The following is a 207,624-nucleotide window of genomic DNA, read 5'->3' as shown; positions in this document are numbered from 1 at the left end:
TGTGTGTGTGTGTGTGTGTGTGTGTGTGTGTGTGTGTTTTCAGGAAGAGATCAGACTTATATCACAGAAACTGGCAGATGTTACACATGATATAACAAACAGCATCTGCCTGTAGTTATTTGCCCAGCAAGACAACAAACATGACATAATGCCACAGGGGTCACACAGAGTTCAGATTGATTTTAATCATGATTCTGGGAAGAAAATGCTGAGATCCTTTTGCATGCTCTATTACTATCTGGGTGTATATATTTTTCAAAAGTATTTTGATATCTCGCAATGCTGCCAGATTCAATATCCGAATATTTGAAGGTTGACTTGATGTACAGTATTAAATATAGTTGTTCCTATTCTAGTATGTCTCCTTTTGTGTTTTTCCAATTGTTAAATGAGAAAATCACTCCCCAGACTAAATCAAAATGTATTATGTGCAGGCTATTTACAGAAATTGCCATGTGAGCACAGAACATAAGAAGAAAACATGTTATACAGTGGGGGAAAAAGTATTTAGTCAGCCACCAATTGTGCAAGTTCTCCCACTTAAAAAGATGAGAGAGGCCTGTAATTTTCATCATAGGTACACGTCAACTATGACAGACAAATTGAGAGAAAAAAATCCTGCAAATCACATTGTAGGATTTTAATGAATTTATTTGCAAATTATGGTGGAAAATAAGTATTTGGTCACCTACAAACAAGCAAGATTTCTGGCTCTCACAGACCTGTAACTTCTTCTTTAAGAGGCTCCTCTGTCCTCCACTCGTTACCTGTATTAATGGCACCTGTTTGAACTTGTTATCAGTATAAAAGACACCTGTCCACAACCTCAAACAGTCACACTCCAAACTCCACTATGACCAAGACCAAAGAGCTGTCAAAGGACACCAGAAACAAAATTGTAGACCTGCACCAGGCTGGGAAGACTGAATCTGCAATAGGTAAGCAGCTTGGTTTGAATAAATCAACTGTGGGAGCAATTATTAGGAAATGGAAGACATACAAGACCACTGATAATCTCCCTCGATCTGGGGCTCCATGCAAGATCTCACCCCGTGGGGTCAAAATGATCACAAGAACGGTGAGCAAAAATCCCAGAACCACACGGGGGGACCTAGTGAATGACCTGCAGAGAGCTGGGACCGAAGTAACAAAGCCTACCATCAGTAACACACTACGCCGCCAGGGACTCAAATCCTGCAGTGCGTAGACGTGTCCCCCTGCTTAAGCCAGTACATGTCCAGGCCCGTCTGAAGTTTGCTAGAGTGCATTTGGATTATCCAGAAGAGGATTGGGAGAATGTCATATGGTCAGATGAAACCAAAATAGAACTTTTTGGTAAAAACTCAACTCGTCGTGTTTGGAGGACAAAGAATGCTGAGTTGCATCCAAAGAACACCATACCTACTGTGAAGCATGGGGGTGGAAACATCATGCTTTGGGGCTGTTTTTCTGCAAAGGGACCAGGACGACTAATCCGTGTAAAGAAAAGAATGAATGGGGCCATGTATCATGAGATTTTGAGTGAAAACCTCCTTCCATCAGCAAGGGCATTGAAGATGAAATGTGGCTGGGTCTTTCAGCATGACAATGATCCCAAACACACCGCCCGGGCAACGAAGGAGTGGCTTCGTAAGAAGCATTTCAAGGTCCTGGAGTGGCCTAGCCAGTCTCCAGATCTCAACCCCATAGAAAATCTTTGGAGGGAGTTGAAAGTCCGTGTTGCCCAGCGACAGCCCCAAAACATCACTGCTCTAGAGGAGATCTGCATGGAGGAATGGGCCAAAATACCAGCAACAGTGTGTGAAAACCTTGTGAAGACTTACAGAAAACGTTTGACCTGTGTCATTGCCAACAAAGGGTATATAACAAAGTATTGAGAAACTTTTGTTATTGACCAAATACTTATTTTCCACCATAATTTGCAAATAAATTCATAGAAAATCCTACAATGTGATTTTCTGGATTTTGTCTGTCATAGTTGACGTGTACCTATGATGAAAATTACAGGCCTCTCTCATCTTTTTAAGTGGGAGAACTTGCACAATTGGTGGCTGACTAAATACTTTTTCCCCCACTGTATAACATGTTTTCTTCTTATGTTCTGTGCTCACATGGCAATTTCTGTAAATAGCCTGCACATAATACATTTTGATTTAGTCTGGGGAGTGATTTTCTCATTTAACAATTGGAAAAACACAAAAGGAGACATACTAGAATAGGAACAACTATATTTAATACTGTACATCAAGTCAACCTTCAAATATTCGGATATTGAATCTGGCAGCATTGCGAGATATCAAAATACTTTTGAAAAATATATACACCCAGATAGTAATAGAGCATGCAAAAGGATCTCAGCATTTTCTTCCCAGAATCATGATTAAAATCAATCTGAACTCTGTGTGACCCCTGTGGCATTATGTCATGTTTGTTGTCTTGCTGGGCAAATAACTACAGGCAGATGCTGTTTGTTATATCATGTGTAACATCTGCCAGTTTCTGTGATATAAGTCTGATCTCTTCCTGAAAACACACACACACACACACACACACACACACACACACACACAAACTAAATGTGACTTCCAGAAAATGTAAAAGGGTGTCATCTATTGGTCAGTTGTAAATATTGCCAGGTTTCACAAAGTAGCCCTTCACACTGATATTGTAAAACAGAATTACACTGCATTTTAACACATCCCTATTTCTAAATATCCAACTCAACAGTCAAGTATAAAACACAACACTGTTTTATTAGAGTTATTAGCTTAAAATCATTTGCATTAGGCAATCAATGTAATGATAAGCAATTAACTCATTTGTTATTTACTTAATTAGTAAATAACATTCACATTAACAATAACATTCACATGTACATTAAAGCATGTAAATAGTGTAGAAAAGTAAAACATATTTAGAAAACTATATTTCATTATTATATTGTATTTATACATTTACATTTTAGTCATTTAGCAGACGCTCTTATCCAGAGCGACTTACAGTTAGTGCATACATTATTTTTTTATTTTTTCATACCCCCCGTTTTGAATATTTGGATCATCACATTTTTTCTTAGTATTACTGGACATGAATACATTGCATACAGTGAGGGAAAAAAAGTATTTGATCCCCTGCTGATTTTGTACGTTTGCCCACTGACAAAGAAATGATCAGTCTATAATTTTAATGGTAGGTTTATTTGAACAGTGAGAGACAGAATAACAACAACAACAAAATCCAGAAAAATGCATGTCAAAAATGTTATAAATTGATTTGCATTTTAATGAGGGAAATAAGTATTTGACCCCCTCTCAATCAGAAAGATTTCTGGCTCCCAGGTGTCTTTTATACAAGTAACGAGCTGAGATTAGGAGCACACTCTTAAAGGGAGTGCTCCTAATCTCAGTTTGTTACCTGTATAAAAGACACATGTCCACAGAAGCAATCAATCAATCAGATTCCAAACTCTCCACCATGGCCAAGACCAAAGTGATCTCCAAGGATGTCAGGGACAATATTGTAGACCTACACAAGGCTGGAATGGGCTACAAGACCATCGCCAAGCAGCTTGGTGAGAAGGTGACAACAGTTGGTGCGATTATTCACAAATGGAAGAAACACAAAATAACTGTCAATCTCCCTCGGCCTGGGGCTCCATGCAAGATCTCACCTCGTGGAGTTGCAATGATCATGAGAACGGTGAGGAATCAGCCCAGAACTACACGAGAGGATGTTGTCAATGATCTCAAGGCAGCTGGGACCATAGTCACCAAGAAAACAATTGGTAACACACTACGCCGTGAAGGGCTGAAATCCTGCAGCGCCCGCAAGGTCCTCCTGCTCAAGAAAGCACATATACATGCCCGTCTGAAGTTTGCCAATGAACATCTGAATGATTCAGAGGAGAACTGGGTGAAAGTGTTGTGGTCAGATGAGACCGAAATGGAGCTCTTTGGCATCAACTCAACTCGCCGTGTTTGGAGGAGGAGGAATGCTGCCTATGACCCCAAGAACACCATCCCCACCATCAAACATGGAGGTAGAAACATTATGCTTTGGGGGTGTTTTTCTGCTAAGGGGACAGGACAACATCACCGCATCAAAGGGATGATGGACGGGGCCATGTACCATCAAATCTTGGGTGAGAACCTCCTTCCCTCAGCCAGGGTATTGAAAATGGGTCGTGGATGGGTATTCCAGCATGACAATGACCCAAAACACATGGCCAAGGCAACAAAGGAGTGGCTCAAGAAGAAGCACATTAAGGTCCTGGAGTGGCCTAGCCAGTCTCCAGACCTTAATCCCATAGAAAATCTGTGGAGGGAGCTGAAGGTTCGAGTTACCAAACGTCAGCCTCGAAACCTTAATGACTTGGAGAAGATTTGCATAGAGGAGTGGGACAAAATCCCTCCTAAAATGTGTGCAAACCTGGTGGCCAACTACAAGAAACGTCTGACCTCTGTGATTGCCAACAAGGGTTTTGCCACCAAGTACTAAGTCATGTTTTGCAGAGGGGTCAAATACTTATTTAGCTCATTAAAATGCAAATCAATTTATAACATTTTTGACATGCGTTTTTCTGGATTTTGTTGTTGTTATTATGTCTCTCACTGTTCAAATAAACCTACCATTAAAGTTATAGACTGATCATTTCTTTGTCAGTGGGCAAACGTACAAAATCAGCAGGGGATCAAATACTTTTTTCCCTCACAGTAAGTTACATTTTTAATTCTGAACAACAGTCATATTTAACATGCAGTCCCCACTGGTTCCCCCTTTTCATATGAGATTTGTGGCTTGCATGCTCTTTGACATGGCAGAGCAGATTCTACATGCATGTGTATGTGTACGTGCACGTAAAATGTAAGTCGCTTTGGATAAAAGTGTCTGCTAAATGGCATACATTATGTGTTACAGTAATTGTGGTCAGTGGCCGAGTGGTGGGAGTGTAACCACGCTGCATGACACCTGTCACCACATCTCCCTGGCACCTCGCTTGTTATCTCAAGTGTGACACAGGAGATCCCATTTTGAGCTGTTGAGTTTGTGGTCTTTCAACACCTGTCAGCAGGGCCCTTGGCCTGGGTCACTTAGAGAGCACATGGGGCAGAGAGCACCCCCTCTGCGCCAAGGCTTACAGTGCCTATACAAAGTCTACACCCCCCTTGGATTTCTTCACAAAATTGATGTAATTGTCTTTTTTTGTCAACGATCTACGCAAAATACTCTGTCAAAGTGGAAACATTATTGAAAAATAAAACACTAATATACCTTGATTAGATAAGTATTCACCCCCCTGAGTCAATACATGTTAGAAACACCTTTGGCAGCGATTACAGCTGTGTGTCTTCTTGGGTAAGTCTTATAAGAGCTTTTCACACCTGTATTGTGCAATATTTGCCCATTTATTCTTTTCAAAATTCTTCAAGCTCTGGCCCTACATTTTCAAGCAGATTTACAGTGGGGAAAAAAAGCATTTAGTCAGCCACCAATTGTGCAAGTTCTCCCACTTAAAAAGATGAGAGAGGCCTGTAATTTTCATCATAGGTACATGTCAACTATGACAGACAAATTGAAGAAAAAAAATCCAGAAAATCACATTGTAGGATTTTTTATGAATTTATTTGCAAATTATGGTGGAAAATAAGTATTTGGTCACCTACAAACAAGCAAGATTTCTGGCTCTTATAGACCTGCTTTAAGAGGCTCCTCTGTCCTCCACTCGTTACCTGTATTAATGGCACCTGTTTGAACTTGTTATCAGTATAAAAGACACCTGTCCACAACCTCAAACAGTCACACTCCAAACTCCACTATGGCCAAGACCAAAGAGCTATCAAAGGACACCAGAAACAAAATTGTAGACCTGCACCAGGCTGGGAAGACTGAATCTGCAATAGGTTAGCAGCTTGGTTTGAAGAAATCAACAGTGGGAGCAATTATTAGGAAATGGAAGACATACAAGACCACTGATAATCTCCCTCGATCTGGGGCTCCACGCAAGATCTCACCCCGTGGGGTCAAAATGATCACAAGAACGGTGAGCAAAAATCCCAGAACCACACGGGGGGACCTAGTGAATGACCTGCAGAGAGCTGGGACCAAAGTAACAAAGCCTACCATCAGTAACTGTAACGATCCCGGCTGTCTGAGTCGGGTCCTGTCTGGTGACGAGTGTTCCTGTTCGTAATCTCCAGTTTCCCGAGGGTTCGGGAACGCTCCGGGGAGCGCTCTTGTGTTCCGCACCTGCATCCCATCAGCAATCTGCACACCTGGTCCTGATCATCACCCTTCTTAGGCTCTGGCCGAACATCCAGTTCCTGCCGGATCGTTAGCCATGAACAGTATGTTTGTCAGCGTATCAGCCTTGAGTTCTAGCGTTAGTTTTTGTTGTTTTGCACCTTGTTGATTTGCTGTGTACTCACCTCCGTTTTGTTCTGTCTGCAGTCTCTCACCCGGAACCTTCACCCAACCTCTGCCTGATGGTCGGCGGCTGCCGAGCCATGTCTGGACCTACCACTGCACCCTCAACAACCCATCCACGCCACCCGCTCTGTCCCTGGATTATTCAGCCTCACTCGGGAGTCAATTAATAAACACTCACCTTTTTCTCTAAGTACCTTGTCCTGGTCTGCTTCTGGGTTCTGGCGTAGTCAACCGTGACAGAACGATCCGGCCAGTAATGAACCCAGCGGACCTGGACTCTGTTCGCCATGCCATTACCCATCAGGAGAAGATGTTGGGCCATCATAGCACGGTACTACAGGAGATCGCGTTGTCAGTTCGGAACCTTTCTACCGGTCTGACGGAGGTCCAGAACCAACGCAAGTTTCCGGTGGAGGATCCACTACCGGTTTCACCCATCTCGCCTGCCGCTTCGGGAGCTGTGTCCTTCCGTGAGCCCGAGGTTCCGACGCCGGATAGATATGAGGGGAGCTGGGAAGATGCCGTTCCTTCCTTATGCAGTGTGGATTAGTGTTCGATCTACAGCCCTACTCTTATGCCACAGACAAGGCTAGGATAGCCTTTGTGATTGCGTTGCTGCGTGGTCGAGCGCTGGAGTGGGCTTCAGCCGTTTGGGAACGACAAGACCCCTGCATGGCTTCATACCAGGGGTTCACGGCCGAGATGAGGAAGCTCTTCGACCATTCCGTCCGAGGGAGGGACGCAGCTAGGCGCCTGTTTTCGCTTCACCAAGGAACTCGCAGCGTGGCCGACTTCGTGATCGAGTTCAAGACGTTGGCTGTGGAGAGTGGGTGGAACGAGGAGTCTCTGCAAGCGGCCTTTTACCAGGGTCTGTCGGAGCAGCTCAAGGATGAGTTGATCTCCTATCCGGAGCCTAGTGACCTGGACAGCTTGGTAGCCTTGTCAATTCGGGTGGATAATCGAGTCCGAGAGCGAAGGAGGGAGAAGCAATGGGGTCCGTCCAATCGATCAGCTTCTCAGTTCCCAGTCGGGTCGGGTGGTGGACCAGAACACGTCGATCATTCTCCACCACAATGGATTAGTGGAGAGGTCCTCTCTCCCGATTCTGAACCCATGCAAGTGGGGCGGCACGGGTTAACCAAGGAGGAGCGTCAACATAGACGTCAGACCAACTGCTGCCTCTACTGTGGTAGCTCGGGACATTACATCTCCACCTGTTCCCGGCGGTCGTCAAACTGCCCGGCTCGCTAAAGTTGGGAGGACTTTTAGCGAGCCAGTTTCAACCTCTCAGTACCTCTGTCAGACCCGTTTCCCGGCTACCCTTGTGAACAGGAATCAGAGCTTAGCGCTTAACGCTTTTATCGATTCAGGTGCCGATGGAAGCTTTCTTGATGCCGAGTTGGTGGAACAGCTGGGGCTTTCCAAGGAGCAATTGCCGGAAGCCATTGAAGCGACCACTCTGAACGGCAGTAGTCTGGCACGTATCACGATGAGGACTGAACCGGTTAAGATGCGGTTGTCGGGGAATCATTCTGAGATGATTTCATTCTTCATTCTGCCGTCTTCCCATGTTCCTCTGGTCCTTGGATACCCCTGGCTGAAGGAACACAATCCCACGTTCGATTGGGTGACGGGCAAGGTAACGAGTTGGAGCCTTGATTGTCATGCTAACTGTCTCAAGACTGCCTGCCCCCATTCGGTTCCCAGTCAGGTGATTGAGGCTAAACCCCCCAGATTTGTCCCTGGTTCCCGAGACATATCACGATTTGGGGGAAGTTTTCAGTAAGCAGAAGGCTCTGTCACTCCCTCCCCACCGACCATATGATTGTGCCATCAACCTGGTCCCTGGAGCTGTCTACCCCAAGGGAAGGTTATACAGTATCTCCCGACCTGAACGTGAGGCGTTGGAGACCTACATCAAGGAGTCCCTAGCTGCTGGTCTCGTTCGTCCCTCGTCATCACCCCTGGGGGCAGGATTCTTCTTTGTGGGTAAGAAGGATGGCTCTCTTCGACCGTGTATTGATTATCGGGGGTTGAATGACATCACGGTCAAGAACAAGTATCCCCTGCCCTTGATGAGTTCTGCCTTCGACTCCTTACAGGGTGCTACGGTGTTCACCAAGCTAGACCTACGCAATGCGTATCACCTGGTCCGGATCAGAGAGGGGGACGAGTGGTTGACGGGTTTCAATACACCGATGGGTCACTTGAGTATCAGGTGATGCCGTTTGGACTGACCAATGCTCCAGCGGTATTCCAGAGTATGGTGAACGACGTCCTGAGAGATATGATCGGTCTCTTTGTGTTTGTTTACCTGGATGACATTCTGATCTTCTCGAAGGAACCTTCCGACCACGTCCAGCATGTCCGGCAGGTTCTGCAGCGATTGTTGGAGAATCGCCTGTTCGTGAAGGCCGAGAAGTGCGAGTTTCACGCCCACACGACATCCTTTCTCGGGTACATCATCTCCAGGGGAGAGATTAGGATGGACCAGGAGAAGGTTAGAGCGGTTCTGGAATGGGCCCAGCCCGGTACGAGATTGCAGCTCCAGAGATTTTTGGGGTTTGCGAATTTCTACCGCAGATTCATCCGGGATTACAGCCGTGTGGCCGCTCCGTTAATTGCCTTGACTTCCAGTATCAGGACCTTCAAGTGGAATCCGGAGGCGGATCGAGCGTTTCTGGATTTGAAGAGGCGATTCACCAACGCACCGATTCTCTCTCAACCGGACACGGGCCGTCAGTTCGTCGTTGAAGTGGACGCGTCTGATGTGGGAGTTGGCGCCATCCTGTCGCAGCGATGCTCCACGGACAGTAAACTCCATCCCTGCGCCTACTACTCTCGTCGCCTTTCGCCTGCGGAGAGGAATTACGATGTGGGTAACCGGGAGCTTCTCGCGGTGAAACTTGCCTTGGAGGAGTGGCGCCACTGGTTGGAGGGGCGGAGCAACCGTTTATTGTCTGGACTGACCACAAGAATCTTGCTTACGTGCAATCGGCTAAACGTCTCAACTCCCGTCAGGCCAGGTGGGCGTTGTTTTTCGGACGATTCAAGTTTGCCCTGACGTTCCGACCTGGATCTAAGAACGGCAAGGCGGACGCCTTGTCCCGGATGTTCTCCAAGACGGAGGAGAGTGGGCCCAAGACCGAGACAATTCTCCCCGGAACTGCGTCGTGGGAGCAGTTATGTGGAAGATTGAGGAGGAGGTGCTGGCGGCCCTTCGGACTCAGCCCGGTCCCGGTAACGGTCCACCCGGTCGGTTGTTTGTGCCTGAGTCGGTTCGTCCTGCTGTCCTCAAATGGTCCCACGCCAGCAAGATGGCTTGTCACCCTGGCGTGGCTCGGACAATGGCGTTTCTTCGCAGACGTTTTTGGTGGCCTGCCATGGCCGAGGATACTCGGGGGTTTGTTGCTGCCTGTCCAGTGTGTGCGCAGAATAAGAGTACCAATCGGCCCAGCTCTGGACTACTTCACCCCCTTCCTATTCCCCCGGCGACCATGGTCGCATCTGGCCCTGGACTTCGTCACTGGGTTGCCCGCTTCTGAGGGGAACACGGTCGTTCTGACGATCGTGGACAGATTCAGCAAGTTCGCCCACTTTGTGCCTATTGCCAAGCTTCCCTCTGCCTCGGAGACGTCCGAGATCCTGGTTAGGGAGGTTTTCAGGGTCCACGGTTTGCCCAGTGATATCGTTTCCGACCGTGGCCCTCAGTTTACCTCTGCTGTCTGGAAGTCCTTCTGTTTGGCCATTGGAGCTACAGTCAGTCTCACATCTGGTTTTCACCCCCAATCCAATGGTCAGGCGGAGAGAGCCAACCAGAAGATGGAATCCACGCTACGCTGTCTGGTCTCTTCCAACCCCACCTCCTGGGTCTCTCAGTTGCCTTGGGTTGAGTATGCCCACAATACTCTTCCTACATCTGCCACTGGGATGTCTCCCTTCCAGTGCCTGTATGGCTACCAACCTCCCCTGTTTCCTTCTCAGGAGAAGGAGCTCTCAGTGCCTTCTGTTCAGGCCCATATTCGTCGTTGCCACCGGACCTGGCATCGGGCCAGAAAGGCACTCCTTAGAGTTTCGGACCGGTATCAGCTCCAGGCGAATCGTCGCCGGATCCCCGCTCCCACCTATACCATCGGAGATAGGGTTTGGTTGGCCACACGGGATCTTCCGTTACGGACTGAGTCTAGGAAGTTGTTACCGAAGTTCATTGGTCCGTTTGTGGTGGAGAAGGTGATCAATCCAGTGGCAGTTCGACTCAAACTACCGAGGACGCTCAGAGTCCATCCCACCTTTCATGTCTCCTGCCTCAAGCCTGTCCTCCTCAGTCCTCTGTTGCCTCCTCCGCCTCCTCCTCCTCCTCCTCGGATGATCGGAGGTGGTCCTGCCTACACGGTGCGGCGCATCATGGATTCCAGACGGCGGGGCCGGGGTTTCCAGTATCTCGTGGACTGGGAGGGTATGGTCCTGAGGAGAGGAGTTGGATTCCGCGGCGACAGGTCCTAGACGCGGACCTCATCAGTGACTTCTACCGCCTCCATCCTGGCGCTCCGGGAGTCCGCCCGGTGGCGTTCGGTCGGAGGGGGGGTACTGTAACGATCCCGGCTGTCTGAGTCGGGTCCTGTCTGGTGACGAGTGTTCCTGTTCGTAATCTCCAGTTTCCCGAGGGTTCGGGAACGCTCCGGGAGCGCTCTTGTGTTCCGCACCTGCATCCCATCAGCAATCTGCACACCTGGTCCTGATCATCTCCCTTCTTAGGCTCTGGCCGAACATCCAGTTCCTGCCGGATCGTTAGCCATGAACAGTATGTTTGTCAGCGTATCAGCCTTGAGTTCTAGCGTTAGTTTTTGTTGTTTTGCACCTTGTTGATTTGCTGTGTACTCACCTCCGTTTTGTTCTGTCTGCAGTCTCTCACCCGGAACCTTCACCCAACCTCTGCCTGATGGTCGGCGGCTGCCGAGCCATGTCTGGACCTACCACTGCACCCTCAACAACCCATCCACGCCACCCGCTCTGTCCCTGGATTATTCAGCCTCACTCGGGAGTCAATTAATAAACACTCACCTTTTTCTCTAAGTACCTTGTCCTGGTCTGCTTCTGGGTTCTGGCGTAGTCAACCGTGACAGTAACACACTACGCTGCCAGGGACTCAAATCCTGCAGTGCCAGACGTGTCCCCCTGCTTAAGCCAGTGCATGTCCAGGCCCATCTGAAGTTTGCTAGAGTGCATTTGGATGATCCAGAAGAGGATTGGGAGAATGTCATATGGTCAGATGAAACCAAAATATAACTTTTTGGTAAAAACTCAACTCGTCGTGTTTGGAGGACAAAGAATGCTGAGTTGCATCCAAAGAACACCATACCTACTGTGAAGCATGGGGGTGGAAACATCATGCTTTGGGGCTGTTTTTCTGCAAAGGTACCAGGACGACTGATCCGTGTAAAGGAAAGAATGAATGGGGCCATGTATCGTGAGATTTTGAGTGAAAACCTCCTTCCATCAGCAAGGGCATTGAAGATGAAACGTGGCTGGGTCTTTCAGCATGACAATGATCCCAAACACACCGCCCGGGCAACGAAGGAGTGGCTTCGTAAGAAGCATTTCAAGGTCCTGGAGTGGCCTAGCCAGTCTCCAGATCTCAACCCCATAGAAAATCTTTGGAGGGAGTTGAAAGTCCGTGTTGCCCAGCGACAGCCCCAAAACATCACTGCTCTAGAGGAGATCTGCATGGAGGAATGGGCCAAAATACCAGCAACAGTGTGTGAAAACCTTGTGAAGACTTACAGAAAACGTTTGACCTGTGTCATTGCCAACAAAGGGTATATAACAAAGTATTGAGAAACTTTTGTTATTGACCAAATACTTATTTTCCACCATAATTTGCAAATAAATTCATTAAAAATCCTACAATGTGATTTTCTGGATTTTTTTCCCTCATTTTATCTGTCATAGTTGACGTGTACCTATGATGAAAATTACAGGCCTCTCTCATCTTTTTAAGTGGGAGAACTTGCACAATTGGTGGCTGACTAAATACTTTTTTCCCCCACTGTAAGTCAACTGTAACTTGGCCACTCAGGAACATTCACTGTCTTCTTGGTAAACAACTCCAGTGTAGATTTGGCCTTGTGTTGTAGGTTATTGTCCTGCTGAAAGGTGAATTCCTCTCCCAGTGTCTGGTGTAAAGCAGACTAAAGCAGGTTTTCCTCTAGGATTTTGCCTGTGCTTAGCTCCATGCCGTTTCTTTTTATCCTGAAAATTTCACCAGTCTTTGCCGATGTCAAGCATTCCCATACCATGATGCAGCCACCACCATGTTTGAAAATAAGGAGGCAGTTACTCAGTGATGTGTTGTGTTGGATTTGCCCCAAACATAAGGCTTTGCATTTAGGCCAAAAAGTGTATTCCTTTGCCGTGTAATTATTTTTTCAGTATTACTTTAGTGCCTTGTTGCATACATATGCATGTTTTGAAATATTTTTTATTCTGTATATTTGTATTATTATTTTTCTCTGTCATTTAGGTCATAATTGTGCAGTCACTACAATGTTGTTGATCCATCCTCAGTTTTCTCCCATTACAGCCATTGAACTCTGTAGCGGTTTTTAAATCAGCAATGGCCGCATGGTGACATCCCTAAGCAGTTTCCTTCCTATCCTGCAGCTCAGTTCAGAAGGACGACTGCATCTTTGATGTGTCTGGGTTGTTTGATAAATTATCAACAGCATACTTATTAACTTGACCATGCTTAAATATATAATCAATGTCTGATTTTTTATTGTTACCCATCTACTAATCACTGCCCTTCTTTCGAAAAGCTCCTTGGTCTTTATAGTTGAATCTTGACTGAGGGAGCTTACAGATGTTGTATATATGTATGGGGGACAGAGAAAGGGATAGTCATTCAAAAATCATATCAACCCCTATTATTTCACACAGAGTGAGTCTATATAACTTATTTTGTGATTTGTTAAGCCGATTTTTCTTTCTGAACTAAAGGGGATGAATACTTATGCAACGACTATATTTTAGTTATTTAATTTGCATTAATTTGTAAACATTTATATAACGTTTTTTTCACTTTGACATTTTGGAGTATTTTGTGTAGATCAATTACAAAAAAAATACAATTACATCTATTTCAATCCCACTTTGTAACGCAACAAAATGTGAAGAGTTCAAGGGGGAGTAGGCACTGTACATGTCAGAAGGGTGGGTGGCAGACAGATCATTTTAGTCACTGTCATCATTATGAAACATTTTCTAATGATACCAGCAGCTTGGCAAACACATTATCTGCCACAGCATGGCCAAGAAGTCACTCAAGCTCAGCACTTCAGAGAGAGATTGGTCTTGGGACACTATACACATTACAAGTTACATGCTTGGCTTATTTTGGCTCATGCCACAGCTACAGGGATTGGTCTTTGCCCAACTACTTGGTGGAGCTCTGCTTTTCTGTCTAACTTTGGCATGGATATCGCCAGCTTCCCATCCTCTAGAGGGAGCTCTATCATAGGCACAGCGCCCACTGAGGATACACTGATGCTCCTAACACTAAGAGCCTGCTCTCTAGTCAGTGTGGGCTTGCCCAGGACACTCTTAAGTTGAGCCCAGAAGAAGGTCTGTTGCTTGGCTTGCTGGGGCCACTCTAGGTACGTTTTGGTGTTCAGCATCTTCTTGAGCTTACAATACTTGCTGGGCAGAGATTCAGGGTCGATGGGCTCTTTAACCACCAGAATAACATCGCTGAAGGTCTTGCCGATGGCTCGTTGCTGGGCAAAGTAGAGCTCGTTGCTGGGCACCAATCGCTGTTCACAAAGTGGCGTGACAACACAAATATGATCTGGATTTGTAAACAAAAAAATCAGAGGATAGGGTGTATTAATTTAGGCAAATGCACAGTGCAGGAATCAGGATACAAACCTAAACAAAACATACATTTTACATTTTGGTTTGTTCAATTTACCTTTTATATTCAAAAGTCTATTACTATTTACTTGTTAAAACACCTCTAACTTGTCTTGGGTGGTCCTCACCCTTACCTTTTCGCTGCTCTCAATATTTTCAATGATGTTGTCAATGATCCACTTTCCTGGCATGAAGTCTCTCTCATGGATACAGAGTTGGTAGGGGGGCTTGCTGTTCTCCAAGCAGGGCAACAACTGGTCCCTGACCCAGTCTGCATCTGGGTGGCTGTAGGAGATGAAGGCGTGGTAAGCATAGATCTGTGATTTTCCAGATGCTCCTTCCTGATGAGCCCTGTATTTGGCTCTGAGGATCTGATATGTGGCTTTGGTGTACTAGGGAACATTGAATATGTAGCATATAAGCATCAACACTAAAACCACAGCTGCAGTAGTAGCCACAGAGATGATGATGACCAGTCTGACATCGCAGGCAACGTGACCCGGGAAGAAATCTGCCACAGCGGTATTGAGCAAGGCTTCTGGATGGTAACACTTGTAGTTCTCTGGCCAGTCAGTGATGTTGACCTTCCCCTTTGAAATTGTGTCCTGGATGAAGGCGTGGAGGTCGCAGGTGCAGTGGTATGGGTTGTTCCCTGCCGTCAGTCGAGACAGCTGGGGCATGTCCTGGAAGGAGCCCATGCTGATGAGCCCAAAGGAGTTCCCATCCAGAGCCAGTGACTGCAAGGAGTGACTTCTCCAACCAGAAGGGATGAACTTGATCTTGTTCCCATTGAGCAGGAGCTCCTTAAGGCTGGTGGTTTGTTGGAAGTAGACCATGTCCAGCTGGTCCAGGTCACAGTACGAAAGGTCCAGGAATTGTACTGTGGTGGGCAGACACTGGAAGGCACCACTTTCGAATCGGTTGTGGTGAGCGATCACCTGGGTGATGTTCTGCATCCAGTTACAGTTGTGACTCTTCTCAGCAGAGCCCAGCATGTTGTGGCTAACATCCATGACCTTCAATTGTTTGAACTCCCTGGTCAGGGAGGCTAAGTCCTGAAGGCTGGTCAGTTGGTTGGTGCTGACATTGAAGGATCGAAGAGCCGGTATGGTGCCCCTGTAGTTGCATCTCTGGTTGAAGAGGATGTTGTCCTGCAGGCGGTTGTTTGAGATGTCCAAAACCTCCATGCCTTCCATATTAAGCCAGGCGTCGCAAGGCACAGAGTTGAAGTTCACATTCTGAATGGACAGCAGTTGGACTTTGTTGAACCATGTGAAGCGCCAGTCGAAACGCAAAATGTCTGGATTACTGATATGCCTGAGGAGTAATGGAGACAAAAAATGTAAGCATGAAAAAAACATGTGTGGTCAAGATGATAACATAATTGGTACTTTCAGACTACATACAGTGAGGGAAAAAAGTATTTGATCCCCTGCTGATTTTGTACGTTTGCCCACTGACAAAGACATGATCAGTCTATAATTTTAATGGGAGGTTTATTTGAACAGTGAGAGACAGAATAACAACAAAAAAATCTAGAAAAACGCATGTCAAAAATGTTAAAAATTAATTTGCATTTTAATGAGGGAAATAAGTATTTGACCCCCCTGCAAAACATGACTTAGTACTTGGTGGCAAAACCCTTGTTGGCATTCACAGAGGTCAGACATTTCTTGTAGTTGGCCACCAGGTTTGCACACATCTCAGGAGGGATTTTGTCCTACTCCTCTTTGCAGAACTTCTTCAAGTCATTAAGGTTTCGAAGCTGACGTTTGGCAACTCGAACCTTCAGCTCCCTCCACAGTTTTTCTATGGGATTAAGGTCTGGAGACTGGCTAGGCCACTCCAGGACCTTAATGTGCCTCTTCTTGAGCCACTCCTTTGTTGCCTTGGCCGTGTGTTTTGGGTCATTGTCATGCTGGAATACCCATCCACGACCCATTTTCAATGCCCTGGCTGAGGGAAGGAGGTTCTCACCCAAGATTTGACGGTACATGGCCCCGTCCATCATCCCTTTGATGCGGTGAACTTGTCCCCTTAGCAGAAAAACACCCCCAAAGCATAATGTTTCCACCTCCATGTTTGACGGTGGGGATGGTGTTCTTGGGGTCATAGGCAGCATTCCTCATCCTCCAAACATGGCGAGTTGAGTTGATGCCAAAGAGCTCCATTTTGGTCTCCTGACAACAACACTTTCACCCAGTTCTCCTCTGAATCATTCAGATGTTCATTGGCAAACTTCAGACGGGCATGTATATGTGCTTTCTTGAGCAGGGGGATCTTGCGGGCGCTGCAGGATTTCAGTCCTTCACGGCGTAGTGTGTTACCAATTGATTTCTTGGTGACTATGGTCCCAGCTGCCTTGAGATCATTGACAAGATCCTCCCGGGTAGTTCTTGGCTGATTCCTCACTGTTCCTATGATCATTGCAACTCCACGAGGTGAGATCTTGCATGGAGCCCCAGGCCGAGGGAGATTGACAGATCTTTTGTGTTTCTTCCATTTGCGAATAATCGCTCCAACTGTTGTCACCTTCTCACCAAGCTGCTTGGCGATGGTCTTGTAGCCCATTCCAGCCTTGTGTAGGTCTACAATCTTGTCCCTGACATCCTTGGAGAGCTCTTTGGTCTTGGCCATGGTGGAGAGTTTGGAATCTGATTGATTGATTGCTTCTGTGGACATGTGTATTTTATACAGGTAACAAACTGAGATTAGGAGCACTCCCTTTAAGAGTGTGCTCTTAATCTCAGCTCGTTACCTGTATAAAAGACACATGAGAGCCAGAAATCTTTCTGATTGAGAGGGGGTCAAATACTTATTTCCCTCATTAAAATGCAAATCAATTTATAACATTTTTGACATGCGTTTTTTTGGATTTTGTTGTTGTTATTCTGTCTCTCACTGTTCAAATAAACCTACCATTAAAATTATAGACTGATCATTTCTTTGTCAGTGGGCAAACGTACAAAATCAGCAGGGGATCAAATACTTTTTTCCCTCACTGTAGATATGGAAACAGATTTAAATTGATGAAAAAATACACTTGTGACTAGGAACCTGTATTTGTTTTTGCATCTTCTGGGTAGAAATGTCTGCATAATGCTTTTGTAATTTAACAGAGTAGAATAAGATATGCTTACCACAGATTTAGTCTACTCAGTGCAAGGTTTTTGATACTGGAGCCCAAGCCATTATCCACAAAGTTGGGCGAGCGAGCAAAGTCAATGTATTGAAGTGTCAGACATTTAAGGGGGGTGACCTGTAGATTAAACAGAGCCATCCTCATAAGGTTCTCATTGAATTTTCCACGGTGAAAGATGAGCGAATCTACTTTGATGTCTTGCAAGCCTCTGAAAATATCCTCATCTCCCATGTAATACATGAACTCAAAGAGGTTCCTGAATTGGATAAGACTGAAAGTCTTGTTGGCCAAGTCTCGAAGAATCAAAGGTAGGAAATTTGGCTTCTGATCTATGGCCATGTCAAAACCCATTCTACATGCCTGGATTACCTTCAGACTACCCGGTTCATAGTAACTGATATTGGATAAAGTTTTAATGGCAAACTCCTGTAACCAAATGTTCCTCAATGCCTGGAAGTCCCCTTTCCTTAGACCCTTGACCAAGGGGCCGCCCATGGACAGGGCCTTGAGGTGGGTCAATCTGGAGAAAACGTCAGCTGCCAATGTGGCCTGGGTGTAAGGTTATTCGACATAAGGAGTTCCCTTAGATTATAGAGGTCCTGCAAGGCGTTGGCAGGGATTTCCTCTAGGGAGTTGTTAAAGATGTTAAGATGCTCCAGGAGGGGGTTGTTGTGGAAGGCACGGTCCTCAATCACAGAGATGTTGTTGAACTGCAGCTCAAGGACACGAAGATGAGGTAGGCGAAAAAAATAATTAACACGAATGGCATTAAGTTCATTGTAGGAGAGATCTATACTTTCAAGCGTGGAAGGGAGGTGCTTCCATGGAACATGATCCAGTCGCTGACCAAGGCAGTTTGCGGAGCGACCAGAGTTGTAGATTTGACAGGGGCCTCTCTCATCATTCGAAGCAGGGGTTGGTGAGGCAAGGACCACAAGAAGTGGCAGACTAAACCACACAAAATCAAGTAGAATCATAGTGTGCATGCACATTTTGGATCTGTAAAGGAATGTAAAAAATCTGTAAAGTCTAACAAATTACAAGATTGACAAGATTGTTAACAAACATCTATTGCATTCTCTAGGTCTTTGTCATTTCAGTTTGACTATAGTCTCCTTTTTACACCCTTCAATCCTCAATTGCAACTAGAGGAAATAGGGAGGGAGGAAATGGATTTCAGTCTGATGTTACCCAGTATTTATGTGTCTGTGCCCAACATTACCCACACATTTCTGTTTCAAAGCCAAGAGAAGTGATTTGTGAAATGTTGCCATGACACTCTTATCTGTGGTTACATGTTTACATCCATGTTTACCATCACTGTCTTGATTTTTACAGGTTGGATAGTAACATGCTTGCAGTGAAGAATGGTCCAACAGTGTGCATCTTTCAAGTTAGGCTTTAGTGTAGAAGTCAGAAAAGTATTGATAATATAGGCAAAAAGCAACCAGATCAAGATTACAAATAATGTCCTGCCCATTATGTATAGTTCTCGCTTTGTGGGCAATAAAATGAGGAAATGGCAACTGAACGTGAGATTTCTCAACACGGACCGTATGTTCAGTTCTGGCATGCACACCACCTGATCTATTGACTTGGTTCAGACTACTATTGTGGTGTTGGGAAGCGAAATGCTCAAATGTTTCTACTAACCCTCATAAGACACAGTACTCTGCTCACGGCTGTTAGTTACAATCCCCCAAGTCCTCATAATCCTTTCCATTATCTATACTACAAACCAAGGGTAACTCACTGTTTTGGCATTACCTTCACGTCGGCAATATGTCAAGTTTTATTACCATGTAGAATAAGCAGTTTTAGTAAAATTGTATCCTGGGAGTGACAAGAAGGGAGTAAACATTTATGTCATGAACAAATATGCTGGCTGTAGAATTATTGCTTTATTATATTTACACCTGACTTATCAGCCAACACTTTATTCACCAATATTTAAGAAAATAACTGATTTTCATGGATGACATATTCTAACATCTCATCAAATATGTCAGTGAACCCTTTGATTGCTGTCCTATAGCCCAGTGGTTCCCAAACTGTGGGAACCCCCTAGGGAGAACTCAGTCTGGCTTTAAACTTACTCTTGAAAGTTATAATAATAGAATGCACAAGGTGCATTTTCAAAATTGGGTAGTCATTGCATACCTTAGAGAGCTATTTATAACTTGTCAGAAATGTCCAGATCAACTAGCCCATGTCAGCAAACATTTGTTTTATTTAGGTTTCTTAGGTTTCTTAGCCCATAGATGTTCCCCAATGCTGGACAGGGGGCCCCGAATAAAAAGGTTTGGTAACCCCTGCTATAGCCTACAGTAAGTTTGGTATTCTAGCAATGTTTTATGATATTTTGAATAATACCAACTGATTAAACGTTTAACTAATTTTTTTATTTTCAGTAAAAAATTTCAGAATTTTTGTATTTTCAATAAAGATTCAGGATTCTTTTTTTCATCTGTGGCATATTGTATTTTCTGATACCAAAATGTCTAAGGTATTCAATGAGCCTCGACTTTGTTTACTGTATACATTGGATATCATATACTTAGGCCTTTCAAACTTCAGATTGGAGTTCTGCTCTTGATATAGAGGTAAATATTTAGATAATGAATGCCTTCTTTCTGCTGGAAGGATCCATTTATGATGTTTATAATTCATTGGGCAGTGTGTTAGACTGCTGTCTTTATCTTTATCTTTGATCTCTTTTTCTGACGTGCATCCCCACCACTGACATTCATATCTGGCAGGGTTCCTTGACTCGTACCAGGAACCTAGGACAATATGGTCTTCCTCCTTTAAAAACTGCTTAGATTAACACTAGACCTTGCAAACTGATTAAATCAATCAGCACATTATAACTGGGTGATTGATTAATGTCCCACGGACCAATGTCACACCACATGGTAACTGATAAATATGACACAATAAGTGGCTGATGTGAAGGAGATCATTTTTTACAGGAAAGTAGGAGGAGCTTCCTTCTAAAGCCGGTCTCTATTTACTTAATGGTACTACTTACCACCAGGTCAGAGCAGTCAACCCTGAGCTACTGTGGGGAAAAAAAGTATTTAGTCAGCCACCAATTGTGCAAGTTCTCCCACTTAAAAAGATGAGAGAGGCCTGTAATTTTCATCATAGGTACACGTCAACTATGACAGACAAATTGAGGAAAAAAAATCCAGAAAATCACATTGTAGGATTTTTTATGAATTTATTTGCAAATTATGGTGGAAAATAAGTATTTGGTCATCTACAAACAAGCAAGATTTCTGTCTCTCACAGACCTGTAACTTCTTCTTTAAGAGTCTCCTCTGTCCTCCACTCGTTACCTGTATTAATGGCACCTGTTTGAACTTGTTATCAGTATAAAAGACACCTGTCCACAACCTCAAACAGTCACACTCCAAACTCCACTATGGCCAAGACCAAAGAGCTGTCAAAGGACACCAGAAACAAAATTGTAGACCTGCACCAGGCTGGGAAGACTGAATCTGCAATAGGTAAGCAGCTTGGTTTGAAGAAATCAACTGTGGGAGCAATTATTAGGAAATGGAAGACATACAAGACCACTGATAATCTCCCTCGATCTGGGGCTCCACGCAAGATCTCACCCCGTGGGGTCAAAATGATCACAAGAACGGTGAGCAAAAATCCCAGAACCACACGGGGGGACCTAGTGAATGACCTGCAGAGAGCTGGGACCAAAGTAACAAAGCCTACCATCAGTAAAAACACTACGCCGCCAGGGACTCAAATCCTGCAGTGCCAGACGTGTCCCCCTGCTTAAGCCAGTACATGTCCAGGCCCGTCTGAAGTTTGCTAGAGTGCATTTGGATGATCCAGAAGAGGATTGGGAGAATGTCATATGGTCAGATGAAACCAAAATATAACTTGTAAAAACTCAACTCGTCGTGTTTGGAGGACAAAGAATGCTGAGTTGCATCCAAAGAACACCATACCTACTGTGAAGCATGGGGGTGGAAACATCATGCTTTGGGGCTGTTTTTCTGCAAAGGGACCAGGACGACTGATCCGTGTAAAGGAAAGAATGAATGGGGCCATGTATCGTGAGATTTTGAGTGAAAACCTCCTTCCATCAGCAAGGGCATTGAAGATGAAACGTGGCTGGGTCTTTCAGCATGACAATGATCCCAAACACACCGCCCGGGCAACGAAGGAGTGGCTTCGTAAGAAGCATTTCAAGGTCCTGGAGTGGCCTAGCCAGTCTCCAGATCTCAACCCCATAGAAAATCTTTGGAGGGAGTTGAAAGTCTGTGTTGCCCAGCGACAGCCCCAAAACATCACTGCTCTAGAGGAGATCTGTATGGAGGAATGGGCCAAAATACCAGCAACAGTGTGTGAAAACCTTGTGAAGACTTACAGAAAACGTTTGACCTGTGTCATTGCCAACAAAGGGTATATAACAAAGTATTGAGAAACTTTTGTTATTGACCAAATACTTATTTTCCACCATAATTTGCAAATAAATTCATTAAAAGTCCTACAATGTGATTTTCTGGATTTTTTTTTCTTATTTTGTCTGTCATAGTTGACGTGTACCTATGATGAAAATTACAGGCCTCTCTCATCTTTTTAAGTGGGAGAACTTGCACAATTGGTGGCTGACTAAATACTTTTTTTCCCCACTGTATGTGCCTCTAACCTACATGTTTAGAGTATAGATAGGCTACATTAACTCTGTTAGTTAGCCTGGTTAGCCATTAACTCACTGGTTGTGTGCTTCTGAATGTTTAATAATGGGATCAGACGACTTGCCTATCAAAATTGGTCACCCAAATAAGTGTGATTTACACTGCAAATACAAGACTTCACTTTTGATAGGCTAATTATTATCTAAAAATGAGTGACATACAGTGAGGGAAAAAAGTATTTGATCCCCTGCTGATTTTGTACGTTTGCCCACTGACAAAGACATGATCAGTCTATAATTTTAATGGTAGGTTTATTTGAACAGTGAGAGACTGAATAACAACAAAGAAATCCAGAAAAACGCATGTCAAAAATGTAAAAGATTAATTTGCATTTTAATGAGGGAAATAAGTATTTGACCCCTCTGCAAAACATGACTTAGTACTTGGTGGCAAAACCCTTGTTGGCAATCACAGAGGTCAGACGTTTCTTGTAGTTGGCCACCAGGTTTGCACACATCTCAGGAGGGATTTGGCTAGGCCACTGCAGGACCTTGATGTGCTTCTTCTTGAGCCACTCCCTTGTTGCCTTGGCCGTGTGTTTTGGGTCATTGTCATGCTGGAATACCCATCCACTACCCATTTTCAATGCCCTGGCTGAGGGAAGTAGGTTCTCACCCAAAATTTGACGGTACATGGCCTCGTCCATCGTCCCTTTGATGCGGTGAAGTTGTCCTGTCCCCTTAGCAGAAAAACACCCCCAAAGCATAATGTTTCCACCTCCCTGTTTGATGGTTGGGATGGTGTTCTTGGGGTCATAGGCAGCATTCCTCCTCCTCCAAACACGGCGAGTTGAGTTGATGCCAAAGAGCTCCATTTCGGTCTCATTAAAATGCAAATCAATTTATAACATTTTTGACATGCGTCTTTCTGGATTTTTTTGTTGTTATTCTGTCTCTCACTGTTCAAATAACCCTACCATTAAAATTATAGACTGATCATTTCTTTGTCAGTGGGCAAACGTACAAAATCAGCAGGGGATCAAATACTTTTTTCCCTCACTGTATATGCAGGGAATCTTGTGTTCTATGCTGTGACCTGAGGATGGACTTTTACTTGAATTTCTGTAGATGTGTTAAGACTGCATTTAAGTAGCAGGATCTAGTTCATTATTTGTAAATATCCATATCACCACCGATGACAAGAAGAACTTAATTAAATTGTGGCACATAGTACATGTACAGTGTCAACAACATTGTAAAGCTGAAGTACTGTTGACTATTGGCTCATAGATTTAGGCGCTGAAACTCAATACCTGTTACAGCTATACATTTATGTTTGAAAACGATGGGACCCACCAGGGTCAAAGCAGTCTACTTACAGAAGTATATAGCTACAGGGAAATGAACATCTTCATAGCAAGCTAAGCAGTTTATTTAGACAAGCCAGAAGAAATGTAAGGCTAAGTTTAGTGCCCAGAAAGCATGTTCAAAGAACTTATAAAACCTATAAACCTATTTTAAACCCGCTTCGAGACACATCCAAATAAAACTGAGCCAAAACAACTTCTGATAAATATAGCATCATATATTCAACTGATAACATTTTTTCAGTAAACATTTCCTCATACTTGCTTTATTGCCAATTAGCTATATTTTCTTCAAAGAAACTCCCAAGTTCAACACGTGAAGAGAAAGAATATCTGTTAACGGTATCTGCTAAAGATAGCTTTCAATATCATGTCTACTGTATGTCATCTCAGGGATCTACAGTAAATGGAATGAATGACAGTGGGACCTACCGTCAATAGAATGACAGTGGAGACAATGCAGTGAATAGAGGTCTCACTGGTTCCATTTTGTCAATGATTCCTTTAAGTTTGTCCTCCTGTCTTTGCATAATGACAGCTTCCTAGTGACATAGGCCTACAGAACACGCTTATTGTCAAAACGTCTTTGTATGGGAATTACACTGATAAGCATCAGTCCATCTCTGTAGCAAATGGCATTTCCCGTAATACTATCACTGCATGGGCACAATGAGCCTCATTGTTCAAAAGACTGCATATGAAAAAGAGTTGAAAGTTTCCACTTCTTCTTACATATTTCCTTTCTCATGTGATGTTGCCCTTAGTCTGATATTCATGCTGTATGTGTAATGTAGAATATGAGACAATATGTTGTGTCCCTGCTCCATGTCCCCCCATCCCCATGACAATTTTGCCTATGGAGCTGGGACAAGAAGCAGTCCTTTTACAACAACAATTCTGATCAGTTTTTACATTGGTAAGAAATGGCACTTCTGTAGCCAAATATCTTATTTATTCAGAACAGGTTGATTCGTCCCCCCCCATTAATTAATTAAAAATAAAAATTGCATATGCACGTCATAATCAATGGCAAACTCTATAGAATTGCAGGAAATTAGCTTTAACAGTCGACTTTGGGCATGAAAAACAGTCCAACTCCTCCTCTTTCAAAAATGTCTAACAGAAATGGGGTGTGCCTAAGGTGGTTCATCGATGTGTCATTCTCATCACGCACGCATCGACCGACATAGCTACAATTGAAGTCAGAAGTTTACATACACCTTAGCCAAAAACGTTTCAACTCAGTTTTTCACAATTCCTGACCTTTAATCCTAGTAAAAATTTGAAGAATGTGAAATGTCAGAATAATAGTAGAGAGAATGATTTATTTCAGCTTTTATTTCTTTCATCACATTCCCAGTGGGTCAGAAGTTTACATACACTCAATTAGTATTTGGTAGCATTGCCTTTAAATTGTTTAACTTGGGTCAAACGTTTCGGGTAGCCTTCCACAAGCTTCCCACAATAAGTTGGGTCAATTTTGGCCCATTCCTCCTGACAGAGCTGGTGTAACTGAGTCAGGTCTGTAGGCCTCCTTGCTCGCACACGCTTTTTCAGTTCTGCCCACACATTTTCTATAGGTTTGAGCTCAGGGCTTTGTGATGGCCACTCCAATACCTTGACTTTGATGTCCTTAAGCCATTTTGCCACAACTTTGGAAGTATGCTTGGAGTCATTGTCCATTTGGAAGACCCATTTGCGACCAAGCTTTAACTTCCTGACTGATGTCTTGAGATGTTGCTTCAATATATCCACATAATTTTCCTTCCTCATGATGCCATCTATTTTGTGAAGTGCACCAGTCCCTCCTGCAGCAAAGCACTCCCACAGCATGATGCTGCCACCCCCGTGCTTCACGGTTGGGATGGTGTTCTTCGGCTTGCAAGCACCCCCTTTTTCCTCCAAACATAACGATGGTCATTATGGCCAAACAGTTCTATTTTTTGTTTCACCAGACCAGAGGACATTTCTCCAAAAAGTACGATCTTTGTCCCCATGTGCAGTTGCAAACCGTAGTCTGTCTTTTTTATGGAGGTTTTGGAGCAGTGGCTTCTTCCTTGCTGAGCGGCCTTTCAGGTTATGTCGATATAGGACTCGTTGTACTGTGGATATAGATACTTTTGTACCTGTTTCATCCAGCATCTTCACAAGGTCCTTTGCTGTTGTTCTGGGATTGATTTGCACTTTCACACCAAAGTACGTTCATCTCTAGGAAACAGAACACGTCTCCTTCCTGAGCGGTATGACGGCTGCATGGTCCCATGGTGTTTATACTTGCGTGCTATTGTTTGTACAGATGAACGTGGTACCTTGGAAATTGCTCCCAAGGATCAACCAGACTGGTGGAGGTCTACAATGTTTTTGGCTGATTTTTCTTTTGATTTTCCCATGATGTCAAGCAAAGAGGCACTGCATTTGAAGGTAGGACTTGAAATACATCCACAGGTACACCTCCAATTGATTCAAATGATGTCAATTAGCCTATCAGAAGCTTCTAAAGCCATGACATCATTTTCTGGAATTTTCCAAGCTGTTTAAAGGCACTGTCAACTTAGTGTATGTAAACTTCTGACCCACTGGAATTGTGAGACAGTGAATTATAAGTGAAATAATCTGTCTGTAAACAGTTGTTGGAAAAATTACTTGTGTCATGCACAAAGTAGATGTCCTAACCAACTTGCCAAAACTATAGTTTGTTAACAAGAAATGTGTGGAGTGGTTGAAAAACAAGTTTAAATGACTCCAACCTAAGTGTATGTAAACTTCCGACTTCAACTGTAGTTCGTTAGCTAAGCTAGCCACTTGTAGCTAGCCATTAACTCCTCCAGTATGTGTTGATGTCATTTCACAGGATTTGTTTTTGGACGGAAGCTGTAGAGCACGTGTCAAACTCATTCCACGGAGCGCCAAGTGTCTGAGGGTTTTTGCTCATCCTTTTTTGTACTTGATTGATGAATTAAGGTCACTAAATAGTAATGAACTACCCTCACCTGATTGTTGAGGTCTTTGGAAAAAACCAGCAGACACTAGGCCCTCCATGGAATGAGTTTGACACCCCTGCCTTAAAGATTGGTGTTTGTCGAATTGGCCCTAACCTGACTGACAGCCCCCCCTCATCCTCTCACCAACCACCTCATCCTATCACCACTTTGGCTTCTTCAACAGGTCAAACACACACACCTGTTCCCACTCCTGTAATCACCTCTCCTCCCTTTTTCGCTCCTCTGTTTCCCAATATAAGCAGCATGCTTCTCACTGCGCACTAGTGTAGTTTATGCTTGGTGATGCCATAGGGTGGCCCCCATCATGTTCCTTGTGCGTGATATGACAAAGTAAGTGCCTATTTATTATGTTGTTGGAGATAAGTCAATACTAAATGCAGCCTTAACTTTGTCATATGTTATATCTCTTTGTATATCCATGTCCTCAGTTTGCTAATGCCCATTTTATGTTTAGTCGTGGCTGCCTCCTTAGTTGTAGTTATATATTAACCCCATTCCCTGTAATGGTCACCTGGCACTACTTTGTCATGTCTGCACCTTTTTTATGTTGTGTTCTCAATGTTTCCCTTTTGTATCTCCCTTCCAGACCACCACATCATTGTTAACCGTCCCATCCTTACATCCGCAACCTTGTCATTATCTTCAACAATTCAACTGAAATAATAAACCGGGCAACAGCCCTTTGAACTGTAATCCACCATCTCTACGTTTTAATGGACACCACCACGATAGCCCTAGCTCAAACCAACAGTTACAGCAAGAAGCAGTCCTTTTACAACCACAACTCTGATCAGTTTTTACATTGGTAAGAAATGGCACTTCTGTAGCTAAATATCTTTTTTTTTTAGGGGGTTGTTAAGCATTAAATGACTGGGTATGGTGGTGCATTGATCAGTTATACAGTTTAAAGCTGCTGTTTTTGCCCAAAGGTGACCTTTTAAAGTAACTGTCCGGTGTTTCCAGAATTCTATGAAATATGACCTATAGCTAATTAATTACAATGAGTGAAATCGTTTTCCTTCAAAAAAAAACAACAGGTAATTAAGTATGTTAAAGCAAATGTTCTGTGTTGGAAAGGTGTGGGCATATGCCGGTCATTACAAATATTAATGCGAGGAGACCGCTGATTGGCCAGCTCATCCTCCTCAGGAGGGTGATATCATAGCAAGCAATTTTTTTTACTGTTTGGGATACAAGTTTGAGGTGGGTTATTCATTTTATTTATACTTCGTCCACAAATACTAGGATAGGATTTGGGTATGAGTTAAAAGTTCATATTGTTAAAAGTGATTTTCACTGAACAGTTTAAAACTGCAACATTTTCTCTTAAGCTCATGGCAAAATGTGACAAATGGCATGATAAGCTAAAACGTGTAGAATTGCTGGAAATTAGCTTTAAAACTGCTCCAAGGTAATGACTTGCCCCAAACTAGTCTGTCATGGTGATGTACATAGTGTGTTTGCCTGACACGCATACTGTAAAGGTATGAGTTTGACTTGAGCTATAGTATTTAAAAATATATTTATTTATACAGGTTAGTCTCATTGACAATCTGTTTTTCAAGAGACCTTGTCACATTAACATTAACGCAAACGTGATATAATGTCTCAATTGCACAGACTGCACAAAACCATGGCCCGCACATGAGTCCTTCAGTTAGTTCGCACAACATTAATGCAGTCAAACGCACCCTCATCCACCTGGCAGATCACTGTGTTTCTGGACTTGAGGGAAACATTTGACAGAGCAAAGCTCATGATGGTGACTCCTTCTATAATCAGTGTGTGGTTCTATAATTGTCTGATACAGCCTGTCTAGGACTGCTTACTTTAACTCGTTGATTTCTCAGTCACTTAAACAGTTCAGTTCGTTTGCATATCTAGATTTTTTTTTAAATAGTTTTCCCTTGATGTCCAACTGTTTGGTATTTGTGAACTCATCCAGTAGCCTAATAATAGTTACTGCTAACATATTTGAGGTAATTGACTCATATCTAAATTTGTGAAAATGGCTGGTGTTATCACATCTACCTACTGTGAATATCTTCATACTATTAAAATGATCAACATTTTAGATAAAGTAGTCAGACAAACTCTCAGAACTCACCTGAAGATGAAAGATTATTGAACCAATTCAGCCGTTCAGTTACCAGTTTTCAACAACACACTAGCATGTGTTGTCAGTGACTTATCACGCTTATGAGAAATGAAGGCCAGACCTTTTAAGTCTTATTTTCCCTGTTGGTTTGTAAGTGCTGTGGAATGTGGGGGATGAAGCAATTCCCTTTCCTGCAGGGCTGTGCTTGACTTGGGCAGGAGCTCACCGGAGCGGAGTACCGGCACCTCAAATGTTCTACTGCTTGAGCTCCTGCACCTCTTATAGAATATTAGCTTAAAAGTATTGTAGAGCTCCTGCACCTAAATATAAAAGGTACCTGCACCCAAAATGAGTAGTGGCACCTATTTCAGTCCAAGTCAAGCACTGCTGCAGGGGTTTGCAACCTTTAATATCAATCACACAATGTCTTTTGAGGGGACTGTGGGGAAAATAAGATATGGGGCCATCTTGTGCAATAGTACATTGAAATAGCTTTCTCTGTTATTATTCCACCCTGGGTATTCTAACACATAAAAAGAAAATGCTAGGTCAGAACCTTCAACATTCATAGTTAAAACCTCTCTGACAATCAAATTGATTTAGTGAGTCGTGTCATTACATATACTTGTATTGTGGTTGTCTTTGCACAGAGAAGAAAGCTAGAGCCTAATAAAATTGATGATTAATATACTGTTTGTAGCAAGTGTTTTGATTTTGCTTTGTGTAGCTATCTCTGGCAGTCGATAAGTAAGCCTGTCAGTTATTGAATAAGATTAGTTGTTTCTCTTCATTCCAAATAGGAAACTAACTTCATGGGAAATGGATAGAAACTCTCTTAATAGAAAAGAGAGAGGGGGATGGGTTTTGTTGTATTTTGGGAGAAATAATTATGTTATTCATTATGGTTGCCTCAGTTTGTTGGTGGGTGTTCACATAAAGTGAATGATCTTGTTATTAATCATTAGTGTCTGATCCATCACCATGTCAAGTCAAGTTTCCGATGGGGGGAAAAAGCAGGAAGTGGTGGTTAGAAAATGAGCTGACTGTCACGATCGTTCATCGACGAGACGGACCAAGGCTCAGCGTGATATGCGTACATGTTTATTTTTTCCGAATAAACACAATAACAAAACAACAAACGAAACGTGAAGTCCAAGGTACACAAAACAACCATAACTAACACGGAACAAGATCCCACAACCCACTAGTGCCAATAGGCTACCTAAGTATGGTCCCCAATCAGAGACAACGAGCGACAGCTGCCTCTGATTGGGAACCACACCGGCCAACATAGATCTAGACGATCTAGATCTAAACCTAGAAAATACAACATAGAACATACCACACAGAAAATACACACCCTGACTCAACAAATACGAGTCCCCAGAGTCAGGGCGTGACACTGACAGTGAGTTGGCAAAAATACATTGTCTCTATCGTGTTTAGCAATATCACTTCTCTGACAATGGAATATGTCCTGGAATAGGCATTCACCAGTATTAATAGGGTTCACCTGTCTGTTTCATGGTTTAAGTGATGTTTCTATTTTATTTTACTCTTATGAAGATCACGTGTGCAGCGTTGACACTGAACTGTCATACAATTCTACACCAGTAGATGGTGCAACATTTTCAACATCATTTACTCAATGTAGAATCAACCATTTTGTGGTTCTCTAGCATGCGTTTAACACAATCAGCTACAATTAAAAGTAATCCAACTTTCCACTGTGCCGCAAACGGTGCCATGCTCACTGCTCATGTGTTATACCGTTAAGCATGTATCGGTCTTTCTCACTCTCCTTGTCTCCCTTCTTTTCTCTCTCTTTTCCTCTCCTCTTTTGATATGCTCGTCCACATCCTTCCCTCTGCCCCGCCTCTCTCTCTCATCACAGACACACTCAAATAAAAAAAATACCAATGATGTACATTTTAAAAATATAATAATTGGGCTATCCTGAATAAATAAAAGTGAATAAAAAATACTGTAGTTGGTTACTTTATTGATTTTCACTGCACATGTTCAGTAAAGGGAAACATATGGAGTTACAGATTTGTTACATGGACATGTATTACCACTTCATATAGACAGACATCTGTCCTTTAAAAAAAGACATGTTATGGTGAGGCATTAATGAGCATGATACCAGTACAATCTCCTCTTCAATCGAGTTTGGTAAGCTGATTTCCAATAAAACACAACAAACTGGTTTAAATCTTTCTCTTGCTCTGGAGGAGATCTGCCTTGAAGTGGCCACACTGAGTAATGTAGAATGAGCATACTGTTACCTATTTAATAGAGGATAATGATAATCACCAGCATGCGATATATCCACTGTTTATGTCCACGTCAAAGCAGGGACTCCTGGCTATGAAGGTGGTCATTAAATAAAGTGCTCCAGAAAAGAGACACAAGCTCCCATATCAGTGCTGCCCCTTGGAAATCCATGAAAGGCCAAATACAATCAACTTTGCACAGGCACGATTCATTGACCGTTTTTAACAATACCCATTGACAGTAGGCCATCTGTCTTGGTAAAATAGCTTTTCTCTGCAGTGAGCGAGACAGGTTCAGTTGCCTAATTAGTGTTGGCTAGTGTATGAGTGGCTTCTGTTCACTGTTTTCAGAGACACACAAGCTTCATGCTCAAAATACAATGAAACAGATAAGCAACAGTAAATACTGGAGTATAGGGAATGAGATTGAAGTGAGTGATTGGTAAACAAGAGGTGTGTGTGAGCGTGCACCTACATGCCTGTGTGTATTTGTGACATATATAAGAATGTGTGTGAGTTTGAGAAAGAGATTTGGGAAACCAATTACTCAAAGTGCTAAGTGATTGAGAAGCGGCAGGCGGCGGATGAGGCAGCTCAACACAGCTTATGTTTGGCACAGTAAATAGCCCGCATCAGTGCAATGCAGCAAGCAGATCCTCCTGAGACCTCGAGACAAACTTACAGCCACCCCCAGAGAGAGAGATGGGACCTGTAGAACTATGGCTAAAACCATTTGATGAACAACATTATATAGCCTGTTTTCTACCAATATTTACAGGCGAGAGTGGTTTGTTGCCATTTCAAAAATTTCCACAAGGGCTAATTCAATTGCAAAGCTCAGTGGCACAGTTAAAAACACAGTAGTGGTTGTAAGATGGTACTTCAGCACTGCGATACTACAATCAATAAATGGGGACAATAGACTTCCATTTTGTTGCAACTACATTCATATTACTATGTTACATTCAACATTTGCTTTGAGTAAACCACTCCCTCCAAGCAAACATTCTCTGCCTCCAATAAAGCACATACTATTATTATTTGAGGTCAGGTGCTAAAATAAAAAAAAATATATTGCTTAAAGAGGAATGTTGTTCCATATCTTCAAAAAATGTCAATCATTAATTTCAGTCTTTCTCCCCAGAGTATGGTGGCTGCTCAAAGTGTTCTACTTCACAAAAGGATCCTATCAAATTATGTCATGCCTTTTGTCACAGCATACAGATACAAGTATGAAAATAACCCCTTTGAGTATTATGCACTGGATTTTCCCCTTGGGAATAGGTTAGTTAAAGCAGTCAATGAGTAACGTCATTGTATAACCACAGTATAGTCCAGACAGGACATATTAATAAATAAAAAATAGTTCCCTCGTTATGTCGAGATCCAAGACATTTATCTCATAACAAAAGTTGATTTGTCGAGATCACAAGATAATCAGAAGTACCACGCATCACGCAGTATGAAAATGTATGCACTCACTAAAAAACTGTAAGTCGCTCTGGATAAGAGCGTCTGCTAAATGACTAAAATGTAAAAAAATGTAATCATCCATTAATTTGTTCAGATACAGTCTCCCAGGCTGTCCACTGCCCCCAAGACCACAGTAAATCGCATGCAAGGAACAACGCAGCTAACCAGGCTAGTCTTGTGAGCTATCTAGTTAGCTAGGTAGTATTGTTAGCTATCTAGCTAGCAAGCTAGCTAGCTTGTTATCTATGCTAGTGGTTAGCTTGCATAACTGATTTGTGTATAAATTATAAGTGACACCATTTACAGTATTTGAGCTCCATTTCTGACAGGCTGATCAGATTCAATTTCAGCCTCAGAGGCTGATAAGTCAGGATGCTGCCTTGTAGGTTGTTTTATAGGTTAGGCTCCTTGCAGGCAGATTAGCTGTCAAAGTGCTTTATAGGCAGATGCATATCTGATCCAGGGGGTGAGCTCTATTCCTGACAGGCTGATCAGATTCAATAGCAGCCTCAGAGGCTGATGTCAGGAGCCTTTAAGCAATAGAGTGCACCCATTTATTGATCATATACATAATGCACTGACTGCTAATCTGCCTGCAAGGAGAGTTACCTATGAAACAACCTACAAGGTGGAATCCTTATTTATCAGCCTCTGAGACTGCTATTGAATCTGATCAAGCTCTGAGGATAAAATGTAATCTTATCAGCCTGTCAGGAATTGAGCTCACCCACTCTGTACATTTTAATAGTATCCATAAAACATGAGGTGCCCCTTACAATTATACACATATCAGTTATGCAAGCTAACAACCAGCATATATACAAGCTAGCTAGCTAACAAGACTACCTAGCTAACTAGCTAGCTAGCTTGCGCACTCACAAGACTAGCCAAGTTAGCTGCATTGTTGCTTGCATGCGATTGGCTGTGGTCTTGGGGGTGGCATTCAGCCTGGGAGACAGGTTTGCCTGTCAGGCATCTTTCAGGGCTCAAATGCCCCACAAAGGCTTAGATACCCCAAGAGCTCTTAGCTCAAGGTAAGGGACATTTAGCTTGCTAACATTCTAATTTATAAACTGACAATGAGCGACAAACACAAATGAAAGGATGATGTTTGCATGAAATGTACCATCCCTTAGTGTAGCAATCAATAAAAACATATGCGTTGATCCACCGTGGGCTTTACTGCCTCAGCCATACTGTCAATCTATCATCAATGCGTCTACTCCTATTTATAGAGTTAATTTCGTGATCTCGACAAAACAACTTTTGCTATGTCGCGACCATGAGAACAGTCTCGTGATCTTTACTAAACAACTTTTGCTATGTCGTGATCATGAGATAAAAAGTTGTGATCTCGATATAACGAGGAAATATTTTTCCTCTCTGGACTTCCGTACAGTATAAAACCTTGAACCATCAAGAATAACTTTCATATACATAGGCAGCAATGGTGGAAATCAGCATTTGCGGAGCAATAAAATACTTAACACACGGTACTCATATAATCACAAACGTTTTCTTGTATAGCAAGCTACAAAATGCAACTCTACATGTCATCTACTCATTTCTAATTTGGCCTCACCTGCCACTGAATGATGTTTACTTTACTTACTGTATGTTTATTGAAAATGAAGTAGCTTAATATGAATGTCTGATACTATCCACTAAAACGATGCAAAAACTGCCTTTACTGCAGAGGACTTGCCCAGACACAGTGATGTTCGAGGATGAGCTCACACTCTTCTATCTAATTCCTGTCAAAAAGATGACTTCTTGTCAAAATGATGACACTTCCTCCCAGCATCAAAGTAAGGCTTGGCCACCTCATTCACAGAGCCAAGTCAACCCAATTGAGCAGTTTTGCTTCCACTACAAATTGTGCTTAGGGGATATGTCCCAGAATTGTTAAGGCTTTTTTAAACACTCAATACCAGACATTTTCTAAATACTAGACTATACTTATGACTTTCAACAGGATGTCTGGATGTTAGAGCAGTATTCAAGCTTCAAATATTCACAAGGTAGCACAATCATGTTTCAAAATAAGTTGAGAAACCATAAAGAGAAATTGGCCTGGTATTGTATTTAACCCAACTCATGAGATGTCATCTCTTGGGTGGAACAGGCAAGGTTCGCAAAGCACATCTTGTGGTTTGAATCTGTATTTAAAATTCAGAATAAGACATGATAATATAGTTTGTCTTTCCATACAACCCATATTGATGTTAATATATTAATGAAGTTTAAATGTTAGGTATTAAAAATTTGTTATAGGTATTGTTTTTGTTTAAACAGTTCAGTATTAGTTAGTATTGTAGGCCCATTTATCATTAAAAAATAAATGGCTTCATTTATTTTCAGGCATTTTCTGAACAATGTAAATAAAATAAATAAAAAAAACACTTTTTATGAAAACAGTCTCTGTGGGCAACACTGATCGCATTACCCAACCATTAATATCAATGCTCTGCGAACCTAACCTGGGTATGGTGGCCCCTCCTCTCCTGTCTGTCAGAGAGAGGGCCTTAGAGGCTAAGGGGTTAGCTTTAGCATTTGCAATGGTTACAGGAGCCAGAGGGTGGCTGCAGCAAGCAGGAGGGAGGGCCCCAGGGTGGAGGCCAGGGAGGCAGGCAGAGGCCCACTGTTGATCACCAGCCTGTAGGAGACCACCTCCACCTTGTAGCCGTTCTCCGTGGCCATGCAGCGGAATACCCCCTGCTTAAGGGGCAGGTCAGGGGTGGGTGCCAGCACACAGGAGTCTCCAGTGATGAAGCAGGGGTAGTGCTGGATACAGTTGTCCTTCTCCCAGCGGTAGGTGGCGTGAAAGGAGCGCACGGGGCAGGGGAGGTTGACGGGGCCGTCCGAGTCAATCAACACCTGTTTGGGGTTTGTCCTGTGGGTCTTCAGTGCTGTGGGGGTTCAGAGGGCACAACCTGGTTGACAATGATCTCACACAAATTAAATACTTACTTATGGGCTCCCTAGACTAGAGAGTAGGCTATGGTTTCATAAGTATGGATTGTTTATGTATCTACAGTAACAATCATTGATGAGTTCAAAATGGGAATGACAGGACAGGATTGGCAGGACAACTTCATTATGTGAGAAATGTGTGGGTGAGAGGCCACACTCATGTTTGTGAAAAAATATACAGGTTATTGTAAATGATAACTTTCCTGTCAGTTACTAGGACAATTGTGACTCAATGCCCAGTAAACCTAAAACCAGACTAACGTGTACAAGCTGACACAGAGATACATTAAATAGTGTTTTATTTAATTTTGTGGCCTGATACTTCCTCTGGAAGAATATCTGCTAAAATGACAGATTAAAATATAATATCTTTAGATATGATATTGCATCATCTTTCATTCTCCACTCCCTAGGATTACAGTGGGGAAAAAAAGTATTTAGTCAGCCACCAATTGTGCAAGTTCTCCCACTTAAAAAGATGAGAGAGGCCTGTAATTTTCATCATAGGTACACGTCATCTATGACAGACAAATTGAGGAAAAAAAATCCAGAAAATCACATTGTAGGATTTTTTATGAATTTATTTGCAAATTATGGTGGAAAATAAGTATTTGGTCACCTACAAACAAGCAAGATTTCTGGCTCTCACAGACCTGTAACTTCTTCTTTAAGAGGCTCCTCTGTCTTCCACTCGTTACCTGTATTAATGGCACCTGTTTGAACTTGTTATCAGTATAAAAGACACCTGTCCACAACCTCAAACAGTCACACTCCAAATTCCACTATGGCCAAGACCAAAGAGCTGTCAAAGGACACCAGAAACAAAATTGTAGACCTGCACCAGGCTGGGAAGACTGAATCTGCAATAGGTAAGCAGCTTGGTTTGAAGAAATCAACTGTGGGAGCAATTATTAGGAACTGGAAGACATACAAGACCACTGATTATCCCCCTCGATCTGGGGCTCCACGAAAGATCTCACCCCGTGGGGTCAAAATGATCACAAGAACGGTGAGCAAAAATCCCAGAACCACACGGGGGGACCTAGTGAATGACCTGCAGAGAGCTGGGACCAAAGTAACAAAGCCTACCATCAGTAACACACTACGCCGCCAGGGACTCAAATCCTGCAGTGCCAGACGTGTCCCCCTGCTTAAGCCAGTACATGTCCAGGCCCATCTGAAGTTTGTTAGAGTGCATTTGGATGATCCAGAAGAGGATTGGGAGAATGTCATATGGTCAGATGAAACCAAAATAGAACTTTTTGGTAAAAACTCAACTTGTCGTGTTTGGAGGACAAAGAATGCTGAGTTGTATCCAAAGAACACCATACCTACTGTGAAGCATGGGGGTGGAAACATCATGCTTTGGGGCTGTTTTTCTGCAAAGGGACCAGGACGACTGATCCGTGTAAAGGAAAGAATGAATGGGGCCATGTATCGTGAGATTTTGAGTGAAAACCTCCTTCCATCAGCAAGGGCATTGAAGATGAAACGTGGCTGGGTCTTTCAGCATGACAATGATCCCAAACACACCGCCCGGACAATGAAGGAGTGGCTTCGTAAGAAGCATTTCAAGGTCCTGGAGTGGCCTAGCCAGTCTCCAGATCTCAACCCCATAGAAAATCTTTGGAGGGAGTTGAAAGTCCGTGTTGCCCAGCGACAGCCCCAAAACATCACTGCTCTAGAGGAGATCTGCATGGAGGAATGGGCCAAAATACCAGCAACAGTGTGTGAAAACCTTGTGAAGACTTACAGAAAACGTTTGACCTGTGTCATTGCCAACAAAGGGTATATAACAAAGTATTGAGAAACTTTTGTTATTGACCAAATGCTTATTTTCCACCATAATTTGCAAATAAATTCATTAAAAATCCTACAATGTGATTTTCTGGATTTTTTCCCCTCATTGTGTCTGTCATAGTTGACGTGTACCTATGATGAAAATTACAGGCCTCTCTCATCTTTTTAAGTGGGAAAACTTGCACAATTGGTGGCTGACTAAATACTTTTTTTCCCCACTGTAAATCTCAATGTTCCAGGAATGGAAGAGCAGAAACAGTCAAGGGATATGCATAACAGCTGCACTGAGACTGCGACCAAGAGAAGTAATGAAAAAAAGAGATAGCTAACAAAGACAGTGCATATCCCATGAGCGGGGAGAATTTGTTAGGATTATTAGAGGTTAATATGGCTGAAGCTATTGGGCTTTGAAGTGAGGGCAAACTTTGATATTAAACCGCCCAATGGGTTTGAGCCTCCGCTCAATTATATGATATCATCTTCTGAGTTAGGCTGTGGAAAAAAGTTCCTTTCAGCTAATGAAGATACAGAGGGAGAGTCAGAGAGGAGGCGGAGTGGCACTCACCAGCAGCTTCACCACAGATAGAGGCATTGGAATGGTCCAGACTCTGAGTGAGTGCCCTATGGTATGAAACAAATAATTGAAGGAACATCAAATTACCATGTACCATTTTGAACTATCAACCATTTTATGTAAATTAACCAATTATCATAAAACCTAGAATAGTAATTGGAACCTCGACACTCCTCTGTGAGAGATGATATGTTAGGGCTGGTATTGACTGTCATTTTTGGTACTCTGCATGTTTTCCATAGGTATCTAAACTGTATTCAAGAAGTGACATCATCACATCTCATACCCAGTACTGATGTTGTATCCAGCTGGGATGGGTGTGCACCTCCTCCTGGCTGCGTCCCAACCACAATACGGATCCCGAGACAGAATGCACTCCCGGCAACTGTCTCCATAGCGACCGCAGTCAGCCAATGGTATGCGCTGGACCTCCATTGCCGTGCCCACATAAAGGTGGCCCTGGTAGAGAAGGCAGGGAGTAATACATGAGAGACAGGAAGAGACATACAGTGGTTATCACTAGAAGTGCATTGTTGAAATGGATTGGACTGCAGCTACATCGTAAACAAATTCATCTACGGATATTAGTGCTAGCTGCTAAGGAGTGTTCGCTGATGGTCTCACAGTACCTTCTTAGAGTCAATGGCCATGCTTAGAACAGGACCCTCGTTGTGGAAGAGGGAGTACTGGGATATGATAAAGGCATCCTCGATAGTGTGCAGAACCTTGAGCACTTTCCCCTGTTCTATCACCAGAAAGAGAGAGAGAACATTACCAGAGGAGAGAGAGACACCATGGTCGCACCCTATTCTTTTTCATGTACCCCAGAAACCCAGTACCATTTTGGATTGAATATGGCCCCAGGTTTATAATAGCACAGGCTGCCTTTTTTCTCTACTGGTCAATTCATCAGTGGGTGACTTACAGAGAAGAGCAGGCCTGTCCTACAGCTTGTCCTCTCTTATCTCCTCCCCAGATTGAGAGGCTATTACTTCCCACAGAAGACTAACTGCTCTAGTTTCTTATTAGGCCACCTCAGAGACCCATGGCTCTGTTCACAGCTCTATCACTACTTTCCCTGTGGTAGTGACTGTCTTCTTTATCAGAGCACGTTGATTAGGCTGTAGCCACTTAGTTTTTTTTTGTATTCAGTCAATTTAGCTGGGATTCATGCCAAAAATGCACTCTTATATTAAGCTCCAACTCATGCCTGCGTTGAGCAAACAACTTTTTAATTTACTTTGTCAAGGAGACTATGTCTTCTAAAAATAACTTTTAAATAGGTTACACCAAACGTCTGTACATGAGATACAGCTTGACAGCAAAAAAACAAAACACACACACACACACCTGTTCCCAGGTACAGCACACTATAGTGCTCGTCGTTGACCGCCAGCACCATGGCAGCGACAGTGTGTGTGAAGTGATCGTCGGTAGGCAGGTTCAGTGGAGCCCCCCCGACCGGACGAATCACGTCCTCGATCTCCGGGTGGTCCCTGATCACCCCCAGGGTCTTAGGGTTGTGGGCTGCCGTGGAGTTCTTGAAGGCACACTGGGACAGGATGTGATGTAATGAAAGTGATGTAATCAGGAAGGAGACACAGACTTAGACTGTGGCTTTGCCTTGCACAATAATTTCACAATCAGTGTCTGTCATCTGCAACTGTTCCAAAATAGAAACACAAGTCTTCCACTTCCCCAAAATTGACGGACTCACATACATGAGCTTATGCAATTGGCCTTTGCAAAATGACTTTGATTGGCACTACAAAAAGTTAATTAAAAGAAAGTTACTTTAACTGATTCAGTGGGTGTCTTACTGTGCCAGGGCGATGTCCAATCAGAGGACTGCTGTAGCCCTTCAGTTTGGACGTGGCGAAGGCCTGGTCAATGTCCTCGATGGAGTAAGCACATATCACTGTCGTGTCCCTGGTCAACCAAACAATACAACACTTAATAGGCATACAAGCCTTCCTTCCTTCTTCTTACTTTATTCAAACGTGAATCAGAATGTTGTTAGCAACTCAATCACAGACTGATAGCTGAGTAGAATCATATTACTATGACTCTCTAAAAGGACTTAAGAGGATTTAAGGCTGCTTAAATATGTTAATAAAAGCACTCAAGCTCAAAAGTAATTGGCCACCTCCACAGAGCATAGCCCACTTCAAATAGAATCATCGTTTTGTTTATCCCATATGTAACTCTGTGTTGTTGTTGTTTTTATCGCACTGCTTTGCTTTATCTTGGCCAGGTCGCAGTTGTAAATGAGAACTTGTTCTCAACTGGCTTACCTGGTTAAATAAAGGTGAAATAAAAAAATTAAAAATACATGTATTTTCCTCAATGAAACATAGAACTTGCTGCTCCCAAGTTTTCATTGCTATACACTTCTATCCAGCTCCTGTGCCCCATTTGGATGTGCTGTGCACAATTCCTACTTTCCTCTGATTATGTTGTCTGTGCTGCTCATTCCTCTCCTGCATTTTAAGCATGACACAGTCTTAAGCAGCCATATGGGTTGGAGGGTGTTGGAGGTGTAAGGTGTCTACTCACCAGGCGTTGGCAAACAGGCCGTACATGACCCCGGTCCTCTTCTCGTGGGCCACGTCAGACAGCACAAATGCCTGTCTGATGTTGTTGTACTGCTGGGGGGTGCTACCCGCACCACACATCACCCTGGCCTTCAGGAAGGTAGTCCACGAGTCCGCCAGCAGGTTCTTTATGCCCCCCTCGTCGACCTGGAGACGGACACACAGTATACAACAGTACACCATAACATTAAAGCTGGAATCCTTAGCGGTGAAACTGCCAGGTTCGTTTGCGATATTACAACAGCAAAGACGTTACTTCAAAAAACAAACCCTGTTTTTTCCCCCTCTGACGTCATTGCACGTGCGATAGAACAGAAGTGTATGTACTCTTGTCACGAGAATTTCTCTCTCTCTCTCTAATCAAACTTAATGCTCTGAATAATTCCCAGAGGGTGTAAGGCTCTGGTTTAACCATGAATTAAGGTCCACAACCGGCACAACCGGCAAGAATGATCTGTATGTTTAATCATGGAGACCTCTGCCGCCAAAAAACACATATACAGCTTTTATACCACTTCACACAAAGGCACTTTGCTCCGCCCACCTTTAGGCAGCCTTTAACCAGTTTCTCAGTCCCCTTCATCCTGGAATGTTTGTCTCAGCAGTTTCTAACTCACCCCCTCTGTTAGTGGGTTTATAATGATAACCCTAACACAGTTCACACAGTCATCATCAGTATTGGGGTTAACAATTTTAGTCATATTCATAATCCCTCTATCAATCCACCCTTTGACTAAATTTTTACACCCTTAGGATAAATGTATTTACAAGCATGATCAATCTGATCTTCATATGTCAGAACTAATAAACGTTTCATCCAATTGCGGTCTTTCAGGGTCAAAGTCCTCGTCATCCACCAAGCCTGGAGGATCGTTTTTCACATTCCATCGGTTGAGACACTGCAATCTCCAACACCTTACTCACCAACCCTCGGACACAGGGAACAAGACAACAACCACATAATACAAGAATACCCATATAAACGCTGGCTGCTCCCAAGATGGTGGCTGCTATGGTTTTCCATTTACCAAACATTTAATCAAACCACCCTATCCAAGATGTACTAACTCCTGAGTTCTAAGCCCATTCTTCACTTAGAGCAGTTAATTCTGCAAGAGCTCTGCTGACCGTCCCATCCGGTGTGGTGTTGTTAGGGATAAATGTGCAACAATGGCTTACCATTCTATAGACACTGCCCCTTTCTGCCTGATCTAGAGCCAACCTCTTTTCCTAAGTCATGAGTGAGATGGCGGATAATTGTTCAGAGATCCCTTTTACTGCATCCCTAGTCTGGCCAATAAATCGTTGTTGGTCGTAATAGATATAATTAATCCAATCCACAATTTTGTTTATTGTCACCCACCAAAATAACGTGGTAGTAAACCCTTCCCCTAATTGTTTCATAGCTTGGTATCCATCCGATACCCCCCTTGGTATCCCAATCGCATCCATCTAAATAGGGCTATTCTCCTTCTTGTTAAAACTCCTCCTACGTCTGTTTAACCCTTTCCTTGGTTCCTGGTGACTAATTATAACTAGCTGAATCAGTAGAACCAGGGCGCACGTACCTAGCCACCCTTTTGGTATTCTCCGCCTTATACTGCCTTTACTGGCACACGCCCACCACACATCGGTTACAGGGGCTGTAAGGTTTAGAATTCTCTCCTGTGCTTCCGAACTTAAGTCAGTCACATTACTACTATCTCCAATTGATAATTGCTGATGTCTTTGTTTCTCTTTACCCCCCCATCTGGATGTCCAGTCCCCCCCCCCCGGTCTCATATCCCCGTCCCCAAGTGTGTTTAAACACTTGAGTCTAGGAACAATCCGCCGTGGGGGCCGAACACGAATATAATGGGATTTTCTTATTGACATGTACCCCACCCGTTGGCTACGTCCCTAACCCTTATTTTGAATCCTACAGTCTGCCCTTCTCTGACTCCCATTTTGTAGGCCACTCGTCCTTGACGGTCAGTATGTCGGGTCGCTTCTCTTCTCTTTTACTTCTTAACAATGGTAAGGGCATAGCGTAATTGGTGGTGGATCTTGACATATCAAGACCATTGCCGAGACTATGATGCAGCTCAAGTCACCCATATTCCCAAAAACCGCCAACCCTCTCCTGTCCTCAGTCTTTCTGCTTGGTACTACCCCATACTCACACCCTGAGAACACACTACAGTGATGATAGGTCGGGGTAGGAGATCTTCGTTAACAGAGGTGATCCCCAGATCCTATTGGTCCAGTTCTTCTCTCTAACTCTGCGTGTGTTCAGTGGTGCTTGTATGTGTTCTTACCTTTTTGCAGTGGGTAACGTGGACCCAGGTTGCTCTTTCTGCTATTCTAATGGCAAAGGCAGTGACCAATATAACCTGATAGGGCCCTTCCCAACAGGCCTGCTTCCAGTCTTTCTTATTTAGGGACTGGATGCTCACCAGTCACCTGGTTAGATAGAGTGGGTCACCTTCTCCTTTAGTTCACCTGTGGGGCACAAAACCTCTGACATACGGGTGTGGTTAATAAACTACCTTCTCACGTGTTCTGCTAGGGTGCTCTCAATTTCTATTTCTGACTGCTCCAGTCCTCCTAACTCGGGCATTCTGTATGGTCTACCAAATCCCTTCTCCAATGGCAATAACCCTTCTTTATCTGGAGTTCTCCTGATCGTCATTAATACTATCGGTAGACCTTGTACCCCATTTCTTCCTGCTCTCCTGTGTGTTTTCCTTAACCCCTCTCTAATCATACAATTCACATCAGTATTCTCTTTCTAGACTGTATCTAAAAAAATGTTTTTTAAAGTATTTTGTCCCATCCTTCGTATATTTATTCTTTAATCCTACCATCTACTATCATCCCCCCTCTTGACACAAATCTCTGCCCATGTGTCAATATTACCACCTACCTAAACAATCACTTAGGTAATATTGGTAATTTATCATCCAATTGCCATCCCTTATTTATTTTTGAGACTGTTCCTTCTTTATTGCTTCTCCCACTTCCTTCGTCTATTATGGCGGCTAAATTCGACTTTCATTCAGTTCAGAATCAATACATTTACATTTACATTTACGTCATTTAGCAGACGCTCTTATCCAGAGCGACTTACAAATTGGCAATAGTAATCCGATCAATAAATCCCTTATCTTGTAAAAACACTCATGTTTAGTTCAAACTCTGTTCTACCCCGGCTCTCCCGGCCTTGACCTGAAGACTGATGGTTGGACATGACAGGTCCATACTTAAATCTTTTAAACCTAACACAAACCCCCCTTCATGCTGTAATCAATCAAGAAGATAGCAAAGGAGAGACAAAGGTTTTGCCTGAACTCTGCTCAACCCTGGCAGCTTTTTCCTCTCTGTTTGAGGAGAGAAGCAAAAGGCTCCCTTCTGCTTTCATTCACTGATAACGTAGGACAGCCGTAGGACAGCCATGGATTCCCACTTCACTTACACACCTCTAAAACATTTAATCTAACCCATAACACATTAATTACTACTGCTCATTATCTTGCTACAATCTGCAAATATACCAATAAATTATCTTACCATCATCCTAAATATTTCATAAATGTTACTTATCCCAAGTATTCATTAAGTCCTCATGACATTTATTCTCTAACCCTTTATAAACATCATACTAGGTGTGTTGTTTTTTTATTTGATAAACCCAATTGAAAAACAACAACCAAAAATAGCCAGGCCCCACTTAATTTGGTAGCTCACTTTTACGGCCTAAATACTGCCTAACTCCACTAAACTGCTCCCCCTAGCCCTGGGCAACATTCCAATGAGATAAGCTAATCTCTTTCTCCTGGAAGAGGATTTATACATTTTGTTAACCTTCAATTACCATCAGTAATCTAAAGATGGTAAGTACACACAACATATGATGCAGATTTCCCCAGTCCAAACTCATCAATAATCATTTGTATCAATCTAATTCCTCATAACTAATCCATAAAACCACTCAAAATTCCTCGAGTATACAATGATTATGTTTAATTGATTACCCTTCAGATCATATCCTCTTTAAATCTCACAATGATTATTGAACCCCTAAATCTGCTCCATGTGATCTCATCTCAAATGATCCATTATCAATTATTTGATCAACATCATAGGAAAATCTGTCTCCCCTTCTATTGTTCCCGTCGCCACTGTAAATTTCATATTTCATTCATTAGCCAATACAATCACATACTCTGTGTAAGTAAGACATTATATTTTATCCCAGGCATCCCCTTAACATAATGCTATAGGAGACTTCCATCAATCCTGGAAGACACTATATAATACCACGTTTCATTAAGTTCACTACACCTTCTAATATAAACCTATAACCCCTTTCTATTAATTTAATAATCGCAACCTGTTGCATTTATGTTTTTAAAATAAAAACCTATTGTTTAATAACTTCATACTTATAACCAATGTTTATTCAATTCATCATCCTAATAGTCACAACTATATCCCATTGTTCAACGTACTATAAACAGATTATCGTTTTAGAAATCACCAATTATTTTCATACACCACTGGTGTTACCCAACCTATACAATAAAGTAATAACCATTAGAATTTGTCAAAGAAATGCTTTTCATTCAACTATTCAAACTTCTGCTCGATACAGTCAAGCAAGTACAACTCTTTTACCCGCGAACTAGAACCATAAATTATTTTCCTATCATTTGAACTATGTACTGTCTCTCACCCCTCCCCCCACGGGGGAGGCGCGGGGACCTGCCCTAATCAGCTTCCTTCTTACAAAATCATGTCATTAGTACTTGTAACCACAACCCATTATTACTTAATAACATATTTTCATAGACCTTTCTAGAATATTCATCTACTTAAGCTATCTAATTCAACCTTTCACATTTCTCAATCCACCTAGTAATCTAGGTCCATAGCCCCAATGCGAAAGCTTTACCCACTGTCCCTACCTGGGTTCGAACCAGGGACCCTCTACATACATTGTCAGTCACTCCACAAAATCCGCAATCCTTTCAAAGCACGCCAAACAACCACTTCCATGTCGCACAGCCAGCCACATCATCACTCCCAACTAGCCAGTCCTTTCATCCCAAACACTAAATCCCCTAGTAGCAAAAATAAAACACACTCTCAAACAGCGTTCTGCATTTACCTCTATCATCGGGTTTAAAAACTAACGTAACAACATTAACCATCCTCTATTGCTGTAGTAACGTCATGTTTGGTTCAGTTTATTTATTACGATGGTATGTCCATAATACTTCTCTATTCTCAGTAGTTTTTAACTCTCACCTCATTCGGCAACACAAAAACTCTCTCCCCGCACCTATTCCTGTTGAATAAGTGAGCCTTTCTATTTAACCCAAACCACGCTACAAATCTTCCATTCAACATCACCAAACCAAATACTCAGTAGTATCCGGTTACCACCCATACCAGCCGTTGAATTACACTCATAAATACAGATTTCACCTTATGCCATTGAAATGACAAATAAACCATAATAGTTGAACTATATTGGCTTTCTACTACAGTGGGGAAAACAAGTATTTAGTCAGCCACCAATTGTGCAAGTTCTCCCACTTAAAAAGATGAGAGAGGCCTGTACTTTTCATCATAGGTACACGTCAACTATGACAGACAAATTGAGAAAAAAAAATCCAGAAAATCACATTGTAGGATTTTTAATGAATTTATTTGCAAATTATGGTGGAAAATAAGTATTTGGTCACCTACAAACAAGCAAGATTTCTGGCTCTCACAGACCTGTAACTTATTTTTTAAGAGGCTCCTCTGTCCTCCACTCGTTACCTGTATTAATGGCACCTGTTTGAACTTGTTATCAGTATAAAAGACACCTGTCCACAACCTCAAACAGTCACACTCCAAACTCCACTATGGCCAAGACCAAAGAGCTGTCAAAGGACACCAGAAACAAAATTGTAGACCTGCACCAGGCTGGGAAGACTGAATCTGCAATAGGTAAGCAGCTTGGTTTGAAGAAATCAACTGTAGGAGCAATTATTAGGAAATGGAAGACATACAAGACCACTGATAATCTCCCTCGATCTGGGGCTCCACGCAAGATCTCACCCCCGTGGGGTCAAAATGGTCACAAGAACGGTGAGCAAAAATCCCAGAACCACACAGGGGGACCTAGTGAATGACCTGCAGAGAGCTGGGACCAAAGTAACAAAGCCTACCATCAGTAACACACTACGCCGCCAGGGACTCAAATCCTGAGTGTCCCCCTGCTTAAGCCAGTACATGTCCAGGCCCGTCTGAAGTTTGCTAGAGTCCATTTGGATGATCCAGAAGAGGATTGGGAGAATGTCATATGGTCAGATGAAACCAAACTAGAACTTTTTGGTAAAAACTCAACTCGTCGTGTTTGGAGGACAAAGAATGCTGAGTTGCTTCCAAAGAACACCATACCTACTGTGAAGCATGGGGGTGGAAACATCATGCTTTGGGGCTGTTTTTCTGCAAAGGGACCAGGACGACTGATCCGTGTAAAGGAAAGAATGAATGGGGCCATGTATCGTGAGATTTTGAGTGAAAACCTCCTTCCATCAGCAAGGGCATTGAAGATGAAACGTGGCTGGGTCTTTCAGCATGACAATGATCCCAAACACACCGCCCGGGCAACGAAGGAGTGGCTTCGTAAGAAGCATTTCAAGGTCCTGGAGTGGCCTAGCCAGTCTCCAGATCTCAACCCCATAGAAAATCTTTGGAGGGAGTTGAAAGTCTGTGTTGCCCAGCTACAGCCCCAAAACATCACTGCTCTAGAGGAGATCTGCATGGAGGAATGGGCCAAAATACCAGCAACAGCGTGTGAAAACCTTGTGAAGACTTACAGAAAATGTTTGACCTGTGTCATTGCCAACAAAGGGTATATAACAAAGTATTGAGAAACTTTTGTTATTGACCAAATACTTATTTTCCACCATAATTTGCAAATAAATTCATAAAAAATCCTACAATGTGATTTTCTGGATTTTTTTTCCTCATTTTGTCTGTCATAGTTGACGTGTACCTATGATGAAAATTACAGGCCTCTCTCATCTTTTTAAGTGGGAGAACATGCACAATTGGTGGCTGACTAAATACTTTTTTTCCCCACTGTATATTATACATTAAGTCTATAAGCACATTAGTTATGGTCCGATTACCCATTAAACCTTATCACATGATCCAACAACGGTACAACCTTAAACTCATATTCTCTACTTTCTCACCCATGACGTACGTCTACGTTTGGGTGAGCAAGTTCATACGTATATATCGTTAGAAATTTATTGATACCTCCCAAATAATCCCTTTGTGGTGTTTTTAGCCAATTCTTAATCGACACAAATCACTTCTTCAAACTTTTTACCCGTGGAACCAAAAAAATAGACTGTCATTTCCCGGACACTGCCCTTTCCTTTATATCTGCAGTCGCGATGGTTATGACCTGTTTTGTTACAGTATTTACACAGGGCCCCACACTCTCTTGCAAAATGACCTTCCTTGTTACAGTTAAAGCACTTCCTCTTATCTCCTCCCCTATTCTGCCTCCCTGACTTATTATAGCTCTCTAATCTCTTCAACTCTCTGTGTTTATAACCTTTCTGCCCTCTGCTCTGGGGGAGGCACTGAAACTTCAACTTTTACTTCATTTTCTCTCTGCATAACTCCCTTTTTCCTTCTCTGTCCTTCCTCTCTCTTTCGAGCCTCCAAAAGCCATACTCTTGCTGTCTCTAGCCCCTCCCCTCGCTGTTTCTTCAAATCCGTTCCACAGTTTACATGCATCTGTCTAATCATAGCCTCTAATTTCTCTACATCAAGATGCCCAATAAATCCATACCTCTTCTCCCAAATGGATCCATAATAAATATTCCTTTGATCTCTTCCTAACATATATCTTATCTTCCTCCGTTAATCCTTAGACCTCTTTAGAATATTTATTTCCCATGGTAGAAAAATAAGAAATCCCCCCGTTTCTCTTATCAGTTAGTAATAATTCAATCAATAATTATTTTCTTTGGGACTTATTATTAGGTGCGACTTTTGAGCAAATGTTATGATCTGCTTTTGTAATCAACAATTTAAATTATTCAACCCGTAACCCAGAGTGTTTTAAGACCCCAGTTTCATGAAACAGATGGGACAACCATTTTTTCTCACGCGACCTATTTTAGTCCCTTCCTTGAAACAATTATCGCGTATTTCGATGGATCATTAGGTCTCACACGTATACAACCTTGTATGATTTTTTGCTAACACTATCCGTAACCCAGAGGTCGTAAAGCTCTAGTTTCATGAAACAGACAGAGTTAGAGCAAATCCCCAGTTGTTTATGACTCTTGACTTGACTCTCGAAATGTATCTATCTCACACAATGATAATTATCTCCCTTCCTGTTTATATTATAAACACTGTACCCAGTACAATCTCAATATTAACTAGTTTATTTTGGTAATGGCCTATTACCTTGAGTCATTTCAGACCCCCATCCTTCCTTTAAGTTACTGTGCTTTACCACTCTAGAATATGGCAAGTCTTATGAGATTTTGGTAATTATTCTCTGCCCTTCACAATAATTACTATTCTTATACAAGTTCAAATCATTTCACCAAAACCATGAATAAAAATTACTGACCTCCTCCTTGCAGTTGGGATTTAAATGCTTTTTCAGATCTCGTCAACGTCTTTATCGTTCATAAGGTTCATCACCGGCCTGTTTATAACCTTAACGTCAAAGGCCAGGTCTATTCTATACGGATGTTATCATCCGCCCGGGCACGGTTCACACAGTCATCATCAGTATTGGGGTTAACAATTTTAGTCATAATCATAATCCCTCTATCAACTCTTGATTTTTTTTACCACGAGGCTGGATGCCCATCTCCTCCGTTTCAATTTGTATTTTAATAATAATAATAATGCGCCTGGGGTGACCAGTGGTGCTGTTTCACCTTTCGCAGAGCTCAGTTTTAATAGGCAATAACGCTGTAATACAGCTATTATAACATTTTTACATTTTAGTCATTTAGCAGACGCTCTTATCCAGAGCGACTTACAGTTAGTGAGTGCATACATTTTAATACTGGCCCCCCGTGGGAATCGAACCCACAACCCTGGCATTGCGAACGCCATGCTCTACCAACTGAGCTACATCCCTGCCGGCCATTCCCTCCCCTACCCTGGGCCAATTGTGCGCCGCCCCATGGGTCTCCCGGTCGCGGCCGGCTACGACAGAGCCTGGATTCGAACCAGGATCTCTAGTGGCACAGCTAACACTGCGATGCAGTGCCTTAGACCACTGCGCCACTCGGGAGTTATAAGGTGATGTTGTTGTGGTTACCATGCAGATTCGTCCGATGCGCGACCTGTAGGGCTCCTCGTCCACCATGGCCGTCTTGTTGAACTCACTGAAGAAGAAGTAGATCTCCTCCTTGTGTTTCTGAGAGGTTGGCATTACTGCTGCTCCACCAAACTGGGGACCTGCAGCAGGAGAGAGGAAGGACTGCCACCAGTGCTTGAAGTGGACTGAAATAGGTGCCGGTACTCATTTCTGGTGCCGTTACTCTTTATATTTACGTGCTGGTACTCATCACTATTTAACAGCCACTATTCTATAAGAGCTAATACTCAACCAGGCAGTAGAACATTTGAGCACCAGGCCAACTCAACCCCTTTTCAAACTCCTAATGCATATTGTATTTCTTTATTTTTTATAAAAGTGTTTGCATGGAAGTTTTATAGGCTAATAAAGACTTCCAGTACATAATACTGGGAGTTAGTCATACAATTTTTTATCACAACTGTGCATTTAACTTATGTTCTTTAAAATGGAAGAATTCATAGTGATTACATTTCTGCATGCAGCATGTTACAGTTACAATATATAAGATATAAGATAAAATAGAGTTGCTATTTCCATGCTCATCCACTCCAGTGCCTCATGCAGCTCTCCTACACCCATATAGTCCCATGTTGCTCTCATCCCACTCACTCTGCAGCCACTTGTTCTCAGTCTTCAGGAGTTTCTGAGTGCCATAGGTCCGGCGGATAGAGCCAGGGTGACGCCCCACTGCTGAAAGAGCAGAGTATAGATTCCCATCTGAGAGTGAGAGAGGGGGGGGGGGTAAAGATAGAGAGAGAGTTAAAGAGGAGAGAGGGAGAGAGACAAACAGAAGGTAGAGGGAGAGATCAAAAAGAAATCAACAGAAGACAGCTGACTGCACCAATCAACATCCTCTCATAACCATATTACAATTACCCCACTTAGGGCACTGTCTCCATAGTGATAACGGAGGTTATTTGGAATCATGACATGAATGGTTCAATGAGAACTGAACGTTATCAGAACGCTGCACCACTCTAGCAAATGGCTCATTGGTTCATCACTCCAGTCCAGCCTGGTCTGCGCTATCACAGAACCTGCTATACAAAGTAACCTTGTCATGATTCCGATAATACTGTGAGTTACAGCTTTGCTACTATTACATTTACATTTACCATTTACTATGGTACCATTTTAAACAGATCTCTTAACCCATACCAAAGCCAATGTTGCGGATCTGATTGGTCTGTATAGTTGTGAACATAATGGCTGGACGGAGCTCTCCCCACAATACTGATACTTATCCTATCCTGTCAGAGCCACAGGGAGGAGTTAACAAGGGTGTAGAAATAGGGGTGAGGGATCGGTTTGGTATTGTGCCAATAGCAGTGTTTCTACAATAGCAGTGTTTCTATGGCTGTTTGGCTGGAGTGTCTGTCTGTCCTCGCATCATACCTGCAGACAGACTGACGGACCTCTGGGAGGGGTAGGGAGGGGAGATGTCAGAGGCTGGTGCCATCTGTCCATTGGTGGGGGCGTCAGTCAGCACAGTGTCATTTACCTATGGAGAGGAAATGACATCACAACCTCACAAGCCAGATCCTGAATGCTCTTACCTCCTTGTATACAGTACAAATAGACACAAACCTGGAGATATATGCTTTCAGTTTTTTATTGAACACTATTACCAACTTTTATTTAAGTGATACAGGAGTAAAGTAAGATGAAAGTGTGACCATTGTGAGAACACTAAACACATGTTGAAGACAATAGCTATTCTATTCATCATCATGTCATCTTACCAGCAGCCAGCATTTGGGGGTTCCTGCATTTGTCCCGCACACCACAAAAGTGTCATTGACTTTCTGAATGACTGTGATGAAATTGTCGCACTCCAACTGTAGTAGAGAGAGAGAGAGAGAGGGAGAGAGAGAGAGAGAGAGAGAGAGAGAGAGAGAGAGAGAGAGAGAGAGAGAGAGAGCATTCAGTTTCCAGAGAGGGAGGAGATATTGGAACTGATCCATTTTCCCTAATTTGGCAGATAGCACAAGATTTACCTCTGCAGTACTGAGGGAATGCATTGTCTGCATAACTCCATATGCATTGCATCACTTATTAATTAAGTACAGTAGCTGAACTTTTATCTCAAGAGAAACTTCCAGAGGAGTTTGTGCCTGAATACCAAATACAGCATCGTACCGTTCCACAGTCCCAAACTTTAACTTTTGGGACAGTTTCTACTGGGGATGATATCATGTTGATGTTATGTCTCTTTTTTATTCATATTCTTACAGTAGCAACAAACCTACCTCACTGTGATGATAATGATAATGATGACGAAAATTGCTATTGATGATGATGATGATGACGATGGTGGCGATGATGATAAATAAATAAGTCATTTAGCAGACGCTCTTATCCAGAGCGACTTACAGGAGCAATTAGGGTTAAGTGCCTTGCTCAAGTGCACATCGACAGATTTTTCAACTAGTCGGCTCGGGGATTAGAACCAGCGACCTTTCGGTTACTGGCACAACGCTCTTAACCACTAAGCTACCTGCCGCCCCCATGATGATGATGATGATGATGGTGATGATGATGATGATGATGATGATGATGATGATGATGATGATGATGATGATGATGATGGTGATGACCACCTACCTTTGGTGGGTCTGATTTGGCAATGCAAGCTGCCTTTGCGTTTTCATCAGTTACCACACGGATCTGTAATAATATAAGATACATTCCAGTATGTCATACAATTTATCCCTATCTCATATGCAAATGTTAGGCCTTTTCAAATATGCAATCGACTGCAATCAAATTCAATGCTGATGGAAAATGAAGTAAGTCAGGTCCTGTGCCATAAACTAACAAAGGGAGGATTACTTTACTGTCTCTAATATTTGATCAACAAAGGGTAATTATAGGTAACAGACAATCAGAATAGTCACAACACACAAATGATAGGCTACCTTCTGCTCATGTTTGTCGAGTCAACGTTGACATTATTAGCTCAGTGTATCTTTATTGTATGTTGACCTCATAAGCCCACACTATATAATCACTTCCTTCCGATTGGACAGAGATGAGATCTGCTCTATAAATGTATGCATGAACCATCTCCTGCCATGGAGGCTGTTGAACTAGGTTGACAGCTGCTGCCTCCTCTTTAAGCCAGTCTCCTGTGCCTGCATTGGGTTACTGTGTCACCACCCCCGAGTATCTCTGTTTATCTCTATGGTCACCAGCAACTCACCTGCAGGTCGCGGACCCCCCTGTCAGTGAACGTCAGCACGTAGATCACTGTCTGGCCCCCCACGTACAGCACGTTGGTGCCCTCCTGGTGGTACACTGACATGTAGTTCTCCGGTTTCGAGAAGTGGTACCTGGCCGGCTCTGTGGGCCATATCAAAGTAGATTAGGAGAAGATGTTGTTACAATGTCTTTATATGATATACCAGTAGATCAGTGTTGTTGGGGGTTTCAAGTTGAGTCAATTGAACATGTAATTGCCCATCATTTTCAGTTTATTAATTTGATTTAACAAGAATGTATTAATTGAGCTCTGTGGTGTGGTCATGTGATGGTCTGAAATAAAAAAAGCCGCCAGTCTACCTTTTGGCCCAAGTCATTTTAGTTTTACATGATATGAAGCTAAAGCTGTAGAGTTCAGAGAGAGCGAGAGAGAGTCTGTACTGAAATTGAATTGGTTGCCATGGTTAAGGACGATTTACCCATGGGACTCCTATTCCTACAGGCACATGCAAATCCGACACTCCAATTCAGTGGCAGACTGACGTTCTCGACGCTTCAGGAAAGTAGACCACTAGTTCCTTAATTGGCCGACAAAAGAGCCGCAAATGGCGCTGTCCAAGGTGCTGAACTAGACTTCATTTTACATTTACATTTACGTCATTTAGCAGACGCTCTTATCCAGGCTTCAGTCACCAGTCATTTCAACCTCCAGGAACATAATGCTTTCATCGATTTTATCTTTCTGTTTTGACATGTCTGTCTCTATCGGGTACACTAGGACTGAATGTCGTTAATATGACATCCCTTTATAGGGTTGGTAGGCCTTTGTATAACATACGTTTGACTGATATGTCAAACACATAGGCCATGTTCTTGTCTGTATTTGACTGCTGATCTGCCAAGAGGAATACAGTCCTTTACACCTGTTGGTGCATCTTAACTTGATAGCCCTGTTTCTATTGATTGTGAATATATTAGACCACTGTGCAAGGTGTGAGGGCGTGAGTTTGAAAATATAATTGTTAGTTTGCTGCGCGGAATTTCCATAAATATTAATTGGGCTGTGTGGATGTGTGTGTGTGTGCGTGCGTGCACGCGTGCTTGTGTTTGCGTGTGTTAATGAGGCCCTGGAGCTAATGCTGCTGCTCTATGCTCAACAAGCCTCAGCTACTGCAGTACCATCTACCCGTCAGCTCGTGCACCTGCATTGCAGTTCTGCAGCGCTAGCTAAGTATTCACCATAATGATGGGTTTTAACAGTAATGTAGTGGTTTTGTAATAAGTTCATTGACATTGTATCCTTGAGTAAACTAAATGACATGACATCTAGAGCTCCTCATCACTCTTTTTAATTAGCACATATCATTTAGCCTTATATTCTGTCTTGAAGAGTGAAGGAGGTGCTGATCAGAAGGAATATCCGGACATTGATCACAAATAACAGCTGTCTGATTGGTAAACAACACCAGGACAGCGTTTCCGTGACAACTAACTGGCAAACGTCTACCCACTGCCCTAGGTTGAACCTCACACGTGAGTTATCAATGACAGAAACGCCAAAACTTGCAAAACCGCGAGCCTATCAAAACACTTAAAGGACCAATGCAGCCGAATTTACTGCCTGATGATGTCACCTAAAATTCCATCCCACCAAAACAGGGAGACATTTCAGGCGGTCTTTTTAAACAGGTCTTACACTAAAGGGGCATTATCAACCTTTTTTTACAATTTCACAGTATTATTCCAACCTCATAGTGTGGTAATATATATAAAACACAGGAAAAACACGTTTGACTGCACTGGGCCTTTAACATACAGCCTCTGCATTGGCATGCTGAGGTGTGCTCTGAATTCAAGATTAGATGTCTTCGTAGGAGTGGGTCACTATTGTATAGGACAGGCTAGCCGAATAATCAACACCTAAATAGTAATAATAGGCTATCTTAATTAAGCCAGCTTCTTGCAAAACACAATTGGTTCTGAATAATTCCACCGTTCCCGATGCCATAAACCTGTTCCAAACGTATGAACACTTCTGTCCCTTACATTTCATTACAATGGAATAGGCCAATGGGCCTAAATTAGCCTACATGAAGATTAATATAATCTAATACACCGTGCTTAATTTCTTCCATTTAATCTAATACACAGTGCTTACTTTCTTCCATGTAATCTAATACAAATTGCTTAATTTATTTCATTTAGATGAGAAGTGGGACGCATAAATAATTTGACAAATAGGCTATTCAAATTATACAATTATAGCTAGTCCAAAGTGTTTTCTCTCATCACATTATTTGTGTTTCTCTGAGATCCGTTCTCATTGACACAATGCCAATTATTCTGTCAATTTAATATAGCCTAGTATCATTATTAGGCTACATTTCTATTTTTTTGGTATAGCCTGTTTTGTGGAACATTTTACATGATTGTCCACCTTGAATCATGCATGATGTCATGCTTGTATAAAAGCGCGATGAGGAAAGTGATCCACTACTTTGATCTTCAAGTAGACTACAGTGTAGTGTTCATTCGTTAATCTAACTATTTCCATGGAGGAAAAAACAAGGTCCTCACATATAGCCTAGTACACAGACAGGGCGGATCTGACCATCCTAAACGCCAATAGCTAAATTAGCACATACCTTTTACAATGAATTTCAGCCGAGGGGACTTTTCGGCGAAAACCATGGAAAAAACGGTCGCCAAAATGATGTAATTCATCATTCCACGTCCTCAAGGTGCCCGATTTCCAAGGATTTAATAATCGAATGCGTTCTTACTATATTATTTCCGCTATAGGCAATCAATCGGCTTTCGTATTTGGTATAATGTCCTGATCTATGCGACTGACTATTGGCCTCAATCATGCAACCCGTGCAGGTCTGTCTAGCCGACAGTCCACTGAAGAATCGGGGTATCAGGCTCCACCTCAAAAACAAAAAGAACGGGGGTGTGAGGAATGGGGCGCGAAAAAGAAATGTAGGCTTTCGTGATGTATGGAAGCGCACCATGGTCACTTCCAGAGTAAGTCCACCATAAACGCGTAATTTGATACCTGTTGCTCTTTATGCTCTATGCAGTGTGTTGAAGGACTAATCCTATCCAATGATTTACATGTTCAATATGCCCCTGTAATGTGTAGGCTTTTTTTCCTTGAACACTATTTTATATAGACCTAACATGACCAACTGGAAAACATGTTCCAGCCATTTTGTTTTAATCAGGCAGTAGTGTTAACACATTTTAGGTCCACATCAAGAAGCCAATGATGGTAGAGATGGGTTATTGTAATATTGCCCAATCAATACCTGTCAATAGTCACTTGTACACCGAGATAGCGATGAATCAGCAAAGCAGTTCTGCTGTGTGTGCATCCAAGGAGGGTTAATTGACTTGAATGTCAGAAGATGCATCAATGCCCATGGCAGGAAAAATTGCTTAATGGATGGTTTCATCTTAATGGTAGAGTCAGTGTATGCCATGGTGGATACCATCTGAGACACTAAAGAAGAGCACTTGATAGATATTTAGACACTTTTAGCAAAATACGATATTTACATAATACAGAGATCATTTGACATCTATTATTTTAGATATAGGCTGCAGCTGTATCTGTATCCCATACTTCTACCCATCGCCTATATGTATTAGTCATTGTCACCTATAACTACATTTTATTTCCCTTCTTATAAAATCCAATCAGTAAGAGTTCCACAAAATTATTTCCCAAGAACCAGTGACCCAGCACCTTTCTATAATTAATACAAATTAAAATATGTTTGGTAAGTGTAATGGATGAGACTTGAGAATCTCTAACCATGGGGTTTTAGCACCACTCAGTGGCCAGCATCAGGCCAGATAAGGGGAACAGAAAGCGTCATGGTTATTTTCTCACCTGGAATTCAGACACAAGGGCCCCAATTCAATCAACTATAGGTAAAGAAAACTGCACTGTGGGTTCAACAAGGTGTTAACCCTGTTAAAACTGACACACCTAACAAGTTCTTTCTCTTGTGGACATATCTGTGTAGAGGTGCATTAATACTGTAGACCTGTACTGTAAACCATGAGACCTACTTGAGAGTCAATCTTTCTTTGGCAGGCTGTTGTAAACCTATATAGATTTATACCTACAAAAAATAATTATTTTCTGTCCTCGCAGTCTTTAATATCAGTGAACATTGCACCTGACAGCCCAAATAAGTAAATAATGCCTTTGGATTTACTTCCCATAGGGAGCATTGGCTTATGACGCTACAGTAAAACCTTTGGATTCCATTCCATGAGACAAAATAGTTGCATTAAAACAGATAATATGACAGGCCAGGCCTCGGGTTAGCAGCCACCAGACAGACCTATATAACAGATTGAGACATGCAGAGGTAATCCAAAGGGGTTTAAATCTCTGCTCATGCACGTGATTATCATTTTTTCTGGATTATTCTGGGCAAGGGCAGGAGAGAGAAAAATGATTTGCTCTCCACAGAATCCACTTAGAGCTGGTGGGCTTCATATCCGTCTGGATGGGAAATTGTCAGTGGATCGTGGATCTCCTGAGGTTGACCTTCATCCTGTCACTTTCAACTGAACTAATGAGACAATATACAGCAAAACCCAAATTTACTATTTCCCCCTTTCCCGTCAGAAAATTAAGACAAACAAGGAAGGGTAACAAACAAACACAGCTCTATCAAATAACCATCTGCATTTGCGCTGAGGTGATGAAACCAATCTATTTGTTTTCTCAGCTCTAATCGATTGAAATGGGTCTGACAACTGAGTCAAAACGTTGAGATTAACCTGCTGTGTTTTATACAGGGCAGGATGTCTCTCTAATAGCAATTCTTTAACAATGTACTGTATAGTCATTTAAAATAGAGCCCAACTCAGATCCACTGAGATTTATATGTTGTAGCAGACTGAATAGTTTTTTGTCATTTCATAAAATGCTATGGGATATTGCTGAATCAATCCAAGGCAATGGGGCAGGTTAAATAGAGGTTTTTAATCATTTCAAAATGCAAAAAGATTATATTTTACAAATAAGATAGCACAACAACAGACTTAACTATAGATGTGTACATCATTTACATTGTTTTGGAATTTTGGTCTGTGTGTACCTACACAACGAGTGTACATGAAAGAAGAGTGGCAGATTTGAGTGACACTAATCCACAGGACTAGATACAGCCATAAAGTAACCTAGCATGGAAATGTCCACGACCTACATTTGACATTGAATTTCACAAGGTGCTGTTCACCATAACAGTTCACAATTGTTTCTTTAATGGTGAGTATGATTACTCAGGCACATATTTTCAATACACTGTGATCGATAAACATTCTGGAAAAATAAACAGTGGGAGGTTACATGAATGTTATAAAGTTATATTATCATTGAAGCATTGTTGCTGATTGCAATATCTTACCAAATTATACAGTATGAAATTCTACTGATATAAAAAGAAAATTACTTGCATTTTATGTATTTGATGTGTGTGAACTATCTTACTTTGTTATAAAAAAGAAAATGGAAATAGGATTTAAAGCTTAAAGATTGTTTATAATATGACATGGAATTAGATACATTTTTATGTACAGATTATAATTTTATCACCCCCTGGACACTGTCATATTCTGATAATAACTAAATAATACGCCTGTCCCCAAAATAACATTAATGTTTATAAACTAGGAGGCTCGTCAAAAAGAGAGCCATTAAATGTTACTGTACAGTGAAACTGCTATATCTACAGTATTTGACTATAGCCTAGTACAATATTCTATATTTCTATTATAACTACATAACTACAGTCATGTGTTTGCATATTATTATAGTTTCATAGAGCCTTCAGCAAATGGTGAGTATGCAGTCTCTGAATGGATCCTCTGTGGATAAGCATAAATAGTTATCCTCAGGTCAGAGGGCAATACTTGGTTGACCTGTATTGGCAAGTTGACACGATATCCACACTTACTATATATCTGTATATCAGATCGACCAAGCACACCTGATATGAGTGAAATGATCCTTGACACTCCTTATACACATGAAAATGTATGATATGTAATATCATCATGTTGCAACACCGAATTAGATCTGTAGCACTGTAATTGTAATGTTGAATAAATACTTGAATTAAGAAAATCACAAAACATGTTTTATTTACTGACAACAGCGATTAAATAAACAACCACTGTTCATTATTTTCTTCTACAAGATATTTTGGATGATATGTCATCAGTTATGTATAATTTCCATATGTTAAGGTTGCACTGAGGATCTAGCTTTCAGAAGGCAGACCGTGGCCCTGTGTCCCTGTAGAGCCTTCACCCTCAGGGGGTGACACAGTCAATGTGTCCCAAGTCCTCTTCCAAATAACCTTAGATAAGCTTCATGGTGAACTTGCCAGCATCCCCTCCACCCCCTCCTCCTCCTCCTACCCCCATTGAGGGACGGGGCACATAGTCGATGGTGGCTGTGTGTTTGATTTGCCCCTTGCTCTGGCTCCAGAAGAACATGAAGACGAAGCAGATAGCCACCGAGCTGAGGAAGGACAGGAAGCCCATGGTGGTGGCGATGATCAGTGTCTTGGCATCAAACGGGTACTGGTTGGCCACCTGGGCGGAGGAGTTGGCAGTTGGGGCGTTTGAGGACTCTATCCAGCCCTCATCGGTGAAAAAGGGCATGGTGCGGTTACGTGGGAAACCCTTCACATAGAGGCTGACGTACAGGCTGTCGTTGCCAGCTGCGTTTCCCGCCATGCACTGGTATGTGCCGCTGTCCTGAACCTGGGCATAGCGTACCTCAAGAGTCCCATTGGACAACACCCTGATGCGCCCCGTAGTGGAGAGCGGAATCCGCTGGGCCGACAACCATGTAAAGGAGGGCACTGGGTCACCGTCCGCCTTGCAGGAGAAGAGCACCGTAGTGCCCTCCTCCACCCTGACCTCCTGGGACCTGCGGTCCACAATGCGGGCCTGCCGGCAGGTGAACAGTCTCGGGAGCTCTTTCTCCGAGAAGTCCCGGAATTCCCGCTCTCGCACCATGTCCGGGGTGGAGCAGGTGGGTTGGCGGCCGTCAAAGTTCAGGCGCTGTCGCCGGCGGACCACCCAGAGCAGCCGGCAGTCACAGGCCAGGGGGTTCCCATCCAGCCGCAGGACCTGCAGGTTCCCCACAGAGTGGAAGGCACTCTCCTCCAGCGTGCTGAGCTGGTTGGATGTCACATTGAGCAGACGGAAGTAAGCCAGCCCCCTGAAGGCCCCTGGCTCGATGCGGAGCAGGCTGCCCCCAGCCAGGTGCAGTTCCTGCAGCCGCAACAGGTCCCCCAGCAGGTTACCCTGGATGGCTGTGATGGGGTTGTAGGACAGGTCCAGGTAGCCCAGGTAGACCAGGTGGCGCAGCGCCTGGTATGGGACAGCACTGAGATTGCAGCTGCTGATGACCAGCGAGGTGAGGTTGAGGCCAATCAGGCTGTTGCTGGCCAGGGTGTCCAGCGAGGGCCAGTGGGAGATGACGAGGCTGCGTAGCCGGTGCAGGCGGCGGAAGGCATTGTTGGGCAGCGCCGAGATGGTGAGGCGGATCATGCGCAGCCGAGTCAGGCTCTGGAGCTGGGACAGTGCCTCAGTCGGGATGGAGGTCAGGTTGCTGCGGTCCAGATTGAGCTCCTGCAGGTTCTGCAGGCCGGTAAAGGCCCGCTGGGAGATGAACACCAGGTCATTCTCCCCAGCCTCCAGCTGCTGCAGGCTCACCAACTCACGGAAGGTGTAGTCCAGAAAGACCAGGATCTCGTTCTCACTCAGGTCCAGGAAGCGCAGGCTGGGCAGGCCGGAGAAGACCCCCACAGGGATGATCTTGAGGCGGTTGCGCCTAATGCACAGGGTCTTGAGGTTCTGCAGACCCTGGAAAGCATCCACCTCAATCATGGAGATGACATTGTCACTAATGTCCAGATCCTCTAGCTGGGTCATGCCAAAGAACTGGCGACGACCCAGCGTCTTCAGCTTATTACGAGATAAGTTAATGTGCTGGGCGCCACTAGCGAAGCCCTCAGACACAGAAGTCAGCTGTTTGCCAGAGCAGTTCACTTCTAAAGTCTCAAGCCGACACACACACCTGGGAGGGCAGGGCCAGGGGAAGTCCCCTGCTGACACGCCCAATAATCCACACTGGAGCAAGATGCTCCATGCCCCCCATCGGACAACAGACTCCACAAACATCTTGCCTCCTGCCTAAAAAGGGAAACAAAAAGGACATAAGCTATGAACCGATAGCTAAAGAGCAGTCATTAATTGCTTACTCTCAATGCCATAACAGATGAAAACAAAGGTCTGAATATATTTTAGTATTTGTTAAGGAATTTACCGATTTACTGTGAGGATGCAGGTTTTCATAACCAGTGGTGGTCAAGTTGGGATCAGACTTGAGTTAAGTCTTCTATAAGAGATGATGTTCTGTAAAAAACATGTCCTTGCAAGTGGCCTAGAGAGACAAAAAGAGACAGGAATTAATCCTCCCCCCAAAAAACAAATGCAAGGATTCTTTGTAGCGTTTGTAAATCATGGTTTGCAAATGCTATATTTATGGGCAAAGCATGAGTTTCCAACATTTTGAGATAAACCTAAAAAAGTGGTGAATTTGACAGTGGAATCAAGACAATCAAACACAAAAGGCATTTAAAAAAAACACCTCAACATTATTAACGTCAGAGCATACGTAGGGTACTATTTAGAGCAGATGTCATAATTACTATCGACCTACATCTCTGTTTAATACAGACAACATCTCTACTAATTGATTATCAAAGAATACATCTCTTACCACTTTTACTCTGCACCTTATAGCCTCAGTCTAAGTTGCAGGCTAAAAGGTAGTGGTACGGTAATGAAACATACACCCATCTTGTCTGCACTAAGAATCCTCATTAGTGCATCCAGACCTATGCTTACTGCCTCTAAAAACCCTGATGAAGGCCAGTTGGGATGGGAGCTGTGCCCCCTGGCCAGAAATCTGGATTAGGCAGGCTATCTGGGGTCAGGGCCAGTGACACGTGAAGTCAGGTGTGCCCTTTGTGTGCGCACATAGGCTATACAGGACCAAGTTGAGAAGGTCGAGTAGGGAATAGTCAAACATTCCCATAGAGGCACATCATACATACCCCAAGAAACAAAAATGTTTTGTTGTACTTTGCAGCCTCCTTTTCAATTAAGCAGGACAGCAAATGAGGGAACATTTTGAACTACACTGTTTAAAGGGATAGTTCGAGATTTGGGCAATGAAGCCCTTTCTTCTACTTACCCAGAGTCAGGTGAACTCATGGATACAATGCTAGCAGCTACTGTAGACTTCCAGTCATTGCACTAATGCTAGTAAGCAATAGCTCCAGAAACGACCTTTAACTACCTTCAAACAGCACACAGAGACATATTTTACTCTGGGTAGGTAGAAAGAAAGGCTTAATTGCCAAAATCTCAAACTATCCCTTCAAGTACAAATATAAAAAATATAATATGACATACATTTCAGCAACATCTGTGATTCAACTACAGTGCAAATCAGATTTTGGGAATGCTTTTAAGTTTTAATCCTGATGACAACTAAAGCAGACTAAAGCACTAACTCTTATAACGACACAAATGCCAAAAACATTAGTCGTAACTGCAACTACATGTAGATCTAGCCCTCATAAACACCAAAATCTAAATCGACAACATCAAAAGTTAAAACCTAAATAAACAAAAACAAAAGTAAAAAGTGATAGCCTACATACATTTCCCCCAAATGGCATAATGTGATGACATAATTATGTCATTGCTGATATCTTGTAAATTAATTCAATCAGTTTACTAATAGTGGCAATGCATTTGACAAATTGGCCCCAAGATTCAACTCATATCACTGAAGAAAACATTCACTAGCTGACAAAGTGTTATCAGGCACATCAAGACTAATGAAGGAGGACTATGGACTGATCCATTGCTGTGATCTAACAGTGCTTAAAACAAAAATACAAGTAAATACGGGTACAATATAGTTTGCAATTATTTACTGTTTCCATATTTCTTTGTTCATGCCCTTTCTAAAATATATCATATAGTACTCAAAATATGCTGACAACCTACAATCCAACATATCAAATGAATATGCATATGATATTAATAAATCAATATTATTAAAGCTCAGTCAAACCTGTGGGAGCTGCGGTCTCTCACAGTCCAACATCATAGAGACACCTTCTCACTCTGTCCTTTCTCGACACAGCCTCCTCACTGGCCGGCCAAATTGAAATCAGTCCCAGAGCGGCTTGTCTCATCCCTGCTATTCACAGAAACGTTCTTATAGCGACTGGAAGCACTGACTCATAACCCATCCACTTGCGCTCAGATGCTTGGAACCGCTTGTACCATTCTAACACCATAGCGCGAGCTAACAGAAATTAAACATGTTGATCCCTCAGTGTGGACTTGTGAGAGACAGACTGGCAGGTGCATGACATCACGGCGGGTAGCTAGGTGGTCCGAATTAGGCAGGGCTGTCAGAGGCTGAGCCTCCAGCGACAGTGTTATAGAATCCCTCCTGCTAAATGTCCATGCATACACCATGAAGCTAGATTGCTGCCAATGGTCGTGACCTAGGGGTCACAAAGAGACCTGACCCTGTCTGTCAAATTAGACAGGGTCAGGAATCTAGACTTCACCCACTTTGGATTCCACAGTCACACGGTATCATTTTCCTCGGGTAAAAATAGTATTCCATTTCGTTGTTGAGGAAGCTGCTGAATGAAGTCTGTCCTGGGTGGTAAGGGTATTGGGTTTGTTTTGTTTTCAGCTGGACAGCTGATGGCAAAATGCCTGATTGGCCGATATGATGCTCCCGTAAACCTTTTGCATAACACCAAAGACCCACCCGTCCAAACCTGTGCAGCAGCCAGCTCTTATCTAACAGACAACCACAACGCCAAATGCAAACAATCTCAAAGCCAACCTGATGTAACATCCACTCAGACAATCCCATGGCAGATCCAGAAACCATGTTTGGTGTTTAGGTTGGATCCCTCTGTTGCTTAATTATTTTAAACATTTGGACTTTCCCCACTCAGCTCTCCCCCATCATCACACAAAACTCATCAAGTCTGCTCAGCTGTCATCGTGTTACATCAAACTGCGGACAGATGTCAGATCATTCTGAGTGTCAAAACAGTGACCTTGCAGTGCGTACATAGCTACAGAATCCCCATTACTGACTCCATGGAATCAGTTTAGGTAACCAACACACTCAGCACCGTGGCTCATGAGGCGCCTCCTCATTTTGACCCGCAGCAGAAACGGAACAAAACAACAATCCCAAACTAAGTTTGATCTGTTTTTTTGTGATTTATTGCTTTGAAGCCTGCCTAGTATTTCCCAAAGCCTTTGGTCTTTCCTACCTCAAGACATATTTACCCCAATCAGTATTGGCAGGAACACTTAGTGATTATAGGCAAAAAGACCCAATTGTACAGCTGCATGATGACTAGCTGGGGACTGCTTTGGATGGGCCACAAGAGCAGTCTTGTGTTCATTCATTGTATTGAAGTCAGTCCTCAAAACAGACACCCTGGCAGACTTTTCCTCCCCTCCCCACATTGGTCACTCTCTAAATCACCATGGGGTTAGAAAGAGAATGCACAGTGTAAGCCAGGCTGCACTTTGACACTTGTCTAAGTGCTATTCTTAGACCAATTAAGATGGCTGAAATGAAACAACAGCACGGACCAGGGGGCCCGGGTGTGTGTATCCACTCTGTTGAAAGTTTCTCTGTGTGGCTTCCCGAGTGGTGCAGCGGTCTAAGGCACTGCATCGCGGTGTCACTACAGCCTGGGGTTTGATCCCAGGTTGTGTCATTACCGGCCGTGACCGGGAGTCCCATAGGGTGGTGCACAATTGGTTAGGGGAGGGTTTGGCCGGGGGGGCTCATCTTGCTCTAGCGACTCCTTGTGGTGGGCCGGGCACCTGCAGGCTGACTTCGGTCGTCAGTTGAACTGTTTCTCCTCCGACACATTGGTGCAGCTGGCTTCCGGGTTAAGCGGGCGGGTGTTAAGAAGAGCGGTTTGGCGGGTCATGTTTTGGAGGACGCATGACTCGACCTTCGCCGATGAGACAAGATCGTAATCACAAAATAGGGAAGAAAAAGGGGGGTAGAAAAGAAAGTCTCTCTGTGTGTATATATCTGTATGTTTTTATGTACTAGAAAGACATTGTTTATTGCTCCTGGCACAGTGTACCAGCCCCTGTGATATGCACCAAAGTTCTACAAGCGTGTATTAAAAGGTTTGTGAGCAGAACAGCTGCTAGGCTGAGGGGGAGAGAATAGCAGTGCTCTTCAGAATGCCAGATTTGTTTTCCATTGGGTCTGCCAGGGAAAGGAAAAAGGGCTCGTAAACAACCTCAAGTCAAGCGAGCCATTTCTGATTCAATCACTTTAAAACGTTTGTAAAGACAACGTATACCTCAATAATATTGCCGTGTGTGTATGTACAACTACGTTAGATAGATTGTGTATTTGCATTACAGTAAGCATGTAGAGAAGCCATAAAGAAGAGTATGTCTGTCTGGCTGTAAGCTTGTGACTGTGACAAATATGATTATATTAACTGTGTGACACTGTACCCACATTTGCAATTGGATTTGTTTCATCTGGATTTAATGTGTTTTATACAAATGCTTTTTGTGTGTATTTGCAACTGAAATGTCTGTGGGTTTTGGGGAGTTTCTGGTCTTTGTATGGTGGAATGTGTGGTGGAATGTGTGTTTATGCGTTGGTATGGTGTTGGTATGTTTATGCGTTGGTATGTTAGGTGTTATGCATTGTGTGTGTGTGTTCTGAATATGTTTGAATTTACACTCTCACTCTGTCTCACAGGCAGAGGCAGAAGTGGGTCACTATGACAGCCCACTCAAATCAATCTGGTTCCAGAGACACTGTTCTGTCGTGTTGCAGGGTGCACTATATTATAATTCTTTATCAAGGCAGTAAGTTAAGTCACTGCTCGCACAAAGTGCACTGTCTGCTAAATTAATAATAGCACAAATAAATGAGAAAGATAAATTGGTTTCAGTGTAGCACTGATGTGACATGCCAAATGAGGTCGTTTTAATTAATAGCATTGACGGATTGAATCCATCGAGGTACAGTGAGTGAAAGAACAATGTCTGACAGGAGGAGATGGATGTAACACAAGGATTCCAGCCTTATCAAAGGTGCTTGATTCTTCTGAAGGTGGACTTCGGCGGTCAGGAAACTTTTCGCCTATGGGGAATATACCAAGAATATATAACAGCGGCCATTTGTACCATTCGTGGATTACATTGGGCCTCTGTTACAAGGTCTCCTTTAGGCTACACTTTCATTAGACAGTCCTTCCATTTTCAGCATACTCTCTCTGCTATCACTATTCCAAAACAGCTTTGAGAGGACAAAGAGATCAACCTCTTGAAAGAGAGCCACAACAGTTTGTTATCGGTTGCATTTTTCACAGAAAAGCAACTACCAACTACACTACATAATCCTGCACACACCACTGGACAGGTGGAGCTTTTCCCCTTTGGCACACTTACCGGGCTGCTTGCTAATCTGATCAGAGCCATGCACAATCCTAACTTGATTCCAATAAAGGTAACCTGCTATGGTGGTGCTAAAGCTATAGTCCCGTGTATAGGTCCCGTGTAGCTCAGTTGGTAGAGCATGGCGTTTGCAACGCCAGGGTTGTTGGTTCAATTCCCACGGGGGGCCAGTATAAAAATAAAAAAAAGTATGCACTCTAACTGTAAGTCGCTCTGGATAAGAGCGTCTGCTAAATGACAAAAAAACATATAAAAATATAGTGTGAGTCAAATCATGTGGAAAGCTACTGAAATGCACAGACTGTACTCTCTGGGTACAGCACATACTGGGGCTGTTCTCTCATTCAATAAATGTGATAACCTCGGTTGAGTCTGAAAGGATACATCAAATAAAGGCACAGAGACACAGAGTCCATTTCCTTGTGGCCTCAGAGTAAGTATGCAGGTTTTTGTTTCAACCATGCTTAATTTTTGCTCAAATCGATTGGTTGGCAGATTAACAATGAGGTTTTATTATTGTTCTGTGATGTTGTGTTTACATCATTGATTAGTTTAATAAGTCATCTGATATGCAGAAACACTACCGCAATTAGTTGAACATAATCAAAAGTTGGAATGAAAACATGCGTAAACATTAGTCCTTATCCTTTAGCACCATCTCTCATAACCACTGCAATGGTGAAAATAAGTAATTTGTTGGTTTGACGTGAGCCCAAGGTTAAATATTCATATTGTGACTTTTATTACGTACGCATAATGTACATCAGGCCTTGCTATTCAGCTAACAATGGGCTAAATCAGTAGTGATCTTGAGCACTGCAGCCTGAATAGCGTCCATCTGCACAACAGACAATGTGCTGGGGGGCACAGATTCTGTCCTGGATAGGCTTGTTTATGCACAATCCTTCCAAATGGGTCTTGTTTGAGGCTACTGAGATTACATAAAAAAAGAGAACGACAGAAACAATCCTTCGAAATGGTCAACCAGAGTTGGTGTAAACACAATGCATTATCCTCCATAAACAGGTTTTTAAACCAACTCTCCAATACTAGTGAAAAGGCATTTCCATGTAAAAAGCTTTATGAGAATTAACATGTGAAGTTCATAGGAGCACATCAAATGTGGTGTGAAATGAAAACTAAGAGTCTAAATTTCTGGGGGAAAACATTGTCAACAATTTTCCATCCTTAAAAATAGGGATAAGCCAAGGCATTGATTTCTGGTCAAACAGATGGAAAAGCCGTCTTAGAAAAAGTCTTAAAAGGTATTAGAAATGTGCCTTCTGTAAGTTTAAGAAATATTGCCTAGTGTCTTGTCATTCTGTTCCCAAAAACCCCCCACATATCTTTAAGACGTTTTCTAATTTCTCTCCCTCATGAGGGAGGATAATGAAAGTTCACAGAAGTAACAAGTAAAGGTAGACCTACCAATTAGTTATAGTGTTTTTATTGATAACAATTTGGTTCATGATTTATTAAGTGATTAAAACGTGTTATTCTGTTACCAAATCGTTAAAAGAATAACCACAAAAATCTGTAACAGAATGACTACAACTGAATGGCTACAATGGGAATTCATTGTAGTCAGAAACCACAGTTGGGTACTGTCCTCCCTTCCACTGGCATACTGTTATGTTCAGCTCATAACTGTTTTCTATCTGTCACGTGGTGGTCAAAGCAAGAGTTTGAAAAGAGTCTGGACAACCCACCTCTTACTGACACCTACCCATGAGCACCCTCTCTTTCCATTTATAATATAATAATATGCCATTTAGCAGACACTTTTATCCAAAGCGACTTACAGTCATGTGTGCATACATTTTTACGTATGGGTGGTCCCGGGGATCGAACCCACTACCCTGGCGTTACAAGCGCCATGCTCTACCAATTGAGCTACAGAGGACCACTTACATTTAGTGTAACCCACTGAGCACTGACCAACACCAGACCTCCATGGATGTTGAAAAGTAGTTGAAATTTGGTCAGCCCAAATATGAACCAATCATAGACATCTGTTTCACAAGTTTGGACAGCACAGTACAGCACAGCACAGCACAGCACTGTACAGTAGAGTTTAGTACAGTAGAGCACACTAGAGTAGAGTATAATTTACTATATTGTACTGTACTGAGATTTACTGTACTGAACTATACTGTTCTGTACTTTACTCTAATGTGGTGTGCTGCACTGTGATGTCCAAACTTGTGAAACATAGACGTCTATGATTGGTACAGATTTGGTCTGGTCCATAGTGATGCATTGTGGGTACAAACCCAGCTAGCACATAACCATATGTTTCTTAGAGCTTGGTGAGAGTGTGGTTGTCCATTGGGAATATTCTCAAATTGTTCTTTACATAACAACCACAAGAAAACGTTAGTAGCGTTCAGAGAACGTTCTAAGAATGTTATTTAAAAACATATACGTTCCGTTCTCAGCATCAACAAAATTCTCTATCTTGTTAAGTGTGTTCAGGTGTATTGGCCGTGCCCACTTATTGGCCAGACCTGATCTTAATGGGTGCATCTTAATGAGTGCTTTTTTCCTTTGAAATGGGGTCTGTTTGAATAGACTAAAAGGAACAACTTTGTGTGCGTAAAAAAAACATGTCATGCTACCTCCATCCTGGTGGTGCAGTGGACTAATTCCGTGGAAAAATAACAGAAGATTATAGGTTCAATGTGTCCTATCTGTGCTTGGAGTACAAAAAAGTAACCCAAAATAAGATAGCAGTTTATTAAAAGTCTTTATGGAAGTTATTCAAGAACCTCCAAATTAACTATAATTTCCATTCTCAGCGCATTAGTAAAACCTCCCAGGAAAGCTTTCAAGGTACTAGAGTAAAACGTTCTCAGAACCTCCCTGTAACCTAAAATACAATTTCTTAGAACAGCCAACATTTTCACTTCTGTTCTCAGAACGTAAAAAAAAAAAATTTTACGTTTTACCGGTCAGAAAAAGCGTGGCTTCGTTCCAACAACCAATGTGAAACCAAAAACATTCGTTCCCACAACTTCCAAGGAACCAAATATGCTAGCTGGGAAGGCCCCACATATTTGATGGGTCATATGGATGCATTGACTGGCAAGAATGCAAGAGTTGTTTATCGATAGCATTGAAATCACACACACAAATTTGGAATGTTTGGCGGCGGAGCTCATTCGAATAATAGCCAGTGTGTAGAATAATAAAAATGTTCTACCTTTGTGTACCTATTCAGGATACATCATCCTGAAGAGAATGGCATTCATGATTATGCATTTCTGTATAGAAGGGTTGGTTGTTAAGCAACAAAACTGACGCGTGCACAACTATGGGGCAAAACAGACGGGGGTTGGCTTAGATCTTTGACAGCATGTAAACTACACTGAACAAAAATATAAACGCAACGTGTAAAGTGTTGGTCCCATGTTTCATGAGATGACATAAAAGATCCCAGAAATGTTTCACACGCACAAAAAGCTTATCTCTCTGGAATTCTGTGCACAAATTTGTTTACATCCCTGTTAGTCAGCATTTCTCCTTTGCCAAGATAATCCATCCACCTGACAGGTGTGGCATATCAAGAAGATGATTAAACAGCATTGTCCCCAGCACAGGTGCACCTTGTGCTGGGGACAATAAAAGGTCACTCTAAAATGTGCAGTTTTGTCACACAACATGTCACAGATGTCTCAGGTTTTGAGGGAGCGTGCAATTGGCATGCTGACTGCAGGAATGTCCACCAGAGCTGTTGCCAGATAATTTAATGTTAATTTCTCTACCAAAAGCCGCATCCAACGTCATTTTAGAGAATTTGGCAATACGTCCAACCAGCCTCACAACCGCAGACCACGTGTATGGCGTTGTGTGGGCGAGCGGTTTGCTGATGTCAACTTTGTGAACAGAGTGCCCCATGGTGGTGGTGGGGTTATGGTATGGGCAGGCATAATCTACGGACAACGAACACAATTGCATTTTATCAATGGCAATTTCAATCCTGAGGCCCATTGTCATGCCATTCATCCGCTGCCATCACCTCATGTTTCAGCATGATAATGCACAGCCCCATATCGCAAGGATCTGTACACAATTCCTGGAAGCTGAAAATGTCCCAGTTCTTCCATGGCCTGCATACTCAGCAGACATGTCACCCATTGAGCATGTTTGGGATGCTCTGGATCGACATGTACAACAGCGTGTTCCAGTTTCCGCCATTATCCAGCAACTTCGCACAGCCACAGGCCACAATCAACAGCCTGATCAACTCTATGTGAAGGAGATGTGTCGCGCTGCATGAGGCAAATGGTGGTCACACCAGATACTGACTGGTTTTCTGATCCACACCCCTACCTTTTAAGGTATCTGTGACCAACAGATGCATATCTGTATTCCCAGGCATGTGAAATCCATAGATTAGGGCCTAATACATTTATTTCAATTGACTGATTTCCTTATATGAACTGTAACTCAGTAAAATCTTTGAAATTGTTGCATGTTGCGTTTATATTTCATCTCCAATGTTTATTGAAAACATAAGCACTTGTCTTTCAAATACATCGTTACAGTTGTTAGTTAGCTAGCTAGTACATTCTTGCCATATTAGCATTGACATGAAATCAGTCAAAACACCTCAAAACAAGACATGGTATCAAGAACAAGACAAAACTAGCTGAAACGACTCCACACATGGCAGCTTATCATTGTTGCTAGCTATCTGGCCATCCAGAATCACAACAACACATTGCCTTCTTCCCCATTGAAGCGTTTGTATTGTTTTTGTGATGTTGTCAGCTAACCCATCTATAGCACAGATCAGGGACCCATGAGGTCATTATGTTACCGTCATTCTGTTACTGGGTGTTAATCCACTTCACTGTAGTTCAATAACCAAAATATATTTATTTTTTTAGTTTTACTCACGTGTCATACACTACATGACCAAAGGTATGTGGACACATGCTTCTCGAACATCTCATTCCAAAATCATGGGCATTAATATGGAGTTGGTCCCCCCTTTGCTGCAATAACAGCCTCCACTCTTCTGAGAAGGCTTTCCACTAGATTTTGGAACATTGCTGCGGGGACTTGCTTCCATTCAGCCACAAGAGCATTAGTGAGGTCGGGCACTGATGTTGGGAGATTAGCCATAGCTCACAGTCGCCGTTCCAATTCATCCCAAAGGTGTTCGATGGGGTTGAGGTCACGGCTCTGTGCAGGCCAGTCAAGTTCTTCCACACCGATCTCGACAAACCATTTCTGTATGGACCTCGCTTTGTGCACGGGGGCATTGTCATGCTGAAACAGGAAAGGGCCTTCCCCAAACTGTTGCCACAAAGTTGGAAGCACAGAATCGTCTAGAATGTCATTGTATGCTGTAGCGTTAAGAAGATTTCCCTTCACTGGAACTAAGGGGCCTAGCCCGAACCATGAAAAACAGCCCCAGACCATTATTCCTCCTCCACCAAACTTTACAGTTGGAACCATGCATCGGGGCAGGTAGCGTTCTCCTGGCATCCGCCAAACCCAGATTCGTCCGTCGGACTGCCAGATGGTGAAGCGTGATTCATCACTCCAGAGAACGTGTTTCCACTGCTTCAGAGTCCAATGGCGGCGAGCTTTACACCACTCCAGCCGACGCTTGGCAATGTGCATGGTAATCTTAGGCTTGTGTGCGGCTGCTCGGCCATGGAAACCCATTTCATGAAGCTCCCGACAAACAGTTATTGTGCTGACGTTGCTTCCAGAGGCAGTTTAGAACTCGGTAGTGAGTGTTGCAACCGAGGACAGACGATTTTTACGCGCTACACGCTTCAGCACTCGGCAGTCCCTTTCTTCTTGTGTGGCCTACCACTTTGCAGCTGAGCCGTTGTTGCTCCTAGACGTTTCCACTTCCCAATAACAAGCACTTACAGTTGACCGGGATAGCTCTCGCAGGGCAGAAATTTGACGAACTGACTTGTTGAAAAGGTTGAATCCTATGTCGGTGCCACGTTGAAAGTAACTGAGCTCTTCAGTAAGGCCATTCTACTGCCAATGTTTGTCTATGGAGATTGCATGGCTGTGTGCTCGATTTTATACACCTGTCAGCAACGGGTGTGGCTGAAATAGCCGAATCCACTAATTTGAAGGGGTGTCTACATACTTTTGTATATATAGTGTATCATAGCTGACACCCCATTATTTCTGCAGACATCTTTGAATCTTAATTCGGAGTTGTTTTTGGACAACGTGGTCACATAAACAACTGAGGGCGCTTTCACTCTCATTCTGTTACCAAACTTTACATCTGCACTGTTCTTTGAGTAAATGTACGGCACCATTCCAACACCATCTTATATGGATAATCTGGTAGACCTACTAAGTCAGTTCAAACCTGCCTGTGTGACTCCTGAAAGTATGTGCTCTGTGGTATAGGAAAATGTGTTTCTCATGTAATATTTTTTAGAATTGGGGCCAGATCTTAAAAGGTGCAATATGCAGAAATCGCTATTCCATTTCCTGGTTACAAAAATTCTAATAGTTCGCCTTATTTTAGTTTGTGTGACAAAACAAGCAATGTATAGTGTAGAGAATTATTGTACCATCTAAACCTCTGTGAAATATATTTTCAGTAACCAAAAATATTGTATTTTCAGCTGTTTGAAGCTGGTGTACAAAACCGAATGTAAAAGACGCAAGAACTAAACTTAATGAATGGGAAACATAGAAATAACCCACATAGAACAGATCTACCGCTTCTTAGACTTGCTTTCAATGTGCATTTTTTTGTGCCGTACTAGGTAGTGCAATACTAACAAGTAATTGTTCAAATATATCTTTAATGCAAAAAATTAATTAGTGCTTGGTGATGGAGTCACAGCTGCCCAGAAACGAAATAATACATCTTAATTGTACGCATTTAATGACTCCCATATGGCTCCATGACACATTAAAAAGATATGGCCGTTTTTATAGTGGGAGTGTGACTCTGTTACCGTGTGACCTTGCCCCAATGCTTTTAGCTAAGCCCATTATTAAGGGCTGCAGATGAAGCTAAAAGCTGCAGCTGAGCAACCTGTCAAAATATATTCTCATTCCTGGATTGTTGGGACTGTATAAGCAGCCCTGCCTCCCAGAACTTTGAAATTAAGAAAAGTCCATTCGAAATCTTGGCTTTACACTTCGGTAACGATGACCAAGCAAAACAAAGATGGCACTGATGAAAAACACTTTCTTGCTTGACCCAGATCAGGTCTGGTTGATAATTAAAAGTCAGAATAAATCATTCCCCTAACAAGGAGACTGAAATACTTCCTGTGCATAAAGCACCTCCTGATTAAAGTGCCTATTTGGCCAGTCACCAAAAGGTACTATCTTTGGCACTCTCTGGCTCTCGATGTTGAGTCTGCTTTGCCAGTCGCACTTCATTGTTGTGATATTCTCATTCTTCTGTGATATGCTCCTTCTCTCTGGCTGGGGAGAAAACCTACAATTTTTTCTACAGGCTGGATAACATTATTGTATCTTTCTCTCTCCCTTGATGAATTATAATTGAAATGTTAATTTTAGTTTATCAGGCTGCAGATGAAAATCAATTATGAAGTTGAAAATCTATCATAAACGTCTAGTTATCTAATTATACGTTATAATGGATATTTGTATGATTGGCTCATCCAATTTATTCTAGATGATAAGAACATTTACCATGCTCACTCAGGAGAAAAATGTAGCATCATGCATACACTTGCATCTGAAGATAAATCAAGTAGTCTAGCCTTTGCTTCTTCGATAATATAGCCTAACCAACCCAGGTACTGTATTTTTTTTATATTTTGTTTGTGTTTTTCTTCCTCCCATATCAGGGGCCTGTTGCACAAAAGTAGAATTAAGACATCCGGGATAAATGACTCAGCTGAGCTCAATGAAGCCAAAACATGTGCGTCCAGGCTTAATTGGTTGCACAAAGACCAAGCCAGGATGAGCAGACACGGATTCATTAAGCCAGGTGAAACCAATCCTGGATAGGTGCGCGCTCACGGCTCACTCAAATAGACCCCGCCACAGATCACAGATTAACTGATTTACCATGGCAACTAGAGCCGCGTACTTTTCCCCGTCGGAAGCACAAATCCTCATGGAGGCATACGAGGAGGTAAACGATATAATTAAGAAGAAAGGCAACACCGCCACAGTGATAAAGCAAAGAGAAAAAGCGTGGCAAAGTATTGCAGACCGCCTGAATGCGTAAGTAGTGCACAATTATACACTCACCGCTCCGCTGAAACATCACAATTACAATTCAAATATTTAATTCACATCTCCAAAAATGCAGTTGTACTGTAATTATGAAACGGTTAAATTTTTAATTGAAATGCACTGCAGATATGAGTGAAATTGTGTAAAGTAACTCCATCACACTGTATAAAGCTATGATAAATTTTTTGATATTTTTACTGAAAACAAGACAAAAATACCAAGTAATTTTTTGCAGTGTGACTCCATTAAATGTGTGTGTGTGTAGATTAAACATGAACGGGGCAAAACGGACATGGCAGCAGGTCAAAATCAAATACAAGAACATTCTGCAGAATGGTATGGTCCCTGACTAATATTTAACAAAGCACAAGCATATATTGTACCCAGAAGGTGCCTGCTCACACATTGTCTGTACTGTTTTAGCAGTGAAAAAGAATACCCACAGACAAGGCACGGGTGGTGGGTCACCAAAGGCTGACCTTACCCCAGCAGAGGACATGGCCTTGGAGCTAAATAAAGGCAGGCCCGTCTTAGAGGGGATCCCTGGGGGAAAGAGACGAGCATAGGTTCCTCCCAAGATGCCACCCGCTTCATTCAAGGTATGTCCTTCCATCTCTACATGGGATACAACCACATTCATATTGAATCAATTTGGACTGTCTGACTTTGGTTTACCTATTGCCTTGCAGTGTCTGGCAGCACTGTGTTCCTGTTAGAGCCACCAGCACAAGCACCAGACGATGCTGATCCAGTGAGTACTCCATCAAAGGCATACTGTAGGCCTGGCATGTCTTGTCTACTAGCTTCAATATGAATCCGATTAAATGTGATAGGGTGAAGGCCCCAGTGCAGCAGCAACAGCACATGATGGAGACGATGATGAGGAGGAGACCATCTCTCTGGATTCCAGAAGGCATGAGGTATCATGTTAAGACTGTGAAAGTACTATTTACTCTACAATGGTGAGGAGTCCTCATCAAAATCAAAAAATCTAATTTCTTTTACAGGACCCAGATGCTATACAGTGGGAAAACCAGCCTGGCAACATAGTGCGTATTAATAAAAGGACACCACATCCTGCCAAATTCCAGCTGCGCTAATTGTATTGTGTTCACAGAGCTCACAAGCTATCAGAAAGTTGTATGGCAACCACCTCCGGCGCCAAATAGAACTGGCAGACATAGACATTCAGTACAAGAAGAAAAAGATGGAAAATCTTGCACTGGAGTCCGAAATAAAAAAGAGGACAATTAGGAAACTGGACCTTGAAATAAAAAAACTTGAGAGGGAGGTGAGATATGCCTTCAATGTACACTGTATGCTAACTGTAACACAAATGTATTAATCATTATTTTTCTTTCCTCCCCCAGCTCCAAGAAGATGACACAGCTCAAAATAAAAATTAGGTATATTCTCGTAAAGTCAAGTGAGCCATGACATATGAGCTCTTATTGTGAGCACACAGGACGGTGGCATCTTTCTAAGGTTTTTTTTATTTTCCCAGCAATCAGTACAACCAAGTCATCGTTATAAGGCATCGCCCTCTTTTGCCCACCCCCAGCACCAGGTGTGGCCACTAGCCTATATGAAGGCCCAAAATTGTGTGTTCCTTTCTGCTCTGACAATGGCATGCCCATTCGTGCGAGATGTGGTGGATGAAGAAGCACTTGTGCTGAGGAGAGCCTTCAGGCGAGAAAGGGTCTTCAGGGGACCGGTTGGACCCACTGGCCTTCCCTGATGACCATCTATATGAAAGATACAGGTTTTCTGCAGATGGCATCAGGTATCTATGCAGACTACTGGGTCCCAGGATTAAGCACCGCACTGCACGGAGCCATGCACTGAGTGTGGAGCAAATGGTTTGTGTGGCCTTGCGCTTTTTTGCTAGTGGAGCCTTCCTGTACTCAGTGGGGGATGCAGAACAGCTGAACAAGGCCACAATTTGCCGCACAATAAGGAGTGTGTGTCTGGCTATCAAAGCATTAGCAGATGTCTTCATCTCCTTCCCTGGCCACAGAAGACTCTGTGACATCAAAGAGGAGTTCTATAGGATTGCAGGTAAGAGGATCTACAAATTACAGGACAACTGTTAACACATAGTAGGATACTCATTACTTTGTGTGACAGGTTTCCCCAATGTCATTAGTGCAGTGGACTGCACACACATAAGGATAAAAGCCCCCTCAGGTGCCCATGAGGCCGATTTTGTGAATAGGAAATCCTTTCACAGCATTAATGTTCAGGTGAACATAACTTTTTGATATTGTCCATTGACGAACACTCTGCATTGCCAGTGATGTGCATTGATTGGTGTAATATTCCTCATCTTATGATTTCAGATGGTCTGCAATGCTGACTGTGTGATCAGCAATGTTGTGGCAAAATGGCCTGGCTCAGTCCATGACTCCAGAATCTTTCGGGCCTCTGAAATCTATCAGTGCCTATCACAAGGTAAGCCACACAACCCCTATTTATAACCATCATGGCTGTGTCAAGAATATCACTGTGTTTATGAGGTAGTAATGATGAGATTTTGTGTTGACAGGTGAATTCTCTGGTGTGTTGCTGGGAGACAGGGGGTATGGCTGCCAGCCTTTTCTCCTGACACCTTTCACAGACCCCCAGGAAGCACAGCAGGCCTACAACCATGCCCATGCCAGGACCAGGGCCAGAGTTGAAATGACCTTTGGCCTCCTGAAGGCACGCTTTCACTGCCTTCACAAATTAAGGGTCAGCCCTGTTAGGGCATGTGATATTACTGTGGCTTGTGCTGTCCTCCACAATGTGGCCTGCCTGAGGAAGGAGAGGGCCCCCAGAGTGCCACCAGCCATGGACTGGGACAATCCGGCAATCTTCCCTGATGACGACAGTGGTCGGCTGCTGAGGGACCAATATGTGTTGAATTATTTTAGTTAGTATGTGTGCTTTCAATTTTGGTTAAATATGTCCTGCGGTGGCAGAGGAATTTGGGTTTTTTTGGGTTCGTTTTTTTACGAATTTGGCCTCTTATGATGTTTGTGCGGTATACTGTGTGTAATACAAGGCTGCAGGGAGGCTACTGCATCCATTCATTTGTCTGTTCAGTTGATGTGTATGGATTTGTCCTGCATTTATTTTAGTGTGCAGACATGCAGGGTGTGTTATATACAGACCTTTGAATGTGTATGTATCATTTTGTATAATATGCTTGGATTCTGTGCTTTCCATCTTGTAGAGTCACTGTGACTTCAGTTTCGAAAGGAGCTGATGGTTTACCTGCTTTGTTTTGTCCTTATTCAATAAAGGAACATAATGTTACACATTGTGTTTTTATATTCATATGGAATGTGTATTTGTTTATATGACAGAGTACTAGGGCCACACTGAAGAAAAAGGATAAAGTCATACATTTATGAGGCTGGTTCTTTCTGCAGAAAAGCTACATATTGTTTTTACAGTTTTGATACTTATGACAATGTGATACTTAATATTCTGGCACATCAGCATGTCTTTGTTTATGAAACCATACTGAAGTACAATTTCACGAAATGCCCCACATCTGTCATTTTAACAACTGTCCTTTAAAACAACTGGTTACAATATTATGACTTGTGTTTTTTTCCCTCTGTGGCCCTAATATTCTATCATTTTATATATAGCCTTATAGTCTATGGGAAACTGTAAATTATCTAATGATAGCAACATCATCTAAAAATCATTTTTTATCCAAAATCATTGAAATTAATGATCACAAACGTTTAAATAATGACAGTGGGTCTAGTTATATGTGATAACAATGTATAGTGAGCAGTGAAATAACTATTGGTTTCCATTTGTGGTGACTGCTGACTGACATTAGGGATGAGATTAAATAGATCCTGGAATTTAGCCTGGTCTGGAGCAGGCTAGCTCCACAGAATAAATCTCCATGGTAATTTATACCATAACATATCCTCCTGCCCCCTATCTATCTTTAGTGCAACCGGATTACGGATCAATTGAGCCAGGATCACCAAGATATCCTGGCTTAATCCCTTATCCTAGTTTTGTGCAACAGGCCCCAGGTTGTGGACCTGTTTACATTTTGAGTCGAGAATAAAATGGAAATGACAGACACCATTTTGTCACTTATTGTGGGATTTAAGTCGAAAGCCATGTCAAGAACTCGTTTGAGCAGGTCTCTGTCCAGAAGCCCACGTTGACCATAAAAACTATTACATGGGGTCTGAATTAGGCTGACCCATAAATCAATCGACGCCAAAGGGCGACAACACAAGTCCACTCCTAGACTACTGTCCTGCTTGAGTTTCCAGAAACAAACAAGTATGATGTCATTCATAATATGTACAAAATATTGCTGCCCACAGGTGCTTAGTTCATTTTATTGACAAGTAGCCTACAATGCAGATTGGTAAATCAGTAGCCTAGCCTATGAACTATGTCTGATATAAAAACACAATTGCAAAATCAATTAGGGTTAGGGTTACACAATTTCAAATGTACAATGAAAATTGTATACAATGAACTTAAACTTACCAGCTAATGACTTCAATAAAACGTTGATAGTAAAACATTTCCATATTTTACGCACAACTCCAAACGTTCGGGTTCCTTCTCGCCTAAGCTTTTCGTTCGGTTGCTGGTTGATCTATCATGTTTTACAAGACTTTAAAACATATGCCTTGAGACCTCGCACAATTTAATTCGTCCTCCTTCATTAATTTATTCTGACTACTGCAGCACCCTCAGGGAGTTGTAGGATAATTACGCTACGGAAAATAATTTAGATTGACTTCTTTATTCTCTTCTGACGCTATCGAAAGCCCGCCTTCTTGCCCCTGCTCGTGCTCTTCTGAGTGGTAGTGATGCTCTTGCTCGAGTCGCACTCTCATCCCACAGAAAAATATTATAATTACCTCAAGCGAACTGGAGGAAAGTATCCTATTGGTGTGAATCAACGAACTACATGAATGAAACACTTGTCCATGAGGACAGAGTGTGTAACAACGAGTTCAAAGTAGGCTACCATAGATGCGCGAATATGGTGGCAAAATCCCTGAGCTCTCAGCATTCTGATAGGATTTGTGATTTTATCCACAAGACTGAGTGAGTGCTGGAAATTATCCAGGACAGTACATTACTATCGCGCCGGGTAGGTCAAGATTTGTGAATGATGGGCAAATGTGCACTCTGGTCAGCCAAATCTTTTGACTTAGGCAAGACACCAGCTGGATAGAAAATAAAGAAATATATAGAAAGAAAAAAACTATAGGACAATCACAGACTAAATTCATCCCCTTCACCGTTCGGTTGGAGAGCCCATGCCTCAAAGTGTACACATGCAATCATTTGTGGATTTGCCGCAATAATCTTCACAAAACATTATTTGATATGTTGGTATGGTTGATTCTAACCTGGAATTGAGCATTCCCTTTAGGTTATACAAGAGATTTGTGTTCAAGAAGAATTCTGTCTAGCACCTTATCAAGGTTGGCCAACCTGACTATGCTAGCTGTGAGCTTTACAAGTCAATCCAACTCACCATCAATGGGATTCCGGCAAACTACTCTGGGTTTTGTTTTAATCTAACACTGTGACTGTTTCTCAGAAAGAAGCCAGATGGGCTAGATGTTGGGCCTTGGCTCCCACTAGTAAATGGTAGATTTGGGCTCAACCTCACGTTCCATTTTAATTAATCCTCATCAGTTTGCCTGGTGTTCTCTGATTGGAGCAGGGCAGCCTTGTGGTTCCTCTCCTCTATGGAGCATAACTCGGAGCATCTGCCAGCCGGGATGTTCCTGATGAGAAGCAAGAGGAAAAGTGCGTCTGAAACTGAGGCAGGTGCAGAAGGTTATTGCGTTTAACAACACTCAACACATGGCCATGTTAATTTGGAGAAACTGCCTGAGGCCTTGTCAGTTCGTTTGGAACAGATGATATCCCTACAAGCTCTCACAGTCTCACGTCAGAATTAGACATTCATCCATGTTTCTCAAATGTCAATTTCGAAGCAATTCCAAACGTCACATTTCGAAGTGTTTAAGGTTACGTTTAGGCATCAACACCGAATTTTTAGGGTAATGTTTAAGTTTAGGCATTAACTCAAAAATCTTAAGGTTAGGCATTAACTCCGAATGGTTAAGGTAAGGGTTAAGGTTTGGGATAGGCTTAAAACAAAAATATAGAAAATTACTTTCTATCACTGGATTCGAACATGCAACTTTTGGAATCAGAGGCAGATGCTTGAAGGTAACAGCGCTCACTGTTGCCCCTAGTGGCTGGTTTCCACTTCATCTCCTGACGTCCTCGGACGTGGATGGACGTCGAATACTGACTTGTATCACGAGTGACCTGCCTGCGATATCCAGCATTCAGACAGAATGGGATTGATATAGAAAATGCATTAGAGATACATTATGTCTTGATTGCACAGTTGTCCCATGCTCTCCACATTACATTAGGCTACAGTGTTGTTCACTGAGGTGCATTAGTTGGCATTGGTTGCTTTGGTGACATAATGTAGCTGTCAAAGTCACTTAAATAATTGTAATGACCAGTATGGTACATTTGCTGTAGTGATCGTGAGTAGCCTTTTGTTTTTCTGTATCTGAAACTAGTGCTCCATCCATTAGTGTTTTGGGAGGACAGTGGCACTCTTGGCAAAGCCCAAAGGACTTTAATTACGTTTGGCCACTGGGGGGAGAATGTCTAAAATGAACAAAGGGAGATGGAGCCGGTTCTCTATAATTAGCCAGGTTCACCTTTACCACTGAATGGAGTTCACTTACTTTAATCTGAATTAAAGTAGTACAACAAAACAAGCTAGTGGCCTACATTAGTGTCACATACTCCATTTCACATATATCAGACCTGAATGAAATCTGACAAAACACAATGAGGAATGATTTGCGTCATTGTCAACATCTGCATATCAACATCATTGATTAATGTACAGATATCTTTCTAGCCAAAAACAAAACATGTACAGAATAACAGAAAGATAATGTTGTGTTTAATCAGAATGATACCATAAAGGATCATCATCTGTATAATATGAATAATCTTCATGTTTTTCTCTGCGTGGGAAGGAGCCTGAAATTAAGAATGAGCTCTTTCTTGAGGGTTTTTCGTTTTGTAGCGGCTGCCGCAGACAGCTGGTCAAAGGCCTACTGACAGGCTCTGCTTGGTTAGTGGCCAGCACTTCGTTTTGTAACCAGGAAGATTACATTGGGATTATTTGTTTTGGGTGGCTCTGATCCATCCTTAAATGTTTTTATATAATGAAAACAAGAGAAAAACTCAAACAAAACACCCTCCCTTCTCCAAAGCAAGACTCAAGAAAATGAATTAAATGTCAATGCTAATCTCAGGCAAACCTGTAATTATCAAAACATTGTTGTGCTGAATTCCTTAAATGTTTTTGCAAAACAGAATCATGTGTTGGTAATGTTGCTTGGTTGATGCTGGGAATAGATTATGTGATACTGGGAATTTGTGAAACTGGCATTCATCTGTCATTTTATAACAGTTTGACCACCATTTAAATTTGAGATTTGAGATTAAAATCTACAACAGACTGAACCAACCAAGTAAACAAACACACACATACACACACACACAATAGTAACTGTGGTGCATGGAATTTCCGATGATATCAAAGGTCCTCCTAATACTATTCCGTGGATCAAAGCATGGAACTCCAAATAGGCCTATCAGCTTTTAAACCCACAGTGAGGTCTCAGCTGTTTTCTCTTGTGGCTCTGCTTGGCTCTACTAATGAGCAGGCCCATAATGCAGTGTGCTCAAGTATTCTTTAAAATATTGGCACCGCTATAAAGTGAACATTACTTAGGTACAGTCTCCCAGCTCATTTCATTTTCTCTTCTGCACAGTGAGTATTTGACCCTGGTCTAAAAATATGTGTTGGAGGCCGAAGCAGGAGGCACACACCACTTTAACTAAATCTTGTCTCGGACTACTAATCCCTAAAGAGCAAACTTGGAGATGTAGCAGCACGTGGCAGATGAGATCTACCAATTTTGAAATAAAATATTGAATATGCTGGCAGTCTGCAGCATTGAAATGGGCTTTTCAGTCTGTCTGTGTGATGTGGAGGTTAGCCATTACTGCTCTACATGGACTTTAATCCCATAAACAGTAAAGGGAACATGTGCACTTCAACGAAAATAACAGACGCCTGCACAACGATCCCAGCTAATATGATTAGATATTAGGAATCATGAATGGCTTTGTTTCATTGCCAGATATGATGGTATCCCTTAATAATTTCCACATCAGCACATGTCAAATCAAATCAATTTGTATTTGTCACATGCTTCGTAAATAACAGGTGTGGACTAACAGTGAAATGTGTACTTACGGACCCTTCTCAACAATGCAGAGAGAAAGAAAATAGAACAATTATAGAAAAGTAAAACACGTAATAATTAAAGTAATAATATACTGTATACACAATGAGTAACAATAACTTGGCTAAATACAAGGGGTACTAGTACCGAGTCAATGTGCAGGGGTACGAGGTAATTGAGGTAGATATGTACATATAACTAGGAATAAAGTGACAGATAGTAAACAGTAGCAGCAGCGTATGTGATGAGTTAGTGCAAAAAGGGGTCAATGAACATAGTCCAGTTAGCTATTTGGTTAACTATTTAACTAACTATTTAGCAGCCTTATGGCTTAGGGGTAGAAGCTGTTCAGGGTCCTGTTGGCTCCAAACTTGGTGCATCGGTACCGCTTGCCGTGCGGTAGCAGATAGAACAGTGTATGACTTGGGTGGCTGGAGTCTTTGACAATTTTCAGGGCCTTCGTCTGACATCGCCTGGTATAGAGGTCCTGTATGGCAGGGAGCTTGGCCCCAGTGATGTGCTGGGCCGTACGCACTACCCTCTGTAGCGCCTTGCGGTCGGAAGCCAAGCAGTTGCCATACCAAGCGGTGATGCAGCCAGTCAAGATGCTCTTGATGGTGCAGCTGTAGAACTTTTTGAGGATTTGTTGGGCCCATGCCAAATCTTTTCAGCCTCCTGAGGGGGAAGAGGCATTGTCATGCCCTCTTCCCAACTGTGTTGGTGTGTTTGGACCCTGATAGATCCTTAGTGATGTGGACACCGAGGAACTTTAAGTTCTCGACCCGCTCCATCCAGCCCCGTCGATGGGATTGGGGGCGTGCTCAGCCCTCTGTTTTCTGTAGTCCACGATCATCTTGCTGACGTTGAGGGAGAGGTTGTTGTCCTGGCACCACACTGCCAGGTCTCTGATCTCCTCCCTATAGGCTGTCTCATCATCATCAGTGATCAGGCCTACCACCGTCGTGTTGTCGGAAAACTTAATGATGGTATTGGAGTCGTGCTCGGCCACGCAGTCATGGGTGAACAGGGAGTACAGGAGGGGACTAAGCACGCACCCCTGGGGGGCCCCTGTGATGAGGGTCAGCTTGGCGGATGTGTTGTTGTCTACCCTCCCCACCTGGGGGGGTCCCATCAGGAACTCCAGGATCCAGTTGCAGAGAGAGGTGTTCAGTCCCTTGGTCTTTAGCTTAGTGATGAGCTTGGAGGGCACTATGGTGTTGAACGCTGAGCTGTAGTCAATGAACAGCATTCTCACATAGTTGTTCCTTTTGTCCATTTGGGAAAGCACAGTGTGGAGTGCAATCGAGATTGCGTCACCTGTGAATCTGTTGGGGCGGTATGCGAATTGGAGTGTGTCTAGGATGATGGTGTTGATGTGAGCCATGACCAGCATTGCAAAGCCTTTCATGGCTACAGATGTGAGTGCTGTGGGGTGATAGTCATTTAGACAGGTTATCTTGGCGTTCTTGGGCACAGAGACTATGGTGGTCTGCTTGAAACATGTAAGTATTACAGACTGGGTCAAGGAGAGATAAAAAATGCAACTGAAGACACTTGCCAGCTGGTCAGCGCATGCTCTGAGTATGCGTCCTGGAAATCAGTCTGGCCTTGCGGCCTTGTGAATGTTAACTTGTTTAAAGGTCTTACTCACATTGGCTATGGAAAGCGTGATCACACAGTCGTCCAGAACAGCTGGTGCTCTCACGCATGGTTCAGTGTTGCTTGCCTCGAAGTGTTGCTTGCCGCGGCTGGGTTTCCCTTTGTAATCCATGATAGTTTGCAAGCCCTGCCACATCTGTCGAGCGTCAGAGCCAGTGTAGTAGGATTTGATATTAGTCCTGTATTGACGATTTGCCTGTTTGATGGTTCGTCAGGATTTCTTACAAACGTCCGGGTTAGTGTACTGCTCTTTGAAAGCGGCAGCTCTAGGCTTTAGCTCAGTGCGGATGTTGTCTGTAATCCATTGTACGGTCACTGTGGGGAAGACGTCGTCGATGAACTTACAGTGGCTTGCGAAAGTATTCACCCCCTTGGCATTTTTCCTATTTTGTAGCCTTACAACCTGGAATGAAAATGGATTTTTTCGGGGTTTGTATCATTTCATTTACACAACATGCCTACCACTTTGAAGATGCAAAATATTTTTTATTGTGAAACAAACAAGAAATAAGACAAAATAAAACAGAAAACTTGATCGTGCATAACTATTCCCCCCCCAAAGTCAATACTTTGTAGAGCAACCTTTTGCAGCAATTACAGCTGCAAGTCTCTTGGGGTATGTCTCTATAAGCTTTGCACATCTAGCCAATGGGATTTTTCCTTCAAGTTGGATGGGTTCCGCTGGTGTACAGCAATCTTTAAGTCATACCACAAATTCTCAATTGGATTGAGGTCTGGGCTTTGATAAGGCCATTCCAAGACATTTAAATGTTTCCCCTTAACCCACTCGAGTCTTGCTTTAGCAGTATGCTTAGGGTCATTGTCCTGCTGGAAGGTGAACCTCCGTCCCAGTCTCAAATCTCTGGAAGACTGAAACAGGTTTCCTTCAAGAATTTCCCTGTATTTAGCGCCATCCATCATTCCTTCAATTCTGACCAGTTTCCCAGTCCCTGCCGATGAAAAACATCCCCACAACATGATGCTGCCACCACCATGCTTAACTGTTGGGATGGTGTTCTCTGGGTGATGAGAGGTGTTGGGTTTGCGCCAGACATAACGTTTTCCTTGATGGCCAAAAAGCTCAATTTTAGTCTTATCTGACCAGAGTACCTTCTTCCATATGTTTGGGGAGTCTCCCACATGCCTTTTGGTGAACACCAAACGTGTTTGCTTATTTTTGTTCTTCAAGCAATGGCTTTTTTCTGGCCACTCTTCCCTAAAGCCCAGCTCTGTGGAGTGTACGGCTTAAAGTGGTCCTATGGACAGATACTCCAATCTCCGCTGTGGAGCTTTGCAGCTCCTTCAGGGTTATCTTTGGTCTCTTTGTTGCCTCTCTGATTAAAGCCCTCCTTGCCTGGTCCGTGAGTTTTGGTGGGCGGCCCTCTCTTGGCACGTTTGTTGTGGTGCCATATTCTTTCCATTTTTTAATAATGGATTTAATGGTGCTCCGTAGGATGTTCAAAGTTTCTGATATTTTTTTATAACCCAACCCTGATCTGTACTTCTCCACAACTTTGTCCCTGACCTGTTTGGAGAGCTCCTTGGTCTTCATGGTGCTGCTTGCTTGGTGGTGCCCCTTGCTTAGTGGTGTTGCAGACTCTGGGGCCTTTCAGAACAGGTGTATATATACTGACATCATGTGACAGATCATGTGACACTTAGATTGCACACAGGTGGACATTATTTAACTAATTATGTGACTTCTGAAGGTGATTGGATGCACCTGATCTTATTTAGGGGCTTCATAGCAAAGGGGGTGAATACATATGCACGCACCACTTTTCCGTTATTCATTTTAAAGAATTATTTGAAACAAGTAATTTTTTTAATTTCACTTCACCAATTTGGACTATTTCGTGTATGTCCATTACATGAAATCCAAATAAAAATCCATTTAAATTACAGGTTGTAATGAAACAAAATAGGAAAAAACGCCAAGGGGGATGAATATTTTTGCAAGGCACTGTATTAATGAAGCCGGTGACTGACGTGGTAAAATTCTCAATGCCCTCGGATGAATCCCAGATTATATTCCAGTCTGCGCTAGCGAAACAGTCCTGTAGCTTAGCATCCTCTTCATCGGACCACTTCGTATTGAGCGCATCACTGGTACTTCCTGTTTGAGTTTTTGCTTGTAAGCAGAAATCAGGAGGATAGAGTTATGGTCAGATTTGCCAAATGGAGGGTGAGGGAAAGCTTTGTATGCGTCTCTGTGTGTGGAGTAAAGGTGATCCAGAGTTTTTTCTCCTCTAGTTGCACGGGTGACCTGCTAGTAGAAATGAGGTAAAACAGATTTCAGTTTTCCTGCTTTAAAATGACCGGCCAGTAGGAGCACCGCCTCTGGATGAGCAATTTCTTATTTGCTTATGGCCCTAAACAGCTCGTTGAATGTGGTCTTAGTGCCAGCATCGGTTTGTGGTGGTAAATAGACAGCCACGAAAAATATAGATAAAAACTATCTTGGTAAATAGTATGGTCTACAGCTTATCATGAAGTATTCTAACTCAGGCGAGCAGAACTTTGAGACTTTCTTAATATTAGAGATCGCGCACCAGCTGTTGTTAACAAGGAGACACACACCCCTGTCCCTGACATCCTTGGAGAGCTCTTTGGTCTTGGCCATGGTGGAGAGTTTGGAATCTGATTGATTGATTGCTTCTGTGGACATGTGTCTTTTATACAGGTAACAAACTGAGATTAGGAGCACTCCCTTTAAGAGTGTGCTCCTAATCTCTGCTCGTTACCTGTATAAAAGACACCTGGGAGCCAGAAATCTTTCTGATTGAGAGGGGGTCAAATACTTATTTCCCTCATTAAAATGCAAATCAATTTATAACATTTTTTGACATGCGTTTTTTCTGGATTTTTTGTTGTTGTTATTCTGTCTCTCACTGTTCAAATAAACCTACCATTAAAATTATAGACTGATAATTTCTTTGTCAGTGGGCAAACGTACAAAATCAGCAGGGGATCAAATACTTTTTTCCCTCACTGTATAATGGGACAAGTGGTTATTTTCAACACATTTGGATGTTCCAGAATTGCGAGACATCCAAATCAAACAATCCTGCCTACCCTCCTGGTTTATCATGGATTTATTACATTGAGAGACAATACAGAATATAATAAACAGTACATTTAAAAAGCAATGTACTGGAATTAAAATCCAGCTTCTCCATTTATAAACAATCTCTGCCGAGAATGAAATAAAGACTATACTTTAATCTGTTGTCAAAACATATTTTAAAACCCTCTAGTTTAAATGCATTTATCTGAATTGGTCAGGTGACAAGTGCATACAGTTCACATCTGGATTCAAACCCATGCATACAGATCTTTCAGTAGATTGCAAAGCATGGAAAAGGAGGGGTCTTATGGATCTTGGTGTGTATATATAGAAACATGGTGTATATATGGTTGTTTATGATGACGTTGTTGCTCTTATAGAGCAACACAATCAGATTACGTATTATTATTATTATAGTACCAGACCAGCTTAGTCAAACAGGAGATCCCATCCCATGACTCAGTCACGGGATTGGTCATATGATCAGAGCAGAGGATCCTGGGAGGTGACCTGCTTCCAGTTTTGTAGTGAGCTCAATGGTATGCACAGAAACAGGAAACAGATGTGGCCTCCCCTCCAACAGCTTTCAGTCAGGTCTCACTGAATATTGCACGAAAATTCAAGTAAACAGGAAATAATATATGTTTAATGTAACGGTACCAGGATTTTGGACCGAACGGAAAGCTTTGTAGTAACACAATGACCATATCATTTAAGGAACTGTAGGTGAGAATGGGGTAAGTCGTTCCAAAGGGTTAGTTGAGCCACCCCTTGTTTCTAGGAAACCATACACAAAATGAATCATATAACCAAATTTGGGAAGAGGTAATAATTTCATGGAATCTGTGAAGGAAGAAACCACATGGAAAAAGTGGTATGCAAGTTAGGTCCCAAAAAAGTATTTTCACGAAGTCAAATGAATTTAATGTGTTATAGGTTTCATGATGCTTGTATCTAAACCAACGTAGATTGTTTTAAGACTGTTTTATACATCAGTTGGGGTCTCTATAAACTACAACATGAGGTCCTAAACCTAGCATGAAAGCGCGTCCTCAGCTTTGTGGGCTAATATAGTCAAAATGGTTTCTTTGGGCTAAATTGTGCCATTAGGCCAGGGACAAGTTGAGCCAGTTTTATGCATTATATGCATAGTATTTTTGCAATGTGTCATGCACATGAACTTAAGATGCATTTTTATTGTTACAGAGCAGACATCATGTCCCATGTTTACAAATGTAAAACAAGCAGGGGTCTAGCCCCTTGAGGTTCTTGAAAGAGCAGCCAAGGAAGTGAGAGAAATGAAGAAGTCCATTCGAGCAGCAGCAAGGGATGAAAACATTTACAGAATGACGCTTAAGAGGTACATTGGCAAAAAAGAAAACAAACATGTACCTGTGCGAAAGAGAGGCTATAATAGAGTAGCAGAGGCACACAAGGTATTGTCTGATGATATGAGGAGTCTGAGTTTGCTAAACTTATCAAGAATCTTGCAGACCAGTTTCATGGGCTTAGTAGCCTCAGATGTGGAGAACTTGCCTACGAATTGGTACATTGAAACAAAGTCCCTGTCCCAGACATTTCCTGCCCCCTTTTGAGGACACCTCGCATTTGTGTGATTAGTCAAGTTCAAATGATGAAAATATCCTTCCTCAGTTTAGTTTGTATTTGTATTTATTATGGATCCCCATTAGCTGCTGCCTTGGCGGAGGTCCATCGGGGAGGATGTACGTTCCCAAGGCTGAGCGCTCGCGACTGCTTCAGTGGGCGCACGCGTCTGACCTCACCAGCCATCTGGGGGGCGCCAGGACGTTGGAGTTCCTGCGTAGGAGGTTCTGGTGGCCATTTGCTGAGGGGGATACGCGCGCCTTCGTGGCTACTTGCCCGGTGTGCGCACGCATGAAGAGCTCACTTCAGCCCGCGGCAGGGCTGCTCCCCTCTGATGGATACAGTCATCCTGGTCGTTGTGGACCGGTTCTCGAAGGCTGCCCACTTCTTTCCCCTTCCCAAACTCCCGTCAGCCCGGGAGACGGCTAAGTTGGTGGTGCAACACGTTTTCCGGGTCCACAGCCTTCCCCAAGATGTGGTGTCGGATCGGGGCCCTCAGTTCGCTTCCAGGTTCAGGAAGGCGTTCGCCACCTGCCTCGGCGCCTCCATCAGCTTGTCTTCCGGCTTCCATCCCCAGTCAAACGGGCAGACGGAGCGTGTCAACCAGGATCTGGAGGGGGTGCTGAGGTGCTACGCCTCCAGCAACCCAGCTATGTGGAGTCAGCGACTGGCGTGGGCGGCGTACGCCCACAACACCCTTCTCTGCTCGTCCACCGGCCTGTCCCCCTTCCAGTGCCAATACAGGTACCAACCCCCCCTATTCCCCAAACAAGAGGAGGAGGCGGCGGTCCCGTTGGTCCCACATTAGTCGCTGTCGCCGCACCTGGAGGCAGGTACAGGCGACGCTTAAGCGAGCCTCGGTCAGGTCTCAACATCAGGCCAACCGCAGGCGTCGCCCGGCCCCGGTTTTTCGCCCGGGACAGAGTGTGTGGCTCTCCACCGGGATCTTCCCCTCCACGTGGCGTCCAGGAAGCTGTCCCCCCGGTTTATCGGGCCATTCAGAGTGGTCCGGCGAGTCAACCCAGTGGCCTACCACCTGCAACTTCCCCCCACCATGCGGGTGCATCCCACATTCCATCCATGTGTCCCTCCTCAAGCCCGTCGCCACCTGTCCCCTGGCTCCCCCTCCTCGTCCTGTTCCCCCGCTGTGCCTCGTCGGAGGACAGCCAGCTTTTACTGTGAACCGGATCCTGGACTGCCAGCGGGTGGGGAGGGGTCTCCAATTTCTGGTGGACTGGGAGGGTTATGGACCGGAGGAGCGGTCCTGGGTGCCCAGGATGGACATTCTGGACCCAAGGCTGATAACAACAGTCCGTCGCCTCCACCCGCGAGGCGCCGAGGTGAAAGGCTGGGGCTGTTCGTCGGGGGGGCACTGTTCAGGAGGGGGTCGCAGTTCCGGAGCGACCCACTAGGTGTCATCCTCTGACAACCTTAGGCACCTCCTCACCCACAATCTGGAATAATCGTTATCTTATTGGTGTCACCTGTGTCTACCTGTTCACCTGTGTATTTATGCCCTCACTTCCCTGTGTTCCTTGCTAAGTTTTCTCTGCTAGTTTCTCTATGTCCAGCAGTACTACGTAGTGTCTGATCGGAGACCTATGAACAGGTACTTGAGAAGTGTTCTCCGTGTTTCGTTATTTTGTATTCTGGCTTCGGGACCACCAGCAAAGATACTTGTTTCACCATCTCTGCCTACTGCCTACTGTATATCCTGCACCGCACCTGGGTCACACCTCACACCAACCCTTACACGCATACATAGACACACTGGCTTTCCTCAAAGTCAGTGGCGTGTCGTTAGTAAAGATTGAAAAAAGTAAGGCGCCTAGACAGCTGCCCTTAGGAAATCCTGATTCTACCTGGATTATGTTGGAGAGGCTTCCATTAAAGAACACCCTCTGTGTTCTGTTAGACAGGTAACTATTTATCCACCATATAGCAGGGGGTGTAAAGCCATAACACATACATTTTTCCAGCAGCAGACTATGATCGATAATGTCAAAAGCCGCACTGAAGTCTAACAAAATACTTTTTATCATCCATTTTTCTCAGCCAATCATCAGTCATTTGTGTAAGTGCTGTGCTTGTTGAATGTCCTTCCCTATAAGCGTGCTGAAAGTATGTTGTCAATTTGTTTACTGTATAATATCATTTTATCTGGTCAAACACCATTTTTTCCAAAAGTTTACTAAGGGTTGGTAACAGGCTGATTGGTCGGCTATTTGAGCCAGTAAAGGGGGCTTTACTATTCTTAGGTAGCGGAATGACTTTTGCTTCCCTCCAGGCCTGAGGGCACACACTTTCTAGTAGGCTTAAATTGAAGATATGGCAAATAGGAGTGGCAATATGGTCCTCTATTATCCTCAGTAATTTTCCATCCAAGTTGTCAGACCCCAGTGACTTGTAATTGTTGATAGACAACCATCATTTTTTCACCTCTTCCACACTTACTTTACAGAATTCAAAATGACAATGATTGTCTTTCATAATTTGGTCAGATATACTTGGATGTGTAGTGTTAGCGTTTGTTGCTGGCATGCCTAAGTTTTCCAATTTTGCCAATAAAAAAATAATTAAAGTAGTAGGCAATATCAGTGGCTTTTGTGAGGAATGAGCCATCTGACTCAATGAATGATGGAGCCCCCCTCTAGGCCACAACTGAAGTGTTTTCTTCCAAGGCATAATGAAAGGTATTATCACTAGGATATGAGGTTACCAGGGCCTATGTTAAAAGTTTTTTTTTTTTTAAGTACAGTGTTCGAAATTTGCGTGTTACCTGTTAAGCCTATGTTAAGTGTTAAACCTGTTTTAAAAGACGCTTAAAATGATTAAAATAGAAAATAAGAAAACAAAATGGTGATTGTGTTGAATTGTGTTTGTGAAATAAAGATAGATAAATAAAGATGGTTAAAAAACAAAATGGTGGTAATATTTAATTTAGTACAGAAATGTGTAGATGTTTAGATATTATGCCAAGGTGGCTTAACTTACCCTGTCCCTATGCTAAATTTACCCCATACCCCGGGTAAAGGTGTTTTTTTGGACAAGCTATGTTTTCAAAACTGTTATGTTTACATGATTTCTGATTATTTCCAGGGATACATAACATCCTGAAATATATGTAGATATTTTTGTTAGAAAGAATACTATATTTCCCTTTGTGTTGTGATGCTGAATCTAAAAAATAGCTCAACATACCCCACATCTATTTTGTTTGCTTAGCAATTTCGATATGAACTGGCTGGTCTTACTGAATTTAATTCATTCGTTCAAAACACTCCATTGGAATTCCAGTTAATTAAAGTATTGATACTGTCACGTAAACATGGTAAATCAGAAAATACCTAGTAAAATACCAACGCCCCCCACTCCACAAACACACCAACATGCACATGCACGCACACACACATCACCACATCACCATGACATGTTCTCAGTCTGAGAGTGGGACTGCTGGTTGATCGATGGAGACAGTCCTGATCTCATTATCTAGAGTAGCTGGCCCAATCAAACAGAGCCTGAAAGAGTCATTAAAGGAGCTTAAGTCTCATTCTGCTGGCCAGTGGGCAGATGCTCCAGGTGCCCCAGTCTATACCAGAGATCAGACAGATTGCAAATGGTCATTGACGAGTGCCAGGCTAGCTCCCTTGCACATGAATGACTCTCATACTCAAGACTGCACATGGCTTGACCTTGAACATCAAACTTCTACTTTGAAACATATTTATTCTGTTATCTAGTGTTTTATGTTGAAATAATGATGATGGCTTATCAAAAACGGTAACTACATTTGGCGGATAAGACCAATAAACATGTTCTTGCGATGCAGAAATATGAGGAAATCCACTCAAACATGCATTCATTCAGCACAGGAAGAATCGTTTTGGTTGAATAGGGCCCTATTTTACATGAAGAACTGTGAGTAATGAATATGCTGTTTAGTGGGTTGTTCTCATTGTTGAGTGTATGTCACAAGATGCATTCTTTTTTAAGGGGTGATTTAAGCATGTCTGACTGCATGTACCTAAACATCATGAGACAGTCTTCATATACACACAGCCCTGACACATTGGCTCAGGACCACAGGGGGTTGACTAACATAGGGAAGTACCCGCTCCAAAAACAGAGCAATGGTGATCATATGCACAAGGGGGGACCATAGCATAGAATTGTTGGGATTTGCTACAGACAGTATGCAATATTCTATATAGGCCTCCTTGAAACTTTTGAATGTATTATACTTAACCCTGATTTGAGTCACGTGAAAAAAATCAACTTTGCTTCAACTATCCAAAGTGAAGATCCAAGGTTATCCAAATGGCATATCCCCCCCACCACCTGACAACACCACCCACTCACCACTCATACCCTCCATTGTACCTCTAGTATTTTTTTTTGCATTACACCATTATGTAATTTCCAACGTAGGCTCATTCTGAAATAAGAAATATATATTCACAATCATTCATTTTCTTTATTTTCTGAATTTTCTAAATAAACAGTAAGAGGCTGCTCCTAGCCTACATCTTTTAATTCAAATAATCGTTATATACGCTTGTTATAAACCTATGCGACTGAGATAACAATGTGCAGAATGAATATATATATATATATATATATATATATATATATATATATATATATATATATATATATATATATATGTTAGAGACGCTCCTGAAATTTGAAACCTGACATCATCTGGTTTAGATGAGCGATTCCAGATGTATTTTCCCTTTGCTGAAACTTTTCCCCCTCCTAAACTCCGAGCTCCCGTCGCACTTCCTCAAACTGCAGACTATATAACTTCTCACACAGTGACCTACTTCATCGCAGGGAAACTACTGGTCAAAGGAATTCATTCGACACCTCTCCAAGTCTACGACCAAGGTAGAACTCCCCATTTTTTCAATGTCTTAAATCCAGTGGCGGCTGGCCGATAGAGGGCGCTAGGGCGCCGCCCCCTTAAATAAAATTATTATTTTTTAAAAATAAAAAAATAATAATAATAATAAAAACATCAGTATGTCAATATTTGTGTGTTTGAAATATGGAATGCACACAGTAATATGTGTAAGATATGATAGAAAATCATATTCGCAACCTTTCCTCTGCCTGTCAAACGCCTCGTCAGCTCTGGGCGATACAGAAAGTGCCCCGAGGAGGCGGGTCTACGTAGCAGTTAAGCCAATTGCTAATTTAAGATATGAATGTATGACATAAAATGTAGCTAATCAGCGATTTTAATTGAATCCAAGGAGGGCGATTATTTTATCGCTTCAAGCTCGCCCCTGATAAAATAAGGACCGGGCTCCAGTGGCGCCATTTTTACTAGACGACAATGGCGAACGCAAACGATTACTCCTCCAAGACCCAACCCTAACTCGGTGAAATCTCTCCTCCAAGATCCGTTTGAGAGGAGAACTTTGTCAGAGAAAGTTCGGGTGAAAGAGCTGGGCCCAGATCAACCTGACCTCTCAATCAGACAGCAGGCTAGCGAGAAAGGGAAGCAGTATATGCGCGGCTTCTCCCGTAGCTGGTACACCAGGAAGGCTTGGCTAGCTGGGTGCACTGATGCTAATGCTTTATTTTGCTTTCCGTGCTTGCTTTTTAAAACGACGGGTCAGATTCAGCATGGACAGGTACCGGAGTGAGGGATATGAAGCACCTGTCAGAGAAGGTAAAGAAACATGAGAACACCAGGGCACACATGGACAACTCTGTAAAGCTAGCTGTATTAGGAAGGGTGAACATTGCTACGCAGCTGGATGACGGCCACAGGATTGCGGTGAGGAAACACAATGAGGAGGTGGATAAAAACAGGCACATTCTATCCAAAATTATCGATTGTGTGAAGTTCTGTGGGGCTTTTGAGTTGGCCTTGCGTGGGCACGCAGGAGACTGACTCCTCGGACAACCCCGGCATTTTCCGGGGCTGAGTGGATTTTGTTGCCTCCCTCGACAGTGTGCTGGAGGAGCACCTGAAGACAGCTACCGTTACACAACACTGTGTACGAGTACAGGGATGACCTCCTAACGTGTTTCCAGACCATCAGAGACTCTGGGAACTTTGATGCCCCGACTGTCAGAGAGGCGGGGGCTTTGTGAGGATGCTCGAAGACGAGGCTTTCTGTTTTTCCTGGCACTGTTCCACAAGATCATGCAAAATGTGGACATGCTTTTCAGCCAGCTGCAGAAGAGGAACATCGACCCTGTCTTCATTAAAGCACTTGTCCAGAGGTTCACAGAAAGCATGCTAACAATCAGGTAAATAACTATATTTACTATTGGCTGATAAAGATGCTGTTAGAAAGATGAATAGTTCACTTACAACAGTTTAAAAGCCTAAATGTGTCTGGTCATCAAAGTGAGTGATTATCATAGAGCCGTCACAATTATATTTGTTTTAGTATTTTAAAAGGAAAGAGAAGACATTTACATTACATTTTAGTCATTTAGCAGACGCTCTTATCCAGAGCGACTTACAGTTAAGAGTGCATACATTTTTTTCATACTGGCCCCCGTGGGAAACGAACCCACAACCCTGGCGTTGCAAGCGCCATGCTCTACCAACTGAGCTACACGGGACCACATTAGTTTTGGCAAGATCTGAAAAAAGAAGTTGGTGGAGTGCAACCCTCAAACATTGAAGAATTACAGCAGTTTGCTGCTGAAGAATGGGCCAAATTGCCAGCAGAAAAGGTGCAGCAAGCTCATTGATGTCTACAATAAGCATATGTTGGCAGCTATCTTGGCCAAAAGCTGTGCAACCAAGTACTAGCTCCAGGGTGCCAATAATTTAGTCCATGACATTTGTCTATATTTTCTAAATTACAATTGTAAACTTAAGTTTACAGAAATATAATTAAAGGTGTGGAGACCCATTTTTTCCTCTCATATTTCAACTGATTTTAGAAGAAATAGGGAATTATTTAAGAAAAGCCCAAGGGTGCCAATATATTTGGACACAACTGTATGCCTTCAGTCTAATTGGAATGTATGGCAGTAGAGTTGTTTGTATTTCTCCCCTAACCAAAATGGCTGCCATTAGGATACCATTCAGGATTTTTTTCACCTGTGTTACCACGACAATCACGCCAAATGAGCATTGCATTTGTGTGCTCCTTCAGTGTGAATGCGCAAATTTGATATGGGTCACATGTAAAACTGATACATAATTGATACAGATTTACGGTATGTTGCCTATATATTACTATATACCGGTATTGATGCACAGACCAGTTTGGGTTTTTACTTTACCTTCTATAACGGTATTTCAATGTTTGGTTTGTTAAATGTGGTAATGCCACTCCGCCATGTGTAACGTCCGTTTTTCTAGTTTACTCCGTAATTTGGGTCGTCTCTCTCCCTCTCACCAAGTACCACCCCGTCACTCAAGGAGCGCAGTTGTTGTTACTCGACCACGAGAACAAGTGTTTGTCCAAAAAGACACAATCAGACGTTGATAATAATGCAGGAAAGTACTACACAGTTTGTAATAATTATTCAGGTGTCCACCAGGTCAATTTCTAGAAGAGGCCTAGTTGTTATTGAAGATTAACTTTATTGCTAAGTGCACAGCAGAACAAAATTATGTTGCATCCCTCTCACAAATGTAATAGAAAAAGGCTTTAAAACGTAATAACATCAGTTAATTATGTACATCACAGGTTAAAAGCAGTTACTAGACATAGTTTGTGTGTATATACACACTATCTGTCTGTCTGTCTGTCTGTCTATATATATATATATATATATATATATATATATATATAAGTCACTGGTTGTGTGTTGAGGGGGAATTACAGTGAGCTAAGAAGTCTGATTGCAAGTTATCAAATTAAACTTTATTTTTTGGACCCAGGGCCTCAATTCCCTCTTTGTGTGGGGACAGCGCATCTGACGAGCAGCAACAGCCCATCAAGCGACGGAGGATGCTGGGACCAGGAGAACAACAGAGGTTGGCTATAGAGGTAAGTTGTGATGTAATTGTCAGTGTTTCCCCCATAGAACTTTTTTCAGGCCTGGTAGTATGTAGCCAAAACCCTGAACAATCAGCACCTTGGTAATCATATACTTGAGTTGGACATAGGCATGTGTCAGTCAGGATCACTTGCATCAAAATAGCTAATTGCAAATTAAAGCTGATGATGTATCTTTTACAGGTATGTGATACCATCCTGAGTCATGCCAAAGAGAGGTTCTCCTTCACCCAGCACCTCATCAGCGCAACACTATTGCACGGAGAGTTGTTCCCACAACACAGTGTGAAGTTCCCCCGATACAGCGCTTGAAACAACCGTGGAGGCGTACCCCATGTTGAACAAGGCCAAGCTCAAAACCGAACTGTCCCTCATCTATGAGAACAGTGAGTTCAAGGCTTGTAGTGGTGCAGTGCCCCTGTACCAGTTCTTCATGGAGAACAACCTTCAGAGCACTTTCACAGAGACTGCCAGCCTCCTCAAGATCCTCATCACCACACCCATGACAACTGCTGAGTCAGAAAGGTGCTTCTCTACACTGAAAAGGATCAAGACCTTCCTGAGAAACAGCATGACACAGGATCGCCTGAACGCTCTGGCCATGCTCTCCATGGAGAAGAAACTTGTCAGGGACATTCCTGACTTTAATCAAAGGGTCATTGAGAGGTTTGCCACTCAGAAGGACAGACGGGCAAAATTCCTGTACAAATAAGATGACAGACACACACACACAGAGCAGCTCTGGCCGCATGTTTCTTTGTATATAGTTGACCTTAGCATAAAAAATCCAGTTATATATGGTACTCTAGAAAGTCTTAATAGTGTCTTTGCTAATATTACTGTATATATGTTGTTTTGTATCAATTAATTGTTGCAGTTCTGGAGCACATTAACAATTAGTCACATTTAGTATGATCATAAAATACTGTATGCTATTCTTCCAGTCAAAGGTTTGAGTTCATCCACTTGATATCCATTTCTATATTATACATCCTTTTATACAGTGTAAGATTTCCTATAAACTTTATAATAATTTCATGTTATTGTCCACTTTCCACTCTGTTCTGACAGCATGCCTGTTGCGTTGCCTGTTTACTACCAATGGTAAAAAGTTCACTTTAAATGCAAATGAAAGGCTTGGGTTTGTGTAATATGTTTTTGTGTAAGAATGCCTCAACTTTTTAATATTGGCATTAAATAATTACTGAATGTTTCACTGAGCACTGCTGTCCTGCAGTTTGTGTTAAAATATATCACGATGGTTACAGGAAAAAAAAAAGTATGGCACAGCCCCACCGAGAATATTTTTCACCAGCCGCCACTGCTTAAATCTGCAAACGTTTGTTGTTGCCTTAATGCCTACATTATTTTCCACGCAATCATTTTGTAGAACTATGTTCTTTAGAACTTTCAGTTTCACTTGGGATTTTATGTTTCAATAAAACAATTTACCACATCGAATTAGTTGTTAAAAATAACATTTGTATTCACTGCGTTTTGACTAAGAGTAAGCCTCGTTTGTTTTATAGGGAAAACATTGCAGAGCGTATAGGACTAAGTGTATAGGACTATATGCTGTTTGCAACAAATAATTCACTTTGGTCATGGTGTAGCCAAACATTTATCAAAGAAATGAAACTATTCTCAAGTTAACTATGAAACCTTTGTAGCCTGTATAGCCTACATTAATTTATAGCACCATGAAACAATGGGGATATTAGACATTGAGTAAACCATAAGCTCCTAGCATTATTACTGTGCAGTAAAGGTTCATACAGTAACATGAAGTTCCCTATGAACGATCTGAGGAATTTCCCATAGAACATAGAGATGCTGTGTGTTTTGTTATGATACCTCTTAATAATGAGCGGGAAACCAGAAAAACATTAACTGAAACCCAATATACTTCAGCTCTCTTATTGATGTTACGTTGTCAGTATGAAAGTCAACACCCATTTTTGTATTTATACTGCAAATAGTGACCTTCTTTGTGTTTGTCTATACTCTTAGGTGCTGCCACAATATTTTAATTTAGAAATATAATGCATAATGCCATTATCTCATTTTCTATATCAATGTAATATGTATTATACATCAATGACTAAAGCAGCCCTTTTGTCTTTTCCCAGAATGCTGCTGTGTGGTTGTGTACTGCTGCTCTTGGGCTCAGTCCTAGCCCATCCCCTGGACAAGATGTCACTGGATGCACAGTGGGACTCCTGGAAGACCACCCACATGAGAGAGTATAATGGTCTAGTGAGTGTCTGTCTGTCTTTCTGGCTGGCTGGCTAACTGCTCCTCACATTTATGCAGTGCTTTTTCTTTCAATTCTGCCTGTTCCTCCTCCTAAGGTTGGCAATTACAGAAAGATTACCTTAACTTGGATAACAAATACTCATGATTTTTCATATTTGCTTTGATGGTGAAAAATACTTTTGAATATCAAAGCCATTCATCATCATGAAATTAGTTATTATATAGTATGTCACTTAGATGTATGAGAACACTGTTATCTTTAAGTCAACAGTTTACAAACTATTGTGGAAAACTTCTGTATGTGTTGTTCTTCCTTGAAATGGTTTGTTATGATACCCTGCAAGCAAGAAAAGCAGGAAACATGAGAATTAATCCTCCGTTTAGAATTTCAACTTCCTTGTTTTTACAGTAAAGAGTTATCAGCCAAGATGTTAGGAACACAAGTATTTCAGTGCTATAGCTAACTTGACCTTACAAGACTACGTTTGGGCCTTATTGAAGAGCTCACTGCTTCAGGATGTGTGTGTCCCACAATCTGTGGTCAGCACTCAGCACATTCCTCAGCAGTCAGCAGAAAACACAGAACAGCACGTTTTCCCCTACTACACGTTGAATCATTATTCCTAACACACAGTAATGAGTGATCGAAGGCACTGTAAAGAATTGACAATAAATATTTTCCTAACTACGTTTCACCTCCACCATTTTGTGTCTATATGAACCAGTTCATTTGCACTGTAGAGACTGTGAGCACCGGGACCAAATAACACATGAAAGGCCAGCTGTATGATTGACACCCGTGTTTTGTTGATGTTTTCATGGTAGGGTGAGGAGGTGATCCGTAGAACCATCTGGGAGAAGAACATGCGTCTGATCGAAGCCCACAATGAGGAGGCCGCTCTGGGGATTCACTCGTACGAGCTGGGCATGAACCACCTGGGAGACATGGTGAGTTAGTGAGCCACATCTATGGGTGTTTTTTTTAGCATGCATGGAGAAAAAGCAACAAAAAAAGGGAGGGTCTAAAAAAGGGTCTAAGTAACTCCATATGAAAACATATGTCTTGAATGTTATGTTTAAGGGAAACTATTTCGTGTTTGCTGTCCTCGGTTATCCTTTCTAATCAGTGTCTCCCTACTGTCCACAGCTTATCATTTTGGATATGTGTTTCTAATAGGGAATGTCCCTCAGGTTTTATTTATGGTTTTATTTCACGAACAAGATCAAGCACAGGACAGAGTAGTGGCTTTTAGCTGATGCAGAGCACAGCCATCTGTGTTTTTACTCATGCAATGGCCTACTGATTAAAAGGGAGGCTGTTAGGTTAGTGACCATTAAATCTACCCCTAGCTGTGACATGTATGTCAGGTTGGGTCATGAGTGATGACTGTGTTAGCATGAGACTTGAACTCCTTGAACGGGCTGTAGATTAAATTGGGAGGGAAAAGCAACCTGATATATAGATGCTTGGCTTTTACTGCTTGGCTTCTATGCCACTCATTAATGCTTTGTCCATTTATTATCCATCGGAGTACCCAGAGATCAGTTCATCTGAGTGTCAGTTTCACTTCTATGTTGAGATGCGCTGTAAATAAAAGAAGAATGTACAGTACTTCCAGTTTCACAGAGACTAGCACTCACCTAACATGTTTCAGCACTCATACTCGTATCAGGGCATGATGGGTTTAAAATTATGTAATTATTCTAGGGTTTTTTCAATGTTTTTTTATTTAATGATCTCCAATGGGATTAATAAGCCATTGATCTATCTAAATGATAACTGCTGGACTATAAACATGGAAATACTTGTCCCTACTTATAGTGGGTAAATGGTTCATAATCTATTGCTATGCATGCATAATTCCCTCATCCTCATCCCACTCCTCTCCCCAGACGTCAGAGGAGATAGTTGAGAAGCTGACTGGCCTCCAGGTGCCCATGAACAGGGACCGTAGCAACACCTGGATCCCTGACAACAATGTGGAGAAGCTCCCCAGGTCCATCGACTACCGCAAGAAGGGCATGGTGACCCCAGTCAAGAACCAGGTGAGAGGATGGGAGCGAACAACAAAGAGCTGTTACTCGAGTCCATTGTTTCCCCTAGATGTATTTCTTATTTCCAAAATGTATTGCACAAAAATGTTCAATCAAGCTTAATTGAGGCCAAAATAATGGTTGTAGGTAGAGGGCAACAATCTAGGCAGAGTGTCATCTGAAGATTTTTAGGGGAAACACTGGGTTATAATTAACTCATTTCCTATTCCTCTTTGCTTTCAGTCAGTTAAGTCAGACATCTTTGTTTTCTTGAGGTAGCAAATGATCACAGTTACAGCACAGTCACGTAACCTGTCTAGGACAATAAAAACCCATGGTTTGTCTAATTGACTTAGACAAGTAAAGAATGTGTTTGATTATGAAAGGTAATTACTCATTATGATCTAAATTGGACACGAAGGCATTATTTATTATTTATGTAAACATGGTATTTAGTTAAGTGGTACATAAAGTACCCAGACTGAAATATGGAGTACATCTTTGCTACCAGGGAACACTAGGAGATCAGCCCTAGATTTATACCATTCATCTAATGAACATTAGGTCACTTTACATGAGCACTAATCGTCTGTGGTATCAACAAAGAGCCGTCAGGTTCAGGAGGGATGTGATAGATAGTGAGGTGTGAGTGCAGTATGTCTACCCTCTAGTGGTGAATAAGATAACTAGACGTTCTAAGGGCAGATGAAAAAAACAATATTTGCTCAAGGGCCTTTGACTCTCTGTCAAAGTGCACCTCCTTATGGACAAATTGGAGAAGGCAGCTCAGACCCTAATGTAAACGTTTTATGTCCCCTCTTTCTCAGCTCTCCTGTGGCTCCTGCTGGGCCTTCAGCTCTGCTGGGGCCCTGGAGGGCCAGCTGGCAAAGACCACAGGCAAACTGATAGACCTCAGCCCCCAGAACCTGGTGGACTGTGTCACTGAGAACAATGGCTGTGGTGGAGGCTACATGACCAAAGCCTTCGAATACGTTGAAGAAAACGGAGGCATCGACACAGACGAGGCTTACCCATACCTTGGCCAGGTAGGGGCATGGTTTGGCTAACATTGAAACAGAATGTGACTGTCGTTTTAGTTTGTTTGCCAAACAGCCGTTTTAGTTTGTTGAAATTACATTTTCAGTCAGCATTTTCTTACTATACGTCAAGTGAGTTGGAATGTGCTGGATGACATTTTCAGTTTCTGATTGAGCTGTCACATCACATGCTCTTTAACCAAAACAAGCTAATAATCACATGCTGTTAACCAAACAGTGCTAAAATGTATTTCTGTGGCCAATTCCGGGAAGTGGTGACGTCCATGGTCTTATGTATTCTCCAATGGCCTAACTACAAACAACACAAATACTTTGCTCACTTCCATATTGTTTAGTACTTTGCTTGCATGTAAGAAACATACCACACAGGCAATTCTTTCTTTACCACTTCTGTAGTTGTCCATATTTTCCTATGATATATAGAACACACCACCACCGATGTGCTATGAAGGTAATTTGTCATTTGCTAGCAATGTACAGTAGCATTAACATAGCATCAAGACCAGCTATAGTGGCAAGTCAGTAGGCCTGATCACCAACAATGACGAGACAGCCTACAGGGAGGAGGTAGGCACTCTGCCGGCATGGTGCCAGGTAAACAACCTCTCCCTCAACGTTAGCAAAACAAAGGAGCTGATTGTGGACTTCAGGAGGAACCAGGCTGGACACGCCCCCATCCCCATCAACGGGGCTGCCGTGGAGACGGTCTGCCGTGGATACGGTCATCTCAGAGAAGCTGAAATGGTCTAACCACACAGACACCGTAGTGAAGACCTCAGGATGCTGAAGAAGTTTGTCCCTGAGGGCCCTCACAGTGTTCTACAGAAGCACCATCGAGAGCGTACTGTCGGGCTGCGTCAAAGCCTGGTACGGCAACTCCAGCACCACGGACCGCAAGGCGCTTCAGAGGGTGATACGTGCAACCAAATTCACCATTGGGTGCACACTGCCTGCCCTACAGGATACCTACAACACCAGGTGTCGCAGGAAGGCCAAGAAGATCATCTGGGACCCCAGCCACCCAAGCCATACCCTGTTCTCCCCACTTCAATCACTCAGACGCGGGCAGTACAGGAGCATCATGGCAAAAACGGAAAGACTGGCCTATAGTTTCTACCCTCAGACCATCAGGCTGCTGAATAGCCACCACTAGTCAGCTACCTGCTACTCCCCCGATCGACATTCCCCCGCTACTCCCCCCCATGGACATCCCCCAGACACCCTCAACTCTCACTTACCTTACTTACCTTACCTGCTACTCCCCCTATGGACATTATTTATCCTGCTGCTATTTCTATTGCTGTTTTTTTATTACCATTTTCATTATTTTATTTCACTTAGTCCTGCATGTTGGAGCTCGAAGCCTAAGATTTTCACTGGACCCTGCAATCACACCTGCAACCCTGTACATGTGACTATTAAACAATCTGAATCTGAATCATAAATAAACCAATCCATATCTATCACTCTGTCTACAGGACGAGCAGTGTGCCTACAACGCGTCTGGCATGGGTGCTCAGTGTCGTGGTTTCAAGGAGATCCCTGAGGGAGACGAGCGGGCACTGACCAAGGCTGTAGCCAAAGTGGGGCCTGTGGCTGTGGGCATCGATGCCACCCTCTCCACCTTCCAGTTCTACCAGAGAGGTGAGTGACATTCTGCATCCAAGAACCATGGATAGAAGAATCAACCACTTGTAGTCTAGTGGTGTAACACATGACACATGCCAGTAGACTTCTAAAGCACATGCCAGTAGACTTCTAAAGCTTGTTGAAGCTCATTCCTTTACAATGTTATTTACTCAGGTGTGTACTACGACCCCAACTGCAACAAGGATGACATCAACCACGCCGTGCTTGCAGTGGGCTATGGACAAACTGCCAAGGGCGTGAAATTCTGGATCGTCAAGAACAGGTGGGTCACAGTGCACTGGGCTTATTCAATGGCATCAGGTAACACATTTCACACTGTTGACTTGAAATGTATTTTTTCAAAATCACAATTCATCCTCTTTATTCTCTCTCTCTCTCTCTCTCTCTCTCTCTCTCTCTCTCTAACAGCTGGAGCGAGAGCTGGGGCAATCAGGGTTACATCATGATGGCACGTAACCGAGGGAATGCGTGTGGCATTGCCAACCTGGCCAGTTACCCCATCATGTGAACATCAGGCAGCAGAGGGCACCATGGAAGCAGGGAAGCCAAACCACATATCAATGACTACACCCAGTATAGAAAATAACACTATGTTTCTGGAATAGCACATTCTAATGGTCTGGAGGTTTGAGTATCCCAGAGTTCTTTTGCAAGCACTTTGAAATGCCCTACTCATGTCTTACTGTTATATCATCAAACTGCCAGACTTCAATTGTACTCTGATCTACAGTGGAACAACTATGATTGTGATGAGGAATGTGTGTAGTGCACAGCAATTTACATAGGTTGTATTCAGTGTGTCAGGTCAGGTAACATTGCTGTGCAATGGGAGTTTTGTCTCACTTTCCTGTCAATGCAAAAAGGGCTTAAACGTAGTAAATGTAAGTGTGTGTTGATCAAGATTACTCCTGGTGGGTTTTTTGATGATGTTGACTTTTTATTTTATTGTTCACCAAATTCTGATGATTGAATTGTAACATTGATTTCTATTAAATTGAATAAAAGTGGATTCATTTGAAATGAGAGCGTGTGTGCCTGTACATTTCCCCATTGAGGGGAAGAGAAGTGAAAGAAAGACAAACTGAAAAAGGAAGATTAAGGTTCCTGAGGTTTTTCAGCTATGTTAAGTATCTCAAATCAACAATCACTCATTGTCCCTTATTGTATAAATACACAACAATATGAAGGAATTATACATGTCATTTGTGTTGACTGTTAAATCTGGTGATGAATACAGTACAGATTAGAAGCCTTCTTGAGATCTTGAGATAGAGAGACAATGAGAGAATAAACAGGTGAAAATGGCACATAGTTTCATACCAGTAACACGTCTTCCTGCCTCAGACTCACCCCCTCAAACAACAGACTTCCTGTGATCTAGTTTTAAGGTCAGATGGAAGCTCTTGTATAGTTAATGAAGCGTTAATTGAATGTAATGTTTATGAATACACTGATGGCAATGTTTAAAAAAGAGATTGGCAGGTAGCCTATTGTTAAGAGCAATGGACCAGTAACCAAAAGGTTGCTGGTTTGAATCCCTAAGCCAAATAGGTGAGAATTCTGTAGATGTGCCCTTGAGCAAGTCACTTAACCCTAGTTGTTCATGTATTTTAAAAAATATTTAAGAACAGTGGGCTGGCTACTAGTCAGTATGATATCTGCCCATATATTTTAATATTTTCACCCTATCCTTCATAGAAGTCATACACATTATAATTAAGGGGTCTATAACATTGTTTTTAAATGCAGTGAGAAATAGTATTGCATTTACCATTGTCAACATAACAATTCGTTGATGACACATTAGAAATGGTCAATGAGGAAGTTCTACCACATGACTTTCACAGATAAATATCAAGCAGGAAAACGGATCCCATAGAAAACAATTGACGCGCCTTGCTCTCCTCTGAAGTCATCATCAAGTGCAACCGAGTTTTACAAGGTAAAACGTTTGTCAGTTTTCAGTCGAAGCGGATAGACTATTTCAAGTTCATAATGTAGCTAGCTAAACTCGTTTTAATTAGGTAATTTGTTTTAACTTGACCCTATTTAAAAGCATTTTCATAAAGCATTCGTTTTACTTTCGTTTTTAATTTGTCAATGCAACATTATTTTCTTATAACCATTATTGTATTTATGTTTTCTTCTTTCTGTGAAATTGTCCAATTCCTCTTTTCATTACAACCTTTTTTGTAACTTTTGGACAACATCAACGTTAATTAGTTGTACAGTTTCATAAACTGGGTGATTTCTACTGATAGCCTAGTGGCAAACCTACTGAGATACTTATTTAACTAAATAATAAGCATATCAAACGACACAATATGCTTCATTTTTATGAAATTATAGAATTTGACCTGTTTTGGGGCTTTCTTTTACGCAGTAGAGATCGGTTAACAACACCGGTGCGTCAGGTAGCCTAATCTTGAACACTGAAGCTTCCTATTGAATAGGCCATTAACATTTTTCTATATATAACGTTTTTGTAGAATCTGAATGATTGAGTTATTTATTTGATCAGTGTTAAAGACTGTTGATCAACAGTTTGCTTGCGCAACAGTTTCAATACCCGTTGATGGTTGGTCTTGTGACAAGCTGACTCATTGTGTATAGGCTACAGTAGTTCCCGTCGCAGTAAATGGTTATTGAAATTTGTTGAACTTATTTGTGGAACTTAAACTGAATTGAGTATTTGAGGCACACACACACTATTACTTCATTATTTGTATCCAAGATAAAACAATAAAATATAATTGCCTCCTGGTTGAATAATACTTTTTTATTTTCTGTGCAGGCATGATGTTGTGGAGACTGCTGCTCACTGCGCTATGTGGCACAGCAGTTGCCCTGTTTGACCCAATGCTGGAACAGCACTGGCAGATGTGGAAGAAGACACATGGCAAGAACTACCAGACTGAGGTGAGATGAGCCAGCATCACTGCAAGATGTTTTGGCTAGGATGAGGCCAAGCTGCTACTATAGTGGCATTTACACAGGTTCTGTTTTCTGTATAGGTTGAAAGTACCACAACCTTTCCCAAATATATTCTTACATGTAACTAGCTAACACTGAATGCATTGTGATTCAACCTGTGTGGTTTACATATTTGAAAGTGTATTGTTTTCAAAGTCATAGACTGAGATTTTTCTACACCTGTGTGTGTGGATACTGTGTAGGTTGAAGAGCTGGGCCGAAGGGAGATATGGGAGAGGAATCTTCGGCTGATCAGCCTCCACAACCTGGAGGCGTCCATGGACATGCACACCTATGACCTGGGCATGAATCACATGGGGGACATGGTGAGGGCCTCAGGTCACTGACAATGCCAAGGGCCAGTTTGGAACTCAGACATCTGAAGTTGTTACTAAACTTAGTATCTACCTCCATAAAATTTGATAGTGCTTGTGTGGAATATGATTCCAAAAAATGTATACAGAATATGGTATGCTTTCAGTAGGTAATGCAGTCTGGCCTGGTTTACATGACGGAAGAGTAAAACATTTAGATTTTGTCGTTGTTTTCCGGTGTTCTATTTTCTTGACCAATAGGTGTTGAAATGTTGCTAAACTGGTTTCCTAAAGATGAATGAGCATGACTGCAAATATACTTCCTTATGCCTCTAGTATGTATAACAAGTGGCTGCACCCTTTCATGAGAACGCATCTGATTTGTTTTCTGTAAATACACAAGCTAAAGTATCATCACATTGACCTATGTGCCTTTAAATGTATTTGTGATCCTGTTTCAACATGTATCTCCCTCCAGTTGATGTAGCCTTGGGTTCATGGGATGGGTTTATGATACTGATTATGTGTTGCATCTCTTGTCAACTATTTTCAGACCCAGAAGGAGATTGTCCGGTCTTTTGCCTCATTGCGTGTTCCTGCTGACCTCAAGAGGGAGCCCTCTGCATTTGTAGGATCCTCTGGTGCCCCCATACCTGATACTGTTGACTGGAGAGAGAAGGGCTATGTCACTGAAGTCAAAATGCAGGTAATGATGAACAGCTCCTTTATGTACTGACATGTACAGTGCTGCTTGAAAGTATGTGAACCCTACAGGGCAGGTCATTATTTTGCTATAAAGTATTAAAATAAACATATCAAATCCTTATCTAAACCCCAATTCGTAATAAAGACTTCCAAGTAAATGACAGAAACAAAAAAAAAAGATATATTTTCATTGTTTATTTAACAAAAGTGGTTTATTTAACAGAAACTCGGATTTGATGTGTGCAAAAATATGTGAACCCCTTCAGTCAATAGCTTGTGGCACCTCCATTAGCAGCGATAACTTGGACTAAACGTCTCGTTTGAGGGGTGTCTGGCATGAACTGCTCGCTTCAGGTCCTGCCACAGCATCTCGATTGGATTTAGGTCAGGATTTTGACTTGGCCAATCCAAAACACAAATCTTCTTTCTCCTGAGCCATTCTTTGGTAGATTTGCTTGAATGCTTTGGGTCGTTGTCTTGTTGGAAGACCCATTTTCGACCCAGCTTTAGCTCCTTGACTGATGGCCTGTCGTTCTGTTCAAGAATCTCCTGGTATAGCTCAGAATTCATGGTTCCCTTAATGATGTGGAGTCGTCCAGGTCCAGAGGAGGAAAAGCAGCCCCAGCTCTTGACATTCCCACCACCATGCTTGACTGTTGGGATAAGGTTATTTTGGTGGTAGGCAGTGTTGGGTTTTCGCCAAACAGTGTGATGTTGATTGTGACCAAAAAGGTCAATTTTGGACTCATCGGTCCAGAGAATGGACTTCCAGAAACCTTCAGGTTTGTCCAGGTGGTCTCTGGCAAAGTTGAGACGGGCAGTTTGGTTCTTTCTTGACAGCAGAGGCTTCTTCCTAGCAACCCTCCCTTGAATGGCATTTCAATTCAGTGTTCTTATTGTTGAAGCATGCACAGTTACCTGAGATGCAGTAAGGGAGGTCTGCAAATCTCTAGATGTTATGTTTGGGTTGTCTTTTGCCTGATTTATTATTGTTCTTGTGGCTCTTGGGGATATTTTGGAAGGGCGTCCACTTCTAGGCCGAGTTGCTGTCATGTTAAATGCTCTCCATTTGTAAATTACTTGCCTCACAGTGGACTGATGGAGCTCAAATCTTTTTGAGATGATTTTATAGCCTTCCCCAGACCGATGTCCTCTGAGATCTCCTTTCCTATCGGCACGGTGTGTTTTGCATTCACCTGGATGGGTAACACCAAACTGACCAGGTTTCTTATCTCTATTTATCAGAGTCCCACCCAAACTCTTTCCTAACGATCTCTCCTTTGATTGGTTCATTTGGTAGCTCATTTTTTACCCACCTCATTCTACATACCTACTTGATTTAACCAATGCAACTTGGGGTTCACTTATTTTTGCACCTGCACTAATTCCTTTTTAATTGTGTTTTTCTACTACACACATTATTTCCTCTACGCCAACATATGGTATTGGTAAATATAAACCTGTTATGTCAGATCAAAAAGACTGGTTCTGATTAAATGAAGATTTCATGGTAAAAACTGAAAGAAATTTGTAATTACACAAGGGGTTAACATACTTTCAAGCAGCACTGTATGTGTAACTGATAGATGCACACACACACACACACACACACACACACACACACACACACACACACACACACACACACACACACCTACATGTTCATGTTTTTAAATGTATGTAAATTGTTAAGTATTTTGTCTGTAATGTCTTTTTTGTTGTGTCGGACCCCAGTAAGACTTGCTGTCGCCATTAGCTAATGGGGATCCTAATAAATCAAATCAAATCATATAACATTTGTGTACATGTGTACGGTTGTATGTATATCATAAATTATATGTACAGTGAGGGGGAAAAAGTATTTGATCCCCTGCTGATTTTGTACGTTTGCCCACTGACAAAGAAATGATCAGTCTATAATTTTAATGGTAGGTTTATTTGAACAGTGAGAGACAGAATAACAACAAAAAAATCCAGAAAAACGCATGTCAAAAATGTTATAAATTGATTTGCATTTTAATGAGGGAAATAAGTATTTGACCCCCTCTCAATCAGAAAGTTTTCTGGCTCCCAGGTGTCTTTTATACAGGTAACGAGCTAAGATTAGGAGCACACTCTTAAAGGGAGTGCTCCTAATCTCAGCTGGTTACCTGTATAAAAGACACCTGTCCACAGAAGCAATCAATCAGATTCCAAACTCTCCACCATGGCCAAGACCAAAGAGCTCTCCAAGGATGTCAGGGACAAGATTGTAGACCTACACACGGCTGGAATGGGCTACAAGACCATCGCCAAGCAGCTTGGTGAGAAGGTGACAACAGTTGGTGCGATTATTTGCAAATGGAAAAAACACAAAAGACCTGTCAATCTCCCTCGGCCTGGGGCTCCATGCAAGATCTCACCTCGTGGAGTTGCAATGATCATGAGAACGGTGAGGAATCAGCCCAGAACTACACGGGAGGATCTTGCCAATGATCTCAAGGCAGCTGGGACCATAGTCACCAAGAAAACAATTGGTAACACACTACGCCGTGAAGGACTGAAATCCTGCAGCGCCAGCAAGGTCCCCCTGCTCAAGAAAGCACATATACAGGCCCGTCTGAAGTTTGCAAATGAACATCTGAATGATTCAGAGGAGAACTGGGTGAAAGTGTTGTGGTCAGATGAGACCAAAATCGAGCTCTTTGGCATCAACTCAACTCGGCGTGTTTGGAGGAGGAGGAATGCTGCCTATGACCCCAAGAACACCATCCCCACCGTCAAACATGGAGGTGGAAACATTATGCTTTGGGGGTGTTTTTCTGCAAAGGGGACAGGACAACTTCACTGCATCAAAGGGACGATGGACGGGGCCATGTACCGTCAAATCTTGGGTGAGAACCTCCTTCCCTCAGCCAGGGCATTGAAAATGGGTCGTGGATGGGTATTCCAGCATGACAATGACCCAAAACACACGGCCAAGGCAACAAAGGAGTGGCTCAAGAAGAAGCACATTAAGGTCCTGGAGTGGCCTAGCCAGTCTCCAGACCTTAATCCCATAGAAAATCTGTGGAGGGAGCTGAAGGTTCGAGTTGCCAAACGTCAGCCTCGAAACCTTAATGACTTGGAGAAGATCTGCAAAGAGGAGTGGGACAAAATCCCTCCTGAGATGTGTGCAAACCTGGTGGCCAACTACAAGAAACGTCTGACCTCTGTGATTGCCAACAAGGGTTTTGCCACCATGTACTAAGTCATGTTTTGCAGAGGGGTCAAATACCTATTTCCCTCATTAAAATGCAAATCAATTTATAACATTTTTGACATGCGTTTTTCTGGATTTTTTTGTTTTTATTCTGTCTCTCACTGTTCAAATAAACCTACCATTAAAACTATAGTGTCACGCCCTGACTCTGGGGACTCTTATTTGTTGAGTCAGGGTGTGATTTTCTATGTTGTATTTTCTATATTTTCTATCTAGTATGTCTAGATCTATGTTGGCCGCTGTGGTTCCCAAACAGAGGCAGCTGTCGCTCATTGTCTCTGATTGGGGACCATACTTAGGCAGCCTATTGGGACTGTGTAGTTGTGGGATCTTGTTCCGTGTAAGGTATGTTTTGTGTTCTACCTTGGACTTCACGGTTCGTTTCGTTTGTTGTTTTGTCGTGTTGTTTATTCGGTTCAAATAAACATGTACGCATATCACGCTGCGCCTTGGTCCGTCCCGTTCATCAACGAGCGTGACAGAAGATCCCACCAAACGAGGACCAAGCAGCGTGCCCAGGCGGAGAGAGTAGCCATGTCACAGGTGGGAAATTGGTGGTCATGGGAGGAGATATTTGCGGGGAAAGGGCCATGGGCGAAGGTAGATGCCCAGGCAGGAGAGGAGCAATGGCAACACAGAGGACGCCGGTCGAGGAAGAAGGCCGAGAGACAGCCCCAAGAAAAAAAAATTGGGGGGCTAAAAGGGTGGTTGGCGGAGCCTAGTGTTAGAGCAGAGCCAACTCCCCGTACTCATGCGAGGAAGCGTGTGACTGGGCAGGCTCCGTGTTATGCGGAACTACGTACTGTGTCGCCAGTGTGCCGGCACAGTCCTGTATGTCCTGTGCTAGCACCACGCACGCACGTGCCGTGCGAAGATGGGCATCCAGCCAGGACGGGGTGTGCCGGCTCAACGCTCCTGGACTCCAGTACGCCTCCTCGGTCCTGCATATCCTGCGCCGGTTCTACGTACTGTAAATCAAATCAAATCAAATCAAATTGTATTGGTCACATGCGCCGAATACAACAGGTGCAGACATCACAGTGAAATGCTTACTTACAGCCCTTAACCAACAGTGCATTTATTTTTAACAAAAAAAGTAAAAATAAAACAACAACAAAAAAAGTGTTGAGAAAAAAAGAGCAGAAGTAAAATAAAATAACAGTAGGGAGGCTATATACAGGGGGGTACCGTTGCAGAGTCAATGTGCGGGGGCACCGGCTAGTTGAGGTAGTTGAGGTAATATGTACATGTGGGTAGAGTTAAAGTGACTATGCATAAATAATTAACAGAGTAGCAGCAGCGTAAAAAGGATGGGGTGGGGGGGCAGTGCAAATAGTCCGGGTAGCCATGATTAGCTGTTCAGGAGTCTTACGGCTTGGGGGTAGAAGCTGTTGAGAAGTCTTTTGGACCTAGACTTGGCACTTCGGTACCGCTTGCCGTGCGGTAGCAGAGAGAACAGTCTATGACTAGGGTGGCTGGAGTCTTTGACAATTTTGAGGGCCTTCCTCTGACACCGCCTGGTATAGAGGTCCTGGATGGCAGGAAGCTTGGCCCCAGTGATGTACTGGGCCGTACGCACTACCCTCTGTAGTGCCTTGCGGTCGGAGGCCAAGCAGTTGCCATACCAGGCGGTGATGCAACCAGTCAGGATGCTCTCGATGGTGCAGCTGTAGAATTTTTTGAGGATCTGAGGACCCATGCCAAATCTTTTCAGTCTCCTGAGGGGGAATAGGCTTTGTCGTGCCCTCTTCATGACTGTCTTGGTGTGTTTGGACCATGATAGTTCGTTGGTGATTTGGACACCAAGGAACTTGAAGCTCTCAACCTGTTCCACTACAGCCCCGTCGATGAGAATGGGGGCGTGCTCAGTCCTCTTTTTTTTCCTGTAGTCCACAATCATCTCCTTTGTCTTGGTCACGTTGAGGGAGAGGTTGTTGTCCTGGCACCACACGGCCAGGTCTCTGACCTCCTCCCTATAGGAGGCCTACCACTGTTGTGTCGTCGGCAAACTTAATGATGGTGTTGGAGTCGTGCCTGGCCATGCAGTCATGGGTGAACAGAGAGTACAGGAGGGGACTGAGCACGCACCCCTGAGGGGCCCCCGTGTTGAGGATCAGTGTGGCAGATGTGTTGTTACCTACCCTTACCACCTGGGGGCGGCCCGTCAGGAAGTCCAGGATCCAGTTGCAGAGGGAGGTGTTTAGTCCCAGGATCCTTAGCTTAGTGATGAGCTTAGAGGGCACTATGGTGTTGAATGCTGAGCTGTAGTCAATGAATAGCATTCTCACGTAGGTGTTCCTCTTGTCCAGGTGGGAAAGGGCAGTGTGGAGTGCAATAGAGATTGCATCATCTGTGGATCTGTTGGGGCGGTATGCAAATTGGAGTGGGTCTAGGGTTTCTGGGATAATGCTGTTGATGTGAGCCATGACCAGCCTTTCAAAGCACTTCATGGCTACAGACGTCAGTGCTACGGGTCGGTAGCCATTTAGGCAGGTTATCTTAGAGTCCTTGGGCACGGGGACTATGGTGGTCTGCTTGAAACATGTTGGTATTACAGACTCAGTCAGGGACATGTTGAAAATGTCAGTGAAGACACTTGCCAGTTGGTCAGCACATGCTCGGAGTACACGTCCTGGTAATCCGTCTGGCCCTGCGGCCTTGTGAATGTTGACCTGCTTAAAAGTCTTACTCACATCGGCTACGGAGAGCGTGATTACATAGTCATCCGGAACAGCTGGTGCTCTCATGCATGCTTCAGTGTTGCTTGCCTCGAAGCGAGCATAGAAGTGGTTTAGCTCATCTGGTAGGCTTGTGTCACTGGGCAGCTCACGGCTGTGCTTCCCTTTGTAGTCTGTAATAGTTTTCAAGCCCTGCCACATCCGACGAGCGTCAGAGCCAGTGTAGTACGATTCAATCTTAGTCCTGTATTGACTCTTTGCCTGTTTGATGGTTCGTCGGAGGGCATAGCGGGATTTCTTATAAGCGTCCGGGTTAGAGTCCCGTTCCTTGAAAGCGCCAGCTCTACCCTTTAGCTCAGTGCGGATGTTTACTGTAATCCATGGCTTCTGGTTGGGGTATGTACGTACGGTCACTGTGGGGACGACATCATCGATGCACTTATTGATGAAGCCAGTGACTGATGTGGTGTACTCCTCAATGCTGTCTGAAGAATCCCGGAACATGTTCCAGTCTGTGCTAGCAAAACAGTCCTGTAGCTTAGCATCTGCGTCATCTGACCACTTTTTTATTAACCAAGTCACTGGTGCTTCCTGCTTTAGTTTTTGCTTATAAGCAGGAATCAGGAGGATAGAGTTATGGTCAGATTTGCCAAATGGAGGGCGAGGGAGAGCTTTGTATGCGTCTCTGTGTGTGGAGTAAAGGTGGTCTAGAGTTTTTTTTCCTCTGGTTGCACATTTAACATGCTGGTAGAAATTAGCTAGAACGGATTTAAGTTTCCCTGCATTAAAGTCCCCGGCCACTAGGAGCGCTGCATCTGGATGAGCGTTTTCCTGTTGATTTATGGCCTTGTACAACTCATTCAGTGCAATCTTAATGCCAGCATTGGTTTGTGGTGGTAAATAGACAGCTATGAAAACTATAGATAAAAACTCTCTTGGTAAATAGTGTGGTCTACAGCTTATCATAAGATACTCTACCTCAGGCGAGCAAAACCTCGAGACTTCCTTAGTATTTGATTTTGTGCACCAGATATACACAGACCACCACCCCTTGTCTTACCGGAGTCAGCCGTTCTATCCTGCCGATGTAGCGTATAGCCCGCTAGCTGTATGTTATCCATGTCGTCGTTCAGCCACGACTCGGTGAAACATAAGATATTACAGTTTTTAATGCGTGCACAGCCCTGTGCGTCCTGTGCTAATGCCTCACACATACTGTGCGGAAGTAGGCATCCAGCCAGGACGGGTTGTGCCAGCTCTCCGCTTCAGACCTCCAGTCCGCCTCCACAGTCCGGTACGGTCCGTTCCTGCTCCTCGCACCAAGCCAGTGGTGCGCGTCGCCAGCCCGGTCCAGCCTGTTCCTGCTCCTCGCACCAAACCAGTGGTGCGTGTTCCCAGCCCGGCCTGTTCCTGCTCCTCGCACCAAGCCAGTGGTGCGCGTCGCCAGCCCGGCCCGGCCTGTTCCTGCTCCTCGCACCAACCCAGTGGTGCGCGTCGCCAGCCCGGCCCGGCCTGTTCCTGCTCCTCGCACCAAGCCAGTGGTGCGCGTCGCCAGCCCGGCCCGGCCTGTTCCTGCTCCTCGCACCAAACCAGTGGTGCGTGTTCCCAGCCCGGCCCGGCCTGTTCCTGCTCCTCGCACCAAGCCAGTGGTGCGCGTCGCCAGCCCGGCCCGGCCTGTTCCTGCTCCTCGCACCAAGCCAGTGGTGCGCGTCGCCAGTCCGGCCCGGCCTGTTCCCGCTCCTAGCACCAAGCCAGTGGTGAGTGTCGCCAGTCCGGCCCGGCCTGTTCCTGCTCCTCGCACCAAGCCAGTGGTGCATGTTCCTAGTCCGGTTCGGCCCGTGCCTGCTCCTCGCACCAGACCAGTGGTGAGTGTGTCCAGTCCGGCACGACCCGTGCCTGTTCCACCGGTGCCTGGTCCGGCACCAGTCAGAAGCTCCAGTCCGGAGCCAGAGCAGTCCGCTCCACCAGTGCCTGATCCAGCTCCGGTCAGCTGCTCCAGTCCGGAGCCAGAGCAGTCCGCTCCACCGGTGCCTGATCCAGCTCCGGTCAGCTGCTCCACTCAGGAGCCAGAGCAGTCCGCTCCACCAGGGTCCAGTCCAGCTCCGGTCAGCGGCTACACTCCGGAGCCAGAGCAGTCCGCTCCACCGGTGCCTGATCCAGCTCCGGTCAGCGGCTCCACTCCGGAGCCAGAGTAGTCCGCTCCACCGGGGTCAAGTCCGGTGCCTGAGCAGTCCGCTCCACCGGTGCCCGGTCCAGCTCCGGTCAGCGGCTCCGGTCAGCGGCTCCAGTCCAGACCCAGACGTCAGCCCCTCTCCAGGTTTGGTGTCTCCCACACCAGGGTCCAGACAGGGCTTGGAGTATAGTGGGAGGAAGGAGAGGGGAAGCAACGCGCCGAGGTCTAGACCAGACCAAGGGCGCAACAGGGAGGCGAAGAGTGAGAGGTCGTCACGCCCTGAGCCGGAGCCGCCTCCGAGGCGGAATGGCCACCCGGCACCTACCCTGTTATGTTTATGTTGTGCGGTCGGAGTCCGCACCTTTGGGGGGGGGGTACTGTCACGCCCTGACTCTGGGGACTCTTATTTGTTGAGTCAGGGTGTGATTTTCTATGTTGTATTTTCTATGTTTTCTATCTAGTATGTCTAGATCTATGTTGGCCGGTGTGGTTCCCAATCAGAGGCAGCTGTCGCTCGTTGTCTCTGATTGGGGACCATACTTAGGCAGCCTATTGGCACTGTGTAGTTGTGGGATCTTGTTCCGTGTAAGGTATGTTTTGTGTTCTACCTTGGACTTCACGGTTCGTTTGTTGTTTTGTTGTGTTGTTTATTCGGTTCAAATAAACATGTACGCATATCACGCTGCGCCTTGGTCCATCCCGTTCATCAACGAGCGTGACATATAGACTGATCATGTCTTTGTCAGTGGGCAAATGTACAAAATCAGCAGGGGATCAAATACTTTTTTCCCTCACTATATTCTCTTTTTTAACTACTGGTAAATATCCTTGGGTTGAATTAAAGTTGTTGTTACAGTGTAATAACTGATATCAGGATGTTGAAGCACAGAGTTGTCTCTTTTCAGGTCTCACTTCCTCTGTTTGTCTACTGTAGGTTTCTTCCTTGTTCTCAGTCATTGAATTAGTTCCTTTTATGTGAGGTAGTTGTCGGCCTAAGTGCTAGCGTTTGCAAGTTTAAAACCACTGAATGACAAGCACTACAAAACATAAACATTTCAGTTACACTTTATTGTGCCAGTAAAAATGTTCTGTATTACATAGTAAAATAATAGATACATTGTACTGACTGTCATTACTTTTGGGGTGCAGTGAGAACTGAATCAAACACCACTAAGCAGTATTTGAAACCAAGTTTTTTTCCTTTTTGTTAGATTGCACAAGTTTCAGCAACCATTGCTACCACATCATTTATTGTAGATTTAATAGTAATGAAATAGTACTGTAAAATAAGGTATTACTAATAGGGCTCTCAAATGAACTTTATCCAGGTATTAGATGGGGATTGCTTCCCTAACAATTGTTTTGTCCATAGGGCTCCTGTGGCTCCTGCTGGGCATTCAGCTCTGTCGGGGCCCTGGAGGGCCAGTTGATGAAGACCACAGGTAAACTGATAGACCTCAGCCCCCAGAACCTGGTGGACTGCTCCTCCAAATATGGCAATAAGGGCTGCAATGGTGGCTTCATGGACCAGGCCTTCCAGTATGTCATCGACAACCAGGGCATTGACTCTGACCAATCCTACCCCTACAAGGGAGTGGTGAGTATGAACTAGTATTAACAGTATTAGTAGTGTGTAGCTGGGGTCAGCTGCTCTTGGTAAGTAGCTGTAGTAACTAGCTGGTTGTAGCTTATTTCACCCTCCACCTCCCCATGCCACATTAGCCTTGTGCAGTAGTATCTGACCCCTTTGTTGTCTTGTCTCCCCTGTTAGCAACAACAGTGTAGCTACAACCCTGCTCAGCGTGCTGCAAACTGTTCCAGGTACAGCTTTCTGCCTGAGGGGGATGAGGGGGCTCTGAAAGAAGCACTGGCCACCATCGGACCCATCTCTGTCGCCATTGACGCCACCCGACCACTTTTTGCCTTCTACCGCAGTGGTATGGAAAAACTTCCTTTTAAAATTAATTCAATAATTGTACATCTTGGATCATGTTTTTAAAATTTTAAGCAGAGCATGGTGTTGACATTGGTAATGCAAACAATGTGGCTTTAATTGTGTTGTAATTGTCCACTTTATGGTCAACTACAGTGGGGGAAAAAAGTATTTAGTCAGCCACCAATTGTGCAAGTTCTCCCACTTAAAAAGATGAGAGAGGCCTGTAATTTTCATCATAGGTACACGTCAACTATGACAGACAAAATGAGGGAAAAAAAATCCAGAAAATCACATTGTAGGATTTTTTATGAATGTATTTGCAAATTATGGTGGAAAATAATTATTTGGTCTATAACAAAAGTTTCTCAATACTTTGTTATATACCCTTTGTTGGCAATGACACAGGTCAAACGTTTTCTGTAAGTCTTCACAAGGTTTTCACACACTGTTGCTGGTATTTTGGCCCATTCCTCCATGCAGATCTCCTCTAGAGCAGTGATGTTTTGGGGGCTGTCGCTGGGCAACACGGACTTTCAACTCCCCTCCAAAGATTTTCTATGGGGTTGAGATCTGGAGACTGGCTAGGCCACTCCAGGACCTTGAAATGCTTCTTACGAAGCCACTCCTTCGTTGCCCGGGTGGTGTGTTTGGGATCATTGTCATGCTGAAAGACCCAGCCACGTTTCATCTTCAATGCCCTTGCTGATGGAAGGAGGTTTTCACTCAAAATCTCACGATACATGGCCCCATTCATTCTTTCCTTTACACGATCAGTCGTCCTAGTCCCTTTGCATAAAAACAGCCCCAAAGCATGATGTTTCCACCCCCATGCTTCACAGTAGGTATGGTGTTCTTTGGATGCAACTCAGCATTCTTTGTCCTCCAAACACGACGAGTTGAGTTTTTACCAAAAAGTTATATTTTGGTTTCATCTGACCATATGACATTCTCCCAATCCTCTTCTGGATCATCCAAATGCACTCTAGCAAACTTCAGATGGGCCTGGACATGTACTGGCTTAAGCAGGGGGACACGTCTGGCACTGCAGGATTTGAGTCCCTGGCGGCGTAGTGTGTTACTGATGGTAGGCTTTGTTACTTTGGTCCCAGCTCTCTGCAGGTCATTCACTAGGTCCCCCCGTGTGGTTCTGGGATTTTTGCTCACCGTTCTTGTGATCATTTTGACCCCACGGGGTGAGCTCTTGCGTGGAGCCCCAGATCGAGGGAGATTATCAGTGGTCTTGTATGTCTTCCATTTCCTAATAATTGCTCCCACCGTTGATTTCTTCAAACCAAGCTGCTTACCTATTGCAGATTCAGTCTTCCCAGCCTGGTGCAGGTCTACAATTTTGTTTCTGGTGTCCTTTGACAGCTCTTTGGTCTTGGCCATAGTGAAGTTTGGAGTGTGACTGTTTGAGGTTGTGGACAGGTGTCTTTTATACTGATAACAAGTTCAAACAGGTGCCATTAATACAGGTAACGAGTGGAGGACAGAGGAGCCTCTTAAAGAAGAAGTTACAGGTCTGTGAGAGCCAGAAATCTTGCTTGTTTGTAGGTGACCAAATACTTATTTTCCACCATAATTTGCAAATAAATTCATAAAAAATCCTACAATGTGATTTTCAGGAATTTTTTTCCTCAATTTGTCTGTCATAGTTGACGTGTACCTATGATGAAAATTACAGGCCTCTCTCACCTTTTTAAGTGGGAGAACTTGCACAATTGATGGCTGACTAAATACTTTTTTCCCCCACTGTAACTGTTTGGCCTTGACTTGAGGAGAAATGCATATATCTTGAGAGCTGACTTGTCATTGTCCAACCCATGTATCATTGTAGGAATTTACAATGATCCAACTTGCACAAAGAAGGTAAACCATGCTGTCCTTGCTGTGGGTTACGGTACCTTGGGTGGGCAGGATTACTGGCTGCTGAAGAACAGGTAAGGGGATTTAGAACTTCACTCAGAGTTTCCATCTTCAAAGCTCCATCTGCTCTTCTGTTGTTCTGTATCTAGATATTTAATCAAACAGGGCTACTGTTCAGGGCTGAGATGAAAAGATCCTCCAAGTGGATGTTTATTAAACTAGATTCCCCTTTTCAAACCTCCAATCTGCTCCTTTGTTCTATTCCGAGAAACTGGACCATGTTGAAGGATAAAAAGGGAAGTGAAAAGAGAACGTAAAACTCAAATTGGGCTTTAGACAAGTGAACCTTGGTAGTTTGGGATTTAATGCTATTGTTTATTGTGGGGTTATTCAACAGGGGGTCCACAGCCCCTTAGGGGTACAGCAGGGGGTCCACCAAAATAATAATCATTGTAATATAATTTTTCCCTCCCAATATTTTTATGAATATCTCTAGCAACAACAGAATGGACAACATACCTACTGTAGAAAAGAGGAGAATATATTTTAAATATAAACACAATATGCAACAATTTCAAGGATTTTATTTAGTTACAGTTCATATAAGGAAATCAGGCAACTGAAATAAATTCATTAGGCTCTAATCTATGAATTTCACATGACTGGGAATACAGATATGCATCTGTTGGTCACAGATACCTTTAAAAAAAGGTAGGGGCGTGGATCAGAAAACCAGTCAATACCATTTGCCTTATATTTTTGTTCAGTATAATAATGTCAACTTTATCTCTTAACTCCTAATATTGAGCAAATTACACTCATTGGAGCCAATTACTGGAGTATCTAACATAGGCTTTGAAAAAGCGCCCGTGAATAGGCTACCAGTACAGCAAGTGCCGCTGGCTGTTGGTTAGCTGACTAAACTCAACTCCATGGTGAAAGAGGTTTCTGATAAACTCCACTAACGGAGTTGAGCAGAGACCAGGCTTTGTGGAATTTAAGCTCTGCCCAAGGTCAATACATTAAAAAATATATATATGAAACGCTCACCTTGTACCTACCTATGTTTGTCCTCTGTAGTTGCGTGCCTTTCTTCGTTTGATGAAATCCATATTTTTTCAATAAATGTTAGTCAAATACAACCACTGACTGTTAGCTTGTTTCTTTTTCTCGAAGATGGCAACTCAGCACAAATGAGCATGTACCAATTGAATCTCCGATGACGTAGGCCTAGATTGTGTGATTTGATTGGACAATGACTATTTGGAGACCTAGGCCTACGTCATCGGAGATTCAATTGGCACATGCGCATTTGCGCTGAGTTGCCATCTTCGAGAAACAGAAACGAGCAAACAGTCAGTGGTTGTATTTGATTAACATTTATTGAAAAATAAAGGTACACAACTACAGAGGACAAACATAGGTACAAGGTAAGCGTTTCATAATTTACTTTTTTTGAAGTATTGACCTTGAGCGAATCAATGTAATCGGAGCTGAATTCCACAAAGCCTGGTCTCTGCTCAACTCCGTTGGTATAGTTTATCAGAAACTTCCTTCACCATAGAGTTGAGTTTAGTCAGCTAGCTGCTGGTAAACTTTTTTGACTTGGACATACATTTTTGCCAACACATGGCTGGCTAACCTTTGTTTAACCAGCTAAATAGCTGCTCTTAGTGAAAATGTGTTTGGAGTTACCTTTCTAGTTAATAGGCTATGTTAGAGTTTACATTTCCTTTTACAATTATAATGTGGGGAGGTCAAAATAATGAAAAAACTATTTACCAAATCTATGCCATTATGATTCACCTGATGATAAGACAAGACAGGTGATTTATTTTGTTGATTTTTTGTTGTTGTCCCTGGGTCGCCGGTTTGCCTGGGAGGGGGAAGAAAAGCTTGAAGACCCCTGGTTTATTGAGTATCGATGTTCATTGGAGATATGTTTAAATCTTCTTTACCCTCTGTCTAGCTGGGGCTTATCGTGGGGAGACCAGGGATATATACGGATGTCACGCAACAAGGACAACCAGTGTGGCATCGCCTTGTACGGGTGCTACCCTATCATGTAACTCCTGCCAATCAAAGCGGCCTAACTGGAAAACCTGAACCCTTTTATTAATTTAATGTAATTCATTTTTAGTCTTTACCATTTCACTTTCTGTCATTACAAATGATGTATAAGGCAAATGTGATTATCTACATTATCACTGTAGCTAGTGTCCTGTCCAGGGGGTGTACTTGTACATCAAGCTACCTCACGCTACAGAAACAGGAGATAGGGTCCTGCTCCTATGAGCCGTTCTGGCTCGTACCAAGTATTGTGCAAGGCTACTTACTTACTTAAATCAAAGTAGATTTTGTTATTGAATAAATATAACTTTGAAAGAACTGATTTGAATTGAATTAAAATTTCTACATCCAAACTGTAGTGACTGTAAATTGCAATGTGTGTTTATTTCCATTTCCTCAGTCACAGTCAAAATGAAACAAATGTAGACCTACATCCTGTGCTCAAATGTGTGTTGCCATGCAGCGTGAAGTCAGCAGACCAACAAACTAAATTGGGTTACAAATGAGTCATTTTAATTTTTTGGTGCAACATCACAACAAACAATTTCACATGAGGTATTCAAAGGGATTCTCTTTAGTTGTTGTTACAAAATGTCCCACCATGATTGACATTTAAAGTGTTGTGTTTTAAGCCTTTGGTTGGTTAGCCACATTCATTAGTTAGTCTAACACATAGACGAGAATGGCACGATAAGTATGGTGGGTGAGTCCTAGTTCAGGAACCCAGACACAAACCCATGTCAAATACAATATTTCCCTCAATTTGGCCTCATTAAAGCTTTTGTATGGAGTCATTTATTCCTGCTTCCAACAGTGGGATCAACCAGTATTTCAAATATACTAACATATTGGAAAAGGAGAAATGGTTTTACAAATGTGGAAAAATAGCTTTAGTCTCCTCTTGACCTTTTGTTTTTGGTTGAACTCTTGATTCTTGGGCTTTCATAACTATTACAGTAAGTCACATGATTATAGTTTGGTACAAGGAATAGGTAACGTTGATTACAGCAAGATCCTCCTTGCTTGGATTGTCACCTACTTTTTTGGTCTTGAAAATGATTATATACAGATTATTGGTAAATATGACTTATGTAGTGCACTGGACTACGCTTTGGCTGGATGGGGCTTGGTTGCTCCTGTAACAGATTGATTCCAGCACATTTGGTTTTGAAAAAGCATGAGAGACAGATGGACAGACACCCTGAAAGGATGGAATCTTTGGTTAAGAAACTTCTTTGCACACAACATCTCACACAGTTGAGGTAGATGGGTAAGTATTCATGTACACAGGGGGACAAAGGGAACACTGGGGTTACGGAGTCAAATGACTACCTCTACAGTCACAACTTCATGTCAATCTCTCAGTTCCAATTTCAAATGCTGAACCTAAAAATACTGTGTTACTTAACACATCTCACTGGAGCAGACTTCACTATCTTTGGATTTCTGGTGTACTAATTAAGATGGAATGATAACCCCACTTATAGTACAAAAAAATATCAGAGGGTAACCATGCATATTCAAATATACTTTGGTATATAATGTACCTGTGTTATTAAGCCCCGGAATAGTTTCTAAACATCCTCGACTAAGACGTACTTTTACGATCCACTAGGGGGTGCAACAGGCTAAATTGATGACAGACCACTTGCAATAGTCTATCAACTCTCCATACAAAGGGGAGTTCTCTCCCTCAGTCAAGACAGAGAAGACAATGACTGAGAAGTCTCTCCCCATTTGAAGGCAGATTCTATTCTAAAATATGGGCAGCAGAAAAAATAAAGGTGTCATGGGGACCTATCCTATTGTCTTTGATAGAACACCATATGACAAGCTAGAAAAAAAGGAACATCAAAACTGGTAGGGGTTTTCATGTTCCCTGCACCAGACTGGGCCCCCTCCCTCGGTCACAGCATGCTTACAATTGTTGCTCATTAAACTTTAATTCTACTCTATTGTGCCCTTCCACCCCCTCTCCCAAAACATTGCACCCTGTTCAGGGGTGATTCAGCCACCTCTCTGATCTCCCCGCCCCCTTTGAATGCCCCTAAGCCCACGGGTCTGGCCAGGAGCGGACCCTTAGACCAGATACGCAGAGAGGAGACAGATGAAAAAGGCTCCCTTTGAAGTTTGCAAAAGTCGATGGCCTCTTTCATGACCGCCCGTCTTTCAAGTGCATGCTGTGAAGGGGCCCCCACAACACGCCCCTCCCAAGGTTAAAGACAGGAGAGGCACAAGCTAGCTGGTGGACAAGCTATCCCTCCCCACTACCCGCCAAAGCAAAACCGAGGAAACGCTAGAGGAGCCTGTGGAACTGAGAAGACTGGCAGAAGGGATGAGTCTGGAGGATGGTGAAATCACATTGAGCAGGACATAGACAGGAGTGTGTGCACTGCAGCAAGGGGAGTCACTACTATGCAAACCTCAGGAAGATGCAAAGCATGCATGTTTCCAAGTGGTCTCAAAGGATTCACACTTAAGAGCCTGAAATGCTCCGTAAGTGCATCCCTGGACACTCCAGACACTCTGCTGAACGGTGTTTGAACACAATTTTACAAGCAACCTGTGAACCTATGAGATGTCACATTACCACAACATTCAAACAAGCCTTGGCATAAGACCTGACCACAGAGACATTTGCCAATAGTAAAGAAATCCCCATTATTCTACAAAACAAAGGCCTTAAAGAGAGAGATACGTAACATCACTGGGAGTCGGGGAGAGGAAAGGGGTTTAGGCCATACATTCAGGGAGGACAATCTTAATCTTTGGTATTACGATGGGATTCTACAACTAAAAGTGCCCATCAGAAAAAAATTCAGTTTCACACAGACATACAAAGCATTATTAAATAAATACTTACAGTATATAGATAGCATAAATAAATAACCAAATAAATAGAGAGAACGGAAAAGAAAAACAATAAATACACAAATGCAGTAATAAATACATCGATCAGTTCAGCAATTGCATTTAAAATTCTTGCTCCAATTAAACTGGTTATAAGGAGGCATGTTAAAACCGTCCCTTGAGGAACTAAAATGACCTTGTTGTACGTAGCAGGACTGGAACAACAACTCATACTTCCATTGGATTTCTATAAGTAGAGCAATGTGCTTGAAATCTGTACAAAAGGGCTGAAAGAATCACATTCCTCCATTTTCTAGGCGTCTGTAAAAAAAGATTTGCAATGGAGCCGAGGTTTGTTCAGTTAAGTGTTTTGAAACATGAGTGGAAAAAATACTACACCATTACTATACATTGTGTTACAAGTACTTCTCTCCTTTGCGTAAGTCGTGTTCAAAGGGTTTTGGTTGAGTCAAAATGGCTACAGAGCTTTTGTTTGGTAGGTCAGTCAACGTCTTAAAGCTGGAGGGTTGCATCAAAAAGTCTCTGACTTGGCATCCCTTGAAATTCAGCCCTTGTTTACTGATTCTGTCCCGATTTAAAGTGAGACACACCAAGGTTGCTCCTTGAAAACTGATTCATTTAAGCTGGAACCGTTGTCAAGAAGTGTAAAATAAAAGTCAAGCTTCTCGTGACAGGTAATGATTGAAAACGGAGAATCGTAGAGAGCAAAATAACCTCCTGATCATCCAGAGTTCTGCAGTCCTGCGAACCATGTTATATGGGGACACATGCCGCATTCTTTAGAAAACGTGATGGAGCTATGATTTTGTCACAATCCCCATGTTATTCTCTGTGACCTTCGTTTTGATTCTTCAGAGAAACAAAGGACATAAGAAGATGAAGATCTGTCGATATAACGGGTGGTGAAATTTTTAATTAGGGGTTTTATGCAATGCAGTGATGCCTCTTGATTTTTCTTTCTAGGAGGGAGATGAATTAGCCCTGAGGGCAAAAACAATATGTCTCCTCCTGATTATTAATAGCCTCATAACCATATTATTCCTTGTGTAATTATTTAGTTTAATTTGTTTTTTATCTTTAACTCTGGATTGTTGGAAAAGGACCCATAAGTAAGCATTTCACTGTTAGTCTACACCTTTTGTTAACGAAGCATGTGACAAATGAAATTTGATTTGATAACCTACCATATTCAAAATGAATTTTAAGGAAATATAGAAATCAAGGGTGGTCACTGTTACCCTCTTAAAATTCAAATAAACTATTCACCCACGACCATTCAAATTATAGGAACTTGTCTCATACAAGTTCTCATATTATTCTGGGTATCACCCCTTCAATATCAAGGAGTGCTCAACTTTGGTGTGAAATGCTCTGTGATAATTCTTCATAAAAATTAAACTACGCCAACTCCATCACTCCCTCTGATAACGAGGAGTACATTATTACGCCTGATCTCTACCTAGACCAGTATATGTGCCCTCTGCTGCCACGACGCCCACCCAGCCCACATCTATCCCATCAGGCCGTGCTGCAGGACACAGCAGAGGAGGACACGCTGGAGCCCGAGGAGCCTGTGGAGGAGGGTCGGCCCTCTTCTGCCCACTTGTTGACATTGCGGCGCCGGGCGTTCATGAAGAAGTTGCTGACGGTGGAGAGCTCCAGGCCCAGCTGCTGGGAGATGGTGACCTGGAGGTCCTTGGCTGGCCGGTGGTTTTCCCGGAAGATGGCCAATAGGGTACGCCTCTGGAGGTCTGTGAACACCAGCCTGGTGCGCTTGGGGCCTTGGTTGCGCTCCAGTTTACTCTGCTCCTGCTCCTTCCGCTTGCAAGCTATAGGCATAAGAAGTATAAAAATGGGTTAGCTAAAACAGACTGGCTAGCTAACTAGGACAAATGGATTAGCTGAGAGAAAGTGGATTTGTTGAAGAAAATGGATTAGCTAAGCAAGTTTGATTCGCTAAAAGAGATGAATCAGCAACTTGTTTCACTGCACAGTTGGTAAAGTAAACGTAATCCACCAGCAATCAAGACATTAGGCTGTCACTTTTACATGCAAGTAGGCCACTCAACTTGGATAATGCTTACTAGACAACTAGACTAGGCCTAAATACTTGTTGTCATGGTTATGGACATTATCCTCCACCTGCAAAAAAATACATAAAGTAGGCTACAGATAAATAACAAATAAACAGGTTCTTCTAGGCACGCATTTCATTTTTTACTGAATAGGTCTACATTTACATTTACATTTTAGTCATTTAGCAGAGACTCTTATCCAGAGCGACTTACAGTTCATCTTAAGATAACTAGGTGGGACAACTACATATCACAGTCATAGTAAGTACATTTTTCCTCAATAAAGTAGCTGTCAGCAAAGTCAGTGCTAGTAGATGGGAAAAAAGTCAAGTGCGAGTGTTAGTTCACGAAAGGCAAATACAGTGTACACGTCACTGGGCTAGACTACTCTATTTTCTGTTGACATGTGCAGACCTGTGACAGGTCAGTGCGCCTGTGTGACACCTGACGTGTGTGGTGGGAAATTTAGGCTACCACAGGACATGCACATTAGCAAACAGGGAGTTTTCAGAATTAGCCTATGCTAGATTAGAGCATAAAATAACAAGTCAATGTTACCTCCTGCACAACAACATTGGCTACTTCAATTGACTACCTGCAGTTTTGGCTTTTGTTGCTGCTATTATTGACTATCAACGGTTTGTTAAATTAGTGTTACAGTTTTCCAAAAAAACGACACATTTACAGGTAAGACTCGGCTACAATGTTGCTTCGCTTTTATTTGGAATTTCAGTTCGACTAAATTCCAAATCGTTGTTTTCCGTTGACAGTTATCCAGGACAGAGGACAGAGATGTAGCAACGGGGGCAGAGGCTACCATTCTACAGGAATAACAGACGTTTTCCAAGGCAAAAAAGAGAAGCCAACTTGAGGCAGGAAAAATTGGCCATGCCAACCAAATAGCATCCAAATGCAGACTATAAGTAGCCTGCAAGCAATTTTTGCAGTAATGTCCCTAAATGCTTTTTGCATTAGGACAGTAAATGTCTAAGTGCAAGTCTGTGCATTATTCACAGGAGAGTGAAAAGTGTTTATGCTCCATAGGCTATTCACACACAATTGCAGTCCAGGATCATAGTATACAGTAGCCAGTGCAGTCCTCGTGAGGAAAAATAATATAATGTCTCTGAGAGAAAATGCAGTAATTTGAAATGACCCACTTACAATGTTATATTGTTCAACGTTTACATGTAGCCTAATTAGAGTGCTGGGATAAAACTGTATAGGCTATGGGCTGTGTCTGCAGTGCATCCATATGAGGATTAGATAATACAAAGTGTATGGGCTACTCTGCCCACAACTGCCCACAACTAAACATTTGACCACAAAGTAGGCCTACAATAGATACTGTATGTACTGGAAACACTACACCCACCGTTGTCTTCGTAAACTAAGACAGCCCCCCCCCCTTCTTCCTCATTTTCCCTCCTCTTCTCCCCTCCGACTTGCCTTAGTGGACACTCCAACATCATTAGTTTCTCATAAAAGTCATTTACATGAGGCGGAGAGAGTGAGTGATAATCACTTTAGGGGGGACTAATTTATTTTCTATTAAATAGGTTACGTCAGAGGGGATTGAAACAAGCAGTCTGCACTGCTCCGAGTGTTCAGAAGCCCTAAGTGGACTAAAACATATTTGGGTGACTCTTGTAATTACCTAAATGCACACTTTTAAGACATCTCAATCAGCAGTGTGTGGTTGTATTGCTTTTTTTGCTGATGGTGAAGGTCTTTTTAAAGCGTAAGCAGGGCACACCACACACACAGCGAGGCTGCCCCCAGTCTCAAAGAAAGGCGCTGAGATGTTCAATAGATAGATTGGCTTACTGTATATCTCCCCATTGAAAATCATCTCACACATTGAGGGTTGATAGGCCTGATATTTGCTGTAAAACCACAGTAGTGCATGTGATAAACGGCAACTCAAAGACAATTTATAAATATTTTATCATTAGGACATTTATTAGCAGCGCCATCATAATGACGACATTTCAAATTCACTAGGGCTAGGCCTATAGCTGAGCTCTAGTTTAGCTAATGTGAATGTTGTGCATTAATACATTGTGCTGTAATTCCCACATTCACTCTGAATTATTATCTGAAGGAAATGTTAGACTCTGGGATGTCTAACCTCTTGTCAACTTGTGATTACAGGGCCTGTTAGCTTTTAGGCATCTACAGCTCATTTACATTTCTGAGAGTTATCGAGCCATGTCTCATTAAAATCTGAACGGCCTGAAATGTCAAACGTCAATATTACCACAACTAAAATAAATATGTTTTCCCAACTGCTACATGTTTTACTGGCATTATATATTCCTACCATGTCAATAAGAAGACTGCAGCTATAGAACCCATACTGTCCTGTGCTCAGAAACACATAGTAATGAAAGCAATGAGATGAAAGTAGTGGTTAGCTTGCTTGTACTGTGGAATTATGGGTTGTTGGAGGAGTCAGGGTGTCCTACTCCTCTTTTTTTCCTCCGCCCCTCCATCCTATCCTTTTGTCCCTCCCTCACTGGCGATCATAACGCCGACCATTAAGTAAATGCTTCCTTATGCTGTAATCATGTGTAAAAGGCTTGCAATTACCATGCTATAAATCCCTGGCACTGGGGCTACTCCTGGAGACATAAATATTCCCCTATAGGCTTCTTATGATCGTGGGAACAGCCCCTGATCATGATGTATGCCCTTGTCTCGTGTTGCTGAAACGTGATCGAAAGCCCTTTCCCTACCCCCCGGCGTCTGAACCTCCACCCCCCTCCTAGCCGACCCCCTCCCTGTCTCCCCCCTCCAGACCCAGCCCACCCCCTGCTGATTTCTTGGGCCAGGGGCTGATAGAAATTATTGATTAAATCTGTGCAGCTCAGACTCCTCAACCCATAGAGGCGGGTTAACCCCTTCAGCGCCCGAATGGGGAGCTGCAACAACCCGATAAAAACAACATTGTTTGTTTGGGAGACTGTGCTGTTAAAACCATACTGGAATGTTACGCATTTTTCATATGCAAATATTTCCCTTGTGACCTTTGAGCTAGGATAACTGAACTGAATATAATAGTGTACATACAGTGGATTGGCTTCATGGCTTTCATTACTGGGGGATGGCGCAGCCACTGGACCTGAGACATAAACCGCATTGACCTTTCTTATTCATTTAGACCTTCAGTCAAGGGCTTCAGCCATCATCTTTAAAGTTAGGTTCCCTGATCCCTCGCGACTTAAAGTGTTCAAGCACCACTGTGTGGTCTTTAGCTGCACCTTGCCTTCTTCTCTGACTAAAGCCTGATTGCCTCCTCCACAGCCTGAGGTTAGCCTGAAGATGCATCTAGAGAGCATAACCACTAAACAGGAGAGAGAAAAAATAACCTTCTCCATGTAAGCGCTTCAGAATGTCTCCACATAAAGATAAATATTAAAAGACGATGACATTACATAATCAGGTCCACCATTTATCCTAAAGCTTTGCATAATAAAACATTTTGTCGAGGGAAGATAACTGGCATGATAAAAATAAACATGGAGAGCTGGCTGAGACACTGACATGCTGAAGGAGCTGGTGGGTATTTAAGGGAGAGCTGCATTAAGGTGGATCATCTTAAAACTTGAGGCGTGACGCAAACAACACTTGAGCTATCTTCAGACTAGGGAGCACAGGGCACTGTGCATTCTAATTCCAGTCTCGATCTGCCGATGTGGTCGAGGTATGTGTGGGCAAGGCGTGCTGCTCTTTCCCATGGAAATCAATAGAGGCTTGTAATTAAACAAAAGGGGGTTGGCCGGGAAGGGAAAAACAACCCCCTCAGAAAGTAGGTTATGTAGAAAAGTGCAGAGCTGTCCAAATTGTGCCTTTGCCAATAACTAAATATGCAAGTTTAGTCTGTGTCGGGGAGAAGCATTGTCAAATGTTAGTACGCTCGCAATATATTCCCCACGTAAGCTCCTTCATTTTTTATGACTAGGATTGATCTGCTCCTTGAAAATTTGAGCAGTGAGTCGTGGAAAAAAATCTATGACTGTGGAGGTAAAATAACAAGAATACTGCAGGATCATCCAAATTGTTGGGTCATCTATGATAAAAAGGTGGTGTTTTCTCAAAATGAAAAAAAGTATTATGTTTACAGATCGCACAACACCTCAGTGGCAGGGGGAAAACATTTCCTTCCTTGCACAATAACACTGCTTCAAGTAAAGATTGGATGCATTGAAGATATACTGTAGACAACAAAGCTGTCACATAACAGAAACTCTTCAAATCTAAACAAGATAATTAAATCACTTGTAACTGGGTTGAGTATGTTTAGTGTAACATTTTGTCGAACTGAGGATGTACACGTGTTCAGAGAGCTAAACAATCAAAGATCAATAATTGTGAGAGGATTGCAAGAGTGCACAATCATTACTTATGAGCCCTATTGTGCTTTTGGGCTTAATCAGTTGGGCTGCTGACAGATAGCGAAAAGCTGTGATCAACTGTGCTTGCTTACACAGCTCACAGCCCCCTGCCGACATACACACACTCCTCTCAGCCCATATCATATTACTGTGTTCACTTGGATCTCTTTCTGTGCTTCGTGTATCAAATGGGTTCTCAGTCCCTATGGAGTGACAACACTGTAACAAGGCACTGTACATTGATATGCACTTCTTCAGTGCATATCCCCAAAGAATATCAAATGTCAACCACCAAATCATGCCCTGCCTTTTAAAAATACCTATTTTTTTTCATAATGTGGTTTTATCTTGTACTCCCATTTCACCAATATTCATTTTATTTTTCCCAGATATGGGGATTTCATATGAAGTGTGGGTGAAAGCACAGGTGTATGTTTCCACAACAGAAACAACATTTCCTAACTATCTCCCCAACTCTTAACTTCAGGCTTGCACAAACAAATCGTATTTTTTGCCGGTTTCAAAAGTTCTTAAACCACCAACAATAATCCTTGTAATTATGATCTCCATGGTCCATTTAAGAATGGAAAATGTCCATTCTAATGGTTTAACTAGATCAAAATAAATGGTGCTCCTTGAATGATCTGTAACATGTCTTTTGTGAGCGCCTAAAATGTGAGAGTCATGACTGTGCAAACTATGGACCTATCATTCAAACCTATCCTTTAGGAACATAGGAAAATAACTACTTGTTTTTCATTCCTCTGAGCAGCATACAGATCTTGTTGGATTTTTTTTGAAAAACATGGAGAGAAAGAGAGAGGTGGAGAGAAATGGAAAGAGATCTTACCCTCCAGCCGCAGTGAGGCCATCCTTTGAAACTCGGGCTCCTGCAGCCAGCGGGACATCCTCTTGAAGGTCTCACGGCCAGACTTGAGCTTGCCCCAGGGCTTGGGGTTCCTCAGGAGGTCAGACAGAGTGCCCTGTGACCTACACAGCACCCTCTCTGCAAAGATGGCCTGGGGGATGCTGTACCTCTTCAGCTCAGTGATGATCCTCTGGGCCACGTCCCTGGTGTCGATTTCTTCTCCAGCCCCTCCACCTCCACTGCCCTGAGAGCTGGGCAGCATGCCCTCACTGCTGGGCGAAGAGGACGAGGAGTGGGGGAGCTCCCCAGCCTTTGAGGACTGCTGGCTGGGGTGGTGGTGGTGTTGGTAATGCTGACTGTAGATGTGAGGATGGTGGCTGGGCGCGTGTTGGTGAGCCTCCATCTTGTTCAGCTGATGGCTGACCGACGAGTCTCCGCCCAGCCCTGGAGGGGACATCTCCCTGCCGAAGTCCGCCGTCCTGCAGAAGATGTTGCCCCCGTGGACCTCGTAACCACTTGGAAGCATCTGGCCACCATTGCCGTTGGGGCTGTTTCCCAGGCTCCCGTAACCGTGCATGGGTGTCCCCAAGCCAGAGCCTGTAGAAGGTGGCGAAAGGCTCTGGCGTCATCCCCAGATCTTTGCCGTAAGGGTTGTAGAAGTTGCCACCCAGGCCTCTGTCCTCACGCATGAGAGTAAAGCTCCCGATGACATTGCTGACCGGCAGGCAGGGATGGTGGTGGTGATGGTGGTGGTGAAATTTGTCATCGAAGGGCTGCAGGGGGGTTAGGGTGGTGTACGTGCTGCCACAGCTAGATGGAGCATCTCCTCCATAGCCCAACGCTGACATGGAGTGGTCGAAACCTGGAGGTCGGTGCTCAGGCTCCAGGGACATGGAGTGCCCCCCAAGGGAGGGCCTGGGGAAAGCAGCTGAAAGGTCCCGTGAATGCAGCATCGCTCTGCCATCCTGACTGTGGAGCTCAGAGTGGATTTGGACAGACATCTCCCCTAGGCTTCCATCCATTTTGAATTCAGTGAATGTATCTTTTTTTCTATCTTGATCTTGTTGTTTCAGTAGCCTAGTTGTTGTTTAACAGTAGCCTAACAGTCTGGATGGCCCTCTTCTGTTGCACAATACTATGGATTTATTGATTTCTGAATGGATTGATTTATGAGCTTATATGCTGTCTAATTAATTATCTGATAACAACATAAGTAGTCTCTTTAAACTCCTTCAAACTCCAGGAAATCGAGTGTGAAGCAGCTTCAGTAAGATTAACTATCACATTATTTGGATTTGTGCTACAACACTCTTCTCGTCCTTTCTTTGGTGCTCGACTGTGTTCCTCGGCAGAATCGTCGCTCTTTTGCCTGCGGGAGATCAAATGTTTACTCGTCTGTATTTTAGTTGTAGCCTACTCATGCAATAGTGACGTCTAGGCTATTGTAGACTATCACCACAGTCACAAGCATTTCAAACATTAAGAGTAAATTTTCATTCATACGAGAGCCGATCAATGCATATGAAACACAAAAAAAGACATCGAGATGTCTTCACGGGCAAATCCACTCTTACAAATCACATATTGCCTCATGCAAAGTTCTGAATACTCGATGAGCGCGCACACGATTCTTTGGACATTAACGTGCGTCATGCTTGCATATTTCTCAACACAACACGGACAACGAATTGTGGTTATATGTTCTATTTAGGAGCGTTTAAGTGGTTTTGAGATATAATGACACCAAAAATAAACAGATATGTGTCCTCTTAATTGTATAATTCATACCTTATTCCGTTATATGAGCGCATCCGCGTCTGTTGTCGGTGGTCTGCATCTCTCCGATTGTGTCGCTTGTCTCTGGTCTTCCAGCCTGTCCGCGCAGATTCACACTATTGGTCAGATCCACGGAGGGATGCTACATACAATAAAACGAGAGGCCAAACAATTGGTGGTTAGGTATACGTCCTTTCCCTGTCCTTTGGTCTTTTTTAAGTCAAACGTCCAACTGTAGCCTCGCTCTTCTCTACCTAGCAGCTCTCCTCTTTTTCTTTCATTATCTCGTGAGATTTTCCTCCTCCTCTTCCATCAGTCTGCTACTTCATCGATTTCAGCACCACCAACTATTTCGCTTCTCTTCCTCCCCCCGCTCACACTCGCTCCTTTCAGTAGGCTACGTCACAGGCTTAAAAATTTGACAGATGTGCAATGAAATTCCAACTCCAATTAACCCTTTCGCTTCGGCCAACGTCTCCAGGGAGGGGGCAGGGTTTGACCAACTAGGTGAAGACGAACCCTTTCTCACAACCCCAAAGTTAAGCCTTTTTATCTAATAGCATGCAGAGCTTATGAATTATGCGAGCATCCTGACCATGGTTCAGCTATTTAATTCACCTGATCCTGGACTGCAACGGTTAGGCTACTGTAGCTCACTGAGCTAGCCTACTGTGTTGTGCTTTTGTGTCCATCCATGCTACACAAACCTATTATTATCTTTATCCTGATGCCGGACTGCAGATTTAACTGTAAACAATTGTTTTCTGTCCATATTTTCCTTTATTATTATTATTATTATTATTATTATTATTATTATTATTATTATGATTTGTACTACTACTAGTAGTAGTAGTAGTGGAGGTTGTATTATTATAATTATTATTATTATTATTGTGTGATTATTATACTATTACCCTGTTACTAATAATAACAAATGGTATTAGTCATGAATATGCAATTACAAGAATCGCATTAGTCTTATTGACTATTGAACATCTATTTATATTGACTACATGGTGTAGACTCTCACCACCCATTTTGGAATACCTAAATCCCTCCATAGGGCTCATCTGAATTATATTATAATGTCCTTCTGCTTTAAAGCTTTTTTTCATTTTTTCTCTTTTTTTGGAGATGTGAGTGGAATGTAAATCCAACTTCTTACACATAAACGTTGCCAAGTGACACGCTTGTAACTGATTCATTTAGGGAACCTCTTAATCAGCACTCAAACCACGGTTGAGCAGGCCCATTGACACCAGATTGCGCACTTCAATCTGTAGTTCTAAACAAGATCAATGAGGCCATTCGTTTAAATGCGACCTTTTTACATAAGATACTCGACCCATAGCAGATATTGCTCTGGCTTTTCATTTAACACAGCACATATTTGGTGAGTCCACTGTGTGTGTCTGTCTGTGTGTGTGTGTCAGATAGAGAGATTTGGGAGTTGAGAGAAGGAGAGGTGGTTGATACTAGGCATACTAATCATATCTAACTGTCAGTTTAATTTTCAGAGATGAGCAATTCTGGCGTTTGAAAAAAATCCGTGTGCGGTGGGACCGATGCCTTCCCGGAGCAGATGCTGCCCTATCGATCCGCGCCGAGAAAGCCTGGATGGTGGGATACATGTAATGATAGCAAGTAGCTGGAGGTAAAATGGTCAGCATCTACAGAACGAAAATAAAAAGGTCTTTTAGGAGGTCGGGGTGAAAGTTCACCTTCTGTGGCTGGAAAACTCGAGTAGGCAAGCTGACACCCGAGCTTCAGCACTCAGACGCTGGTCTGGAGTATGTGGCCCTCAACTTCGCTTCATATCCGTTATAACAATATATGTAATTGTCAGAAAGACAGTAGGCTACTGTTTTTATTTTTGTCAAATCCGTACATTGATTAAGATTATACAAAAACAACACCAGGCTATTCTCGACGAAATCAAAAAGAGACTGCTGTCCAGTTATTTCTCTCTTTGCCAAAAAGCAAATATCAATAGCCTATATATATCGTCATATGGACATTGTTTTGTTTTTGACCTATGCTGCTATCCGACTAAAACACCAGCCTACTGTCATCTTCTTTAATGATTTTTGTTTGTAAAGGCTACTGCTCACATAAAAAAAAACGTGTATTCCAATGCTTAATTCATTGATTTTTTTCTAAATCTACACACTGTCCTTACCTGAATTTTATTAGCATAATAATCACATAGCCTATTGGTTTCACAGACAGAGCTCTTGCTTTGAAGGCCTACCGAACTGGATGCCACTTTCACCTCAAATAGCACACAATAATACAACATATAAGACAATATATTATGATATAGGCCTATTGTAGGCTACATAGGCCTATTGCCATTATAATACCAACAATGATAACCATAATGATGACAACAATAAACGTGGGGATAAAAAAAAAAAAATGTATTATTTTTGTTGAACATTAAAATATCAAATATCATACCTGACTGAAAGATCTGATGGGTTTAATCAGGATATGTTGAGGCACAGATACATAATAAAAAATAAAAAAAAGTTTACTCTTATCATAAGCCTATACATTGTCATTGTATCAGAGATTTCATGCTGACCGTTTCAGCGCCGCTAAAGGAGAACAGTTCCTCGATGGTCGTATGAGATCTGTGAGGAAGGAAAAGTAGGCCCACAACTCCCTTGTTAATCTATATCTGAAAATACATTTTCAGTTTTAGTACTAGTTTCAAATCGCTCTAGCACTTCATACAAATCAGTTTTTGCTTTGCATTTAATTTTTAGTAAGGACTATGTGATGCATAGCCTACAGAAAAAGACATAGGCCTGCCCATTTCTATTTCCTAATGTAGACTAGTCGACATATCTGGCAAATGTTTTCACTTGACTTTTCAAATAATTATTTGAAGCATAGGCCTACATGCTTCAATATTACACAATAGCCTACTGAGTTTGATATGAGACTTGTGGATTGTAGCATTATGATCTTATTTGGTGGTGCTTTCATCTTGAGAACCCTCATGCATTATTAAATCCGGTATGATTTCACTTGAAAACAGAGGCATTTCTCTGCGCAAATGATGGAAAACATGAAACCTGAAAGCGAAACCGTGTCCAGTGCCTTGGTTGTTTACCTTCCAGCCCATAAGGGACAGGGCTTTGAGATCATGCATGTTTCCTCTGCTTTAGCCAGTAAGCATATAGTCCTAGATTCCTTAACATATCAAAAGTAAGCTATAGGCCAAGTGCATGAAAATGAAATCACAGGCACACAAACACACACACATGTACACACACACACGGCTTGCATCTTCATATTGACTTTTTAAGCTAACCTCAAGTTTCCTACACGCAGAGTGAATATGTTATGTGCAAAAATATCAACGCTGGACATGTGATCTGTAGGCGTGTTGCCTCACAGTTATCAGATTCCCTTTTTTTTTTGATTGAGAAAACATAATTTACGATATTTATGTACTGAATAGACTAGTTGAGTCGAATACCTTATAGGCAAATAATAAAACAAGAATAAAACACAAGGCCTTGCCCTATACTTCTGCCGATCACTAAACACTCGGATTGGCCTATTCTGCAAGAGAAACACAAACGAACACATTCGAGGTTATTACATTTATAAACGTTTTACTCTGTATTATGAACTTTATTTATTTCATCATTATTTATGCATGCCTACTGTATGTTTAATCATAAATGCAGCCAAACCATGCAAACCTTACATGCTCTCCTGTAACAGCTTGTCATTGTTCAACAAAACCTTGCATCCAAAAGTTACTTTCTATTTTCGTTGTGTCGGTATGGGCTTATGTAGGCATATCTCACCATATGCATAGGACACACAAACTTTTATTTTAACGAGTTAACAAACCATCTGCTAATAAACTGAAAGATCTTGACATTTTAACATTGTAAAAGCTATTCCAAACGTTCATTGTGCAGTCCATTGGATATATATTTTGATAGGCACACAAATATAATTTTCCTGTTGTCTATTCTCTTACTAAAATACCCCTTTCATTACATCAATCCCAGTTACACGAACTTTAGCATTTCCACTTTATATAAGGTCATTAACATGTCTGTTACTTGAAATAGGCCTAAAGAACATTTAAAAAGTTGAAATAGTTTCAATAGTTGTCTTTAAATCAAGAAAATGTCGCCAGTTTGTTGGTCTGTTTGGGCATTATGCGGTGACATAGAGGTGTATGGATGGCATTTGGGGTTGAGTTTGGGATTTGCATAACAAATTGTAGGCTATCTGTTCAATTTACATTATGGTCATCCAACTATAAAATAAATGATCTTGTATTTGGTCACATATGGGAGTGCATTTGGCCTATAAATGCTAGACTATAGGCCTATTGGAAAAAGTTGAACTGCTAATGTCATTAATAGACTAAAGTTAGGCTATAGAGGTGATAGGCCAACTTGTAAATGGGAAATATCTATCTATTTATTTGTATTGGTGTGCAATAAAATCAAGAGAAAAGTTTAAATAAAGATAGCTGAATAAAAGGTATTACGAAATAGCCTTCATTGTAACCGTAGTGCTGAGTGTTTTTTAAACCGCAGAACAATTTTAAAGCAATTATCAAATCTCATTATTTCTCAAATGATTAGGCCTACCTCATGCAACATTTTAAAAACCAATACTTATAAGAAAATACTAATTCGTCTCTAAAATATATACATGTTCTTGGTGTTGTTCTCCGAAACTGTATGATGCTTCATTTTATTGTTTTTATTTCAGTAGGCCTATATATTAATTCCTAAAACGAAAACACACCAACCAATCAATAAATCAATTACTACCATGACGCTTGATGCAAGAGAATAATCAATAATTGAATTCATTTGACTTGATTAGACTTCTAACATCAGAAAATAAAATACTAGGCTATTGATCTTTTCATCAATTAAAAGTCTGCATGCATATTCGTGTAACTTACAACGTAAGACAATTCAGTTGTTTTTAGTGTGTCAATAAATGAGTGAGTCAATAAATCCGATAGACATATAACTTGATGATCAATTGTGGATGTACTTTTAGTTGTGGATAACGCATACTTTAGAATTAAATCAAACGCATTGTGTTTCAAACGTGGTAAACCGGGCATTAGGCTTGTTTGCTGAAGTTGTGTCAATAAAACCCTACTTCTCTTAAAAATGTGTCATCTTGGAAAGCAAACTCCTATTTGCTATCCAATTTTCCTCCAATATTTTGATGAGATCCAAAAGACATATCAACTGCGTTGAATGACAGGTTGACATTAACAGAGGCTCAACATGTAGCCCAGGTGTTCACTTAAGTGCCAAAAGAGCGCGAATGTAGGATACTTACCCATTTAGAAAATAATATTTGTGTGTCCTAAGATTTTTTATTTTATTCTAAAAGTACAGCAGCATATCTTACATTAACTGTATTCTGTCATTAGCCTACCAATGCCAGTAATGATATCCTAAATGTCAGGGTCAGAACAACTTTGTGCACTTATGCTTTTATGGCATACACTATTTTCTCTATGAACATATCTAGTCATTTGACTTTAGTTTTTAAACATTTTTACAGTTTAATATTAAGCTTAGACGGCCTATAGGCAATATAATATGTTACACGTAGGCTATTTGTAACCTGTCAAACAAAAAAACAAAAAATAATAATAATTCAAACGCCCAATAAGATAAACAAAGCCTAAATTACTGTACTTTTGTTCACACTGGTCTCAATTCAATTAAAGCAATAATTATAATACATCGCAGAAATGGTCTCATTTCAATTAAAGCAATAGATTATAATACATCGTAGATTGTTTTTGCCCTAGCCTAGGCTAATAATTGAGGAGTATCGACTTTTCGATGCATCGAGTTTTCAGATTAAGACACGTGTGTGCAGCCAGGTGCAGCTGTTGGCTAAAATTATGGCATAAATGTTATCAACATGAGGGTCTTCGATAAAACAACATGTTGAGTTGTTTTAGCTTAGTTCAGTTAGCTTAGTTCAGTGTAGGCTACGTGTGTATGTGTGTGTGTGTATTCGTGCGTGTGTGCATATTTGTTGATGTTTAGCCTAATCAATATATGCATCTTGCATATTTACAAATGTAGGCCTAAATATCACATCGCTATTATAGTTAGAATAATTACAGGCATCCATTCTTTATGTTAATGACATTATCTTACTGCTAATTTTAACTTCTGAAAGAGGGAAAACGATTTTATATGCAACCTTCTGCTCGACGGGTTAGAAGGGTCGATGTAGTTGCGCTTTGTTTTACTCTCTGGCTCTGGTACACATCTTATACTAACTTTATAAGAGTTCTGTAAAGTTTGAACATTAGCATTAAACAACTGACTTTGCTTCTGCAGTTTCCTACAGGAACATATGAGTGCAGTAGAGTTAAACACAGTCAAATTGGTCTTGTGTAACTAAAACCCAAAACATGTATAAAGAAAACTGCCTCTTGTCAAAGATAATGTGATATAAATATTGCCTATATGTCATGGTTACAATCTCACCTTATTCCTCCTGGTCAATAAAATATTTAGAGCCATCTTTTTGTTGCATAACTTTAAAGCCATGTCTGGGATTTGAGAAGCTGTTCACCAGTCATTTAATGATCTTAAAGGCCCAATGCAGCCGTTTTTGTATCAATTTCAAATCATTTCTGGGTAACAATTAAGTACCTTACTGTAATATATTAAAATGGGCAAAGCTTTTTAGCAAAAAACTATTTCTCAAGCAAGACTTTTGCTAGGACTGTCTGGGAGTGGTCTGAGTGGGGAGGGGAAACTGAAAGCTAGCTGTTATTGGCAGAGAGGTTTGGAACTCTCTTATTTGTCTATTATCAATTCTTATTTCTCTATTAACCAATTTATGATGTCACCATGGAAAGCCGAAACTCCCACCCTGTCACAGTTCTTGCTTCTTGAGCCCTGTGTGAATTTGAAAGGGGTGACATTTCCCTAGCCCCATCCCTCAGCTGTATACCGAAACAAGTGGCAGGGACCCCATTTTGTTTGTTTTTCAAATCCCAGAATATAGTTTGAAAGAATCCATGCATGGTACATACTGAAATTATTTGATTATGATTATGATTCTTCTACAATAAATCTAATAGAATATCAGAAAAGATTGTGATTGCACAACACCACATTTTTTATTGCGGCCTATTGCGGCTAATACCTTGGTTGTCTTGTGATACCTATGACTATGTTGATGATGCAATATCTTTTGGTTCTTGCATATTCTATTTTATTTTCTATTCTACCTATAGTTCAACAGATTTGATTCCAAAGCAAACTCAAATGAACACCCCCCCTCTCCCTCTTTCTTCCCGACCCCCCTCCCTCTTTCGCTTCTCTTCTCTCTCTCTCTCTCTTCTCTCTCTGTCCCTCTTTCTCGCTCTCTCTCTCTCTCTCTCTCTCTCTCTCTCTCTCTCTCTCTCTCTCTCTCTCTCTCTCTGTCTCTCTCTCATGCCCCCCAACACACGCACACAAACAAACCCTGCCGTTCTATCATCTCCCTCCTTGCATGCCCTCCACACCTTTCAGTCCCGCTTGGAATAAAAACCCATTTCTCAGAAATATCCATAACCATCCTATGAATTCCCTAATCATAACTGCTTGGCAATGTATGACCATTTGCCACTGTGCATTAGAGATACCACTTATGAAACATTTACATATAGATTAACATCATACGTACTGTTCTATTTTCTATCATGATAATGCTTGCCTTGGCCTGTCAGCATGAGAGTGTGTTTCTCTTACAGCCAAGAGTGTATCAGTCTTTGTGGGTTAGCTCAGTGTTGTCCAGTCGGTGCTGTTCTCGTCTGTTTGCCTGTCAGGTCAGCACCTGCATCCATTTCCCCTCCTCTCCCATCCTCCGTTCCGCAGCCTCAACCTGCTCCGGAGCTCTCCTCAAATTATCCCCTGCTTTTCGTTCCTTGTCCTGTGTTTTTAATCCGTTCTGCATCCTCTGCCTGAGCTCTGTCTCCCTGCTTGTGGCAGGGCTCTTCTGTGTCCCAGCTGCATATGTGCGTCTCTCTCCTGCCTACCAGTTCTCTCCCTTCTCTCTTTAATCAGCATGTTAATAAGAAAGGTAACTAATCAATACATTCAATGGCCTGGCCTGGCGATTGATACCATCTCAAACACCCCCCTCACTCTCCCCAGCCAAACACACACACCCACACACAAACACACAGAGTTCAAGCACTCTTGCTACATGCGCTCACTGTGGTAATTGTAATAAATGATCATTTTCCAAATGTTTGGGGCAAATTTGGCACATCAATCTAATTACACAGTGAAAGGCTACGTTTTCTTTCTCACTCTTTCTTTTTTCTCCTCCCTATCAGTGAACTTGACATTTGGATGCCCATACTGTAGCTCTTACCTGCCCATATTCTTCATTTGTTGTAGGCTAGTAGTGTTATTCGGGCAGGGAGGCCCACCAAATCCTCAGGGCAGAAAAAGGTTGGTCTCAGAAGGGATACAAATGTTTAAGAGAAAATACACTCATACGGCTCAGGGCTTAAACAAAAGAGTAAAGAACATCCTGCCTTTTACCAAAGCAAATGCATAACAACATTCCCACCCCCCCAATATTATTAATAGAAAGAAAAACTTCCAAACCGTCCTCAGGATATGGACTCAAACACAGAAATAAAACATGTCTCCGCAACTACTGAGGCTCACATGAGAGACATGGCAGAGGATGAAGGGAAAGTCTTCATGTAGGGAGGAGGCAATGCTACATTGGCAACTCTACAATACAAGGTGGCCTTTTATGGCTGACAGTATGGGCTTATCCCCCTGACCTTAACCCAATGTGGTTTTGCCTTCTGGTAACTTCACTGCCGAAGCCAGAATGGTGTAGATCCTTTTACATCTGTCTGTGAGTTGAAATGTTTCCCTTTTTTCCCCTCTGTATCATTTTACCCTCTCACGATTTGCAATCAATAAGAAAAAGGCTGCAATGGTACCTATTGTATGAATTATTACTGACAATGTGTTCTGAATCTATTGTAAATATTTTATTATCATTTAGTCAAGATAATAACTGTATTATTAGTTGGGTTAACATGTATTTATACCATTCAATGTATTTTAGAGCTTAGAGTTTTTAATTATTCAATTACCTGCCATAAGTTCTCATCTTACATTTTTTTCCCATATAAGAGCAGCATTTAGGTATTGTAAATTCCTACTTCAGATTATTGTGTTCTGTGGGTGGAGGGTGATTCTTATTACATTGGTTTAGAAACACAACAAAGGAAATTGAAGCATAATAATGTAATACCTAAATTAATGTTTATACATTTTGAGTGCATTTCTAATCATCAGTAGCCACTGTTTTGTCTGATTAGAAATGCACTTGAATTGTATTTGAAACATGCATGTTTTAAACCTTATAAGGCTGAAGAGAACATTTCTAAATGTTCAGTAAATAGCTACCATCTGGTTGCTTGTACATTTGGGAATGTGTTCTTATATCAACAGTTTCTAGGTAAATGACTGATCAACAGAATCCAAGCAATGGTTAGGTATCAAACCTGCCTTAGCCATGTTTATGCAGTATCCTTGTTAACAAACAACCTGCACATTCACGTCTGATTCGGAAAACTGGAAGCATCTACTTGAGAGGGGGGAGTCCATGTTGTATTATTGTACCCTAACACATTCTGCAAATGTATTAGACCAGGGGGGAAAACCTATGCTGCATAAACACTGCAATGCGTATTCAATTGATTTGAGCCTAATGTACAGAAAGCTGTGAATATCACTGAGAGATTCCACATCTAAGGCATTCAACGCCGTATATCACAAATTCAGGCTTTGCAGTATATCTCTATAGCCCATATAGCCTATATCCAGTTTCATTGCATTATCTGCATGTCCGAAGCCTCCCACAGGGGCTCAGAATGACCACTGGCCCCAGTGACCCTCAGCTCTGCTGTCACCCTTCATCATCCCGTGCTCCATCTTGGATGGTGTGGTCACCTAGCAACGGAGGCCAGGGTTCGCGGCTCATGGACCAGAGGCTATTGGGAAATGAATCGATACTCCTCGGCCAAACTCGGCTCATCCCCATCCCCCCTTATTATGGCCAAATGAGTCGAGGCAGTTCTCACTTTTCTACACCTCTATTTGTGAGGATATCCTGTTACAGGACAAGAAATGTCTCCGCTTGTCAACGGCCTTCAACGAGGATGCTTACCTATGTATCTGTCCCTTCAAATAAAGGAACAAATAAAGCACATTTTTAAGGATTTTAGTATTTTTCTATCTTTGAATTGATTATGGCTTTCAGTCATATAATGCTGACCGGAGATTGTATTGGTGCAAGATCCTCTGCTATGTACAGTATGGTCAGCACAATGTTTCTGATGGCATTTAGTGCCTGCACTCCATTTTTGAGCTTTTGGATTTTCAGTTTGATTCATGAAATCTTATTAACCAGCTATCTGTGGCACAGTGGCGCAGTGGTCTAAGGCCACTAGAGATCCTGATTCGAATCCAGGCTCTGTCGTAGCCGGTCGCGACCGGGAGACCCATGGGGCGGTGCACAATTGGCCCAGGGTAGGGGAGGGAATGGTCGGCAGGGATGTAGCTCAGTTGGTAGAGCATGGTGTTTGCAATGCCAGGGTTGTGGGTTCGATTCCCACGGGGGGCCAGTATGAAAAATAAAACAAATAATGTATGCACTCACTAACTGTAAGTCGCTCTGGATAAGAGCATCTGCTAAATAACTAAAATGTAAAACTGATATGAACACAAAGATAATTTCCAATAAAGCAGAATTAATAAACGCTAATGGGATATTGGATTTGGAAATAAAGGTGAACCTGAGGTTTAGGCATATAGCTAGTGCTATCTAGCAATCCAGATCTGTTTAGCAGGACCCCTATTTATTATGAAGGTCCCCAACCTTTATAATCAGGCGAGGGTCATTCACCTTTGATCCCCTCCGACCATACTGGGAGGATGGGGAAAATTCGATCACCTTAAACAGTTTAAGACAGAAGGGCAGAGGAGGATGAAAGGTTGGGGGGAGGTCGGAGGAGTAGGAGGAGGAGGATAAGGAGGAGGGGAAACAAACCAGTGCAAATCTATCTGTTCCCTGATCAGAGCCATCAAACTGAATGGGGAGACTCAATTAGACCTGGTAGTTCATCTGTGCTGATTTACCTCTATGGTCTTCCACACTAAAAAGAGGAACACCATTTTTTTTCATCCCTGTATAAATTATTTCACAATGATTCACAGAGATTTCACCCTAAAATAACTGTAGCAGATGTTGAACATTTTAATATGGTTCGGATCATATATATGTCTTACATGTGGAATACATGTGTGACAAACAGAAGCTATCTTCATAGGACAGAGTATTCACAGTCATTAAGTGCAAATGGACCACAGTAAAAGTTTTAATACTACAAGTATCAAAGCATTGTATTAGATTGCAGATGCACACACCGCGGCAGCTGTGGCGGTAGCCATCTTTTGGAGGTTCTCCACAGATTAGGCAAACAGCTTTCGTAACTTTTGTTGGTCATCCCGATAAGAGGATGCTGCGGACACACAGATGGCTGTCCAGCGCGTGGCCGGAGGTGGGCCGTGAAATGACCCCCCAGCTGGACACTGTGGACAGGTCACTGATCTCCAATCCCCTCCTTTTGAGCCAGCTGCCAGCGGGCCATGCTAATGGTGAACCCCTCCCCCACTCAGAGGCCAGGCCACAGGGAGTGTCCAGCTGCACCCCACTCCCTGGCCTTTCACTGGACACCATAGAGCCCGAGGGGGTGGGGGCAGGGGTGGAGGCCCACAGGAGAGGCAGATGAGAGCAACAGCCACAAGGACGAAGCATGGAGGCATGACAAGAGAAGAGAAAATAACCTTTTAACCATAAAACTGAGGAGTCGCCTCTGGAAACAGGTGAGACAGTATGTGTTTGTGGGAGAGTGCGGTTCACATTGTTCATGTTCAATGTCCAGTTGAGGATAGAATGGTGGACGATACAGAATGGATGGAGGAGCCCTGTAGAAGGCATTGGCTCAGCAACACATTACATTTGGATGTGTCTGCTGCTAATGTGATGCTCTTACGACCAGTGCTGTTTCCAGTTCGATGACTTAGCATGGGCCCATCCTGCTCATGGGGTGGTAGCTCTACTGAGCTGGAGCCTGTCTGCCTACTGAGAGAAGGCTTTTGGGTTTGGTTGCCTGGAGTAATGTCGATAAATCAATAGGACATTCGTCACTGTGGGCCTGAGATGCCACATGAAACTGTCATTGATCGGCATAAGGTGTAGCGGAAGGGAGGAGGGTTGGGGGGCTGAACTGAGGTGTTGGATGGGAGGGGGAAGAGGGGTCAGTACGAGTAGTCGAGAACTCGACCCCCACAATGAAGGCCTGGGTCAAAGGTCAGGGCAGTGACCAGTAGGCCCTGAACAACACTGCAGAGCCACGTGCCCATCAACACCACTATGTCACAGCTTACAAAACAGGAACAGCCTCTCCTACCCTGCTCCCTCCCTCCGTCTCAGCAGTACACTGCAATGGTGCACTCTGACACACTACTTGACTGACTGGCACGGTACAATACAAATGTAGCCTATAATGTCACATTGTAGTTGTTTTAACTGAAATAGATAATGTAATAGTGTCAGGAAATACGTAATCATGTAGGAATTTTCATGTGATTTAATTGTGTTTAATTTTAGTTAACGGAAAGCTGCATCAACTTAAACCAAACTAGATTGAAGGAAAATCTTTAAAAATGCACTCAATATACAGTACATGGTTTTCCATAACCACTGTTTCCTCTGCCTCAATGTCCATGACCGCAGCATTGTACACCAGATCCACTGTAACAAGTCCCCACAACCAATTCCCTTCTCCTCCTGCATTTTCAGCAGTAGTTTCGATTACCGATCAATACAACAACACATGATCAACACAGGCCAGATCATGATATCCATCCCCCTCACTTAGGGCGGACCAGTGGAGCACCAGGAGCCAATGAGTCCCTTGTTTAAAGTGTGATAAGTTCAATGCACACTACAGACAGACAAGAGTATGTCTGGTGTCAAGTTCTCTTGGCATTCTGTCTGGCTCTGGTGTAGCATTTTGATCTTCAGTGCTGACCAAGAGGAAAGAGTAGGCAATCCCTCAACCACTCCCTCAACCACTCCCTCTCTCTCTCATCCTATTTCTCTCTGCTCTCTGGCCTTGCCCCTACAGTTGCTCATGGTGAGCTAATGGCCAGCACATTGATCATGCTTGCTCGACCTCCAAATTGAGGTCAACCACGAAAGAAGCCCTCTCCAATGTCAGGAATCAACTGCTGATTTCAAAGGTAATACGTGCATGATTTGCTTTTCTGAAATAATAAAATGTATTTTAGTTTTTTTCTATTGCCACATGAAACGCCTCTTGTTAAATATCTGTCCCATTACAATTTATTTAATTAGGCCTACTCAAAGTTATTAAACATTGCATAATTTCTTTAAAAGTGGAATATATATAAGTTCCAACATCGTTGCATTCATTTCCCGGACACTTTCATTATCACCATAGGTACATGAAATAGGCAGGTGTAAATAAATACATGGCAGCCTCTGTCCTTGCTCTGCGAGTTTCCATGGAAACGGCTGATAGAGTATCTTATCGATCGCGGTGTCCAGTCTGAATTGTGTAGCCCCCTGAACCGACTTTTTTTCTGCAGTGATGGGCGTGGATCAATATCCCGATATTGTATGCTTTTCTCGCCTTCCGTCCTCCGTAATAGCAAAAGATAGAACAAATAATTTGAAAATGTCAGCAATACTATTTATAGAAGCGTCTAATGATCAACTGAAATGCTTTAATTGACATTAAAACGAGCATTTAAATGTAATTTATCAAAAAAAGTGACGGATGCTCTTGTATGGCGCGCGCATGTTTTTGGGGGCAGAATAATGGTCGCGCAGCCCTCAACATTCTGTCACAGCCACTCCATAATCACCCATTTCCTTTAGTCTCAATATTTACGCATAGCCTACAGTCAGCGTGCATTCACCCAAATTTGTATCCATTTACCCAAATCGTCTCTCTATAGTCGAATGAGTATATTTAACCAACTGCTAAATAAAAGTCTATTCATCTCTTCTAAACGTCATGGTGTGAGAGGAGCCGCAGCGGACCTGGGGGAGCTCATTTAAATCTTGCCTGAGGGATCCCCCCAGCTAGGGGTCATGGTTGTAGTCATGGAGCATCGTATTTAAAGGTGGGCGCTCCTCAAGGTGTCTCTGTCGCCCCAAGGCACGGTCATCACAATTCCTAGATGGGTGGAAATGGAAGTGCAGAGTGGACAAAGGCTTTTGAACACTTCTAGAATTGTTAGCCAAGGAGCTTGGTGATGGTCAACCACCTTCAATAAAAACACCTTGCCCTTACCAATACACAATAGGCTTGTACTGTTTCACAATTCATCTTGGGGGGGGCTACTAATAAACAGCCATATATGGTATTAGGGCTAGGCTATGAAAAAAAGTAAAATAATATGGCCTATTTTACTTCCAGAATGTCAGTGAGAGTGTGTTAAGAGAACATATGATGTATAGAAGAAGACTGAAGGTGGTTTGTAAGTGGAGTGGTGTCATGCTACTTATTATTTCTAGTCCAGCACCAACCTGATATATATACAGTCTCTCCCCACACAGAGATGTCAATATGTTTGGTCTTCACTGGGTGGAATGCGCCCTCAGGCTCCCATATGAAATTAGCTGACCATTCCCATGTTGGTTCCTTTCATGCCCTCTCTTAATGCTGTGTATGCTATTGTATCAATAATTCAGCCACAATTTAGTTGTAGTTGTGCCACATGTTACGGGTCAATTGTAATGGTTAGATTGCACTGTATGCCTGATATACTCTATATAGAACTTTGGTGGCCATGCCATATCTTAGAAAAAAGGTGCTAAGTAGAACCATATAGGGTTCTTTGTTTTGTCCCCATAGTGGAACCCTTTTTGGTGCTAGGTAGAACCCTTTGCAGAGGGTTCTACTTATAAAATTCTATGTAGGGTTCTTCATAGAACCCTCTGTAAAGGGGTTCTATAATTGTTTTACATTTTAGTAATTTAGCATCATTTTCATACTTTAAAAAACAATTCATGCTGGTCCCCCGTGGGAATTATAATAATAATAATATGCCATTTAGCAGACGCTTTTATCCAAAGCGAGTTACAGTCATGCGTGCATCCATTTTTTTTTTACAGCAACCTACACATAATACCCCATAATAACAAAGCGAAAACAGGTTTTTATAAATTTTAGCAAATGTATAAAAAATAAAAATGGAAATATCTTATTTACATAAGTATTCAGACCTTTTGCCATGAGACTCGAAATTGAGCTCAGGTGCATCCTGTTTCCATTGATCATCCTTGAGATGTTTCTACAACTTGATTGGAGTCCACCTGTGGTAAATTCAATTGATTGGACATTATTTGGAAAGGCACACACCTGTCTATTTAAGGTCCCACAGTTGACAGTGCATGTCAGAGCAAAAACCAAGCCATGAGGTCGAAGGAATTGTCCGTAAAGCTCCGAGACAGGATTGTGTCCAGGCACAGATCTGGGGAAGGGTACCAAAAAATGTCTGCAGCATTGAAGATCCCCAAGAACACAGTGGCCTCCATCATTCTTAAATGGAAGAAGTTTAGAACCACCAAGGCTCTTCCTAGAGCTGGCCGCTCGCCAAACTGAGCAATTGGGGGGAAAGGGCCTTGGTCAGGTAGGTGACCAAGAACCTGATGGTCACTCTGACAGAGATCTAGAGTTCCTCTGTGGAGATGGGAGAACCTTCCAGAAGGACAACCATCTCTGCAGCACTCCACCAATCAGGCCTTTATGGTAGAGTGGCCAGACGGAAGCCACTCCTCAGTAAAAGGTACATGACAGCCCGCTTTGAGTATGCCAAAGGCACCTAAAGACTCTCAGACCATGAGAAACAAAATTCTCTGGTCTGATGAAACCAAGATTGAACTCTTTGGCCTGAATGCCAAGCGTCACGTCTGGAGGAAACCTGGCACCATCCCTACATTGAAGCATGGTGGTGGCAGCATCATGCTGTGGGGATGTTTTTCAGCGGCAGGGACTGGGAGACTAGACAGGATCGAGGCAAAGATGAACGGAGCAAAGTACAGAGAGATCCTTGATGAAAACCTACTCCAGAGTGCTCAGGACCTCAGACTGGGGCGAAGGTTCACCTTCCAACAGGACAACAACCCTAAGCACACAGCCAAGACAACGCAGGAGTGGCTTCGGGACAAGTCTCTGAAAGCCAGACGCTGGACTTGAACCCGATCGAACATCTCTGGAGAGACCTGAAAATAGCTGTGAAGCAACGCTCCTCATCCAACCTGAGAGCTTGAGAGGATCTGCAGACAATAATGGGGCGAAACTCCCCACATACAGGTGTGCCAAGCTTGTAGCGTCATACCCAAGAAGACTCAAAGGTGCTTCAACAAAGTACTGAGTAAATGGTCTGAATACTTATGTAAATGTGATAAACAAACGTATTTTTGCTTTGTCATTATGGGGTATTGTGTATAGATTGATGAGGGGAAAAAACTATTAAGTCAATTTTAGAATAAGGCTGTAACGTAACAAAATGTGGAAAAAGTCAAGGAGTCTGAATACTTTCCGAAGGCACTGTAGGTACAGTTTAAAACATTCTCATACCTATCATTTTAATAAACTTTAAAGCGTTAAAGTTTAAACATTGAGATAAACACTAATGCTTAGGCACTATTTAAAAGAATAAAACAAATATATACAATAAAAAACGTATTCAGATTCAGAAGGGTTCTAGGTAGAACCCTTCTTGCCTTCCAAATAATCCTTCTTTCAAAAACGGTTCTTAGGATGAGAAAGGTTCTAGGTTGAACCCTTTGCCTTAGAAAGAACCCTCGTCTTCCAAAAAGGGTTCTTCAGATCAAAATGGTTCTTGGTAGAACCCGATCCCTCTGCAAGTAACCCTTTTGGAAACCTTTTTTCTAAGCGTGTATGAGCTTCACACTAAAGTGGCTTGTAAAATGCATCATACTGTGGGCCTACTGTGCTTTGTGGCATGGTTCTGACACCAAGTAGCTGAGCCAAAATGCTCCACAAAGGAGAAAAAGGCTGAGTGTGTGTCATATGAACACGCTTAACTGGGGATGTATCCACTATCCACAGGACTGGTGGGTCCAGACAGGTCTCAGGGGTTCTTCCTATGCCATCTCCATCCCTGTGTTGGAGATTTGCCGTTATCTGGGTGGCTAGCTCAGCCCCGGGTGGTTACTGTTAGCTCCACACACTACAACAGAAATGGAAATCACTGTAGTGTTTGTGCATGCTGGATGGGAGGAGGGAGCAAGAGGAGGAAAGTGTCTGCCCTCGCATCCCGCTGAGATGAATACCCTTCAGCCTTGAGAGAGGAAACGCTACCAGGGCAGAAGTCAGCCTCCCGGGCCTCTGCATGTGGGAGAGAAGGAGAATCAAGGAGTCAAACTTTTCTCTCCCTCCAGCAGATTGTGTGTGAGAGCTGTCAAAGTGAGAACCTGGTGCTAAACTTCAGCTGCTCAGCTTCAGCTGTACATGTACACTGAACTTCCTGAACATACTACAGTTCACTATAGAATACTACAGTACTTACTATAGAATTCTGTATTAAACTGTAGTATACTGTACAATACTATACAACACACTAGTATCCCTTGATCATGTATAGTACTTATTATATAATTTTGTAGTATACTGTAGAGTACTATAGTAAATACTACAGTATTATCCACACACAAAAAACACTGTAATAAATACTACAGAAATGTCAGCAAAAACACTACAGTACTCAAAAACACAAAAAATAAATAACTGTAGTAAATCCTACTTTTGCCCATGCCCCTCGCCCATAACCCAATTTGCGCCACCCGTAAGTGAGAAACCTACATGCCAAGTATAGACCATATATTGCGTTCCTTACAGGTTATAGAAAAGAACAGAATCTCTGAACTATCTGTTCAGAACCCAGTCCTACCTACTTACAGGTTGTGGAAAATGTGCTCTTCTAGTATTTCTCCAGTAGGTTTCCTCAAGGAGAAAGCCTCCACTTCTATATCAAAGATAATAAAAATAAAAAAATTAACAGTAATGTCCCCCAAAACACTACAGTAAATACTACAATATACCGTACGACAGTCCGCAAAAACACTATAGAAAATACTACTGTATACTACAGTCCGCTAAACCACTACAGTAATTACTGTAGTATATACTACAATTTTTTTCACAAGAGTATTTATTCTATATTAACTGTATATACCACATTGTAAACAGGGTGGTTCGAGCCCTGAATACTGGTTGGCTGACAGCCGTGGTATATCACGGGTATGACAAAACATTTATTTTTACTGCTCTAATTACTTTGGTAACCAGTATATAATAGCATGGCGCCTTGGGGGTTTGTTGTATAAGGCAAATGTACCACGGCTAAGGGCTCTATCCAGGCACTCCGCGTTGCATCGTGCATAAGAACAGCCCTTAGATGTGAAATATTGGCAATATACCACATCCCCTCGGGCCTTATTGCTTAATAAATACTATAGTAAAGTTTGCAAAAAAAGACTGCAAAAACATTCCTACCATAGAATACACTATAGTCTTTTTTCATGTGGGATGTACTGTAGGTCCAGTTTTCTACAGTTATGCATAAAAGAAGACCTTCAAGTGCACCTGGCCCTGTTGTAGTGGCTCTATAAAACTGGCATAAGTGATTTTGCCCAAGTCATCTGACCATCAGCCTGCATTCTCCTGCCTAGCCTTGGGTACTGTAGGTACAGCAGTCAGTAGTTATTCATCATCCGTAATGTTAACGATTACAGCATGTCGATAGCAAACCCAGGAGTTAAATGAGTTTGTGCACTCAGCTACGCCTGTGCTTGAAGTTCAAGGTCATTCCCTTGATCCTGACAGAGGGATGATTCTCGGCAATGTTAGAAGCACACACATCTCGCCCAAGGTCAAGTGTGCCACTATTTAGAACAAATAGATACATAAAACACTCAGTCTTGTGAGTGGGTAAAGTATGGGCTCAGACCTTGGCCAGGGTGAAGTCAGCAGCCCCTCATTTATTCTGTCCTATGCTTGTATTTCAAGTTGACGTTGGTCTCATCAGTTAGCCTTTTACGTTTCCAAGTCGGGTTGAATGTAATTCAATGGAAAAGTTAGCATAGATTTTTGTCACGTTTAAGGACATGCTAGAGTGCAATGTGCGGAGAGATCTTAAAGGCTCCAGGTGACATATAGAGCACTTTTCATGCACCTGCTGACCAAATGTATATCCAATTTCCTTAAAGCTGTTCAGCAAAACGTACCATGACCAAGACTGCTTTTTCATAAGGCTAAAAGCATTGTGGTTGACCAAGTTGGACAGGCAGTTCGCGTGGCGAGAGGATACACTTGATTTGGAGTCAGTTAGCAGCTCATGCCTATCGTAATGGACAATGGTGAGGGCAAGTGTCTCTCCCTCCCTCCCTCCTCTTTCTCTCCTGGCGTGTTCCCCCCAGAGACACGAGCCTGGCCGGGCGCTCTGATGACCAAGCGTGACATTTAAACCCCTGCCCTCCCGGTGGCTTTGGGGAGGGTCCATCTGAGCACAGAGAAAAGGGGCAAGGCAGAAGCTCTCCCCTTCAATCTGGCCTCCTCCTCCCTCCCACTCCCCAGAGAAATCCTCAGTGTCAGAACTCAGCCATTGTAAGTGTCCTGAACTGAAGAAAGGGCCTTTGGTAAACAATTCAGCTGTCTACTCGGAACACAATGGAAGCACATCCCATTGCTTTGAGCATCTGTTTCAAGTAGGTAGCACTACTGCTCAACACTGACCATATACACAGATTCAATCTCAGAATCTGTTCTCCCTGGAAACACCTGCTCACATGGAATCTTGTTTAACTTATTTTATTCAAATCAAACAGGAATAGGCTATCACTCTGCAGACAGTGCTTTCTATGGTATCACACAACAAATCATTTTAGAGAGTTTTATTTGTGATTAAAATGTAATACAGTAGAGAAAGAAAGAAACCTGTTTATTGATGCAAGTACATGGAAGTATTTGTCAATAGTCGCATAGGCCTACAGATACTGCATCCTTTATCATCTATGCCTGAGTCTCGTCATATTCTGCAGCCACCTATCGCCCCCTTGTGGTCGTTTTCAAAACTACCAAACTACAAATTACAGTATAGTATGTTTTTTAATACTTCTGTAATGCATATTATTTATACTAGTTAAGAGGTATTCAGTGGGTTTTTCTGTAATTTAGTTTAGCTCTCCTATTATTTATTTTTGCAGACTTTAATCAATATACACTACCAGTTTGGACACACCTACTCATTCAAGGGTTTTTCTTTATTTCTTTTACTATTTTCTACATTGTAGAATAATAGTGAAGACATCAAAACTATGAAATAACACCTATGGAATCATGTAGTAACAAATCAAATATATTTTATATTTTAGATTCTTCAAATAGCCACCCTTTGCCTTGATGACAGCTTTGCACACTCTTGGCATTCTCTCAACCAGCTTCACCTGGAATGCTTTTCCAACAGTCTTGAAGGAGTTCCCACATATGCTGAGCACTTGTTGGTTGCTTTTCCTTCACTCTGCCATCCGACTCATCCTAAACCATCTCAATTGGTTTGTGGTCAGGGGATTGTGGAGGCCAGGTCATCTGATGCAGCACTCCATCCTCTCCTTCTTGGTAAAATAGCCCTTACACAGCCTGGAGGTGTGTTGTGTCATTGTCCTGTTGAAAGACAAATGATAGTCCCACTAAGCCCAAACCAGATGGGATGGCGTATCACTGCAGAATGCTGTGGTAGCCATGCTGGTTAAGTGTGCCTTGAATTCTAAATAAATCACAGACAGTGTCACCAACAAAGCACCCCCACACCATCACACCTCCTCCTCCATGCTTTACGGTGGGAAATACACATGCAGAGATCATCCGTTCACCCACACCGCGTCTCACAAAGACACGACGGTTGGAACCAAAAATCTCCAATTTGGACTCCAGACCAAAGGACAAATTTCCACCAGTCTAATGTCCATTGCTCGTGTTTCTTGGCCCAAGCAAGTCTCTTCTTCTTATTGGTGTCCTTTAGTAGTGGGTTCTTTGCAGCAATTCGACCATGAAGGCCTGATTCACACAGTCTCCTCTGAACAGTTGATGTTGAGATGTGTCTGTTACTTGAACTCTGTGAAGCATTTATTTGGGCTGCAATTTCTGAGGTTGGTAACTCTAATGAATTTATCCTCTGCAGCAGAGGTAACTCTGGGTCTTCCATTCCTGTGGCGGTCCTCATGAGAGCCAGTTTGATCATAGCGCTTGATGGTTTTTGTGACTGCAATTGAAGAAACGTTCAAAGTTGTTGAAATGTTCCATACTGACTGACCTTCATGTCTTAAAGTAATGATGGACTGTCGTTTCTCTTTACTTATTTGAGCTGTTCTTGCCATAATATGGACTTGGTCTTTTACCAAATAGGGCTATATTCTGTATACCCCGCTACCTTGTCACAACACAACTGATTGGCTCAAACGCATTAAGAAGGAAATAAATCCCACAAATTAACTTTTAAGAAGGCACACCTGTTAATTGAAATGTATTCCAGGTGACTACCTCATGAAGCTGGTTGAGAGAATGCCAAGAGTGTGCAAAGCTGTCATCAAGTCAAAGGGTGTCTATTTGAAGAATCTCAAATATAAAATATATTTTGATCTGTTTAACACTTTTTTGGTTACTACATGATTCCATATGTGTTATATTATAGTTTTGATGTCTTCCCTATTATTCTACAATGTAAAAAATAGTAAAAATAAAGAAAAACCCTTGAATGAGTAGGTGTGTCCAAACTTTTGACTGGTAGTGTATATCAGGCTTACCCTCAAATTGTTGTTATTGTTCATATCATGCTCAGATACCATGTCATCTATATTCCAAGGAGACTCCCCCAGTTTCCTTTTACCTTATAGCAAAGGGTTAACATCAGCCACGATGCTCTGTTGAAGAACCGCTAATCAGCTAGAAAACATTTGCTGCCCTTCTGGCAAGGTCAAAGGGGTCACGATCCCTGGCTGAATGTCCAGTTCTATCCCCCCGCTCCCCCCGCTCGCCTCTAAACCCTGCTCGCCTCTGAGCCCACAGGCCATGCAGGCATAATCACAGCACCCTCTGCATGCAGTCTGAGAGTCTCTCTAATCTAAGGCCCAGGGATGGGCCAGTCCATCTGTCTATCAGTCCGTCTGTCTGTTTGTCTGACAGGGCTTCCCTCCTCATCATACGAACCGCCTTGGCCGGCTCATATTGACTCAGAGACCCGGGCCTTGGCTCCACATAGGGGGAGAGACGGCCTCTGAAACCAGCCTCATGTTTGACCAGCTGATTGATCTGTTAACACTTGCCATTCGACGTGTGTCCCTGAATTTAATTTCAGAATTAATTTATTGAGACGTGTGCAGTACAGGCATAATGTAGAGTGGACCGTTTGAGAGGTAGGGGGTGGAGGTAAGTAGCATTGCAATTCAGATGTTGTCTGCTGATATTGGCGTGTTGTTTTTGATTCATTTGTGCACTTTACCTCATTTGAGGAGGCTAGAAGAGCTTCAATCATACGGTATTTTCTCTGATGTATTACACACTTGATATACACTGCAATTCAGCTTTTAGACACTAATGTGTTCAAGATCAAATAAACCTTACTATAAACTACACACGTTAAAACTGTAGCTACATTTTAAGTCTCATTAATGCTGTCAAGTAGCTAGTTGCCAATAATTACAAAGCAGTGGAGGCTGGTGAGGGGATCGTAATGGCTGGAATGGAGTGGCTGGAATGAAACACGTTTCCATGTGTTCACTCCATTCCAGCCATTACTATGAGCTGTCCTCCCCTCACCAGCCTCCACTGTTACAAAGCTATAGGAGTTAGATTGATCTTCAATTATAAACGCCACCTGTTCAATGTGCACTATTAGATTAAGTATTGGTTACAATAATCAACCTGGATACACAGATACTGTAACTACAATATAGTATAACATGAGTAGAGAGAGAGACTTTCTTACTGTCATTTTATGACAGTGGGCTGTCGATTATAATAAAAACAGTTGAAAAACGCTTTTCACAGCTCATAAAGATTGTCAATTCGCTGCTATGTGGGTATTGTCAAAGGTGCAGAGGGCATTGCACTAGATGTTGCAGTCTATTCCACTTTCCACTTGAATGTTATCTCCAGTGCCCATAAAAAACAAGAGACAATGAAATGAGGTTATTCTCCAGTGCCGAAGACAAGCCCTGTTTGGATGTAGGAGCTGATTTGATGGACTCTCCCTCTCCCGCCAGCCGGTATGGTGGAGAGAAGAGGGAGGGCCTGTTTGGATATGCATCACAAAGGCTTCCTGCAGTATTGATCTGCAGTGGGTTAAGGCAGTCTATCAGCAAATGTCCCTCTCTCTGGGAAAAACAACAGCTGATTAAAAACACACAGCAGCCAGGCAGGCAGGAGGCTGCTGATGGCCGGTTATCTCAGCCCAAAGGTCAGTGTGTACAGATATAATCCACTTTCACTTAACAGCTTAATTTAAGTCACACCTCATGCTAATGCCGCCATTTGGCTATTATTTAACAAGAAGATGATACAGTATTGTACAGATGTTTTGCGCTCATGCTAAGAACAGCATCAGGCCTTGCAGACAGGAAGCTGAAGCTCTTTGATCTTGAATTGTAGCAAGCACTTGCGCTTCCTTTTTCCAACCACGACACTAAAACAGGTGCACCCAGGTTTGCTGCTGATGTAAGCAGTTATAACTGAGGTTCAGCACTAGTGTGTAGAACTATTTGCTCTTAACCATACAGACTGAAATAAGAAACCTTTTTCAAAACTGAGAAAAGGCACTTTAATATATTTGAAAGATACATTTAATAAAATAACTTACAACAGGAGGGTACTGTATATTGATACTATATAAATGATAACAATATAAAATATAAACACAATTTTGCACAGTGTAAAGTTAATGATAATCATAAGACAAACCATGAAAAAATATATTGACTTTAAAAAAAACGTAATCCTTTGAAATAAATAAAACTGTGGGTTTCGCACTTCGCAGACCCTAATATACAATTGTAGAAAATACATTTTCCCCAGTCTCCACATCACACATTAGCATGTAACTCAACAACGGAAACTAAAGTATAAACATAAACAACGAGGTGGACTAGAAATAACTATTTCCTTTGTCCTTTCCATTGTAACGACAGAATGGTGTTGGCGGTGGGCACTACACCTTTCCTTTAAAATAGTCACACAACTAAAAAGGCAGAGATTTTGCCCAGGCAAATTAGAAAATCGATTCTGGTCTTGACAGGTGTCTTATAGGTTAGGTGGAAAGGTCAGAAGCGTTCCTTGGGTTCGCTGAACTTGCGTTTCTTCTGCACAGAGGCCTGGACATCCTGACTGCAGGGGAACTCCAACTGCGATATCTGCCAATCAGAGAGTGACAGACAGTTTACCAACTAATAAAAGAAACTCTAAAATGAATAATGATTGCCAAACAATATTCTGTATCCATCGAGATGGGATGGACTGAATGAGTCATATCGACTTGTTAAAAAACATGTAGGTCAGGGAACTTTTATCTTTAAAAGACAATTTGCTCATTATTATTACTCGTTCTATGAGTAAGACTGGGGACTGAAATCTATGATGCTCCAGGGGGCGTCTCCCACCATTTTGTCTTCGATGGGAGAGGGCTTCTTCTTGCTGACGCTGTGCACCTCAGTCTCAGCCTTTCTTTCCTGCACACACACAGAACAAAGACAGTAAATCACAGACTGCAGGGAAGTGCTTGTGAAGCTAGTCGGATACACTGGTCCCATAGATATACATCCTCCGTGGTCATTTTTACATTACGTTATACAAAGATGTCTTCCATTTGAACAGGACCAGTAGGAGTTAGATAGGGTTGTGAGTTTTGAGGGGCACTGACCAGGGTGGACCTGGTGACGCGTCCGCTCCTGGTTCTCTTAATGGCCACTTCCAGGTCAGAGGTCCTCTTTACCAAAGTGTCCATCTGAGACAGACAGGTCAATCAAACCATAGACCGTTACCTTCACAACTGGAGCAGCCCCTATAGTACTTTATATCCATACAGTACTATCCCACCTGTGTATTTGTATTGCTCTGTATCTGCATTTGGTTGATACAAGGCCTATCTTAGTACTGATTATGTAGAATGTACATTTTGCTGTGATTTTACCTGAGAGTTCTCTGTGCTCTCCTCACACACCATCTTCTCCTGGCAGTTCACCTGGACCTCTTTGAGCATCAAACATGATGGAAACAAAATAAAACAAAACATGGATTTCAGACTGCATTTGACTTCTTAAAAAAGAAGTTATCATGTTCAGCAAAACCTCTTTACACTAGGTTTTGAGAGAGGAGGTCCTACCTGAATTGTCCAAGTAAAGGTCGTCGTCTGGATTTTCCATTACTTTTATCATGCGAGTCTAAAAGTAGAAACCCCAATAAAAAATGTATATACTGTAGGTATATCCCATGGGATAGACAGCATCGCCCCCTACTGGGTTAAAACAATAGCATCCTGCCATAGGCGCCCAGTCAAATTAGCCTAGATTTATGTCAGCCTCAGGTCTCACCTGCTGACTGCTGATCTTGGTCACTGTCCCCCCCTCCTCCATCTTCAGTTCCCACTTGTCCCTCACGCATATGGGCTGCTCGTCATCAACCTACAGAGAAAAGGGGACAGCTGTTAATCAACGTGTCACCCATTAATCTGGTTGACATTACTCTCTCTTTAGTTATTTCCCCCCTTTCCTTCATACCTGCTCCAGCCTTTCTCTCTCTGTGGTCACGTCCACCTTCAGGGTGTGGAAGGGAGTGACCACCTCGCCCATGGTCAGGTTGACGGGCTCCTTCTCAAACTGCATGCTATCACAGTCCCCCTCCATGAATCCTGGGGGCTGGTAGTCCTGGGGAGTGACTGAGATATATACACACATGCAAATACACACACACTCTTTATGTGGTCTTTTAAAAACATATACTTGTTATACACTATGAAAGTAGTGCTTCAATTTGACTTCTGTAGTCCGTCCAGGTTTTGTAGGCTAAGAATGGGCTTAAAATATTGTCAAAATATATTGTCAAATTCATAAAAACGCGGTCATTTAAGATATATATTAAAATGTATGTGTTTTCATATATATTTATTTACCATATGCCGTTTTTCAACATATTTGAAGAAGCACAAAGCTGAAAAGGTACAACCGTTTCATTTCAACTACACACATGAACTACAAATCAAAAGGCACTGGTTGGCAACGTTCACTGAAAACCCCCAGCCTAATCTAATATAAAACACATCAAACGGCCTGTAACTAACAGGTTGTTACCTTCCTGTAAGTCCTCAGCTCGAGAAGGCACGCTCAGGCATGCTAACAACGCTGCAGGAGATGTAGTTCAAATGAGACTTCTCTAACTTTCGTGATGTATCTTACTTCTTGAGCGTCAAATATTTTGATAAAAGGCATCGGGTATGTGTAAATCAATACACAAATATACACTGAGTATACAAAACACCTGCTCTTTCCATGACATAGACTGACCAGGTGAATCCAGGTGCAAGCTATGATCCCTTATTGATGTCACTTGTTATATCCACTTCAATCAGTGTAGATGAAGGGGAGGAGACAGGTTAAAGAAGGATTTTTAAGCCTTGAGACAATTGAGACATGGATTGTGTATGTGTGCCATTCAGAGGGTGAATGGGCAAGACACATTTGAAGTGCTTTGAATGGGGTATGGTAGTATGTGCCAGGCGGTTTGTGTCAAGAACTGCAACGCTGCTGGGTTTTTCACACTCAACAGTTTCCCGTATGTATCAAGAATGGTCCACCACCCAAAGGACATCCAGCCAACTTGACTCAGTGGGAAGCATTGGAGTCAACATGGGCCAGCATCCCTGTGGAACGCTTTTGAGGACTTGTAGAGACCATGCCCCAATGAATTGAGGCTATATTAGGAAGGTGTTCCTAATGTTTGTTATACTCAGTGTAATTAAATGGCTGCATTTTCATGATTTTGATCATATAATCTTGGAGCACATTGAAAAGACCCGGGACATGACCCCGGAAGTATGACGTAGGATGACGTCACTTGCGCAGCGTATTGCATCACATCATCTCTTTTCTTTTAGCTTACTCTACATCACTGTGTGGTCTTTACCGTCGTCGTAGTAGGAGAGTTTCATGTTGAGACAGACATTGTCTGGCAGAGGACCCAGGTTCTGCATCAGTGTGTAGAGTTTACGCACCAGGAGGATGCTGGACTTTTTTGTGTTGCTGCAAGCCATCTTTCCCAGATTCTTGCTGTTTTTGCTAAAACAAAAATAAATGTAAAAACTTTTACACAATTAAAAAGTTTCTCTCGTCAATGTTTCTCAATGAAATTCTGCCATGTTATCATTATGTTATACACATTAGGGTTGAATATTTTCCCGGTATTTTACAAATGTTCCATCCTAGGAATAAATCACTTTTCTCTGGGGTAAGCCGGTATTTACCGCCAAAACCGGAAGTGTCATTCAAAAGCATTACAAAGCATATAAATAGGCCTATGTCTGGATTTGATTAGAGCTTTGATCGAATATTCAAGCCTGATGCAACCTGAGGCAGATAAAATACATTTTATGAGCCCAAGCCCAAAAAAGCCCAAATGATTGTACCGTTATCCAATACAGCTACTGCAGATTACATAAGACAGAAAAATATAAAAGCACATAGATGCTCTCTTGGGTAAATAAATGAAACAAGCTCCAGTAATCTTTTTGAGTGTGAACTGTATTACTGTACTGCATTGTATTATACTGTATTATATGGACTGGAATTATGCACTTCATTCAAACCATGATAAAGCACGGAGAGAAAATGTGATTCTGGTGCAGCACATGCGGCCTACAAAGTTACAAGTATTTTTCATTATATTTCCCCTAATGTTATTAGCCTACCTCTTCTTTCTCTCTCTTTTGTTGCTTCATTCCTTCCTTGCTTTAAATTAAATATGTTTCATTGTCCTTATCTTCATCATTCTAATGACATATTTGAATAATATAGGACTAGAATGAGATGCAAAAGGCTTTCACTTCTCTTCACGAGGATTGAATGGTTATGGGTCTGTATAAATAACTGCTATAGCCTACCGCCATCGCTCGTTCACTCTTCTTTCAAACTACCCACGAGTTCTATTGGGTGCTGTATTTAACATTCAGCAAACAAGAGCTTGTGTCCCTCTTCGAATAGTCTATTGGTATAAGAAATGCTAAAAAAAAATAATGTCCAGCCACTATTCTAGTTTAGCTTTTCCTGCATGGGACTCCAAGAGCTAAGGAGCATTTTTTACAGAGAGAGGCCAGCGGAGCACAGGTTTTTGCGCAAGAGACAGAGGCTATAAGTTAGAAGCTTATTATGCATTACCCATCATTCATTAGCTAAATTTAAGGCTAATACTGCATTGGATTTATTACCTGAAAGAGGTAGGCTAGCACATCTATAAATAGGCCTATATATATCAATCTTGAACAGGATTATCTATTTTGGATGCAATTTGAATGGAATTGATGGAGAGAAAGACTGCGAGAGAGCGTTCACTCGTGCACTGATTTAAAGCAACGATTTAGGAGTGTTTTAAACTCGTCAAATAAAAAAGAAAAATCATCTTTACAATAAAAAAATATGGTGATCCCCGAAAGCCAGATGGAGATGGGTAAATTAGATGCGCATTCGGTCTTTATATTACTGTAGCATAGGCTATGCTGCAGCACATGTAGGTCTACCTGTCACAATAAAAAAAGTTACCATGATGAGATGATAGGTCTACATACTGAGATGGGCTGTTGGTCCCCACCCAGAGCATTGATGATTCATCATGCAGTGACCAGAGGGAAGGCCTTAGAGAATCCAGATTTAGACATCGCATTTAATTTAACAGTTCCATTTCACGTCAAGCTGTTCATATAAATAATTTATTATAATTTACCAGTTTCTCGCTGTTATTTATCCCGGGAAAAGGGAGTGGTTTTGGCGGTAAATCTTGGTAAATCTCAGTAACCGGGTTCCCGCCATTCAACCCTAATACACATTCACAACGCTATACCTTTCAAAGTCAATTTTGGGTCCCTTTTCAGTGTATTCGACTTTGAACTGGTAGCATTCAGTAACCTTCTGCAAATTGTAAAGAAAGACCAGTGTCACAATGAGAAAAGGCTTGATTCAAGAGGTTACATATACTGTAGATCTTGTTCTAGTCCAGAGAATCAAAGCATTACTATGATAAATACCTATGGGGTTAAAAAGTTGTCTATTACCTTTGGATTCTCTGGGTCTGTGTATATCTATAGAAAGTGGAAGGAGAATACAAACTTTAGCAACGGAAAATTAAAATGCTTTATATGCTGAAGAAAATATTCGATAAGATATACTTACAGACATAACGACCGTCCGCAACTGTTGGAATACAAGACATTCATTATATGTAATTAATTCACATTAATAACATGCATATAATAAATAAACAACTAAATACTAGTATCTCACTTACGTATTTTCTTTGAAGGGCATCAAAGCATCCCTGCATCCTGGGAGGTGTATAAAAGAGTCTTAATTAATCAACACTGAATAAATGATCTAACCAGGATAAAGAGAAAGGATTTGGCCACAGAGAAAACACTGTACTGGAATTTCCCACTGAGGCTTGGTGGTGTATACTGACCACTGTACAATCTGACTGGCACCAGGGCAGGTGCGCTCCTCCCTGAGGATCATAACTTTCTGCTCTGTGGCATAGAGAGGGAGAAGAAAGTGTAAGGCTACTTCTTGAAGATGTTGGCTAGCTACAGTATCATGATTTAAATAACAATAGAGTACATTTAAAAAGAACATAAAATGCGCTTTACCTTCAACATATTTTCTCCCATAAGCTTTTTCTGGGAAAAGACCCCTGAGATAAGTGATGCTGGAGACTGCAATGGCCAGCAGTTTCTTCACAACAATCAAGGACTGCTGCTCTGTTGAAACTACATTAGGCAGCAACTGGGTGCCCTATAAAAGATAACAAAGACAGGCTCTTACACCTTTGAATATTTTTGAATAAATAGAATCATGTAAATATTCATAGAACATGCTATTAGAACATGCCATCATAGAACATGCCATTTGCTAGCTTTAAAACAGCAATACAATAGGACCAAGGTCGCCAGAGGTTTTACCTGAGCAGCCCGCAAACGTTGTTCACAGGCCATGGTAGTAATAGTTGATAACCACTTGTCAAATCTACAAAATAAAGATGAATCAGAAGCCAGGTAGCTAGCTATCAAGGTAAAGCTATGTTAAAATATGTAGCTAGCTAGCTAACGTACTAGCTTACACAAATAGATACATGAATATTTGATATTAATCTTGTTAGCTACCTAGCTAACGTAGCTAGCAGTACACACACCTACTGATGACACTGACTTTACTCTACAACACATTGTGAATGTGTAAATGTAATGTGAATAGTATGAAATTGCATAACTCACATAGCTAGCTATTACTACCTAGAAAAAGCGCAGTCACACAACCTGGTTTTTGGTTGAAAAAATAATAAGCTAGCTAGCTAGCCAGATCGAATTTACTAAGAAACTATTGGACCGTGGGCCAAACACACACACCAAACACACGCACACGCGCACACGCACACGCGCACACGCACACGCGCACACGCGCACACGCACACGCACACACGCACACGCACGTAAGCGCACGCACACGCACGTAAACACACGCACACGCACACACACACACATACGTTTTTTCTCGAACTACCCGCCAAACCTGACAGCTGAAGTAGCCAATCAGAGGGCAGCCTTAGGTAACGTACATTTCTTGCCACCACAACATGCATTGAGTGATTTGTGATATCAAAGGTAGTGATATGTCCTGGCCGAGGTAAATATCAGTTTTAAATGAAGTTGTTAATGTTGTGGCACTGTATGGAATTTGCTCTGTTGTTGGTGTAGTTTGATGCAACGCTGCGCACAGATTGAATATTCGCACTCTATTGGACACAGCACTGTCAATCCGCATCGCTCTACGATTAGTAGCATTTTTCATTGGCTCTCCTGGTCTCTAATACAACGTGTTTCCTTATACCATTGGTTACTGTATATGTCTGTCACAAATGGCAATCCCACATGTTTTAGCCTTTTTTTTTTTTTTTTGTCGAGGAGCCTTGTTCACAAGAGACAGATTAGATTTTTGCTAGCAGTGGAAGCTAGAAGAGCACCCCTGCGTACATTCTAACCTGCGTTTTCAAGCAAATCAGACTTCCAGTCCATTATAGCTGCGTAATGACGTCCGAAAATCTATCAGATACTCAGATGGAATATGAGGATGAAAAACAGGTGGGTTTAATATCATGACACTATCTTGAGTTGGCCAGCTAGCTATAACGCTAGCTCTATGTTTGTTGGAACGCGTTACAAGTGAAGTGTTTGAATTGATAGCTAGCTAGTTAGCTTTCGTTATGGCATCAAACCTTTAAACGTCTCGTTTACAAGCAATGACAGTGTGTATAAATCTTTTGGAAAGGTCTTGAGTAACATTTACGTGTCTCTCGATAAGCAATAATAACATAGGTACTGTATATTATTGAGTTTTCCTTTGTGCCATTGGCTCGCTAGTCCACAGGTTATGAGATATGCCTGGGCCTCATTGGTCTATCCTGACACTGCAGTAGTTGAGCCTGAAGTTGAATCTTCCGGCTTTCGAGACTGTCAGGCAAACAATAATATAGTAGCCTATCCTTTGAAATCAGTGTTTCAATGGAAACCAGGGTCAATCATCACAGTCACTTATATGCTAGCTGATCAGTCACACAAAGCTTATAAGGATTTATAAGCTACATCTATTGATTCATAGTCGTTTTCAGTCCCCTATGCTTTGTGAATGTTGTTATTTAAAGTGTTGCACTGATATTAGGCTTAGCTATATATAATATAGGCTTATCTATATCAATATGTGACAGCTATCAAATGGAGAACACTGATGAAAAGGCACTTGTACAGGCAGCATCCTGATTGGATACTGGTGAAGGTCAGAATTCAGGTGAGTCAGTTGACAAACCCACTGGTCATATCAATATGCATTGACTAGCATGTCTACATAGGGAAGGTACTGATACTACACGTTGTCTTATCAATGCTAAGGGGTGCTATTAATACAATGGTATTTTGATACAACGGCAAGAAGAGAAACCTGTCATGTGAGAAAATAACATTTCATGGTAGCTAGCTACTATGGGGTCTAGCAGTTTGGAACTTTTTGAGGGAGTGGAAAGTATCCGGTCCACTCTTGCATTTTCCCTCATTGGGGCTGAATATAGCAACTTTTACATTTTCGTTATGGATCCAAGTGAATCAGCAAGGGAATCTGTTCATCGGCTTCTCTACCTTGAGTCACTTATTATCCCTGCCCCAGAAAGCTTTGCGTTCACTGTCCTCTGCATGGAATGGCAGATATTCTCCTGTACTTCGATTGCAGTGTTTTGTGGGTTTCTCAATGTTTTCTTAGCTTTATTTAGCCAGATAAGTTACAATGTGTTGTAAGTTAACAATGGGCAATTCCATGTCAACAGTGATGCTGAGACTCCGATTTTTCCATTTAAAATGTATGCCAAACTAAAAACCAATGATTGCACAATTAAATTAAATAAAAACATACATGCACAAGGACTACTTTCCACAGAAAATTTGACAAAAACATATTTACTTGAAGAACAGTGCAGATAGAGGTTGGTAACAGAATGACGGGTTGTGCTGTTTGAGCTGTCATTCTGTTACCAAACTTTGCATCTGCACTGTTCTTTAAGTAAACATATTTTTATTTTTTATTATTCTGTTGAAATTGTTAAAAGTATTCCTTGTGCATGGAGTTGTATGGTTTGTTTAGCTTTGCAATTGGTTTTTGTTTGACATACATTTTAAAGTGAAAGATCAGTCTTAGCTTCACTCTGTTACTGTGGAATTGCCCCAATAGAGAATACATATTTTGCTGACTTCTGCTCAGAGTCTACCTGTACTGTGGACAATAACAGGGTGTGTCCTGTTAACGTACTTTCCACTGGCCTCGTTCCATGGACTCCACACTGGCAGAAAAGGGTAAACCAGTTTGTCTAGTGCAGGAGTTGTCTCCAGTAAACCATAGGCTTACACCTTACAAAAAGCTTTAGCATGAAGGTGTCATGTGAACACTAGAACCACTCTGCAAGCTCTGTGTACCTAGACTTTGGTCAGCAATTACTCAAGGTCTGTTTCTGTATCATATTTTTTCAATAACCATAAAGTAACGCCACCCTTGGCTTGTACATATTTGCAGACAAACGGCTTTATGAGGGGAAAACAATAACATGTCAGTGATGGGGTAACAAGGCTGTTTTGTCCACATCAGCTGAGGAAAAGTGTGTGAGAGAGGGGGAAATAATAATGTGAAGCTGCTTTCTAGTCACACTTAATTCTTACTCAATTATAATACTCGTCTTCTGAGTGAGTTGTTTATTACAGGCAACCATAAGGGCGTGAGAGATAGTGTTGCAGGAGAGCATGCAGAGTGTGTGACTCATACTATGAAGACGCTTCAACTCCCTCAAGTCATTTTCATGGCATTAGCCAACTTCACAGCTGAAATGAGTAGGGTTAGGCTATATGATTCAGATGCAATCCTTTCTGAAGAGCACAGTGCCAGCCCAGTAATCTTGTTGTTTTGTCATCATCAGACCATCTTATAACCTTCTTATTAGTTTTAATGTCACAAGTACAGTGAAATGCCTTTCTTCAACCACTAAATCCAACAATGCAGTAATCAATAACAATGTAATACTAAAAATAATATAAGGTAGAACAAAAACACACAAGAAATAGAAATAAGAACACGAAAGTAAGTAAGAATACTATATACAGGGTCAGTCAGTTCCAGGACCATATTTACAATGTGCAGGGATTCTGGAGGAATAGAGGTAGATAATTATAGGGGTAAGGTGACTAGGCATCAGGTTATATTACTGCATATCACAAGGCGTTGGACAGTTAAATGGAGAATGTCTATTTTAATAGCCTATGCTTTTTCTTCTCTGTGCATCAAGGCTGACATTATGATGAGGGATATATAAGCGTAGGTAACATAGGCCTACTGTTTTGATGTTTCTCCTCTTTAGCAAAATTCCTTGCGCATAGCAAGTAGCACCCATATGACGGCACATCGAAATGTTTTCTTTGTCTGGACAGGACTCTCAGGAAAAGAATGCCAACCTTGTGAAGGGCGAAGAGGTCAAGCTGAAGGCCAAGTACCCCGGCCTGGGCCAGAAGCCCGGAGGCTCCGACTTCCTCATGAAGAGGCTACAGAAAGGGGTAAGTGGAACCCTTCTCCTGGAGAGCCACAGAGAATACATGCTTTTGATTCAGCATTTTAGTTTAGTGCTAGGCTGGAACAAACGCCTACACACCTTTGTTGACCACTTGACTAGGAAATCGCATAGGCTTCGAATAGTCCTCTTTAAGACATTTCAATACGTTCTGCATTTATGAGGATCTCAGATTGCATTGGCATGTCTGTGACAGTAGCTATGTTTCCATGAACTTGTCCAGTGATTTTTTTTCTTTCTTCGACATTTAGAAAGTTCGCAAAGAAAATAGATGCGACAATTGCCTGCTAGGGTGCGTTTCCATTTAACTAAATTGTGTCAATAAAAACAGCTGGACGTAATGACCTCACACCTAAAAATTACATGTAAAAAATTGCAGAAACCTACAGTTTCGCATAACAATATAGTGGTTGAAGTGTTTCCATTATCCATTTAGGCAAATTGCGCATTAATAAATTGGTGACAGCCTGTATGCCCTCCCACATATCTGTTTCATGTCTCGGGTATAGCCAGCGAAAGCCAGCATGTATAGAATGCAATAATTTACTAATATTTGCCATATTCTAATAATTATCAAATGCCAACGTATCGCCACGGTCGGAGCCATGGTGAAACTAGATCTGAAATAATTGGATGTTGAAACTTGCCAACCAGAAAAGCAAGGCAAAGCAATTCAGGCATTCTTGAAAGTCAGGACAATCCTTGTCCTGCAAATAAACATTTTTTTTATAGTTGAAAAAATTTGATTTTGCAAGCAGTAGACATTTAGAATTAAATGTGGTGTGGAGCTTTATAGTTACTCGTGACATCACGTACCCCACATACAATCATCATTTATTCCAAAAACATTGTTTCCATCATCATATGTCGCAATAAAGAAAGTTAGACAAAATAAAAATCCTGTCGAACGGATAAAAATGTTGTTGATCTTTAGAACGTTTCTCCTATATCTGCCGTTTCCATGACACGTCGCAATGATTATTTTTGCAACATTGCTTTTTTCGAATAAACCAGGGTCATTGGAAACCTACCTATTGACATGAACTAGCAGAACTACACCAGACAACCTGAATTGAATTCCTTCTATCTTGCCCCCACCTAGCAAAAGTACTTTGACTCAGGCGACTACAACATGGCCAAGGCCAAGATGAAGAACAAACAGCTGCCCGTGGCGGGGCCCGACAAGAACCTCGTCACAGGGGACCACATTCCCACGCCACAGGACCTGCCCCAGAGGAGGTCCTCCTTGGTGACCAGCAAACTAGCAGGCTAGCCTAGCCTCCACCCATCCACCAGGCCCCTAGCTAACGTCCCTCACCTGTCCCCCAACGATGTTCTTCCCTAGTCATCTCCAGGCTCCACTTGGCTTTAACGTATCGGGGAGAGCTGTGAAAGTCAGTACATATTGCTTGTATGTGGGTGGGGAGGGGAGGGGAGGTGAGCTGGAACCTTATCTACCATCTCTCCACACAGCTCTGCCCTCTGCACACTCTGCTCTACCGCCTCCCTTATGTCTTGGTTTGGTGTTCAGAGGTACATAAAGTAGATGTGACATCGGGGAGGCTGAGTTTAATGCACTTTGTATTATGTACAGTACGTTTTTGCATCCCGAACGACACCCAAATATGTTGTTGACGAGGGAGTTAGGAACCATGATCGCTCCACATTTTTCGATGTTGTGTTCTCGTCAAAGCTGGGGGTAGATGTTTGCGTATTTTGCTTGCACACCAAATCTGGGAGGGAAGGGAACCATGTTGAAGTGTCCAAAGGAAGGGAGTGGTAATCAGAGGGAAATGTGAAAACTGATTTGAGGTTTCCTTTATCTCATGTTTTGTCAAACAAAAATCCAAGGTCGTCCACGCTGACCTGACCAAACGGATATGAAACTGCACATTGTCTGCTCATGTCGCTTTAATTCTTGACTCCCTGTTGCTCTTCTTTTTCTAAATATGCTGCATGATCGTAACATGTAACAAAATGTGCAAATCTGGAGGAGTTAGACGACTGATAGGAAGTAGCAAGCAACCAAATGGAGCCCTGGAATGTCCATGGTCACTGTCCACTCCTTCCTTCCTTCCCTCTCAATGTCCTGACAGTCCACACACTCTGTCTTTAGGCTGCCCATGGCGAAAGCAATGCCACAGCAAACTGAATACCCATGTGTCATTTTAAGGCTGGGAAAAGAGGCAACTGTTTAATAGTAAATTTCAGTTCTGTGGCTATTACATCAAAAAGCCTAAAAGATTTGTTGGGGATAAATTCAATGTATATTTCTGTATTATGTTGAGAAATTTGACATTTGGTATGATTTGTGTCTTTATAATGGGTTATTGTTTGTTCATTGTCACTTATTAGCCATTATTTACTAGAATCTTGCTCTTTTCACTGTTAATGGCAGTTCCTGTTGAGAAATTCTTCCAGTAACAGAAGATTACAGCCTAGTTCCCAATTACATTCGTTGCTAAACCTCTCCTCAGGCTCTCCTTCAAATTCAATGTACCAGGAGCCTCACAGCGTACTGCTAAAGCATATAGCCTTAAGTATTGACATTCTAAATATACAAATCTGTGATGTCAGTAATGGGGTAAACAGTCGGCCACCTGATAAACTGGCCCTGACTGGACCCTGGCTCACACAGACCTAACTGGGACACACAGTGTGCTTTAAATATATGCTCACTTGACACATGGCAAAGGGAAGGGATTTTATGACATGAGGAGAGGGGGTAAAGTGTGAGTGTGTATTTAGTTGACCCTGCTCACACCTGTTGGGATGGTTCAACTTGCAGGTGTGTTAGATAAATCATACAAAAGTGAAATGCATGCACCCTGGTTTAAAGGTCAGAGGTTGTAGGCTATGTTATCACTGAATTAGTTGTCCTATCTCAATGTATCACACACTCCACACAAATGCTAAAATACACACTTGATCACTCCCATCTTGGGAGGTTTAGACACTGACCTGTGTCAAATTGCAGGGAAGAAGATAATTGGCATTGAGTGTGGTTGTCTGGGTTAGTATGAATGTGCTGCTCTTCTCTGTCCCAGCCGGTGTAAATAGACTTTTGGGGGTGAGGATTCTTTATTTTTATTATTGATTTCACTACTTGTAGTTCTCTGATTCAGTGGTTCCTTTCTCTTGTCAGTGAATACACTACTTCTGCTTTATCAATTTTTTTTATACAGAGACAAATTAATCTGTATAATATGAATGTGTAAATGCTGCTGATTCAGTTGATGACTAATCTTAAACTAACATATTACCCCATAAAGAACGTCTGTCCTAGGATTCAAACAATCGGACCCAAGCCTACCATGAATAATGTCTGCCAATGGGAGACTGACTAACCACTCCAGGGTTGGGGGTCTAATTCCATTTCAATTAGGATATTAATTGAAATTGTACCCATGATCAATGCAATCCATTTTGGGAACTGGCCAGCTGGAGTTTAAATGGGATTGACCCCGACTTGTTACTTGACTTTGAACAGAAAGACTGTGCAGAATCCTAAATAATTGTAGCCTGCCATTCCAGGCTTATTCAAGTGTCAAATAATATAACTGGATATGCTGAAATGAAGGTTGTTCAAACAACAGGAGAGGAATTCTTGATTGCTATGTTTTTGTGCACTGTCTGGCTTTGTATGGAGCAATGCAATGAGCAAGGTATGTTAAAATACCAAGTGTCCTGTTCAACCATGATAAGTATATGCCAGAATGTAAGCAAATTTAAAATGACCGTGTGCTCTAAAGTACCTTGTGCTGCTTACCTAACCTGTTTTTGTTTTGCATACAGTAAAGATGTTTTAGTGTTCTCTTACTCACTGCATAACTACAACAAAAGTTTATCCTGGCCCAAGATAACTGCAGGGATATCTGGAGCACCCTTGCTCCCAATAACTGGTGGGTTTACATAAGGATATGCTGATTGTGGAACAGGAGACAAAACAAAATATTGATTTTAAGAAATTAGAAAGTACATGAGTACTAATTATGTTTCAGTTGTGTGGAAGTAGTGCAGCGAATCTGTCAGTATTTGAAATAAACTTTTACATGAATATGAATTACTTTTTGCTCTTTTCAATTATCTTCTCAAGTGCATTATTGATTTGATCACCAGTCCTGGTGAAGTTTACATCAGAAACCAATAACCAACTGTCTCTAGCTACAGTAATATTTTCAACCACACAGGGCAGGATACCTCCACTTTATACAGTGGGGGGAAAAAGTATTTAGTCAGCCACCAATTGTGCAAGTTATCCCACTTAAAAAGATGAGAGAGGCCTGTAATTTTCATCATAGGTACACGTCAACTATGACAGACAAAATGAGATTTTTTTTCTCCAGAAAATCACATTGTAGGATTTTTAATGAATTTATTTGCAAATTATGGTGGAAAAGAAGTATTTGGTCAATAACAAAAGTTTCTCAATACTTTGTTATATACCCTTTGTTGGCAATGACACAGGTCAAACGTTTTCTGTAAGTCTTCACAAGGTTTTCACACACTGTTGCCGGGGTCGGCAGGTAGCTTAGTGGGTAAGAGCGTTGTGCCAGTAACCGAAAGGTCGCTGGTTCTAATCCCCGAGCCGACTAGGTGAAAAATCTGTCGATGTGCCCTTAAGCAAGGCACTTAACCCTAATTGCTCCTGTAAGTCGCTCTGGATAAGAGCGTCTGCTAAATGACTAAAATGTAAATGTATTTTGGCCCATTCCTCCATGCAGATCTCCTCTAGAGCAGTGATGTTTTGGGGCTGTCACTGGGCAACACAGACTTTCAACTCCCTCCAAAGATTTTCTATGGGGTTGAGATCTGGAGACTGGCTAGGCCACTCCAGGACCTTGAAATGCTTCTTACGAAGCCACTCCTTCGTTGCCCGGGCGGTGTGTTTGGGTCATTGTCAGGCTGAAAGACCCAGCCACGTTTCATCTTCAATGCCCTTGCTGATGGAAGGAGGTTTTCACTCAAAATCTCACGATACATGGCCCCATTCATTCTTTCCTTTACACGTATCAGTCGTCCTGGTCCCTTTGCAGAAAAACAGCCCCAAAGCATGATGTTTCCACCCCCATGCTTCACAGTAGGTATGGTGTTCTTTGGATGCAACTCAGCATTCTTTGTCCTCCAAACACGACGAGTTGAGTTTTTACCAAAAAGTTATATTTTGGTTTCATCTGACCATATGACATTCTCCCAATCCTCTTCTGGATCATCCAAATGCACTCTAGCAAACTTCAGACGGGCCTGGACATGTACTGGCTTAAGCAGGGGGACACGTCTGGCACTGCAGGATTTGAGTCCCTGGCGGCGTAGTGTGTTACTGATGGTAGGCTTTGTTACTTTGGTCCCAGCTCTCTGCAGGTCATTCACTAGGTCCCCCCATGTGGTTCTGGGATTTTTGCTCACCGTTCTTGTGATCATTTTGACCCCACGGGGTGAGATCTTGCGTGGAGCCCCAGATCGAGGGAGATTATCAGTGGTCTTGTATGTCTTCCATTTCCTAATAATTGCTCCCACAGTTGATTTCTTCAAACCAAGCTGCTTACCTATTGCAGATTCAGTCTTCCCAGCCTGGTGCAGGTCTACAATTTTGTTTCTGGTGTCCTTTGACAGCTCTTTGGTCTTGGCCATAGTGGAGTTTGGAGTGTGACTGTTTGAGGTTGTGGACAGGTGTCTTTTATACTGATAACAAGTTCAAACAGGTGCCATTAATACAGGTAACGAGTGGAGGACAGAGGAGCCTCTTAAAGAAGAAGTTACAGGTCTGTGAGAGCCAGAAATCTTGCTTGTTTGTAGGTGACCAAATACTTATTTTCCACCATAATTTGCAAATAAATTCATAAAAAATCCTACAATGTGATTTTCTGGATTTGTTTTCCTCAATTTGTCTGTCACAGTTGACGTGTACCTATGATGAAAATTACAGGCCTCTCATCTTTTTAAGTGGGAGAACTTGCACAATTGGTGGCTGACTAAATACTTTTTTTTTGTATGTTGATACAAAATGTATGTTGATAAATGACAAACTTTAAGCATCAGTTGTCAGAGCACCTTACCGATCACTGCACCTGTACACAGCCCATCTGAAATTAGCCCACCCAACTACCTCATCCCTATATTATTTATTTTGCTCTTTTGCACCCCAGTATCTCTATTTGCACATAATCTCTTGCACATCTAGCATTCCAGTGTTAATACTAATTGTAATTATTTTGCACTATAGCCTATTTATTGCCTTACCTCCATAACTTGCTACATTTGCACACACTGTATATATATTTTCTGTTGTATTTTTTGACTTTATGTTTTCTTACCCCATATGTAACTCTGTGTTGTTGTTTTTATCGCACTGCTATGCTTTATCTTGGCCAGGTCGCAGTTGTAAATGAGAACTTGTTCTCAACTGGTTTACCTGGTTAAATAAAGGTCCATGATCACAACCCGTCATTTGCCACCAGGGGACAGCAGAACTCCGCATTCGTTATTTATCAACGGTCTCTGAAGGGCTACAGCAAAGTGCACACACTGTCCTCAGCCATGGCAAACGTAATTTGTTTTATTTATCTGTACCGCTCAATGCAGAGAAAATGCATTTTTATATCCTCTCTTCGTGGAGGTATTTACCTGAATGTTATTGGAAAGACATCCCAGATAGATTTGTAAAGTTACTTCAATGGGGAGGCAGAGTCGGAAGTCATCATAATCCCTCCCACTTTTCCTCTTTTAAAAACTATCCGATAAAAGGTTGGTCATTTCCGCTTCAGACTCACTGTTGTAGTTAGCAGTCAACGATGGGGGATATTTGAGCAACGAAGTAGCTAAGCGCTAGCTTTTCGTAAAAATAACAGCTAGAAGCGTACCTTTTATTTTATTTATTTTTCAAACGCTTGTTTCTTTATCTAAACGTTACGTCAATATGAGTATGTCGATTACACGAGCCACAACTACGATGTTGAATTTTCAAAATGGAGTCGTCGGAGGATCTTCGTACCCTGCTGGTGCTAGCCCTTTGTACTATTTCGGCGCGACTGGGGCCGTATGTGCTGGGGCGTCACCGAAGTCTAAAGTAGATACTGACTTGGGAAATGGGACTGGCGATACTCCACCACGACCCACGAAATTAGGAGTGAATGTCGTGAAAAGCAACGTCCTAGATAATCATTTGTCAGACCGAAGCAACAATGACGACTCTGACGACTCTTTGCCGTGCACTCCCCAGATGGCGTCAGAGTGTGGGCCTGAAATATCGAATTGTCCATCGGGCGATGAAGTATTGGAACATGATACCAGACAACTCATTGAGAACGTCTTGGGGGACTACACAGGACTGTCTCCGCTTCGTTGGAAGCAAAGCAAGACTCTTACGACGATGAAGCGAGTGGTGGAGGATGTAATAGCGAAGCACCGATACGCATACAATGGTACGTAGATGGTATCGATAGATCCAAATCACTGGCACTAGCTAGCTATATCCTAATTTTGTGTTTAAAGATGGTATTGAGCTCATCATGCGCTAACTTGGTTAATAACAGGAATATGGTTAGTTCGTTTTACTCAGACCTTTTTATTTTATTTTTTAGGTATGATCGCCAAACTTGACTTGGATGATCGTAGCGATGACATGAGCGTCATCAAGTCTGTGGCCAAGACCCTGTTCAGTGATGGGATCACTAACTGGGGTCGCATCGCCAGCCTAGTGGCATTTGGATCAGTGGTGAGCCAGCACCTGAAGGAGAGGGGCAGGGGACACTGCATTGAGTTGGTGGGCCAAGAGATCGCCACATACCTCCTCTCTGACCAAAGGGACTGGCTGGTCAAAAACAATGCATGGGTGAGTCATCTATGTGGCCCATTAGTCATTTGCAGATGTAACACAATCTAAACTTGTTCAGTAGCTAATAATAAACCTAACTCTGCCTTTGGTCTCTTTCTCAGAATGGATTTGTAGAGTTCTTTCATGTGCCAGATCCAGAGTCCTCAGTAAGGAACACCCTCATAGCCTTTGCTGGAGTTGCTGGGATTGGGGCAACACTCGCCATGTTGATCAGGTGAATTGAACTATAAAAGACTTACCTGTTACTTTTTTTTCAACGAAGAAAATGGACTATTCCCGCAAGTTCTCCGAAATCCTTAATATCACCATGGTTGGAATGACTACCCAATGATGTCCTGTTTGGTCAAAGAAGAGGGTCAGTCTGTTGGATTGTAGTGACCGACTGAATTGGGACAGTGCTTTGGTGTCAAGCTCAAGTTTGCTTTTTTCCGCATCAATGTTTTGGTGCCTTTTTTGTTTGAGGGGCCATATGAGGATATTTGGTAGTTGTCGGAACGGTATCTAATGGACTTGTTAAATGGCGCTTTTATTTAATGTACAAAGTACAGACATTTTATTTTTGTAATAAATGTATAGTTGAATTTAGACTCGTACAGAAACATAGTTAATTCCTCTGCAAATGTTCAACTCACTCTTTTTAAGTCATCAAGATGGAAAAGCACTAGCTAATAGCTATAATTCACAATGGCAAAGTTCCGCCTCTGACCATAAAGTTGGCTCAAATGACTTGTTTCTGTTCCTTGTGATATTAGTCATACATGTACATACAGGGATTGGTGTAAGAAAGGCAGAACCTGCATTGAACTGACCAATGAGGGCCTTAGAATTCAACTAAGGTGGTAAACCCAGGCTATGGGCATTGAAAATGTAAAGCGCAGGAAAGACTGTATTTTACGTGCAATTAATTGCCTTACATGCTTGTCGCGCATGTCATAAAGCCCCTATCTCGCCTACATCCCATTCATAAGTCCATGTTCCTTGGGGTAGATTTGCTAGTCATGCCTTGCAAACTATTTGCGTGGATGCAATGTGACTTCCTGGTTAAGGAAATATTGTGGCTGTTGCACTAGGCTTTACTGGGAGGGGGAAGGGAGGACGTGTTTGAAAGTCAGTTCAAAATTCCATTATCAAGACTATGCTGATTGTATTTGAAGCGTTTAATTTCCAAATTATATCCATGTAAATGAAATGTGCTCGCAGGTATGAGTTTTAAATATGAGCTTAAAGATTGCAAATGGTCTCTGGCGTTGGTTCAATAGAGGCAAGATCGTCTGGACAGTAAACATGTACAGCAGTTCCACCTAACAAACTAGCACTAACCCTCCTGATGCATCTTGCTGGCAAATTCCTTAAATCTCCTGAAGTTATATGATTAAAGGCTAAAATCATGCAACTTTTGTGACTGCAATGAATAAAGGATGTGACTTTATTCACTTTTTGGCTGCAATTGTCTCAAAGCAGAAGTTCAACTGTTAACCTGCTGTGAACTTTGGGACTACTTTTCGGAAGGGGGGGGAGATTTTGTGAAAAGATAGCAGTGACATCTGCTCTGTGCTAGTATCTGGTGCTGAAAGGTAACCCCATACACAAATTCAATCCTGTGTTGTACATAGTCATCTACCTACACACAGTCAAACATGCTTATTCACTCCACTCCCCCCGGACATGCACTGTGAGGTTATTTCCTAGAAATTGCGCTTCTGTGTTAACCATGCATATATGTGTGTGTCATAGGCAGAAGTCTACCACAGTATCACTTCATCTGCAGCCTCAGTTGTCAGAAACATAACCATTATTAAACTAAGATCACCAGAACCACTTGGGTGACTCAACCTCTGAGTTGCCAATAAAATAAGTTAACAGCAGTCCAAAGATCTTTTACAATGTTGCATAACGTCAGTGAGCTTCACCCTTTAGGTTTAGAGATGTTTCCACATAAATTGCATCTGACATCTGTCTGCGCCACAATCATAGCGTTGCAACAGTTGAAGCAAATATGAACCACATCCTTTGTTGCTCACACTAATTTACCAACTTGAGAATTGCTTCTGCATATTTAATCATGTCTTGATTCCAAAGCAGTATTTTATCTCCGAGTGCAACAGGTATAATGCATCCAGTGTACATTTATTTAGTGATTTGCAAACTAAAATGACTGAGTGACAGCCCGGAAATACCACAGATCTTTCTTTGCATATGTGTCTGTCACTGATGTATAGAAAGGTCAGAACCAGACTGGTTGTGGTAGATTAGGCTTTCCCCTGAAGTTTAAGGAGGAGAACTCTGGAGTGGGGGGTGGGGCTAATGGCGGAAGGAAACAGGTCAGTAATGTAAAATCTATTCAGGCATGCTTTTAGGCAGCTATGGAAATCAGCCACAGAGCAGGTATTGTTTGACGTCTGCTGGGCCGAGGGAAGTTGGAGATATCACAGAGGGTAGTGATGCAAGTTGAGGGGAAATACGTTTACTCTTGTGTTTGCACTCAGTCTCATAAGAACAATTCTTCAAATGTAATATGTGTAACTTATGGGGTTTTCAATAAGGAAATTACATAACATTACATTTACATTTTAGTCATTTAGCAGACGCTCTTATCCAGAGCGACTTACAGTTAGTGAGTGCATACATAATTTTTTTATTTTTCATACTGGCCCCCCGTGGGAATCGAACCCACAACCCTGGCGTTGCAAACGCCATGCTCTACCAACTGAGCTACCAACTGAGCTCCCTGCCGGCCATTCCCTCCCCTACCCTGGACGACGCTGGGCCAATTGTGCGCCGCCCTATGGGTCTCCCGGTCACGGCCGGCTACGACAGAGCCTGGATTCGAACCAGGATCTCTAGTGACACAGCTAGCACTGCAATGCAGTGCCTTAGACCACTGCGCCACTCGGGAGATCACTGGAGAAGACTCACTAGTCTCACCTAGGCTAATCTTGGAACAAATTCACATTACATGTGTCAGGGCATGCCGTACTTCGGATAAAGAGGGTTTCTTTGGTAATGAAAGGTGGTATGGAAACAACAATATGCTAGAGTAAACATACTATGTACTTTAATTTCATGGGAACATGGTTGTTTTGGGGAAGGGCTGCAGCTATATCAAGCCTCAATTAAGGGAATCCTTTCAAAGGGTTATGTTGCTCTTAGTCATTAATGATCCCACTGTGTGTGGTAGTTCTGTTTGTTCAGATCTCCTCTGTCATCTCTGGTTACAGCACAAACACACACCCATAGAGGTCTTATGAGGAATCGTAGGCCCTCTCCATGGTGACTAATGCACACGTCAGACCTCAACTAATCCTCCTGCTAAGGACGATGGCTGCCACCGTGGTTACCATCACCACAGGGCTAGTTCATGTGGGCCTTGCCAAGCACTAGCTACATAGGGGAAATTTGGATCTGAGCTGAGGCAACCACATTTTACACCATAAACATTGATGGATAGTATGCTCAAATCACATGACACCAGCTCAGCTGGTAGAGCACGGCGCTTGTAACGCCAAGGTAGTGGGTTCGATCCCCGGGACCACCCATACACAAAAAAAAAAATGTATGCACGCATGACTGTAAGTCGCTTTGGATAAAAGCGTCTGCTAAATGGCATATATATATATTTTTTTTAACTAAACTGTTATTTCACACTGGATTTTTTGTAAGGTAAAGAGTAGTTCCCACAGACCCGGCGCCAGGATAAAGTGACTAAAGGCGTCCGCATGCTTCCCATCCGGAACAGTTTGTGCATATATTATGACGCTTTTGTTTGTTTTGATCTTCGGCAAGGGTTTTTTCGGCTGTTTGTGCATGTTTTTTCTCGAGGCAAGCCGAATTTTGTCGGTCATTGGTCAACAGTAGGGATTCTTCAATTACGTGCTTGTCATTCAACGATAGACGACTCGTTTTCATGCAAAAAAAAACAATTACTGCACCAAACAGTTAGATGTAGATCTCTTCTGCAAAAACGTCAAAATAAATGACAGATTTCTTAGATAAATTCAGACAATTTTGAGGAAGTGTATACAGGCTATGACGTCTCAAGATTGACAAACAGTATTGCCACATTTCTCGTTTTTCTAGCGAAGGTTTTTTAAGGGAGTATGCGAGCACACTCGTTTAGTTCACCTAGCCGAGTTAGGCCGACGCCTGCGGAAGTCTTAAGGCAGTTGAAATCGGTGATTTTGGGGGTTTCTTGCATTTGGAATTATATTGAATTCTGCTTATATCACGCTATGCCACAATAAACAAAGTTCAAACGCCAAGACTCCTAGACCATTGAGTGCTTTTGAAGTGACAAGTTGGCGTGAAATCTGTAGCCTATCTCCGCTACGTTGTATCAGCACAATGGACAGCGCCCTACACACTAAAGCAAGGCCGTTTTGGTAATGAATATAGGCTACAAGATTGATAGGGTAATTCCCCCATTACAAACAACCTATGTGAATGCAGCAGTACACACAGCTGTCCTACCAAAATAATACAAACTAAATGCTGAAAGTAGTAGCCTAGTTTTTCATGCATGCATACAAAAATACTGAATAGCAGTTCGGCTTAGAACACCGACACAGCTGTGAATGCAAACTAATGAATGCGAACAGAACAAAACAGCGGTACCAAGTAGGCCTAGTAAACAAAATATCAGATCGGTAATCGCATGGCACAATCTATATTTAGGCTAGTATTAACGGTAAAGAAACGCAGTAAACAAAAGGTGGATGGAGATCCATAATAAAGCCTACAGCCTAGTACAGTGAAATGCAGCCATGCACAGCTTTCTTGCCAAACAAATAGGCCTATAGGCCCGCTTCAGACATTGAAAATCATGCCTCTCATGAGTACAGCAACAAGTTGTGATATGGCACAATACACTCGACCCACATAAATAATTAAGCAATGCCAGCCTACCGTAAACACATTTCCAATATGGACAGTTCCATTTACAACCACGAAAACCAATAATCTACCAAGAAAACCATAATAGAATGTATTTCAACTCAGCAAAAAAAGAAACATCCTCTCACTGTCAACTGTGTTTATTTTTAGGAAACTTAACGTGTCAATATTTTTATGAACATAACAAGATTCAACAACTGAGACATAAACTGAAAAAGTTCCACAGACATGTGACTAACAGAAATTGAATAATGTGTCCCTGAACAAAAGTAACAGTCAGTATCTGGTGTGGCCACCAGCTGCATTAAGTACTGCAGTGCATCTCATCCTCATGGACTGCACCAGATTTGACAGTTCTTGCTGTGAGATGTTACCCCACTCTTCCACCAAGGCACCTGCAAGATCCTGTACATTTCTGGGGGAAATGGCCGTAGCCCTCACCCTCCGATCCAACAGGTCCCAGACGTGCTCAATGGGATTGAGATCCGGGCTCGTCGCTGACCATGGCGGAACACTGACATTCCAGTCTTGCAGGAAATCACGCACAGAACGAGCAGTATGGCTGGTGGCATTGTCATGCTGGAGGGTCATGTCAGGATGAGCCTGCAGGAAGGGTACCACATGAAGGAGGAGGATGTCTTCCCTGTAACGCACAGCGTTGAGATTGCCTGCAATGACAACAAGCTCAGTCTGATGATGCTGTGACACACCGCCCCAGACCATGATGGACCCTCCACCTCCAAATCGATCCCGCTCCAGAGTACAGGCCTTGGTGTAACGCTCATTCCTTCGACGATAAATGCGAATCCGACCATCACCCCTGGTGAGACAAAACCACGACTCGTCAGTGAAGAGCACTTTTTGCCAGTCCTGTCTGGTCCAGCGACGGTGGCTTTGTGCCCATAGGTGACGTTGTTGCCGGTGATGTCAGGTGAGGACCTGCCTTACAACAGGCCTACAAGCCCTCAGTCCAGCCTCTCTCAGCCTATTGCGGACAGTCTGAGCACTGATGGAGGGATTGTGCGTTCCTGGTGTAACTCGGTTAGTTGTTGCCATCCTGTACCTGTCCTGCAGGTGTGATGTACTGATCCTGTGCAGGTGTTGTTACACGTGGTCTGCCACTGCGAGAACGATCAGCTGTCCGTCCTGTCTCCCTGTAGCGCTGTCTTAGGCGTCTCACATTACGGACATTGCAATTTATTGCCCTGGCCACATCTGCAGTCCTCATGCCTCCTTACAGCATGCCAAGGCATGTTCACGAAGATCAGCAGGGACCCTGGGCATCCTTCTTTTGTTTTTTTTCAGAGTCAGTAGAAAGGCCTCTTTAATGTCCTAAGTTTTCATAACTGTGACCTTAATTGCCTACCGTGTGTAAGCTGTTAGTGTCTTAGCAACCGTTCCACAGGTGAATGTTCATTAACTGTTTATCGTTCATTGAACAAGCATGGGAAACAGTGTTTAAACCCTTTACAATGAAGATCTGTGAAGTTATTTAGATTTTTACTAATTATTTTTGAAAGACAGGGTCCTGAAAAAGGGGCGTTTCTTTTTTTGCTGAGTTTATTTCTATGATGAAACATACCGATATGTAGCTATACCCAGGGATGTCATTTGGGTTCTTGCATTGGAATTATATTAAATTCTGTAGTAACCAAGTATTCCAGCCACCCTCTTCCTATGAACCAGTTGCTATTAAATTAATGTTTTTGGACAGAAAACCTGCGACTAGGGTAGGATTCTACACTCTTCGGGAAAGAAGGGTTCCAAAAGGGTTCTTCGGCAGACCCCTTAGGTTAAACCTTTTTGGTTCCAGGTAGAACCCTTTGGGTTTCATGTAGAACCCTCAGTGGAAAGGGTTTTATATGGAACCAAAAGGGTTCTACCTGGAACCAAAACGGGTTCTTCAAAGGGTTCTCCTATGGGGACAGCAGAATAACCATTTTATGTTCTAGATAGCACCTTTTTTTCTAAGAGTGTAGACTAACCTGGGCTGGCTCCTCTGTTCCAAGATCGTCAGGAACAATCGGAGGTGGAGGGGGTTGTGGAGTCAGTATCCTGGCGGAGCTTGTGGAAGGGTGGGTAGGCTCTGCACGTGGAGTTAGCTGGAGCTCGGTAGCATCATCGCTGCTGGGCTTGGCGGCGGCCTCGATGGTTTGATGCTGCTCATTGCTCTCCTTTTCCCTTTGGCTTTGTTTTGGTACTTTGGCAAAGCCAATTTATAATATCCATCATGGCAGTGGCAGATTAGCTAGTTAGAGCTAGCTAAATAGGCTAAGGCTAATAACACAAACGCTTTTCATAGCTAGCTTAGAAGCTAACTAAACTCTGTGGTGGTGGGGCGTGAGGCAGAGATGAGTGAAGAAGCTTCATCAGTAAACTTGACCCCGCCCTTATAAATCAAAAGCAAATATTACAGGCGGAGGCGCATCACGTTATTCACAGCCTACCACAGATGAGAAGCGTTTTTCCCGCTTTTTATGGAAACCCAAAGGAGTCATACCTAACCACCCCTGTGGCTTTCCATGGCCCCCCTGCACACACCGCGGTGCGCTCTGTCCATTGTGCTGACACAACGTAGCAGAGATACAGATTTTGCACCAACCTGACAATTAATAATTTGAACCTTTCTGCTATTTTTATATAGGGACATAAAACTAAAACTGAGGGGGGCACAAGTTTCAACTGAAGGGGCTAAGTCCCCTTTTGCCCCCTCGTGGAGCCGGGTCCTAGTTCCCATGAAAGTCTACCCACTGTCACCAGGTTCATTGTTAAGATTGGGCAAGGAAGTTTCAGTGTAACTTGTACCAGATTGGCTTCACGTCACACATACTTCAGTGTTCAGCTGACCCGCCCTACGCATTCCTAGCCTGCCTGATGCGACTCAGGTGGTAGACATCTAGGGAGAGCTGTGACACACTGGTCTGGACAAGAGTCCTAAAGTTGTTTTGGATTAGAAAATCCAACAGTTGTATTGGAAGGGGGCGGTGCTTGGGGGGCTGTGTGTTGATGGCCATGTGGGAGTGAGAAAGACATAGACTTTCCAGACTCTGAGGTCAGGAAGACTTCGCAGACTAACGCAGTCCGCCCCCTCAAACAATGTTGGGAGCTAGCCCTAACATTAACTAACTAGCATGCAAGTCAAGCGTGAAGCCGAGACATTATGTGGAAACAACCATCTAGCTACCTATTGGCCAGTCATGGCAGCATTTGAGAAGAAGCTGCTCATAGTGGGAGATGGAGCGTGTGGGAAGACCAGTCTGCTCATTGTCTTCAGTGTAGACCGGTTCCCCGAGATCTACGTGCCCACTGTCTTCGAGCAATATGTACTTGTATATGAGTGAATCTGCTATATAAACACTTCCCTTGTAACTGAAGTGCTCAGTCAGGTGACATGTTGTGTCATACCTGCCAATTTAGTGCACACACTGTGACCTATAGTCTTTATGATTATTTAGAATGTTTGATCATACAGGCATAAATTTTTTTGAAATAAACGTGTGCCATATAAAACCCTATGTGCATCTATTCATATGCACAAAATAGGACCAGACTGAAAAACTCTGTTAACACACGTACATTTGGTATCTTTGTGTAATAATAACTTTGTTTATTTTAATCATGCCTCATCTCTGCCTGGTCACACCCTTGACACTAGCCAACCACCAACATACTACTAGCATATTTGTGGTGTTCTTCTCTTCACCCAGTGGTTGCAAGGGAAGCATTTTATAAATGTGACTTTTGAGGGCATTTGTTAAAGAAGACTTTACCGGAGGAAAGAAAAATAGGTAGTGCACTAGATAAGGTGTCCCAGATTTTACCTTTGTTCTCTGTCGCCATTTCCTGCCTGTGCATAAAGTCAACACTGCACAGTAGAGGTTTGTCACCTGTAAAGTTGTACAAGTTTAGAGCATGTTGTAAACATGTTTGTTTCTATGTTAATCAAATACTTTGTATTTTACATGCTTTAAGTAGTTTGTAGGCTTCATTATCTCTTTCTGGAATGTGGAGGTTTTACCCTCCCCATTCAGGCCTACCTTTAACATCAAGGAAAGGTTTGATCATTGAGAATGAGGAAACCATGGAGTTTTGATGTTGCAAGAAAAGAAAACGTCTCAGACTATAACCAAAACAGGCTAAAAGCTAAATTTGTTTAAATCAGTTCACTATCTTTAATTCACTAAAGCTTCTCTCACACAAAAAGCTTTTTTCTCAACAACAAGATTGAGATTTAGACTATTTGCAAGTTTATGTAACTTCTACAAGAGGGCTGACTAACTGCAGTTTTCAATAAAGCAAAGTTGAAGAGTGGCTGAAAGTTTCTCCACTTCCCCTTAGCAACAGCCAACTGAGTCCCGCCCCGATACTAAAAAAAGCAACAGTTTCCCAGAAGTCAGCTGACACAGAAGTTTATCTGTGACAGAGAGAATGGAGAGACTCCACTCTTCTACGCAGTCCATTTACTTCTGAATCAAATGGTGCACTTGTACTTTGGTTTAATTTGACATGAGATGTAGTGCAGGGGCATAGCCTTGGGAATTCGAGAGGGAGTTTGCCCAGTGCCCGTAGTGCTGTAATACATGCCACCTCAGTGTGAACTCTGAACCCAGTCTCACACACCCAGAGTTGGATGACCATGGGGCTGAGATCACATCTCATCCACATGGTACACTGTGTCATGTCCTCAAATATAAAGCACATTCATTGTCTGTGTCAGTTGAACTGTTAATCTTGCATTGGACTACCTTGCCTTTAACAGAATAACTTGTTGTTCCACATTTACCAACATTTAGGCCAAATGAATTTTACACTGAACAAAAATATCAATGCAACATGCAACAATTTCAAAGATTTTACTGAGTTACAGTTCATAAATGGAAATCAGTAAATTGAAATAAATGCATTAGGACCTAATCTATGGATTTCACATGACTGGGAATACAGACATGCATCTGTTGGTCACAGATACCTTAAAGAAAAGGTTGAGGCGTGGATCAGAAAACCAGTCAGTATCTGGTGTGACCACCATTTGCTTCATGCAGCTCAACACATCTCCTTCGCATAGAATTCATCAGGCTGTTGATTGTGGCCTGTGGAATGTTTATCCACTCTTCTTCAATGGCTGTGCGAAGTTGCGGGAACACGCTGTCGTACACGTCGATCCAGAGTATCCTAAACATGTGCAATGGGTGGCATGTCTGGCGAGTATGCAGGCCATGGAAGAACTGGGACATTTTCAGCTTCCAGGAATTGTGTACAGATCAAAAGGTAATGGCGGCGGATGAATGGCATGACAATGGGCCTCAGGATCTCGTCACGGTATCTCTGTGCATTGAAATTGCCATCGATAAAATGCAACTGTGTTCGTTGTGCGTAGCTTATGCCGTCCCATACCAAAACCCCACCACTACCATGGGGATCTCTGTTCACAACGTTGACATTAGCAAACTGCTCGCCCACACGATGCCATACACGCTGTTTGCCATCTGCCCTGTACAGTTGAAACCGGGATTCATCCATGAAGAGCACACTTCTCCAGTGTGCCAGTGGCCATCGAAGGTGAGCATTTGCCCACTGAAGTCAGTTATGACGCCGAACTGCAGTCAGGTCAAGACCCTGGTGAGGACGACTAGCACGCAGGTTAGCTTCCCTGAGACGGTTTCTAACTGTTTGTGCAGAAATACTTCGGTTGTGCAAACCCACAGTTTCATCAGCTGTCCGGGTGGCTTCTCAGACGATCCCGCAGGTGAAGAAGCCAGATGTGGAGGTCCTGGGTTGGCGTTGTTACACGTGGTTTGCGGTTGTGAGGCCGGTTGGACGTACTGCCAAAGTCTTTAAAACGACATTGCAGGGGACTTCAATTATCTGGCAACAGCTCTGGTAGACATTCCTTCAGTCAGCATGCCAATGGCACACTCCCCCAAAAACTTGAGACATCTGTGGCATTGTGTTGTGTGAGAAAACTGCACATTTTAGAGTGGCCTTTTATTGTCCCCAGCAAAAGGTTCACTTGTGTAATGATCATGCTGTTTAATCATTTTATATGCGACAACTGTCAGGTGGATGGATTATCTTGGCAAAGGAGAAATGCTCACTGACAGGGATGCAAACAAATTTGTGCACAAAATTTTAGAGAAATACGCTTTTTGTGCGTATGGAACATTTCTGGGGTCTTTTATTTCAGCATGGGACCAACACTTTACATGTTGCGTTTATATTTTTGTTCAGTATAAGTTGACCTTTTGAAACGTATTTGCACAAGAGATATATTTTGACTGTCCCTTTTCTCAGGACATGTCGTCTCAGGGAGGGCAGTAACCTCAGATGTGAGGGCACAGAGGGGTATTCCAGATAGGGCCTGTTTTCCCAAACTCTGTGAGAGGACAACAGTGCAGTCCAGAGACAAATAGTCCCTACAGTAGGGGTGTAACATGTTCCCAAGAGTCCCAACTCATAGCAGACCGGAAGGAAGCAGTGGGAGGTGCATGTTATGTTACTAAGAATACCAATCCAGCCAGAACACTGCGTTCCTTGTGGATTCTACCTTGGAGAACAGGCACTTGTGGATTCTAACTTTGAGAACAGGCAACACCCATCTTGGTGGACAATTCCACCCCCTCCAGTGGTTATAGGCTACTCTAGTGTTTTGACATCCACCGTTGTGTTTAATGTCAATGGTTTACTTTTACCTTGAATAATTAGTTTAACGTTTCATGCATTGGTGGTCATTCCATTTACTGTGTAACTATTTTAAGAGTCACAATTGCATTCTTTCAACTGCCACAGTGTAATGTGTGTCTATACACAGAGTCACTATGTGTACTTGTTAAATACCGGAGAATTACCATGACTTTGCAGGAACTCATATGAACCCATTGCACTGTAACAGTTTGTGCCTTTGTAATGGTGCCTTGGTGTCATTTTTGCGTAGGGATTCTGTGGCAAACATTTTAATCGGCCTGTAGACCTCTTCCATGGCTTTTAGCTTCTTGAGGTCAAGCTGCAACAGGTTTGCCCTGGACGCTCTCAGGTGTGATGTTGTTTTGTATGGTGAGTCCATAAAGTGGGTGGGGGTCAAAGGGTTTTGTGTCTCTCCTCGCCTCTGTTTCAAAACAGTGATAAAAACCACCCATCAGGGATTGATTGGGATCAAATGGTCAGGTTTGATATTATTAGCCCTAGCTAACATTCCTAGCTTCATTATATCTATGGAGCATGTAGGATGTCAACTCATCCAATTGAATGGGGCCCATTGTGATAAATAACACCAACAGCACTGCCCACATGGCCAAGTGAAAAAGGTTGGGTGACGGTACACAGTGGTGTAAAGTACTCAAGTAAAAATACTTTAAAGTGCTACTTAAGTCATTTTTGGGGGGATATCTGTGCTTTACTATTTACATTTTGGACAACTTTTACTTTTACTTCACTACATTCCTAAAACAAATGATGTACTTTTTACTCCATACATTTTCCCTGATACCCAAAAGTACTCATTACATTTTGAATGCTTAGCAGGACAGAAAAATGGTCCAGTTCACACACTGGTGGACTCACTAAACACAAATGCTTTATTTGTCAATAATGTATGAGTGTTGGAGTGTGCCCCTGGCTATCTGTTAATTTAAAAAAACATAAGGAATTTGAAATGATTAATATTTTTAATACTTAAGTATATTTTATCAATCACATGTACTTTTGATACTTAAGTGTATTTAAAACCATATACTTTTAGACTTTTACTCAAGTAGTATTTTACTGGGTGACCTTCACTTTTACTTGAGTAATTTTCTATTAAGATATCTTTACTTTTACTCAAGCATGACAATTGGGTACTTTTTCCACCATTAACGGTACATCATGTACTGCATGTTCTATTCAACAGGAACAGGGTAATATGTCTTTATGTGTCACAGGATGTGACTCAGTCTGAATGTGTTGGGACATCGCTTATCTAGCACAGGGATCAAGGATGATCATGAGCCATGGGAATGTCCCCCAAAAGTAGATGTGACCTCACAAGAACCAGTATAATTATTACTATTTTTATTTGGAATCATTAGAGCTGCTGAGCATAGACTATTGTAGCGTGTTTTCAATGTGTAATGTCGGGAGGGATTTATACAAGTGAAGACAGACATGACAATAGCCTAATTGTGACTACAAATCAAACATCAATGGTCTTGGTTTAATCTAAAAAAATCTATGATCTATTGGGAATCCAAATACCAGCCTCATTCATGATATTTTTCAACACTGTAGTCTATATTCAGCAAGTTTAACATGCATTCAAATGTCAATGTTATGTGGTTTATCAGTTTGTCCTCATAGGCCTTACCCTTATAAAGACAATAATTACAGGGTCTCTTTCTTATTGTTAGCTTTTGTTTTGTCTCTATAGGCCTACGTATGAATTTGGGTCAGCACTGAAGCCTTTTATCCTCTCCCTGTAGATGACTGGGGGATTACAACACAGTCAAAATAAGCGCTTTGCTGATAAGTGATAGAAAAAGCCCGACCAGCTCAAGCCTGTGATGTTGTCAAAAGCTATTTCCAAGAGTGCTGTTTAACAAATGATCCCTATACTTTGGCCTGCTGCTTTTTATGTTGTTCATCTTACATCAGCTACATGTTAATAACAGGACAGTTATTCAACATGGTTTTTTTTCACATTATGTAAAACATGAAAAATCATAATCTTCTAAAAAGCTAATACTGATGTTTGTTGGCTGAACAGTAATTTAACCATGAAACACTCCATAGATGTGACATCCATCATGCCATCACTAGGGCTGTGGCGGTCATGACATTTTGTCAGCTGGTGATTGTCAAGCAAATAACTGGTAATTGACCGTTAATTAACATAAACACGTTCAGCATCTCCCTCACATGGCTCTCTCAGATATCTCAATTCTTATTAGCCAATGCCTGTCACATGATCGGGTCCTTCTCACAGGCATTTCAGCTAAGAAGTAGGCTACAAGTGAAGACAGAAACATCGGGGGCGCAACTGCGCGCGTCCCTCTTCTCGAATTCCAAGGCACATATTGAAGATGTTAGAAGAACTGTCCACATTTAGCCTACTTTACGTCAGCCAACAAGATGAGTAGGCCTAACGAACAGCAAAAGCACTGGCTTATGTCAATTTACTATCCCCCATAGTACAAAAGTTGACCTATTCTATTGGTCAACTTGTCCTTCTGTACAATAAATAAATATTCCAAACATACTCTGGGACAGTTGTCGGATGCGATAGATTCCAAATTAATACAACCACTCGCATCAAAAAACCTTTTAAAAGCAATGAGGCTGATGCAACTAAAATGTTGTTAAACTATTTGGGTATTTCTTCACATTATAAGTGCAGCAATGCGCACACGGCAGTAGGCTATAAGCGCGAATGTTCCAAAATGCAATCAATTAGCTGGAAAACACTGTTCTCAGAAGTGACAGCAAATGCCATTATGCATATAATGCTTTATTATAAAGGTGCATGGTTATTGTGAAAATGATCTTCCCCAAACTTCAAACTCACGCGCCACCTATGTATGCCAGTTAGGCTCTACACCGGTTGTAAAGCGGATTAATGTGCTTAATTTTAAGAAGTTATTTGGCCACTTTAGTTGTGATACAAACATATACTGTAGGCCTATGGGCTAGGCTACATGAGGTTTGCGACTATGATAAAACATTTTTTTTAAAAGGCATGCGCTGTTTCTTGCCTTACTGCACACGCTGGGCATCATTCACAAGTGATAGGCTAATATTGTCACCCATCAAACTATTCTTAATTTAATGTTGTCTTTACATATACTAAATAATATATGTGTGAAATTAGTTTTGATTTAGAATGGACCAATATCATGCACCTGTCTTGGAACATGGGCATGGGAAAAAAAATACTTAAATAGCGAATGAAGGACGCTTTTCCCATGGTTCATTTTCATGCCAGCCAGGTAGGCTATACTCATGTTGTAAAGATAAGCAATATGTTTAATATTAGGAAAGTTGAGAAATAAATATAGTAGGCCTAGCCTATAGAAAGCTGATGGAATCCTCCTCTTTTTAACAGAGGCCATCAAAACTCTGTTTTCTCACGCAATTGCATAGCCTATAGAAATGCTGCGCAACATGAGCTCATGGGCTCTCATGAAGTGTTTGATTTGATTTTCGAAAACATTTGCATTGATATCAGAGTGATTAGCGGGACAATAGTGTTGAGTACCAGGCAGTTAGCAAGTTTGGTAGGCTACTAATGACCATCAGCAGCATCAGAGCTTGGAGAAGCCTAGTTACCGTGACTAAACGGTCAGGTGGAATTTGACTGCGGTCATGACTCGTGGTGGTAATAGGGTCACCGTAACAGTCCTAGTCATCACCCAATATTTTGGAATACACGTGTCACTATTGACAAGTAGTTTTGCTAATGGTTTTAGAGGACAGTATAATACGGATGATATAATACATTCACCAATGCATTGGTTATTGTTCAAAGTCGAACCTCCACCGTGTATTTGTGTGCCATAGTACTGGTAGGTTATATCGTGACAATGAGGTATGAATGAAGTATGAGTACTGATAAAAGGTTTTTCAGTTTGGCACATAGGGCTACATGTTTTATGACCATGTTAACCTTTGACAGATCTTGTGTTTTTTTTCAGCCAATGAGAGTGCTGATTGTCGATCATAAACTACAGTCAAGGTTACACTCAAGGTTACTGGAGGACATTTTGATTAACTGAATGCTGGTGATTCACCACCACCAGTTATTTATTTGCCCTGAAGCCTTATATTAACCATGTGTTGGTAGTTTTGGTCAATGGAGAACAGTAGGCCTATACCTGTCTGACGTGCTTTATTTGTTTCCTTGTTTTTTGATATCATAAGCTATGTTGAGTCTGACAGTCTGTTACTGTACTACTGTGTTACTAAACTACTGTTACTGTGTTACTATACTACTGTTACTGTACTACTGTGTTACTATAATACTGTTACTCTACTACTGTGTTACTATACTACTGTGTTAATATACTACTGTGTTACTATACTACTGTTACTGTACTACTATGTTACTATAATACTGTTACTCTACTACTGTGTTACTATACTACTGTGTTAATATACTACTGTGTTACTATAATACTGTTACTGTACTACTGCTACTGAACTACTGTTACTGTACTATTGTGTTACTATACTATTGTGTTACTGTAATACTGTTACTATACTACTGTGTTACTATACTACTGTTACTGTACTACTGTGTTACTATACTACAGTGTTACTGTAATACTGTTACTATACTAATGTGTTACTGTACTACTGTGTTACTATACTACTGTTACTGTAATACGGTGTTACTATACTACTGTTACTGCACTACTGTGTTACTATACTACTGTTACTGTACTACTGTGTTACAATACTACTGTTACTGTACTACTGTGTTACTATACTACTGTTACTTTAATACGGTGTTACTATACTACTGTTACTGCACTACTGTGTTACTATACTACTGTTACTGTACTACTATGTTACTATACTTATGTTACTGTACTACTGTGTTACTATACTACTGTTACTGTACTACTGTTACTGTAATACTGTGTTACAGTATGTCTCCCGAGTGGCGCAGTGGTCTAAGGCACTGCATCGCAGTGCTAGCTGTGCCATTAGAGATCCTGGTTCGAATCCAGGCTCTGTCGTAGCCGGCTGCGCCCGGGAGACCCATGGGGCGGTGCACAATTGGCCCAGCGTCGTCCAGGGTAGGGGAGGGAATGGCCGGCAGGGATGTAGCTCAGTTGGTAGAGCATGGTGTTTGCAATGCCAGGGTTGTGGGTTCAATTCCCACGGGGAATAAAAAAAATTATGTATGCACTCACTAACTGTAAGTCGCTCTGGATAAGAGCGTCTACTAAATGACAAAAATGTAAATGTAAATGTTACTATAATACTGTTACTGTACTACTGTTATGTACTACTATGTTACTGTAATACTGTGTTACTGTACTACTGTTACTGTACTACTATGTTACTGTAATACTGTGTTACTATAATACTCTTACTGTACTACTGTTACTGTACTACTATGTTACTGTAATACTGTGTTACTATACTACTGTTATTGTACTACTATGTTACTGTAATACTGTGTTACTATAATACTGTTACTGTACTACTGTTACTGTACTACTGTGTTACTATACTACTGTTACTGTACTACTATGTTACTGTAATACTGTGTTACTATAATACTGTTACTGTACTACTGTGTTACTATACTACTGTTACTGTAATACTATGTTACTGTAATACTGTGTTACTATAATACTGTTACTGTACTATTATGTTACTATACTACTGTTACTGTAATACTTTGTTACTATACTACTGTTACTGTACTACTGTTACTGTACTACCGTGTTACTAATACTGTGTTACTATACTACTGTTACTGTACTACTATGTTACTAATACTGTGTTACTATACTACTGTTACTGTACTACTGTTACTGTACTACTATGTTACTGTAATACTGTGTTACTATACTACTGTTACTGTACTACTGTTACTGTAATACTGTGTTACTATAGCTACAGCTACTGGGGCGGCAGGTAGCTTAGTGGTTAAGAGCGTTGTGCCAGTAACCGAAAGGTCGCTGGTTCTAAATCCCGAGCCGACTAGATGAAAAATTTGTCGATGTGCCCTTGAGCAAGGCACTTAACCCTAATTGCTCCTGTAAGTCCCTCTGGATAAGAGTGTCTGCTAAATGACAAAAAAAATTACCTTGGTTGGAGGAATGTCATATAGACATCCAACCTCAACAGCACATTGTTGGTAGCACTTTATTTGATGGTAGTTTCCACTGGTATTTACCTGGTATTTACTAGGAAATGTGTGGTATCAACTGGTACTTTTTGTAAAAGATTGAAACACTATTGGTTATTAACTGGTACCAAATGGTGCCTATGGTGTTTGTTTGAATGAATATCACATGTTGCCATGTAATTCCTATACTTTAAATAACTGTTCATTTTTATACCATAAAATAAAGTGGTAACCTTTATTTTTTACTAGATGGTGTAGGTGTTAGTGTAAATCTAAATGAATGCTAAAAAGTAAAAGATTTGTCTGCAAAGATAAATATGCATTACAGTCTTAAGAGGGATACTAACCCAGAAATAAACAACTGTATAAAATATGTTCTTATATTATATTATAAAACATTTGCATTGCATTCAACTTAAGAAATTAAATTGATTGTGAAATGACCATATGGGAACGCTGCAAGATGAGAGGAATACTTCTGTTATCAGGATCATATTCTGTGGTAAATTACTGTGTAGGCAGGATTTGATCTATGTTTATCTTTGTTATTTATGGTAACTGACTTTGTCGATTAGGTGTAGAGAGCAACTGAACACCACTGTCTACTATCGTCATCTTGCTACTCAACCCATCTATTTTGAAGATGTATTATTCATGTAGATAAGGTATCAAAACCCGGAAGTATTTCCCAATTTGATGCCCATATACAGTACCCAATCGATAATTAAAGCTCTATTTATGACATGAGCGTGTGCCCATGAAAGTCAATCCCACACCCTTTTCTGTGGGTAACTAATCCTAAATGGTTCCTGAATTGAGATGGGTGTATCAAACAAACATCCTTGCGCAGAATCTGCATACTTGTGACCTTTTAAGCAAGTTTGTTTTGGTCTGAGCCATGCAAATGCATGTACACGTGCACATGTTATCAGCACACATTAATGGCATCGGAGTTCACAGTTTAGCCTAATAGCTTACTCTTTTAACCAGGCACTACAAATAACAGATAGGGGCTGCACCTGTAACATGAGGTACTGGTAAAGACAAACTATTACTATTTGGCTTGCTTGGTACTGTACTTGTTGTTGGGGCCATAGTGTGGAAAGCTACAAGCTACTCTTATAAATCAAATGTTGACAGCTTGGCTTGTCTTGGTTTTCTCTATCTCGAATGGATCCAAATCATATTGTTTTGTTGATGTTTACACTTTGGTGAAATGACATAATGTCAAAATACACTACATGACCAAAGGTATGTGGACACCTCCTCGTCGAACATCTCATTACAAAATCATGTGCATTAATATGGAGTTGGTCCCCCCTTTGCTGCTATAACAGCCTCTACTCTTCTGGGAAGGCTTTCAACTAGATGTTGGAACATTGCTGCGGGGACTTGCTTCCATTCAGCCACGAGCATTAGTGAGGTCGGGCACTGATGTTGGGCGATTAGGCCTGGCTCGCAGTCGGCGTTCCAAATCATCCCAAAGGTGTTTGATGGGGTTGAGGTCAGGGCTCTGTGCAGGCCACTCAAGTTCTTCCACACCGATCTCAACAAATCATTTCTGTATGGACCTCGCTTTGTGCACAGGGGCATTGTCATGCTGAAACAGGAAAGGTCCTTCCCCAAAATGTTGCCACAAAATTGGAAGCACAGAATCGTCTAGAATGTCATTGTATGCTGTAGCGTTAAGATTTCCCTTCACTGGAACTAAGGGGCCTAGTCCGAACCATGAAAAACAGCCTCAGACCATTATTCCTCCTCCACCAAACTTTACAGTTGGCACTATGCATTGGGGCAGGTAGCGTTCTTCTGGCATCCGCCAAACCCAGATTCATCCGCGGACTGCCAGACGGTGAAGCGTGATTTATCACTCCAGAGAACGCGTTTCCACTGCTTCAGAGTCCAATGGTGGCGAGCTTTACACCACTCCAGCTGACACTTGGCATTGCGCATGGTGATCTTAGGCTTGGGTGCGGCTGCTTGGCCATGGAAACCCATTTCATGAAGCTCCAGACGAACAGTTATTGTGCTGACGTTGCTTCCAGAGGCAGTTTGGAACTTGTAGTGAGTGTTGCAACCGAGGACAGACGATCGTTACGTGCTATGCACTTCAGCACTCGGCGGTCCCGTTCTGTGAGCTTTTGTGGCCTACCACTTCACGGCTGAGCCGTTGTTGCTCCTATATATTTCCACTTCACAATAACAGCACTTACAGTTGACCGGGACAGCTCTAGCTGGGAAGAAATTGTACAAACTGACTTGTTGGAAAAGTGGCATCCTATGACGGTGCCACGTTGAAAGTCAATGAGCTCTTCAGTAATGCCATTCTACTGCCAATGTTTGTCTATGGAGATTGCAATGCTGTGTGCTTGATTTTATACACTGGTCAGCAATAGCCGAATCCACTAATTTGAATGGATGTCCACATACTTTTGTATATACAGTGTATGATAAGAACGTGTCATCGCTTGCTTGTAGATTTTTCGGAATGAAAATAATGTTTTTTTCATGTTAACCTAAGGTTGTTTGATGTGACCAGACAGGATCCTCTTTACCGAGGGACACTGTTTCACTCTCTTTCGCTCTCTCTTTTTTCAACACAGGAATTCAGCAGATTAGCAGGTCCTTGAGAACGAAACCAAACAACCCAGGACAAGCAATTTACCACAATATGAGAACAAAGTAAATACTTGAGGGAAGATAAATACATTCCATTGCAGAGAGGATAGGCTGACAGATACAAGAAATACTCAATGCAAAAACACAATATAACAGTTATACGTGTAGATGAATTCAACTAGGTTGAAAGTTGTAAATAAGGGAAGTGTTTTCTAACCAATGATGGTTCAAGGACATACTATCCCTATATTCAATGTCCTTGACCTTGCCTCTAGATTTCAAGGAGGGGAGGGGAGCGGGGTGCAGAGAGCTCTTCACAGACTCTTGAATGAGCTGCCAAGAGAGAAGGTCAAAGAATCCCATGAATGAGAACAGAACAGAGTGTTTTTTGCAGGATCCCAAAAGTACATAGTGAAATGGAGCAATTTATTTAGGTATGTTTACAATTTGTTCTAGAAGCGGGATCTTTCCTCTGTTAATTGATTAAAGTTGTACTTTGCACCAGTATTTTCCCACTTTGTTTTGATATAGGAAAACACCCTCCTTATGATCTGGATTTTTTTATTATGATCTGGTATTTACCTATCTCTGAACTGAAACCCACCTTCAGGTGTTAACACACCTCCAGGGTTTTTTGATCTACTTCTGGCTCTCCCACTCAGTGCTAACTTTATTAAAGGCCATTGTGTTGGAGTCTGTAGACTGAGAATGTACGTCTACGTCTACAGAAAATGACAGGTTGGCTCGGCTCACCGCATGCTTTCACCGCCCACGCACAAAGTCTCTTAAGGAAGCAGCTCTCAAGTTTCATACACAGGCTTTTAAACACACTTCGCTACACCCACAGAAGATTCAGTGTTCTACTTTACTGATTATACTGATTCTCTGTGGCACTAAAGGCCAGTCTTTATGATTCACCCTAAGCTTTCCAGTGGGGTTATTATGATTTGGATGAGTAAGCATAGACTGATGCTCATGAGACTTGAATAGAACTTTTATGGTGTGCTGTTGTGTGGTCATTTCCCCTTTATAGATAGACAGCCACAGTGGCACTTCACTGAAACTAGGCTGGCCAACTCTTTGGATCCTATCAACCTTTGGGAATTGCCCTCTTTTTCTGTCACAGTAGCTATATAAAAATATATAATTTGGTTATTCGAGCTAACATTCCTGGTAGTACTTTTTTACTATTTCAGCTCACACCAACAAACTTGAACAAATAAACTTCCCATTGTGTGTTCCTGTATTCATCTTTACTTTCTGCTTTTTTTCACCTTTCTCCTCCATTATCACAGTCACCTGTCTTGTTCTTGCCGTGACAAGCCATTGACATTGGACACTGACAGTAAATATAATATTCTTTGCAGAAATTGAAGTGTCAGTCAATATTCTCTCCCTCTCTCCACAGCCCCCACTATTCTTCCCATAGGCTTTCTGTCCTTCTCCCCACCCCTTGCACATGTTTGCTTCCTCCTAAAGCAAATTTACCCTGGCTAGTTTACCGGCAGCCAGGCATACAAGAGCAGGCTTGTCTGTGATGAAACCATATACACACAGTTCCTCTCTCATCTGATGTGTTGTTGTCTTCTGGTTATGGTTCTTGATAAACCATGTCCGATCACATAGTCTTCCCACTGAATAACATGGACGGTATGTTTAAGCAATAAGGCCAGAGGAGGTGTGGTATATGGCCAATATACCACGGCGAAGGGCTGTTCTAATGCACGGCGCAATGTGGAGTGCCTGGATACAGCCCTTAGCCGTGGTATATTGGCCCTATACCACAAACCCCTGAGGTGCCTTATTACTATTATCAACTGGTTCCAAATCAAATTTGATTGGTCACATACACATATTTACATTACATATTACATTTGAGTCATTTAGCAGACGTTCTTATCCAGAGCGACTTACAGTTAGTGAGTGCATAAATTTTTTCATTCTGGCCCCCCGTGGGAATCGAACCCACAACCCTGGCGTTGCAAATGCCATGCTCTACCAACTGAGGTACACGGGGCCGATGTTTAGCAGATGTTATTGTGGGTGAAGTGAAATGCTTGTGTTCCTAGCTCCAACAGTGCAATAGTATCTAACAATTCACAACAATACACACAAATCTAAAAGTAAAATAATGGAATTAAGAAATATATAAATATTAGATTGAGCAATGTCGGAGTGGCATAGACTAAAATACAGTAGAATAGAATACAGTATATACATATGAGATGAGTAAAGTATTATGTAAACATTAAAGTGACTAGTGTTCCATTATTAAAGTGGCCAGTGATTCCATGTCTATGTATATAGGGCAGCAGCCTCTAAGGTGCAGGGTTGCGTAACCAGGTGGAAGCCGGCGAGTGATGGCTATTTAACAGTCTGATGGCTTTGAGATAGAAGCTGTTTTTCAGTCTCTCGGTCCCAGCTTTGATGCACCTGTACTGACCTTGCCTTCTGGATGATAGCGGGATGAACAGGCCGCGGCTCGGGTGGTTGATGTCCTTGATGATCTTTTTGGCGTTACCAGCGTAATTAGAACAGTAAAAATAGATGTTTTGTCATACCCATTGTATACGGTCTGATATACCACGCCTTTCAGCCAATCACAATTCAGGACTCGAACCACCCGGTTTATAATAAGAAATAGCTTATTCACTCACATAGAGATAGACACTGTTTTTGCGACTGGTTGTTTAGTGAGTAATACTTGGAATGGTAGGTATGTAACTGTGTGGTAATGAAGCATCTGTCCCAGCTGCCAGCAAAAGCCAATGGAACAGTGTACTGGAGGAAAACAAGCTCTTTCTTTGTGTATTTGTTACAAAGTTTGGATTAGTGATTAGATTTGCAGGACAAATTCATTTAAGGTTGATGTTTGGAGGCTATTTCAGTTATGAACCCGAGTTGAGGTTCATTTCAGTTCCTTGGAGTTGTATGATGATCTACACTTGGGCCTTGCTCACTACTTTGAATGTCTAAATGTCACAGCCTTACATGTAAACATTAGTAATCAAACTAACAGCTGGCAATGCCACTGCAATTAGCATCCTCTTTCAAGATCCAACATGCTCAATTCATTGATGTAATCACCCATTCTGTTTTTCCAGTTTGTTCTGTTTTGAGTGTGGGTGGCAGGTGGAGGAGGGTTAGTGCAATGTAAGGTATAGTCCTACCTGAGCTCATTGTTAGCTAGCTACAGCTGGCCCTGAAATACAGTGTTCCCACGCCTGTCTCCGAAAAATGAGCTGTTTTATCTTTGTAAGCACCTTAGGGAAAAACACTGTCAGCTGACACTGAGAGAGTAAACAGAGTCCTGAATTCTGTGAGGAGCAGACTGTATTGGATTATGCAGGTCATGGTAGCAGACACACCACACCATACTTACCCAAGGGGTTGGGAGGTGTTTGCTTGGAGTTTAACTTTGACTTTGACAAAAAGTATTAGGTGTCAAGTCAACATATTCTGGTTCTTTTTTTATTTGTCTTCTTTATTTTGCTTGTTGCATACTTTGTTGTTGACAGTCATGCATGTGGATGTTAATTATAGCTGCCGTGGGAACTAAATAGAAAATGCATTCTAAGTATGTGGTAATTACGTTTTTTCCCATTCCATTATCTTTACAGCATTAACAGTGACTATGTTTCAGGAAGTCTGTGCCATCAATGGCCAGGAGAAAGTGACTGAATCCTAATCACTTCAAATCAAATCAAATGTATTGGTCGCATGCACATATTTAGCAGATGTTATTGCGGGTGTAGCGAAATGCTTGTGTTCCTTGCTCCAACAGTGCAGTAATATCTAACAATACACAACAATACACACTAATCTCAAAAGTAAAAGAATGGAATTAAGAAATATAGAAATATTAGGATGAGCAATGTCGGAGTCAGGAGTATAAATACTGTATATACACTACCAGTCAAAAGTTTGGACACACCTACTCATTCAAGGGTTTTTCTTTATTTTTACTATTTTTGGCATTGTAGAATAATAGTGAAGACATCAAAATTATGAAATAACACATATGGAATCATGTAGTAACCAAAAAAGTGTTAAACAGATCAAAATATATTTTATATTTGAGATTCTTCAAATAGACACCCTTTGACTTGATGACAGCTTTGCACACTCTTGGCATTCTCTCAACCAGCTTCATGAGGTAGTCACCTGGAATACATTTCAATTAACAGGTGTGCCTTCTTAAAAGTTAATTTGTGGGATTTATTTCCTTCTTAATGCGTTTGAGCCAATCAGTTGTGTTGTGACAAGGTAGGGGGGTATACAGAAGATAGCCCTATTTGGTAAAAGACCAAGTCCATATTATGGCAAGAACAGCTCAAATAAGCAAAGAGAAACGACAGTCCATCATTACTTTAAGGTGTGGGGGTGCTTTGCTGGTGACACTGTCTGTGATTTATTTAGAATTCAAGGCACACTTAACCAGCATGGCTACCACAGCATTCTGCAGCGATACGCCATCCTATCTGGTTTGGGCTTAGTGGGACTATCATTTGTTTTTCAACAGGACAATGACCCAACACACCTCCAGGCTGTGTAAGGCCTATTTTACCAAGAAGGAGAGTGATGGAGTGCTGCTGTCACGGATACCCCCGGTACTGCTGCTCATTCTGTTCACCAGCTCCGGAGGTCTACGTCACCGGCTTTCTAGGCGTCACTGACATGGATCATTACCACCAACCCCGTACTGTCTTGTCTCATTACGCACACCTGGTTCCCTTTTCCCCTGATTAGTATGTGTATATATGTGCCCTTTGTTCCCCATTGTCCAAGTGCTCCGCATATGTGGGAACTCCTTCTAGACTGTTGGAAAAGCATTCCAGGTGAAGCTTGTTGTGAGAATGCCAAGAGTGTGCAAAGCTGTCATCAAGGCAAAGGGTGACTATTTGAAGAATCTCAAATATAAAATATATTTTGATTTGTTTAACACTTTTTTGGTTACTACATGATTTCATATGTGTTATTTCATAGATAGTTGTGATGTCTTCACTATTATTCTACAATGTAGAAAATAGTAAAAATAAAGAAAAACCCTTGAATGAGTAGGTGTGTCCAAACTTTTGACTGCTACTGTATGTGATGGGATTAAAACAAAATGGACAGTATATGTGGTATGAAAATGAAAATATATGCACTAACTAAGTCGCTCTGGATAAGAGTGTCTGCTAAATTACTAAAATGTAAATGTAAAATATGGATAGAATACGTAGTATATCTGAAGAATAGTATATGTACAGCAATAGTTAAATAGGATAGGCCTTGACTAGAAAACAGTGTATACATATGAAGTGGGTAAAACAGTATGTAAACATTATTTAAAGTGACCAGTGTTCCATTATTAAAGTGACCAGTGTTCCATGACTATTTACATAGGGCAGCAGCCTCTGGTGCATGGTAGAGTAACCAGGTGGTAGCCGTCTAGTGACTGTGACTAAAGTTCAGGGCAGGGTACTGGACGGGGGCCGGCTTGTTCTACCAGTCAAGACAGCTGGAAAACATTTCAGAAAGGGGTAGAATGCGGTAAAACAGACCACTATTAGTGTGTGAGAGTGTACAGTTAGTTAGCGAGAGGTTTCAGATCAACCACCATGTCACAGAAAGCTATGAGGTGGAGCGGGAAAGGTTAGTGACCCATATACCTATTTGGTAGTGGTGCTTTTACAAGAGGAAAGTACCCATGCGTGCCCAGAAAGTACCCATTTTGACAGGTGGTGCACAATCCAGTATACTTGAAGTCACAAGTGAAGAATATGGAGCGATTTCAGTGCCAACAGATATTGTCTTCGAATTCCATCATTGTTTATTTGTATTATGATATTGAATTCGAAATCAATATGGTAGATCATTCATTGTCTGTGTATCAAGTTTACAAATGATCATTTCAAGTTTATCAAAGTTTTATATATTCAACTTCTCAGATGCATTGTGATTCAGTTTTCTAAATTCAGATTCAAAACCAGAGACAACATCCTGGTTCTTTGGCAGCCAGGAAAGGTAGAGGTGAACAGAATCAAATGCTCTCTGTGGTAAACAGGAGCTTCTGGCGGTTTCTGAAGCCAATGTGGCATGTTGAATGTATTCTCTACCTATGAATTTGGCTCTAGCGTTTTAACTGTTTTGGCTATAAGCTATTATGACCCCATTCCTGAAAGCTAAGACTCTCTGGAACATGGTTGTGCCTTCTGTTCCCCTCTGGTGACAACAGGACGCGCAGGACACGTTAGAAGGAAATGTCACAGAAAACGGACTTTGGCCTCCGTAAGACTATAGTTGAATAGCCCTGTCAAAAGCCCTTCTAAGGATAGCTTTTCTGCTCCCTATTTAATCTTGCTCTTGTGACTGACTGTGTTTAAACCAGGTCTCCTGCATGTCACAAGTCTGTGTTAGCCCACTTAGCTAAAGCACATGGGGAGGAGTTCAGGATGTTCATAAAAAGGACAACATGCTGCTTGCTTAACGAGTATCACTTCCCGCTGATTCCGCTCATACCGAGACTCGAACTAAGGATATCTGCCTCGCAAACACATGCGAGCACCCTCCTGAAGTGTTCCAACCCACCGCACTATTGGAAAAGGCCTTCTTCAATTGCGCAAGGGGCGACACTTCAGGCTGATGAGTGAGTTTCACAGATCCCCATCTGCTATATTCACCCAACAAACTCACTCCACAGTGACCCCAGTGGTTGAGCTGAGCGCAACTGTAGATCCGAGTCCAGTGGCACCATTGTAAAGGACGTCACGCTGCTTGCTTAGCGAGTACCGCTTCCCCCTGACCTCATACCGAGACTCGAACTCAGGACTTCTACCTCGAAAACACATGTGACCGCCTTCCTGAAGCGTTCCAACCCATCATGCTATTAAAAAAGGTCTACTTCAACTGCGTAAGGGCTGAGGAGTGAGTGTCACAGATCCCATCTGCTTACACATCTATACACAGACAATGAATGTAATATCTACCATATTGAAACTGAATATATAAATATTGAATTTGAATATTCAATTCAATTTAAATTGAATTTTAAACTCCGTTTCAATTCAGTTTCAAATCATGAAATACAAGTTCAATTATTATATTTGTGCATTACAAAAAAAATGACATTCAATATTCAATACAAATTCAAAAGAATGGAATTCAAATACAATTTCTGTTGGCACTGAAATCGCTCCATACTACTCGTCACTTGTGGCTTAAAAAGGGTCACTAACTTTTCCCGCTTCACCTCATAGCTTTCTGTGACATGATGGTTGATCTGAAACCTCTCGCTAACTAACTCTACACTCTGACACACTAATAGTGATCTGTTTTACTGCTTGCTACCCCTTTCTGAAATCTCTTTCAATTCCATTGAGGGTCTTTTTTTCAGTTTTCCAGCTGTCTCGAATAGTAGAACAAGTGCACTGAAATCGCACCATAGAAGTTTCATTCCAAAACGCCATATTTAGGCAATAAGGCCTGAGGAGGTGTGGTATGTAGCCAATATACCACAGCTAAGGGCTGTTATTATGCACGAACAAACGCGGAGTGCCTGGACACAGCCCTTAGCCGTGGTATATTGGCCATATATCACAAACCCCCGAAACCTTATTGCTATCATAAACTGGTTACCAACGCAATTATAACAGTAAAAATAAATGTTTGTCATACCCGTGGTATACAGTCTGATATACCACAGCTGTCAGCCAATCAGTATTCAGGATTCGAACCACCCAGTTTATAAATATATACAGTGAGGGAAAAAAGTATTTGATCCCCTGCTGATTTTGTACGTTTGCCCACTGACAAAGACATGATCAGTCTATCATTTTAATGGTAGGTTTATTTGAACAGTGAGAGACAGAATAACAACAACAAAATCCAGAAAATGCATGTCAAAAATGTTATAAATTGTTTTGCATTTTAATGAGGGAAATAAGTATTTGACCCCTCTGCAAAACATGTCTTAGTACTTGGTGGCAAAACCCTTATTGGCAATCACAGAGGTCAGACATTTCTTGTAGTTGGCCACCAGGTTTGCACACATCTCAGGAGGGATTTTGTCCCACTCCTCTTTGCAGATCTTCTCCAAGTCATTAAGGTTTCGAGGCTGACGTTTGGCAACTCGAACCTTCAGCTCCCTCCACAGATTTTCTATGGGATTAAGGTCTGGAGACTGGCTAGGCCACTCCAGGACCTTAATGTGCTCCTTCTTGAGCCACTCCTTTGTTGCCTTGGCCGTGTGTTTTGGGTCATTGTCAGGCTGGAATACCCATCCACGACCCATTTTCAATGCCCTGGCTGAGGGAAGGAGGTTCTCACCCAAGATTTGACGGTACATGGCCCCGTCCATTGTCCCTTTGATGTGGTGAAGTTGTCCTGTCCCCTTAGCACAAAAACACCCCCAAAGCATAATGTTTCCACCTCCATGTTTCACGGTGGGGATGGTGTTCTTGGGGTCATAGGCAGCATTCCTCCTCCTCCAAACACGGCGAGTTGAGTTGATGCCAAAGAGCTCGATTTTGGTCTCATCTGACCACAACACTTTCACCCAGTTCTCCTCTGAATCATTCAGATGTTCATTGGCAAACTTCAGACGAGCATGTACATGTGCTTTCTTGAGCAGGGGGACCTTGCGGGTGCTGCAGGATTTCAGTCCTTCACGGCATACTGTGTTATCAATTGTTTTCTTGGTGACTATGGTCCCAGCTGCCTTGAGATCATTGACAAGATCCTCCCGTGTAGTTCTGGGATGATTCCTCACCGTTCTCATGATCATTGCAACTCCACGAGGTGAGATCTTGCATGGAGCCCCAGGCCGAGGGATATTGACAGTTATTTTGTGTTTCTTCCATTTGCGAATAATCGCACCAACTGTTGTCACCTTTTCACCAAGCTGCTTGGCGATGGTCTTGTAGCCCATTCCAGCCTTGTGTAGGTCTACAATCTTGTCCCTGACATCCTTGGAGAGCTCTTTGGTCTTGGCCATGGTGGAGAGTTTGGAATCTGATTGATTGATTGCTTCTGTGGACAGGTGTCTTTTATACAGGTAACAAGCTGAGATTAGGAGCACTCCCTTTAAGAGTGTGCTCCTAATCTCAGCTCGTTACCTGTATAAAAGACACCTGGGAGCCAGAAATCTTTCTGATTGAGAGGGGGTCAAATACTTATTTCCCTCATTAAAATGCAAATCAATTTATAACATTTTTGAAATGCGTTTTTCTGGATTTTTTTGTTGTTATTCTGTCTCTCACTGTTCAAATAAACCTACCATTAAAATTATAGACTGATCATTTCTTTGTCAGTGGGCAAACGTACAAAATCAGCAGGGGATGAAATCATTTTTTCCCTCACTGTATATAGAAGAAGAAAAAAACATACACCTCTAAAGTCTATGATTTAAAAATCTGAGAACAGCAATATTTTACAGACACATGAAGGTACCCATAAGCAATAATTTCTGATGAAAAAACACAAATTAGAAAAATTGGTGGATATAGCATTTTGTAAATAAACTCTTCAAGAGTTTAAGTACATAAAATGGTAGAAAAACACTACAATATGTAGAATATTAATTATTCACCACTACTGGAAATTATGACCATATCGTAGAGACCAATTAGATCAAATAATAAACATTACAAAAAAAAAAAATTGTAAGGAAGGAATATTATATGGATTGGAATATTTTATGGTTTGTGAGGAGTTAGATTGCGATAGGACAACAGAATATACACTAAAACATTTTATACCACACTGCCGACTACTCGTCTCCTCCATTTTCATCAACAAAACAGAAACAATAACAGCGGTGCTGGGGCGAGCAGTGGCGCAGTGTCCCCTAATTCAAATTCAATCTTTAAATGACATGAAATTGTAGAAAAACACTAAAGTATTTAACATATGAATACTTAACTACAGAAAATGATCACCATTATTGTAGAGACCAATTTCATCAGATTAGATAACATGAACCAGTTAAGGGATATTTCATGGTTTGTAAGGAGCTGTAAAGAACCATAATTGTGTATCCGGCTCCGGGTACAGCACAGCACCTTTAGCCCAGTTTTACTGTCTGTTGCGTCATTTACTCTGACGCTCTGCCAGATCAGCTGGGAGAAGGATCAGAGCTGTAAAAAAAAACAAAAAAAACAGTGTGAGCCCCACAGCGACGAAATGTAAATAAGCCGATGCACAAAAAGAGCCGATGAAGGCTCTGCAAAGTGGTTTGTAGAGTGCAACTATGTTCATATGGTCTCCAAGCAAAGGTGATGTGTGTAGACATTCAAACCCAAGATTTTGATATGGTCTCAATAATGTTATTGTGTGTTGTGTTCCAGTCGTCAATGAAGATATATAGGTTTGTGTCTAAGGGTTACCTCTTATTTCAAAATGTGTAGTATCCAAGACCACATGCACACACTTTATGGGCTATATATATTATACAGTAAATATAGCCAGACCTACACTGAGTGTATAAAACATTAAAGGCACCTTCCTAATATTGAGCTTAAGGTTAGAATCTTACATAGCAACCAAGCTATTATGCCACAACGCACCCATTAAAACAAAC

General features: G+C 42.3%; 7 protein-coding genes, 1 long non-coding RNA gene, 2 other non-coding genes and 2 pseudogenes across 12 annotated transcripts; 6 read left to right on the top strand and 6 right to left on the bottom strand.

The window, feature by feature from the left end:
• Nucleotides 1-13,793: 13,793 nt before the first annotated feature.
• LOC123482110 lies at nucleotides 13,794-18,468 on the bottom strand (annotated as a pseudogene).
• An 8,315-nt stretch (nucleotides 18,469-26,783) lies between these two features.
• LOC121543121 lies at nucleotides 26,784-27,201 on the top strand. Its single transcript, XR_005995988.1, has 2 exons — nucleotides 26,784-26,838; nucleotides 27,095-27,201. It is a non-coding gene; the product is annotated as an uncharacterized LOC121543121 (long non-coding RNA).
• A 3,387-nt stretch (nucleotides 27,202-30,588) lies between these two features.
• LOC123482146 (semaphorin-7A-like) lies at nucleotides 30,589-55,835 on the bottom strand. The gene is made up of 14 exons (XM_045208722.1): nucleotides 55,531-55,835; nucleotides 52,887-53,026; nucleotides 52,289-52,351; nucleotides 51,427-51,522; nucleotides 51,080-51,185; nucleotides 50,294-50,401; nucleotides 49,643-49,782; nucleotides 40,259-40,443; nucleotides 39,523-39,631; nucleotides 39,053-39,254; nucleotides 38,332-38,447; nucleotides 37,989-38,161; nucleotides 37,694-37,749; nucleotides 30,589-35,264 (listed from the first exon to the last, which is right to left on the bottom strand). Exons 1-14 carry the CDS (start codon nucleotides 55,610-55,612, stop codon nucleotides 34,918-34,920), a joined length of 1,923 nt encoding a protein of 640 aa, XP_045064657.1. The 5' UTR covers nucleotides 55,613-55,835; the 3' UTR covers nucleotides 30,589-34,917.
• trnaa-cgc lies at nucleotides 49,386-49,466 on the bottom strand. Its single transcript has one exon. It is a non-coding gene; the product is annotated as a tRNA-Ala (tRNA).
• A 2,039-nt stretch (nucleotides 55,836-57,874) lies between the features above and the next one.
• Nucleotides 57,875-79,737, bottom strand: LOC121543123 (leucine-rich repeat and immunoglobulin-like domain-containing nogo receptor-interacting protein 1). Of its 2 annotated transcripts, none has more exons than XM_041852827.2 (3): nucleotides 79,223-79,737; nucleotides 61,254-61,370; nucleotides 57,875-61,120 (listed from the first exon to the last, which is right to left on the bottom strand). In XM_041852827.2, the coding sequence occupies exon 3, from the start codon at nucleotides 61,106-61,108 to the stop codon at nucleotides 59,273-59,275; it is 1,836 nt and encodes a 611-aa protein (XP_041708761.2). In that variant the 5' UTR covers nucleotides 61,109-61,120; nucleotides 61,254-61,370; nucleotides 79,223-79,737; the 3' UTR covers nucleotides 57,875-59,272. The 2 variants fall into 2 exon arrangements, with proteins under 2 accessions (XP_041708761.2, XP_045064358.1); XM_045208423.1 differs by lacking the exon at nucleotides 79,223-79,737 and adding an exon at nucleotides 63,078-63,377.
• Nucleotides 79,738-94,160: 14,423 nt separating this feature from the next.
• Nucleotides 94,161-105,389, top strand: LOC121543125 (cathepsin K). The gene is made up of 8 exons (XM_041852830.2): nucleotides 94,161-94,279; nucleotides 99,501-99,627; nucleotides 100,453-100,575; nucleotides 101,521-101,673; nucleotides 102,489-102,707; nucleotides 104,198-104,363; nucleotides 104,523-104,631; nucleotides 104,778-105,389. Exons 2-8 carry the CDS (start codon nucleotides 99,502-99,504, stop codon nucleotides 104,875-104,877), a joined length of 996 nt encoding a protein of 331 aa, XP_041708764.2. The 5' UTR covers nucleotides 94,161-94,279; nucleotide 99,501; the 3' UTR covers nucleotides 104,878-105,389.
• An 820-nt stretch (nucleotides 105,390-106,209) lies between these two features.
• On the top strand, nucleotides 106,210-122,683 carry LOC121566614 (cathepsin S-like). The gene is made up of 8 exons (XM_045208721.1): nucleotides 106,210-106,311; nucleotides 107,164-107,288; nucleotides 107,546-107,668; nucleotides 108,210-108,362; nucleotides 117,826-118,050; nucleotides 118,225-118,390; nucleotides 120,227-120,329; nucleotides 122,225-122,683. Exons 2-8 carry the CDS (start codon nucleotides 107,166-107,168, stop codon nucleotides 122,322-122,324), a joined length of 993 nt encoding a protein of 330 aa, XP_045064656.1. The 5' UTR covers nucleotides 106,210-106,311; nucleotides 107,164-107,165; the 3' UTR covers nucleotides 122,325-122,683.
• A 62-nt stretch (nucleotides 122,684-122,745) lies between these two features.
• On the bottom strand, nucleotides 122,746-142,352 carry LOC123482145 (annotated as a pseudogene).
• A 10,052-nt stretch (nucleotides 142,353-152,404) lies between these two features.
• Nucleotides 152,405-152,457, top strand: LOC123482176. The gene has a single exon (XR_006657584.1). It is a non-coding gene; the product is annotated as a U7 small nuclear RNA (small nuclear RNA).
• Nucleotides 152,458-158,324: 5,867 nt separating this feature from the next.
• On the bottom strand, nucleotides 158,325-165,159 carry LOC121543869 (HORMA domain-containing protein 1). The gene is made up of 16 exons (XM_041854007.2): nucleotides 165,011-165,159; nucleotides 164,699-164,762; nucleotides 164,387-164,531; nucleotides 164,203-164,266; nucleotides 164,032-164,068; nucleotides 163,917-163,937; nucleotides 163,799-163,825; nucleotides 163,588-163,655; nucleotides 161,662-161,813; nucleotides 160,260-160,417; nucleotides 160,074-160,163; nucleotides 159,866-159,923; nucleotides 159,674-159,732; nucleotides 159,404-159,487; nucleotides 159,144-159,212; nucleotides 158,325-158,897 (listed from the first exon to the last, which is right to left on the bottom strand). The coding sequence occupies exons 2-16, from the start codon at nucleotides 164,729-164,731 to the stop codon at nucleotides 158,808-158,810; spliced, it is 1,155 nt and encodes a 384-aa protein (XP_041709941.2). The 5' UTR covers nucleotides 164,732-164,762; nucleotides 165,011-165,159; the 3' UTR covers nucleotides 158,325-158,807.
• Nucleotides 165,160-165,688: 529 nt separating this feature from the next.
• On the top strand, nucleotides 165,689-172,951 carry LOC123482144 (alpha-endosulfine-like). Of its 2 annotated transcripts, none has more exons than XM_045208720.1 (3): nucleotides 165,689-165,874; nucleotides 168,752-168,874; nucleotides 169,991-172,951. In XM_045208720.1, the coding sequence occupies exons 1-3, from the start codon at nucleotides 165,821-165,823 to the stop codon at nucleotides 170,159-170,161; spliced, it is 348 nt and encodes a 115-aa protein (XP_045064655.1). In that variant the 5' UTR covers nucleotides 165,689-165,820; the 3' UTR covers nucleotides 170,162-172,951. The 2 variants fall into 2 exon arrangements, with proteins under 2 accessions (XP_045064655.1, XP_045064654.1); XM_045208719.1 differs by lacking the exon at nucleotides 165,689-165,874 and adding an exon at nucleotides 166,503-166,577.
• A 2,681-nt stretch (nucleotides 172,952-175,632) lies between these two features.
• Nucleotides 175,633-178,151, top strand: LOC123482109 (induced myeloid leukemia cell differentiation protein Mcl-1-like). The gene is made up of 3 exons (XM_045208422.1): nucleotides 175,633-176,309; nucleotides 176,469-176,719; nucleotides 176,824-178,151. The coding sequence occupies exons 1-3, from the start codon at nucleotides 175,805-175,807 to the stop codon at nucleotides 176,938-176,940; spliced, it is 873 nt and encodes a 290-aa protein (XP_045064357.1). The 5' UTR covers nucleotides 175,633-175,804; the 3' UTR covers nucleotides 176,941-178,151.
• Nucleotides 178,152-207,624: the final 29,473 nt, after the last annotated feature.

Source organism: Coregonus clupeaformis, chromosome 28 (genome assembly GCF_020615455.1).
Source record: "Coregonus clupeaformis isolate EN_2021a chromosome 28, ASM2061545v1, whole genome shotgun sequence".
In the NCBI taxonomy this organism is placed as follows: Eukaryota; Metazoa; Chordata; class Actinopteri; order Salmoniformes; family Salmonidae; genus Coregonus; species Coregonus clupeaformis.
The sequence above is the reverse complement of the archived record's forward strand: the minus strand, read 5'-3'. Positions and strand labels throughout refer to the sequence as shown.

Coding starts and splice junctions, on each gene's coding strand:
- LOC123482146 (XM_045208722.1), bottom strand. CDS start 55,612: ATGATGAATTACATCATTTTGGCGACCGTTTTTTCCATGGTTTTCGCC. Junction 39,632..40,258: donor GGCCTGTTTGCCAACGCCTG/GTGAGTAGACAC, acceptor TTGGTTGACCAG/GGACACGACAGTGATATGTG. Junction 39,255..39,522: donor TTGGACATCGCCCTGGCACA/GTAAGACACCCA, acceptor ATCCTGTCCCAG/TGTGCCTTCAAGAACTCCAC.
- LOC121543123 (XM_041852827.2), bottom strand. CDS start 61,108: ATGTTTGTGGAGTCTGTTGTCCGATGGGGGGCATGGAGCATCTTGCTC.
- LOC121543125 (XM_041852830.2), top strand. CDS start 99,502: ATGCTGCTGTGTGGTTGTGTACTGCTGCTCTTGGGCTCAGTCCTAGCC. Junction 99,628..100,452: donor TGAGAGAGTATAATGGTCTA/GTGAGTGTCTGT, acceptor TTTTCATGGTAG/GGTGAGGAGGTGATCCGTAG. Junction 101,674..102,488: donor TGACCCCAGTCAAGAACCAG/GTGAGAGGATGG, acceptor CCTCTTTCTCAG/CTCTCCTGTGGCTCCTGCTG.
- LOC121566614 (XM_045208721.1), top strand. CDS start 107,166: ATGATGTTGTGGAGACTGCTGCTCACTGCGCTATGTGGCACAGCAGTT. Junction 107,669..108,209: donor TGAATCACATGGGGGACATG/GTGAGGGCCTCA, acceptor AACTATTTTCAG/ACCCAGAAGGAGATTGTCCG. Junction 118,051..118,224: donor CCTACCCCTACAAGGGAGTG/GTGAGTATGAAC, acceptor CTCCCCTGTTAG/CAACAACAGTGTAGCTACAA.
- LOC121543869 (XM_041854007.2), bottom strand. CDS start 164,731: ATGGCCTGTGAACAACGTTTGCGGGCTGCTCAG. Junction 163,826..163,916: donor TGCGGACGGTCGTTATGTCT/GTAAGTATATCT, acceptor CACTTTCTATAG/ATATACACAGACCCAGAGAA. Junction 158,898..159,143: donor CTCCCATCGAAGACAAAATG/GTGGGAGACGCC, acceptor TCTGATTGGCAG/ATATCGCAGTTGGAGTTCCC.
- LOC123482144 (XM_045208719.1), top strand. CDS start 166,518: ATGAAAAGGCACTTGTACAGGCAGCATCCTGATTGGATACTGGTGAAG. Junction 166,578..168,751: donor TGGTGAAGGTCAGAATTCAG/GTGAGTCAGTTG, acceptor TTGTCTGGACAG/GACTCTCAGGAAAAGAATGC. Junction 168,875..169,990: donor TGAAGAGGCTACAGAAAGGG/GTAAGTGGAACC, acceptor GCCCCCACCTAG/CAAAAGTACTTTGACTCAGG.
- LOC123482109 (XM_045208422.1), top strand. CDS start 175,805: ATGAGTATGTCGATTACACGAGCCACAACTACGATGTTGAATTTTCAA. Junction 176,310..176,468: donor GCACCGATACGCATACAATG/GTACGTAGATGG, acceptor TTTATTTTTTAG/GTATGATCGCCAAACTTGAC. Junction 176,720..176,823: donor TGGTCAAAAACAATGCATGG/GTGAGTCATCTA, acceptor TCTCTTTCTCAG/AATGGATTTGTAGAGTTCTT.